This window comes from Nycticebus coucang, chromosome 10 (assembly GCF_027406575.1).
Source record: "Nycticebus coucang isolate mNycCou1 chromosome 10, mNycCou1.pri, whole genome shotgun sequence".
In the NCBI taxonomy this organism is placed as follows: Eukaryota; Metazoa; Chordata; class Mammalia; order Primates; family Lorisidae; genus Nycticebus; species Nycticebus coucang.
In genome coordinates this window covers 125,593,433-125,824,328 of record NC_069789.1, presented here as the reverse complement: position 1 = coordinate 125,824,328, position 230,896 = coordinate 125,593,433, and the positions used below count along the sequence as shown (strand labels likewise).

The window sequence follows — 230,896 nt, the reverse complement described above, 5'->3', positions numbered from 1 at the left end:
ACGCCCCACTACAGAAACCTGAGGTATCTAGAGAGAGGGTCCCGAGGGCGGTGGCAGAAAACCTTCACTCCTCTGCAGTGGACAGTCTCAAGCTGTCACCCTGGGTAGAGTGCCATGGTGTCACAGCAACCTCAAACTCTTGGACTTAAGCAATTCTCTTGGCTCAGCCTCCCAAATAGCTGGGACTACAGGTGCCTGCCACAACACCCCACCATTTTTTGGTTGTAGTTGTCATTGTTGTTTGGTGGCCTGGGCTGGATTTGAACCCGACGCTTACTGTGTATGTGGCTGGTACCCTAGCCACTTGAGCTACAGGCACCTAGCCAGGATTGCACAGAATTTTGGGTAAAATTGTTGCCATTATGATTGAGTACCTTTTAGAGACAGATGGAAACAAAGCTTCCTTTTAGAGCATTTCACATAGATATCTAGTTTCTTCTTAGGATATTAATTTTCTACATTCTGCTAAGATTCTTCTATTTTATTACAAAGTTCAAAATGGGGAGATAAAAGACTGAATGGTGAAGAAAAGTAGATTCCTGAAGTCACAGTCAAGGGTAGTTTAGTGATGACAGGATGAGCCACCTTCTTGGTCAGCTTTCTTAAAGGCATTTGAGCAGTAATTCTTCATAGATTCTCCCAGAAAGAAAAGTATCCTGGGTAGAGTGTCTGGCACCTTGGGATCAAGCAATCCTCTTGCCTCAGCCTCCCAAGTAGCTGAGACTATAGACCCCTGCCACAATGCCCAGCTAGTTTTTCTATCTTCAGTAGAGAAAGTGTCTTGCTCTTGCTCAGGCTGGTATCCAACTCCTGAGCTCAGGCAATCCACCTGCTTCCACCTCCCAGTTTCTTTCTCTTGCTGTGGCTGGTCTGAGGCAAACAGTAACACTAGGAAAACAGCCAGTGTATGAGCCCAGTTATAACGCAATGACCTGCTTCAATTAATGGGAATGGGAACTGCGGGAGCTCTGACTCTTTGGTTTGTTCATCCCTCTGGAGAGAGGTCACCAGAACGCTCCTCTTCTAGGGGCCTTCCACCTCTAGGCTACCTGACAATAGCACCTTCAAGCCTTCCTGGTGGCAACAGTCCTTAGAACACGCGCTTCTCCACCCAGCAAAACTTGTTCGTTTCTGCCTCTGACTTCGGTGCCCTCCACTCCTACCCTTACCCGGGCAGGAGCAGCGCTTGGGGCCACAGCCCAGTTGGATCAGCAGGACTGTGGGATTGGGCGGGTCCTTGGCTTACGTAAGTATCCGGACAAACCCAACACGTGGTTTACTTTACCTGGCGCAGAAGTCTCGCGCTCCCCACAATGAGCCCCAGAGTCCCTAGCTGGGAGCACTGCCGGTCTTTCCGTCCCCTCACAGCTAACTCCCAGAAGCCATTGCGGAGGTGGGCTTAGCTGAGGAGGCGGTGTCTCTGCTTCCGCTTTCTTCAGGGGAAGGCGGCAGCGCAAGGCGGTGCTACTTGCTCCGGGGGCTCAGGTAGGACGTCCGGATTCTCCATAGAGTACAGCCTGTGCGGATCAAGGAGCGGCTGTCATACGGTCTTCTGTCTGGGTTACATATGAATGATCTGGCACATACGAGCACCCGTCTGGTTTGGTGGGTCCACGAGCGCGGCTGTCGGTGAGAGCATGTGTGTGTGTGTCTTGTGTTGCTATGAGGTTCGCATGCGTGAGGCTGTAATAGTTTGTGGGGGGACTGCACGTGACCTACAGTGTGTGTGACTAAGGCCAGATTGTTGTGGACTGTGTGGTTGTTCTTGCTGTCACCGGGTTGGTGAGATGGTGTGACCATGTGCTGCTGAGTCAGTGTGAGTGTGTCACTGTGTCTGGTGACCTCTGTCCGGAGGGACCAACAAACCAAGAGTCAGAGCTCCCGTAGTGCACATTAATTGTAGCAGGTCACTGCTTTATAACCCGGCTCATACGCTGGAAGAGAAATTTTGGGAGGCTCGGTTTTCCTAGCGTGCTCCTGAGAGGCTTGCCGCTAAGGTAATCTTTAGTAACTCAGTGATTCCAGGGTGTTTGTGCATAAGAGCATTTTCTTCCTTTGCCTCAATTACTGGCTGACTTAGCCGAAGAAAGTTAGGAGTGTCTCCTCTGGAAGGAAGAAGGCCCGAGCCTTCATCTGTGTATTCCCCTCCCCTACAGTGCCTCTGCTTTAGGCGTCCATAAACAGGCTTAACATTACCTATTATATTTGTGGAGTTTGATGATGGCACTCCAGGCCATCATTTTCAAGGTCTCTGACGTCTACAGCTGTGAATCTCTGTTTCTTCCTCGCTTCCTCTGATTCTGTATCTGAAAAATAACTTCTAAGAAAGAAGACAGGAATTTGAGTCTCATTTTGAAGTTTCCAAGTGCAGAGACAGTCTCCTGAGTTATTGACCTGGTTTTGTAATGAAAATTCACAAATATAGGGCGGTGCCTGTGGCTCAACGGAGTAGGGCACCGGCCCCATATGCCGGATGTGGCAGGTTCAAAACCAGCCTGGTCAAAAACTGCAAAAAAAGAAAGCAAGAAAAATAAAAAAGAAAGAAAATTCACAAATATGACTCCATCTAACCTACAGAGAAGACAGGCAGAGTATATTCTTTAGCCTGCGTTTTCTTATGAAAAGAGGGCAGCTTTTAGAATTAGAGAAACCTGAATTATACTCTGGGCTCCTTCACCTACAAACCATGTGACTTGGGCTAAATTATCTTAACTTCTGTTTCTGTAAAAAGGGGGTAAATACTTAACATTACAAGGAATTGACAGGAGCAGGGTTCATTGCTGTTCCTGAAGGGTCTAGTTCAACACTGAAGTAATATGGGTAATAACCATGTCTGTGTAACTCTGGGTCAGCCTTACCAGCTCTCTTTTCATCAGAAGATTGATACTGTATACTGCCGGTGAGCTCCTTGACCTAAAGTATGGGGAATCACTTGTGATGTTTCCAGAGGTTCTTCAACTATCAGAAGTTGCATGTAGGGTCTCTATGCTGGGGCTTAGGTATATTTTAACAGAGATCCTTTAGATTAGGTGTATTTTAATAGAGATCCTTTAGATTCCCAAAGAGGGTATAACCCCAAAAGTCATAAGAACATTTGGACTAGAATACTAAGGCTGTCATGTCAGAAGTAGCAAGGGAGTTTGCCATAATGTTGCCCAAGCCAGGTGTGGTGGCTCATACCTGTAATCCTAGCACTTTAGAAGACTGAGGTGGGTGAATTGCTTGAGGTCAGGAGTTTGAGACCAGCCTGAGCAAGGGTGAGACCCTGTCTCTACTAAAAATAGAAAAACTACCTGGGCATTCTGGCAAGCACCTGTAGTATCCTGTCTCTACTAAACATAGAAAAACTACCTGGGCATTGTGGCAAGCACCTGTAGTCTCAGCTACTTGGGAGGCTGAGGCAAGAGGATCACTTGAGCCCAAGAGATTGAGGTTGCTATGAGCTATGACACCAGGGTACTCTACCCAGAGTGAAAGTGAGACTGTGTCTCAAAAACAAGAAAAATGTTGCCCAAATCAGTAGTGACTGCATAGCTAGGTAATTTATGGTTTGTGCATATCATAGAATTTTGTTCAGCTATGATTTATATGTAAGTGTTCAACAATTGGGTACAAGTGATTATAGACTGGATATTCGGTGATGGTAAGAACCTATTGTTAATTTTGTTAGATGTGGTGCCATATTGTTAGATGTCATTCTTTAGTGTTGTAACCTGAAATATTTAGAGCTGAAATTTTATGTCTGTAATTTAAAGTAATTCAGCAAAAAACACATCAATATGGTACTATGTGAATAATCACTAAACACAAATGATATGTTCTTGTTCATTTCTCTCCTTTTGTGTATATATATATATTTTTTTTTTTTTCTTTTTGAGACAGTCTCAAGCTGTTACCCTGGGTAGAGTGCCGTGATGTCACAGCTCACAGCAACCTCAAACTCTTGGGCTTAAGCCATTCTCTTGCCTCAGCCTCCCAAGTAGCTGGGACTACGGGCGCCCACCACAATGCTCGACTATTTTGTTGTTATTGTTGCACTTATCGTTGTTGTTTTAGCTGCCCTAGGCTGGGTTTGAACCCACCAGCCTTGGTGTATGTGGCCAGTGCCCTAGCCACTGAGCTACAGGTGCTGAACCTCTCCTTTTGTATATTTGAAAAATTTCACAGAAATGTTCAAAATATTTGTAGATATTTAAATTTCTCCCCTACTTCTTGAAATAAATCACAGAAAAAAATAAATAAAATGTGTCGCAAGAGAAAATGTTGCATGATAGTCACAGTGTTGAAGCAGAATACTCCAGAAGTTAGATTGTATTTAAATAGCACTTAGACGTGAATAGATTTTGTGGATATACATATGGGTACTTAAAGGGAAGAATCACATCTTGATGTGTTTGTATTGCTAGTAATAATGATTTCATAAGCCTAAAACCAATATTCAATTCTTAGTTGTAATTAAGTTAGGATTTAAATTAAGAAAATGATTGCAGATGATGGGAAAAAGGGAACAGAGACAGGAGAGAAGTAGATCAGAGAAACCCAAAGCCTAGTGCAAAACGCACTGCTGAAGGGCTAGGCCCTTTTTAAGAATGTAGAGGCTATCTTGCTGAAACTTCACTTCTTCCCCAGCACCACTCCACTGTCGAGGTCACTGAGCAAGCAAGGCTTGCCTGGGTAGGGCTGCCCTCTCAGAGAGAGTAAGTCCTTTTGGGAATGCAGAATGTTTAAACCTCATTAAAGAGAGCAAGAATTGCTCTGAAGTAGATAAGGAGAAAAATATTGCTTTTCTTCTGTCAACTTGGTATGGTCAGAAGCATCAGTCAGTCTGAGCACAAGGCTTCTTGAGTGTTAATTGCCACTCTGATGATTTGTGTGCGTGGCCTAATTGGGGTCTTCTTTGACATGCTGCTCCTGGACTGTGTTCCTTGTCCAATGTTCTGTTTGTGTTATGATCATAAATAATTTAGAGCAATAATAGTAAAAAGTAAATCAGTCTAATTAACACAGATAAAGAAATAGTTTAGTTAGAAAATGCAAGCACAGCAAGAACCATGACATAATTGTTAGCTTTCTTTCCTCAGATTGATGATTAAAACAATGGTGTATGATATAAAATGGAGCTAGCCTGGAGCAAGGGGCTGTCTGCTGGTCCTCATGGTGAAGGCAGACAGACTCCTAAACCAGCTTTAATAAACTTTCTCTTGTGTTTTGTCTTTTCATTTTTTCCTTATCCCCTCATCTCCACTAGCCACTTGGAGGGACTCATGGCATAGTTTTGGACTGTCCCCAACAGATTTTATATAGAGATAGAAGTATCTAACATCTCCAAAGAAAATTAAAAACATCTGTCGGAGCCCTTGGCAAAAAGAAGTTGGCTTTATTTATTTACAATTAAGTTGAGAACATAAGCTTGATAGAATCTGGAAATAAATGGTGAAATAGCTGTCTCTTTCTTATTCTTTCCTCCAACATCAGGGATACTTGAGAATGTGACCCTTAGTCGAATTCTTCTTGCAAAACTTATTAATGCATTTGATATTTTACTGTTTTATGTAAGATGTCATCACTAGGGACAACTAGGTGTAGGGTATAAAACTAAATAGTACTGTGTATTATTTCTTCCACTTCATATGAATCTATAATTATTTCTCATTAAAAACATGTTTTAAAGATCCAGTAGAAAAAAAACAAACTATAAAAATGTACTATTCACAGGAAAAAACTGATCACCTTGAATATTTTAAAGACGTTACTATAAAACATTTGTTGAACAGGAGGAAGTGAGCTTTTCACGTCCTCTGGGTCCTTACATGGCAAACATAAGATCATGAGTGTCTGCACCCCCATTTAAGGATCCAGAAATCAAAGAAAGCTTTGTTAGGATATACTGAAATTCCTCCTGCTCCGATGCTGGTAACTATCCTTGGCTTGACCTGATAGAATGTTAACCATATTTAACAGTATATCTGAAAAGTTCCATTCTCTCACTTGAAAACCAATCCAAGTTGGGAGTCAATTATCCCACAAATTAAATAATTATTTTTTCCCTAATGCTTTCAACTAGGGGAAAGACTTGTGCTTAAGATAAAAATTATTTAAAAATTAAAAATTGGCCTAAAACAAATGCTGCATACTGCTGATTTTCATTATCCCAATTAACATTATGAAGAGAGAGTAAAAAAATAATACCTATCAGGCTTGTTTTGTGCATGTTAAAGATAATTTATTCTATAAATGTTATTATCTGATCAAGAATAAGTACACATTTTTCAGTTGTTGCTATAGCATTAGGTTTCTCCCATCAACTTGACTCTCATTTTGGAGAAACAGGAAAGTAAAGGCAAGAAAGGATTTTGAAAAACCCATGTAATTTTAACAACCAGATTTATCACCATTGTCATATTTGCTTTCATTATTTCATTAAAGAAATATTACAGGTAAATATGACTCTCAGCAAAACTTTCCCACATCCCAAAAGGCAACCAGTGTCATATATGGATCTATGATCAATACACAGTACTGTTCTCACCATCTTATTAAATTACACAAATGTTACAGTTTCACTGTGCATTTTGGTTTTTATTTCAATAATATACTGTAATCCATGTAAATTTAGTGTCTTCCTTCTAAATACTATATTCTATCATAGAAAAAATTACATTATATTGATTTATCCCTCTGTTGTTGAAAATTTGTATCATATGCAATTTAGGGCAATATAAACTGTGATACAGTGAAAAGTGATATTATGTGGGTGCTATGAGGCCAAAACATCAAAATAGAGTTGACTACTCCATGATTAAGGAAATCTTGTTACTCTAAAGTAATATATTCTATTTTCATCATAGTGTTGGAATTTTGCTTTTAGTATTCTGGTTGTCAATCTATTGGATCTTATTTTTGTATATGGTGTAAAGTAGAAAGCTAATTTTTCTCATATAAACCTTCCCTTTCACTGAATATACCATTAACTCCATGATAATTTCAACAGTATTATCATACACAAAATTGTCATATCTTTTTGGATTTTTATATAATCCTCAATATTGTGTCTACTGATTTATTCCCTCAGTAATACACTATTTAATGACAACTTTAAATAACTATGTGATGATATCTAGTAGAGCCTGCCTTCCCTATTCTGCTTTTTCAAATTTTTTCAGCTATGTGTGACCTTTACTTTTCCATATAACATTTTTGGATCCATTTATAAAGTTCTTTAAAATATATAAATAACTGATGTCAACTCTAAGTGAAGTATATTAAACTTGCAGATTTAGAAGAGAACTTATATTTTTATAAAGTCAAGTTTTTTGGGATATAATGTTCTGTGTACTTTAAGATGTTTTATAACTATGTATATATGTCTCATAAATCATTATTGTGTTTATTCTTATATATTTTCTATAAATACATTTTTCTCATTAATTTTTTCTTGTATAAAAGATTAGTTTTAGAGTTCCTCTTTTTTCCCCCATCTTTATCTTGCTTAAGACAATGCCTGGGAGCTCAAGTGTTATGTTGGTATGCTGACAGCAGATACTTTGTTTAAGATTTTAATGAAAATACTTATTAAATATTATCAATATATAAAATGTCTGCTGGAAGTTCTAAGATAATCTGCTTTTACGTTATACAGTTTGTCAACTTGGTAAGAATTCTATTTCATAAGTTTGTGACTTCTTCCAAATGTTGTGAAGGTTTTCCAACATTCATAGTTTTCTGCTATGGAACCAAACATGTAATGTGCAATAAGGTGTTAATTTCTTCCAAAGACTTTCCCATATTCACAATATTTATAGAGTTTCTAATGAGTATGAATTCTCTGGTGTCTGACAAGGTGTGACTTTTGGCTGAAGGCCTTGCCACACTCATTACAGTGATAAGGCTTCTCACCTGTATGTTTTCTCATATGAAGAGTAAGAGATGAGATTTGAGAGAAGGCTTTTCCACACTTACTACAGTCAAAGGGTTTCTCACCTGTATGACCTCGTATATGTATAGTAAGAGATGAACTTTGCGAGAAGGCTTTTCCACATTTATTACATTCATAGGGTTTCTCACCTGTATGACCTCTCATGTGCACAATAAGGGAAGTTCTTTGAGAGAAGGCTTTTCCACATTCGTTACATATGTAAGGCTTCTCACCTGTATGACTTCTCATATGTAAATTAAGCAGTGAGCACTGAGAGAAGGCTTTTCCACATTTGTCACATTCATAAGGCTTTTCCCCTGTGTGGCTTCTCAAATGAAGAGTAAGGGATGCAATTTGAGAGAAGGCTTTGCCACATTCATTACAATCATAAGGTTTCTCTCCAGTATGAACTTTTTGATGTGTAATAAAGTTTTGCTTTTGGCTGAAGGCTTTACCACATTCATTGCATTCATAAGGTTTCTCTCCAGAATGAATTTTTTCATGAGCAATGAGATTTGACTTCTGGCTAAAGGCTTTCCCACATTCCTTACATATATAGGGCTTTTCCCCAGTATGAATTCTCTGGTGTCTAACAAGATTTGACATCTGAATGAAAGCTTTCCCACATTCATTACATTCATAAGGTTTCTCTCTAGTATGAATTTTCTGGTGTGTAATGAAGTTTTTCTTATGGCTGAAGGCTTTTCTACATTCGCTACATTCATATGGTTTCTCACCAGTGTGACTTCTCATATGTACTGTAAGGGCAGAGCTTTGAGAGAAGGCTTTTCCACACTCAGTACATTCATAGGGTTTCTCACCTGTATGAATTCTAACGTGTATAATAAGCATGGAAAACTGAGAGAAGGCTTTCCCACATTTATCACATTTATAAGGTTTTTCTCCTGTATGACTTCTCATATGAAGAGCAAGGGACGCAATTCGAGGGAAGGCCTTACCACATTCATTACATGCATAAGGTTTCTCCCCAGTATGAACTTTCTGATGTGCAATGAGGCTTTGTTTCTGGCTGAATGCTTTTCCACACTCATTACATTCATAAGGTTTCTCTCCAGTATGAATTTTTTCATGATCAATGAGATTCGATTTCTGGCTGAAAGATTTCCCACATTCTTTGCATGCATATGGTTTCTCTCCAGTATGAATTCTTTGATGTCTAATGAGATTTGACATTTTAATGAAAGCTTTCCCACATTCATTACATTCAAAAGACTGCTCCCTACTGTGAATTTTATAATGTTTAATGAGTTTTTCCTTGTAGCTGAAGGTTTTTCTACAGTTATTACATTCATAGGGCTTCTCGCCAGTATGAATTCTCAGGTGTCTGATGAGGTCCAATGTTTGATTGAAGCCTTTTTCACAGTGATTACACTTAAAGGGTGTTACTCCAAGATGTAAAGAGCAATTATCATATGATTTCATAGGTTCAATATATTCACAATCTTCCTTTCTTATAAGGCATTTTGCATTATCATGACAGTCAAAATTATGTTCTAAACATTTTCCAAACAAGTCATATTCAAAGAGATTATGTCCAGAAGGAACAAAATCTGAGTTCAGAGGAAACACATTTGCAAATTGCTTATGACATTTATTGTCTTTTTCTTTAGTCAGTATTTTCTTGAATTTACCTTCAACTGGTCTCAAAAGTCTATCTTGGTGTTTCTGATGTTCATCAATTCCCCATATTTCTCCTAAAATAGATTGCAAACAAATATCACTTGTGAATTTTTTCTAATAATGTAATATCAGGAAATTTTCAAAAAAATGTGCCATTATGAATGAGGTTGATTCTTTGTTTAAGGACTACTCTCCCATTATTATTATTTTATTTGTTTTGGAGACAGAGTCTCACTTTGTCATCCTTGGTGTAGTGCCACGGCATCATAGCTCACAGCAGACTCACAACCTCAACATCTTGGACTCAAGCAATTCTCTTGCCTCAGCCTCGCAAGTATCTGGGACTATAGGTGCCCACCACAAATGCCCGGCTATTTTTTAGAGATGAGGTCTTGCTCTGGCTCAGGCTGGTCTTAAACCTGTGAGCTCAGGCAATCCACCTACCTTGGCCTCCCAAGTGCTGGGAATACAGGCATACTTTGCCATTAATAAACAAATTTCAAGTGCATGTACCTCCTGTCTTTTAAGTTTTGAGAAGGAAATTCCAAGGAAGAAAGTATGAGTAGAGGCAGTTATTTATAAATATAAATAGCTTTGATTGCTTTTAAAAGGGATCTGAAAGAAAACAAATAACTATTAGGAAGACGATCAATGTACAAATAGAGTAAAAAGACATAATGTTAAAGAAAAAACAAAAGTGAGGTTATAGCATAAGATTACTTTGCAGTACTCTTATTGAAATATATTTTTATAAACTGTTTCACATGAAGACTTTTCTGAAAAATGCAAATTACTAAAACTTACTCTAGAAGATGGAGAAAACTTATCTAGACAAATTTCCATTAAAATGAACAGAAAAATATAAAAAGCAATTCCCTAAAACAAAACAAAAAAGCCCAAAGAAATTCACATGGGCATTCTAACAAGGATTTAAGAAATAACTGTTAACACTATACAAATTGTGTAGTGTAGAAAAAAGAGCAATTCCCAATACTTTTGTATGAAACAAACCATATATATTTTTTATTTTATTTTATTTTATTTTTTTGAGACAGAGCCTCAAGCTGTTGCCCTGGATAGAGTGCCATAGCATCACAGCTCACAGCAATCTCTAACTCCTGGGCTCAAGTGATTCTCCTGCCTCCGCCTCCCAAGTAGCCACTACAGGTGCCCACCACAGTGCCTGACTATTTTTTGGTTGCAGCCGTTATTGTTGTTTGGCGGGTCCGGGCTGGATTCAAACCCGCCAGCTCAGGTGTATATGGCTGGTGCCTTAGTCACTTGAGCCACAGGCGCCAAACCAACAAACCTAATATTAATACCAAAACATGACAAATATGACACACCAAAAAAAAGCAAACTATTCACCAATTTCATTTAACCAATGAAAAGAATCTATGTAAAACATCAAAATGACCTGGAAGAAAAACAGTGTCCCAGAAGCACAGCACATATACCTGAGTAGATTTTTTTTCCAAGAATATGTTTTGATATTAGAAAATATATTACAGGGCAGAGCCTGTGGCTCAGTGAGTAGGGCGCCGGCCCCATATGCCGAGGGTGGCAGGTTCAAACCCAGCCCCGGCCAAAACTGCAACAAAAAAATAGCCGGGCGTTGTGGCTGGCACCTGTAGTCCCAGCTGCTCGGGAGGCTGAGGCAGGAGAATTGAGTAAGCCCAAGAGCTGGAGGTTGCTGTGAGTCCTGTGACATCATGGCACTCTACCAAGGGCGGTAAAGTGAGACTCTGTCTCCACAAAAAAAAAAAAAAAAAAAAAAAAGAAAGAAAATATATTACAAAAGAAAATATAGGTAAAAAATTTTAAATCAAGTAATCATTTCCATAGACATTAAAAAGATAAGAAAACTCTATTTTCATTAAAAAATTCTTTATAAAATAGTGATAGACAGTATTTGAGAATAAAGTACAGTACAACCCAAACACTAGTACTATATTTAATGGGAAAATTCCAGAAGCATTTCTATTAAAGTCTATAAGGAAAGGTGAGCACTATCACCACTATTATTACAGTAGAGGGAAGTCAACTAAATGAAAGAAATAAAGGTATAAAAATTTGGAAAAGGTAAAATAAACATTTGTTATCAATAAAACTGTTTAAAAAAAATCAAGCCATTTGAAAAAGTATTATAAAAAGTAATAAATTCTGGCCAAGTGTGGTAGCTCATGTTTATAATGCTAGCACTCTGGGAGGCCAAGGCCAGTGGATTGTCTGACCTCACAGTTTCGTGAACCGCCTGAGCCAGAGCAAGACCTCGTCTCTTAAAAAAAAAAAACAATAGCCAGGCATTGTGGTGGGTGGCTATAAGTCCCAGCTACTCAAGAGGCTGAGGCAAGAGAATCACTTGAGTCCAAGAGTTTGAGGTTGCTGTGAGCTATGACTCCATGGCACTCTACTAAGGGCAAGACAAAGTGAGACCCTGTCTCAAAAAAAAAAAAAAAGGCAAGAAATTCAATAAATTCACTATATACAAATTAATGTTTGGTTTTATGTTAAGTTCATATACACAACTACAATTGTCCCATGGTATCTATCAGGTATTGTTTCCAGGACCTCCCACACATACCAGTATCTCTGGATGATTGAGTTCCTTACATAAAATTGTGTAGTATTTACATATAACCTGTATACATCCTCCCATATACCTTAAATCATCTCTAGAATATTATTTCTTTTCTTTTCTTTTTTTTTTTTTTTTTTTGTAGAGGCAGAGTCTCACTTTATTGCCCTCTGTAAGAGTGCCGTGGCATCACACAGCTCACAGCAACCTCCAACTCCTGGGCTTAGGCTATTCTCTTGCCTCAGCCTCCTGAGTAGCTGAGACTACAGGTGTCTGCCACAACACTCGGCTATTTTTTTGTTGCAGTTTGGCCTGGGCTGGGCTTGAACCCACCACCCTCGGTATATGGGGCCGGCACCTTACCCACTGAGCCACAGGCGCCGCCCTAGAATATTATTTCTAATATAACGTAAATGCTATGTAAATGGTTGTTATACTGTAATTTTTATTTGTTTTACTTTTTATTGTTGTATTATGTTTTATTGTTGGTTTTTCCCAAAAAAATATTTTCAATCAACAGGATGAAACCCAGGGATACGAAATGCTGACTGTATTTAGAAAATAGAAGAAAAAAACTACATTTACAATGGCAACAGAATATATAGAATATTTAGAAAACATCTAGAAACCATAAGAAAACTTTAAAATGAACATACAGACTTAAACAAGTGGAAAAGTGTTGTGAGTTGAATTGTGTGCCCCCCAAAAAGATTATGTTGAAGTTCTAACTGCCAGTAACTCAAAATGCATCCTTATATATAAACAGGGTCTTTGAAGAAATAATTAGTTAAGATGAGATCAAACTGGGTGGCGCCTGTGGCTCAAGGAGTAGGGCGCTGGCCCTATATGCCAGAGGTGGCAGGTTCAAACCTGGCCCCGGCCAAACCAAAAAGAAAAGATGAGATCAAACTGGGATAGAGTAAGCTTGTAATATTGTATAATTGGTATTCTTATAAAAAGAACGCTACATGAGGGCGGCGCCTGTGGCTCGGTGAGTGGGGTGCTGGCCCCATATGCCGAGGGTGGCAGGTTCAGGCCCAGCCCTGGCCAAACTGCAACAAAAAAAAGCCGGGCGTTGTGGCAGGTGCCTGTGGTCCCAGCTGCTCGGGAGGCTGAGGCAAGAGAATCGCGTATGCCCAAGAGTTGGAGGTTGCTGTGAGCTGTGTGACACCACGGCACTCTACCCGAGGGCAGTACAGTGAGACTCTGTCTCTACAAAAAAGAAAAAGAAAAAAAAAAGAATGCTACATGAAAGGACAGAGAGACAGAATGCCATGTAAAGATGGAGACACAGCTTAGAGTTATGCTGTCACAAATTAAGGAACATCTGGGACTACCAGAGGCTGAAAGAGGCAAGGAAGGATCCTTCTCATGTTCCAGAGGGAGCATGCCCCTGTTGACATCTTAATTTTGACCTTCTAGCCTCCAGAACTGTGCAAATAAATTTTTGTTATTCTAACTCACCCAGTTTGCAGTCCTTTGATTCAGCAGCCCTAGTAAACTAAGACAAAAACCAAAACACATTTTGGAAAAGAACATTCAAAAGCATACAAAAAACATGTACAAGTTAATCAATTTACAGTGGTTTCAAAAAAATGTTTGAAAATATAAGTAATAGCTCAAAGGAAAATAACACTAGGTTTGCCATCATAGAGGAGAAATGAGTAAGAGAAGAATTACTTTTCTTTTTTTTTTTTGTGGTTTTTGGCCGGGGCTGGGTTTGAACCCACCACCTCCGGCATATGGGACCGGCGCCCTACTCCTTGAGCCACAGGCGCCACCCTTTTTTTTTTTTTTTTTTCTTGAGACAAAGTCTCATTTCTTCCTCCTCACACCCACCAGTAGAGTGCCGTGGTGTCATAGCTTATAGCAACCTCAAATGCTTGGGCTCGAACAATCCTCTTGCCTAAGCCTCCCAAGTAGCTGAGACTATAGGTGCCTGCCACAACGCGTGGCTATTTTTTTTTGCAGTTTTTTATGGCCGTGGCTGGGTTTGAACCCGCCACCTCTGGCATATGGGTTGGCGTCCTACTCCTTTGAGCCATAGGTGCCGCCCGCCTGGCTATTTTTTAGAGAGAGGATCTTGCTCTTGGGCTGGTCTCTAACTCCTGAGCTTAGGCAATTCACCTGCCTCAGCCTCCCAGAGTGCTGGGATTACAGGCATGAGATGCAAAGCATGTGTTATATATTCAAAAGGGTAAACATAAAAGTTTTTCTGAACACTGTAGTAATCAATGATAATGAAAAAAACAATGGGAAGGTAAAAACTAAGTAAAGGGATTATTGGAACATAAAACTGGAGGTGACCACTTTGGTTGATTGAATAAGGAACAAATATAGTAGAGGGAGAAAAAAAAATTGAGGTCAGATATAGTACAATATACAAATTTATCACTGATTCCATCCAAAATCACACTATATGAGATAATTTGAAAGGTATAAACTAACAAAGACAAGAGATAACAGTGGACAACAGATGTAAACTTAATTTTGGCAGATGGAAGATTAAGGACTATTACCTGACAGATGAACTGAGAAAGCTGAAACCCAAGTGCCCGCAGAAGATGTAAAATAGCCAAACCTAATTCCAACTAAATAAAAACTCAGGAAGTACAGAAATCATGTACCATGAGTGGTGGGAATGACTGGAGGGGTTAAAAATAAGAAGTGACTGGAAGTCTAATGGCAAATAGATGCTTGTATTGTAAAATGAGGTGCCTATCACTCCTCTATTCTAAAGGAGATGGGAGACTACTCTCATTCTGGAGAAACAGAACCAGAGAGGCTCTATAGTCAGGGACACCAGGCAGAGGAATATAGTAAAAAGAAACTGGCTCAAATGTAGTGAGAATAAATGAAATTCTACATATGAGCCTCAGACTGAAGGTTGAGACATTCAGTCACCTATTGCTGCTTAGATTCAAGGGGAAAATGGGAGATTTTTCTCCCTTTCTATAAAACTGAGAATGAAGAAGGGAAAAATTCCCATTAACAGGTAAAGTCAGAGACCTGACTGCCTGTTGTAAATGTAGAAAAGAAGATAGAATGCTAAGCTCTTTGGTCACTTTAGTTAAAGTGAAAAAAAGAGCAACTAAGCAAAAGATGATGAGGGAGAAGGTAACATCAAGTCTTCATGGTATTATTCAAGCAGATGTGAAGGAGAATTCCAAAGACAAAACCAAAATATCAAATGTGACTGTGAAGACTTCATGTTTCATGATGGCAAATTTTAAGTCTATTGATATCCTTTCCTCCCTACAAACAAGGAGAGTGAACAGTCATTGATTCTTACATGATCTGAGGAGATAGCCATAAACCCAATTATAAGAAATGAGTTAGTGTTGGCAAATACAGTGAAGACTAAAACATGGGAAGAAGAATTCCAAGAGAAGACAATTGTTCATGCTGATTTGAATAGAGCAAGCAGTTGACGGTGTCAAAATAGATATCATACCCTGAAGGTCAGAATTAATTAATACTTACAATGTTGAAATTTAGGAGTGTAGACTGGTTACAGGACCTTGATAGCCTAAGATGTCCAAGAAGCCAGATCTGAATAAAGAAACACTACAACATACATTGTTTTAAGAAGAACTCTGTTGGGTAGGGCTTAAGAATGGTATTTAGAAATGACATATTAGGCATATAAAGAGATCATACCAATTGTCACTATAAAAGTCTGTAGACTTTAGGAAAATATCTTTCACAAACCCTTGAGAGGGATCAAATACTCATTGATTAAAGCATTAATAGGGTCCTGACCCCTCCTCACCCGTCAAGATCTCTCCCACTAACCTGGACAGTGTCTCCTTAATACTTCTTCCTCCAGCACCCATGGTTCTTCTTCTTGCTCCAACTTGAAAATCACATCAGGTTTGGTGAATGGACAGCCTATCAAAGGGAAAAGACAGAAATTTGAGCATATGTACTAGGAACAAAGAACCACCCAAAGAATTGAGGCTGCCCAAGGGAAATCGGGCTTTCTGAAGGACAAGCAAATGTGGCTTCTGAGGATGCTGTACACTGAAACATAACCAAGAATGACCCTTTGCTTAAAAGTTGCAGCATGGACATGAACAAAGGCATATCAAGGCTAAATTTACTCTAGCATTTAAAAGTTCCACATATTGCAGAAACATTGAGGAAAAAAGGTACTTTATCTCCAGAGTTTGAATTATATAATAAATTACTCTTACCAACTATGATTAAGTTGTTGTAATTTTCTAGCATTACATTCCGATACAGGTTCCTCTGAGCCAGATCCAGTTGATTCCATTCCTCCTGGGTGAAGTTGATAGCCACATCTTTGAATGTCACTGTTCCCTGTAACAATACACACCTATTTAATCTGAAGTCATCCATCTTAATTGATGTGGACAGAACATCTAGAACCTTGTTCAGATATTAGAGATTATCAAAAACTTTACCTGGTTTTATTATTTTCTAAAAAAAAGAAAATCCCATGACATTAGCAACATTCTGTCAGTTTATGTTCATTCACCAATTTAGCAAGCATATATGTTTAATAACGACCATGAGTTAAAGAGGGGATCTTGAGTACTAGTTTATACTGAGTGTAAAAGAAATAGAAAAATAAAATTTTACTCAAGTTAATTGGTTTGGGAACTCACAAGATAACAAAGGCAGAAAAAAATGAAAGCAGGATTTGGATAGAAGCAGAAACAGGGAGAGGATGACAGGCAAAATTTGAAATACAGTAGGTTATCCAACTAAAGATATCCATTGATTCACCAGGTAGACATATTGTCTATGAGATCATGAGAAATCTACACTGGAAATGAGATTTACTGGTTATTATAGTACGTGTTCTGCAGCCATGAAAATGGGCTTTGATTATTCAAAGAGCTTATATATATTGAAAAAAGAGGCTAAAGATAGAATTCTACAGATTAAAAACAAACAAAAGAGGCCCTGATAAAGATTTATTTTTTAATGGTCAAAATTATAGCAGAAATGGGGTGGCGCCTGTGGCTCAAAGGAATAGGTTGCTAACCCCATAAACTGGAGGTGGCAGGTTCAAACTCGGCCCTTGCCAAAAACTGCAAAAGATAAAAATAAAAATAACATTATAGCAGAAATATAACTGGAACTATACACGAAGAAAACTATAGGATGAGTTCCAGAAATGAAAAGCTTGTAAAAGATTTATTGAATGCAAAAAAAAATTTATTGAAAACAGTGTAATTTGAATATAGAAATCTAAGGCACCCTTCCTATTTCAACACTAAAATGCACAAAAGAATATGAACATTAAGGCTCCGCGTCCATAGCACAGTGGTTATGGCACCAGCTACATATACCAAGGCTGGCAGGTTCGAACCTGGCTCGGGCCAGCTAAGCAACAATGACAACCGCAACAAAAAATAGCTGGGTGTTGTGGCAGATGCCTGTAGTCCCAGCTACTTGGGAGGCTGAGGCAAGAGAATCGCTTAAGTCCAGGAGTTTGAGGTTGCTGTGAGCTGTGATGTCACAGCACTCTATCCAGGGTGACAGTGTGAGACTTTGTCTCAAAAAAAAAAGAATCCAAAGGCAAAGAGTCAGAAAAAAACACCCTTGAAATCTAGGAGATTTTAAAGTTTTCCCTTCCCTAGAAGAAGATTAAAGTAAGCATGGATACATATTTCCTGGGAAAGTAAGGCTAAGGAGAAAACTTGATGTGATAAGCTGATCCTGGTTTCACCAGTCACAGTGAAGGGCACTAGCACATAAGATGTATTTTTTACCCCTCTGGGTCTATCCTAGCCTTGGCCTGTGGTCTTTCCCATAAGATGCATTCTTGCTGGGACTACTGCAATCTCAGGTTTTTCCTACAGAAGCTGTATTTTCCTCAGGAAGTCAGATTAAACTAATAAATAAATTTTAGAAATCAACACCAAAGATTTTCCAAAAAATCCTAATTGTACATAGCTCAAGTAGAATCAAAAAGGAAATCATTAAAATAAATTTGAAAAAGATGCTTAGGAAAAATAATTTAGTAAATGCAAATGCAGAAATGATCTTTTTTTTTTTTTATCTCCCTCTGTAGAGTGTGATGGTGTCACACAGCTCACGGCAACAGGCAACCTCCAACTCCTGGGCTTAGGTGATTCTCTTGCCTCAGCCTCCGGAGTAGCTGGGACTACAGGCATCTGCCACAACGCCAGCTATTTTTTTGTTGTAATTTGGCGGGGGCTGGGTTTGAACCCACCACCCTTGGTATATGGGGCCGGTGCCCTACCCACTGAGCCACAGGCACCACCTTGCAGAAATAATCTTAAAGATAAGAAATCTAGAACTTATATACATAAATCTCCATTATTTGAAAGATATTTTTAATAATGAATTAGGCAAATGTTTAATAAATTTAATGAAAAATAAACAGTTAAAATTAGGAAAAACTAGTAAAACAAATTGACATTTAAAGTGGTATGTATAGGTAGTTGAAATTATAAAATTCACAAAAATGAATAATTTAAAAGGAAACCTAAAGCAAATAATGATTAAAAAAAAGGCAACCTAAAGCAAATAATGATTAAAAAAAAAAAAAAAAAGGCGGCGCCTGTGGCTCAAAGGAGTAGGACACTGGCCCCATATGCAGGAGGTGGCGGGTTCAAACCCACCCCGGCCAAAGACTGCAAAAAAAAAGAAAATCTCAAATAATTCAATAGTATCACACACAGTGTTACTCTTCTACTCCAGTATCTATTCTCCTTGTCTTGTCTTCCCAATGTTTGGCCAGGCATGTGGCTTGCTAAAATAGGTATTTTAATTTTATTTTATTGATAAATAATATTTGACATATTTATGGGGGTATTTGTGGTATTTTGATACATAAAATGTGTAATGATCAAGTCAGGACATTTAGTGTATTTGAAGTGTACATCACTTTGATTATATTCATTTCTGTGTGCTGAAAACACTTCAAGTCCTCTATTCTAGGCACTTTGAAATATACAGTATATTGTTGTTAATTATAGTCACTCTATTCTGCTGTTGAATGATAGAACTTACACCTTTTATCTGTTTGTTTATACCCTTAAACCTACCTCTCTTTATCCCCCCCAAGCCCATCTCCTCTGCCCAGGCTCTACTATCTTTCAACTCCCTCTCTACCTTTATGAGATCAATTATTTTCACTACCATATATAATTGAGTATATGTGATGTTAGTCTACCTGTGCCTGGCTTATTTCATTCAATATGATGACCTTCAGTTCCATCATGTGCTGCAAATGACATGATTCATTCTTTTTTACGCCCAAAGAGTATTCTGTTGTGCATATGCTTTATTTTGCTGTGAAGAATGCACACGTTTTTGCCCAAATTTTTGAGGGAAAACCAAGGATGCACATTATACAGGGGTAGCACTAATTCTGTATTTATATAGAAGTTTTAATGCTTTTGTTTATGCTCATGGATTAAAAGTGTAATAATATGCTAAAATTCTTTTTTTTTTTTGAGACAGAGCCTCAAGCTGTCACCCTGGGTAGAGTGCATGGCATCACAGCTCACAGCAACCTCCAACTAACTCCTGGGCTCAAGCGATTCTCTTGCCTCCGCCTCCCAAATAGCTGGGACTACAGGCGCCTGCCACAACGCCTGGATGTTTTTTGGTTGCAGCCGTCATTGTGGTTTGGCAGCCCGGGCTGGATTTGAACCTGCCAGCTCAGGTGTATGTGGCTGGCGCCTTAGCCGTTTGAGCCACAGGTGCAGAGCCTAAAATTCTTTTATAATATAAAAATCAAGTACAAATTTAAATATAAATTACAATTTGAATGAAAAGAGTAAAGTAAAATACTTTTTCCTGAAAGTATTTTCCTGGGCAAAAAACTTGGTACACATTATACCTGGCAAAATATGGTACATACCACATTTTATTTATCCATTTGTCCACAGATGTCCACGTAGGTTGATTCCCTACCTTTGCTATTGTGAATAGTGCTGCAATAAACATGTGCATATAGGTATCCCCCGTTGATATATAGTACTGATTTCAGAACTCCTTACATTCCAGGGCATTAGTGTAGAGTGGAACAGAGGCAGTAAGTTAAGGGGAAAGAAGAGTGTCATGGTCAAGTCAGGATAAGGACTTCTAAGAAGTCTCAGTTCCCATGGAATATAGACCCTTAAAAGGAAGATGTAGGGCCCTTTCGCAAGGCAAGATGATCCCATATACTGTATATGGAACCCAGCAACGTGGGTTCTGAGGACATGACAGAGACTCAGAGAGTTCTACAGATGTAGCAAGACCCAATGGAGGCTAGCCAATAGAGAGAGGCTCTTGGATCATTATTGAGAAATGTACCATAAGTTCAGCCACTGAATGCCCAGAAAAGAAGCCAGCTAAACCAGATTCAGTGGACATTTCAAAATTTCAATGTGGAAGAGTTTCTTTCTTTTTTTGTAGAGACGGAGTCTCACTTTATCGCCCTCAGTAGAGTGCAGTGGTGTCACACAGCTCACAGCAACCTCTTAACTCCTGGGCTTAGGCGATTCTCTTGCCTCCGCCTCCTGACCAGCTGGGACTATAGGAGCCCACCACAACGCCTGGCTATTTTTTTGTTGCAGTTTGGCAGGGGCTGGGTTTGAACCCACCACCCTCGATATATGGGGCTGGCGCCCTACCCACTGAGTCACAGGTGCCACCCCGTGGAAGAATTTGTTTAAAAAGATTTTTTTATTATGCCTGGGTGTGGTGGCTCACGCCTGTAATTCCAACACTCTGGGAGGCTGAGGTGGGTGGATTGCCTGAGCTCAGCAGTTTGAGACTGGCCTAAGCTAGAGCAAGACTCTGTTTCTAAGAATAGCCAGGGTTGTGGTGGGTGGTAGTCCCAGCTACTCAGGAGGCTGAAGCAAGAGGATCACTTGAGCCCAAGAGTTTGAGGTCGCTGTGAGCTATGATGTCACAGGGCTCTACTGAGGGCAACAAAATAAGACTATCTCCAAAAAAAAATCTTTATTATAACCATATTTAATTGTATTATAGAAAATCACATGTATAGTTATTAAGGCCTAAAATGTAGTTACTTTTTAAGTTTATTCCATTTCTAAATAAGGGGTATTAATTATTTCTAGGGTTCAGGTCATGTTAATCATTTAGCTGTATCAAATTATTATTGGTAATTACATTCACTTTTTCTTTATCTTTCTACTTTACTACTGGTTAAGGAAGACAAATGAAAGTCTCCTGTTAACGTTTCTTATTTTTCACAATGTTACAGTGAATATTGTTGCAAGTTATTTGGTACAGAAATAGTCCTATTTATCTTTATTATGTACTGTACCAATCAACATTTTAAAGAACTTGTTTTTTGTTTGTTTAAAGCCCACTATCTTGAATTCTGTCTTATCTGATATTAACACATAGACCCTTCTTTATTTTTATTTTTTTTTTTGTAGAGACAGAGTCTCACTTTATGGCCCTCGGTAGAGTGCCGTGGCCTCACACAGCTCACAGCGACCTCCAACTCCTGGGCTTAAGCGATTCTCTTGCCTCAGCCTCCCAAGTAGCTGGGACTTACAGGCGCCTGCCACAACACCTGGCTATCTTCTTTATTTTTTAATTGCCTGATATGGCTTTGCTTAGACAACAGCAATGAGATTAACTGAACAACTAGATGTGATCATTTAACATGGACAAATCTGACAAACATTAAATAAAAGAAACCAGACACAGAATATATAGGTGATACAAAGTTAAAAGATAGGCTAAAATAATCTATAATGGTAGAAGTTGAATAGTGGTTACCCTTGGGGTGAGGGTAATGACTAGAAAGCTACAAAAAGGGTCTTCTGGGGAGCTACAATATTGTATTCCTTGATCTAGTGCTTGTGCTGTGCAACAAAGTTGTACTTGCTTTGTAAATTAACTGAAAGTGCCAGAAGACGAAAGTATACAGAACCTGGTAGGTAGGGACACATTGTCAAAAAAAGGTGTATGTCAGTTTAGCAAATTTTGAGCTGAGGGTGAAAAGGGAGTAAAGTGAGATATGTTCAGTATCTGAGAATGCATAATAAATCTGAAAGAGAATGATCTCAAAGGAAGTGTGAAGGAAAAGGGTTAAGTTCTGAAGAAAATAATTATCCTTAAGAAGGAGACAGAACATCATTTGTTATAAGACTAAATAGGCTGGGTGCGGTTGCTCACGCCTGTAATCCTAGCACTCTGGAAGGCCAAGGCGAGTGAATTGCTTGAGCTCAGAAGTTCAAGACCAGCCTAAGCAAGAGTGACCTGGTCTCTACTAAAAATAGAAAACTTAGCCTAGTGTCATGGTGGGCACCTACATCCTCAGCTACTCGGGAGGCTAAAGGCAGGAGGATCACTTGAGCCCATGAGTTTGAGGTTGTTGTGAGCTTTGATGCCATAGCACTCTACCCCACGGTAACAAAGTGAGACTGTCTCAAAAAAAAAAAAAAAAAGAGAGACTAAATAGAGAAAATAAAGAACTGTGCATTCAATTCATTAAAACCACAAATATCCCCCCCCCCCCAAAATGTATACTGGGCATTGTTCTAAAAGCTGAAGATATAGCAGTAAACAAAGTAAAGCACACTCTCTGCTTATATTCCAGTGGACTGAAATTATAAGAAATTTCCAGAAATTATTACTTTGGATTATGGATTAATTAGCAGCAAATGACCCTGAAAAAGATAATTACATAGGGTCTTTTGAAAGACACACATCCCATCTCTTTCTTCAGATAGTCTTGTTTTCTATTTTTATTTTTTTATATTTTATTTTATTATTTATTTCAATTTTTTAGAGGCAGAGTCTCACTCTGTTGCCCTGGGTAGAGTGCCATGGTGTCATCAAAGCACACAGCAATCTCAAATTCTTGAGCTTAAGCGATCCTTCTGCCTCAGCCTCCCAAGTTAGCTGGGACCACAGACACCTGCCAAGACATCCCACTAGTTTTTCTATTTTTAGTAGAGAAAGTCTAGCTCTTGCTCAGGCTCCTCGTGAACTCCTGAGCTCAAGCAATCCACCTCTCTTGGCCTCCCAGAGTGCTAAGATTACAGGCGTGAGCTACCGTGTCTGACCTGTTTTCTCTTTTAAATTGATGTATGGTTTTAACCTAAATCATATGTACCCTCCAATTAACTCATAATAAAAATAATAAATAAATAGATGTATAACATGCATGGAGTAATGTGGTAAAATGGGCTAATCTTAAATACAACCTGATATATTTTTATACATTTATAGACATGTCTACCTACCAGTCATGTGAAAACATTTTCAGCACTCCAGATTTTCTCCTGCAATTTCCTAGTAAATACCTCTTTTTTTTTTTTTGCAGTTTTTGGCCGGGGCTGGGTTTGAACCCGCCACCTCCGGCACATGGGACCAGCGCCCTACTCCTTGAGCCACAGGCGCCGCCTGTAAATACCCTCTTAAGGGGTCTACTATTCTGACTTGTATCACAACATATAAGATTTTCCAGTTTTCAACTTCGTATCAATGGAGCCATGTGGTATATACTTTTTTGTTTCTGGCTTCTTTCACTCTGTGTTTGTGTGATCCATCCATGTTGTTCTGTGTCGCTGTCACATCTTCTTTTTCATTATTGTGTAGTATTCCACCACATGAAATACTATAATTTATTCCTTTTTCTGTTAATGATCATTTGCATTTTCCAATGCTGGGCTATTTTGATAGACAATCTTTGTTTTAGCCTTCATCAAAACATACCATTAAAAAAATCTAGGTCTATTAACTTAAAGAAGTCATACTATAATGCTTTCATTGACCTAGGTGCCAAAGAAAAGCTTATTTTTGTTAGGAAATTTTTGTTATCCTTATACAAAAATTATGTAACAAATTTCTGTAGAAACTTCCACTTTGGTTTGCTTTATCAATAAAAATTAATTTTTAAAAAATTTCAGATTAATATGAGGGTACAAATAATTAAGTTACATTGTTTGATTTTGTTAGGTAAAGTCCAAGTTGTAATAAAAATAAAATTTTAGGGCAGCGCCTGTGGCTCAGTGAGTGGGGCTACAGCCCCATGTATCGAGGGTGGCAGGTTTGAACCTGGCCCTGGCAAACTGCAACAAGGAAATGGCCAGGCGTTGTAGCGGGCGCCTATAGTCCCAGCTACTTGGGAGGCTGAGGCAAGATAATCGTCTAAGCCTAAGAGCTGGAGGTTGCTGTGAGCTGTGATGCCATGGCACTCTGCCAAGGGCGAAAAAGTGACACTCTGTCTCTACAAAAAAATAAAAATAAAAATAAAATAAAATAAAATAAAATAAATTTTAAAATTGAAGCCCAACTTGAGTCTCTCTGAACACATTTTATAATATAACCACATGTTTACTCTTCCCTTGTTTTAAGCTTTCAACTTCATTTCATCTGAAAATATGTTTTATGTATATAGACCTTTTTTGGTGGGAGACACGGACAGAGTCTCACTCTGTGCCCTGGATAGAGTGCCATGGTATCCCAGCTCACAGCAAACTCAAACTTTTGGGCTCAAGTGATCCCTGGTCTCAGATTCCCGAGTAGCTGGGACTATAGGCATGCACTACAATGCCTGGCTACTTTTTCTATTTTTAGTAGAGACAGGGTCTTGATTTTGCTCAGGCTGGTCTAGAACTCCTCAGCTCAGGCGATCTACCTGCCTCAGCCTCCCAAAGTGCTAGGATTACATGCATAAGCCACCACACCCAGCTGTATATAGGCCTTTCTAGTTTACTGTATGGATTACTAAAATACCCTTAAATTGTACTATAGAATAAAGTAGGAAGCAAATACACTATTTAATATTTACCTGGGACTGAGTCATTTCCTCTTTTCTCTAGGGAAGAATAAGGCCTGAGGAGACAGACCTGGTGAAGAGAACAAAAGTCATTAGAACAAGCTTATCTTGCAGTTTCAGAAAATTCTAACCACAAGGAAGATTAAGGGTCACTTGGTAGCAGAATGAATCCATCATACAGGCTAAGAATATTTATACCACAGAGGTGCTAATAGGCATAGGATGACCAGTATGATCATGTGGAGCCTCGGTGTAAGGTGGATAAGAACAGGAGTGCAAATGTGAGAGGAGCCCCCATGAATTTATCAATAGCTCTCCATCAGAGAATTCATATACCCATGACAACTGAGTGAAACTCTCAAAAAAAAAAATGGACTATTGGAACCTTATAGGAGAATATTTAGAAAGATTTGGGGAGCCTTTAACAACAGCATACATTGGGCAGCGTTTGTGGCTCAGTGAGTAGGGTGCTGGCCCCATATACCAAGGGTGGCAAGTTCGAACCTCATCCCAGCCAAATGGCAACAACAAAAAAAATAGCCAGTTGTTGTGGTGGGCACTTGTAGTCCCAGCTACTTGGGAGAATCGCCTGAGCCCAAGAGCTGGAGATTGCTGTGAGCTGTGATGCCACAGCACTCTACAGAGGGTGACAAAGTGAGATTCTGTCTCTAAAAAAAAAAAAAGAACAACATACATTTTGGGTGGGGCCCATAGCTCAGTGCATAGGTTGCCAGCCACATAGACCCAAGCTGACGGGTTTGAACCTGGCCTGGGCCAGCTAAATAGCAATCACAACTGCAACAACAACAAAAAATAGCCAGGTGTTGTGGTAGGCACCTGTACTCTCAGCTACTTGGAAGGCTGAGGCAAGAGAATTGCTTAAGCCCAAGAGTTTCAGGTTGCTGTGAGCTGTGATGTCACAGCACTCTATTGTGGGTAACATGGTGAGACTCTCTCTCTCAAAAAAAAAAAAAAAAAAGAACAGCATACATTTTGACCTATCATTTCTACTTCTAGGTTCCTACCCTCTCTTCCAAAAAATTTAGAAAAGTTCATTATAACGTGTCAAATAGTTGTTGATAAACACACTGTTTTACAATTACAAGAATCTGAAAGGAACCAAATTACCCATCAATAGGTGTAAATGTATATTATGAAAAACTTTAAAATGATGGCATAGATTTGTTCACTGTTTAAAGAGAAAGATAGTAATGGCGGCCGGTGGCTCACGCCTGTAATCCTACCATTTTGGGAGACTGAGCCAAGTGGATTGCTTGAGCTCAGGAGTTCAAGACCCAGCCAGAGCAAGAGCAGACAGTCTCTACTAGAAATAGAAAAACTAGGCTCCACGTCTATAGCTCAGCGGCTAGGGCGCCAGCCACATACACCGGAGCTGGCAGGTTCTTATCCAACCCGTGCCTGCCAAACAATAATGACAACTACAACCAAAAAAAAAAAAAAAAGAAAAGAAATAGTCGGGCATTGTGGCGAGCACCAGTAGTCCCAGCTATTTGGGAGGCTGGGGCAAGAGAATCGCTTAAGCCCAAGAGTTTGAGGTTGCTGTGAGCTACGATGCCATAGCACTCTACCCAGGGCAACAGAGCGAGACTCTGTCTCAAAGAAAGAAAAAAGAAAAATAGCAATTATGTATTGTTAAATGAGAAAGGTAGGTTACAGAACTGTATGTGTAGTGTGATTGCAATGTTAAAGGCATTTTGCACATAAGAACACATGTACGTATGTGTATGTATTCACAAGGAAGGGATGAAGAGACGGGAAAGTAAATTTTGACAGTGGTTCTCTAGATGATAGAATCATAAATGACTCTTGTTCTTTGAGCTTTTCTGTATTTTGCGATTGAAAGAGGGGGGTAAGGAGAATGAATTTAGTATGCATACAAAACAACATGGCTATTACACAAAAATAAGATTAAAAATAAATATTAAAGTGTTAGGGCTATCGATGTTTCATATAAAAACAAACCTCGGATTACCATTAACAAAGAAATGTAGCACTGTACAAACATCTCACTTATCTGCACCCACAGACATAACCTACCTTCTATTCTCTCACGATCCCCCAGTCACGCACGTTTGCACCCACGTTCATATTGAAAGATGGGAAGTGCCTCCACAAAATCCACTTACACACACCACTCCACGGTCACACTGAGCCAGGGAAATGCCCGGCAAATGACAGTCACGCCATGCCAGACTTTGGCAGTCGTTCACACGCCGCCCCCATGGCGTCAGGGAACCCAGGCACCGCTTTGCCTCGCGTCCTCTTCCAAAGAAACCGGCACCGGGTCCGCAGGCCCGACTCCCACCCCGCACAAAGAGTTCCGGGCTCAGAGCTCGCGGCTTCCCGAGGACTCACCCCTGAGCCCGCCGACACAGGCCCGGATTCCACACACCCTAAGGCCGCCCAGTGGCACTGCGGGCGCGGCTATGACAGGGGCGCGCTGGGGTCAGCGCTGGCCGCGGCTGAGGGCAACACGAGCCCGGGCTGTCAGATGCCGGGCATCGCTTCCCAGAGGGCCCCGCGGCTCACCCGGCGGGACCGACTTTCCTGCTCGCGGGAGCGGAGGACGCCGCGGACTGGCCGCGCGTGAGGTTGCACAGCTCTGCGCCAGGAGGCTCAGCCTGCGGATTTGCGAGCGCGGCCTCCCCAGCGCGCCGCGCTCAGAGGCTGGGCACTGAGAAGAACTCGAATAGTTCCGCTGGTTTCCTGCAACGGACTACATTTCCCAGAGGCCTCCGCGGCCTCAGACTACTTGTTTGTTTATTTGTTTGACCCCCTCCCTCTAGCCCTAAAGCACACTTTCTTCTTGCGATTGACAGGATCTTCAAGTTCTCGGGGTTAGGTTGTCTAGTTGGCGAGGGAAATCCCACTCAGTCTGTTTAGTTTCCTCTGGTTGGGTCTCTATCCCAGACTGGACTGCACCAGGGTGAAAGTGGTGATAGATCCAAGGGGCTGGCCGGGTCACCTTGAGGCTTAAGTTCCTGGCAGCAGTCATAAGAGGGGAGAGTGACACTATTTGTGTGTGAGAGACTTTGGAGGGGAAATTAGAGATTGGGAATCTTGAACCTCCCCCACCCCCCAGAGCAAAATAGAAATTAGAAGTTTAACTGAGCAATGAAACAGCAGCTTACCTTTAGTATTTTTTTTTTTTTTTAAGAGACAGAGTCTCACTTTGTCGCCCTCGGTAGAGTCCTGTGGCATCACAGCTCACAACCACCTCCAGCTCTTGGGCTTAGGCGATTTTCTTGCCTCAGTCTCCCGAGTAGCTGGGACTACAGGCGCCCGCCACAACGCCCGGCTATTTTTTGCTGCAGTTTGGCTGGGGTCGGGTTTGAACCCGCTACCCTCGGTATATGGGGCCGGCGCCCTACTCACTGACCTACAGGCACCGCCCCTCAATTTTTTTTTTTAAAGTAGTTTTGCTAACTAATAACAAGTCTGCAATAATTGCAGAAAACAGGGTTGAGGAAGCAAACAGTGAGCGCAACTTGCCTCCTTAAAGTTTAAATGATCCAGGCTCATTGGCATGCAAATGTCCGTGTGCAGTGCAGCAAGGCAAGGCCAGACAGGTAATCCATCTAACTTGGGGACCACAGCTCTCCCAAAGGATAAGGCTCCAGCCCTGAAGGGGGCTGGAACGCAGGTGGGAAAGAGGTAGGTATTGCAAAGTCACTGGGAACCGTCTGCACAACCAAAACCCATACGAGGAAGGACCTCTAGGGCAGAGAAGAGAGGAAGGACTTCTTTCTCTCCCAGGTTCCAGTGTGGGCATTGGAATCGGCCTGTTTGCCTCACAGGGGAACAAGGAGTCTACCAGCCCCTTTGGACCCCCGAAGAGTGAGGCCAACCAAGCAGATTTGGGCACATTCTGTTTGCCTTAGATTATGTTCCTTGTTTCTCAAGAATGTGCTGGGGCTAAATATAGTTAACTATCAATTAAGGAAGAGGAGAATTCATACAACTGTTTAAGGATTTTGTTTCTTAAGAAACCTTTACATTTTCCATGTGACAAAGATTTCCTGATTTACTTTTAAAATTTAGAGCTACAATCTATCTGGAATTAATTTGTAAGTGTAGTGTGAGGTAGGGGGTCAATAAGTAACTTTTTCACATGAATATCTAATTGGCTTTGTACCCTTTATTGAAAAGATTATTGATTTCTTTCTTTCTTTCTTTTTTTTTTTCTTTTTGTTGCCCTGGATAGAATCCCATGGCATTGTAGCTCACAGCAACCTCAAACTATTGGGCTCAAGCGATTCTCTTGCTTCAGCCTCCCTAGCTGGGACTACAGGCCCCTGCCACAACGTCTGGCTATTTTTAGGGACAGGGTTTCGCTCTTGCTGAGGCTCCTTTCCAACTTGTGAGCTCAAGGGATCCACCCACCTCGCCCTCCCAGAGTGCTAGGATTACAGGTGCAAGCCACCGAGCCTGGCCAGATTATTGATTCTTTACTGTACTACAAAGTTGTCTGTGTTATAAATTAGGTAACTGTATGTGATAGGTAGAATTCCAAGATAATTCCCATGATCTCTACTTCCTGGTTACGTTATGTTACATGCCAAAAGGGATTTTGCAGATGTAAATAATATTACAGAACCACTGAGTTGATCTTATGATGGAAAGATTAACAGGGTAAGCCTCACCTAATTACAGGAGACCTATAAAAACAAAAAAATTTTCTCTGGCTAGTGGCAAAAAGTCAGAGATTTTTAGCACAGGAGAATTTGACACAGTGTTGCTGGCTTGAAGATATAAGAGTTTCAGAGGTAAAGACCTGAGAGTGGCCTCTAGGAGCTGGAGCAGCCTCTCAGCTGATAGTCAGAAAGAAAACTACAAGAAAATGTATTCTGCCAATAATCTTAATAAGTTTGGAAGTAGAGTCCTCCACTTAGCCTTCAGGAAAAGGCCTCACCTGGCCAACATCTTGATTTTCAGCTTTATAACACTAGAAGCAGAGAACTCAGACACACTTTCCCAGACTTCTGACCAGCAGTTCTGTAACTCTAACAGCAACAGAAAACTAATATGCCATACAAATATTGTCTGCTTCTGAACTCAGATATTCTATTTCTTGAGCTAGTTAGTATACATTTGCACTAATACCACACATTTTTTTTTACCAGCAAAACGGTTTTATTATTGTCATTGACAAGAAGCATAATACTGCAACTGTATCATTATTTAATACCACACATTCTTAATTATTATAATTATAATTAGTCTTATTATCTGGGAAGTCCTCTCATCTTATCATTGGTTCTTTAATTACATTGACTCTTTCTGGTCTTATGCTTTTTTATATGAAGTTTATTAACAGAAGCCACTTTTAAGTTTCTTCACACATATACATATTTTTTAAACTACTAAAATTGGGGGAGAGCATGGGTTATACTCTTCCTTATGGAGACTTTGCTAAATTCACTGATTAACACTAACAGCTTGATTAATCATGAGAGTTTTATTTCTTCTTGGATAATCTTTAGGCTTTGTTTACCTTTGGCTTGCCTTTTTTTTGGCTTTTTGCTCTGGCTGTGATATCTAGTATACTGTTGTATGGAAACAATATTAGTATGTAGGTCACTACAAAAGTTTGTTTTTTTTTTTAAGAGACAGAATCTCACCTTATTGCCCTCAGTAGAGAGCTGTGCCGTCACAGCTCACAGCAACCTCCAACTCCTGCGCTTAGGCTATTCTCTTGCCTCAGCCTCCTGAGTAGCTGGGACTACAGGCGCCCACCACAATGCCCGGCTATTTTTTTGTTGAAGTTTGGCCAGTGCTGGGTTAGAACCCACCACCCTTGGTATATGGAGCCGACGCCCTACCCACTGAGCCATAGGCCTGCCCCCACTATGAAAGTTTTGAAACAGGTAGTGTTATGATCCATGATTTCATTTCCAAGAAACGTGGTCGACAGCACCTTTCACCTATGGAAATGTCAACTTGCTTGGCTTATCTGTGTTCCGGGGAGGGCTTCATTTGTTTCTGTCCCTGCAGATTTTACATTTCTTGATTTTTGTGTATCTTTAAAGATGTAACATTCATTTCTCAATCTAAATCTCTAAGAAAAATATTTCCCATATTTTACTGTTAAGTATAATTTCTGATATAAGTATATAAGTTTCTTTCAGCATTTTTTGTTAGGTTAAGTTTCCTTCTATTACTGGTTTTGCTAAAAATATTTATTTATTTATTTTTTTGCAGTTTTTGGCCGGGGCTGGGTTTGAACCTGCCATCTCCAGTATATGGGGCTGGTGCCCTACTCCTTTGAGGTACAGGTGCTGCCCAAGAATATTTATTTTAATGATGAAAAAGTGTTGATTTTTGTAAAAGGCTTTTTCTTCATCTATAAAAAATGAGTATTATTTTTCTTCATTTTCTGCTAATGAAACGTGCCAATTGATTTTCAACTGTTAAATCACCCTTTCAGACCTGGAATCAATCACACTGGTCATTATGTACTTTTTTTTAAAGGGGATAGCAAAAGTTCATTTTTTTTTTTTAGTCATTATATAGTATCCTTTTTACATATCATGGTTTCATACTGCTAATATTTTATTAAGGATTTTGGCATTGGGTGGCGCCTGTGGCTCAGTCGGTAAGGCGCCGGCCCCATATACCGAGGGTGGCGGGTTCAAACCCGGCCCCGGCCAAACTGCAACCAAAAAATAGCCGGGCATTGTGGCGGGCGCCTGTAGTCCCAGCTACTCAGGAGGCTGAGGCAAGAGAATCGCTTAAGCCCAGGAGTTGGAGGTTGCTGTGAGCTGTGTGACGCCACGGCACTCTACCCGAGGACCATAAAGTGAGACTCTGTCTCTACAAAAAAAAAAAAAAAAAAAGGATTTTGGCATTTATGTTCATGAGACAGATTGGTCCATGATTCATTTTTCCTGAATCATTCTTTCTAAGTTTTTTCTCCATTTTTATAATTTTTAACTTTCAAGAAAACCATCTTTTGAAGCTAGGATGGTGGCTCACTCCTGCAATCACTTTGGGAGGCGGAGGCAGATGGATCTCTCTCTCTCTTTTTTTTTTAATTTTTTTGCTTTCAATTTTAGCTTGCTTGTTCATTCTTCTTCATTTGAAGTTTTATTATTTTATTTTATTTCATTTCTTTGGCGATTCTCTTTCCCTTTGCCTCCCAAGTAGCTGGGATTACAGGTGCCTGCCACAACGCCCGGCTTTTCTTGGTGTTGGTAGAGACAGGGTTTCACTCTGGCTTACTCCTGCTCATGCGGGTCTCGAATCTCCGAGCTCAGGCAATCCACCCGCCTCGGCCTCCCACAACGCTTGGACTACAGGCGAGAGCCACCACGCCCGGCGGCAGATGGATCTCTTGAGCTCAGGAGTTCAAGACCAGCCTGAGTAAGAACTTCCGTCTCTACTAAAAATAGAATAAAGCAATAGTCCCAACTACTCAGGAGGCTAAGGCAAGAGGATCACTTGACCCCAAGAGTTTGAGGTTGCTGTGAGCATTGATGATGCCACAACACTCTACCTAGGAAAACAGAGTGAGACCCTGTCTCAGGAAAAAAAAAAAATCATCTTTTGGTTTCATGTGCAAGTTTTTTTTTTCTTTTTTTAGAGCCGGAGTCTCACTCCCTCCCCCATGGTAGAGTGCTGTAGCGTCACAGCTCACAGCAACCTCCAGCTCTTGGGCTCAGGCGATTCTCTTGCCTCAGCCTCCAGAGTAGCTGGGAAGAGTAGCTGGGACTACAGCGCCCACCACAACACCTGGCTGTTTTATTGTGTTGTTATTGGGCCAGGGCCGGCTTTGAACCTGCCACCCTCCGTATATGGGGCTGGCGCCCTACTCACTGAGCCACAGGAGCTGCCCTCATGTGCAAGTTTTATGTAAACATACATTTTCACTTCTTTGGGTAAACATCTGTAAGTTTTAGAAGGAATTTATCAATTTATACCCCCCAAAACCTAGCTGGGATTTCATCTGAGAGTGTGTTGAGTATGTAGGTCATTTTTATTAACCTCAAATACCAGCTTTTGGCTTCATTGATTCTTCATTTTTCCATTTCTATTTAATTGATCTGTGCTCTGATCTTTATTGTTTCCTTTATTTTTTGCTTACAATATATTTAATTTGCTCTTTTTCTTCTTAAAGTGAAAGATGAAGCCATTAATTGGAGACTATTCTTCTCTGCTAATATAGGTACATAATACTATAAATTTCTCCCTGAATACTACTTTAGAGGCAGTCCATAATTTTAACATGTTTTCACTAAAATATTTGAACTGAAATATGTTTCAATTCAAAATACTTTCTAATGCCTGTTCTGGTTTCTTCTTTAATCCATGTGCTGCTTTCTTTCTTTTTTATTAGAGAGTCTCACTATGTCACCCTTGTAGGGTGCCGAGGCATCCTAGCTCACAGCAACCTCAAACTCTTGGGCTCAAGCGATTCTCTTGCCTCAGCTTCCCAAGTAGCTGGAACTACAGGCACTCGCCACAGTGCCTGGCTATTTTTTGTTGCAGTTGGCATTGTTGGTTAGCTGGCCCGGGCTGGGTTCAAACCCGCGAACTTCAGTGTATGTGGCTGGCTGGTGCTATAACCACTGTGCAATGGGCGCCGAGCCCCATGTGCTGTTTTGAAATGTGTAAATGTTCCCAAATATTGGGAAATTTTCCAGATATTTTTCAGTTATCAATTTCTAATTTAATTCTGTTGCAGAAGGAGGCTTGTTTTCTGGTCTAGAATGTATTTGCAAATGTTCCATGTGTACTTTTAGAAATGAGTATCTTTTGTTCTGTCTTGTAGTGCTCTATAAATATCAATTAGGCCAGATGAGAGTGTTTTTCAAATCTATATTTTAACTGATTTCCTACCTACTTGCTGGGGCAATTCTGAAGAGAGTGGTATCAGAATCTCTGCTTTATAATTGTGGATTTATCTCTTTCTCCTTATAGTTTAGTCAGTTTTTGTTTCATGTATTTTATTAGGCACATAAACATTTAGGATTGTTTTTTCCTCTTGATGAACTCTTACCACTTGATTATCATGAAATTACTTTCTTTATCCCTATAATTTTTTTCCTCTGAAATTTACCTTGTAGATAGTAATATAGCCATTCCATCTTTCTTTCCTTAAAACAGCTTTATTGACATTTATTTCACATATCAGTCAATTCATCCATTTAATAAACTGTATTATTTTTGGCATGTTACATTATTACGTTTTCATATTATAATATATGCTTAATTTAAATTTTTCCATTTTAACAATTTTTTTTTTTTTTTGAGACAGAGCCTCAAACTGTCGCCCTCGGTAGAGTGCCGTGGCATCATAGCTCACAACAACCTCCAACTCCTGGGCTTAAGCGATTCTCTTGCCTCAGCCTCCCAAGTAGCTGGGATTAGAGGTGCCTGCCACAATGCCCGGCTATCACTTTCTTAATAATGTACTTTGATTCACAAAAGTTTTTAATTTTGATGAAGTCCAATTTATTTTTTCTTTGTTGCTCATGCTTTTGGTATTACATTCAAAAATCTATTGCCAAATCCAAAGTCATTACAGCTTTCTTTTGATCAGTATTAGCATGGTGTATCTTTTTCCATTCTTATCCTTGTAGCTTACTGGTATCATTATACTTAGTAGGCATCATATGGTTGAATCATGCTTTTATTACATCTGACACTCATTACTTTTAAATTGTTTTTTAGATCATTTATATTTAATTGGATTGTTGATAGAAACCTTTTATCTGTTTCCCAACTGTTATTGTTCCTCTCTCCTCTTTCTGAGGCAGCTCACAGCAACCTCAGACTCTTTACAACTCAAGCCATCCTCCTGCTTGAGCCTCTGGAGTAGATGGGACTACAGGCACCCACCACAGTACGCGGTTATTTTTACAGATGAGGTCTCTCTCTAGTTTAGTCTGATCTCCAACTCCTGACCTCAAGCCATCCACCCACCTCAGCCTCATAGGTGTGAGCCACGGTGCCTGGCCTAGAGTATAAGAACCTTAACAATAATTTCTCTTCTCCTAGACTTTGTGCTACTGTTGTCATACAATTTGCTTCTATTTATGTTACAAACTACACTTTTTAAACAGTAATTTGTCTTATGGTGAGATTTTTTTTTTCTCTTTTATGATAAATAAGAAAAAAGCCTTACATTGTTTACCCTGCAGTCACCATTTCTGATGTTCTTTATTTCTTTGGGTAGATCCAAATTTCCACATGTTATCCAATTACATACACATTAATCCTCTTCAAGTTGTCCCCCCCCCCCTTTTTTTGAGACAGAGTTTCAAGCTGTCACCATGGGTAGAGTGTGGTGGCGTTATAGCTCACAGCAACCTCCAACTCAGGCTCAAGGGAACCTCTGGCCTCAGTTTTTCTATTTTTAGTAGAGACAGGGGTCTCGCTTTTGCTCAGGCTGGTCTCCAACTCATGAGCTCAAGCAATCCACCCGCCTGGGCCTCCTAGAGTGCTAGGATTACAGGTATGAGCCACTGCGCTCAGCCTCAAGTTGCCTTTGAACTCCTGGGTTCATAGATTCTTTTGCCTGTCCTCCCAAAATATTGGAATTACAGGTGTGAGCCACTGTCCCAGCCCAGTAGGTGCTTTATAATTAGACACCGCAAGGCAGAATTCCACACACAAATCCACAAGCATCAGTCTAATTCTCACCATCTATTCCACATTCCTACTTCATTCTCCACAGATCAGTTCCTTTCTATCATAGCACATACCACAGTTAACATCACAAATGTCACATACACTGTAACAGAAATGTCGCATGCCTGCCCCAACACACAGTTGTACACTCAAAGAAACACAATGTCATATACCCACATGCAAAATCACAATCAGGTGACAGAAACTTGTTGAGGGTATACAGTAAAATATAACCTTAAAATATAACCGCTGTGTCCTATGGGGGTATAGAGCTATGCTAAGGAGCTATGGAGTGCCAGGAAAGAGATGTGATCAGGAAGGTCTTCTTTAGAGATGTGAATTTTTATCTGAATTTACGGGAATCTTCAAAATACCTGGAACAATACCCATTTTAGAAAGAGGAGATACAGGGGCGGCGCCTGTGGCTCAAGGAGTAGGGCGCCGGTCCCATATGCCGGAGGTGGCGGGTTCAAACCCAGCCCCGGCCAAAAAAAAAACCAACACACAAAAAAGAAAGAGGAGATACAATCACATCTACCATTACTAATTGAAAAACAGGAACCACAAGCAGAGGGCCACACTCAATCCACCCCTCCTCTCTATCCCCGGCAGTGATAACACCTTAGGGTGAGGGAGGTGGGGAGACTGGGCAGAAGCATAATGTGCCTGTGTGATAGAATCAAATGTACCTGCCCAAATAAACTTACCCCGCCCAGGCAGGGTCAGGTTTATGGCCCGTCCAGAAAGGGTCCGACTCATGTTCCTCCCAGGAAATAGGAATGCCACCAATCCTGGCTGCCCTAACCCTTTAAATCCCTGTTCGCCAATGGGTATTTTTCCAGGTGTGTTCAACGTGTGAATTTCTCCCCAGTCAGGAATCTGACCCCACCTGCACTCCAGGTGGAATAAAAGCCACTTTAATCGCATGAATTGGATCTCTTCCATTCGCCTGGTGTCTCAGAATGACTTTTTCCTTGGGTCCAGAACCTTTCATTTGGTGTTGAAACCCGGGATTGGGAAGAAGCCAATATGAGGGGGGCTGAAAATATACCCCACGGAACCTAATCAAACGGACCCTTATTCCCGCGAGACCAGCACTCTGACCTTGCCTAACATTCATCTACTTTGTACGGAGGTGAGCTCTTACTTAAAAACTTTCTGCACTTCTTTCCTCCCCCCACCTCTTTTCGCGCTCTTACGTATTTTTATATGATCTCTCAACTCCTTTTACCAGCACGCGGAGGCTGAATTTCCTTCTCCCCGTCTTACCCACTGGTCCCTACTGTGGGCCCAGGTCCCTTCCTCTGGTTGAGGTCAAGTACAGAGATACTGCCCTCTTTTGACAGAAGCCATAAGTGGAGAGTTCAGGTAATCTCCCACCGCCTGTCCCGCCAACCCTACTGTGGGTTTGGATTGTTTTCAGTAATTATGTCCAGTGAACCAAGTTCACTCATCTAGGCCAGGCGTCCTCAAACTTTTTAAACAGGGGGCCCATTCACTGTCCCTCAGACCTTTGGAGGGCCAGCCTATAGTTAAAAAAAACAAACAAACTATTAACAAATTCCTATGCACACTGCACATATCTTATTTTGAAGTAAAAAACAAAACAGGAACAAATACAATTCACACCGCCTCATGTGGCCCGCGGGCCGCAGTTTGAGGACCCCTGATAGGCTATTCCTGGAGGCCTAGATTCGGCTGGCAACCAAAGGCAGAGGGCGCCCTCTCCGGTTGCAGTCTTGGTCGTTTTATTGTAGTCCTGGTTGTGCAATTGGTCCTTAAATTCCCTTTATTTTCTGCGAACAGTCTTCTGGTGTTAACTTTAATCTCATTTGCTTTCTTTCTCCAATTTTTACTATGAGCACCACTCAGTCACGGATTCCCTCTTCTTCACCTCTAAGCTATCTTTTAACTAACCTCAAACCTCTACGTCTTTACCCTGACCTCAAACCTAAACGCTTCATTTATCTATGTAATACTGCTTGGCCTACTTACAAACTTGACAATGGTTCACACTGACCTAAACATGGCTCCTTAGATATCTCAATTCTCACTAATCTCAAAACTTACTGTCACAAATTAGCCAAATGATCGGAGATTCCTTACATCCATGCATTCCTCACACCCCGAAATATTCCTTCCCTGTGTTCATTCTGTGAACCCTCTCAAATTTTCCTTCCACGAATACCTCCACATTTTTCAAACTCCCTCTACCTGCCTGCCTCCGCCAACTTTTCTCGGCCGTCCAGCACAATTGTTGCAGCTCGACGTCCGCCCACGTTGTGTAGACGCGCGCGCACTGGCGCGCTGCACACAGAGTCCTCCACCCGCCCGCCGCTAACCCGCGCCTGCGAGCTGCGGGCGGTGGCTGCTGAGGGAGGTAGCGGGCCCAGCGCTTGTGCCTGCGCAATTCAATCCGAGACACTAGTGATGCCGGGCCCAGTCCCTGGGGCCGACCCAGGCTCAGAACTGAGTGGAATCGAGACTTTCCCGCTCCGCTTTGGAAGGCCTGGCAGAGGCTGGACGTGGACGGACTCGCAGCGGACTGGGAAGCACTAGGCACCCAGAGCGGGGCTGCACCGGGGCTGCACCGGAGCTGCGGGACCCTGTGGCGCTGCGGCCTTTTCTACGGACTACGTTTCCCAGTGGCCCCCGCGGGAACTGGCCCGGCGGCCCCTTTGTGTCCTCCGGCCGCCGAGGCAGCTGAGGCGCTTCTTCCCCGGCGCTGGGGCTGGGTTCCATCCAACGCTTAGGGTAGCGGGTGAGGCCCGAGAGCAAATTCCCCGGATCTTTTTGCGGTTCAGTTCTGCAGGTAAGTAGTGGGCTGAACAGTGGCCTAAGGGGTTCTCCAAGTCCAGTGCCACGGCCCTCTGTGTGACTATACGTGTGAGACATGGTTGGTACCTCCATGAGACTGTCACCCGATGTGCAGTCCATGTCGTATCTGTGTGACTGTGGGTGCAAGTGAGTCAGTGGTACCAAAGAGTGTGGGACTGAGTGAACGGGTATCCGCTGCCTCCGTTGTGCCAGGACCTACGGCCTCTTGGTGGCTGAGATGTGAGTGAGCTTGTCGGTTGTGGTACCCTAGTGTTTGAAGATTAAGAGTTTGGGAAAAAGTGTCCATACCTATGCCATCTAACCGTGGCGAATGTAAGACGGCTATTGGCAGTGGGTGTATGTGGGGACTGAGTGAGATTGTGTGCCAGTCAGTATCTCTTAAAGCTAGCCAAATGCTGTCATTGTGCCACCAAGTTTCAGAGTCTCTCTGATCTATTGAAGAGGAGACGGAGTGTGGAGGCAGGCAGACCTTTAGTTGATCTTGGTGCTCTTATTTATTACTTGTGTATCTTTAAGTTAATGCTTACGTTCCTCCGAGTCTTTGTGAGAGCTAGAAAATCTATTAAAAGTAATAAAGAATTGATTTAAACGTGAATTCAATTGTGTGCAAACATTCCTAGGTCTCCATTATCTTCTCTCTATCGGAGGGAAGATAGCAACATGGGGAAAAAGAAGCCTAAAAAGTTTAGACTGGTGACTCTGGATGCTGCAAGGAAAGCCTAGTTTCTCACGTTCTCTTCCCTGTCTCAGTCATCTGAGGACACTGCCATTTCCCAAGAGAAGAGCCAGGAGGAAGAAAGAATGGCTGTTGGACTTCTTAAGACCATGTACCAGGTATGTTGGTGTTCTCTCTCCTAAATACTTCCTACTTTTTCAAAATAAGCAAACATTAGCTTCCCTTCTGCTGAAATTTCTGGGTGATATATTATGTCACTTCTCAAAACTATCTAATAGGATTTCCAACTCATCCAAGATAAATGCATAAGTCTAGCAGGGTTCCACAAAATCTGGTCCTTATCTTTTTGACGCCGTCTGATTTTTCTCACCCTATCTGCAACTAACTCAGTTTCAGCCACATTAGTTTGCTTCAAATGAGTTGAATAGTATATATATATATATATGTATATATATATATATATGTACATATATATATATGTATGTATGTATGTATGTATGTATTTCTGAGACAGAGTTTCACTGTGTTGTCCCAGGCTGGAGTGCCTTGGTGTCACAGCTCACAACTTCAGACTCCTAGGCTAGAGTGATCCTCTTGTCTTGGCCTCCCCAGTAAATGGTAGTAGGAGAGCCTACCACAATACCCAGGTAGTTTTCAGAGCTATAACAAGAACTTTCTGGGGTCATTTTTAGTAGCCTTATAACTCCCTGAAAATTTTGTTTAATTAATTAATTTATATTTTTATTTAAGTTTCATTTGACGGTACAAAGAAATAGGTTACAATGTTTGCATTTGTTAGGTGGAGTCCCTCTTATTATTGTGTCCCACCCCCAAGAGGTATGCCATACACCCTAACATTGTGACTATTAAGTGGGAGTAAACCCATCTCCCTCTGTCTTCCCCTCTCCCTGCTCCTCATTACCCTTCCCCCACCTTGAATTGATTGAGTTTTTCTCTTATGTATTAGATCATCTACTGGTTTAATATTAGTATTGAATATTTTGGATACTTGCTTCTCCATTCTTATGATACTTTACTAAGAAGAATGTGTTTCAACTCCATTCAGGTTAATACAAAAGATGTAAAGTCTCCATTTTTTTTTTTTTTAATAGAGTCTCATTTTTGTCATCCTCAGTAGAGTGCAGTGGCGTCACAGCTCATAGCAACCTCCAACTCTTGGGCTTAGGCAATTCTCTTGCCTCAGCCTCCCGAGTAGCTGGGACTACAGGTGCCCGGCTCAACACCCAGCAATTTTTTGTTGTTGTTGCTGCAGTTTGGCTGGGGCCAGGTTCAAACCTGCCACCCTTGGTATATGAGGCCGGTGCCTTACTCACTGAGTCACAGGTGCCGCCCCATCTTTTTGATTTTATTTATTTATTTTTTTAAATAGAGTGTCATTTTGTCACCCTCTGTAGAGTGCTTAGTGTCATAGCTCACAGCAACGTCAAACTTCAAGCTCAAGTGATTCTCTTACCTCAGCTTCCCAAGTAACTGAGACTATAGGCACCTGCCACAACACCCAGCTATTTTTTTTAGAGATGGGGTCTTGCTCTAGCTCGGGCTGGTCTCAAACCTGTGAGCTCAGGCAATCCACCTGCCTCAACCTTCCAGAGTGCCAGGATTATAGGTGTGAGCCATCATGGCTGCAGTCTCCATCTTTTTTAATGGCTGAATAGTATTTCATGGTATACATACACCACAGCTTGTTAATCCATTTCTGGGTTGGTGGGCATTTAGGTTGTTTCCACATTTTAACAACTGTAAATTGAGCTGTGATAAACAATCTAGTGCAGATGTCCTTATGATAAAATGATTTTTTTTCTTCTGGGTAGATGCCTAGTAATGGGACTGCAGGATCAAACAGGAGGTCTAATTTGAGTTGTTTGAGGATTCTCCTACTTCTTTCCAAAGAAGTTGCATTCGTTTGCAGTCTCACCAACAGTGTAAAAGTGTTCCCTTCTGACTATATCCACACCACCTTCTACAGCTTTGAGACTTTGTGATGTGGGCTACTCTCACTGGCGTTAGGTGATATTTTAGGATAGTTTTTATTTGCATTTCTTTGATGATTAGGGATGATGAACATTTTTTCAAATGTTTGTTAGCCATTTGTCTGTCTTTCTCTGAGAAGGTTCTGTTCTTATCTCTTGCCCAGTGGTAGATGGAATTGTTTGTTTTTTTTTTTGCTGATTAATTTCAGTTCTGTGTACATTCTAGTTTTCAACTCTTTGTTAGATTCATCCCATGCAAATGTATTTTCCCATTCTGAAAGTTGTCTTTTTGCTTTAATTCTTGTGTTCTCACTTGTGCAGAAGCTTTTCAGCTTAATTAAGTCCCATTTGTTTATTTTTGATGTTGTGATTGCCACTAAGTCTTCCTCATAAAATCTTTCCCCAGTCCGACATCATCAAGAATTTTTCCCACACTTTCTTCTAAGATTTTTATCATTTAGTGTCTTAGATTTAAATCTTTTATCCATCTTGTAGTCAACTTTTGTAAGTAGTGAAAGGTGTGGGTCCAATTTCAGTCTTTTACGTGTGGTTATTCCATTCTCCCAGCACCATTTGTTGAATAGGGATTCTTTTCCCTACTGTATGCTTTTGTTTGGTTTATCAAAAATCAGATGGCAATAAGGACTGGTTTGATCTCTTGGTTTTCTATTCTGTTTCCATATGCCTATATCTCAATTTTTGTACCAATACCATACTGTTTTGATTACTGTGGACTTGTCATACAACTTGAAGTCTGGTAGAGTGATGCCTCCAACTTTGGTTTTATTACTAAGAAATGCCTTGGCTATATGGGGTTTTTTTGTTTCCATACAAAATGAAGTACTACAAATATTATTTTTTCCAGTTCTTCAAAGTATGATGTTGATTTATTTTATTAACTCATATCTGTATATATTAATACAGTCATTGGGTACAATGTGCTGGTTTTATATGAAATATTTTCATCGAACTGGTTAACATAGCCTTCACTGCATTTTCTCAGTTATTGTGTTAAGACATTTATATTCTACACTTAGTAAATTTCACATGTACCCTTGTAAGATGCACCGTAGGTGTGGTCCCACCAATTACCCTCCCTGCACCCATTGCCTCCTACCCATTCTTCCCCCTCCCCTCCCTCTCCCCTTTTTCCTTCTTCTTGGGCTATAATATGAAAGCAATAAATTGGTTTCTTAGTAGGGCTGAGCACGTTTGTTACTTTTCTTTCATTCTTGAGATACTTTGCTAAGAAGAATATGTTCCAGCTCCATCCATGTAAACATGAAAGAGGTAAAGTCTCCATCTTTCTTTAAGGCTGCATAATATTCCATGATGTACATATACCACAATTTATTAATCCATTTGTGGGTCGATGGGCACTTGGGCTTCTTCCATGACTTAGCAATTATGAATTGGGCTGCAATAAACATTCTGGTACAAATATCTTTGTTATGATGTGATTTTTTTGGTCTTCTGGATATATACCTAGTAGAGGAATTGTAGGATCGAATGGCAGGTCTATTTTTAGACCCCTGCGTGTTCTCCAAACATTTTTCCAAAAGGAACGTATTAGTTTGCATTCCCACCAGCAGTGTTAAAGTGTTCCCTTTTCTCCACATCCACCCCAACGTCTCTGGTTTTGAGATTTTGTGATGTGGGCTAATCTTACTGGAGTTAGATGATATCTCAAAGTAGTTTTGATTTGCATTTCTCTGATGATTACGGATGATGAGCATTTTTTCATGTCTGTAGGCCATGCACCTGTCTTCTTCAGAGAAGTTTCTCTTCAAGTCCCTTGCCTGATGTTGGTATTTTAATGGGAATTGCATCGAATCTGTAGATTGCTTTGGGTAGGATAGGTATTTATTTTTTATTTTTTATTTTTTTGTAGAGACAGAGTCTCACTTTATGGCCCTCGGTAGAGTGCCGTGGCGTCACACAGCTCACAGCAACCTCCAACTCCTGGGCTTAAGCGATTCTCTTGCCTCAGCCTCCCGAGTAGCTGGGACTACAGGAGCCCGCCACAACGCCCAGCTATTTTTTGGTTGCAGTTCAGCCAGGGTGGGGTTTGAACCCGCCACCCTCGGTATATGGGGCCGGCGCCTTACCGACTGAGCCACAGGCCCCGCCCGTAGGATAGGTATTTTAACAATGCTGATTCTTTACAGCCAAGAGCATGGTGTGTTCTTTCATTTGTTAATGGCTTCAGCTGTTTCTTTTCTTAGGGTTTCATAATTTTCTTTGTGGAGATCCCTCACCTCTTTTGTTAGGTATATTCTGAAGTATTTCATTTTCTTTGAAGCTACTGTGAAGGGAATTGTGTCCTTGATTTGCTTCTCAACTTGGCTGTTATTGGGATATACAAAGGCTACTGATTTGTGGACATTGATTTTATACCCTGAGATGTTACTGTATTTCTTGATTACTTCCAAGAGTTTTATGCCTGAGTCCCTGGAATTTTCTTTCTTTTTTTTTTAATTGTTTTTTGAGACAGAGTCTCCCTACATTGCTCTTGGTAGAATGCCATGGCATCACAGCTCACAACAACCTCAAACTCTTGGACTTAAGCGATTCTCTTGCCTCAGCCTCCCAAGTAGCTAGGACTACAGGCGCCCCCCCCCCATAACATCCAGCTAAGAGTTTCCTAAGTATAAGATCATATCATTAGTAAAGAGCAAGAATTTGACCTCTTCTGCCCCCGTTTGGATGCCCTTTATATCCTTCTTTTGCCTGATTGCTCTGGATAGAACTTCCAGTACTATGTTGAATAGTATTAGTGGTGTGGACATCCTTGTCTGATTCCAGTTCTAAGGGGAAAAGCTTTCAGTTTTACTCCATTCTGTATGATATTAGCTGTGGGTTTGTCATACATGGCTTCAATCAGCTTAAGAAATGTGCCACTTATGCCTATTTTCTTTTTTTTTTTTTTTGTAGAGACAGAGTCTCACCTTATCGCCCTCGGTAGAGTGTCGTGGCGTCACACAGCTCACAGCAACCTCCAAATCCTTGGGCTTAGGCGATTCTCTTGACTCAGCCTCCCAAGTAGCTGGGACTACAGGTGCCCTCCACAACGCCCGGCTATTTTTTTGTTGTTGTTGTTGCAGTTCGGCCGAGGCTGGGTTTGAACCCGCCACCCTCGGCATATGGGGCTGGCGCCCTACCCTCTGACCCACAGGCGCCGCCCCTATGCCTATTTCTTAATTGTTCTTTTTAGAAATGGATGCTGAATTTTGTGAAATGATTTTCATGCATCTATTGAGAGGATCAGTTGTCTTTGCTTCTATTGATATGGTGAATTACATTTATAGATTTGCATATGTTATACCACACGTGCATCCCTGGGATGACCTATAATTTTTTTGTTTTTTTTTTTGAGACAGAGTCTCCCTTTGTTACCCTTGGTAGAGTGCTGTAGTGTCACAGCTCACAGCAACCTCAAACTCTTGGGCTCAAGTGATTCTCCTGCCTCAGCCTCCTGAGTAGGTGGGACTATAGGCACCTACCACAATACCTGGCTATTTTTAGAGACGAGGTCTCACTCTGCCTCAGGCTGGTCTTGAACCTGTCTGTGAGCTCAGGGCAGTCAACACTTGCCTCAGCCTCCCAGAGTTCTGCGATTACAGGTGTGAGCCACCACTGCACCTAGCCTGACGTATAATTTTTATAATGTGTACCTGCAATTGATTAGTCAAGATTTTATTAAGTATTTTTGTGTAGATATTTGTTAGTGAAATTAGTCTGTAGTTCTCCTTTTTAATTGGGTGCTTTCCTGGTTATGGAATCAGGGTGAAGTTTGCTTCATAGAATGTGCTGGGGAAGGTTCCTTCCTTCTCAGTGTTTTAGAATAGGTTCTGCAGTATAGGTACAAGCTCATCTTTAAAGGTTTGATAGAATTCTAGTGTGAAGCTATCTGGTCCAGGGCTTTTTGTTGGAAGCTTTTTTATTGTTTTTCTTTTCTTTTCTTTTCTTTTTTTTTGTAGAGACAGAGTCTCACTGTACCGCCCTCGGGTAGAGTGCCATGAGGTTACACGGCTCACTGCAACCTCTAACTTCTTGGGCTTACGCGATTCTCTTGCCTCAGCCTCCCAAGCAGCTGGGACTACAGGCGCCTGCCACAACACCTGGCTATTTTTTTGTTGAGGTTTGGCTGGGGCTGGGTTTGAACCCGCCACCCTTGGCATATGGGGCCGGCGCCCTACTCACTGAGCCATTTCAATCTCAGGGCTTGATATCAGTCTATTCAAGAAATCTATTTCTTCCTGGTTAAGTTTAGGGCAGTGGTTCCCAACCTTCCTAATGCCACAGCCCTTTAATACAGTTCCTGTGGGTCACGACATTAGGAACTGTATTAAAGGGCTGTGGCATTAGGAAGGTTGAGAACCACTGGTCTAGGGAGATGGTGTGATTCCAGGTATTGGTCCATTTCTTCCACATTGTCAAATTTCTGGGCATAGAGTTTTTTGTAGTAGTCAGAATAATCTCTTGTATCTCTGTGGTATCAGTTGTTATCTCCCCCTTTTTGTTTCTGATTAAGGTTATTAAAGATTTTACTTTTCTGTTACTAGTTAATCTGGCCAGTGGTTTATTGATTTTTTAATTTTATTTATCCTTTTGAAGAACTAACTTTTTGTTTCATTAATTTTCTGAATGATTCTTTTGTTTTCAATTTCATTTATTTCTGATTATTTCTTTTCTGCTAGGTTTGGGATTGGATTGCTTTTTCTTTTCCATTTCTTTAAGATGATTTATTAGGTTGTTGATGTGCTCTCTGTTTTTTGGATCTAGTGTGATAAATTTCCCTCTTAGGACTGCTTTTTCAGTATCCCACAAGTTTTGGTGGCTTATGTCTTCATTGTTGTTGTGCTCAAGGAATGTTCATGATTTCCTCCTTTATGTCTTCCTTGACCCAACTATCATTCAGCATAAAGTTGTTTTGTTTCCATGCCTTTTTGGTCTGAAAATAAACAAGGTGTAATTTCAATTCTTTTGATTTTTTTTGTGTCCTAGGATGTGATCTATTTTGGAGAAAGTTCTGTAGGCTGAAAAGAAGACTATACATTCCTTAGCTTTGGGATGGTGTGTTCTGTATATTCTATTAAGCCCATTTCTTCTAGGACGTCTCATTTAAGTCCCTTGTATCTTTGTTTAGTTTCTGTTATAGGCTATGTCCACTCCTGTAAAAGGGGTGTTAAAGTCCTGAGCTAATTGCTCAGACTAATTAAGGTCTGTTTCATAAATCTGGGAACATTTATGTTGGGTGCATAAGTATTTAGAATTGAAATGCTCTCTTGATTGGTATGAAGTGACCTAACTATCTAAAATTTTTTCAAACCATTCATTCATTATTTCCATTTAATCAGTGGATATTTGAATGCCTCATGGTGCCAGATACTGTTCTGTAACTCTGGATATTGAAGTGGCTAAATCAAAAACATTCTGCCTTCATGGACCTTACATATTAGTTAAGGAGGGTGGGATGGGGAATAAAAACCAAAATAATTAAGTGCTGTGAAGAAAAATACTCATAAAGTAGGGTTAGGAGAATACAGAAAAGGGGTAAGAGCATTGGTATTTTATACAAAATGATTGAGAAGTACAAAGGCCCTGAGGGTAACATGGTGAGGTATTTGAGGATCTAATATCAGAGAGAGTCAAGTATCCTAAGACAGAATAAATGAGATGAGTATGGTAAGGGATGAGATTATTTCATTTCATTTATTTCATTTCAGGAGTTGGTGACCTTTAGAGATGTGGCTGTAGACTTCTCTCAAGAGGAATGGGATTGTCTGAATTCTTCTCAAAAGCATCTATATAGTAATGTGATGTTGGAGAACTATAGGATCTTGGTCTCACTGGGTAAGGATCTCTTACAAAAGTAAGCTTCTACTCATTAGGTGCTCTTTGCTACCACCATTGTGAAATTTTGGATAGCATCTGCAAACCATGACTGCTGCCTGTGCCAAACAAATGGTTTAATATTTATTGAGTTGACAGTAGACAATTCTATTATTGACATGTGTCTGAAGCTTCACCTTCCCTATCTTTCTAATATATGTACTTTACAAATTTTTCTTTGGCTTCCTGTAAGCTCCATCTTCCCTGATGATCTGAGGATTTATGTGAGTTCTGGGATGTCCACAACATGACCAAATTATACTTCTTTTTTATATGCAGGACTTTGCTTTTCTAAGCCAAGTGTGATATTATTGTTGGAACAAGGAAAAGAGCCCTGGATGATGAAGAGAGAGCTGACAAAAGGCTTGTACTCAGGTTAGTGAAGAGGAATAGGCAAGTAAAAACCATTTTAGGGTTACTGCTCATCCTGATTCAAAGGTATCACCTCTTCACTCTTCTCTGTGGGCACATTTTTGTCAAATGTTCTAGGTCTTAATAGAAACTTGAAGACTTTTAGAGTCTTGTAGATAGTTATTCTTAACTATCTCTCTTCTTACACTTTGCCCTTTCCTTTCTAATAATTCATTTATCTGTCTCTGAGTTCTATTCCCTCTGTTTCATAAACCTAATTTTTTAAAAATCCTTTCCTAGTCTTTTAAACTTTTGAGCTCTACAGACATCTGTAAATGAAGTAGCAGGTTGAAATTGTGATACTTATATGCAGAAAGATGTTAAAAAAGTTATTTATTTTTTTTGAGACAGAGTCTTACTCTGTCACACTAGCTCAGTGGTTCTCAACCTTCCTAATGCTGCAACCCTTTAATATAGTTCCTGTGGGTTGTGCCCACAGGTTGAGAACCACTGCCCTAGATAGAGTTCTGTGGCATCATAGCTCACAGCAACCTCAAATTCTTGGCCTTGAGCAATCCTCTTACCTCAGCCTACCCAGTAGCTGGGATTATAAGCATGTGCCACCACATCTGGCTAATATTTTTATTTTTAGTAGAGACAGGGTGTCACTCTCCGTCAGGCTTGTCTAGAACTCCTGAGCTCAAGCAATCTGCCTGCCTCATCTTCCCAGAATGCTAGTATTACAGGCATGAGCCACCACGCCCAGCTTTAGGAAAGTTACTTAATCTCTCTGTGCTTTTGTTTTGTCATCTGAAAAATAAGATAATAACTTTTCAAGTATTTGAAAAGTTCAAGTATTTGAAAGTTAAAGTATTTCAAGCAGTTCTATCTCATAATATGGACTCAATAGCTGATAGCTGCTATTAGTAGTAGTGGTAGACCTCTAAATACCTCATTTTTATTTTAGTGGTCAGTTCATGTATTCTTTCATTCCCTTAGTGAACATTTATTGAATCTGTAGTATAAATAGGGTACTTGAAATACCAGGGTCTTATACTTGTTTTTTCTTTTTTTTAGAGAAAAAGTCTCACTTTGTTGCTCTCGGTAGAGTGCTGTGGCGTCACGGCTCAGCAACCTCCAGGTCTTGGGCTTAGGCAATTCTCTTGCCTCAGCTTCCCAAGTAGCTGGGACTATAGGCACCTGCCACAACGCCCGGCTATTTTTTTCCTGTTGCAGTTTGGCCAGGGCTGGGTTCGAACCCGCCACCCTCAGTATATGGGGCCAGTGCCCTATTCACTTAGCCATAGGCATCACCTAGGATATTATACTTGTATACATATAATCAAACAATTGACAGGATAGCAGCAGAGGTACAACATAGCAATAAATGGCACATCTGATGAGAAAGCTGACATGAAGGAAGCTCAGAGGGTAACTGGGAAGATGCTGGTCTTTAACAAAAACAAAGATTAGCAGCTAGAGGGCATTTAAGGGAGACAGAGTAAGAGTTTTAGCATTGTGGTATGGGTAGATAGTAGGAACCATTAAGGTAAATTGGGCTAATGTTCTGTCATTGTACATATCTCTGTAAACACCGTTCCCCAGCTCACCCACTCCTTCCCATTGCCTCTTCCCAATCTATGTGTTTGTTCTAAGAAAAAATTTTGATGTAGAACTATAGTGGCAAAGAATTATTATTAAATTTTATTAATTTTTACTGTTAAATCATACACAGATACATAAACTTATGTGTAGTTTAAATAATAATAGAACAAAAACCCATTTACTTCTTGGCTTAAGAAGCAGGAAATGGTCAAAGTCTTAAGGGTCCCCGTACAATATGCAACACCTCCCTGTAGCCCACCCTCACCTCCTCACAGGGTAACCATTACCCTACAATGTTTATCATTCCCTACCTTTTGTTTATAGTTGTGAGATTATATGTGTGTGTGTGTATACACATATAAATAAAATGTTTACATATGCATGTTCTCAACTTTTTTATAGATGGAAAGATATTGTACATGTGAATTCTATGACTTTTCTTTTTAACTCAAAATTATGTTCCTGAGGTTTATCCATGTTTATTTTTGTAGCTATGGTTCATTGATTTTTCTTAACCAATAAAATGTCACATTTCATTCCATTGTATAAGCTACAGTTTATCCATTGCTGGTCACTTGAGTTGCACTAGTTTCATGCTGTTGTAAATGTTACTGCTATAAAATATTGACCTAAAGGAAGAAACTGAGGTGCAAAGTATAATTTTAAAGAGTTCACTTGAGCCGAGAACAGTGTCCTAAAGACGCAGACCCAAGGAACCTTCCATATAAGCTCTATTACAACCCCCAAGAGTGCTAATGATTTGACTGATGCTGATAGCCCCTAGGTAGTTGAGGAACAAGCTAGAAACACCAAGGTATGATCAGAAGGTTGGAACTTTCAGCCCTACCCACAACCTCTCGGGAGGAGAGAGGGCTTGAGGTTAAGTTGATCGCTAATGGCTGGGAGCGGTGGCTCACACCTGTAATCCTAGCACTCTGGGAAGCCAAGGTGGGTGGATTACCTGAGCTCAGGAGTTCGAGACCAGCCTGAGCCAGAGTGAGACTTTGTCTCTACTAAAAATAGAAAAACTAGCTGGGTATTGTGTCAGGGGCCTATAGTCCCAGCTACTTGGGAGGCTGAAGCACGAGAATGGCTTGAGCCTACGAGTTTGAGGTTGCTATGAGCTATGTTGCCAAAGAAGTCTACCCAGGATGACAAAATGAGACTGTCTCTAAAAAAAAAAAAAAAAAGAGTTTTGATTGTGGAAAGATTTGAATTTTAGCAAATGTTAAAGCACAATGATTAAATAGTTTTTGTTTTCCATCTGTTAATGTGGTGAATTACATATTACATTTTTTTTTAGAGACAGAGTCTCACTTTATCGCCCTCAATAGAACACTGTGGTGTCACAGTTCACAGCAACCTCCAACTCCTGGGCTTAGGTGATTCTCTTGCCTCAATCTCCCAAGTAGCTGGGACTCTCGCCAGAACGCCCGGCTATTTTTTTGTTGCTGCAATTTGGCCCGCATCCTCAGTATATGGGCCCGGTGCCCTACCCACTGAGCCACAGATGCCACCCCTACATATTACATTTTTAAATGTTGAACCAACACTGCATTCCTAAAATAAACCCATATTTATACCTTTTCCATTTATTGCTAATTGGTATTTGCCAGTATATTTTTGTGGAGGTGTTTTGTGTCTGCATTTATCAATCAGTTCGGCCTTCGATTTTCCCTTTATATACCCTCATCAGATTTTGGAAACAAGGTTATTATCCTTATAAATTTTCTTTTTCTTCTTTAGAAGAATTTGCATAAAATAAAAATTCTTTCTTTTTTTTGAGACAGAGTCTCACTATGTCACCCTCAGTAGAGTGCCATGGCATCACAGCTCACAGCAACCTCAAACTCTTGGGCTGAAGTGATTCTCTTGCCTCAGCCACCAAAGTAGCTAGAACATCAGGTGCCTGCAACAATACTTGGCTAGTTTTGTTGTTGTTGTTGTCATTGTTGTTTGGCAGTTCCTGGCTGGGTTCAAACCTACCAGCTTCAGTGTATGTGGCCGCAGCCCTAGCCACTGAGCTACAGGCACCGAGCCAGAATTTCCTCCCCTTTTAAGGCTGAATAATATTTTGCTGTGTGTTTTTCTGTATCTATATACCACATTTTGTTTATCCATTCATCCAACCATGGACACCTTTGTTGCTTCTGCCTTTTTTTGACTATTGTTAATAATGCAGCTATGAATGTAGATACATAAATATCTCTTTGAATTCCTCTTTTCAGTTCTCTTATATACCTAGAAATGGAATTCCTAAATCATATGGTAATTCTATTTTTAATTTTTTGAGAGTCCATCATACTGTTTTCCATTAGTGGCTACACCATTTTACATTCTCACCAACAACACTAAGTGTTCCACTTTTGTCCGCATCCTCAGCAACACTTATTGCTGTTTCTTTTTTAATTTTGTTTTATAGTAGCCATCCTAATGGGTATGAGGAGGTATCTTGTTGTGGTTTCCCTTCCCATTCAATGATCTTGGCACCCTTGCCCAAAATAATTTGCCTATATATTTTAGAGTTTATTTCTGGACTCTATTCCATTGGTCTGTATTTCTGTCTTTAGACTAGTACCCCATGTTTTGATTACTATTACTTTGTAGTAAATTTTGAAATCAGGAAATGTGAAACTTCTAAATTTCTTCTTTTTCAAGATTGATGTGGCTATTCAGGGTCCCTTGAAATCCTATATGAATTTCAGGATAGATTTTTCTATTTCTGGAAAAAAAAATTTGGGATTTTTGCATTGAATCTGTTGATCTTGACAACAGTATTGACATCTTAATTAAGTCTTTCCACCAATAAACATGGAATGTCTTTCCATTTATTGGTATTTAATCTCTTTTAGCAATATTTTGTAGTTTTCAATTTAATATACAAAATTTGCCTTCTTGGTTAAGTTTATTCATAAGCATTTTTGCTTTTTGATGCTATTGTAAGTAAAATTGTTTTCTTCATTTTCTTGTAGGGTTATTTATTACAGTGTATGAAATACAACTGTCTTTATGTGTCAACTTTGTTTCCTGCTGTTTTATTTATTTTATTCTTATATTAGTTCATTTTTTTGGTGGAATCGTTTTACATATAAAATCTTGGTTTCTTTTATTTTTTTTAGCAATTTGGATGTCTTATTTTTTTTTCTTGCTTCATTCCTCCAGAGCAATGAAATCCTCCTTCAGCTATGACTTCAGTATTTTGTTGAATAGAAGTGACAAAGTGGGCATCCTTGCCTTGTTCTTGATCACAAAGGAAAAAATTTTCATTTTTTTGCCATTGAATGTATCTTTGCTGTGAGTTTTCCATATATGTTTTATATCTTTTATTATGTTGAGGAAGTTTTCTTCTATTCTTAGTTTTTGAGTGTTTTTATCATGAAAGGTTGTTGAATTTTGTCAAATGCCTTTTCTGCTTAAATTGTTCCATTCTATTAATGTGGTGTGTGAAATTATCAGTTTTTGTCTGTTGAATCCATCCTTACATTCCAGGAATGAATCTTTCTTTGTCATTGTGTATAATCCTTTTAATATGCTGTTGAATTCTGTGTGCTGTTATTTTATTGAAGATTTTTGAATATTATCCCAATATTCATAAGGGATATTGGTAGTGTTCTTATTATAATACTTTGGGTTTGGTATCAGGTAATACTGGCCTTGTTAAATGTAATGTTGGCTCTACATTTTTCTTCTTTTTTAATGTTAGTATTTATAGTTATAAATTCACTGCATCAAAATGTTTTATATGTCATGCTTTTATTTTCATTTGTCTTAGTATATTTTGTAATTTCCATTGTGATTTCTTCTTTGAACTATTGGTTAAGAGTGTGTTGTTTAAAAAAAAAATGGTGTAGGCACATGCCTGTGATCCAAGCTCTCTGGGAGTTCAAGGCTGGTGGATTGCCTGAGCTCAGGAGTTGGAGACCAGCCTGAGCTAAAGCTAGACCCCATGTCTAAAAGTAGCTGGGTGTTGTGGCAGGCACCTATACTCCTAGCTACTTAGGAGGCTGAGGCAGGACGATCGCTTCAACCCATGAGCAATGATGCTGCATCACTCTACTGAGGGTGACAAAGTGACACTCTATCTCAAAAAATAAAAAATGTTTATTTTTCACATATTTCTAGTTTCTCTTCTGCCATTGACTTCTAGTTTCATTCCATTGTTATCATATAAGATATGCGGTATCATTTCTATCGTTTTAAATTTTTGAGATTTTTTTGGCTTAACATATGGTCTATAGTAGAGATATTTTTATTTTTTAATGAAGTTTAGGATTGTTTTTTAAAACACTTTTTTTGTTTTGTTTTGTTTTGAGACAGAATCTCACTATTGTTGCCCTTGGTAGAGTGCCGTGCCGTCACAGCTCACAGCAACCTCAAACTTGGGATCAAGCGATTCTCTTGTTTCAGCCTACCAAGTAGCTGGGACTACAGGTACCCGCCACAACGCCCAGCTATTTTTAGAGACAGGCTCTTGCTCTTGCTTAGGCTGGTCTCGAACCCATGAGCTCAGGCTAACCACCCACCTCGACCTCCCAGAGTGCTAGGATTAGAGGCATTAGCCACTGTGCCTGGCCGTTAAATATGTCTTTCTTTCTTTTTTTTTTGAGACAGAGTCTTAGTATGTCGCCCTCAGTAGAGTGTTCTGGCATCACAGCTCACAGCAACCACAGAATTGCTTAAACAGTTCTCTTGCCTCAGCCTCCCAAGTAGCTGAGATTACAGGTGCCCGATCTTTCTTATATTATTTATTTTCTTTATACTTTCTTCCATTGCTTTTTATAATTGATGCTAAAATTGGAAAATGCTACATTCTTTTTTTTTCAAGACAGAGTCTCAGAGTCCCCCTTAGTAGAGTGCCATGGCGTCACAGCCCACAGCAACCCGAACTCTTGGGCTTAAGGGATTCTCTTGCCTCAGCCTCTCAAGTAGCTGCGACGACAGGCACCTGCTACAATGCCTGGCTATTTTTTGGTTGTCGTTGTCGTTGTTTGGCAAGCCTGAGCCAGGCTGCAATCCACCAGGTCTGGTGTATGTGGCTGGTACCCTAGCCTCTGAGCTACAGGCACCGAGCCAGAAAATACTATGTTCTTACTAGATAACAATGTAGAAGTATAATTACTCTACTGCACTACTCTCCCCTATAATTCCTAATTCTGTTATGTGCCTTTAAAATTTATCTAATGATTCATTTGTAGTGTTTTGCCGGGCTACCACAAAGACATAATATTTTTCATGGTTAATGTTATTAGCTGTGTTATTATTATTTTGGTGGAATTTTTTACCTTTAATACCATGTGTGTTATTGTAATAGTATATTTTATTTTATTTTATTTATTTTTTTGAGACAGAGTCTCAAGCTATCCGCCCTAGGTAGAGTGTTGTGGTGTTATAGCTCACAACAACCTCCAACTCTTGGGCTCAAGTGATCCTATTGCCTCAGTTTTTCTATTTTTAATAGAGATGAGATCTCACTTTTTGCTCAGGCTGGTCTTGAACTCATGAACTCAAGCAGTCCACCTTCCTTAGCCTCTCAGAGTGCTAGGATTACAAGCGTAAGCCACCTCACCCAGCCGTGTATTTATTCTGTAAAATAACAATCATTAAACAGGTCATTTTCATTATAACGTTTAGTATCATATGCTATAAGAGTTATCAGCCTTGATTTTTTTTTTTTGTTTACATTTGTTCCTTCTTAATCTCTTTTGCTGATTTCTTCTCTCTTGCCAACTATCTTAATGTTGGAGTGCTCTAGTATTCATTTCTTGTTCTTCTTTTTTTTTAACCTTTGATTCATTCTCTTGGTAATATAGTCTCTTTAAATACTATCCATATGCTCACTGCCCCCAATTTAAAATTTCTAATTTAGACCTCTCTTAAGCTCCATCTGCCTACTCAGTTTCCTCATTTCAAAGTCTAAAGGATACTTTAAATTTAAACTCCTGATCTTTCATACCTTGTTGCCCAAACCTCCTCTACTATTGTTGATGGCTATTTTACTCTTCTACTGCTGAGACCATAAGCTTTAATGGTGTTCTTATTTCATCTCTATCACATTCCACATCCAGTCTTTCAGGATATTCTCCTATATCTACTTATAAAATACTCCTAGGATCAGACCACCTCACTGTGCCTCCACTGCTGTCTCTCTGGTCTGAATCACTGTCATCTCTCACCTAGATTACTGTAGCAATAAATCATATATAACAATTGCTTCTCCCCTTCTTTTCCACCTTCTAGTGTTTTCATAAAGCAGCGATTAGAAATCATTCCTCTACTCAAAGCACTTCAGAGGCTCTCCATCCCACTCAGTCAATGCCAGATTCATTAGAAGGCCTATGAACTTAATCTGATTACCCTTTCCCGCCTGACTTCATCTTCTGCTACTCACTCTTCTCTAACCACATTGGCCTTCTTACCATTCCCTGACACAGTAGATATGCTTTTACTTTGAGGTCTTTAAACTAGTTGTTTTTTTCTGCCAAGAATGCTTTTCTCTCCGAGATCTGAATGACTGATTTCTTCACTTCCTTCATATCTTTGCTTGAATGTTATGTTAGTAACTTATTAATGATCCCCAGCTTTCACTCTGCTAGCACTCCTCATATCCTCCCTTTCCCTGCTTTTCTTTTTTTGGAGTACTTAGTACCTTCTAACAATTATAAAATTTACTTCTTTAGCATTTATTTTCTGTATCTTCAAAGAAAATAATATCCATGAAGGTAAGGACCTATGTTTTATGATATTGAAAGCACCTAGAACAGTATCTGGCACAAGTTAAATATTTTTTCAATGAATGCTCTTGAATGAAGTGTCTATGAAAATGGAGACCATCTTAGTATGTGTATTATTCATACAGGCATAAATATAATTGAGTCCAGCCACATCCATATTTCCTTCTTGCCCTGATACTTACCTTACTGATTTTCTTATAATTTCTTCTCAAATTTCTGTATGACCTTTCAGTTTCAGTTTCTCTTCTTGCACACTTCAAAACTACAAAAGTGTTATTGTGGTTTGTATTTGCTATTGAGTTCACATATTTTACTTTACAAATGTACTTTCATAAATGTACTTTCTGATACTCAATAGAGGAGACATTTTTTTCTTATTACTACTTTTTAGGCTGGGAACCTATAAGTGAGAACGAAGAATTAGCCCCAAAGCAGGACCTTTTGGAAGAACAACAGTCCCAGAAAATAATAGAAAAACTTACAAGCTATAGCCTTGAATACTCCAGTTTGAGAGAAGATTGGAAATATGAGGGCCATTTTGAGAGGCAACCAGGGAATCAGAAGGCATATTTTAAGGAAGAGATAATCACTCATGAAGAAGCCATTATTAATGAAAGACAACAAGACTATAACAAATCCTGGGGAAGTTTTCATCAGAACATTCTGCTGCATACACAACAGATTATCCCCAAAGAGGAGAAAGTACATAAACATGACATACATAAGAAAAGCTTTAAAAAAAATTTAATGGCCATTAAGCCTAAGAGTGTCTGTGCAGAGAAGAAACTTTTAAAATGTAATGACTGTGAAAAGATCTTCAGCCAGAGTTCATCCCTTACTCTTCATCAAAGAATTCATACTGGAGAGAAACCCTATAAATGTGTGGAATGTGGGAAAGCTTTCAGCCAGAGATCAAATCTTGTTCAACATCAGAGGATTCATACCGGAGAGAAACCCTATGAATGTAAAGAATGTAGGAAAGCCTTTAGTCAGAATGCACATCTAGTTCAACATCTGAGAGTTCATACTGGAGAAAAACCTTATGAATGTAAGGTATGTAGGAAAGCATTTAGCCAGTTTGCCTACCTTGCTCAACATCAGAGAGTTCATACTGGAGAGAAACCCTATGAATGTATTGAATGTGGGAAAGCCTTTAGCAATAGATCATCCATTGCTCAACACCAGAGAGTTCATACTGGAGAAAAACCTTATGAATGTAATGTCTGTGGGAAAGCGTTTAGCCTTCGTGCATACCTTACTGTACATCAGAGAATACATACTGGGGAGAGACCCTATGAGTGTAAGGAATGTGGGAAGGCCTTCAGCCAGAATTCACATCTTGCTCAACATCAGAGAATTCATACTGGAGAAAAACCTTATAAATGTCAGGAATGTAGGAAAGCATTTAGCCAGATTGCTTATCTTGCTCAACATCAAAGAGTTCATACTGGAGAGAAACCCTATGAATGTGTTAAATGTGGAAAGGCTTTTAGCAATGACTCATCCCTTACTCAACATCAGAGAGTTCATACTGGAGAAAAACCTTACGAATGTAGTGTTTGTGGAAAGGCTTTTAGTTACTGTGGATCCCTTGCCCAGCATCAGCGGATTCATACTGGAGAGAGACCTTATGAATGTAAGGAATGCAAGAAAACCTTCAGGCAGCATGCACACCTTGCTCATCATCAGAGAATTCACATTGCGGAGTCACTGTCACTACCCAATCCACTCAATCACCAAGTCCTGTAGATCCTATCTTCTAAATATTTCTGGAATTTATGCTCTTCTCTATAGTTAATGTTTCTCCCTAGTCTATGATTCATCTCACTTAAATCAATGATACAGCTTTCTAACAGGTCTTCCTGTATCCATTTTTGCTGCCCTTAAATCCATTTCACACAATGCACTCCAACTGATCTTTATAAAGTATGAGAACATGTTATTATCTCCATTTAAACCTTTTTGGCTTGCTGCTGTTCAGACTAACATCCACAGCTTTTAGAATTGTCGATGAGGCTCTCCAAATGTGGTTCTTATATACCAGTCAGCCTTATTTTATTCCAGTTTCCTTCCCTGGGCACTAGATGCTTCCCAGCACTGAGAGCTAGACTCTGAAGATCAGAGATCTACCACTACTATGGCATTTTGTGACTTTGAGCAACTTACTTGACTTCTCTAAACCTCAGGGTTTTCTTTAATTCTTAAAATAGGGATAATAAAGGATACTGTGCTGTGGACATGTGATTATTAAATGAAAATAGTGTCTGCTGTAGATTGATGCATATTAAATGAGAAATTTGCATGTAAAGTACTTCACATAGTGTGTGAACTATAGCAGATATTCAGTAAATAATAATAGCTAACATGGATAGAGTGCTTGTTATCCACCAGGCCCCGTTCCACATAATCAACATGTATTGACTCATTTACTCCTCTCAGCTAAAACAAGATTTATTGGATAAGGGAAAGCATCCCTTATCAAAATTGGGAAAACCTAAACATTTTAGAACATAAATGGGAGCCTTTGCATTCTAGGTGAGTAATTGACGTAGATGTGGATAGTAGAACTGTAACACTTATTACCAGCATTAGGAAGTTTCTGAAGAGAATGTGAATTTGATAAACCAGTCAAAATAAGGAATGCATAATTCCCTGGGAAGAATGTAGAACTTATATTTAGATCAAGGGAAGATTAGACCATAATTAAATTAAAAAAACCCAATTAACATAGAAATACATAAGGTTCCATAAAAAGGCATCAGACCCACGTAATCATTAGTGAATTCAGATAATTTTGAAAGTATGTCAATTGTTCCATACTACAGAAAAGAATGTAGTTTCTAAGTTTTTTATCCAGTGTTTGTGTAACTGAAATCAAAAGGGATTTGAGGTAGGAAAGCTACAGGTATAGGCTTTCATTCATTCATTCAGTGAATATTGCCAGAGGCCACCAGACACTCAGTGGGTCAATATTCACTGAATGAATGAAAGCCTATATCTAGTATGAGGCAGCAAAACAAGCAATAAAAAACTGCATTCTCATGGAGTTAAAGTCCAGAGGCTGAGAAAGTTAAATTAATAAAATATAAAACAATAGGTTTTCTAAACCCCTAAAACTGAAGCACAACAAAATAAACATAGGAGCATTATACAGCCTTGTCTGAAGAGACTGAAGACAGTAAGTTGGCAATTCTTCCTAATTCACAAATTCACTGCAGTTCCAGCCAGAATTATTCAAGGGACCTTTTTGACCTTGAATTTCACAAGTCTGTTTTGAAATTCATTTATAAATTATAGATTCTTAAAAGCAGCAAAAAAATTAGTGAAATCTAATGTATTTGTAGAAAGTTTGCGTATAACGATGGTTCGCACCAGTAGAGAAAGGTTGGATTTGGGGGTATTAGAATAATTGTATGCATCACTAATAGGAAGAGAAGTATAATATAAAAACGATAAACTATTTTTAAAATTGTGACACTGGCAAAAGCATCATAGTACCAATTACTGAAAAGAAGTGGAACAGTAGAAACATTCATATTATGCTACGGGAAGTAGTTATATTCACCATACTTTGGCAATATCTATTGAAATTGAAGGTGCGAATACTCTTATTTTTATTTTCATTATTTATTTATTTATTTTAGAGACAGGGTCTCATTATCTTGCCCAGACTGCCATGCAGTAGCATGATCATAGCTCACTGTAGCCTCAAACTTCTGGGCTTCAAGCAGTCCTCCTGCCTCAGCCTCCCAACTAGCTTGTGCTACAGGCATACAGCACCATTCCCAGCAATTTTTTTTTAATTTTCTGTCTCAAATATTGCCCAGGCTGATCTTGAACTCCTGGTTTCAAGCAATCCTTTAGCCTCAGCCTTCCAAAGTGCTGGGATTACAGACTTGAGCCACCGTACCCAACCCTGTATTCATTCTTTGACCCAGCAATTCTACATTTAAAACTCTACACAGTAGTCTCTTCTCATATTTCAGAGAGATGCACATAATGGTCCACTGCAGCATTGTTAGTGAGAATGAAAATTTGAAAACTTTCTGAACTATTAGGCTGAATATAAGCTAGAATGCAAACTAAAATGAATAACTAGAAATACTTCTACCAACATAGGTAAGTCTCAAAAATAGTATTAATGAAATTGAGCTAAAGAGTATTTTGTATGATATAGTACCACTTATTTATATAAAGTTTTATAAAGTTTGAAAACAGGCCAATCAATGTTATGTGTATTTTCCATTGCTAGATACTTTGTAGAAGGAAAAGCATTCCTGAAAAGAATCAAGTTTAAAACAGTGGTGACTGTTTTAAAGGAAGAAAAATGAGATTAGGGAAAGGAAACAAAGGAAAATACCTTTAATTATTTATTTGTCTTAAAATAAGCCAATATTATTTAGCCAGTTCTTATGATTTGATAAAAGCTGGTTGTATGTATATGGGTCAGTTCTTATTCTCTGTATCTTTCTGTATATTTATTTTATAATTAAAAACATGTCAATGATGTTTGCTTTGCCAGTTATTTCTTTACCATGCCTAGGGTTATCATTGATGTTCCCTCATTCATTGTTTTCTTCAGAAAGAAGCTCATAAGATCTATTTCCAGAGGCAAAACTGTTAACAATTTTAAAACTATCTTTCCATGTTTGAGTCTTTTCAAAATGACTGTTCATGGTAAGAGTTTTATAACTCTTATAACCCCATAATCATTGCCAGCCCCCTTCCATATGTACCATGATTTATTAATTAATATTCTATTACTTCCAAACTAAGAGTCTAGATTGTGGGCCAATTACTGTCTTTTCTGAATTCATTTTTCCCAGATGTTGAAGATGATTATACATTCCTCTTATTACATGAATTTGTTATAATGTTAAATTCATAGTATTTAATATTAGCTATTATTTCATAAAATGAACTGGGGGTATAAAAGGGAACTGGAGAAGGGAAATGCTATGAGGCCATTATAATAGAAACAGGGTAGATAGAAATTTACTTCAAGTAGGTCACATACAAGAAAAAAGATACACAATAATACTAGACTAAAAGATGTATGCCTAAATTAACTTAGTCACTGGTTATAATCAAAATCTAACAGAATTTTTGATAGTTTAAAATGTATTATGTTTTTCTGATTTACAAGTCAAATGGAAAATTAGCAATTAGGAATATCAAATTGTCTACCCCTGCCTGAACTTTAGGGACGCCTCAGACCTACATACTTGAATGATTGAAAATATCATCAGGAAACAGGATGGCAGAATAAAGGAAAGTGCTTGTCTACCACACACCAACAGAGTGAAACACCCTCACATAACTCAGTAAATTCCATTTGGTTATGGTGTATAATCTTTTTAACATGCCTCTCGGTTCAATTTGCTAGCATTTTGTTGAGGATCTATCGGGGTCCTCAAATTATGGCCCGCAGGCCACATGAGGCGGTGTGATTGTATTTGTTCCCGTTTTGTTTTTTTACTTCAAAATAAGACATGTACAGTGTGCATAGGAATTTGTTCATAGTTTTTTTTTTTTTTTAAACTATAGTCCGGCCTTCCAACGGTCTGAGGGACAGTGAACTTGCCCCCTGTTTAAAAAGTTTGAGGACCCCTGGATTGATCTACAGTCATAGGAATTTTGGCCTGTAGTTTTTGTTTCTTGTAGTGTCTTTGTCTGGCTTGATATCTTGAAAGTGTTGTTTTCTCTTAAATTTTTTGAAGAATTGGAGAGTATTTGTATTAATTCTTCTTTAAATGGATGGTAGAATTTAATAGTGAAGTGATTTGATCCTGTTTTTCTTTTCTTGAGAGGTTTTTTCTTTCTTTCTTTTTTTTTTTGGTTTGTTTGTTTGAGACGAAGTCTCTGTCGCCCTGGTAAAGTGCAGTGGTGTCACAGTTCACAGCTACCTCAAATTCTTAGGCTTAATCAATTCTCTTGCGTCAGCCTCCCAAGTAGCTGGGACTACAGGCGCCCGCCTGGCTATTTGTTATTGTTGTTGTTGTTATTGTCATTGTTGTTTTTAGGAGGCCCGGGCTGGGTTTGAACCCGCCAGCCCCAGTGTATGTGGCTGGTGCCCTAACCACTGAGCTATGGGCACTGAGCCAATTTTCCATTTCTTCTTGAGTTAGTTTTTGTAGTTTGTTTCTAGGAGTTTTCCCATTTTATTAATATTATCAAATTCATTGGCTTTCATTTGTTCATAGTATTCTCTTAAAATCCTTTCTATTTCTGCAAAATTAGTAGTAATGCCTCCACTTTCATTCTGAATTTAGTAACTTGAGTCTTCACTTTTTTTTCTATAGGCAATGTAGTGCAAAGAATGTAGATTTTGTTGATATTTTTAAAGAACTACTGGATTGATGAGTTTATTTGCTTTATTCTCTGTTTTGCTTATCTCTGCTTTAATCTTTGTTATTCTTTTCCTTCTGACAACTTCGAGTTGAGTTTTTCTTTTTCTAGTTCCATGTAGTATAAAGTTAGGTTATTGATTTGAGATCTTTTTCCTTTTTTAACACAGGCATCTGTAGGTATAAATCTTCCTCCTCACACTACTTTTACTGCATCTATAAATTTTGGTATGTTTTAATATTTTTTCATTTATCTTAATATATTTGTGAATCTGTGTTTAATCCATTGGTTAAGGTTATGTTGTTTAATTTCTGCGTATTTTCCCTTTTTTTTTTTTTTTTTTTTTGAGACAGATTCTCACTCTGTCATCCTGGGTAGAATACTGGGGTGTCATAGCATAACTCACAGCAACCTCCAACTCTTGGGTTCATGCCATCCTCTTGCCTCAGCCTCCCTAGCAGCTGGGACTACAGGTGCCCACCACAAGCCAGGCTAGTTTTTCTGTTTTTAGTAGAGACCATCTACCTCTTGTTCAGGCTGGTCTGGAACTCCTGAACTCAAGCAATTCACCTGCCTCAGCCTCCCAGAGTGCTAAGATTATAGGTGTGAGCCACTGCGACGGGCCCAATTTTCCTTTTGATGGTTTCTAGTTTCATTCTACTCTGCTCATTGCATCACATTTTGCTTTATGTTCTCATTTTTATTTATCTCCAGGTGTTTTCTGTTGTTGGTTTTTTTTTTTTTTTGAGACAGAGTCTTACTACATCACCCTCAGTAGAGTATTGTAGCATCACAGCTCACAGCAACCTCAAACTCGGGCTTAAGTGATTCTCTTGCCTTAGCCTCTCATGTAGCTGGGACTATAGGTGCTTGCCACAATACCTGGCTAGTGTTTTGGTTGTAGTTGTCGTTGTTTAGCAGGTCTGGGCTGGGCTCAAACCTGCCAGCCTCAGTGCATGTGCCAGTGCCCTACTCACTGAGCTACAGGTGCTGAGCCGGTATTTTCTGTTTTAATTCTGATTTCTTTAACCCATTGGTTAAGTGTGTATTTAATTTCCATATATTTTGAATTTTCCAGTTTTTCTGTTATTTCTAATTTCATTCTATTGTGATCGGTAAAGATACTTGGTATGTTTTTAAGTCTTTTAAATGTTATTAAGAATTTTTTTGGGGCGGCTCCTGTGGCTCAGTTGGTAGGGCGCTGGCCCCATATACCGACGGTGACGGGTTCAAGCCCGGCCCCGGCCAAACTGCAACCAAAAAATAGCCGGGCGTTGTGGCGGGCGCCTGTAGTCCCAGTTACTTGGGAGGCTGAGGCAAGAGAATCTCTTAAGCCCAGGAGATGGAGGTTGCTGTGAGCTGTGTGAGGCCACGGCACTCTACTGAGGGCCATAAAGTGAGACTCTGTCTCTAAAAAAAAAGAATTTTTTTGTATTTTATGGCCTAACATATAATCCATCCTGGAGAACGTTGCATGTGAACGGAGAAAAAATGAGTACTTTGATGTGATAGCCTCCCTCAGTTCTGCATCTCTCCTGGTGATCCTGTCCTTGTTGTTTGGTATGGGATAGAAATGGGGTGATAGTTGGCAGAAAGGAGAGGAAGCCAATCTGGGTACCAAAGAGTTTAAGTAAAGAACTGAAGTGAGGTGTAAACTAGAGTCAGCCTGCTCCCTACTGGTTTAATCTTGACAAAGAGAGGGGCGACCCTGAAAGAGGAAGCTTGAACGTAGCTAACCCCAGACCACTTGCCATTGCGGGTTATGAAATTATCGAGATGTCAGAGAATGTTTAAATTGAAAGCACCATTTTCAGGCCATGGAATGAGACATCCCAGTGGCATGTCTCAAGCGGGAATGGAATGGCAATTTCCCATGGTGTGTAGGATGAGAGAGAATGAATGGGATAGAAGCTCACCAGGGGGAAGGCAGATATCCTGTGGGGTCTACCACTGGAAAGAGACCTGATCAGTCCCTTCTGAAGGATGGTGTGTGTGGGGGGTGGCATGGGGTACGGAGGGGAAATATGGACCAGTGTCCCAGATCTCAGTGGGAGCCTCGACTTAGCACTTGGGCTTGCAGCATGGAAGACAGACAAGCGGACAAACCAAATGAGACTTCCTGAAAAAGCCCTTTTCTCCAACTTACCAAGTCCTAGTGAATTTGTGTGGTGTTGGTCATTCAAAAGAACATGACAAGGGTCAGAGTGGTCTCAGGACTGGTTTCGCTGCCTCCTTTTTGAGTTTTCTGCACCATGAAAGGTGGAAAGGTGCCACAAAGAAAAGACTGAGTAGAGTTAACAGCAGAGATTTATTAAGAGCATCTGCAAATGGGTGGGCTGCCACCAGAAATGAAAAATGGTGACAGCCTGAGTTAGGGTAAGAGACCTTTTTTATATGGGATTGAGTCCTGTTCGATGAACATTCTAGAGCCATTCAGGAGGTGATGTATGTGTAGTTCAGGAGGTGGTGGGCATGCCAGCCATAACTCAGCAACTCCAAGTGTGCTATAAAAGACCAAAGATTCATCCACTGGAGGCCTTGTAGGAGGTTGGAGGGTTGTCTGCTGTAAATCTTCTATAACTTGGAAGGAATGTTTCACAGAAACGAAAGAAATATTGTGAGTCCTATCTTTTTTTTTTTTTTTTGAGACAGAGTCTCAAGCTGTCCGCCCTGAATAGAGTGCTGTGGTGTCACAGCTCATAGCAAACTCCAACTCTCGGGCTTAAGCAATTCTCTTGCCTCAGCCTCCCACGTAGCTGGGACTACAGGCGCCAGCCAAAACACCTGGCTTTTTTTTTTTTTTGGTTGTAGTTGTCATTGTTGTTTGGCAGGCTAGGGCTGGATTCAAACCCACCAGCTCTGGTGTATGTGGCTGGTGCCCTATCCACTTGAGCTACAGGCACCGAGCCTGTGAGTCCTATCTTATTCTTTACTTAGTGTTTAAACTCCAATGGAGGTAGAGACTTAATGAGTATTCATTCCCTGAGATAGAGAAAGACTACCACTTGTCCTGCTTGTTTTCTGTTCTGGCTGTGTGGCTGGATGTGCTTTTTCACAGTGGTGGTTTCTGTTTGGGCTTTTTTAGGCCTGGATAAATGGCTGGCTGCCTCTAAATGGCAAGAATAGGAAGCTCCTCTACATCCTGAGGGTAGGGGGGACCATTCCCCAACAACAAAATCCTCTTGAAGAATCACTTTAGACTTACAGGAGAGGTGCAAATAGGAGTCAAAGAGTTGCTCATGGCCCTGCCTTGTGGCTCATGCCTGTAATTCTACCACTCCAGAAGCCAAGGTAGGTGGATTGCTTGAGCTTAGGCGTTCCAGACCAGCCTGAGCAAGAGCAATACCTGTCTCTACTAAAAATAGAAAAATAAGCCCAGCATTGTGGCAGGTTCCTGTATTCCCAACTTCTCAGGAGGCAGTGGCTGGAAGGCTTGAGCCCAAGAATTTGAGGTTGTTATGAGCTACAAAGATGCCATGGCATTCTTCCCAGGGCAACCGAGTGAGACTGTCTCCAAGAAAAAAAAAAAAAAGCTATTTTCATAGGACAAGGCAACCATTTCTAGAGATGTTCCAGTGCCTGGGATGTGCACAAGTGGATCACCTCAAGTGGTATTCAAGGAAGGACTGTGGAGAATGCTATAGGTACACCACTACTTCCTTTGGGCATTCCATGCAGACCTCTGGCTTCTTACTGCATGCACCTTCAGATCGAACTTAAGACCTGCTCGTGGGGCAAGCTGGCAGTGCTTTAAGGCCCCTTGAGTAGACCTTGAACAATGCAAGGGAGATGGTGCATAAATATCTCAGTCTCATGGGCTGGCCAGTTGTGACAACTTGGAGGTGGTTTCTACACAATCTCCCAGGGTTCCCCATAAGACGGAGACCCCAGAGCTCACAGGGGTAACTGCTCATTGAGTCTGTATTGGTTTACATCCCTTCTCTGTCTCACTTCTCCATCCCCTATTTAACAGATAAACTGCTTGCACTCATTCTCTTGCCACAGGTCGGCTTCTAGAGCAATCTACCTTAGTTAAATATCCTGTCTTCGATATTTTCTTTGAAGTACAGCTAAGAACATAAAGGTACTCCACAGGCCTTCCCTTTGCAGCGGCTCCGCTCTCTACGGGAAGCCCCACCCCTTCCCCAGGCCGCCTCAGTTTCCCCAAGAGAAGAGCGAGTTTAGTTGGCGCTCTGTAACTCCTACAGCTGACTGGGAAAAAGTTTTACTTAGTCGTCAGGAGCGCCTCCTAGGAGAGGACCACCCACTGCACTCAAGAAGAGTTAAAAAGGTACACGGCCATCTTACTGGACAGCTGGAGACAAAGAAAGCGGCTTCGAGCTTCGGGCGCCGCCATATTGGTCTCGGGAGGTTTGGGCGTCTGAGACTGCCTAGCTAAGAGCAGCGGCGGCAGCAATGTTTAGGGACCCAGGTACACTTGCTTCTCTCTGCCCTAAGATAGTCACATCTTCTGGTCTAGCAAAGGGCTCGGTCATTCTTTGTACGGCACAGCTTTAGACATGGCCGCTCCCACCAAGTGGTTGCTGGGGGCGGCCATCATACTTCCATTAAAGCGCTTAAACAAACAAACAAACAAACCCAGAATCCTGTTCTGTGGAAGGTCGCCGGGTGGCGGCAGACAGCCTTAAAGTCACGACTGAGTCTGCGCACCGTCTCTCGGAAGGAGAAGAGCTTACACCGCGGCGAAGCGGTGTGGTCGGGCGATCAATTTCGGGTTAAGGGCGCGGAGACAGGAGAAATATGAAAGGTTGATTTGAGAAATGGTCCAAACCCTGAGCCAGGTGGAGGATGGTGACCTGGCGACTACGGTGGCTCTACTGGGTCAGTTAAGGATGCTCGTAAGGGTCAATAACGAGGGGACTGACAGATTAGTGATTGGGCGTCTGAACCTTGCAGGGGCTCCGTGGTGGCGGGGTCTTTCTGAAGACCGTGGACTGAGAGTATGTGAGATTCAATAAATTAAGAGTTCTGTGAAGTGTCTTGATTGGCAGGGTGCTGAGTCTGGAGCCAAGTGAGGTTCTTCAAAGACGCTGATTTGGAGAGTATTAGGGCTCAGTGGTTGGAGGTTCTAAATTATGCAGGCAGTAATAGTTTGGGTACTGGAATTGGTGATTGTGGAAACTTTGGGGTTCAGTGACAGGTTAATTCAGTGGTGAGGGAGTCAGTGGGGATCAATGTTTGCAAAATACTTTGGACCATCAGTTATTGAGACTTCCCTTGAGATAATCAATGAAGAATCTGAGAATAGTAATGATTGGTCTTTTGGAGATAAGGGCACGAGGAATAGAGGGATCAATGAGGATCAGTGATTGGGACCGTCAGTTATGTATCCATAATTGGGTACTGTGGGGTCAACATTTGATGCCCAGCCGTTGAGATCTCACTGGAGATCAGTGTGGGTTTGTGATTGTGATCTGTGTAATTCACTGTTTCTCAATCACATTGGATTCAGTGACCTTTGTAATTACTGACCAGTAGTCTCTCGTAGTCTGATTGGACATTTGGATATATCAGTAACTATGAGAATTTCGGGGGGCTGGAAAATGGGGGTTGTGATTGGGGACACTATCTGTGGCTGTGATTAGGAGGCTTTTTTTTTAGAGACAGCGTCTCGGTAGAGTGCTGGGGCGTCACAGCTCACAGCAACCTCCAGCTCTTGGGCTTAGGCGATTCTCTTGCCTCAGCCTCCCAACTGGAGGGACTACAGGCGCCCGCCACAACGCCTCGCTATTTTTTTGTTGCAGTTTGGCGGGGCCGGGTTAGAACCCACCACCCTCAGTATATGGGGCCGGCACCCTCCCCACTGAGCCACAGGCGCAGCTCTATTAGGAGGCTATTAGAGGGGCGGCGCCTGTGGCTCAGTCGGTAAGGCTCCGGCCCCATATACCGAGGGTGGCGGGTTCAAACCCAGCCCCGGCCAAACTGCAAAATAGCCGGGCGTTGTGGCGGGCGCCTGTAGTCCCAGCTACTCGGGAGGCTGAGGCAAGAGAATGGCTTAAGCCCAGGAGTTGGAGGTTGCTGTGAGCTGTGTGAGGCCACGACACTCTACCGAGGGCCATAAAGTGAGACTCTGTCTCTACAAAAAAAAAAAAAAAAAGAGGCTATTAGAGGCCTTGATGTTGAGGAGGCTCATGAAATTCAGAGGAAATTAGGGCTTTGAGGCTGCAATCTGACATGATAGGAACACATTCCACTCACATGATGTTCTCTATCTGACAAGTAGCCAGTTCCTCTTGGCCAAGGTTTACCTTCAAACTCTTTTTTGAAGCTCTCCTTCTTTTTAACTTTTCACACAATAAATTAGAAAATGACTTGAAAACATGGAATACTTGCCTAAAATAACAGGTTATTAAACACGTGGCTTCCATTGTTCTTATCAAGGATCTAATGCATATTTCTTCTAATGTTTCCTTTAAGGTTCTTTCTAGTAAAGGTAATGACATGCTGCCCATCTTTGACAGCATCCTAAGAGTGAGGCTGATTTCTGGAAATCTGTTCTGACTCCATGCCAGCTAAGATGGACGTGACCTTGCCTGTGGTTGGAAAAAAAAAAGAGTTTACTGAGTAAGTATCTCAAGTGATAATGTAAAATATTTAGCTGACAGAGCAAACTGAGAGTTTTGGGAAAATAGTTTTATGTAGGTTTAACTTAAAAATAAATTATTGAAGGACGAGAAACAATTTGGAATTTACTGTGTTCTAAGAGCTTTTTGCCTTGGCCTGTGTTTTTCAGGCCCACATGTTTGACCTCCACTAATCAGTTCCTTATAAAGTCCTAGTAGAAAAATTCAGTAAAGCCTGAGGGAGAGTGAGACCCTGTCTCTACTAAAAATAGAAAAGTTAGCCAGGCATGGTGGTGCGCTTGTAGTTCCAGTTACTCTGGAGACTGGGGATTGCTTGAGCCCAGGAGTTTGAGGTTGCTGTGAATTATGATGCCAGGGCACTCTACCCAAGGCAGCAGAATGAGAATCTATGTCAAAAAAAAAAAAAAAAAAAAAACTAATCCAAAGCCTATAGTCAGGTGTCAATTAGTAATGTCATTTTATAGCAACTTTTCTTTTTCCATTCCAGGATCCAATCCAGGATCATATGCTGACTTTAGATGACACATCTGTTAGTCTCCTTTAATCAGGAGCAGTTCCTCAGTCTTTGTCTTTCATAAAGTCGACATTTTTGAAGAGCGTAGGTCAGTTATTTTTATAGTGTCATACAATATGGTTTTATCTGATATTTCCTCATGATTAAGTTCAGGTATGCATTTGGGGGTCATGAGAACCACAGAAAGGATATTGTGTCCTTCATACTACGTCTTATCAGGAGGCACATAGTGTCATGTATCTTATTACTTGTATCAGTTATTCAAGTGATATTAACTGATCACTTGTTTAAGGTGAGCACCAAGTTTCTTTAGGGCAAAAGTGCTAGGTTTCCTTTTATAATTATTAAATATCTGAGGAGGGGCTATGTGCTGTGTAACTATTTCTCATACGTCTTTTACCAATGGTTTTAGCATCTGTTGATGCTGCTGTCTCATTTAAAGTTGAAGGAAATGATTTACTCATCCACAGACCTAGATGGTCACAGAATAGGGCCAGAGCACAGGCCTTTGTTCTTGCAGGCCAGAACATTTGTCACACCCCCATTGACTTGAACCTTGCCAGAAGATGAATAAATAAGCCCAGGAAAGTGAGGAAGGTAGCATATTCTCTTAGGCAAAAGAGTGAGATTAACTGCCCCAGCATACTGGGTGCCAGGCTTCTTGCCAGTTCAGGACAATGAATATGTAAATAATGAAGAGTGTGTGTGTGTGTGTGTGTGTGTGTGTTAATCACAGAGTAGAGTAAGAAACATTCTGCCTCCCAAATTGAGCCACTGTTAACATTTTCTTGTAATTCAAACAAAAAATTTTTCTATACATTTATAAAATCATGTGATTATAACTTTTTAAAGTTTTTTAAGAAATTGAGATATAATTTGTATAGAGAACAGCATTATGCTTAATAAATTTTTTCATATATGTACCCACTACCCAGATAATTACTTTTTTGACTTACTGGTGTAACTTGACTAATATTTTATTTAATTAAGCAAGGAAACATTTTTATTTTATTTGACATTTAGGAAGATCACTTTTTATTTCTCCTGCAGAAGTGACAGGAATCTCAAATAGTTAATCTTAACACCATTGAGACAGATTTGTTATTATTTCTTGTGAACAAATATACTTTAACAAAAGACTCATGGAGAAAGGTTATAAAGGAGCTTTCCATGGTGATGGAAATGTTTCATACCCTGATTCTGTGGTGGTTACATGGATGAATATATATATCAAAAGAGACTCTTCTTTTTTTTTTTTTTTTTTGAGACAGTCTTACTTTGTTACCCTCGTTAGAGTGCTTTGGTGTCATAGCTCACAGCAACCTCAAACTCTTGGGCTCAAGCAATTCTCTTGCCTCAGCCTCCCAAGTAGCTGAGGCTATCGGCGCCTGCCACAATGCCCTGCTATGTTTTGGGGGTTTTTTTAGAGATGAGGTCTTGCTCTGGCTCAGGCTGGTCTCAACCTGTGCGCTCAGGCAATCCACCCGCCTCTGCCTCCCAGAGCACTAGGATTACAGGCATGAGCTACTGCACTGGTCAAGACTAATTTTTTGTATGTAAATTATACCTCAGTTAATAATTTTTTTTTAATTTTTAAATTTTTATTTTTTGAAACAGATTCTTACTTCGTCATCCTTGGTAGAGTGCCATTGCGTCATAGCTCACAGCACCTCAAACTCATGGACTCAAGTGATCCTCTTGCCTTAGCCTCTCGAGTAGCTGGGATTATAGGTGCCCATTATAACACCTGGTTAATTTTTCTACTATTATTAGAGACAAGGTCTTGCTGTTGCTCAGGCTGGTCTCAAACTCCTGAGTTCAAGCAATCCACCTAACTTGGCCTCCCAGAGTAGTAGTAGGATTACAAGCATGAGCCGCTGCGCCCAGCCTAAGAAAAAAAAATTTTAAAGGCACAGTAAACTCACTGCTTCGTTTCTTCCATTACTGATGTGATAATTAAATGCCACCTTCACACTAATCATGCTTTCTTAAGCTTTATGAACTATATAGTGTTTTAAAGCATTTGAAAAAAGGGCGGCGCCTGTGGCTCAGTTGGTAGGGCGCCGGCCCCATATACTGAGGGTGGCAGGTTCAAACCCTGGCTGAACTGCAACCAAAGCATTTGAAAAAAATGAGAGATAAGGGATATGTATTGCTTACTAAGAGAAAAGTAAAACAGTAAATCATTTTGCACTCTAGTATTATGAATTTTTTGATAATTATACCCACTTCTGAGATCCTGGTAGAGAATATTTCCAGCACTCTAGAATTTTTCCTCTCTATTTTTTTGTTTACCAGGTCAGGGTCAGGTTTGAACCCACCACCCATGATGCATGGGGTGGCACTCTAACCACTGAGCATGGGTACCCAGCCTATTCCCTTCTTTAAATAATGACTTATTAGTACATTAATGAGAAAGGACTTCTATAAAACAAAGCTAGGTAATGATTTATTTTGAAATTTTATTTTGAATTTTTTCTATAATATAAAGACACCATTAAAACTAGTGCCTTCTGGTAATTATTATATTAATTGGAAGCTATTCATTTTCCTTAAGAAACTTATAATTTTAGTCATATTCTTTTTTGCAAGTTCAGGTGGGCTCTTTGTATAATTTCTTCTTTTCAGAGAATCTATTTCCTCTTACCAATATAACCAAACTTCATCAGCTATTGCAATATACAAGTAAAGCAAACAGCAAGTTTTACCAATATTATTAAGCAATATAATTCTTTCTAGTTTTAAGTAATTTATTTTGTCAGGACCTTGGCCATCAACTGTCACATTGAGGTAGTTTGGTCTAGTGAATCGGCTGTGTTATTAACCTTGGCTATGTCTAACCTGTTGTACAAAGAAAGCTTACCTCTATCTGTCCAGTTATGATGAGTGTTCTTTCAGGTAGAAGATAATATTTCAGAGATTTCTCTTTTTCAGAGCTGAGCATGCTGTGAGAAAAGTTTAATTATTTAGGGATATTGATTACTGAGATCTTTGACACGCATTACAATCAGAATGTTCTTTTTTTTTGTTTTGTTTTTTTTTTGTGTTTTTTGCTGCAGATGTAAATTCAGCTGTTTTGCAAGGAGCTCCAATTTTTTTAATTGAAAATTAGTGGTAGAGATAATAGTCTGAGTGCTAGCAGGAAACATTAGGCTTTTCCAGTTGGGTTGACATCAGCCCAGGTCACTTAAGTGAGAGCAGACACAAAAGACCTACTTTTTATTTATTTATTTATTTATTTTAGAGACAGTCTTACTTTGTTGCCCTCGGTAGAGTGCTGTGACATCACAGTTCACAGCAGCCTCCAGCTCTTGGGCTTAGGTGATTCTCTTTCCTCAGCCTCCCAAGTAGCTGGGACTACAAGCGCCCACTACAATGCCCAGCTATTATTTTTTGTTTTTGCAGTTTGGCTGGGGCTGGGTTTGAACCTACCACCCTTGGTATATGGGGCTGGCACCCTACTCACTGAGCCATAGGCGCTACGCAAAAGACCTAATTTTTAAAGTCATGTGTTATCCTATTGATAATTTTTGTTGTTGTTGTTGAGACAGAGCCTCAAGCTGTTGCCCTGGGTAGAGTGCTGTAGCATCACAGCTCACAGCAACCTCCAACTCCTGGGCTCAAGCTAGTCTCCTGCCTCCGCCTCCCAAGTAGCTGGGACTATAGGCGCCTGCCACAACGCCTGGCTATTTTTTGGTTGCAGCCGTCATTGTTGTTTGGCGGGCCTCGGGCCGGATTTGAACCCACCAGCTCAAGTGTATGTGGCTGGTGCCTTAGCTTCTTGAGCCACAGGCGCCTAGCCCCTATTGATAATTTGAATACAGGTCTAACATTAAACATTCAAATACGTTGCACACTATTTATTTATAGTCTTATATTAGGATTTGCTTTTTCTTTTATAACTCGTTGAGCCATACAGTTATTTTATTTATTTATTTATTTTGAGACAGAGTCTCACTCTGTCTACGTCAGTAGAGTGCTGTGGCGTCACAGCTCACTGCAACCTCCAACTCTTGGGCTTAAGTGATTCTCTTGCCTCAGCCTCCCTAGTAGCTGGGACTACAGGCGCACACCACGACGCTACTGCCATTTTAGCTGGCCGGGGCCAGGTTCAAACCTGCTTGCTACTCTCAGTGTATGGGGCTGGCACCCTACCTATTGAGCCACAGGCGCTGCCCTATACAGTTATTTTTTAAACATCTTGGTTAAAAGTAACATAGTTGTTTTCATCTGCTGAAAATCATTTTTTGATGACACTATTTAGTAACCTGTTAGATCGATAACAAAGTTTAGCCTTTTAGTAATTATTTGTAATCATAATTTGAAGGTATCTTGCTAATGTTACACCATTATTTGACTTTGCTTTAGGTTCTTTGTAATATTTTCCTAAAAGTTTATACAAGCCCTTGTCCAGTATATACTCGGGCCCAATCATTTGAGTTTTAAGGATATTTGTTTTTTAAAACTTGCAGTTATTTCCTAGCAACTTTTACTTCCTGAATGGTCTGTGTTCATGTTTAAGTTGTACAGTACCTTTATTTCTTATACCACAGTGATTTAGAGAATAGATATACAAGATTTACATAGGGAATTTGCAAGTTCCAAGACAGCCCTAATCTCTCACAGCTCTGTTTTCTGTTTTCTCTTTCTCCATTCTACCCTCCCAGTCTCTGTCTTCACAGGTCCAAGAAGAGCAGAAGATGATTGAGTCCCAGGTGAGGACGTCATTAAGTAGCTCAGTTTCCTTTCTTGGGGAAACTGTCCTAGAAAAAGTTATGTATTGTGGCTTAGCACCTGTAACTCAAGCTGCTAAGGTGCCAGCCACATACACCAGAGCTGGTGGGTTCGAATCCAGCCCGGGCCTGCCAAAACAACAATGACAACTACAACCAAAAAATAGCTGGGCGTTGTGGCAGGCACCTGTGGTCCCAGCTCCTTGGGAGGCTGAGGCAAGAGAATCGCTTAAGCCCAGGAATTGGAGGTCGTTGTGAGCTGTGATGCCACAGCACTCTACCCAGGGCGACAGCTTGAGGCTCTGTCTCAAAAAAAAAAAAAAAAAAAAGTATGTATTGTAAGGATATACACTTTGTCATAGGCTGAGTTCTCAGGAAAACAGACTTGGAGAAGGAGATTTTCACACAGGAACTTTTTGGGTAAGCTCTTGGAACACCTGTAAAGCAGTGAAGGAAGCAGGATTGGGCAAAGGGATTTTTGAACAGTGGCCTCAGCTGATCTTATAAAATACTCTAGAGGTGGGGTGGCCTTCAGCGTTATTGGGAATGGAGACAACTAATTTCTGATCATATACTGACCCAAGGAGGGGGCATAACCCTGGGTAGGGCAGCTCCCTGTGGCCTGGGACAATTCCCAAAAAAGTTTATAAAGCTGCACCAACCATTCTATCAGGGAGATTTGGGTGGAACACCATGGTCTCCTTTCTACACATGACACATACACACACTGCTCTACTCAACATATTAGTCCTGAGAGCCACACCACCTTTTTAAACCAGGTACATAATGCTACATCACATGCATGAAATATGACAGATTAAACTAGTTCCCCATTTTATGGACATTCTTATAGTTTTCAAACTTGGTATTACAAGCAGTGGAGTGAGGAACATTCTTTGTCAGAATATAGATGTACAAAGTAGAGAGTCCAACTGAAGTCAGTAACTGTAATCTTCCTGGTAGCTCAAGAGAAAGGCAAATACGGTTAGCCCCTGATTTGCATTGGGAGTAGGAAGAAGCATATTGTTATCTGTAGGGGAAAACGAACTTCTCAAGGCACTTCTTTCTGAAGGTGTTTCCCTGAGAGGCCTTCTCATGGCTAAGGCAGAGCAGTGCTGCTTCTCATAGTGTGATCCCAGGACATGGGCTTCTCCAGGGAACCTGTTAGAGATACAGAATGGCAGGGCTCACGCTGCTGGCTGGGATAATCTGTGCGTGGTTAGTAGTAGGCTGGGTGTGCTGGCTCACCCCTATGATCCTCCTTTGGGAGGCCAAAGTGTGGGGATCACCTGACCTGAGGAGTCAGAGACCTGCCTTAGCAAGAGTGAGAGTCCATCTCTACTAAAAATAGAAAAACCAGCCAGGCATTGGGGTGGGCGCTTGTAGTTCCAGCTACTTAGGAGGCTGAGATAGGAGGATCGCTTGAGCTCAGGAGTTTGAGGTTGCTATAAGCTATGACAACACGGCACTCAACCCAGGCTGCTAGTATGAGACCCTGTTTGAAAAAAAATTAAAGGCTTTAGGTGATCTTTCTATACAGGAATGTATGAAAAGCACTGATAGTGATCGTGGACAAAATACTTAACAATAACTAAAAAATGCAGAAGCGGGTTGGGTTGTTTTTTAACATTTCCCTGGGAAGCAGCATGCTAGCCCCAAGGCAAAACTCCCATTGCTTCAGGTGACCCAAACCATCAGGTCCTAGCTCCCCAATCATATGATAGTGTTTTCTGCATCAGAGTCATAGGAGGTTCTAATTCCTCTGTGATTTGTGATCTGTATGTGTAAGAGAAATGCTAAATTCCAGTAAGAAGAAAGTGAAGATACAAACCGTTTCTTTTGGGGGATTCAGAAGGGTTCCTCCACCTTTACTCAAGTCCTAAATTTGATCGGTATCTGTATTTGATTTGTATCTGTAGCTTGATCTACACTGAGGAACAGATGTGCTCCCCAGCATTTAAATTACTGTTATCACCCTTATATGTCTGTGCTGGTTTGGCAAGAAACAATTAAGCATCTTATTCCCTAGCAAGTCTCTATCTCAGAAGTTCCCAGCTCCTAGATGCCCCGTGTCCTGACAAAACTCTCTCTTCCCCCTTGGCCCTGAGTTTCTGCATTCCTACCTCCTTGAAGGTCTTCCTCAAGCAGGACACCTCTTTCTTGAGACCTGTCCTCTCAGTCTTTCCTAGGTCTTTTGCCCCCTCCCTGCAGCCTTTGTCAGTGCCTCCAACTCTAGAAATCATTACCACTTCCAAACCACAAATCCTTTCCTTTCTCCCCTAGCCACCTTCATCTCCCGAAGCAATTTCTCTGCTCTTGATGTGTGCACATCCTATTTCTTTTCTTTTCTTTCTTTTTTTTTTTTTTTTTGAGACAGTTTCAAGCTGTTGACCTGAGTAGAGTGCTGTAGCGTCTTAGCTCACAGCAACCTCAAATTCTTGGGCTCAAGTGATCCTCTTGCCTCAGTTTTTTTATTTTTAGTAGAGATGGGGTCTTGCTTTTGCTCTGGTCTCTTGAGCTCTGGTCTCGAACCCATGAGCTCAAGCAGTTCACCTACCTCGGCCTCCCAGAGTGCTAGGATTACAGGCATGAGCCAGCTCTCCTGGCCTGCACATCCTGTTTCTTATTCTTTCTCAAGTCCAGCAGTGTCTCTTCACACTTACCAGATGACCTGGCTGAGGCTGAAATCAGAGGAAGTGTTTTGATTGTTCTGCTGACTTAGACTATCATTCACCCCCTTCTTTAGTATAAAAGGCAGGACAGGGTAGTAGTTAAGAGCACAGACCCTGGAACTGGACTGCTGGGCTTGAATCCCAGTCCTAAAAAGCTGTGTGATCTTGGGCGATTCATTAAACCTCTCTGTGCTCCAGTTCCTTTTTTGTAATATGGGAATAATGGCAGTACTTACCTGTCTGTAGTGTCTGTTACAGTCACTGAAGTCCTCACTCCTTCATGCCTGGGATAGTGCTCCCCCACTTTGTTTCTCATGACAACTACTCAAAAACACTGGGCCAGACACACAGAGGTTCTTTGATGTTTATTGACTCCAAGTATGAATGACAACAGTAGGTGACTTCAAGATGATTTTCATTTTTCCCACCATATGTAACATGAAGCCAAGAATGGGAGAGGCATCCTAGATAGATAAATGATCATGGTAAGGCCTGCCTTATGACTGTTGTAAAAATCAGTACCAATCCCCCTTGAACATTTTTCCCATGTGACCCATTGTCTTTTCAATTTAAACAGACACCTGTGTCATTCAAAGATGTGGTTGTGGGCTTCACCCAAGAGGAGTGGCATGGGCTGAATCCTGCTCAGAGGACCCTGTACCGGGATGTGATGCTGGAGACCTACAGCAATCTTGTCTCAGTGGGTAAGAAAAGCTTTGCCATCCAATTCAGATTAGGCTTGAATGACTACCTTTCCTTTTTTAGTTGCAAGAAGCAACTGAAGTAGTTAGAGCCTCTAAAATACCTAATATAGTTTATAATTATGTAGTACTATATATGTGCCAGAAACTGTTCTAGCCACCTTTAAAATATTTGCTCATGCCTGGGTGCCGTGGCTCATGCCTGTAATCCTAGCAGTCTGGGAGGCCGAGATACGTGGATTGCTTGAGCTCAGGAGTTCAAGACCAGCCTGAGCAAGAGTGAGATCTAGTCTCTACTAAAAATAGGGGAAAAAACCCCAAAATATAGTGGGGTGTGGTGGCGGGTCCCTATATCCCAGCTACTTGGGAGACTGAGACATGAGGATCTCTTGAGCCTAAGAGTTTGAGGTTGCTGTAAGCTATGGTGCCACAGCACTCTATCCAGGGTAACAGAGTGAGACTTTGTCTCAAAAAAATGACAAATAAGTAAATACGATCAAATAAATGAAATAAAATATTCACTCACTTGTACCAGCATTTTATATATTTGGAGATTGAGGCACAGTGAGAAGTTGCTTGCCCAGAGTCATTCATCTACTATGTAGCACAGCCAGGATTTGAACCCCAGCCATCTGGCTGCACAGAATGCATTCCTGACCCTGACACTGTGTTGTCCTGGTGGGTTTGGATTAAGTTTCAAGGTCCTGGTTTACTAATTCTGTTTGGTTCTGGACAAGGTGTGTATATAGTCCCCTCCCGAGTATAATGTCTATTGTACAGCCTCTGAAGCTGCCTGAGAGGCCCTGAAGCCTGAGGAGCTCAGCTCAAGGCCTGGATCATTTCCCTGGAACAGGTTATGATGGCACCAAACCAGATGTGATCCTCAGGCTGGAGCAGGAAGAAGCACCATGGGTTTGTGAGGTGGTATGCCCAGGCTGCCACTGTTGGGGTAAGTGTGACAAATCTAGCAAAAAGGGTACTGTGGAGACTGGCACCTTTGAAATTTTATTCAGGATCTTTCTCTTGAAAGCTTTGATGTTTTTCTGAGAGTGCCAGCCTTCTTAATGATACTTCATTCTGCATGCCTGCCATCCCCCGTGTCTGGGTATTCCTCCTGCCTCTCCTTTAAATCTCACCTCTGCCCTTACATGCTTGGTCCATTTCCCCAGAATTGTTCACATTTGTGTATTTTTGCAAATAAGCATCTATTCTCCTGTTTCAGCTGGTCCTTTCCTATTGTCTGTTCTAACACTTTCCAGGCGAAATGCTCCAGTACTACCTGCCATGTACAGTCTCACTCACTACCATTATTTCCTCAATCTCTCTGCTCAAATTTAAACCATCCCCGTAGACAGGTGACTATGAGATCACAGAGGAGGAAGCCGAGACCTCACCATCAGGTGGGGAGGTGACCAGGAGGGCTGGGTGATGAAGGAGATGGCTGAACTGGGCCCTTCTTAACCGCTTTAATTAACACTCAGAGTAACCGCCCTGCTTACATAGCTCAGTAATAAGATATCCTGGTGGCGGCGCCTGTGGCTCAAAGGAGTAGGGCGCCAGCCCCATATGCCAGAGGTGGCGGGTCAAACCCAGCCCCGGCCAAAAACTGTAAAAAAAAAAAAAAGATATCATGTTAATACCCATGGTACCTGAGGCTTGGTGGCCCAGTGTCAGGATTACCTCTGAACTTCTGCTTCTCAGAGTCATGAGCTTAACAAGAGTCACTGCTGTCTTCTCCTAGAGCTCTTTGTGCCATTTATGTTTTGGTATTATAAACACACAATTGAATTTAATATTATATAAACCAAAAACCATTCATATCATTTGCATGCTTTCTGTCAAAATGATGTCTTTGAAATTACCACCATCCAGCTTTCAGTAGCTGTAGCATCAGCAGCATTAGAATTATTGGTTAACATCAGTGTGTGCCTTGGTCTGTTCTGAACCACTTTCCATACATGGACCAATGTAACCCTTACAATGCTGTGAAGTAGCCAGCCTTTATTACCATATTTGCAAATGACAGAACAATCTGAATGGTAAGAAACTTGTTTTGGAACACACAGTAAGTGAGAGATGAGCAGAATTTGAAGGCGGTCATCAGGCTCCAAAACCAGTGCTTTTACCAGCTCCTTTCTGCTGCCCACCAGCATGTTTCATTACAATGTGTTCATCAGCCTTCCTGAAACCATGGTAGTTTGGCTATCAGTTGCTGTTCTCTTTTGAAAATGGTATAATGCAGATTTCACAAAAATGTATCTAGTCAGTCCTGCTTTCTTTTTTATTTGAGACATAGTCTCACTCTGTGCCCTGAGAACAGTGCCATGGCATCATACCTCACAGCAACCTCAAATTCTTGGGCTCAGCCTCCCTAGTAGCTGGGACTACAGGCATCCACCACAACACCAGGCTGTGTTTAGAGATGAGGGCTCACTCTTGCTCAGGCTGGTCTCCAACTCCTGAGCTCAAGCAATCCACTTGCCTTGGCCTCCCAGAGTACTGGGATTACGGTGTGAGACCCTGCATCCAGCCCAGTTTTCTTTTCTAAGTGCTCTGTCTTCCTATTTCCCTGGTTCAAACCTTACCTTTTCTTTCCAAGAGGCTGCTGCATTTTCCATTTCCCGTAACTCAGTTCTCTTCCCAGTGGTGAAACTCCCTAAGGAGCTCATTAATTCTGAGAGCACGTGATAATCACGACTGGCCCCTTTGTCCAGTTGGGCACTTTGTCCCTGTTGCACCACCACTTCCCTATTTTACTGGGCTGTAGATCATCTCAGCAGTGTAGATCATCTCCACTTGCCTTGTTCTTTGTACAGGCAGTTCCCAAGTTACAATCATTGGATTTACGTACAAGTCACACTTACAAACAGGGGCTATTAAGTAAGTCCCTGAGTTGCAAATATCTGACTGACGTATGACTAATATTTGTGAATGGAGGATATTACAGATAATAGGTAAATGTACCTGTGCCATCTTATATACAAATTCAACTTAAGAACAAACCTATAGGCTCAGCGCCTGTGGCTCAAGCGGCTAAGACGCCAGCCACATACACCTGAGTGTATCCAGCCTAGGACCGAATCCAGCCTGGGCCCGCCAAACAACAAGGACGGCTGCAACCAAAATAGCTGGGCATTGTGGGGGCGCCTGTAGTCCCAGCTACTTGGAAGGTGGAGGCAGGAGAATCTCTTGAGCCCAGGAGTTGGAGGTTGCTGTGAGCTGTGATGCCACGGCACTCTACCCAGGGTGACAGCTTGAGGCTCTGTCTCAAAACAAACCTACATACTATCTCATTTTTAACCCAAAGATTGCCTGTATGTCAAAAACTAACATCATCCTTATCAGTCCTTATTGTCCCTATGAGAGACACACACACACACACACACACACACACAGACACATACACACCACTCACTTTGCTTTTTATTCCAGTGCTTTGCCACCGTGTAGTCACTTTGAATCTTTGGCCTCTGCCACTCTCCCTAATTTTCTTTCTTTCTTTCTTTTATTTATTTATTTTTTTTGAAACAAGAGTCTCACTCTTGTTGCCCTTGGTAGAGTGATGTGGCGTCACAACTCACAGCAACCTCCAACTCTTGGGCTTAACCAATTCTCTTGCCTCAGCCTCCTGAGAAGCGGCGACTACAGGGGTCCGCCACAATGCCCGGCTATTTTTTTTGTTGTAGTTTGGCCCAGGCTGGGTTTGAACCCCCCACCCTTGGTATATGGGGCTGGCACCCTACCGACTGAGCCGCAGCCACCACCCTATAAATTTTATATATTAAAATATGAATTATATGTTTATATATGTATATTTTAATAAATATATAATATATAAATATATAATAAATATATATTTATTATTTATATTATATATTATTTATATATTTATATATATAAATTTTATTTTAGATAAAATTTAAATTTTGGCTTGGTGCCTGTGGCTGAAGCAGCTAAGGCACCAGCCACAGTGGAGGCAGGAGAATCGCTTGAGCCAGGACTTAGAGGTTGCTGTGAGCTGTGATGCCACAGCATTCTACCCAGGGTGACAGCTTGAGGCTCTGTCTCAAAAAAAAAATTTTTTTTAATTTTATTTAAATATAAAATAAAATTAGTAAGATTATGAGAGAAACGAATTACTAAAATATGTACCATAATTATCAAAACAAAAGATAGAAAATAGTTGTCAAAATACTTTCAAAATGTCTGACTTATTAATAAATGTACTTCTTTATTTCTATATTCAATAATGAGATCTAGCGTCAGGTCTAATAACTATTGTGACCTCAAAGAAGAGATAATCGTAAACATAGTTTGAGAAATTGTCAACAACTGCAATGTGACATGACAATACCAATATTTGTAAACTAGTGCGAGTCACAAAAACTGCTGAATTAGTTTTTCTGTTTATATTCATAATCAAAGGAAATGTGCAGTTGCAGTTAGAGCTTAGTGAAAAAAAAAATGTAATTACTTTCCTATCCAAGTTCACAGCCCAGAACTGCTTTAAGTCCCAGTTAGATTCATCTAGTTCCACTTCAAGCTCTTTGCCATTGATATTGAAAGTAAGAAGCCCAACATGATAAACTCTCTGATAACTGTTTTATCAGTGCTTGTCAAACTCCAGTGTGTTAAGAATCACCTGGTTACCTTGTTAAAATGATTCAGTCGGTCTGAGGTGAGACCTGAGATTCTGCAAGATAGAACCAAAGATGCCGTTTAAAGACCCACATGTTACGTAGCAAGGTGCTATATAACACTTAGACGTCTTTCCTCCATAAAAGGGATCAGTAAACTGTGGCCTACAGATCAGCCATGTGCTTTTGTGAATAAAGTTTTTTTTAGAACATAGCCATACCCTTATGTTTATACATTGCCCATGTTTTCATGGTATAGTTAGTAGGAGTGTTGTGTAATTATGACAAAGACCATATGGCTAAAAAGCCTCAAATATTCATTCTCTGGCCCTTTAAGAACAAGTATGCCAACCCCTGCTTGCTCTGTGATATAATCCTATTGTCTTTGAAATTCTTTCTTTCTATACTCTATAATACATTGCATTTCAGTGTGGCAGTGTTCTGAATATTCTCTACTCACAGAATACTCTTCCCTGCATTTTGCTTATGGTTCATGGCCTCTATTCATGTACTGTGCACCCTTTAAATTTTGAGGGCATTTCTCTTACTATAAAGTTACATAAAGAATGATTCTCTATACTTTCTCCAGAAGACGTCTGGCAAATTAGAGTCCAGAGGAAAAGAAGGCAAGACATGTTTTTGAGGCAAGGTGCAGTCATCAGCAAGAAAACATTACCCAAGGAGAAAAGCCATGAATGTAGTAAGTTTGGGAAAATATCACTTCTGAACACTGATCTTTTTTCTTCAATTCAAAACAACAATAACTGGGACCCTTGTGGAATGAGTTTAAACCATAATTTAGACTTGATTGGTTTTAAGAGAAACTATGCAAAAAAACCAGATGAATGTAATGCGTATGGGAAATTGTTACAGCATATAAACCATGATAGAAGACCTAATGGAGAAAAATCGTGGGGATGCAGTCACTGTAAGAAAGCTTTCAGCCATAACTCAGCACTTATGTATAAACCAGCAGTAACCAATTCTCTTGTATATAAACGGAAGAGGGTTCCACCTACAGAAAAACCCCATGTCTGTAGTGAGTGTGGGAAAGGCTTCTGCTACAAGTCTGAATTCATTAGGCATCAGAGAAGTCACACTGGGGAGAAACCTTATGGATGCACTGACTGTGGGAAAGCCTTTTCTCATAAGTCAACCCTCATTAAACACCAGAGGATTCACACTGGGGTAAGACCATTTGAATGTTTTTTTTGTGGAAAAGCCTTCACCCAGAAGTCACACCGCACAGAACATCAGAGAACACATACGGGAGAGAGACCCTTTGTGTGCAGTGAATGTGGGAAGTCATTTGGTGAGAAGTCATACCTCAATGTACATAGAAAAATGCACACAGGAGAAAGACCCTATCATTGCAGAGAATGTGGAAAGTCCTTCAGCCAGAAGTCATGCCTCAATAAACACTGGAGAACTCATACAGGAGAAAAACCTTATGGATGCAATGAATGTGGCAAAGCTTTTTACCAGAAGCCAAATCTTAGTAGACATCAGAAAATTCATGCTAGGAAAATGTCTATAGCAATAAAAACCTAATAATTGTGGGAAAGCCTTGAGCAAGATGTTCTGTTTCATTGTACCATGGAGAATGCATACTTAGGAAAAATCTTATTGATTGAATGAAATTTGGACAAATTGTTTTGTCTTAACAGAAGTCATGTTCCAATTGTTATAGAAACTTTTATAGAAAAAATTATAGAAAATACTTTATAAAACATAAACATGATATCTCTGGCACATAAAAGTTTGAAGATACAGAATACAAAATATATATGAAGAGACTTAAAGGTATACTATAATACATTCCACGCTGAGCCATAAAATCAGTACTATTGTACTTTGGACTGGTAAATGTGAATTTAACATAAATTGTGAGTATCAAATACATATATCACATAGGATATAGAATGCCATTCACCATACTTTTGCACTCTAAATATCACCACTGTGTTTTGATGTCTTAACAATACAAAAGATAACAAGTCCACTTTTTAAAAAAGAACTTTATTACACCAACTACATTTTCTCCACCTTTTTGTAATAAATGTTAATGGCTATAGCAGGTATTATTTAGTCCTCTTTGGAATAAGAAAGCAATGTTTTTATATGTCTCTTGATAATTCAGCCAAAAACCTTACTAAAAACGTAGTTAGTTATGTCGAAAATGCAAAGCTAATGAATTGTTTAATAACCTGATACTGGGTAAACCAAACACTGTATTTGTGATTACCTGGCACACTCAATATTTGACAAAAAAGTAGTGTTGTTTCCTGGCATATTGTTCACTATTCATTTTCTTAGTCTTGCTGCAAAGTAGTAGCAGACATACAGTACTCTTTCTACAGATATATATGTGTGTGTGTGTGTATATATATATAATTTTATTTTTGAGATAAAGTCTCTCTCTGTCTCCCAGGCTAGAGTGCCATGAAGTCATCATAGCTGACAGCAACCTCAAACTCTTGGGCTCAGCCTCCCAAGTAGCTTGCACTAGAGGCACCTGCCATAATGCCTGGCTAGTTTTTCTATTTTTAGTAAAAATGAGGTCTTGCTGTTGCTCAGACTGGTCTTGAGGGAGCTCAAGCAATGCTCCTAACTCAGCCTCCCAGAGTGCTAGGATTACAGGCTTGAGCCCAGCCTTCTATACGTCTTTTAATTCAGAAGTGTTTCATGCAGAGACCAATCAAGGAGAATTCTTTTTCTTTTTTGCAAATTATTTAAGGAATATCCAGTTTCATCTTCTATAAATTTACGTGGCACTTCTTCCAGACACTAAATCCCAGGGTTTTCCTTATTCCAATGTTTGGGGAAAAAATAACTGCTTCCTTAAGCTAGCATGTCATCCATATCAGAAAGGAAATGAGGCCAGGCACGCTGTGGCTCCTACCACTATGGGAGGCTGAGGCCGGCGGATTGCTTGATCGCAGGAGTTTGAGAACAGCCTGAGCAAGATCAAGACCCTGTTTCCACTAAAAATAGAAAAATTAGCCAGGCATTGTGGTAGGTAAATATAATCCCAGGTACTCAGGGAGCTGGGGCAGGAGGATCACTTGCACCCTGAAGTTTGAGATTGCTGTCAGCTAGGCTGATGCCAGGGCACTCAACCCAGGGCTACTTTATCTTAAAAACAAACAAACAAAAAAAAGGATGGTCCCTGTGGCTCAAAGGAGTAGGGCACCGGCCCCATATGCCGGAGGTGGCAGGTTCAAACCCAGACCCGGCCAAAAACTGCAAAAAAAAAAAGCTACTTGGGGCAGCACCTGTGCCTCAAAGGAGTAGGGTGCTGGCCCCATATGCCGGAGGTGGTGGGTTCAAACCCAGCCACGGCCAAAAAAAACTGCAAAAAAAAAAAAAAAGCTACTTGGAATCCACATTGTTTAAGATTTGCCTCCATGTAAGACTGTCCAATCCAGAATGAGAAAGGAGATATAATCATAGAGACATGATTTTAAAAATGATAAAGATACCTTATACAACTCTATTATCAACATTTTTTAAGCAGAGGAAATGGATGCTTTTCTAGCAAACTATAAGTTATGAAAATTGCATTAAGAAGTAGAAAACTTGTTAGAACAGTTACCACTGAAGAATTTGGAAAAGTGACTGAAGATCTATAATGGAAAAATGCTGCAGGCCCAGATGATTTCATGATTAGTTTTATCTACCTACTGTTTTTTTTTTAACGGACAGACTTTCACTCCATTGTCCTCCATAGAGTGATGTGGCATCACAGCTCACAGCAACTTCCAGCTCTCTTGGGCTTAGGCAATTCTCTTGCCTCAGCCTCCCAGTAGCTGGGACTACAGGAGCCTGCCACAGCGCCCGGCTACTTTTTGTTGCAGTTTGGCCGGGGCCGGGTTTGAACCCACCACCTTCAGTATATGGGGCTGGTGCCCTACTCACTGAGCCACAGGTGCCACCCTATCTACCTACTCTTTTTAAAGAACAAGTAATACCAATGTTATTTATTATACATGGATTGTAATACAGTCCATACACTGTACTTCCTATTTATTTTATGAAGTCAGAATAAGTTTAACACCAGAACCAAATAAAGATAGTTGGGGGAAAAAACTCTAGATGAGTCTTATTCATGAGTATAGGAAGAAAAATTATGATTAAGACAATAGCAAATAGGATTCAACAATATACCTAAAGATTGACATACTATTATGACTAAGAGTTATTGCAAGAATGCAAAGCCAGTTAAGGAATAGGAAATATACCAATAAAATCAATAGCTTAAGAATCATATGAATTATGAATAGATGCTGAAAACTATTTAATAGAATTTATAAACATTTCTAATCTAATAAAATATAAATTAAACTGTATGACAGAGTTTTGTATTTTACCAAAACCACATGGTATTTATTAAGTCAAAGCCATTTTTTTTTTTTTAGACAAAGTCTCACTATGTCACCTCAGGAGAGTGCTCTGGCATCACAGCTCACAGCAACCTCAAACTCTTGGGCTTAAGCGATTCTCTTGCCTCGGCCTCCCAAGTAGCTGGGACTACAGGCGCCCGCCACAAGGCCCAGCTACTTTTTTGTTGCAGTTGTTTAGCTGGCCCGGGCTGGGTTCCAACCCACCACCCTTGGTGTATTTGGCTGGCGCCATAACCACTGTGCTACGTGCACCGAGCCCAAAGCCATTTTTTTTATAAATCAGGAATTTAACATTGTCTTGGAGATTTCAGTGAAGTCAGTAAAAAGAAAGTAATTGGTATTAACAATGGAAGAGAAAAGGTAAAATGACTCCTTTTTGCTGACATTATGGTTGCATACTAATAAATGATGAGACTTTAATAACTTTGAGTTTAGATACATTTTCTAAAAAGGCAGAGTACTAAGATCAAGAACTGTTCTCAGAACTGACAATAAACACCTAGTAATTTATATGATTTTTTAAAAATACCCTGGGATCTTGATATTTTCCTACTTATATGAAACAATCTAAAATTTTATATGAAAAAATAAATGCCTGAGAATCTAGACAAGGAAAGTATGAAAAGGAAAATACCATACTAGGTATCAAAAGATAACATGAAGCTATTCTGATGAAATTACTATAGTATTGGCAAACAACAGATAACTATATCAGTGGAAAAGAAAAGAACACTGAGAAATAGATATTGGTATGAGTTTTTTCATGTATGGAAAAGAATCTCCAACTATAGGCAAAAAGAGTAGTTTACTCAAAAATGAATTCTGGTACAGTTGACTTTTAGTCTTGAAGACAGTAACAACACAAATCATATCTAAAAACAAATTCCAGGAGAGTATGAAAGTTAAAATTTTAAAATATTGTAACAAAATTCTTTCAAAACACAAAGGAAACTACATGTATGATCTAAGAGTTAGGAGAGATTAACTTTACCATCCTCCCACCTCAGCCTCTCAGAGTGCTAGGATTACAGGATGAGCCACCACGCCTGGGTAACATGGACATTTATTATAAAATTGTTACTAATGGGCTTGGTGCCTGTAGCACAGTGGTTACGGCACCAGCCACATACACAGAGGCTGGCAGGTTTGAACCCAGCCCGGGGCCAACTAAGCAACAATGGTAACTGCAACAAAAAATAGCCAGGCATTGTGGCAGGCGCCTGTGGTCCCAGCTCCTTGGGAGGCTGAGGCAAGAGAATCACTTAAGCCCAAGAGTTTGAGGTTGCTATGAGCTGTGATGCCACAGCACTATACTGAGGGTGACATAGTGAGAATCTGTCTCTCTCTCACACACACACACCCCACAAATTGTTCCTAATGACAAAACAAACAAACAAAAAAACCAACTAGAATCAAAGTAAATACCATGCCCATCAGTAGGGAAATTAGGAGAAGGAAAAAACTACAGTATATCAATTCCATAGAACTTGTATATAGCCATTAAAATGGACAAATTAAAACTATGCTAGTGGGCTTGAAGGGAATTCCACAATATTTTCTGGAGTTAAAAAAGCAAGATAAATATTAAGTGTATAAGATAGGAACCATTTTTGTAAATCATTAGCAAAATATGTAATTGAGTGATAAACATGTATCCATGTATGTTCATGTGTAATTGTATATGCATGGAGAAAAATATAGATGAATATGCACCAGGTTTGGGGGAGGTGGGTGATGCAGGTAGGTTATGGGAGAGTTAAGGAAAAGGAAAGCCAAAAAGAAAAATACATAAATGATGGAATTTGGGCAGGGAGAGGGTAGCTAGAATCCTACTACTATATGGGGATGTTCATGGTATATATTAAGTGAAAAGGGGACATTGCATAATAGTATATATGATTCTATTTTTTAAAGAATTAAAAGCCAGTATGTGCACATATGCATGTGTACAGTTATATGAACAAAAAGTGTGGAAGGATATAGACCAACGTGTTAATTAACATGGTTACCTTGGTAGAGAAGGGTAATAAGTTTCTAATTTATATATCTTTGTATTGTTTTTAATTTGTTAACCACATATATTTCTTTTGTAATTTGAAGAACATAAAATAAAGAGGGAAAACATGTTAAAATACATTAAGCCTTTAATATGTTTCTATTTTCTGACAAGATGGTATCTGGCCTGGTCTATTACCTTTCCCCCAGCTCAGTCCTTGAGATGTCAACCAGAGTAAAAGGAAAAGTATATGGATCTAAAGAACAAAAAGAAAGACTTTCAGAAACTCCCAAGTAGAGAAAAGTCTTTTTTTTTTTTTAATTTTGAAATAATTTTAGACTTAAAGAAATGTTACAATAGAGAGTTCTCATATAGCCTTTACCCAGCTTCCCTTAATGTTGACATTATATAACCACAGTACAATTATCAAAACAGGAATTAACGTTGATATAATACTCATAATTAAACTGTGTACTCCTTATTTGAATTTCACCATTTTCCCTAAATGTTCTTTGTCTAGTGCAAGACCTAGTCTTGCAGGACCTCACATTACATTTGCCTTTTTTTTTTTTTTTAAGAGACAGAGTCTCACTCTGTTGCCCTGGGTAGAGTGCTGTAGCATCAGAGCTCACAGCAACCTCAAACTCTTGGGTTCAAGCCATGCTCTTGCCTCAGCCTCCTGAGTAACTGGGAATACAGGCACCCTGACAACGCCAGGCTAGGTTTTCTAATTTTAGTAGAGACAGGGTCTTGCTTTTTTGCTCAGGCTGTTCTCAAACTCGAGTTCAGACAATCCACCTGCCTCAGCCTTCCAAAGTGCTGGGATTATAGGTGTGAGGCACTGCACCCAGCTATTGCATTTACTTGTTATTTCTCTTTTGTCTCCCCCAATCTGTAGCAGTTCCTTAGTTTTTCTTGCTTTTCACAAATTAGAGATATTTTTAAAGAATATTGGCCAGTTATTTTGTGGAATATCCCTCAATTTGTGTTTGATTCCAACATCTTCTCTAATTATATTGGAAGTTATGCATTAATTCAGAAATACCACAGAGGTGATTGTTTTTTCAGTGTCTCGTATCAGAGGGTACATGATGTTTACATCACTCGTCTCTACTTTTTGATTGACAATTAAAAATCATATATATTGGGCAGCGCCTGTGGCTCAGTGGGTAGGGCGCCAGCCCCATATACTGAGGGTGGCGTTCAAACCCAGCCCCAGCCAAACTGCAACAAAAAAATAGCCAGGCGATGTGGTGGGCACCTGTACTCCCAGCTACTTGGCAGGCTAAGGCAAGAGAATCACTTAAGCCCAGGAGTTGGAGGTTGTTGTAAGCTGTGACGCCACAGCACTCTACCGAGGGCAATAAAGTGAAACTCCGTCTCAAAAAAAAAATAAAAATAAAAAAATAAATAAAACATATATATTTATGGAGTACAGTGGGATGTTTTGATATATGTATACATTGTGACATGATTAAGTCAAACTAATATACCCATAACCTCCCTTATTCTTTAATGGTGAGAACACTCAAGACCTAATCTTTTAGAAAATTTCAAGTATCTAGTGCATTATTATTAACTGTAGTCATCATGCCATGATATTACAAAATATTTTACAAAATACTCTCTACATGTTGGCCACCTCTTTGTAAAATTTTGTAATGAACATTTTGTAAATAAAGGTACATTGTAGATCTCCAGAACTAATTCATCCTGTATAACTGAAACTTTGTTCCCTTTAGCCAACATTTATTCCCCCTCTTCCTAGCCCTTGACAATTACTATTTTACTCTCTACTTCATTGAGTTCGACTTTTTAGATTTCCCATGTCAGTAAGATCATGTAGTATGTCTTTCTGTGCCTGTCTTATTTCAGTTTGCGTAACGTCCTTCAGGTTCATCTATGTTATCACAAATGACAGGATTTCCTTCTTTTTAAAAACTGCATAGTGTTTTATTGTATATATACATCACATTTTCTTTACCCATTCATCTGTCCAGTGGACACTTAGTTTGTGCTCAGCTGGGAGCAAATTTTCTGGACAACAGAAACAGATGGAAAACCTGTACAATCTCATGCTCTCTTCACTTTAGATGGGGCAGTTGCCCTTCGTCTTCTCATCTCTTTCCTCTCCCAACTTAGCAAGCAGAGATGCCTCTGGTTGCTTCACTTGTTCTCTGGCTGCATTTCGGGCCACCTGCACCAGGTTCTCAGGTTGAGGATGGGGGAGGTTTCTCCCCGTTCCTTATGATGGCCTTCAAGTCAGCAAAGGGCAAGAGACTGATCAAGGATATGGTGGATGCACATCCCAGCCAGTTGAGTCCTAGATGTGATTAGTTGTAACCTCCAGAGAAGGAAAGTTATATCTGGGGAGACATAGCTCACACACACTGCTGTAAAGGATGTACAGCAACTCTATTCTATTATACCCTTTTAATAATGGGGAATCCAAGGCCCAGAGAGGTTAATGAATTTGTCCAAGATCACAGTCAGTAAAAGGAACTCAAGATTTGAACACAGAAAGTCTCTGTGTGTGTGTATATATATATATATATATATATATATTTTTTTTTTGTGAGACAAAAAGTCTCACTCTGTCACCCTGGGTAGAGTGTCATGGCATTACAGTTCACAGCAACCTTGAACTCTTGGGGTCAAGTGATCCTCTTGCCCCAGCCTCCCAAGTAGCTGGGACTATAGGCATGTGCCACAATGCCTGTCTAGTTTTTCTATTTTTAGTAGAGATGGGGTCTCACTTTTGCTCAGGCTGGTCTCCCAACTCCTGGGCTCAAGCAATCCACCTGCCTTGGCCTCCCAGAGAGCTAGGATTACAGGCATGAGCCACTGTGGCCATAGTAAATAGGTTTTTCAATGGGTATGAAATTATGCGTGAAAGATGAGGTATGAATTTAGCCTTACACTCCCATTCTTTTTCTTTATTTCCATTTTAAACTCAAAGCTGAATAAAGAATAAGTGTCAGTGAGGAGCTTTCCTACAAACATTAACTAGTCTTTCTCATTATGAATTTTCTGATGTCAACTAAGGTAAATAATATGGTTAAAGTCCTTTCCACAAATAAGAACAATGGCTCCCTTTCCTGTATGGGTCCTTCAGTCCACAGTCCTTTCTTTACACCCATGGCACAGAATCAGCACAGACATGGAACAGCCCACACCTTGTCCACACCTCTCAAGAAAATGCCCAAGAATCTGGACTTCATGGAGGACAGGCTTCCAGACCTCAGGGATTAGAAAACGTTAGTGAACGTGAATTTTCAGAAGATAAGATATGAAAATGAGATGGCTCCCTTGAGCCTTGAATCAGCCCAGGAAACTGGGATGAAATTGACCAAGAGAACACAGGAGAGTGTTCTCAAACATCTGGCTTGTGCAGAGCAGTTGGTGGTAGAGCTCAAAGACATCATCAGGCTGAAGGATGTTCAGCTACAGCAGAAAGATCAAGCCTACCAGAATGACAAAATAGTTTCTAATAAAAAAATAAAAAACCAAAGACTGTATGTGAAGGCTGAAGTCACTCTGTTAAACAAACAGAAGAACTGAAGGCACAATGTCAGCCAGGGGAGCCACTCTCCCAGAATTCTACAGAGGAAGACATGAAAATAAAAATTAAGCTCCAGGAGAAGGAGGAATTAAGTACATATTTGGAAGCCCAGCTTACGCAGGCACAGGCAGAGCAAGCTGCCCAGGAATCAACCCAGGAAACTTGGATGAACTTTACCAGAACATAGAAGAGTGTTCTGAAACACCTGGCTTGTGCAGAGCAGTTGGTGGTAGAGTTCAAAGACTTACATCAGACTGAAGGATATTCAGCTACAGCAAAGAGATCAAGCCTACCAGAATGAAAAAAAGCTTGCGATAAAGAAATAAAAAACCAAAGACTGCACGCGAAGGCGGAAGTCACTTTGTTGAACAAACAGATAGAAGAACTGAAAGCACAACGTCAGTCGAGGGAGTCACTCCCAGTTCATTGAGACTTCTACAGAAGTGGTAGAATTTATAATGCTAAAGCAGCTGCTCCACTAGGAGGGACACATTAAGGCTTTGCAAGCCCAGCTCAGCCAGACACAGGCAGAACAAGCTGCACAGTATAAGGAGACATCCGCAATCATGGAACAATCTGTATTGCTAAAGTGACTGCTCCAGGAGAAAGAGGAACTTATTAAGGCTTTGCAAGTCCAGGTCAGCCAGACACAGGCAGAACAAGCCACAAAGTATAAGGAGACATCCACAATCATGGAAGAACCTGTATTGCTAACGTGACTGCTCAAAGAGAGGAAGGAACTTAAGGCTTTGCAAGCCCAGCTCCGCCAGACACAGGCAGAACAAGCCACACAATTCTCTAAGCTACTCGAAGAGAAAAATTCTCTTGACCTTCAACTCCATGGCACTACACAACACCTGTGTGAAAGCCAGGAGTGTTACAAGGACCTCTTCAACCACTGCACAGTGTTGGAGAAGCAGGTGGAAGATCTGCAGGCAGCAATTAGGAAGGGGCCACTAAACATTGATGCTGCTTGGGTAACTTACCAGGAAAACAATGGAGTTCCCTCTGAGAGTCAACTTAAAGAACTCCAGTAGCTACAGCAAAGCTTTTCAGAATCCCAGCAGCAGCTGTGCAACACCAAACAAGAAGTAAACGAATTAAGGAAGCTGCTGGAAGCAGCACAACATCAGAGAGTGGCTACTGAGAGCCAGAGAGATGCTGCTGAGAGCCAGAGAGTGGCTGCTGAGAATCAGAGGGTGGCTGCTGAGAATGCCCTCTCCATGGCCGAGGAACAGATCAGGCAGCTGGAACACAGCAAACTGGACTCTGACCAGACTCTTCCACATGGTTCCTGCAGCACTAGGAGCAGTTGGTGACAATAAATATTTCAACTTGCAGTTGTGAAAAGATGCTGAGTGGTGCTGGATGGAAGCGAACCCTTGTGTTCCCTTTGTCGTTTCCGGACCCGAGGGCCACTGCTGGTAGCCACCTGAGTTCTTGTGGTCCACATCCTACTCTTCCTGAATTTCACTGGATATTTATAGTTTTAGTTGTTGCTGTTAGACATTCCCCTCAGAACCTGGAATTCTCTTCCCTGTAACCTCAAAACTGTCCATTCCCACTTATCCTTCCCCTAAAAATACTGAACAATGAAAAGAAAAAGAACAATGGTGAAGATATTAATGTTAATACTAGATAATATCCACTAGATATTTATGTTAGGAACAGTCCCAGTTATTTTACATTTCATAACTCATTTAATCCTCACAGTACCTGACACAGACATTATTATTATATAGATGTTTACACATAAAAATTGCAAAGCAGGCTTGGCGCCCGTACCACAGTGGTTACGGCACCAGCCACATACACCTAAAGTGGCAGGTTCAAACCTGGCCTGGGCCAGCTAAACAACTGCAACAAAAAAATAGCCAGGCATTGTGGCGTGCGCCTGTAGTCCCAGCTACTTGGGAGGCTGAGGCAAGAGAACTGCTTAAGCCCAAGAGCTGGACGTTGCTGTGAACTATGACGCCTTAGCACTCTACCAAGGGCAACATAGTGAAACTCTGTCTCAAAAAAAAAAAAAAATTGTAAAGCAGCACTAATTTTACGTTTACGTATATACTTGTGTATACACATGTATGTAAGTAAAAATGGTACAAAAAACTAAGGGTAAATGAAAATCGTTAACATTTATTATAATGAAGAGATTGGAGCTGTTTAATATTTTATATGGAGAAAATGCTCAATCATCACTTTATTATTGAAGTTAATGTTTTGAAAGAAAAGCAAGCAAAAAAGCATTAAAATTTCATTTAGAGGGCAATTTTTACAGTTGCAAAGCTTCCAAAGTAACCATGTTTGTTAGTAGTTATTTCGTAAAATGATAGCTGACTACAGAAAACGATACTATGACACCATTAAAAATAAAGATCTAGGGTGGCAGCTGTGGCTCAGTGAGTAGGGCGCCAGCTCCATATACTGAGGGTGGTGGGTTCAAACCCAGCCCCGGCCAAACTGCAACAAAGAATAGCCAGGCATTGTGGCGGGTGCCCAGCTACTTGGGAGGCTGAGGTAGGAGAATTGCTTAAACCCAAAAGCTGGAGGTTGCTGTGAGCTGTGTGACACCACGGCACTCTACCGTGGGCAATAGAGTGACACTCTAAAAAAAAAAAAAACAATTAAAAAAAAATAAAGATCTATACATACTAAGTACTAATCATAGTGCATTTTGGCATGATGAAAGCATGTTATAATACAGCATGCAAATTATGATTACACTTTTTTTTTGTTTGTTTGTTTGAGACAGAGCCTCAAGCTCTGGTTGCAGCCATCATTGTTGTTTAGCAGGCCCAGGCTGGATTCGAACCCGCCACCTCAGGTGTATGTGGCTGGTGCCTTAGCCACTTGAGCCACAGGCACCAAGCCTACGATTACACTTTTAACATAAAGTTGGGAAACATTTGTTAAAACAATTTCTAAGTACCACCTTTAGATGGTAGGATAATATGTAATCTTTTTGATTTTTATGCTCTTCTGTTTTTTCTCTTTCTCTCTTTTTGCAATAAGAAAATATTAATTATACAAAAGGAAAAATACAGAGCTTTCTTTAAAAACATAGTTACAATTCTGCCAGGAACTAACAGTCTATGTAACACAATCAATAGTGTAGTATTAGTAGAAGCATAGATCTATAGCTCACAGCAATAGAACAGATGGTTCTAAAACATAACCTAATATAAATACAAATATATTAAAAGAAGAGACAATGATTAAGGAAGGAAGTATAGAATAAGTAGTTCTGAGACAGAATCTTTCTTTTGTGGGGAAAAGTTTAATTCAGACCCTAACTCCATATTTTAAAATGTATCTGATTAACAAATTATGCATAAAAGATATAAGTATATTAGATGAAATGGCATTAACAGGGTGTTATGTGTTGAAGTGTTCCCCCTAAAAAGATGCACTCTAACCCTGGTACCAGTGAATGTGATCTTACTTAGAAACAGGGTCTTTGCAGATGTAATTAAGATGAGGTCATTAGACGACCCTAATCCAATGACTGGTGTCCACGTGAGAGGAGAAGAGACAGACAGAGATACATAAGAGAATGCAATGTAAAGATGGAGGCAGAAATTGGAAAGAGAAAGAAAAAAACAGAAGATGGAGGCAGAGATTGGAACGATGCATCTAAAAGCCAAGGAATACCAAGGACTGCTGGCTGTCATCAGAAGTCAGGAGAAATGCATGAAACATATTCTCCCTTGCAGTCCTCAGATGAAACCAATCCCATCAACAAACTTGATTTTGGATTTACAGGCTTCAAAACTGTGAGAATAAATTTCTTTTGCTTTAAGCCACCAAGTTATTGGGGTTTGGAAGTTTGTTACAGTAGCCCTAAAATACCAGTATACAGGAGAACTTTGATCATGCATATCTTAATTTAATTACCTATTTTTTTTTTTTGTAGAGACAGAGTCTCACTGTACCGCCCTCGGTAGAGTGCTGTGGCATCACACAGCTCACAGCAACCTCTAACTCTTGGGCTTACACGATTCTCTTGCCTCAGCCTCCCGAGTAATTAAGGTGCCGCCCCTTAATTACCTATTTTAAAAATGTTATAGGGGGCGCCTGTGGCTCAGTGGGTAGGGCACTGGCCCCGTATACCGAGGGTGGTGGATTCAAATCTGGACCCGCTAAAACAGCAGTGACAACTGCAACAATAGCCAGGCCTTGTGGTGGGGCCTGTAGTCCCAGCTACTGGGGAGGCTGAGGCAAGAGAATCACTTAAGCCCAAGAATTGGAGGTTGCTGTGAGTTGTGATGCCACAGCACTCTACAGAGGACAACAAAGTGAGACTATGTCTCAAAAAAAAAAATGTTATAAAGGACCTTTCTTTTCATTCAAACAGTGTGAATTCCCTCATGGCGAATAAGGTCTGAGCGACTACCAAATGCCTTCCCACATTCTTTACACTCAAAGGGTTTCTCACCAGTGTGAATTCTCTGGTGCCTAGTAAGGTTTGAGCCTTTATTAAAGGCCTTCCCACATTCATTACATTCATATGGTTTTTCATCTGTGTGGATTCTCTGATGTTGAATAAGTTCTGAGCTCTGAATGAAGGCCTTTCCACATTCTTTACACTCATAGCGTTTCTCACCAGCATGAATTCTGTGATGGTTAGTAAGGGTTGAGGCACTACTAAAGGCCTTCCCACATTCCTTACATTCATAAGGTTTCTCACCAGTATGCATTCTCTGATGTTGAATAAGCCTTGAGTGTTGAGTAAAGGCTTTTCCACATTCCTTACATTCATAAGGTTTCTCACCGGTATGAATTCTCAGATGTGGAAACAGCTGTGAACTTTTAGTAAAGGACTTTCCACATACTTTACATTCATAGGGTTTTTCACCGGTGTGAATTCTCTGATGATCATTAAGGTTTGAGCAATAATTAAAGGCTTTTCCACATTCTTTACATTCATAGGGTTTCTCACCAGTATGAATCCTCTGGTGCTGAGAAAAATACGAACTACAACTAAAAGCCTTGCCGCATTCCTTACATTCATAGGGTTTTTCACCAGTGTGAATCCTCTGATGCCGAGTAACAAGTGAGCCACGACTGAAGGACTTCCCACACTCCTTACATTCATAAGGTTTCTCACCAGAATGAATTCTTTGATGTTGAATAAATTGTGAGTTTTGATTAAAGGTCTTTCCACATATCTTACACTCACAGGGTTTCTCTTCATTAATAGTTTTTTGATGTGGAGTGAGAAAGGTGGGCTGAATAAAAGTGGGCATGTCTTCATGGCTAAGTATTACTTGACTGAAATGTCTCTTCTTTAGGGATAATATCTTGGTCTCACACATTGATTCCAGATCTGAAAGAAAATAAAAAGGCCAATATTCATTTTTCCTCTTCTAGGGAAGTTAACTTAAAAGATATGGAAGCATTAAATTGAAAATAACATAGAAAATAAAATGCTTGGACAATTCTTAAATATGGCTAAACAATTTGTAAAACTGAAAAGAGCAGACATTAGAGAGGTAATAGAAGAAGCTGAGGATGGTGGGTGATTATAAAAGCACATACAGTGAGTATAAGATGGCCATCTAGGATGGGGCTGAGACAGCACTACTGGTCTGGTCAGTTTAGGTCCTTCATGACCTTCACCTCATGTGTCCCATTCTTGCAGTTTTATAAATTCAGCTTTAACCTAAAACTATGCATCTTGAGTAGTTTAGGGCAATTGATTTAGGAGATTAACTTTTGAATTGGAATGTTATTTTGGGTCTGGAGTACCCATTCTGGGTTATGCTGATTATTGTTTAAGATAAAGATTAACATGGTTTTTACTTTGAACATTCGTGTATAAAACTGTAATTTTGTAAATGAAAGAACAGAACAGTTTTGGAGAGGTTACTCTCACTGTTCTCCAAAATTGCTGGCCTTCTGACAAATTTTGGTGGACCTATTCCCATCTCTGTATAGTGGCTGACACTGACACTGGACCCTCTTGGTCTGGTAACAATTATGGAAGTAGATGACTTCTATCATTCTCAAATTCTGTTATAAATTTGAAATACTTTAAACTTTGGTGAATACAGAGTGCTCAGGGTCATCCTTGGTATTATACAGTGATCCTAGTCATATACACATGCATATAAACATAAACTCACATAGATAGAGCATCACACCATATGTTTTGCAATTTGTGGATAACTGTTAGATCTATATCAAAGGACTAATGTTGAAAATAAATGGGAAGAAGAGGGGGATTTCAGCACCTCTATACAAGGTGTATTGTTGGCAAATCTGTATGGAAAACAGCCAGCAACAAGTCTAAGATGCTGAATAAAAGCGGAGGAAATGGTACATAGGTAAATCTCTTCTGTGCAAACAGCATGAAATGGGTTGGGGATTCACTGAAAATAGTTTGCTTAGAATACTGTGATGCTGACCTTGGTAGAAAGAGAAACAAATCCTTCAAGTTATGACAGGAATAAAAAGGGAAGCACTCAAGTTTGAGACAAGAGAGTAAGACAGGATGGAATACAGTGTGTGAGAAGAGAGGTACTCCATGTCCTCTCATGTAAGAGGTAAGCCTGGGTTTCTGTTTTAAGGCAATTACTTAACCTCTGAGCCTTCTTCCTTGTGTGCTAAAATGGGGATGATATTTATGATTGCTAGAAAGATAAGGAGTAATACGTAAATCTGGTATAAATAAATAAGCATTCAATATTAATAGCTATTATTCTGGAAGCATGTCATATCAAAAATAAACAGACTAGGCAAATAAAATGACTTAGAGAAATGAAAATAAAGCCAGAAAGACCATGATCTTTTTTGTTCTAACTCCGTATGATCACTTGCCAACTTATTCTAGGTGAGCTCCTAAACATCTCTGGAAACTGTCCTTATTTAATCATTGCCCTGTAGACTAGAATCATCTCTTTCTTAAATAACTACAGGAAGCTCCGAATGCAGCGGTTCTCAACCTGTGGGTCACGACCCCTTTGTAACAATGAAAATATATCCTGCATATCAGATATTTACATGATGGTTCATAACAGTAGCAAAATTACAGTTATGAAGTAGCAATGAAAATAATTTTATGGTTGGGGGCCACCAAAACATGAGGAACTGTATTAAAGGGTTGCGACATTTGGAAGGTTGAGAACCATTGTCCTAATGCTATCTCTCCATTATACTCCAGCACCTTCTAATACATTCAGCACATGGAATGCTATTTGGTCTAGCTTGCTCTACTGAAATTTTCCTTTTTCTTTTTTTTTTTTTTTTTTTTTGAGACAAGAGTTTCACTTTGTCACCCTCAGTAGAGTGCCGTGGCATCACAGCTTACAACAACCCCCAAATCTTGGGCTTAACCGATTCTCTTGCCTCAGCCTCCCAAGTAGCTGGGACTATAGGCACCCACCACAATGCCGGGCTATTTTTTGGTTGTAGTTGTCATTGTTGTTTGGCAGGCCTGGGCTGGATTTGAACCCGCCAGCTCCAGTGTATGTGGTTGGCACCTGAGCCTCTACTGAAATTTTAAAACTTCTTGGTAATTACCAACAAAATTCCAATAATGTGGCTCCTGCCTACCTCTCCAACCTTATCCCATACTCCACTTGTACTTCCTCAGGAAGTCCTCATCTTTCAAGCACATGAAGATCTTCTTGCCTCTCAGGGCCTACCCACATGGGTTTTCCCTTTCCCTGGCATACCTCACCCCCCATCACCATCACCAGCATTGGTCATGCTAATTTGCTGCTTAGAATAGTACTTTGCTCATATAGGAATATCTCTAGGGAGGTCATACCTAACTTTCAGTCTAAATTATTATCTTCCTGTTATTAGGTGGACTAGGCGCTGGCATTGGTGCATAGCTTCCCAAGGGGAGTACTTCAAAAGTGACCACAGTGATATTTAGCTTTGAGGTTATGTATACTCATTTTCTAGGATGAGTTTGCAAATTTAATTGTCTGACTGTATACATATAACCTATTATCGGTAATTCCACTCCTAGCTCAAAAGAAATGCATACATATGTTCACCAAAAGGCATATGCAAGTATGTTCACAGCAGCATTATGTGTAATAGCTAAAAACTATAAACAAACTCACTGCCAGTAGTAGAAAGGATCTTAATTTATAATAGTACATGTAATTGAAATATATTCATAGAATGAAATACAGCACAGCCAATCAGAATGAACTAACGTTGGATATATGCAACACCTATGAATGTATCACATAAAGATGGCCAGTAAAGAAATCCAAAAGCAAAGCTTGGCTCCCATAGCTTAGCGGCTAGGACGCTGGCCACATACACCCAGGCTGGTGGGTTCGAACCTGGCCTGGGCCTGCTAAACAACAATGACAACTGAAACAAACAAAAAAAATAGCTGGGCATTGTGGCAGGTGCCTGTAGTTCCAGCTACTTGGGAGGCTGAGGCAAAAGAATAGCTTAAGCACAAGAGTCTGAGGTGGCTGTGAGCTGTGATGCCATGGCACTCTACTGAGGGCAACATAGTGAGACTCTTCTCTCAAAAAAAAAAAAAAGAAAGAAAGAAAAGAAATCCAAAAGCAAAAGACTAAATACTGTATGATTCTATTTATGTAAAGTTCAAAAACAGACAAAAATAATTCATAGTGCTAGAAGTCAGGATGGTGTTGCTTTGGGAAGGAAAGAGAGCCTAGTGATTGGGAAGGGGCAAATAAAGAGTTCAGAGTCAATAGTTATGTTCTATTTCTTTCCCTTAGTGGTGGTTAAATGGATGCATTCATTTCACACAATTAATATGCTGTAAAATCATAATCATGTAGTTTTCTGAATCTATGGTATATTTGAATTTTTCAAAGAGTAAGAAATAATCAAATGTGTGACAAATGAAAGAATGAACTGCTAAATCTAAGACAAACTGGTCAAAGAGGTTAAATAATTGGAAAGTAAATGAATACCAGTATAGGGAAACAAAAAGAATACACACACATATTTACACACACCCTTTTTTTTTTTTTTTTTTTTTTGAGAAAGGGTCTCACTCTGTTGCCCTGGGTTGAGTTCTGTGGCGTCATAGTTCACAGCAACCTCAAACTCTTGGATTCAAGTGATCTTCCTGTCTCAGCCTCCCAAGTAGCTGGGACTATAGGTACCCATCACAACACTCAGCTAATTTTTCTATTGTTAGTAGAGACAGGGGTCTCACTCTTGCTCAGGCTGGTCTCAAACTCCTGACTTTAAGCAATCCACCTGCTTTGACCTCCCAGAATGCTAGGATTACGGGTGTGAACCACTGCACCCAGCTATATGTACTTTTTTTAGAGTGGAAATGCTGCATATCCTAAGAAGAATGAAATAGAAACTGTAGGTAGAATAACTGCTTTGGAAATGAAGAAGGTATACTGGACTGTCAAAGTATAAGAGCATGATAGCTCACGTGGAAGAAGTCTTAGGCCTTGAGGGCAGTTTCCTGATAGTATCTCAGAGATAATGGGCCCTATCTTCTATCATCGTTACTTACCTGAACACAGGCTTCTGGTTAGCTCTCTTTCAACCATCCATGGCTCTTTTTCTTGTTCCAATAAAGAGATCACAGCTGGCTTAGAATTGGAAAGTCCTGCTCACAAGAAAAGATATGGGACATGGTTATGCTGTGGGTATCCCAGAAATCAGATCAGTCCCTTGGTAATCATGGAAGAGATGACACTATAGCAAGGCCCAGAGAAAGATGAATAAGATGAAGCTGCAGCTGCAGCCCACTGGAGCTGCCCATTTCTAATTTTTTCATTCCATTCCAGCTCAAACCATTCCTTGGGGAACAGGGAGCAGAAATTCAGCTGGTTACTTGAAGTGAATGAATATTCATAACGGAGAAGGAAGACATTCTCAAGGGAAGATTCTGAATTTTGCAGGATAGTTATCCTTACCCACTGAAACCAGGTTGCTGAAATTCTCCAGCATCACTTCTTTGTATAAACTCATCTGACCAGAGTCCAGACATTCCCATTCCTCCTGCGAGAAGTCTATAGACACATCCTTGAACATCATTGATCCCTGAAACAACAAACATGCTTTCACAATGAATGAGTGAAGGAAACGATGGTAGTAGAGGAGATGACAGAAGGCCCTGCAGCAAAGACAAAGTAAACAAATTGAAGGGGCTGGAACTCTTATATCAGTAAAAGATGTATTTCCTTTGTACAGAAGGATATGTTTAGGAAAGTGCAAGTAGACTGAACTTTTCCACTGACATGAAATAGCAAGCATTCAGCTCAATCAGTAAACTCCTTTGGTATCCTTTTTTCCCTTTAAGTCCCAAGAGAGGGAAAAATCTCATGGACTTTCAAAAATAACTTACAAGAGGCTTGGTGCTCGTAGCACAGTGGTTATGGTGCCAGCCACATACACAGAGGGGGGGGGGTTTGAACATGGCTCAGGTCAGCTAAACAACAACAACTGCAACAAAAAATAGCGGGGTGTTGTGGCAGGCACCTGTAGTCCCAGCTACTTGGGAAGATGAGGCAAAAGAATCACTTAAGCCCAAGAGTTTGAGGTTGCTGTGATCTGTGACGCCACAGCACTCTACTAGAAAAAAAAAAAAAAAGATATTTTGGAGTAAAATTTCAGAAAGTCAGGTAAAAACAGAACTTTCTAAAAGCTTTCAGGAAGGCAACACAAATCACATAAAGTTTGGGAATCAGAATGGAGATGGAATTTTCAACAACACCATTAAAAATAAGAAAACCAACAAATATATGGAATGGTGTTTGATCTCATTATTAACCATGTAAATCAAATTTAAACCTGTGTGTGTGGGGTTAATATGTATAAATATATATCTAAAAAAGGATTTTAAAGTCTGACACATATGATATGAAGGAAAGTATAAACCATAGCTCTTTTATAAAAAGAAATATGTATGTTTGAAAAATAGTATTTACTGGCTCAGCGCCTGCAGGTCAGTGGCTAGGGTGAGCTAGCGGGTTTGAATCCAGCCTGGGCCTGCCCAACAATAAGGACAGCAACAAAAAAATAGCTGGGTATTGTGGTAGGTGCCTATAGTCCCAGCTACCTGGGAGGCTGAGGCAAGAGAATCTCTTAAGCCCAAGAGTTTGAGGTTGCTGAGAGCTGTGACACCATGGCACTCTATCCTTGGTGACAGCTTGAGACTCTGTTTCAGAAAGAAAATAAAAGAAAAATAGTATTTACCAAGACCATTTGTTGACGCAGGAGAACATTTATGATACTGTTTAGTGAAAATGTAGGATATAAAATGGTAAATGAGGTAAAATTTGATTTTGGAAAAGTGAAAATACATAAATACTAGTTATTTGAGCGGCCAATTTATTTTTTCTTGGTAATTCCATGTGCTTCAAATTTCTAACATAATTATGCTTTTATTTTAAAATCATAATCGAGTTAAAAGAAGAAAATTTAGTAAGCAAAAGTGGAATCATTTTCAAATAATTGAACATTAGGTATGTGAAAGGTATTGAGCTTTAATACCAAGCTTAATGATTCTTTTCTGCAATGGGAAAATTACAGGGACCTATAATCAAATGATATATCTTTATTAAGCAAAAATTTCCAGATTAAAAAAAAGTTGGTAGGAAACTCCAACACACCTTCGATAATGCTTGTAGAAGTTCATCAGGCATTCTTTTCTCCTCTTCTGAGTGACTTACCTGGAGAACCACGGAAGTGGAAGAGGAAAAAGTAATCGTGACAGAGCAGGTTTTTCTTAGCACCCAAATTGTTCAGGTCAGAAGTCATCCCCAGTTCAGTCCTCATTACCACCACACACAACGAACGGAGATCAGACGAAGATGGGGCATCCTGTCCGATTCACGTTTCAGGGAAAGACTGAGTTCACTCACTGCTGTCCAGCGCTAGAATCTGACCAGACCTCAGAGAGGTTTCCTGGGGACAGAGTTCTGGAGTCACACCTGACACAGCTGACAGGAACCCCATTCCCCTATGCACAGTGCTACATACATTTAGGCACAGTCATACTTAAACCAAGGGAACAGAGTCAACCCTGCATAAACGGAGCCATATATGATAATACACTGACAATCACACAGTTGCACGGGACACACAATTTCAGTCGCTGGCACCCTACAGTGTCGCACACAGTCATAAGACGAACACACGCAGTCACAACCCCTTAATGACAGGCATCCTTTACTAGAGCCTAAAACCGCGGTGTCACAATCTATCTCGCAGACAATTCCACAACCTCCCCTCTTCAGGCCCTACTGGCCTCCGCTATTTTCACCTAAAGCCTTTCCGGTCCTTCCAGATCGGAACCTGCAAACTGAACCGGTTCGCCAGAGAACCAACATTTCTCACCTCACTGCTCTAACAATCCCGCCAGGCGTGACGAAAACCTTCAAGTTCCTGCGAAAAAAGCGACAGGCCATAAGGCCCTCTGGGAAATGTGGTCCAGAGAAGATCGCAAGCCGATTTTTGTCAGCGCATCACTTTGCACAAGCGAAACGGCTCTCCAGCAATTCCCAACGTCCAGCTGAGGCTCGTAGACGCGCGTCTGCGCGGAGCTTCTTCCCGGCTCCCGCCTCCTCCCTCACACCGGAAGCGCACGTTCGGCTCTGGCCGGAAGTGGAGTTGGACCGCGGGGCCTGCTGGGAGGTGTGCTCTAGAACGTCTTGGGTGCTGAGGGATGGTTTGGTGTTACCGGAGTCTGTCTGGGGCTTGTCTGCGGGTCACCTTCACCCAGTCTCTCAGGAATTGCGCGCTAGAGACATATTCTGGCGTTGCCGGCAGGTGACGCTGCCGAATCCCCGCAGCAGGGAGGAGGGGCGGATAAGAAACAGGGACTCCAAGTTCAGACTGCGGGCTATACCGGCCGCAGGCGGCTGACGAAACAGAGCCGCTTAGGCCCAGAGTGTCCAGAGTAGCGGCAGTGGGGAGGGCTCGGGGTGCGAGTACGCTACTGGTGAGTTGATGGAACAACTTAGTGTAGGTGCGTGATTCTCACGGGGCATGTGATTGTAAGTGAATGCCATGCCGTGAGTAATTGTGATGGGGTGATTTTTAAATGTTTTTTTGCATTACGGTGATGTTTTTGGTTGTGTGTGATTACGGTGAATGTGTGATATGTATGTGATTGTGATTAAAGGTGTTGTGTAGTGAGTGTGAGCGTGGCGAAGTGTGCGTGATTGTGATAAGTGTAGTGGTACTCGTCTTACCAGAGTTGACTTGTCTGTAGCTTTTGGTAGAGTTGGTAGCCGCTTGGGGAAAAAACAGTTCTGTATTTGTTTTCTAATGATCCTTCTTCTCTTTTAACCACCCCTCTTTAGTCTCCTTTGCTGCTGTCCCCATCCCCCTCATGGTGTTGAGCCCTGTTCTGTAGCTTTGCGGTTTTCCTTGGTGATCTTCTTCAGGTCCATTATTATTTTATGGCTTGCTGCTTTTATTATTTGTATTAGCTAGTTATTGCCACGATAATAAGGATTAACAAACCACCCCTAAACTCAGTGGCATACAACTAGTGCTTACTATGTTCTCATGTTTGCACTGTGTTCAGCCAATCTAGGCAGGGGTTGGCTGAGTAGTTGGGCTGCAGGATGAGTTCTGATCTGCTTGGCAAGTGTTTTTTCTGGGGCTTAGGCCAAAAGGACAGTAATTACCATGGTTCTATCCATTGTTCTTTTAATGGATCAACAGAGCTCAGGACAGATCGTGCTTCTACTTCCAAATGTACTAATATTACATTAACCAAAACAAATCACATGTGACTGGAATTCCACAGATGCTCAAGCCCCTTATGTAAAATGGTTTAGTAGTTGTTGGATATAACCTACATATATCCTCCCATTCAACGGTATCCAGCTTCTTGGCTTCTCTGGGCCATTTGGAAGAAGAGTTGTCTTGGGCCACACATTAAATAAATACACGAACACTAATGGAAGCTGATAGAGTAAAACAAGGAGGTGTGTGCATAGTTTTCAAGATATCCACCACCACAGATAAGCAAAAAAGGCCTTATCATAATCTGCCTGTGGCCCACAGGCCAGGGTTGGACACCCCTACATCATCTCTAGATTACTTACAATAACTCAATACAATGTGAATACTACATAAGTAGTTGTTACACTGTATTGTTTAGGGAATACTAACTAGGAAAAAAGTCTACATGTTCAGTATGGAAACAACTATATAGGCCTAATTACATTTTCTTTTTCTTTTTTTTTTTTCTAGAGAGGGGAGAAATTAGGCTGGTAAGGCACATGCTTTCCAGGTCTTATCTCTTTATTTATTATTTTTATAGATTTATGGGGTACATGTACCCCATAGATTTGTTACATACATATATTGCATCTTACTTCATTTTTGATCCAAGGTTGGTATCCAAGAATGTGGAACTTGTCAATATGGAGGACCAACTGTGTGTGTGTTCTGGTAAAATACGCAGCATATTTAACATTTATCACTTTAACCATATTTGTGTGTGGTTCAGTGGCATTAAGTACATTCACATTGTTATGCTACCATACCTACCATCCATCCACAGAACATAACACTTTTCATCTTGCAAAACAGAAACTCAGTGCCCATTAGACAATAACTCTGTCTCCCTCCCTGCCTTCCTCTGGCAACCTCTGTTCTACTTTCTATCTCTATGAATTTGACCCTTTTAGGAACCTGATATAAGCAGAATCATGCAGTAATTGACCTTTTGTGACTGCTTTTATTTAGCATAATGTCCTTTTGGTTCATTGTATTAGAATTTCCTTTTTAAGTTTGATAATTTATACGTTATAAAGGGGAAAACATTTTGTTTATTAATTTATTCATCAATGGACGCTTGGGCTGCTTCTACCTTTTGGCTATTACAAATGACATTTCTATAACATGAGCAAACAAGTATCTGAGTCCCTGTTTTTATTTGGGGGGGGTTAGAAGTAGAATTGCTGGATCATGTAGTAATTCTGTTTTTAACTTTTTTGACTGCCATGCTATTTTCTAAAGTGGCTGCACTACAGAAATATTTTCTATTTCATCAGTATATATTTTTGAGTAGCTACTGTCAGTATCAAAATAGAGCAAATAAATTCCTGTTTTTATGGAGTTCAGTTGAGGTGGTAGATAACAGTGTATGTAATAACCAAGTTACAATCTTGTGCTGCATAATGACATTTTGGTCAATGATACATAGTATATGACCATGGTCCCATAAGATTATAATGGAGCTAAAAACTTCCTGTCAGCTACTGACTTCCTAGATGTTGTAACATCTCTTAGTGTAGTACATTACTCACATGTTTATAGTGATGCTGGTGTAAACAAATATACTTTGTATAAAAGTGTGGCTTGTTGGGGGCAGCGCCTGTGGCTCAAAGGAGTAGGGTGCTGGCCCCATATTCTGGAGGTGGCGGGTTCAAACCCAGCCCCCGCCAAAAACTGCAAAAAAAAGAAAAAAATGTGTAGCATGTAAAGTTACATACAGTACAGAATAATAATAAGGCCAGGATTGGTGGCCCACACCTGTAATCCTAGCACTTTGGGAGGCTGAGGCAGGTGGATTGCTTGAGCTTAGGGGTTCAAGATTAGCCCAAACAAGAGCAGGAGCAAGACTCCTTATCTACTAAAAATAGGAAAACCAGCTTGATCAAATCCCAGTTATTTTGCAATTGCGGGGGTGGGGTGGGGAGTGTTCCTCATAAAGTATTTTCCCAGGCCAAAATCTTTAAGCATTTCCTCCACACTCTCTTCTAGAATTTTTGTTGTTTCATGTCTTAAATTTAAATCTTTTATCTAGCAAGAATAGATTTTTGTCAATGGTGAGAGGTGTGAGTCCAGTTTCAGAATTCTGCATGTGACTAACCAGTTCTCCCAGCACCATTTGTTAAATAAGGATTCTTTTCCCCAGTGCATACTTTTGTTAGGTTTATCTAACATCAAACGACAATGTGTTATCTATTTTGTTCCATGGTTCTACATCTCTATTTTTGTGCCAGTACCATGCTGTTTTGATCATTATAGACTTGTAGCATAACTTGAAATCTGGCAACGTGACGCCTCCAGATTTGTTTTTATTTCTAAGAATTGTATTTGTTATTCAGGCTTTCTTCTGTTTCCATATGAATTGAAGCACTATTTTTTCAAGATCTTTAAGGTATAACATTGGTGCTTTGATGAGGATTGCATTAAGTCTATAGATTGCTTTGGGTAGTATGGACATTTTATCAATGTTGATTCTTCCCAGCCTTGAGCATGGTATATTCTTGCATTTGTTAACATCTTCTGCTATTTTCTTTCTCAGGGTTTCATAGTTCTCTTTATAGAGATCTTTCACATTCTTTGTTATGTTATATATGTTACCAGGTACTTCATCTTCCTTCTTTGGCACTACTGTAAAAGGAATAGAGTCTTTGATTTTATTCTTGGCTTAACTGTTGTTCGCATATACGAAGGCTACTGTTTGAGGTTATTGATTTTGAATCTTGAGACGCTGCTGTATTCCTTTATCATTTCTAAGAGCTTTGTAGTTGAGTCCCTGGGGTTTTCCAGGTATAAGATCATGTCAGCTGCAAAGAGTGAGTGTTTGACCATCTCTGTTCCCATTTGAATATCTTTGGTCTCCTTCTCTTGCCTGATTGCAATGACTAGGACTTCCAGCACCATGTTGAATAGCAGTGGAGACAGTGGGCATCCTTACCTAGTTCCAGATCTGAGTGGACATGCTTTCAGTTTTACTCCATTCAATATGATATTGGCTGTGGGTTTGCTGTAGATGGCCTCTATCAGTTTAAGAAATGTCCCATCTAAGCCTGATTTCTGGAGTGTTTTTATCATGAAAGGATGCTGGATAATATTTCTGATCAATTGAGAGAATCATATGGTCTTTGTTTTTGATTCTGTTTATGTAGTGAATTATTTATGGATTTATATATGTTGAACCAACCCTTTGTCTCTGGGATGAAACCCACTTCATCATGGTGTATAACTTTTTAAATATTTTGTTGTATTCTTTTTTTTTTTTTTTTTCCAGTTTTTGGCTGAGGCTGGGTTGGAACCCACCACCTCCAGCATATGGTGCTGGCGCCCTACTCCTTGAGCCACAGGCACCACCCTATTTTGTTGTATTCTGCTTGCTAATAACTTATTGAATATTTTTGCATTGATACTCATTAATGGTATTGAGCTATAGTTTTCTTTTTTCATTGGGTCCTTTCCTGGTTTGGGGATCAGAGTGATATTTGCTTCATGGAGTATGTGGGGAGGATTCCTTCCATTATAAATAGATTACACAATATAGGAACTAGTTCCTATTTGAAGTTTTTTGTTTTGTTTTGAGACAGAGTCTCACTATGTTGCCCTCTGTAGAGGCTGTGGCATCACAGCTCACAGCAACCTCAAGCTCTTGGGCTTAAGTGATTCTCTTGCTTCAGCCTCCCAAGTAGCTGGGACTATAGGTATCTGCCACACACCCAGCTATTTTTTGGTTGCATTTGTCATTGTGGTTTAGCAGGCCTGGGCCGGGCTCAAACCTGCCAGCCTCGGTGTATGTGGCTGGCACCCTACTCACTGAGCTATGGGTGCCAGGCCCTTATTTGAAGTTTGAGTAAAATTCTGGTGTGAAATCATCTGGTCCAGGACTTTTCTTTTGGGAGAAATTTTGTATGATTGATCCTATTTCAGTGCTTGATACTGGTCTATTCAAAATTTCTAATTCTTTCTGGTTGAGTTTTGGAAGGTAGCATGCTTCCAGGTATTGGTACATTTCCTCTACATTTTCATATTTCTGGGAATAGAGTTTTTTGTAGTAATCATTGAGAATCTTTTGTATTTCTGTGGAATTTGTTGATATTTTCCCATTATCATTTCTGATTGAAGTTATTAGAGATCTTATTTTTCTGTTTCTGGTTAGTCTTGCCAAGGGTTTATTAATTTTATTAATCTTTTCAAAGAGTCAACTTTTTGTTTTGCTGATCTTCCAAATATTTTGTTTTTAATTTCATTTTGTTCTAATTTTGATTATTTCTTTTCTTCTGCTGGGTTTGGGATTGGATTGTGCTTCCTTTTCCAGTTGCTTGAGGTGGCCCATTATGTTGCTGACTTGCTGTCTTTTTGTTTTCTTTCTTTTTTTTTTTTTGTTTTTGGAGACAGAGTCTCACCCTGGGGTTGAGTGCCATGGTGTCATAGCTCACAGCAACCTCAAACTCTTAGGCTAGAGTGATTCTCTTGCCTCAGTTTCCTGAGTAGCTGGAACTACAGGCACCTGGCTATTTGTTTTTTGTTTTTTGTTTTTTTTTTTAGAGACGGGGTCTCATCTTGCTCAGGCTGCTCTTCAAATCCTGAGCTCAAGCAGTCCACCCACCTGGGCCTCCCAGAGTGCTGGGATTACAGGCCTTTCTGTTTTCTTGATGAAGGCATATAGTACTATAAATTTCCCTGTAAGGACTGCTTTTGCAGGATCCCACAGATTTTGATAATTTGTGGCTTCAAGGGTACCACAAACAAAATCAACTGCCTTCAGAATGGGAAATTTTTGCATGCTATGAATTTGATGGCTTGATAACTAGAATCTCTGGAGAATTAAATTTAAACAATAAGAAAAGAACAAACTACTTCCTCTATAAATGGGCAAGAGACTTGAACAGAAACTTCTCCAAAGATGACAAATGGCCAAGAAACACATGAAAAAATGCCCATCATCTTTAATCATCAGAGAAATGCAAGTCAAAACCACTCTGAGATATCACTAAGTCTAGTAAGATTAGCCCACATCACAAAGTCCCCAAACTGCAGATGCTGGCATGGATGTGGAGAGAAAGGAATACTTCTATACTGCTGGTGGGATTGCAAACTAATACAATGTTTATGGAAAGAAGTAGGGAGAATCCTCAAAAAACTGAAAGTTGACCTTCCATTTGATCCCACAATTCCATTCCTAGGTATATACCCAGAAGAACAAAAGTCATTTTACCACAAAGACATCTGCACCAGAATATTTATTGCAGCTCAATTCATAATTGCCAAGTGTGGAAGCAACCCAAATGCTCATCAACCCATGAATAGATCAACGAATTGTGGTATTTGTATACCATGGAATCCTATTCAGCCATAAAAGATAGAGACTTTACATCTTTTATGTTTACCTGGATGGAGCTAAAATACATAGAAGAATACTAAGAAGAATACTAATACATAGAATACTAAGAAGATCTTACTAAAATATTGCAAGAATGGAAAAATAAATATCCACTATACTCAATACTAATATGAAATCAATATATAAGCAATTACATGCTCGTATGAACAATAAAACACAAATATAGTCTAGTATGGGAGTAGGGGGAAGAGGACAATTGACAGAAAGAGGAAGGGCACTTGGTGGGATCTTACCTAATGGGCACAATGTGTGGGTGTATACACGCCCCTTGGGTGAGGGGTTCTCTTACAACCGGAACTTGACCGTGGAGGTGAGAACAATGTAATCTAAAATAAATAAATCCCTTAGTATGAAAAATAAGTAAATTTGGGAGTACGAAAAATAAATATAAAAACTAGCTGAGCGTTGTGGCAGGTACCTGTATTCCCAGCTACTTGTACAACAATGAAATAGTCTACTGACATGTTTCTCAGAATGTGTTCCCATCCTTAAGTGATACATTACTGTACAATGTAGGTGATAATCCTCATGAAAAAAAGTGGTAACCATGTGAGGGACATTAAGAGTATATCCTAAGCATAGTACTTCTTAAAATTTTTTATAATTTGATGTTTTAATTTTTTTATTTCTGTCCTAGCATGTGGTACCAAGATTAGTCTACTTATTTATGAATCTTCCTTTACCCTTAGTTTAGTAAAGGCTCATAGCAGATGGTAAATTAATATATCTTACCTTAATATCTATTTCTTTTACTTGTCCAGTATCATTAGGACATGGTATAATTCTCATTTCAAATGAAAGGTCTTGGAATTCTAAATTGTGACTGTTTCTATTCAATTACCAAGGTAACACAGATAGGAACCTAGAGTAGTTGAACTTTTAATGATGTTCTTTTTTGCTACATATCTGAAGTTGCTGCAAAGTCTGTTTTTTGACTCAACTTTATATCTTTCACTGCATTAATCCTACACCTTTATACTCATGGAGGATATTTGAAGAGCAGATGCATGAATATCATTTGTTTTCAGACTCTTGGTGTCTCTGTTGAGTACCTAGTTTAGCCTGGATTGCTGAGTCTTAGAGTTTCCCATGAGAATCCTGCTAGTCTCAGCAAGCAGGGTTCTCTGGTCAGTGACTCCAGTTAGTATGAATTACAAGCAAGGGCTTGTTTGGGGGCTTTTGCTGTTATCTCTTACTGTGTAACAAATTATCTAAAATCTTAGTGGCTTAAACAACAGTATATACCATCATCTCACAGTTTCTATGGGGGGAGTGTTTAGATGGGTATTTTGGCTTGAGCATCTTATGAAGGTACAGTCAGGATGTTGTGAGGGCTCTAGTCATCAGATGGCTGGCCTTTGGCTGGAAGATTGTTTCCAGGATGGCTGGCAAAGTTAGTGTTACCTGGTCATAGGAAGCCCCTCCCTAGCACTGATTGAATAAATTCATGGTGTGGCAGCTGACTTCTCTCAAGGTACATGATCCAAAGGCTGAGGCAAGAGGATTGCTTGAACCCAGGAGTTTGAAGTTGCTGTGAACTATGTCTCCATGATGCTGTAGCCTGGGGCAACAGAGTAAGACTGTCTCAAAAAAAAAAAAAAAACATGATCAGAAATGTTAAAGACAGAAGCCACAATGTCTTTTATGACCTAACCTTGGAGGTCACACACCATCATTTCTGCAGTGTCCTATTGGCTATGTAGGTCAAACCTATTGAGTGTGGGGTCTACAAAAGTCATGAATACCAGAAAACAGTGATCACTGCCAGGGATGGGGATTAATCATAGGATAGCCTGAATACAGCATTGCTAAACTGGATTTGTGTCCTAACCTGTAGGTCCTGGCTCCACAAGGATAAAACATCTGTGGTGTGAGTAGAAAGAAGCCTGAAGTATCTATCATATAAAGAGACTTCTGACCTGAGACCTGCCTCAGAGGCTGGAGAGCCCTGGGAAAGGGTAGATTCTGAAGTTGCTGGAACTGCAGTTTATCTTGACCCTTCTGCCCAGAACAGGAAAGGTGTGAATGACTTGACTTCTCAGCCTTCAGAGATCAGCAAATAGCTGTGTGACAATGGAGCGTTTGATCCACATGATGGAAAGGAGAGGTAGGTGAGGTGGCTCAGAGGTGAGCAGAGCTTAGGAGAAAAGGCTGTTATGTTCAGGTACAATGTGAAAGACTTAGGAAATTCAATACTCTGACCAAAAAAATTCAAATGGGTGTTATTGACTGAGCAGGGTAGATATTTGTTTTTTATTTTATTGACTTAACTATTAGATTTTTTTTAATTTAAATGTAATTTATATTTTTTTAAAAGGGCACACTTAAATATATTTTTAAATGCTATTATATTTTATACAAACAAAATTTCTTATCCCATCCCTTCTCATCTTCTATTTTCATTCCCCAGAGGCAACTACTTTAAACATTTTTATCTGGATAGTCTGATACTCAACCTTGCTTTTCTGAACGACATCTTATACTGCTAATGCTTGATTTCTCAGTTTTAGATATTTTCTATTGATTTTTAACAATGAAGCTAAAGATTTAGCATTCTTTTACTACCTAACTCCTTCCTCGTCACCTGTGCCCCAACACACTGTCCCCCTTGTCCTTTTTTCTAATATAGTGTTTTATTCGAGGTTGGAGGTTGAACAAATGTCAAGATCTATAGGTATTTTCTTTTAGGTTAGTCAGATTCCCCAGCAAGAAATCCGGGATTTTGCTTGAGAAGTATAGGCCAGAATTCCTAATTTGGAGGCAAACAAAGAAAGCAGATTAGGGGACGACTTATCTTGTGATATGAGGACTTTTTTACTTAATTATTTTTTTCTCTACATTGCTTTGACCCCACCTTTATCTGGATCTGGTATGCTTGAAATCCAGAGCCTGTCTCAATCAGTGTATCTAGAGAAAAAAATCTCTAAATCTTCTGTTTCCATTGTTAGGTGAAAAAAGGCATCAGGTGGTCGTAACGGCTTCTTATAACATCTTACATTCAGTTCTGTGTTTGAACACTAATCCTAAACTCCTGTCTGCAGACATATGTAGTTCCATTCCTGAGCTTTTCTAGGGTCCTGCCATGGCTTCCCTGCCCTCCCCCTACTCGCACTTAAGCTACAGCTTTTTCTGGTTAAGTTAGATACAATTCACCCATCTCTTCTCTAGCTTCCAAAACTTTTTTGTCCTTATTTATATGCTGAAGTTTTCTATATTTGTTGTCCTTATTAGTTTTAACTTCTTTTGTTCTTTTACTAACTTGTGGTTGGGTTTGGGAGAGAGCAGAAATAAGATTGCAAGTTTTCAATCTTCCATATTTAACCAGAAGTCCCTAAATTTTGGGGGGTAAAACATAAATCAGGTAAAAATTTTTAAAAATCAATAAAAATTTTCATTAAAGTTATGACTATATTTCATTCTATCATATGAATTTATGAATGTTTTCATTGCCTATAAGCAGTCTCTGATCAAGATATTTTTCTAAATTGTTTACTTATTTATTTTACCTAAATTCTTTATGATAAAAAAATTTTTTTCTTTTTTTTCTTTTGAGATGGGATCTTGGTATCTTGCCCAGGCTGGCCTTGAACTTTTGGACTCAAGCAATCTTCCTGCCTCCTAAGTAGCTGAGACTAGAAATATGCCCCACATTCCCCAGTTTAAAAATATCATTTTAAAGGCTATCCTGGCTCGGCACCAGTAGCACAGTGGTTATGGTGCCAGCCACATACACTGAGGCTGGCAGGTTCGAACCCGGCCAGGGCCAGCTAAACAATGATGACAATTGCAACAAAAAGGAATAGCTGGGTGTTGTGGCAGGCGCCTGTAGTCCCAGTTAACTTGGGAGGCTGAGGCAAGAGAATCACTTAAACCCAAGATTTTGAGGTTGCTGTGAGTTGTCATGCCTCGACACTCTACCGAGGGTGACATAATAAGACTCTTGTCTCAAAAAAAAGGGAAATAAAAAGACTCGGTGCCTTTTGCACAGTGGTTACAGCACCATCCACATACACCGAGGCTGGTGGGTTAGAACCTGGCCCAGGCCAGCTGAACAGCAATGAAAACTGCAACAAAAATAGCTGGGTATTGTGGCATGCACCTGAAGTCCCAGCTACTTGGGAGGCTGAAGCAAGAGAATCACTTTAAGCCCAAGAGTTTGAGATTACTGTGAGCTGTGATGCCACAGCATTCTACTGAGGGCAACATAGTGAGACTCTTTGTCTTAAAAAAAAAAAAAAAAAAAAAGCTATCCTAATCTTTAAGTCTTTCTGGTATTTATTATTATATATGTAAGATAAATTTCTTATTGGGAATAAAACAGCAATGTCCTAGTGAAATACTATATTGCCAGTAGATTCATTGAGTATCCTCAACTTAGCCCTTTAGAAATCTCTTTCAGACCCTGCATAGTAAAATTAGTCATCTGTGTATGTTTCAGTGTCTCTGTAACAAGATGGTTGTTAACATTTCTTATGGCTTCAAGGATTATGGTTGTTAAAATTTCTTATGGCTCCAAGGATTATTCATCTGTAGGGGGTCTTACAGCCACCTAGTACTAAAGATTTCTGTATTCCTTTTTCTGGAATCCTGAAGCAAATCTGTTTTATTTGTTCTCCCTCAGCTTGGTGTTCTCAAGACTATTCCCTTTCCAAGGAAGAAGAGGATACAACCAGATCTCTTGTACGTTTTTAAGCATTTATTTGTTTCCTGCATCATTTTTAAATGCAGTTACAGTGAGTTGCTGTAACTTACCAGTAAGCTGGAAAAACTCAATCCATGTCAATCAAAGTGAAGAAAAGTACAGATAGAAAATCAGAACCAGGGGGAAATTTGGGATATGGCTATACAAAAGAAGGTACATAAGGAATTACTAAAATTGAATCCAAATTTGAGTGTGATCTGAAGAGTCAAAGCAAACTTGGGCACAAAAATTTATTTCATAATTTACACTATGAGGGAAAAATGTAAAACTGTTTAAGGAAAGAAAAACCTTTCATTGGCACCTAGGTCAAAAAGAAATTCTGAAATACAGTCACCCCTCCATATTTATGAGTTCGGTATCCATATATTCAACCAACTGGGGAACAAAAATATTTTTTAAAAACAGATGGTGCATTTATACTGAAAATTACAGACCATTTTTTCTTGTCATTTTCCCATAAACAATATAGTATAACAACTATTTACATAGCTTTTACATTGTATTAGGTATTATAAGTAATCTAGAAATGACTTAAAATATATGGTAGGATATGCCTTGGTTATATGCAAATACTACATCATTTTATACAAGGGACCTGAGTGTCTATGGATTTTGGTATCTATATAGGGTCCTGGAACCAATTCCCCATGGGGACTAAAGGACAACTATAATTCTGTAATTCTTATAATTTTAAGCATAGTCGGTTAATAAATGAACTCATGTCTTTCAAATTATCCTGTATACTGATGGTGCCAAAAAAAGTATACACATTTTTAGAAAGAAAAAACTGTATTAAAATTGACTCAAACAATGACTCAAACATGAACACGACTGTCATGTTTGACTTCTGCAATTATAAGAAATACAGGATCTTATGTGCAAGATCTGTATATTTTATCTTGTATTTCTTATAATTGCAAGTCAAATGGCTTATCCAGTTAGTTCTGCAATTGGTCCTATGGTTCTCTAGACCTGGACAGACTTGGGTTCAGATCTTGGCTCAGTGATTTGTAAAAGTGCATGACTACAGGCAAGTTCCTTAATCTCTTTATGTTTGGTATATCATCTGCAAATGGGGATAATGTACTTATCCCTTAGAAATGTTGGGAGGGTTAAATGTGTATAGGAAGTGCTCCTTAAATGGTAGTTACTGTTAATCATATTAGCTATATAATCTTTCCTACCTGAGACAGTTTTGGGATGTGTTCACTGTATTCGTTGGCCTCCTTTTTAGTTTAACAGGTAGCCCATAAGATGAAAGAAAAGGTTTCCTGATTTGGGTTTATAAAATCGATTGTTTCCTTTAATAAACAACCACAAACACTGTAAAATGACAAAGCTGAAATACAGCAAAAATAATGTGAACAATCCTTAAAAACCAATAATTAAGAAAATAGAAAATCGAGTGAAGAACATTAACAAGCAATTGGAAGAAATGTAGGTGGACAAAAACGATTTTAAAATAATATCCCAAGGCCAGGTGCAGTGTGGTTCATGCTTGTAATCCTAATGCTCTGGGAGCCCAAGGCAGGTGGATTGCTTGAGCTCAGGAGTTGAAGAGGAGCCTGAGCAAGAGTGAGACCCGATCTCTACTAAAAAATAGAAAAAATTAGCCAGATGTTGTGGTATGCAAGTGTAGTCCTATCCACTCAGGAGGCTGAAAGAAGAGGATCTCTTAAGCCCAGGAGTGTGAGGTTGTTGTGAGCTATGATGTCACAGTACTCTACCCAGGGCAACTGAGTAAGACTCAGTCACAAGAAAATGAATAAATAATAAAAATAATATACCAAAGAAACTGACAATTCAGATTTGTAGATATTTTTGCAGAATTTGGGGGTAATGGCCATTCTTTATGAGAAAATTCCAAATTATTAGTTTACACATGCATTTTCTTTCTTTCTTTTTTTTTTTTTTTGAGATAGAGTCTCACTGTGTCACCCTGGATAGAGTGCTGTGATGTCACAGCTCACAGCAACCTCAAACTCTTGGGCTTAAGCAAGTCTCTTGCCTCAGCCTCCCAAGTAGCTGGGACTAAAGGTGCCTGCAACAATGCCTAGCTATTTTTTGTTGCAGTTGTCATTGTTGTTTAGCTGGCCTGGGCCGGGCTCGAACCTGCCAGCCTTGGTATATATGGCTGGTGCTGTAACCACTGTGTTACGGGTGCCAAGCCACATTTTACAGTATTTTAATCACTGTAACTATAATAACCCTGTTTGCTTGGGTAAGGATTTCTCCACTTCCCTCCACACATTTGTTGTTAGTTTTTCAAAAATTTCTCAGCTACTTTGGGCCCTGTGTGCTTCCATTTCTATTTCAGAATCAGTTTATCTAGTTCTAAGAAGTCTTGTTGAAGATTTTAATTGGAATGGCAAAGAATTTATAGACTAGGGTGGCACCTGTGGTTCAAAGGAGTAGCGCGCTAGCTCCATATACCAGTATACCAGAGGTGGCAGGTTCAAACCCGGTCCCGGCCAAAAACGGCAAAAAAAAAAAGGAATTTATAGACTACTTGGAGAAGAATTGAGTGAATTTTCTTTCCGGCAAAAAAAAAAAAAAGGAATTTATAGACTACTTGGAGAAGAATTGAGTGAATTTTTTTTCTATCTTTCATAATCAGAGATGTTTCAATTTAGGTGAACTATTAATATAATTCACTGTTTTCAAGAGGAAAACATAAGAGGGTCTTGAGTTGGGGTGAAGAATCCAGATAGAGTCCCTTACCTCTTATTTGGTCTAAGCTGTGAACAACATATTAGGATTTCCTCTCCCAGTGGGTTTCATCTAAAAGGTGCAATCACTATTTTATCTTCTCCTCTAATTATGTCTGGGCTTTTTTCGGTTTGAGGTGAGGAAGTAGGAGGAAGAGAAGAAAAATGAGGTTGTCTAAACAAGTTCAGGTTTCAGAGGAGCACAAGAAGAGACAGTTTCTGGTGCCTTCCAGATTTCAGCAGTAGTTTGTTTTTTTTTTTTTTTTTTTTTTTTTCAGTTTTTGGCCAGGGCTGGGCTTGAACCCACCACCTTTGGCATATGGGGCCGGTGCCCTACTCCTTTGAGCCACAGGCGCCGCCGGGGTAGTTTTTGCTTGTTTCTTTTCCAAGACAGTCTCAGATTTTTTTTTTTAATTAACTTCCTGGATGGAGGCAAGTTTATCATTGTCTTTTGGATGATTCCTGGTGCCCGCTCTAGGATCATCCCCATTCGTGTGTGTGTGTGTGTGTATGTATGTATATATGTATATATATATTTTGTTTGTTTGTTTTGTTTTTGTTTTTGTTTTTTTGAGACAGTCTCAGTTTGTTGTCCCTGGTAGAGTGCTATGTCGTCATAGCTTACAGCAACCTCAGACTCCTGGGCTCAAGCAATTCTCTTGCCTCAGCCTCCTGAGTAGCTGGGACTACAGGCGCCTATCACAATGCCAGGCTATTTTTTTAGGGGCCTATTTTCGCTCTTGCTCAAGCTGGTCTCCAACTCGTGAGCTCAGGCGATTTGCCCACCTTGGCCTCCCATAGTGCTAGGATTATAGGCGTGAGCCACTGCGCCCTGCCCACTATTCATATTTTTGATTTGGAGCCTTCTCTAATTAAGTATGCAAGAAAACCAATTTGGGAATTTTGGAAGTCCCCCATTTTGGAAACCTTAGACCTTGGTCATCCTTAGTAAGATCTTTCCATTTACACAAATGCTTGCAAGTAGAGGTGCAGTAATTATCAAACACAATCAGCCTGAAGGGGATGTTCCCTTGCCTTTCTCCCCCCCACCCCGCGGCAATCTGCCTAGAGTGCTGTGGCATTATAGCTTACCGCAACTTCAAGTTCTTGGGCTCAAACAATCTTCTTGCCTCAGTTTTTCTATTTTCGGTAGAGACAGGGTCTCATTATTTACCAAGCTGGTCTCAAACTCCTTTGCTCAAGTGATCCATCACCCAATCAACATCTAAAAATAAACCGAGACCGTCAACCAAGAATGGGAGGTTCAGGGCTCAGGAAGACTTAATCAGGTTCTACTCAAGGAGAAACTTGAATTAGGGCAGGTTTGGGTGGGAATCAATGGGCCTGTCCTGGTACCTTTGCTCCAGGTCAGGTGCCTCCTTCAGGGGGTCCACATTGGGCACAAGGTATTATTGACCAAGAAACCCAAACTGTGAGAGGTTTGTTTATTCTGAGCTGAATATGTATGACTGCAGCCCAGGGGACATGGTCTCAGGGGTATTGAGAAAATATGCCTGGGGCAGTAGGGATACGGTTTGGTTTTATATATTCGTGGAGGTAAGAATTACGGTTAAAACCATAAATCAATAACATGAAATGTATCCATAGGTTTAGCCTGAAAAGGCGGGATATCTTGTAAGTGGGGGCTTACAAGTCATAGGTGGGTTATGGGGATTCTTTAATTGGCAATTGGTTATAAGAATTAAGCTTTGTCTAAAGACCTGGAGTCAGTAGGAAGGGATAATTGAGTTAAGGTAAGGGGTCTGCTAGAATGCTTGAATTAAGATAAGGGAGTCTTCTGTCACGTGATACCATACATGAATGAGGTTGGAAAGTAAGCCACATTATCCTGGATTAATAAAAGCACACTTAAAGAGATTTTATTGTTTGTAGGCATGACTCACCAGGCCCCTTAGGAAGGAATTGGGGCCACAGGAACAAAAAGATCAGAGTTAAGGAAGGGAATGTAAATGTAAGGTATTCCATGTACCTGATCCCCAATAAAATAAGCATAACTTGCACAAGATATTTAAAACTTAATTAGTCTACTAATGCCTGTAATCCTAGCACTCTGGGAGGCTGAGGTGGGTGGATAGCTTGAATTCACGAGGTGGAGACTAGCCTGAGCAAAAGCCAGACCCCATCTCTACTAAAATAGAAAAACTGAGGCAAGAGGATTGCTTGAGCCCAAGAGTTGGAAGTTGGTATGAGCTATGACACCACAGCACTCTACCCAGGGCAACAGCTTGAGACTCTGTCTCAAAAACAAAAACAAAAACTTAATAAGTCTAATAAATTAGACAAACACTGGTGAAAAACATTTTTAGAAAATTAAAGTTTATGGAAATTGTCCTAAGGGCATAAAGCAAATAGAGAACCATTTTCTGTAATCAGGAAATCTAAAACTTGTTAAAAACTATGATAGTCTGTGGCATCTGAGCCACAATTTGATAGATATGAATACCTAATAAACAGGATATTGGATATTGAATAAACAGTTTTTAATGAATTCTCACTGCTGGATACTAAGTAAACAAGTTCTTATATGTTTTGATCACAATGCCTGATTTTGATGACTTCAAAGTAATCAGGAATTCCTATGTTTTTACAGGTGACAGTGACATTTAAAGATGTGGCTGTGGACCTTACCAAGGAGGAGTGGCAGCAAATGAAACCTGCTGAGAGGATCTTGTACCGGGATGTGATGTTGGAGAACTATAGCAACCTAGTCACAGTGGGTAAGAGTAGCTTTGCAATTTAATAGAGAATTCTTTTCCATTTCTGATAAGTGTGAAGATTTTAATTTGTCAGATGAGTCTGGCCTTTACTTTCTTCTCAAGATTTTATGTACACCAGTCTTCAGGGTAAAGGCTAATTATCCTGTGTTGTGGAAGTTCATTCATCTTCCTCTTTCATAAGCCCTCAAGGGTGGACTCAGTTCAAGATCTGGATGGTTGTCTCCAGCATTAACATCCATGATGTCCTTTGCTATTCCATAGGCTGTCAAGTCACCAAACCAGCTGTGATATTTAAGTTGGAGCAAGAAGAAGAGCCATGGGTGATGGAGGAAGGAATGTTTGGAAGGCACTGTCCAGGTAAAAGTGAAAAGCAGCTCTGAATGAGAAAATCACATGACAATTGTTCAGTGAAGGGTTAATACCATTTCATATTTTCCAAGATTTTCTTTAAGGCCCTAGTCTTCTAGAGTGATAAATGGGATGGAATGCCTTGGATTATTGTGACATTTCTAGATACTCTTCTTTTTATACGTATCATGTATCTCAGATATTTTCCTATTTTGGAGGCCCAGTGGTTGTTTTCGATTTCAGGATGCAACCTTCACTAATCCATTTGCAGCTTTCCATTCAGGATTTATTGTCCCTCTCAGTGATTCTTAGGCTCTACTTTAAAGAGCCCTTTTTTAAATAATCATGGTTTTATTTCCTTATGCATTCAGGATTTAATGATGGTGTAATATTTAAAAACATGTTTGTTTCATACTTAGTTCCTTTTCATTCCTTTCCTTCTTTCCATTTTGAAAAACATCGAATTGTGTTTGTTTCCAATTGTATTTCACAACTATCACAATCCCTTGACTTAGAAATTTAAAAGTTTCTGGCTTAGAAATCCTGTGAGTTCTTCTTCTTGCTTATTCCTACCTTCTGTTCCTTTAATTATTTGAAAATAGAGTATTTGCATGGTTGGTTAAAAAATATAAATACTCCAAAAGATACACTGAAAAGTAAGTCTCCCTCTTATCCTTGATTCTCAGCACCTTCCTTTCTTTCCTTAGTTACATACCCTTCCATTTCAGAGTTATCCCAGCTATTCTTAATTGATCATTTTACAATATGAATTTTAGACTTAACTATCAATTTCCAGACAAAATCTGTTATAATTTTTATTGGGATTGTGTTAGATATGTACTTTAACTCTCAGAGATCTGACATCCTTATGTTGCCAGAGTTTTCTATCCAAGAATGTACTCTGTCTTTGTTCAGACCTCCATAGTCTACTTTGGTCTCCTTCGTTTTTATATATTTCTTGTTTCTAATACTTAGGTATAAGAGAACAAAAATCAATACTTTAAGAATTGGGAAGAAAGCTATAAAACTATCTTTATTTACTGATTATAAGATTGTATCTCTGGAAAACACAAGGGGGTCACCTGAAAAGGTACAAGAAGTAGAAGGAGAGTTCAGTGAAGTGATAGGATATCAAATTAACAAATAAAGATCAATAGGTCTCATATAGACTTCAACAACTAAATAGAAGATATTAAAGAAAGGAAACTACATTTGTAGTAGTAATGGTAAAGACAAAATATTCTTCTGGGATAAAATAAAATCCCATCCTTGTTAGCTTATAATTTAGTGGAAACTAGAATCCCTAAGGTTTTTCATATAAGAAAATATCTTTTTTAATACATTTGGTTGATAGTTGGCTATATATAAAATTCTCAAGCCATACTTGCTTTCCCAAATGTTTTGGTGGGCAGTTCCTTGAAATCTTTTAGACAATTCTCTGTTGCTTCCTAAGTTTGAATGTCGCTTATAGAAGACTGAAACCTGATTATTTCCCTTCATAATGATTTATTTATCTGGATGCCTGAATGCCTTTATTCTGTAAAGCTTTACAGCTTTATTAGGCCATGTCTTGGTATTGATCAGTTTTTCCTTTTAACTTGTGGATTCATGTTTTTAGTTTCATGTAGCATTGTTTGGATTTGATGCTGGTTTCTTTTTACAAGTTACCATTGTCGATTTCTGAATGAATGTATTTCCTGCTAGACCCACTATTTACAGAAAGATTGTGTTGAAAATTGTTGAGAAAAATGCTCTAAGCTAGGAGGAGGTCTTTGTACTTCACACTGGCCTCCTTTCTCATACATGTACAAGGTTTTGTGGTGAGAGTTGGTTTCTCCTTTTCTTCTCCCAAGTCAGAGAAGAGATTATCATTTGCGTACTTCCTATAGAACCCAGTGTCTCTTCCACCTTCCTAAACCAAGAGACAGTTTATGCAAGTACACTGGCTATTCGTGTACTTGCTTGTTCAGCCTTGCCTTTTCTATCATTTATCAGGGCTGGATGAAGTCCATTATGTTCCTACCACCAGTCTCAACATATCTGGATCCCACTGTTAAAAGTGATTTGTTTATTCTGCCCACAAGGTTGTGTGCCTTTGTTTTAGAGAACTCTATTTCTTGTGCTTTTTGAGCTAATAACACTGTCTCTGGATTTCTTCCCTAGCCTGATTCAATCTGTTTTATGTCCCTTCCTCATATTTTGGAGTTGGAGTTTAGCTGCATTTTACAGTCATTGAAGATATATTTTCTTCAGAAAGTTTTTCGTCTTTATTTTTGCAAAGTGACAGAGAGAAAGAGGTGTTTAATTTTATCATATTAAAACAGAAAGGACTGTAGGCAATTCTATATTTGGTCCTATGAATTACTCTTCTTGGAAGTATCCTTCTTTGCTCTTCTCTAAAGGATTCTGATTTCTCCTTGAATTCTATTTATTGTTTATATCTTCTTCCTTTATAAAATACCTTTCACATGATTCCTTTTTCAGCTGTAATCTCTAGAGATTCTAACTTACATACAGACTCCCTTTTCCTCCAAGTACATTTATGATATATCTGTTGTGTTCATGCCATTAAATGGGTATTTAACTCCAAAAATGATAGTATTAGAGTAAGTATCTTTAATGCCTTCAGGAACTGTGCAATTCTTTAGATCTCTGCCTTTGATATGAATGCTCTTACCTGTCTAAGTTCTAGCAGTTATTTAACTTTGAGCTATATTTCCTATAAATGGACTTCAAAATTTATTTTGAGCCTATATTGATCTTTTTTTTTTTTTTTTGGAGAGATAGAGTCTCACTTTATCGCCCTCGGTAGAGGGCCATGGCATCACACAGCTCACTGGGCTTAGGTGATTCAACTTCCAACTCCTGGGCTTAGGTGATTCTCTTGCCTCAGCCTCCTGAGTAGCTGGGACCACAGGCACCTGCCACAACGCCCGGCAATTTTTTGGTTGCAGTTCAGCCGGGGCTGGGTTTGAACCCGCCACTCTTGGTATATGGGGCTGGTGCTCTACTCACTGAGCCACAGGCACCACCTGAGCTTATATTGATCTTAACCATCTCTCAACTGACAGTTCTATTTCTTGTCTGTCAGAAAGATTGGAATCTGGAAACATATACTGTCTTATATACTTTTTCACATCTTGATGTTTGAGACTTACATTATTAAGAGAAAGTGTGGTGCCCTTGCCTAAGCTGTCAGACACCAGATACCAAAGTCGATCCCTACATTGATTGCTACCCTTTCCGTTTGTCAGCTTGTAGAACAGATAGAAATCTATTGCATTGATAGTAAATCCCTCTATGACATCTACTTCAGAACCCTCAAGTTGACCACACCCACCTACAGTGGCATGTACCACCTGGTGTCTGCCACCATGAGTGGAGTCACCACCTGCCTGGGCGTTCCTGGCTAGCTCTGTCTGACCTACAGAAACTGGCTGTTAATATGGTCTCTGTCCCCTGCCCCTACTTCTTCATACATAGCTTTGCCCCGCTAATCAACCTGGGCAGCCAGTAGTACTGGGCCCTGGCAGAGTCTGAGCTTACGCAGCAGATTTTTTTTTTTCATTGTTAAATCATAGCTGTGTACATTAATGCAATCAAGGGGTACAGTGTGCTGGTTTCATATACAATCTGAAATATTCTCATCAAACTGTTCAATGTAGCCTTCATGGCATTTTCTCAGTTATTGTATGTAGACATTTGTATTCTATGCAGCAGATGTTTAATGCCAAGACACAGGGCTACCTGTAGCCCCCTCTGTGGCTGCTACCTAGTGGTGGCCACTGTAGTCAGGAGCCACATGTCCACGAGGGAGGTGGACAAGCAAATGTTTAATGTCCAAAGCAAGAATATTACTTATTTTAGTGAGCTTTCTATGACATCTTTTCTTCCTATAAATGATTTATGAATTGATTAATGTAGAGCTATATTTAGAAAGTTTTCTTGTTTTTGGTTGTTTTAAAACATTTACCTGAAGACCTTCTAAGTAATCAGATTAGAGTTAGAAAGACAGGAAGGAGATAGTCACATAAAATAGTGTTGAAATGAGAAACAGGATTGAGAATGCTTTTTTTTTTTAATTTTTTTTTTAGAGAGCCTGCTTGGTATTGAAGCTGCTTTCCTATAAGATCTTTAGAGTCTTAAGACTTATAAAATAGGAGAAAATATAACAAAATGTTTGGAGGGTAAAATTAGAAGCATGGCCTACTTGGAGAAGGGGGGATTATAAGGGATTGGTGAAATTGGGGATTAGTTACCCAGTATAAGGTCAAAAAGTTCTGAATTTAATAGTGCTTATGTCCTCTTCTACCTTCTTTAATATTTTTACACTTTGTTTTTAATTTAGTTTAAATTTTTCCCCCTTTTTAAACACTGAAGCTATAGTTTTGCCCTCTGCATAATGTCAGCAAGATTACTGTGATCAGTTACAAGGAGGGGTTTATAAGATAAACTAAATATGAAAGTTCAAAAAATCTAGTTATCTGAATTTTAAGTTACCCACAGTTGGCAGAACTCCAAACATATGGAAAATCAGTGTAGAGCTAATGAGGTAGTAAAGAATATTATCATTTTGAGTGACACAATATAAAAGAAAAAAGGTAAAACAACAGAATATGATAAGAGTTTCATTGTCTAGAATTGAACATAGGAAAAACTAAACTATTAGAACACTGCTATGAATCGAAGATGGCATGTCTCTTTATCTGTTTTATACTTCTCATTGGATAAACTTAATTTCCATATTTCTAATATGCCTTGTTCTTTATGCACATACAAAAATGATTAGCGATTAGGTAGAACGTTGGAGCATTCTCTTCTTTATTGCCAGTTTGGGATTGGATTTAGTTTGGATAGCCTAACCTTCAGTGTGTTTATATAAAAATAAATTAGAACTTTGTGAAAATTTACTGGCAATATAAAGAATGGACAAAAGATATGCTTGTCAGAATCATATGACAATCTAAGCAAGAGTAATGAGAATTTGGTCTATAATTTGTTTTTCTTAACCTAATCCAGCTGTTGTTATTTTCCTTTTATATTATTTCTTTTTAAGTATGCATTTAAATTTTTTTTCAAAGTCACTGTATACAGTACTTGTTTTAGAAAGCCAGTGGAAATACAGGTTTATAGGCAGTGCCCTCTGACCTCACATTTTTCATCTTTTGTTTGTTACTGATCTCCATATTGCTAAATAAATACATTTATACTGTTCTTTAAATATTTTCATAGTCATTTTTAAAATTACACAAAGTAGAGAGAATATGATAAGTAATCCTGATATTCATCACTCAGCTTCAATAGTTATCAGCGTTTTGTCAGATTTCTTATATCTTTTTTTTTTTTGAGACAGAGTCTCCCTATGATGCCCTTGGACAGTGAGTGGTGTCACAGCTCACAGCAACCTCAAATTCTTGGGCTTAAGTGACTCTCTTGTGTCAGCCTCCCAAGTAGCTGGGACTACAGGTACCAGCCACAATGCCTGCCTATTTTTTGGTTGCAGTGTCATTGTTGTTTAGCAGGCCTGGGCTGGGTTCGAACCTGCCAGCCTGGGTGTATGTGGTTGGCACCCTAACCACTGAGTGACAGGCGCCAAGCCTAGATTTCTTTTATCTTCCCCAGTTTTATTGTTTTGGTTTTTTGCTGACCTATTTTACATTTTACCTTTAAAGATTACCTGTATGTATCACCAACACATTCAAAAGAACCATATAATATTATTGTCATGCCTAACAACATTAGCTATCATCTGATACTTAGTATTTCCTTGGTTGTCTCAAAAATTTCTCTTTATTGTTAGTTTATTTGAATTTGGACCCACATATTGCTTTTGGTTGATAGATCTCTTAGGTTGTTTTTTTTGGGGGGGTGGAGTTGAGAGGGACAGACTTTCACTGTCATCCTGGGTAGAGTGCTGTGGCATCTCAGCTCACAGCAACCTCAGACTCTTGGCCTCCACAGTAGCTGGGACTATAAGAATTCCTAGGTTATTTTTAATGCACAGGAGTTCCTTCTTCCCTTCCCCTCATTTCTTCCCATCCTTTTCTTTGTGCAGAAAGCAGGTTGTTTGTCCTATAGCACAAGTGTCAGCATGCTGTTTTTCTCTTTAAAGGGCCATTTAATACATAGGCTTTATTGACCATGTAAGACCTCTGTTGCTTATCTTTTCTCTCTCCTCCCCTTCCAGTTTCTCTTCCTTTTAACTACACTTTAAAAATGTACAAGCAATAAAAACACACACACACACACACACAAGGAGGTTATGGGTATAGTTTTCCAACTCCTGCTCTAGAATGTCCCTTACTGCGGGTTTTGCACTTTCCCTCCTCCATCAAAGGAATATATGATGTATTCCTTTATGCTCTTTTTTGTGTAATCTTGCTTTACTAAATTCAGGTTCAATTTTTTGGCAAAAATAGTTGATAGGTGGTGCTGTTTATGTACATAAACATAGTTTATGTACTAGCATTTTATGTCATTTTGTCCCACTTTTAGACATATTCAAATTGATCAGTAGATCGTGTGTTGTCAGTCAGAATCTATTTTAATGATCCTTATCAACCTTTCATTTACAGGTTTTAGTAGTGTTGATTGATCATGATTGCCTAGATTCATTCTGCTTTTAATTAGTTGAAAATCTCCCATAAGGAAAAATTATCTTACTATTTGATTACTTTCTGTTTGTTTGTTTTTATTTTTTTTTTATTTCAGAGACAAATTGTTTATTTATTTATTTATTTATTTTTGCAGTTTTTAGCCGGGGCTGGGTTTGAACCTGCCACCTCCGATATGTGGGGCCAGCGCCCTACTCCTTTAAGCCACAGGTGCCACCCAGTATTTGATAACTTTGAGGTACAGTTCTTCAGACCAGGAAAAAGAAATGTTTTCCTTTTAAAAACTTTTAGAATATTGATTGGTGCCCTAGAAATCTCCCACTTTTGTCACAGTAAATCATTATAAATTTATATTTATGTAATTTATCAGAATATTTGTGTGCATATAAATAACATTTAAATATATATTACTTTAATGTTCAAATTGTCTCATTATTACCCAGAGGAATTTTTGTCTGATCTTATAAATTACCTGCTCTAGACAAGAAAATAGCCATTTCTCTAAACACCTTTGCTTCTTTTTTTTTTTTTGTAGAGACAGAGTCTCAGTTTATGGCCCTCAGTAGAGTGCCGTGGCCTCACACAGCTCATAGCAACCTCCAACTCCTGGGCTTAAGCGATTCTCTTGCCTCAGCCTCCCGAGTAGCTGGGACTGCAGGCACCCGCCACAACGCCCGGCTAAACCTTTGCTTCTTTTAATGGGAAATCATATTTGGAGACAACAATCTGGGTATTATGGTTCTTCACTAATACTGAGTTATCGTTGCTTCTAGAGCCTTTAAATGGGCAGAGCTAGGAAAAATTCATTTTTTAGAAAGAAAAAAAGTGTGGGTTTTTACTGATATATCCAATTAAAATTAGAGTACAAGGTTATTTTAACTTGCATCTTTTATACTGAAAATCTTGATTCCTTCTTACGTTAATTATTTATTTGCTTGATCCATATTTATATTTCTCAACTTTGGCACTATTGATTGTATTTTCTGTCTCCCTGGGTAGAGTGCTGTGGTGTCATACCTTATAGCAACCTTAAACTCTTAGGTTTGAGCAATCTTCTTGCCTCAGCCTCCTGTAGCTAAAACTACAGCCACATGCCACTATGCTTGGCTAGTTTCTCTATTTTTTAGTGGAGATGGGTCTAGCTCTTGCTCAGGCTGGTCTCAAAAGCCTGAGCTCAAGTAATCCATCCACCTCAGCCTCCCAGAGTGCTAAGATTATAGGTATGAGCCACTGTGCCTGGCCTACTATTGATATCTTGGGCCAGATAATTCTTTGCCCTGGAGGATAGTCTTGTACATTGTAGGGTGTTAAGCAGCATCCTTGCCACTACTTTCTAGATGCCAGTAGTACCATCTTTCTTTCCCCCCCTTTTTTTCCCATTTATGGAAACTAAAAATGTCTGCAGATTTCTAGACATTGCCAGATGTCCCTTAGGAAGCAAAACTGATCAGTGTGTCAGTTATTATCAGTTTCTTTCTATATATCTTAGTTTCAAATTAACAGTAATACCAATACTACCCAGAAAAAATAACAACTAAATATTATTTAAGATTTCTTTCTTTTTTCCCCATTAGGATACATTCTACTAGGGACATACAAATTACTACGTTTAAAGTCACTTGAAGTAATTCTTCTCTGTGTGATTATGGCCCTAATTTGATAAGCATATTTATTTGTTTCCATTTATTTTTGATTTTTAGGGGTTTCTTTGGCTTTTCCTTTTTCCTTTTTGACTTAATTTTAATTTTTTTATGTAAAACATGTACATAATTCTGATGTCAAAATATAAACATAATTGCACTCTGTCCACTCGAGATATGTAAGTGAAAAAAATCAATGCACAGAGCAGTATTCAGAATATGCTACCTTTTATATTAAAAAGGGTGGGACGGCGCCTGTGGCTCAAAGGGGTAGGGCGCCAGCCCCATATGCTGGAAGTGGTGGGTTCAAACCCAGCCCCGGCCAAAAACTGCAAAAAAAAAAAAAAAAAAAGGTGGATGGCTGGGCGCAGTGGCTCACACCTATAATCCTAGCACTCTGGAAGAAGACCTAGGTGGGTATATTGCCCTGAGCTCATGGGTTCAAGACCAGCCTGAGCAACAGCAAGACCCTCTCTCTAAAAATAGCTGGACACTGTGGCAGGCATTTGTAGTCCCAGCTACTTGGGAGGCTCAGGCAAGAGAATTGCTTGAGCCCAAGAGTTTGAGGTTGCTGTGAGCTATGACACCGCAGTACTCTATGGAGGGTGACAAAGTGAGACTCTGTTTCAGAAAAAAAAAAAAAGGCTGGGAAATTGCATGTGTGTGTTTGTGGAGGTATATATAATATATGAATATGATAAAGTTGGCCCTTGAACAACATGGATTTAAGCTGCATGCATCTACTTAACTTGCTGATTTTCTTCTGTCTCTACCACCCCCAAGACAATGAGACAAACCCTCTCCTCTTCCTTTGCCTACTCAATGTGAAGATGCTGAGGATGAAGATCTTTATGATGATCCACTTCCACTTATGAATAGTAAATATATTTTCTCTTCCTTATCATTTTCTTTCTCTCCTTTTTTTCTTGAGACAGTGTTTTGTTCTGTTGCCTGGGCTAGAGGGTAGTGGTATCATCATAGCTTACTGTAGCTTCAAACTCCTGGGCTCAAATGATCGTCTTACCTTGGCCTCCCAAGTGTCTGGGACTGCAGGTGCACATCATCATGCTTGGCTAATTTTTCTTTTTCTTATTTATTTATGTATTTATTTTGGTAGAGAGAGGTCTCACTGTGTTACACAGGCTGGTCTTGAAATGCTGGCCCAAAGTGATCCTCCTACCTTAGCATCCCAAAATGTGAAATGCTGGGATTATAGGTGTGAGCCACTACACCTGGCTCATTTTATTTATTTATTTATTTTGTTTGTTTTTTGTGACAGAGTCTCACTTTGTCACCCTTGGTAGAGTCCTGTGGTGTCACAGCTCACAGCAACCTCCAACTCTTAGGCCCAAATGATCCTTTTGCCTCAGCCTCCCAAGTAGCAGGGACTATAGATACCTGGCACAATGTCCAGCTGCTTTTAGAGATGGGGTCTCACTCTTGCTCAGGCTGGGCATTTTGTGAGGCTTTAGCAGTAGGCTATTAGTAGGATATCCTAATATATGGATTTTCAACCCTGTGGAGGTTTTGCACTCTAATTCCCCATGTTCAAGGGCCAAATGTATGTCACATATAAGTATACGTATATCTGTATGTGTGTGTATACGTATTTTGTTTTAAATAGTGGAAGAATAACTTAAGAGCTAATAAAAATGGTTAATTGTAGGGCAAAGGAGGAATCACTGTAGAAAGTAGAGAAGTTAGACTTCCCTGAATATATGAATATTCCCTGAATATTGATAATTTTCCAATTTTTATCAATTTGATATAAATGGAAAGTAAGGTTTAGGACTCTTTATTACACCACCACCACTTCTCCTTTCCTTTTTTCCTGAATACAGATACATCACAATTTTTGGCTAATTCAATACTTCCTTTGTTATAATTGTTGACATACTGTCTACTACCGACCCAGGAAATAACTATCCATGTATAACTTCTTGTCATTCTTAGAGTTATACTTTCCTTACTTTTCTGTTTTCTTGGTTTTTAAATCTAAATATAACTCTCAAAATCTTTTTTCTTTTTTTTTAAGAGCTAATTCCACCTTGCTGTTATTTTTATTTATTTTTATTTTTTCAGTTTCTGGCCGGGGCTGGGTTTGAACCTACCACCTCCAGCATATGGGGCCAGTGCCCTACTCCTTTGAGCCACAGGCGCCACTCTCAAAATCTTTATGTAAGGAATCCATCAGTGCCATTGGTTTACCTCATTGATGCATGAAAAGGATAAAAGGGAAATTCTAAAGATCTTGTATTTAACAAAGAATTTTGTTATGCTTTTTGACTAGTGAATTGTATTGTAGAAATGTTGAATTGGAACACAGAAGTTTTGTGTATAGTTTTAACTGCCAGTAACTATAGTTCTTTTATTTTTTGATCTTTTCATCTCCTTCCTGTCTGGAAGTGAATGTCAGCATTCATGAGGCTAAGCAACAGAAAAGGCTTGGAAGTCTTTTGCTGTTTAATATATGAACAATCACATAATTTTTACCTTTTTAGTTAGTATGAGACCTTTTCTTTGCATCTGCTTTACTTTTCCTAAGTTTAGAGCTTCTGTTGTTCATTTTCTCTAGAAAGCAAGCCTTGCATTGTGGAGACATGGCCAGTTCCTTTGTGAATCAGGGCATCATGGTATATTGGTCAAGGTTAAGTTACAGAGAAAAGAATATCCTAGCTGCTAGTTTAAGAAGGAAGGGATATACATGATGATATTAAATGGCTTATAGAATCTTTGGGAGCACTGAGGAGACAAGCTCTAAGGGTCTAGGAATGAGTCTCAATACTCTACACAAAAGTAAGCTTGAAGGTAGTTCATTCTCCCAAAATGATCAAGAAGTTACTTTGGGTTGAGCCAGAAAAATGCTTCTGCAGCTGTGGCTTCAGAACCTTGCCACTACGGTTGTAATCTCATAAGCAAAGTGTTCACTCTCTTCTTCCAATTTAGTTCTGAATTAAAATGCGTGAATGAGTGCATGGCAAATCTAAATCATGTGAGAACCTTCATGCATTTAATGTCTAGAAAATGTAGTTTTAACTGCCTTAGCCTTTGCAGGATGGAAAAATAGTGAACGTTTGGAATAGATATTACTTAATCAGATCCGTAACATTTTCCTTGGGGTCTAACTGCTCCTTATTCAGACTTTAAATTAATATACTTCTTTGTAGTCCTATTCTTACCCTACTGTTTCTGTTTGTTTTGTTTTTGAGACAGGGTGTCACTGTTTTGCCCTGACTGGTCTCAAACTCCTGCATTCAAGCAAGCCACCCCAGCAGCTGGGACTTAAGGCAAGGGCCACTGCGCGCAGATTTTTTAATCAATAAACTTTATTTTTTTAGATCAGTTTTAGGTTTACAGCTTAATAAAAAAAGGACAGAGCCCCCTTATACTTCTGCTGCATCACATGCACAGCCTGCCCTATTGTCAACATCTTGCACCACAAAAGTATATTTGTTACAATCTATGAACCTACATTAACACATTGTTATCGCCCAAAGTCTATAGTATACATTAGACTTCATTCTTGGTGTTGAACATTCTATGGGTTATGAAATAGATCCACTATAGTATCATACAGAATAGTTTCATTGCCCTAAATCTCTATGTTCTTCCTGTATATTCCTCCCTCTCCTGTAATCTCTGGCAACGGTTGATATTTTACCCTCTCATGGTTTTTCCTTTTCCAGTATGTTAGGATCACATAGTGGGTAGCCTTTACTGATTGGCTTCTTTCACTTAGCACTGTGCCCTTAAGGTTCCTCTGTGTCTTTCCATGACTTGATAGCTAATCTGTTTTTAGCATTGATTAGTCTACTGGATGTACCACAGTTTTATCTATGTATCTACTGAAGCACATGCTTTGGCAGTTATAAATAAAGGTTCTGTAATTTCCACATGGCAGTTTTTATATCAACGTAAGTTTTGAACTCAATTGAGTTCATACCAATTGAGTTCATACCAAGGAGTACAATTACTGAATGATATAGTATGAGTATGTTTATTATTTTGTAATAAACTGCCAAATTGTTTTCTAAAGTGGCTGTAACATTTTGTATTTCCACCAACAATGAGTTAGAGTTCCTATTATTCCACATCCTCTTCAGCCTTTATTAGTTCACTTTTTTTATTGATTCCTTCCGATTTTCTACATAGAGATCATATCACCAGTGAACAAAGCAGTGATGAGAGGAAATATCCTTGCCTTGTGCCTGTTTAGTTCTGTTTTTAAGTACTTGAAAGCTCTAATTCTTGAGCTTTTCAAGTGATTTTTTGCCAGATCACTTTCATCACTTATTGGCATTTACATCTTTTTGATACTTTTGCTTTAACTTTTTAGTGCTACTGTGTTAATAGGGAACTGTGTGCCTTTCATGTTGGAGTATTTTCTTGAAATCTCTCAGTCACCTTATTTACTTTTCTATATCCTCTTTCTTATGGGTTTGATCCTTTATCCTTTATTCTTTACTATTATTTTAAGAAAATTTTAGAAAGAAGCAAATATATGCATTCAGTCCAATGTGTTTAATTTTATTCTGTAGTCATTTAACTCCATGTCCATTTTTATGTTCACCCTTCATTTTAATTACTCATTTTTTGGCACTTCACAAGAACATTTTTAAAATCAGTCAAGTGTACTTGGGCCTATAATGTTTTCTATAGGAGTTAACTTCTCAAACCACAGAGCCATTTGCATTTATATTTATTTCATATTAGTTGACTAACGCCAACATAAAAGAGTAAACCCTACACTAGCAAATTTCTGTAATGTCATTAATAGTATAGTGGTAGAAAAATTTACAAGTAATAATTTTTGGTCCTCCATTTTAGAAGTTTGGGAAGTTGATGAAAAGATCAAGAAGCAACAGGAAACACTTGTGAGGAAAATCACACTCATCTCCAAGAAAACTCTGATTAAGGAAAAAGTCATTGAATGTAAAAAAGTTGCAAAAATATTTCCTCTGAGCTCAGACGTTACTTCAAGACAGAGTTTCTTTGAATCTGACTCACTTGATAAGGGTTTGCAACATAATTTAGACTTAAATAGTTATGAGAAAGGCTGTATAAGAGAGAAAAATTATAAATGTAATGAGTACGAGAAACCATTTTACCATTGCTCGTCCTACGTTGTATCCCCATTTAAGTGTAATCAGTGTGGACAAGACTTCAGTCATCAATTTGACTTCATGAGACATGAGAGAATTCATGCTGGAGAGAAGCCCTATGAATGTAAGGAATGTGGAAAAGCCTTCAGCAGGAAGGAAAATCTTATTACACATCAGAAAATTCATACAGGGGAAAAGCCGTATAAGTGTAATGAATGTGGAAAAGCTTTCATTCAGATGTCAAACCTTATTAGACACCAGAGAATTCATACTGGCGAGAAACCTTATGCATGTAAGGATTGTTGGAAAGCCTTCAGTCAGAAATCCAATCTCATTGAACATGAGAGAATTCACACTGGAGAAAAACCCTATGAATGCAAGGAATGTGGGAAATCCTTCAGCCAGAAGCAAAATCTTATTGAACATGAGAAAATTCATACTGGGGAGAAACCTTATGTATGTAATGAGTGTGGTAGAGCTTTTTCTCGAATGTCATCTGTTACTCTGCATATGAGAAGTCACACAGGGGAGAAACCATACAAATGTAATAAATGTGGAAAAGCTTTCTCTCAATGCTCAGTATTTATTATACATATGAGAAGTCACACTGGTGAGAAACCCTATGTATGTAGTGAATGTGGAAAAGCCTTCTCTCAAAGTTCATCCCTTACTGTACATATGAGAAATCATACAGCTGAGAAGCCCTATGAATGTAATGAATGTGGGAAAGCCTTCAGCCGGAAAGAAAATCTTATTACACATCAGAAAATTCATACTGGAGAGAAACCTTATGAATGCAATGAGTGTGGGAAAGCCTTTATACAGATGTCAAACCTCATTCGACACCAGAGAATTCATACTGGTGAGAAACCCTATGTATGCATGGTATGTGGGAAAGCCTTTAGTCAGAAATCAAATCTCACTGAACATGAAAAAATTCATACTGGAGAGAAACCCTATCATTGTAATCAATGTGGGAAATCTTTTAGTCAGAGACAAAATCTTCTTGAGCATGAAAAAATTCACACTGGAGAGAAACCATTTAAATGTAATGAATGTGGTAAAGCCTTCTCTCGAATCTCATCCCTTACTCTTCATGTGAGAAGTCATACAGGGGAGAAACCTTATGAATGTAATAAATGTGGAAAAGCCTTTTCTCAATGCTCTTTACTTATTATACATATGAGAAGTCATACTGGTGAGAAACCCTTTGAATGTAATGAATGTGGGAAAGCATTCTCTCAAAGAGCATCCCTTTCTATACATAAGAGAGGTCATACAGGTGAGAAACGCCAAGTGTACTAAATGAAGGAAGACTGTCTCTTAAATTCAACATATGTTTTACTTAAAATATATTGGTGTAAGCTCAAGAAAATGAACGAGAACTTTATGGAAAAATTCTAATGCTTCATTGAAGGTTTTAAGACTTGAATAAATGAAGAAAAATACCATATACATAGTTATATAAGTTCAGTATCATAAAAGTCTAAATTCTAAAAATCTATAGACTGGAGTTTAAAACAAAATCTAACAAAAATTTTCTAGGATTTTTACAAAATGCCTCTAAAATTTAGGTTAAGTTCTATGGATTGCTGAGACAATTTTGAAAAAGAGCAGAGGAGATACCTTCACCATACACTACACATCTGTAGTTACAGTTTTTTAAAAAGTGTGTGGTATAAGTGCATCAGGAGCTCCATAGCAGATTTTAAAACGCAGATTTCCTAGAAATAGACCTATGAATATGTGAACTTGATTTGATGTATATTAGACCTGACATCACCTGACATTAATATGGAAATGACAGCCTAGTCAATAAAAACTGTTGGAGTATTTGATTCTCCATATTAAGCAAAATAACATAAAATTACATACAACCTTACAGTATTCTAATGGATTTGAATACTGTGATGTGAAATTCAGAAACCATTGAGAAAAAATTGAGGATGTTGTCTGTGGAGGCTAGGAACCATTTTATCTAAAAGACAAAAAGACCTTACAAGTCCACTTCTGTATATACATCCTATATAAACTCAGAAATATTGCAGAATAAATACATATATTTAGCCAGATGCAGTGGTATGTGTCTATAGCTATTGTCCCAGCTACCTGGGAGACTGAGGCAGGAATCTCACTTGAGCCTGGGATTCTGAGACCAGGATGGACAACATAGTGAGATCCTGTCTCAAGAAAAAGAAAAAAAAGAGGAAAAGAAAAAAATATATATCTAAATTGAAAAGACCTATTCATCAATATGGTAATCAATAAAATGTAATATATTCAAATAGTAGAATAGTATACATCACTTAAAAGCAATGAACTAGATCCATATTATGTAATATGTCATTACATAATAGTCATTGAAGACATGTTGAATGCAAAACATCAAGACACAAATGAAATATATGATATTTTATAATTTGGAATGACATCATCTATGAAGAACTTTTTTTTATAACGTGTAAAACTATTTAAATGGACTAAAGGATACATACCAAATTATTGACAGTCTTGTTTCTGGCAGAAGGTTGAGTTTGGGGGTGTTGATTGAAGGGGACTTTCAGCTTTACTTGTAATTTTTATGCCTTAAAAAAGACTGGTAGTGATATAGTGTATAAAATAAATTGTAAAAGGTAGTGATACATAATGATAATATGAATGTGTTGTTATTATACTGTTTTTCTAGCTATTTCTTAGAATTAGGAGCCTGGGGAAGCTTGTCCCCAAAGAAAAAAAATGTTATAATGGATTCCTATCAGGGAGACTTCCAACTTGGGTCTTCCCCTTTGCCAGAAGCTCTGGTGCTTTTTTGCTCCTTCTGTATTCTTTTCTGTCTAATAAAATCTTATCTTACCACTTAAAAAAAATAGTGGATTCATATCTCCTATCAGATGCTCAAATATTACATAAAAAATTTTCCAGAAAATTAATTCTGTTCGCTGTTTAACTTGAAATGCCATGTTTTATCAATTCTGTGGTGCATTTTTTTTTTTTACATTTTAACATTTCTAAAATTGGATTCATCTTTTCACTAATATAAATTCAAGTAAATATTTAATTGTTAAACATTTGAACATCAGATGCCAGTGTAATAAATGAAATGTATTTTGATTTACTAGTTTAGGGCATAATGGTCTAATTATGGTCCCTGTTCACATAGTGTTTCCAGCATTATTTGGCAACAAATTTGTTAGGTTCATAGCTAACTGATTAGCAGTCTATTTAGAGTCTTTAGGGAAAGAATAAGATTTACTTGTGAAATTGACTTTGATATATTAGTTTTGTTGCTTTGTGATTTTTCCATACAACCAGCATAGGCATTAATATTATTGTTAATTATATATTAAATAAGTAAATATATATATATATATTATTTCAGACAAAGTTTTACTCTGTCACCCCCAGTAGAGTGCTGTGACATCACAGCTCACAGCAACCTTGAACTCTTGGGCTCAAGCAGTCTTCTTGCTTCAGTTTTTCATTTTTAGAGACAGGGTCTTGCTCTTGCTCGAGGTGGTCTTGAACTCATGAGCTTAAGCAGTCCATGTGCCTCGGCCTCCCAGAGTGCTAGAATTATAGGCGTGAACCAACATGCCCAGTCTAATTTTTTACAGTATTTTGAAATCAAAACTTTTTATTTTCTGATATCACCACAAGCAATTGTATAAAATTGTCTCAGTTTTAACTTACAGACCATTTTATTTTTTTCACAGTCTTTAACTTACACATCATATCTAGATTTGATTGGAAGTCATGGTGGTGTTATACCCTGAGCAGCAATAATAGAGTTCCTCTAAAAGAGTCTCATTCTCTGTAACAAACATGAATCAGCCCTCACTTTGGCAATTTTTTTATTATGCCATCTCTACAGTATTGTTTCATATATAGACAACTGTTAATGATGATGAGAATTGAGAGTGTTGGTTAAAAGGGATCCTTAACTTTTATACTTGAACAGTAATTCCACTTTTTAAAAGTAGATTTCATGAAAGTAATTTTTTTAAAACTAAAGTTGTGAAATACAACCATGACTATATCAATTTTGAATGTCATTAGGTATTTTTGAAGATTGACAGTGATTTGTCTAAATAGCAGGAATAGATTTTAATGAAAAGAAACATTACAATTACCCAAACTTAAATATCTAAATTAATATTGTCATTTCATAGTCTCTTCCTTTTTTTTTCTTTGAGACAGTCTCACTATGTCACCATCAGTAGAGTGCTGAGGTGTCACAGCTCACAGTCCCACCTCAAACTCTTGGGCTTAAGCAATTCTTTTGCCTCAGCTTCCCAAGTAGTTGGGACTATAGGTGCCCACCACAATGCCAGGCTATTTTTCTTTTCTTTCCTTTCTTTCTTTTTTTTTTTGAGACAGAGTCTCATTATGTCACCCTCAGTAGGGTGCTGTGATATCACGGCTTACAGCAACCTCAAACTCTGTGGCTTAAACATTTCTCTTGCCTCAGCTTCCCAAGTAGCTGGGACTACAGGTTTCTGCCACTACGCCCGGCTATTTTTTGTTGCAGTTGTCATTGTTGTTTAGGTGGCTCTGGCCGGATTTGAACTTGCCAGCCTCGGTGTATGTGGTTGGCCCCATAACCACTGTGCTATGGGCGCCCAGCCAACACCCAGCTATTTTTAGAGATGGGGTGTAGCTCTTGCTCAGGTGAGTCTCAAACCAGTGAGCTTAGGCAATCCATCTGCCACAGCCTCCCAGAGTGCTAGGATTATAGGCATGAGCTACCTTGCCCAGCCCCATAGTCTCTTCTTAAATAGGTTTTGTGCTAAGTCCAGTTTTGCCAACATACCTAATATTTTGTTGACTTTTTTTTAAAAATATTTTTTTCAAATTTCATATATTACCTACATAAGAAATCCCATGTAAGTGTTCATAAAACATTATTTTTTGTCTAAGCTATTGTTTTTCTTTGTGATTTCTTTGTCTTTATTTATTTGGCCCATAGTTCATTCCTTAAATTATCTGCTGTTTTCTGTATGTAGCTTTGGAGTCAACAGAGAATTTGAAAATTTTGCCTCCACATTAGGTTTTTCTTTGGACCTCTCTCTCACCTAAGACTGGCTGAGCTTTTCAAGTAAGATAAAGTGCCTGAGAGTGAACCTGAATCTGAAATCTTAAAAGGATGTTTTTACTAATTGTATGTCAGCAAGCAGATATAATTTGTTCTCTGTAAATTCATTTTTCCCTCTGTCCTGGGGGGTAGAAATAATAAGATAGGTATGAGTGACTGAGTTAACATCTGACAAAATCATTAATCAAATCAAAGTAAGTCCCTCTTTCCTTTCTGATTTGAATTGTCTTTTTTTCCTTAGTCTAGCTAAGGTTTTTCAATTTCATTTACCTTTTCAAAAACCAACTCTCAGATTTGTTGATCTTTTGAATTTTTCTAATCTTTTATTTTATTTTTTCTGCTCTGACCTTTCTTATTTCCTTCCTTCTAACTTGGAGCTTAGTTTATTCTTCTACTAATTATTGAGGCATAATATTAAGTTGTTTGTTTCAGATCTTTTTTGATTTAGGTATTTAGTGCTGTGAACTGCCCCTTTTGAAATGTTTTTGCTGCATCCCATAGGTTTTGGTGTGTTGTATTTCTATTTTCATTTGTTTCCAGTGCTTTGATATTGGACACATACATGTTTATAATTTTTATCTCCTCTTGATAAATTAACTCTTATAATGACTATCTTTTCACAATTTTTATCCTAAATTCTATTTTGTCTAAAGTAAGTATAGGCCAGGCGTGAGCTAGGTCAGGTGTGGTACTCACACCTGTAATCCCAGCATTCCTGGAGGCTGAGGCAGGTGGATAACCTGAGCTCAGGAGTTCGAAACCAGCCCGAGCAAGAGCAAGAGCAAGACCCCATCTCTACTAAAAATAGAAAAACCAGCTGTACATTGTGGTGGGTACCTGTAGTCCCAGCTAGTTGGGAGGCTGGAGCAAGAGGATCACTCAAACCTAGGAGTTTGAGATTGCTGTGAGCTATGATGCCATGGCACTCTACTCAGGATGACAGAGTGAGACTCTCAATAAATAAATAAAAGTAATTATACCTACCCCTGCTTGCATGGAATATTTTTTTCAGTCTATGTGTGTCCTTTAAGGTGAATCTCTTATAGGCAGCATAAAATTGTGTCTTGTTTTTTATCAATTGAGCCTTTTGATTAGAAAATTTAATCCATAGCTCCTGGCCACATACACCCATAGCTCCCGGCCACATACACCCAGGCTGGCAGGTTCGAATCCGGCCCAGGCTAGCTAAACAATAATGACAACTGCAACAATAACTACAAAAAATAGCTGGACATTGTGGCTATAGTCTCAGCTACTTGGGAGGCTGAGGCAAGAGAATTGCTTAAGCCGAAGAGTTGGAGGTTGCTGTGAGCTGTGAAACGACAGCACTCTACTGGGGGCGGCATAGTGAGACTGTCTCCAAAAAAAAAAGGAAAAGAAAATTTAATCCATTTACATTAAAAGTAATTATTGAAGAGGACTTATTTATTTATTTTATTTTATTTTATTTTTTGAGACAGAGCTGCAAGCTGTCCCCCTGGGTAGAGTGCTGTGGCATCACAGCTCACAGCAACCTCCAACTCCTGGGCTCAAGCAATTCTCCTGCCTCTGCCTCCCAAGTAGCTGTGACTGCAGGTCCCCACCACAATACCCAGCTATTTTTTGGTTGCAGCCATTGTTGTTTGGTGGGCCGGGCTGGATTCCAACCTGCCAGCTCAGGTGTATGTGGCTGGCGCCTTAGCTGCTTGAGCCACAGGCACCAAGCCTACGGAGGACTTACTAAGGCTGTTTTGTTCATTGTTTTCTGGTTATTTGTAGATCCTTTGTTCTTTTGTTCCTTTCTTTCTTACTTTCTTCCTTTGTGACTTAATGGCTTTCTGTGATAATACCGTTTGGATCTTTTTAATTTTTTTTTTTAATCTTTTGTTACCTCTATTGTAGGCTTTTGCTTTTGGGTTACCCTGCAGGTTACATAACACATCTTGTACTTACAATGGGCCGTTTTAATATGATAATGACATCATTGTAATCACTTATACAAATTATACATTTTCCCCCATTTTATATATTTTTGATGTCACACTTCACATCTTTTTGTAATTTGTATTCTTTAATAAATTATTGTACCTTTAGATAGTTTTGTGTAGTTAGGGCTTTCAACTTTTAGCTACATTCATAATTGATTTACCCAAGGCTATTACTGTATTCGAGAGTTTTGGATTCTATAATGTATAGTTATCCCCTCATTATCTGTGGGGGATTAGCTCCAAGATTCCCCAAGGATCTCAAAATCTACAAATTTAAGTCCCTTGTGTAAAATGAGGCGGCATTTGTATATGCCCTATCCACATCCTCCTGTATACTTGAAATCATCCCCTTCCCCATTTTGGGGAACCAGACATTTAAGGAAACCTTTGTAAGCTTACTTGTTGACCACAGGGACAGTAGAACAAAAACTGTAGAAACCACACACAACAAGGACAATAATGAATTTACACTTTTCAGAAATAGTATGGCAAAATCATAGATGGATTGTTCCAGCCCTCAACAAGTAATATCCAAAATTCCTGGGGAGTGGAAGAATTAGATTTCAAATGTAGCACAGGTCATACTCAAAATACCTAGTTCTCAGCAAAAAAAATTACAAAACGTAACAAAGAAACACCAGCCTTCTCAAATACTACCAAAATTTTGAAGAGGAAGAAACACTTCTTAACTCATTCTAGCAGGCCAGAATTACCCTGATGGCAAAGCCAAATAAAGGCATTACAAGAAAAGAAAACTATAGGTTAATGCCTCCTATGAATATTGATATAAAATCCTCAACAAAACAAACGAACAAATAAAAAAAACAGATTCAGTAACCTGAAAAATAATAATATAACATGACCAAGCAGAACTTGTTCCTGGAATGCAGTGGTGTTTTCTGGCCTGTTGAATAACTGCATTCAAATTTATCTTGTTTTCACTTTCATTTTACTTGCCTTTGGTCATCCAGTCACTACATGTTATTCAATGGTCAAGTGAAAGTTCTCCCTGATAACACCAAAAGCAAATATTATATGTAATATTGTCACAAGTATAAGCAAATTGATTTGTGGAATGCAAAGGAACCCAGAAACTGCCTCTCACTTATGGAATTTTGGTATGTGATCATATATTATTTTCTTAGAGGCTGCTATTAACTAATGACCATAAAACAACAGAAGTTTATTCTCTCACAGTTCTAGAGGCCAGACATCTGAAATCAAGATGTTAACAAGTTTTATGGTCACTCCAGAGGTTATAAGGAAGATTCTTTGTCTCTTTCATCTTTGAGTGGCTCCAGGTATTCCTTCACTTGTGACCAAATCATTCCAATCTCTTCCCCAGTGTTACATTTCCTCTTCCTCCCCTCTCTTTTTTTTTTTTTTGGCTGGGGCTGGGTTTGAACCCACCACCTCCGGCATATGGGACCGGCGCCCTACTCCTTGAGCCTCAGGCACCGCCTCCCCCCCCCCCCCCCGTGTGTCTCTTTTAAGGACACTTGCCATTGAATTCATGAGCCACCCATATAATCCAGGATGATCTCATCTTGAGATTTTTAATTTCATCTGCAAAGCCACATTTTCCAAATAAGGTCACATTTGTAAGTTTCAGAGATTAGGATATGGGTATATCTTTTGGGTAACCACCATTTAACTCATTATGGAGGCAGTGAGCAGGGAAAGGAAAGACAGTTGAATCAGTGGAATAAGAAGAAGTTGTTTATTTGGCAAAAGATGAAATTAAATTCTTCCTACAATACACAAAAATCAACTGCATGTGAATGAATTTTTTTTTTTTAGAGACAGAGTCTCACTTTGTCGCTTTCAGTAGAGGGCTCTGGCATCACAGTTCACAGCAACTTCCAGCTCTTGGGCTTAGGAGATTCTCTTGCCTCACCCTCCTGAGTAGCTGGGACTACAGGTGCCTGCCACAATGCCTGGCTATTTTGAAATTTTTTTGTGTGTGTGACAGATTCTCATTATGTTGCCCTCAGTAGATTGCTGTGGTGTCACAGCTCACAGCAATCTCAAACTCTTGGGCTTAAGCTATTCTCTTGTCTCAGCCTCCCAAGTAGCTGGGACTACAGGCACCCACCACAACCCCCAGTAGTGAATAAAATATTTTAATGCTAAAAATAAAACTTTAAAACTCTTATTAAATACAGTTGGATATCTTTTAGACATTGATGTAGGGAAATATCTCAAAACATACAAAGTTGATTTAAAAAGAAAGAATTGATGTATTTGGTTATTTAAAATGGTTCTTTGTTAAATAAAACCTTTGGAAGAGAAAAAAAGATGACTTACTAAATTAGGGAAAGACGTTTGCTATACATATCTTTAGTCTAAGACCTAGCTTGAAGGATCAACACTTAATAGTCTTGCAGTAGATGGAAAAGAGAAATTGCAAAATCATGTAACACTTACAGGTTATGCTCTGAACTGGCACATACCACTTTAACATTTCATTGCCCACAGCAGTCAGATTACGAAACCTGATACCAGTGGGCAGGAAGTTTAATCGTCCCCTAGGGAGGGGCCTAGAAAGTAATTTAAAAAAAAAAGTGTTATAATATCACAACCTACCACAACAACCAACTAAATAACTCAATATGGGCCCAGCATGGACCAGTGGTGAGCATGTGTATAACCTAGGGGTTGTGATTAATATAATTATATGCACCTTAGTTAAAATATCAACCAAAACCAAAAACACACTTTGTAGAAATGGATCTGGTGTCTGCATTTCTTTTCATAAGAATTGCAGTCCTTATAATTCTCAAGTCCAGACGATGTCCTAATATTTGACTGAATGTCTTCAAAAAGAAATAGCTCTGAAAAATAAGAAAAAAATCCACTTAATGACGATTAAGATATAATGTCTGTGAAGTAAACATCAAAGTTTTCTGATATTTTATGGAATTGTGCAGTCGTACTATGATTTTCAAAAGATGAGTTGGGAGTCTCCATTCCTATATGGACTCTGCCATAAAGAATTAGTAGGAAAGGGGTATAGGACTTTCTAGTGTCAGGAGGATAGGTTCATGATTTATTTAATTATGTTGGAATGGCCCTTCTCTTAGGATTTAGTATAATTGGCTTCACAGTTTACCAAAGGCAACCTGAGTTTTGGTTAATTTTGTTTGTGGGGAAATATGATTATTACAAGACCTATAGACCAAAGAATCAGGGAAAGTGGTTCAAGAAGTAAGAGAATCCAAAGTCCTATTGATTCCCTACTGGGCCTGGTGAAAAGCCCTTTAACCAGACGTTGAATGGCAATAGTATGTGCTGAAGCAAACTGATGTGTGGAAGGGAGGGGCCAAGATCCTAGAATGGAAGATTATTTCCCACTCAGAAATGTGGGAAGGGGGAGATAAAGCAGGGAGAAGAAAGAAGAAATGAGGGAAGGGTCAGAGCTACTTTAAGATTTCTATAAACTTTAGAGACTGATGGCCTCAACAGTGAAATTTGCCTCATCAATTGCCTTTTCATTCCATAAAAGATTTTTCTGTAGCGTAAGGTGCTATTTGGTAGCATTTTATGCATAGTACAACTCTTAAAATTGAAATCAATCCTCTCAAACCCTATAGCTTTATCAATGAAGTTTATGTAATATTCTATTTAATAAATCCTTTGTTGTCATTTCATCTGTGTCCACACATTTCACCAAGTGTAGATTCCATGCAAGAAATCACTTTCTTTGCTCATCCATAAGAAGCAGCTTCTTATCCATTCAAGTTTTGTTTTTTTTTGTTTTTTTTTTTTGAGACAGAGTCTCACTATGTCACCCTTGGTAGAGTGCTGTGGCATCACAGCTCACAACTACCTCAAACTCTTGGGCTTACACGATTCTCTTGCCTCAGCCTCCCAAGTAGCTGGGTCTACAGGTGCCCACAACAATGCCTGGCTATTTTTTTTTTTGCTGTTGTTGTTGCAGTTGTCATTGTTGTTTAGCAGGCCCGTGCTGGGCTCAAACCTGGCAGCGTTGGTATATGTGGCCGGCACCCTCCAATCAAGTTTTATCATGAGAATGCAGTAATTCAGTCACATCTTCAGGCTCTACTTCTAATTCCACAGGGTGTCCCAAAGGTTACCCATAAAGTTGCCATTACATAGGGAAAATGGCAAATCACAGCTAAATTACCAATGTACAAAGAGTTGTCTTATGCTACCTTTTGCCTTTTGTGGTTTTTTTCTTAATAAAAAAATTGTATTTGCTTAGAAGCATTCAGACTGTCAACAGAACAGCTGCAACTTATTTTTTTGCAATCACAAAGTGGTATTCAGTTAACAGAACAATTATTTTGTATAAGTTGCATCAGAGACAACTGAAGATAAAGAAACTACCACTAACTTGTGCTGTGCACCAACAAGAACCTGCTTTAAATTTCCATGCCAATTTATAACCCCCATACTGTACCACGCAAAGTTAGTGGCTGTTGAAAATACCACCAGGACAGGGCTATCTAAAGACACATTTCGTTGTGTGTTAACTATGCAAAGAAAGACACTGTACAGTTTAAAAACAAATCTTACACAGCCTTACATTTCAATTTTTTTCTTTAAAAGGAATGGAGTTGTGTACAAGGAGGTTAAATGCTTTATAGACAAGGAAAAAAACTGCCCTAGAACCAACTTATTCATCATCTTCATCATCATCTTCTTCCTCCTCTTCATCTTCTTCATCTTCCTCCTCTTCCTTCTTTTTCTTGCTTTTTTCAGCCTTGATGACTCCCTTTTTCACTGCATCAGGCTTTCCTTAGCTCAGTGTGCAGCAATATCCTTTTTGTATTTTTCCTTCAGCTTTGCAGCCTTCTTTTCATCAGGGTATTTGTCATCCGCAGCAGTGTTACTCCACATCTCCCCCATACCTCTCTTTGCAAAAGCACCAATGGATAGGCCAGGTTGTTCTCCTTTGATTTTGGGGCGATACTCAGAACAGAACAAGAAAAAGGCCCAAGGAGGCCTCTTAGGTGCATCAGGATCCTTGAACTTCTTTTTTGTTTCCCCCTTAGGAGGGATGTAGGTTTTCATTTCTCTCTCATAATGGGCCTTGTCCGCCTTTGCCATATCTTCAAATTTTCCTTTCTCTTTAGCAGACATGGTCTTCCCCCTCTCTGAGCACTTCTTAGAAAACTCTGAGAAGTTGACTGAAGCATGTGGGCGCTTCTTTTTGTGCTCCTCCTGACAAGTTTGCACAAAGAATGCATATGATGACATTTTTGCCTCTCGGCTTCTTAGGGTCTCCTTTGCCCATGTTTTCTTATTTTTCCTCAGTGAGGCACAGAGTGCCCGTCCAGGTCTCACTTGCCCGGTGCTGTCTGTATCGCCTTTTGTGGTTTTAATTAAGCATTTTATATTTGTATGTGATTCCATTTCCTCTTCTTTCTTAGTATAATATACTTCTTCCTTAGTATAAACATTATATTTAATTTTTTAAATGATTGCCTTGGAATTTGCAATAAATAGTAGAACCTCTGTAAGTTGACCATCCAAGAAACGGTAACAAACTGGTCAATGTACAAAGGTGGTCAAAATCAGGAACTAGGCCTCTTGTACTGATACAGACATATGATGCATGTCTGTCTATGAAAATTAGGTCAACTTCAGGAGGTGGTCAATGTAGTCCATTTTCAAATAACTTTATAACACTTTACAGGTAGTGCGAATACCTTGTAATAACAAAATATTCCTAATCTTTCCCTTTCATTCCTTATATCATTGTTACCACTCATATCTCTGTTCTATAACTTTATATAAATGGAATCATACAATGTCTTTAGTGTCTGGCCTCATTTGCTCAGATATTATGAGAACCATCCATATGGTTACATGTCTTGGCAGATTTTTGTGGGTTTTTGTTTTTGTGTTTTTTTAGAGACAGGGTCTTGCTTTGTTGCCCAGGCTAGTCCACACCCAGCTCTGTTTATTTCTGTGGCTGAATAATGATACCAAAATTTGTTTATCCAATTACCCATTGATGATAGTTGGGTTGTTTCCAATTTAGGCGTTATTACAAATAAAGCTACCATGAACATTTGTGCATAAGTTTTTGTATAAATATATTTTCATTTCTCTTGGATAAATACCTAGGATTGGATTGGCTGGGCAGCGTAGGAGGAATATATTTATGAAAATTCTTAATTTTTAGTGTTGTCAGTAACCTCAGTCGTTTCTTTTTGCTTAGCTTGATAAGCCATATAAATATTAACCACCATAGCATGCCCTTTTGACTGATAACTTTTTTATTTTATATTATTATTATTATCATTATTTTGAGACAGAGCCTCAAGCTGTTACCCTGGGTAGGGTGCCGTGGCATCACAGCTCATAGCAACCTCCAACTCCTGACTTAAGCAATTCTCTTGCCTCAGCCTCCCAAGTAGCTGGGACTACAGGCGCCCACCAAAAAACGCCCGGCTATTTTTTGGTTGTAGTTGTCACTGTTTGGCAGACCTGGGGTAGATTCAAACCTGCCAGCTCTGGTGTATACGGCTGGCACCTTAGCTGCTTGAGCTTTAGGCACCAAGCCATTTTATTTTATTTTTGAGACAGAATTTCACTTTGTTGCCCTGGGTAGAGTACCATAAAACCTCAAAGTCCTTGGTTCAAGCAATTCACTTGCCTCAGCCTCCCAAGTAGCTGAGACTACACGCTCCTGCCGCAACTCTCAGCTAGAGATGGGGTCTTGTTTTTGCTCAAGCTGGTCTTAAACTCATGAGCTCAAGCAATCCACCCACTTCAGCCTCCCAGAGTGTTAGGATTATAGGCATGAGCCACCATGCCCGGCCATTGATAACTTTATATACAAACAAATACAGATGAATATCAGCTGCTTTAGGCTTTGGGCACAGTGCCAGTGCAAGTGCCAATGCAAAGCCTCAGCAGCTGCTTCTGGAGCATAATTAATGACTGTGTTCCAAAGACATTTTAGTGTTACCATATAACCATCTGCTGTTTCTCCTCTAACTATATTTAACAGAACTAGGGAATTTGTTTCTGTGAAAGATAAAGTTCAGGAGAAGGAATGCAAGAGTTTCTATATCCTAACAGGAGGATGAAAGAAAACCATCTCAAGTAAGGAGGAAGGACCATCTTATCAAGGGTATGGCTTTAATGACAGGTCATCCCTACCCCTTCCTTCTCAGGGGAGAGTTCCTCATCCAGAGACTGGGGTCAGACTCCAGAATGGGTTGGTTCTATGGGCTCAAATCCGGGTGTCAGTAGAACTGTGTTCCTTCTGTAGGCTCGAGGGAAGAATCTATTTCCTTGCCTTTTCTAACTTCTAGAAGCTGCCTGCATTCCTTTTTTCATGTTCTCTCCTCCATCTTCAGAGCACATAATGCTACCCTCAGCTTCTGTTGTCAGATTGCTTCTCTGACCTTCCTGCTTTCCTCTAATGAGGACCCTTATTGGGCCTACTCAGATAATCCAGGCTAATCTTTCCATCTCAAAAGATGCTTAATTGAAGCATACCTGCAAAGACTCTTTTGCCATGTAAGGTATGTGTATTCACAGGTTCTGGGGATTAGGATTTGGATAATTTAGGGGGCAGGGGCATCATTTCATATATAAATTTGTTTTTCTCCTTTAATTTGTTCATACAATGCATTTTATCATTAGAGTTCTTAATGTTCTTCCAATATTAGGAAATCTTTCAACATAATTCTTTCCATAAATTTTACACATTATTGAAATCAGCCTTTTATTTGGAATTTTTTCATCTATAACCACAAGTGAAACTGATTAATACTCATCTTGTCACCTGTCTTTATTAGGTTTTATTCTAGTTAGATAAAGTTCATTATAGAGCATAAATCTCGATATAAATGAATTGAACAATCATTAGTAGTCCAAAAATTAGCTAAAACTCAGCTATAACATCTGGTATATGGTACCTTTTTAATTCCACACATTTTTAAATATCTGTAAATTTTATTGTGGTTATTATTATGTTCAGGTTTTCTACTTGTTAGTAGAAATTAGTAATTTAAGTTTTAGTAAAAATCTACAATTTCCTCTTCTGCGATTATAGAGTTGTATATAATAGCCTCAAAATTCTTTTACACTGGCTCAGCGCCTGTAGCTTAGTGGTTAGGGTGCTGGCCACATATACCAGGGCTGGCGGTTCGAATCTGCAGGGCCTGCTAAACAATAATGACAATTGTAACAAAAAATAGCCGGGCATTGTGGCTCGCCTGTAGTCCCAGCTACTTGGGAGGCTGAAGCAAGAGAATCGCTAAAGCCTAAGGGTTTGACATTGCTGTGAGCTGTGATTCCATGCCACTCTACTGAGGGCGACATAAAAAAAAATAAAAATTCTGTCTCAAAAAAAAAAAAAATTTACGCTCCGTGATTTAGCTTTTCTCATTTTTAATGTTTCTGTTTTATTGATCCGTTTTGTGTTTCATTTATCTTTTGGAACTAAGTTGTAGATTTGTGAATTCTCATACTATTTTGTTTTCTAGTTTGTTAACTAGAAACACTCATTTTATATTTAACAAAATTTAATATGTTTCACAAGAAGGAAATGATAATGGTCAAAATATGAAGAAATATAATGCCCTCAAACTGAATAGAAAATGTTAAGCTTTACAGATATTGTTACCCAAGTGCCTATCTTTCCTTGTTTGTTTAAAAAATTCTGAACAGTATTACATAGCATATAGAATTTAGTAATAATTTTTCCACCTAAACTACATCTCGAACATATTTCTCCCATTCTTTATCTTTCTGAAATTAATCTTAATGACATAGCATCCCACTACATTCCTATTCCATTACTTACATCCCACACCCACTGGTTGTCTCTCTTGAACCTCCTCTAGTCCCCACTCTGAGTCCAAGACTGTCCCCCCTTCAGCCGCTTCTCTGTCACATCCCCGATCCGCTAGGCCGGGACACGTCCCAGTCGCCTCCATGGGTGGGCTCAGCCTCCACCAGGCCAGGTCTGGCGGGACTTGTGGCGAGAAGCCAGGAGACCTGGCTGTGGCGTCACCGAATTCCCACCTGCAGGCTGCACTTCCCAGCAGCCCCCTGGAGTAGAAAATGAATTCAAGCCCAGACATGGCCCCCCGCTCTACTGGGATTCTGGCGCTCAGGCTGAACTGCCGGGTGGGGGAAGACTCCTAATCCGGGGTCACCCTCTCCCGGTCCTGCGCTCAGTGCGCGGCTCCTGGCGGAGGGAACGCTGGACCGTGTGCTCCCTGGTCTTGGGCAGCGTCCGGTCTGGGACCGCAGCAGCGGTTAACTACGCGCGCTCAGGCTTGGGCAGTCTGGGCGGCTTCCCCTGCTCCCCAGGTTTGGGCTGCGTCTCAGAAGCCTCCACAGCCCGCCCTCTTTTGCTATCCCCAGCGGCTACCTACTGATGTCTCAGCCTGTCAGTTCGCCCAGGTCCTGGGGGTAGGTTCAGTCGGGGCTGGGAATTCATTTTCAGTGAAGTCTTAGAACGGGATACAAGTCTGAGCAGAAAAGACTGTTGTGCTGGCCACAGGTCCTGGGCGGCTCGTCCCCTCCTCTGGACTACGTTTCCCAGAGGGCTTATCCGGCTGGCCGGCCAAGGGTAGCTGGCGGGAGTTAGAATGCAATCTGGACTTTGGGGACCGTCTAGCTCACTAGTTTGGGGTAAACTTGGTCAGAGCGGAGTGCAAGGACCCTGAAGAAGTAGAAGGTGAGGCGGCCGGGCGCCGAGCTGGGATTTATCTGCAGTTTTAAATACCTGCGGCTCTCGGGCTTGTCCACTGTGCGCTTTGGGGCTTCAGGCGTCAGAGCCGCGGGGTCTGGAACGCTGGGTATGTCTGGGCCATGCGCTCGGGATGGGAGGGAGAGTGTGTCCCCGTTTGGTGGCGGGCTGTACCAGGGCTTTGCGCCCGCCTGGCGTGGGTGTGGTTTGACACTGGTGCAGGGACTGCCTGGCCAAGTTTGCAGGTCTAGGGTATTGCAGCTGTGCGTCTTGTTACGTGCAACGCTGCCTGGACGCGGATCGGCGACCAGTGCCTGCCGGGCTGTGGTAGGTGCCCTAGAGTTGAGCGGGACTCAGTGTGGTCGTTGCGGGGGTGATGGAGAATTAGGGGGAGAGGAGAAAAAGAAAAAAGGGACCCCCATGCGGCAGAGAGAGAGAGAGGGAAGAGTGTGGCCGCGTTGTCGAGTATGCCTTTAGGAGAGCTGGGAGAGGATGAGACACCTCGTACCTTTTTCTGGAATGCTGAGTGGGGTCTGCCAGTGGATGGATCCTAATCATTTAGCTAAAACCCGAGCTGCAGGCCCGGCGAAGTTGCTCAACGCCTGTAATCCTAGCACTCTGGGAGGCCGCTGCGGGTGGATTGCTTGACTTAGGGAGTTTGAGGCCAACTTGAGCAAGAGTGAGACCCACGTCACTACTAAGAATAGAAAAACCAGCTGGGCATTGTCACGGGCGCCTGTAGTCCAGCTGCTGGGGAGGCTGAGGCAAAAGGATCACTTAAACCCAGGAGTTTAAGATTGCTGTGAGCTGTGATGCCACCGCATTCTACCCAGGGTGAGACTCAATCTCAAAAAATAAATACATAAAAAAAAAAATAAAACCCCAAATGTGTTGTGAACCTTTTTATCTCAAATCGCACATTTGAGCCCATCTGGAATGGACTCAGCAGCCACTAGTTAGTCCCCAGGGCTGTGAATGATGTCCTCCTGTGGGCTACCTGTGGTGTGTGTTGTGGGGTGGGAGTGGTTCCAGAGTTTGAGCCAGAGAGCCCCTACTAATTCCACTTCTCTGTTTTTCCACCCTAGAGATGTCCCCAGCCTAAAGGATAGGAATGTGGGAGCTTGACAAGTGGGTCCACTTAGGCCGTGTCTTGGAGCCACAGTCTTGGGCTCAGTGTAAGATGCTGGGCCTGAAAGTTCCCCGAAGTCAGGCTTTTATGAAGGAAGAAGGCTGCAATCTGGGAGTCTCTCACAGGGCTCCTGTCTGGGTCCATAAGGTCATCTGCTTTTCTCTGAGGATGGGAGAGGGTGGTGGGGTTGCAGTCTTCTTTGGCCTCTCAGTGCCTGGGATGGGGCATGGGTTTGTTCTTACTTGGTCTTCTCTGGGATTTACCAAGGAACTGTAACCCTTCTCTACCTTTTTCTTTCTCCAAGAACCCAGAAGAGGAGGAGAGAATTGCTGTGGATCTAAAGTCATGGCGGTAAGTTGCATTTGCCACTTTCTTCTTAGAAAGAACAACTTGGTTTTCAGGACACTATCTTATTTCAGGAATTTATCCAAAAGGTTTACAATTAGTGATGGAGGAAGGAGCAGGGGAGGAAACTGCATTTATGGAGCAGTTGTCTTAAACTGCTAGCCCCACAGCTGTCTATTTTGCACACATTGTCTCATCTGATCTAGAGTTTCTACTTCTCTGGATGTTGTTCCTTCTCAGAACATTCTTGACAATGAACATGCCTCAGTGATTTGGCCAGGAAGTTAAAGAACAGAATAAGGTTCTTCAGGCTCACTAATTTCTTTGTTGTTTCCCCCAAGGTAACATGCAGCAGAATTTTTCCTTACAAATTTCTGTCTTTTTACAACTGCTTTTATTAAATACTGAATAGTAGAAAATATATGCAATGTAAAGAGTGACTGAACGGGCTGGGCATAGTGGCTCACGCCTGTAATCTTAGCACTCTGGGAGGCCTAGGCGGGTGGATTGTCTGAGCTCACGAATTTGAGACCAGCCTGAGCCAGAGCAAGACCTCGTCTCTTAAAAAAAAAAAAAAAAATCCGGGCATTGTGACAGGCTCCTGTAGTCCCAGCTACTCGGGCAGCTGAGGCAAGAGAATCGCTTGAGCTCAAGAGTTTGAGGTTGCTGTGAGCTATGACACCATGGCACTCTACTGGGGAAGATAAAGTAAAAATAAAAAAAATAAAAAAAATGAAAATGACTGAACACCATATTTGAGAAGTAGAATGTTAGTTATTAAAAACCCCATGTGTGAAAAAAAAACATAAATAGATAAAAAGAAACCCTGCATGTGCATCCCAGTTCAGTCCCCTTCTTTAGTCTTCAGAGGTGACTACTATTTTGAACTTTGTGTTTGGCATTCCCTTGCTTTTCTTTACAGTTTTAAGCATATTCATTTATTTTCTTTTTTAGATTTGACATAAGGAAATCATATTAGGATTCTCCTCATTACAGCTCAGTGGTTAGGGCGCTGGCTATGTGGGCCACCCTGGGGCTGGCAGGTTCGAACCTGGCTCGGGCCTGCTAAACAATGAGACAACAACAACAACAAAAATAGCCAGGCATTGTGGTGGGCACCTGTAGTCCCAGCTACTTGGGAGGCTGAGGCAAAAGAATTGCTTAAGCCCAAGAGTTTGAGGTTGCTATGGGGTGTGTCACCCATAGGTGACATAGTAAGACTCTGTCACAAAAAAAAAAAAAATTCATTCACATTGTGAACTTTTGCAACTGTATACCCTATTCAGTGTATGAAAATATATTTTTCATTTACATTGCATATATTGCTCCTATGAACATTCTCAAATTCATCTTTTGTTGCCAAGTGCAAGAATTTCTATAGCAGTGGTTCTGGTTCTCAACCTCCCTAATGCCGCTACTCTATACAGTTCCTCATGTTGTGGTGACCCTCAACCATAAAATTATTTTCATTGCTACTTCATAACTGTAATTTTGCTACTATTATGAATCATAATGTAAATATCTGATATGCAGGATGTATTTAGGTGACCCCTGTGAAAGAGTCGTTTGACCCTCAAAGAGGTTGTGACCCACAGATTGAGAACCGCTATTCTGTAGGTATGTAACTAGAAATAGAACTGCTGGAATATGGGGTATCCCTACTAGATAGGCACTGCCTTGTTGTTTTCTGAAGTGTTTCTACCCATCTACAATTCCTATTCATATCCCCACCACACTTGGTGTTGTTAAACTTTTAAATTTTAACCCACTTAGTAGGTATAAAATGATACATCATGTTGATTTTAAATTTGTGCATTTGGGTACTAAATGAGGTTGCACCCCCTTTTCATACTTATTGGCATGCATGCTTTCTCATCTCTGAAGTACTGTTTTATGTTATTTTCTACATTTTCTGTTGATTTTTATATTTCTAGGTTTTTTTTTTTAATACTTTGTAGGCATTTCTTAAATATTGTGGATTTTCCCTCTTTGTCAATTATAGGTGCTGTATATGCTTTCTTAGTTTATGGCTTGACTTGTAACCTTTAAATGATGGTAGAAACTCTGAATTTTAATGCTACCAAATTTAATGTTATTTTCCTTTACTAAGTTATTTTCATCCTGTAAAGGTAAAGATACTGTCCTCTGGGCTGGGCATGATAGCTCACACCTATAATCTTAGCACTCTGGGAAGCCGAGGTGGGTGGATTGCTTGAGCTAACAAGTTAGAGACCAGCCTGAGCAAGAGCAAGACCCTGTCTCTACTAAAAATAGAAAAACTGAGGCAAGAGGATGGCTTGAGCCCAAGAGTTGGAGGTTGCTGTGAGCTCTGATGATGCCATGGCACTCTACCTAGGGGGATAGTTTGAGACTCTGTCTCACCAAAAAAAAAAAATATATATATATATATATATATATATATATTCTTCTCTGTTGTTTTCTTATAAATGATATCTTTTTGCCCCTTATGTTTAACTCTCTCTTCGGTTAATTAATTAATTCTAGGGTATGGTGTATGGTAGCGGTTCACTTTTAATTTTTTCATATGGAGAACTAATATCCTGGGTCATTTATTGAAAAGGCCATTGCAAAGGATTAGGCAGACTACACAGTCTGAGGGAATGGTCCCCACAAAACTGCCATCACTTCAGACACCAGCTGTAAAGTAAGGGGTTCCCATAACTAATCTCAGTTCAGATCAGCTACCTACAAATTTAGGGGTTTCCACAAACTACCCTCAAGTGAAAGACTTAAAGCTATTAAATTCAAAGTCACATTTGTAACAGGGAAATAATACATTTAAATCAGCAAAGAAAAGAGATGTACAAGGTGGGATCTGGGAGGGTTCCAGACATGAAGCTTCTATTGTCCCCAGGGATATATTATTTTCCCATTATTAATGTGTAGCAAGATACACAGAGTGTTGTCAATCAGGGAAGTGCACCCATGTGCCAATGTCCAGTTTTTATTGAGGCTTCATTACATAGGAATGATTAATTGAATCATTTTCTGTTGATTTTTATGAATCATTTTCTACGTGCTTGAACTCTGTTTCCAACATCTTCCCGCCCTCCTTACCTGAAAGCCTAAAGCCCCAAGACGATTACATGGTTGGTCTTTTTGGTATTGCCAGCCCATACCATGAGTCATTGCATTAGGATAAATTAACAGATGTAGTTTTAGGGGTCCACCATAAATAGCAAAGACACTCCTATCACTTAGGAAATCCAGATGCTTAGAGGTTCCTTCCCAGGAGCCAGGACCTCCCTTTGGAGGCCACATTCTGTACTACACAGTCATCATCCCCTTGTCATAAATTAAGTTTCCCTATCTCTACATTGGTCTGTTCTGGCTCTCATTTTTTAATCTGTTTGTCTGTCTATTCGTATCCTAACCACACATTATCTTGTATAAAGACAGCTTTGTAGTAATGTTTGATATTTGGCAAGTCATGTCCCTCTTACCAGAGAGTCTTGTTTGGTAGGAATGTCTTAATTGTTCTTGGCCTTTGACTTCCCCATATAAATTTTAGAATTGGCTGATCAAGTTCCTTAGAAATCCAGTTGGGATATTGACTGGTGCTGCATTAAATCTTTGATCAGTTTGGGGAAGGCTGACATTTTTATAGTATTGAGTCTTCCTCTCCCTCTCAGTGGTGTAACTCTTTTTATATAGGTCTTGTGTAATGTTTTTAAATAATTTTATGGTCTTATGCATCCTTTGTTCATTTTATTCCTAGATATTTTGTGTTTCTGTTAGAATAGCATTAATCTTTGAATAAAATTTTTTCTTTGTTTCTGGTATACAGACATGCAGTTGGGTTGTGAGGTACTGATTTTTTTTTTTTTTTGTAGAGACAGAGTCTCACTGTACCGCCCTCGGGTAGAGTGCCGTGGCATCACACAACTCACAGCAACCTCTAACTCCTGGGCTTAAGCGATTCTCTTGCCTCAGCCACCCGAGCAACTGGGACTACAGGTGCCCGCCACAATGCCCGGCTATTTTTTGGTTGCAGTTTGGCCAGGGCTGGGTTTGAACCCGCCACCCTCGGCATATGGGGCTGGCGCCCCACTCACTGAGCCACAGGCGCCGCCAGAGGTACTGATTTTTATATCCATCCAGCATGCTGAACTTTCATGTATTCTAACATCTTATAGATTATTTTGGATTTAGGGTCGTCTAACTAAATGATCATATCATTGATGAATAAGGATGCCTTTTGTCTGTAAATAATTATATTTATTAATAATGATTTTGTTTTCTTTCTTTTTTCAACCTTTATTTAGTTCTAATTCTTATCTTACTGCATTGGTTCCACCTTCCAGAATAGTATTATGTGGTAAAAATGGGCACCCTTGTCTTATTCCTAGTTTTAGAGGAGATAGTTTTGATATTTCTCTTCTACTTACAATGCTTGCTCTTGTTTTTTTGTAGCTGTCCATTATCAGGTTAGGGCCATTGCTTTTTATTCCTAATTTGCTCTTGAGTTGTTATCATAAATTAATACTGCATTTTTTGAAATACCTTTTCTACATTTCTCAAGATGATTGTAGCATCATTAAGGTCTTGAAATGATCTTTGTTAATGTGCCTAATAACTTTAAGACAGATACTTTTCCTCCTGAAGGATGCCTCCATTTTTTTTTTGTCACAACCTGTACTACTAACTGAAGTGACTGGGCCTGAGTGTGCACATCCAAGGCACGTGGAACCACAGGTCAGAGAAGGCACAGACACCAAGGAGCAGCTCTAATTACAAACACTAGCTCTCAGGAACTCTGTGTCTATTCAGAACTAAACCTATCACTGCCTAACTCTTGTAAGAAGGCCCTGGAAATGGAAGAGTTCTTCCAATGTGTCAGGAAAGGCTTTATTAGCATTTAAAAGGCAAACAGAAGACTTCTCCTTCTTTTGGCAATTTGGTGCAAGATAAAGCGATTTCAAACTTGTCTTCAAATAAAAAATGAAACAAAGGCCAACTGTGATAGGTGAGCAAAATAGATCAAAACTTAAATACCAGCAACTCCCACTCTTCCAACTTAGCAAAGCCCCCAACTCGTGCACTGTGGTGAGGCCTACGGTGCTTGATTTGGCTTCTTTCGTGCCAGCAAACAGTACTATTTCTTCATCACATGGAGAAGCAAATGATTCCCTTTATTGCAAACAGAGGGGGTCACAGTATCACAGCAACATTTGTGATCCTTCAGAATTAACACACCTTGGTAGTCAAAATAAAATTGATGTCTCCCTGCTTCTTGCTCAAGACATACAAGATCTGAGCAGCAACAAGGACCCCCTCACCTGCAAACAAAGGGGATAAAGGTTTGCTATCAATTCACTTGCAGGTAGAAAAACACTTTCCTCCAAAGAAACTATTTATTTAGAATAAAGCAAAGGCAGCTCAAATATGCAACTTTGTCTTTTAACGGGAGCATTTAGTCTACTTACAGTGGTTGTAATTATTGACAATTAAAAGTATCATTCTTTTGTTTTTTATTGTATTGTATTATCTTACTTCATTTTCTTCTCTATGACTTTGAAAGTTGTAAACTATTTGTGTTTATTTGGTGATGACCTTATTAAGTTTTTTTTAAATTTTTTTTTTATTAAATCATAGCTGTGTCCATTAATGCAATCATGGGTACTGTGTGCTGGTTTCATATACAATTTGAAATATTTTCATCAAACTGGTTAACATAGTCTTCATGGCATTTTCTTAGTTATTGTGTTAAGACATTTAGCGCCTGTGGCTCAGTCGGTAAGGCGCCAGCCCCATATACTGAGGGTGACGGGTTCAAACCCAGCCCCAGCCAAACTGAAACCAAAATATAGCTGGGTGTTGTGGCGGGCGCCTGTAGTCCCAGCTACTCGGGAGGCTGAGGCAAGAGAATCGCTTAAGTCCAGGAGTTGTAGGTTGCTGTGAGCTGTGTGAGGCTGCGGCACTCTACCGAGGGCCATAAAGTGAAACTCTGTCTCTACAAAAAAAAAAAAAAAATATATATATATATATATATATTCTACACTTAGTAAATTTCACATGTACCCTTGTAAGATGCACTGTAGGTGTGGTCCCACCAATTATCCTTCCTCCACCCATCCTCCCTCCTCCCTTCCCCTTCCTCTCCACTTTTCCCTGCTTCTTGGGTTACAATTGGGTTATAGCTTTCATATGAAAGCTATAAATTGGTTTCATAGTAGGACTGAGTACATCGGATCCTTTTTCTTCCATTCTTGAGATACTTTGCTAAGAAGAATATGTTTCAGCTCCATCCATGTAAACATGAAAGAGGTAAAGTCTCTATCTTTCTTTAAGGCTGCCTAATATTCCATGGTGTACATATACCACAATTTATTAATCCATTCGTGGGTCGATGGGCACTTGGGCTCCTTCCATGACTTAGCAATTATGAATTGGGCTGCATAAACATTCTGGTACAAATATCTTTGTTATAATGTGATTTTTGGTCTTCTGGATATATACCTAGTAGAGGAATTGTAGGATCAAATGGCAGGTCTATTTTTAGATCTCTAAATGTTCTCCAAACATCTTTCCAAAGGAATGTATTAGTTTGCATTCTCACCAGCAGTGTAGAAGTGTTCCTTTTTCTCCACATTCACGCCAACATCTCTGGTTTTGGGATTTTGTGATGTGGGCTAATCTTACTGGAGTTAGATGATATCTCAAAGTAGTTTTGATTTGCATTTTCTGATGATTAAGGATGATGAGCATTTTTTCATATGTCTGTAGGCCATGCACCTGTCTTCTACAGAGAAGTTTCTCTTCAAGTCCCTTGCCCACCCTGAGATGGGAGCACTTGTTCTTTTCTTGCTAATATGTTTGAGTTCTCTGCGGATTCTGGTTATTAAATCTTTGTTAGAGACATAACCTGCAAGTACCTTCTCCCATTTTGAGGGCTGTCTGCTTGCTTTACTTACTGTGTTCTTGGCTGTGCAGAAGCTTTTTAGTTTGATCAGGTCCCAGTAGTGTATTTTTGATGCTGCTTCAATTGCCCAGGGTGTCCTCCTCATAAAATATTCACCCAGGCCGATTTCTTCAAGAGTTTTCCCTGCACTTCCTTCTAGTATTTTTATACTTTCATGTCTTAAGTTTAAATCTTTAATTCAGTGAGAGTCTATCTTAGTTAATGGTGAAAGGTGTAGGTCCAGTTTCAGTCTTTTACAGGTCGCCAGCCAGCTCACCCAGCACCATTTGTTAAATAGGGAATCTTTTCCCCACTGAATATTTTTAATTGGCTTGTCAAAGATCAAATAACGGTAAGTAGTGAGGTTCATCTCTTGGTTCTCTATTTTGTTCCATACATCTACCTTTCTGTTTTTGTGCCAGTACCATGTTGTTTTGATCACTATCGATTTATAGTATAGTCTGAGGTCATCATCTGCGAAGAGTGAAAGTTTGATCTCTTTTGACCCTATATGGATACCCTTGATCGCCTTTTCTTCCCTAATTGCAATGGCTAAGACTTCCATTACAATGTGAAAAAGCAGTGGAGACGGGAGGTGCCTGTGGCTCAGTGAGTAGGGCGACGGCCCCATATACCAATGGTGGCAGATTTGAACCCAGCTCTGGTCAAACTGCAACAAAAAAAATAGCTGGGCATTGTGGTGGGTGCCTGTAGTCCCAGCTACTTGGGAGGCTGAGGCAAGAAAATTGCCTAAGCCCGGAAGTTGGAGGTTGCTGTGAGCTGTGATGCCATGGTATGCTACCAAGGGTGATAAAGTGACACTCTGTCTCTAAAAAAAAAAAGCAGTGGAGACAATAGGCAACCTTGCCTGGCTCCTGATCTGAGTGGAAATGATTTCCATTTAACTCCATTCAATATGATATTGGCGTGGGTTTGCTGTAGATGGCCTCTATCAGTTTAAGAAATGTCCCTTCTATACCAATTTTCTTAAGTGTTTTGATCATGAAAGGATGCTGGATATTATTGTAAGCTTTTTCTGCATCAATTGAGAGAATCATATGGTCTTTGTTTTTTAATTTATGTGATGAATTATATTTATAGATTAACGTATATTGAACCAGCCTTGAGACTCTGGGATAAAACCCACTTAGTCATGGTGTATAATTTGTTTGATGTGTTGCTGGATTCTGTTTGTTAGGATTTTGTTGAATATTTTTGCATCAATATCCATTAGTGATATTGGTCTATAATTTTCTTTTCTTGTTGGGTCTTTTCCTGGTTTGATGTTTGCTTTATAGAATGTGTTGGGTAGCTCCTGGTTCTGTGGGCTCCATCAGTCTTTATGCCTCCAGTGGATGAGGGGCTCCATGTTTTCCAGGCTGTAGAAAAAGAATCTGCTGAGGATAAGTCAGAGTGAGCCCTTCAGGGCTCAGATCAGTGCCTGACATTGGAGAAGTTGCTTCTTCTGAATCTGTTATGCTATAGTTGGATTCCCTGGGACTCAAAGAAGATAAAGTTTTGTTCATGCTTTATCAGATTTCTCAGAGAGAGAGAGAGAAAAGTAGACTTGGGGTGGGGGTGGGATAAGGGAGGGCAGGGCAGGTACATTGCCAAATGCAGGCACAGGATGGAAGTCGGGGATTCATTTCAATCCTTTGGAGACTCAGGTCAGTCTTGGAATTCAAGACTGCTTTTTTTTTCTCTTTGCTTTCTCTAGAAAAATCCAATAGGACACCAGAATTTATTCCTCCTATCTAATCGTAACTTTGTACCTATTGGCCAACCCCTTCCCATCCTTTCCATCTCTGGTGGCCACTGTTCTGCTCTCTGCTTCTGAATGCATTCTTTTTGTTTGGAAAACTTGAAAAGATTCCTTTTCCTGAAACTTCCTGCCTCTCTTAGGAACTTGCTCCTCAGTCCTTCCCATTCCAGTCAATTTTGCCACCAAAGGCTGCTGTCCCTAAAGTATCCCTCTAATAAGTGTTTAGGTATTCAGTAGCAAACCACTTAGCATTTCTTAAGGGCATATCCTTCTACCAAGAATAAACATTTCTTAAGGGTATATCCTTCTACCAAGAATAAGAGTACTGATGGAGCAGGAAAACTGACCCTTGCTGTAAATTTTATATTTACATTCTTAGAGCTAGAACTTGATGAAGTATGAGTGGTTAAGTGGAATCATGTTGCACACTTGGGTTTCCCAATTAGACAAGAAGGGAATTAATGTTGATTTGTTTTAGTCTTAGCATCTGCCAGTATCTCTAGCATTCTGAGGGTTTTAGGACTAGAAATACAGAGATATGCTAGATTGAGTGTATGGAGTTATAGGATATTCCCAAGGAGTCTTTGCCAGATGGGTCCATTTTGAAAGTGTGATGTGTTTGCTTACTTTGAGTCACATCATTGTGATTTTGGATCTTTTTCCATCAGATCTAGTAGCTTGGGAACAAGGAGAGTATTGTAGTTAGGGACAATCTCTGGTAACAGGAACAACTTAGCAAGAAATTATTGAGAAATAGTGACCGTAATAACTGCAAAAGAATCTTAGAGAATGTCTCCAAACAAGTGCTCCAAAATAAGAACACTGAATACATACGATGAGGTGTCATTAAGCCAGTAAAATAATGTTTAAGAATTTATGATGACATAGAAAAGTGGTTATGATTTTATTTCTTGAATGGAAGAATGGGGAGTAAGCAACGAGAAGCACTGTGTGCTGAACATAGGATGTGCTGTGCACTGTGCGCATGCATGAACAATTTCATTTAACTGGGAGCATCACTTATCTGGCCAGACCTGGGAGAATGATGGAAGTGCCTAGAGTTACGTCTTCAGGAGTAAGTATGCTCAAGAACCATGTGGGTACCTGACTGGAATCACCCTTGTTTCCATATTGACCCATCCATGTTGAAGGGTCCAGCGCAGCCTGTTTTCCCAGTGGAGCTCCCCTAATGAATTGCTTTCTCCATTTCCTTTTATACTGTCTTAAAGATTTTATCCATTAATTTCACAAATATATTTACTTGTGATTTCAGGGCTTGAAGTTCAAAGATGTTGTCATTTACTTCTCTCAAAAGGAGTGGGGATGCTTGCACACTACTCAGAAGGATTTGTACCGAGATGTAATGTTGGAAAATTATAATAATCTGATCGCACTGGGTAAGTTTGTGTTCTCCCACAAAATTCAGAATTCCCCTTCTGGAATTCTTATAGTTTTTTATTGTGAGTTTTTCCGTAAGTGCTTTTTAAATACCTGGCTGAATTAATGATTCTTGCTCAGCAGAATGGTTTTTCTCTTGTGAAGTTGGAGATGGGTTTTGTTAAGAACTCTTCCTCATTTGTGTCTTAATCTACTTGCTCCTTTTTCTTAATAATCACGGACAAGGCTTTAATTGTGATACCTACTCCATAACCTTCTTCCCTTTAATTCTTGAGCAGGACTTTCTTACACTAAGCCAAGTGTGATCTCCTTATTGGAACAAGGAAAAGAACCCTGGATGATTAAAAGGAAGGAAATGAAAGAATGGTGTCCAGGTAAGCAATAAGGAGTCACACTGGGGAGGCTATAATTTGTATTAAGTCACCTAAATGCCCTGTGAGAAGGCAACACTTCTGAGATGTCAATAGTAAAGTTCCCTAAAGAGGACTAACATCTGGGGAAGACAGTCAAGGGTGTTTCAGCTCAAGGCCCTAAAATTTTAGTCCATTTACTGTACTCTTTCACTACCCTTCTATCATATTTCCCTCTCATTTCATATAGGAGGTAACCTCCTCCCTCCCTGCATTTTACTTGCACTTGGATCCACTTTTATCCTAACTTTAAAAAATAACTTTATTAATAAGTAATTCACATATTATAAAATTCATCCATTTAAAGTACATAGTTCAGTGGTTTTTAGTACATTCTTAGTGTTGTGCAACCATCACAACGTTCTAATTTTAGAACATTTCCATCAGCTTAGAATGAAATGCTGTACCCACTAGCAGTTACTCCTGCACATGGTCCTAGGCAGTCACTAGTCTACTTTCTGTCTGTATAGATGTGCCTATTTTGTACATTTTATATTAAGGATAGCACACACGATGTGTAATTTATGATTGCCTTCTTTCACTTAGCAGAATGTTTTCAAGTTTCATTTATTATGGTACGGATGTATATCAGTACCTCATTCTTTTACATTGACAAAATAGTATTTCATGGTATAAATATGGGTCTGACAATTAAATTTGCGAACTTATCCTAGAAAAAGTGATAACGTAACTCATGGCTGAATATCACTACAGTCACCTTCAAATTACTTCCCTTGGGAAGCTATGTACCAATGCCAGAGCCTAGTCCACCCTTCAGAGCAATTTTTTTTGGCAGTCTCATCATGTCACCTTCAGTACAGTGATATGGCATCACAGCTCACAGCAACCTCAAACTCTTGGGCTTAAGCAATTCTCTTGACCTCAGCCTCCCAAGTAGGTGGGACTACACGCGCCTGCCATAACGCCTGGCTATTTTTTTTTTTGTTGTAGTTATTGTTGTTTAGTGGGCTAGGTTTGAACCCGCCAGCCCTGGTGTATGTGGCCAGTGCTCTAGCCACTGAGCTACAGGTGCTGAGCCCCTTTAGAGCAATTTTGGAACTTTTTCTGGAATGGCCATCAGAGCTGTTATCTCATGGCACAGAAAAATATGCAATAATAGGCCAGGCGAGGTAGCTCATGCCTGTAATTCCAGCACTCTGGGAGGCCGAGGTGGGTGGATTGTCTGAGCTCACAGGTTTGAGACCAGCCTCAGCCAGAGCAAGACTCTGTCTCTAAAAAACAGCCAGGCGTTGTGGCAGGCACCTGTAGTCCCAGCTACTTGGGAGGCTGAGGCAAGAGAATTGATTAAGCATAAGAGTTTGAGGTTGCTGTGAGCCATGACGCTATGGTACTCTCCTGAGGGCAACATAGTGAGACTCTGTGTCAAAAAAAAAAAGCAACAATAATAAATGCTATTCAGCAAGACATTGCTACACATCAACAAGAACACAGAAGAGAGACACTGGTATACCTCCCCAAAACCCTACATTGGTGATGAGGGAATGGAAATACTCAGATCTTCTCACTTACTATCCTCAGCTTCCATTAGAATTTTCTCAGAATTGCATAAGATTTTTGCATAGAAGAATTGCATAAGTTATGTAAAGCTGTTAGTGCTCTAGAGGACAGGTGTAGAGACATGTACAGATACACTCTAATGAAGGTGGCTGGCCTGTGCTTTGCTGCTGTGTGCATGGGAAATAATGTAGGAAAGCATGCAGTGTCCTATATTGAAGCTGGAAGGGATTAGGGGCAGGATGACATGCCTATCACCTATTACATAATTAAAAGCATGCAGTGATCAGTAGCTGGGTGTTGTGGTGGGCGCCTGTAGTCCCCACTACTCGGGAGGCTGAGGCAAGAGAATTGCTTGAGCCCAAGAATTTAAGGTTGCTGTGAGCTGTGAAGCCATGGCACTGTACCAAGGGTGACGGAGTGAGACTCTATCTCAAAAAAAAAAAAAAGCATGCAGTGATCACTGTGAATCTCAAAGATTTCTCCTTATTTTATTGTTAGTATTATTTCTCCTAATTTTATTATTGTTATTATGTTGTTTATTTCCACCTGATTGCCCTTAATCTAGTGATTATTTTATTTGACATGAATTGAACTATGTGCTGGGGACTGGTGAGTGAAAGAAGTATTACACTAGTACTGCGCCACTTTGTGGGAAATCATAGCACCAGATAAAGTGATGACAAATAAGTATGTCATTCCACTCTTAAGGAAAAAAGATTATAAGGGCAAAGAACAGTGTACTTGACAGAACATTGAAATATTTAGAATGAGAGAAACTGGCTGTGCAGAGATCCTAGAACAGAACATTCATTGGAGTAAAACACTGTTTCAAAAGATCTAAGATGAGAAAGCAATTGACATGATATAGGATTGGATGGAAGCCAACTTAGTGAACACATGGTGAGTGAAGGTGAGACTGCCTCAAAATGAAGGTGATAGAAATGCAGGTTTCAGATAATGCAGAGTTTTGCAGGTCTGGTAGGAAAGTTTAGATTTTATCTAAGTATAGGGCAAGGGCACAGTAGTTGGACAGCGTTCTCACACTTCAGTTGCCCCAGAATCATTGAGGGAGATCATATAAAAATACCAGTGGCTGTTCATTCAGGCAATAAATAGTTATCAAGTATTTACTTTAAATAGGCACAATGAAGGCTCGGTGCCTATAGCTCAAGCAGCTAAAGCTCCAGCCACATACACCAGAGCTGGAGAGTTTGTATCCAGCCCATGCCTACCAAACAACAATGACAACTCCAACCAAAAAAATGGCCAGACATTGTGGTGGGTACCTGTAGCCCCAGTTACTTGGGAGGCTGAGTTAAGAGAAGCAATTAAGCTCAGGAGTTGGAGGTTACTGTGAGCTGTGATGCCACAGCACTCTACCCAAGGTGACAGCTTGAGGCTCTGTCTCAAAAAAAAAAAAAAAAGAAAAGAAAAACAAAAACAAAAACAAGGCACAATGAGGGGCAGGCAGACAATACAAAATTTAGCCCAGCATTGTGGTGGGCACCTGTAGTTCTACCGACTACTCAGAAGACTAATGTAAGAGGATTGCTTGAACCCAGGAATTTGAGGTTGCTGTGAACTATGATGCCATGGCACTCTACCCAGAGCAACTAGAGTCTCAAAAAATATATATATTAAACAAGTTAAAGTATACTGTAATCTCCTGTTGAGTTTAGAAGTGAACTATACCAGTGTCTACAATATGGCTTAATGGATGGATAGATATATAACAGAGCCAGATGGGAATGTGAAGGTTCACTGTCTAATTCATTCTTCTGCATGTTTGAAGTATTTCATAATATTAGAAAAGTAGATAAGATGATGTGATGATGAATGTGTGCTGAGAAAAAATAGGGTAAGTAGGGTGGCACCTATAGCTCAAAGGAGTAGGGTGCTAGCCTCATATGCCAGAGGTGGTGGGTTCAAACCCAGCCCTGGCCAAATAGAAAAAAAAGAAAAAGAAAAAATAGGGTAAGTAAATTGATAGGGGTCCTGTTCTGTAAAGGGTGGTTTCATAAGTTGGCATTTTAATAGAGGTCAGAATGAAGTAATTGAATGAGCCATATTGGTATCTAAGGAAGATATTTGTAGGGAGAGATTATGAAAGAGGGGTGTATTTGGCAAGTATGAAGAACACGTCAGCCAATGGGAGAAGATAGGAAACAAGGTCAGAGAGAGGTAGTGTGTGACAAGCTTTTGGAAGGCCTTGTACACCACTTAAAAAGACTTTTGACTATTGGGCGGCACCTGTGGCTCAAAGGAATAGGGCGCCAGCCCCATATAACAGAGGTGGCGGGTTCAAACCCAGCCCTGGCCAAGAACTGCAAAAAAAAAGAACTTTTGACTTTTACTCTTTATGAGAGGGGGATCCATTGGAGGATTTTGAGCAGAGAAATGACATGCTCTGACCTATTTTAACAAAATGCTCTGGTTACTGTGTTGGGTATGGAATATTAAGAGTGCAGCAGTAAAAAATGAGGGACCAGTTAAGTTAGTATTGTGTTACTCTTGGTGAGAGATGGCTTTAGACAAGATGGTAGAAATATAGGCAGAGAAGAAAAGTCAAAATTTAGGTATATTTTGAGAATAGAGATGAGAGAATTTTCTGTCTTAGTCATTTAAATTTTTATTTAGTCGTGGGTGGTTCGTGGATGTTGTAGTTTAAATAAGTTTCACATCTTGTACATATTCTCAACAGAGGTGAAGAATGACTGCCTTTTTCTTTATAAGCTGTCTCCATTTTCTCTGTTCTCATTCTCCCTGCCTTTTTTCTCCAAATTGCAGTGTAGCATTAGAGTTATTTAAATTATTCACTATTTTTAATTTGCCATTTGTGCTGCTTTAGAACATGTCTCTTGCAATGGTGAAAATATCTCCTGTTTTCTTTCTTGTTATCTTACAGACCAGGAGTCTGGAGGAGAAACCAACAATTTATCTCCAAAAGAGGACAGTTTTGAAATTAAGTCCTTGCAGCGGGATATAGTCAGAGATAAAAGAGAAATCAAATGTCAGGTGGAGAGACGGCAGGGGTATCTGGAGGGACTTTTTACCCAAAATGTAATAACCTCTGAAGAAAGATCCACATCCCTTCAGTGCACAGCCCACAGAGAGCATCAGAGAGTTCATACTGGAAAGGAATCCAGGTGCCAGTCACATCCTATTCATCCTGAAAGAATTCATAATAAGGAAAAGGAATCTGAATGTGGGAAAATCTTTAAGAGTAGATCGGACTTGATTAAGCATGGGAAACTTCATGAAAGCAAAAACAATAAGAAATGTGCCTTTATTCACGAATCTGGAATTACTCAACCTCAGAGCATTAATACTGTTGAGAAACCTCATAAGTGTAAGGAATGTGGGAAAGCCTTTCATTCTAGTTCACAACTTAGTCATCATCAAAGGATACATATAGGTGAGAAACCCTATAAATGTAAGGAATGTGGGAAGGCTTTTCCATCTACCACACAACTTAATCTGCATCAGAGAATTCATAGTGATGAGAAGTACTATGAATGTAAGGAATGTGGGAAAGCCTTTACCCGACCCTCACACCTTTTCCGACATCAGAGAATCCATACTGGTGAGAAACCCCATAAATGTAAGGAATGTGGGAAAGCTTTTCGTTATGACACACAACTTAGTCTTCATCAGATAATTCATACTGGTGAAAAACACTATGAATGTAAGGAGTGTGGAAAAGTATATAGTTGTGCCTCACAGCTGAGTCTACATCGAAGAATTCATACTGGTGAGAAACCCTATAAATGTAAGGAATGCGGGAAAGCTTTTATCTCTGATTCACATCTTATTCGACATCAGAGTGTCCATACTGGTGAAAAACCCTATAAGTGTAAGGAATGTGGGAAGTCCTTTTGTCGTGGCTCAGAACTTACTCGACATCAGAGAGCTCATGCTGGTGAGAAACCCTATGAATGTAAGGAATGTGGAAAAACCTTTACTTGTAGCACAGAACTTGTTCGACATCAAAAAGTTCACACTGGTGAGAGACCCCATAAGTGTAAGGAATGTGGAAAGGCTTTTATCCGCAGGTCAGAACTTATTCATCATGCAAGAAGTCACAGTGGTGAAAAACCCTATGAGTGTAAGGAATGTGGGAAGGCTTTTAGTCGTGGCTCAGAACTTAGTCGACACCAGAAAATTCATACTGGTGAGAAACCCTATAAATGTAAGCAATGTGGGAAGGCCTTTATTCGTGGCTCACACCTTAGTCAACATGAAAGAATTCATACAGGACAGAGGAATGAATGAAGAAATGTGAGAAGGCTCAGAATTTTGACATTAGAAAATTCATACTGTTTTGAAATGTAATAAACCTATAATTGTAAGGAAGATGGGAGGCATTTGAGTCTAATACTAAATATCAGAACTCATAAGTATATATAAGGCCTGAAAGACACCTTTGTTTAGGGCCAGAATTGATTTGTTACTGATGAGAAACCTTATAAATGTTAGGAATTGGGAGGAGTTTATGTTTCTGAATTATTATATCTCAAAGTTCTGTTGATGAAAAATTGAAAACCTCATGAGTGTAAGAAAAATGAGAAGGCCTTGTCAGTGGCCAAGTCATTCTCAGGGAGTTCATAAAGGAGAGAAGCTTAGGAGGGCAGTAAATGTGTTAGAAAAATTAACCATTCAGAGTTATTACCCTCAGCAAACCAGAGGATTCTTAATATTAATGCTATTTGTGTGCGACACCAATTTTCTTTAACAAATCCTTCATCTGACAATTAATACTTGAAGAATTTTATATTAATGTTAAAAATGCAGCACATTCTTTTTTTTTTTTTTTTTTTTTTTTTTTGACACAGAGTCTCACTTTGTCTCCTTCAGTGGAGTGCCTTGGCATCATATCTTATGGTAACCTCAAACTCTTGGGCTCAAGTGTTATCTTGCCTCAGCCTCTGGAGTAGCTGGGACTAAAGGCATCTGCCGCAATGCCTGGTTTTGTTTTGTTTTTTTCTTTTTTTTAGAGATGGAGTGTCATTCTGGCTCAGGCTGGTCCCAAACTTCTGAGCTCAAGCGATCCACCCACACATTCTTCATCCCATTCAAATCTTATTAAATATTTGGAAGCCAATTCTCTAAAATTAACCTGAACTGAATCAATATAGGAAAAGTTTGCTGGGCGCAGTAGCACATGCCTGTAGTCCCAGCTACTCGGGAGGCTGAAATAGAAGGATTGCTTGAGTCCAGGAGTTCTGGGCTGTAGTGTGCTGTGCCAATTGGGTATCTGCACTAAGTTTGGCATTAATATGGTGACCTCCCGGGAGGGGGGGGATCACCAGGTTGCCTAAGGAGGGGTGAACTGGCCCAGGTTGGAAATGGATCAGGTCAAAGGTCCCATGCTGATCAGTAGTGGGATCATGCCCATGAATAGTCACTGCACTCCAGCCTGGGCAACATAGCGAGACCTGGTCTCTAAAAAAAAAAAAAAATATATATATATATATATATATATATATCTTACAGGCCAAATTAACTGTGTCTATTAAATACTATATTTTGCCATGTATAATGTGCTACTATGTATAATACGGCACCCACCTTTTGTACCAAACTTTCAGGAAAACACCTCTTGAGAAAGAAGCCAGCTTTTGACTAGGAGAAACACATCTGGGGAGGGCTAATGCTTCCCTGGTAGACATGCAGATTGCACCCCCTTTCCACAGCCACCTGCTCTATGAAGGCTGCTCATTCTCTCCTAGGAGCCCTTCCCTCCCGGCTACATTGGGGTCATTGGTGAGATGGCCACACATGTGGCACGAGAGGAGGGAGCTTCTGAGTCTGCTCTGACAGCCGGGCAGGTCCCTGGAGCCTCTGCAGGGCTCTTGGTTCCCTCCACCCATCCCAGCCTTGGGCCTTAGCCCCCACCAACTGCACTGCCTCACCAGCCTTATCACCGCCCCCTCCCCTGATTGCAGTGCTCAGCAGAGGCTACTTTAGCCCACTCCCATGGATCTTGGCAGACGCGGGCAGGAAGGTGTGGTGGCCCCTGAAGGCCCCTGCTGAGCTCTCCTGTGCCTTAACTGTACTCCCCATGTGTAATGTACATCCTTATTTTTCCCTCAAAAATTTGGGCAAAAAAGGAGTGCATCATACATGGCAAAATAGTGTAAACTTTCTCATTTACAAATTAGTAATACTGGCATGGTATTTCTTAGTTACACTGTGAGGGTTAAATACATTTATGACCTTTAGAACAGTAGCTAGTATTGGAAGTGTTCGAAGTGAGAGCTGCTTTTATTATTTATTTATTTATTTTTTTTTTTTTGAGACAGAGTCTATATCACCCTCCTTAGGTGTCATAGCATCACAGCTCACAGCAACATCAAATTCTTGGGCTTAAGCGATTCTCTTGCCTCAACCTCCCAAGTAGCTGGGACTACAGGTGCCCACCACAATGCCCAGCTGTGTTTTTGTTGTTATTGTTTGGCAGGCCCAGGCTGGGTTCGAACCCACCAGCCCCAGTGCATGTGGCTGGCACATTAACCACTGAGCTACGGGCTCTGAGCCTTTACTATTTTCATAATTGTGCATTATGACAGGGCATGTGAAAGGAAGGCCTTATACGTGCAGTGGCTATAGGAACATCTTACATCATCTTTAATTTTTTTTGATGTTAATTCCTTTTGGAGAAAAAAATTTTTATTCATAGCTCATCCTTTTGTCTTCCAGGGGATTCATAATATAAAGAAACCCAGTAGACTAAAAGTTGTTTGAAGTGAGGTCAAGAGGAAGATTTAGATGATTTATTAAAATTTTAACAAACAAGACATGCCAAGCTCTCTGATCTCTATAGAGAGTTAGAAAGTAATACAGTGTTAGCCAAAATCCTTTTCTCCGCTAGGAAATTTAAAAGCTACCAGTATAAATAAATTTCATATTAAAAAGGAAGGCAAATTGCCATTAGAAATGAATGATAAAGACAACACTACATGTTGAAATTTGTAGGATGTCAACAAAGCTATGCTCGGGGAAAAAATTAACTTTTAATATGTGTAGAAAACAGGGATGATTAAGGGCCAGGATTCACTCTTGACTTTGGTGTATTACTTATTCCTAGTAGAGTCCCAGTAAACTTTTGATCAAAGGAATGATGCTTTGCATCTGATCATAGGTATGACAGTCCTGGGCCCAGACCTGAGCATATCATATCAGTAAATGGGCTTCAGTTAAATTTTCTTTCTTAACAAAATAGGAGGAAATGTTTTTCTTAGATACAACATGTATATCTGTGTGATACCTGGAGCTGTGACCATTTTACAACCAAAGGGTCAGGAAGCTGAGATGGACACTGGGGATAGGTTGGAATTACCTGTATCCTTGACATTCTTAATCTGATGAAACAATTTGGAACTGCCCTTTCCCTGGACTTGTATGAAATAAGAAACTCCATGCATTTTTTGTAAGTTTATATTCAACTTTTATAATATATTTGGGTAATGGAAAATTATCACTTGAGAAAATATTTTCACATATATACACATTCAACTTTTAATTTAGCAAAATGATAAAATGCTCGTATTTATATTCACCTTTTTGTGGTATATCTGATATTGTAGAAAAGAATTATTTTCTTAAATATTAAATGTATAATTGAAATTATACATTTAATGTGTGAAACACAAATGTGTGAAATTATTATTTACACATACTCAACTTTGATATGATAAGATGTAGGAACTATTTGTTTACATTTAGCATTATCTTATACCATATATTTATATTCAGCTTTTTTTTTTTTTCTTTTGAGACAGAGTCTCACTATGTTGCCTTCGGTAGAGGGCTGTGGCATCACTGCTCACAGCAACCTCAAACTCTTGGGCTCAAGCGATTCTTTTCCCTCAGCCTCCCAGTAACTGGGACTATAGGCGCCCACCACACGCCCAGCTTTTGTTGTTATTGTTGTCATTGAGCAGGACCTGGTTGGGTTCAAACCCACCAGCCCCGGTGCATGTGCCCAGCAGCCTAACCACTAAGCTACAGGGACCGAGCCATATATTTAGCTTTTTATAGTATGTCCGAAATTCTGAAAAAGTATTATTTTTCTGACTAAAGTAAGAACTAAGAAGTAACTGATTAAACAGCTACACCATATAATCCATCTAGTACCAAATTATCTTGGTGATTAAGTCTTCTACGTCTTTTAGATACAAAGAAATCTGGCTATGAGGCTTTTTACCCTTTTACCAAAGTTGAAAAAGTATAGCATACAAAATCAGGTGTCAAAAATAATCCATTGTACTTATGGTTAGTATCCCAATTAAAACAGCAAATCAAATCCAGCAGCCTGTTATAAGAATATAAGAAGTTATTTATCCAAAATGTTTACCACTTGGCCTGTCAGTTAATATATGAATATGGTGTTTAGACATTGGAGACTAGATGCTAAAATATCTATTCCCTACTGAAAGTAATAACTGAGAACTGGTACAACATATCCTAGTCCGCTGCTGTGAGGTCACTGTACTTGTACTTGTATACTTGATCATATCTCCTGGTCTATAGACATTCACAAAATTTGGAATAATCACCATCTAGTAGGTTCTGCTTCTACCCAAAAGTATAATAATAAATATATATATATATATATATATATATTTTTTTTTTTTGTAGAGACAGAGTTTCACTTTATTGCCCTCGGTAGAGTGCCATGGCATCACACAGCTCACAGCAACCTCCAACTCCTGGGCTTAGGCGATTCTCCTGCCTCAGCCTCCCGAGTAGCTGGGACTACAGGCGCCCACCACAATGCCCGGCTATTTTTTTGTTGCAGTTTGGCCAGGGCTGGGTTTGAACCCACCACCCTCAGCATATGGGGCCGGTGCCCTGCTCACTGAGCCACAGGCTCCACCCAATAATAAATATTTTAATTAAGTGAAATGTAAACAATATACTATGTGGTAAACAAAATCAATTTTATGTAAATATCAGTTAACTCATTGGAGGATAATTTATAACAAAAAAATTTAAGCATCAAATTCTTTAAATGGGGAAATGAATACTAAGTTTTTTTCTGTATTGTTATATTTACTTTATTCTGTTCTTGAAAATTGTAAGTTTTCCAAGAGGAGAATTTGTACCTTTAGAAGAATTGGATTAATAAAACCAGGCAACGGTATGGGAAAATATTTTACAAAGACAATCCCTTGGCAATTGCAGTAACACCAAAAATAAATGAATGGGACATGACCAAGCTAAAAAGCTACTGTACAGCTAAAGGCATAAAAACTAAAGCAAACAGACAACCTGCAGAAAGGAAGAATTTGCATGCTACAAATCTAACAATGAGGGGATAACTAAAATCTACTGAGAACTCAAACTAATCAAAAGAGCAAACCCATTTATAGGTGGACAAGAGACATGACCAGAACCTTCACTGAAGAAGACAGATGAATGGTGGAAAGAAAAGAAAAAATGCATATTGTCCCTAATCATCAGAGAAATGCAAATCAAAACCACCTTGAGATACTACCTAACCCCAGTGAGAAAAGTGCACATCACAAAGACTCAAAGCTGCAGATACTGGTGTGGATGTGGAGAGAAGGGAATATACAGATCAGCAGTGTCTTGAGGAGGGTCATTAAAGTATCTCCTGCTGCTTTAGAATGTATATTCTTTCACTGTTCTTGAAAGTGGATATTCTTAGGCTGGCCATTTTCTGAAACTTACGTTAAAGTGGACTGCAGTTGCCTGGCAGTGCAGAGCTGGGGCCTTATTTCCTTCAGTAGGTACTGGCTCAAAAAGCCTTTGATCGATAAACATACCTAGCTGTTTCTGTAAGAACTAAAAACTTCATTCAGAACTCCCAAGGGCTCTTGGAAAGGTCAGTGACCTCAGAGTTCAACTTAAGCACAGAGCTAGAGGTTTTTTTGTTTTCTCTACTTCAGAAGAAAGGCTAAGACTGAATGGTGAGAACATCACCAGAAGACCCTCCAGCCTGAGTGTGTGTGCTCTCACCCTCTGCACACAGAGTGGGGAAGGCCATGTGCTGGCAGTAGCCTGAGGAACCATCAGAAGACAGTGCCACTGTGGAAGGCTGCCCTTCCGCTGGGCAATGTCCAGGGCCCTCTCAGCTCTCCAGGGCTTCACTTTTGTGGCCCTGCCCTCTGCATCCTCAAGACTGTACCTCCACGGGACATCCCCTTGAAGAACCATACCCTTTCACCCAGGTGCCACTCTCACCTGGGTCCCATTTTATTAGCAAACTCTGGACAGCTTCTTGATATTATATCTCCTCCTGCACAGCTCAGTTCTCTGCTTTCCTTTGTGGTAGAGCAAACATCCTAAAAGGCTATGTGCCCTTCTTGTAGGCCCTTCCTACTACAACCCTTACCCCTGATGACCCAGCCTCTCTGCTTCCTGAGCAGCGGTGAGTATGGTCCACAACTGCCTGCAAGAATGTCCCCCTGACCCTGCCCTCTCCTGCTTGTCCTCACTCTGGTTCCCCTATATCCCATCTCCGTTACCTTTGACCATGGCTCTCAATATAAGAGAGAACACACTTGTGGGTGGTGCCTGTGGCTCAGTGGGTAGGGCACCAGCCCATATACCCAGGGTGGCGGGTTTGAACCCAGCCCCAGCTAAACTGCAACAAAAAATAGCCAGGCATTGTGGCGGGTGCCTGTAGTCCCAGCTACTTGGGAGGCTGAGGCAGGAGAATCACCTAAGCCCAGGAGTCAGAGGTTGCTGTGAGCTGTGACGTCACAGCACTCTACCAAGAGCGATAAAGTGAGACTCTTAAAAAAAAAAAAAGTACACACTTGTGTACTTTCCAAAGCACACTTTGGTTTGTCTTCTGCCCACTTCAGTTGCCAAGTTGTCATCTTTCAACTCCAGACCCCCTTTCTGTGCTGTTTACAGTGCTGGAATCTGCAGTCTTCACTGCTCTGCCAGCTGGAGCCTCTGGTAGCCCTTCTGTAGGGGCACTGGGGAAAGACTCAGGGTGAGGAGTCAAAGGGCTCTGCTCTTTCCTTTCCTGTGGGAGACACTTCAGAGACACTGCCTTGCTCCCCAGTCTCTGTAGAACCCTGTTTCCAGGTTCTGCAGCTCCAGCAAGCTGTGCTCTCTCAGAGATCCTGGGCCAGGTCCTCTAGGACCCCTCCAGTTCAGATGCCAACAGAGCTTCGCCTCAAAGGTCAGAATTCTGGTTTGCTGGGATCTTCCTCTAAGCTTTCGAATTTTTTTTTTTTTTAAGACAGTCTCATTTTGTCACCCTCAGTAGAGTGCTATAGCGTCACAGCTCACAGCAACTTCAAACTCTTGGGTTTAAGAGATGCTCTTGCCTCAGCCTCCCAAGTAGCTGGGACTACAGGCAACCTCCACAATGCCCAGCTATTTTTTTAGAGATGAGGTCTTGCTCTGGCTCTGGCTCTGGCTCTGGCTCTGGATACAGCTGGTCTCCAACTCATGAGCTCAGACAATCCACCTACCTCGGCATCCCAGAGTAAGCTTCTGAATTTGATTTGTTTCACCCTCTTCCTTTTGTTTCCACAGCCCAACTAATGGCAGCTGAAGTTGCTGCTCCTTAGGGTTCTTTTCAGTTATACCTGGTCACCCAAGCTTCACGTGTGCACATGCTTGCTTTGTCTGAACTCTGCCCCCAGTGGGAAGAGGGACCCAGGTGTTCACATTGCTGTTTCTCCAGTACCTAGAAAAGTTTGCAGCTGGACTCGATGCCTGTTCTATCCCAGAATGGATCAGGTGGATGAGCTCACCAGTCATTCTGGGTCACTAATGCTCCTGAGCAAGTCCTGCTGTCTTCATTCTCTGTTATACACTGAACTTGGGTTTTTAAGTCTAGTTCTGTCCTTTAGAAAAATTGGGTACCAGTTACACATCAGCCCATGGGACATGGCCCCAAAATACATGGGGCTTGAGGAAGGCACTGGGAGTGGGACAGTCTCCTGGCCAGCATAGAGATGTTTTGCTGCCTGTACTCAAGCCCCCAAGCAACTGCATGCCTTAATGAGACAAGATCAGTGGCTAGTTAGCAAGCAGGTGTTATACTTTGGATATCTGTGGTGCAACAGGGTGGGAGTCGAGCCTGTGGGGAAAGAGCACGGAGTCCTAGGACATGGCCCCCCACCACACCTGTTGAATATTCCTTCAATAAAAGGCCACAACAGAGGTTACTCAGGTCTCTCCTTGCACCTATGGGAAGCCCATCTCTTGCAGGCTTGTACCTTGCATCCGTGTCCTGGCTCTTTTTATCTGCGCGGTGATGGGGTGCCACAGCGGGCTCTGACTGGTATTTCCAGCCCAGCTCCCTTAGAGGACCACCTTCTCTCTGCAGGTGCTGCCGAACAACCGCGAACTATCTGGTAGGCTCAGGTTCCACAAGAGGCGGGACACACACATTAGTGAATTATTTTATTAGCTGACCCCTGCCCTGGGGTCTCTGAGGACCTCAGGTGCCTCAACGGCCACACGACCTCTTGCTGCATTTCATCCTTACTAGCCTTGAGGAGAGTACATGTGACCATGAGGGGATGAAAGGGAGGATGGAGGGAGCGTCGTCTTCTTTTACCTCTGCCAGATCCGTAGAGAACATTATCCCCACAACTGCCATGAAGCTGGGCGATCACGCAGAAGCGATCCAGAACTCTACTGCAAAAGGTCCCGAGAACTGAACGGTTGAGTTCTGGCCCTCGGTCCCGCCGCAGCCTCTTTCACGCTCCCAGACACCCCGCTGGTATCTGGGTCTCCATCCACTTGGCACCTCTCTCCTTGACGCTCAAAAGGCTCTTTGGCCGCCAACCCTGACTTCCGCAGCCCGGCTGCCCTCGCCACTGCGCACGTGCCTGTGACGCGTCTGGGCACCTGCCTGCGGTCACAGTGACACCAGCGTGGTTGCCTAGGGACCGCGTCACGGGGAAGCGGGAGCCTTTTATGGCGGAGTATGGGTGTTGGGCTGCTGCCTGCACTTGAATCCCTTAGAGAAGGGCCGACCAGGATGGAGAAACGTCATGGAGGCTGCTGGGACCCACTGTGGGATCCATCGCTGCCTCCCGCCTGCCTGGTGGGGGTGGATATGATTCTGCCTGAACGCTGTGGGGATCTGGAGGGCCGGACTGACCATGTGACCGTGGGCTGCTCTGTTCCAAAGGGGGGGGCCCCGCAGCGGCCAGACGACCGCAGCCTCAGGAGGCGCCAGTATGAAACTGTTTTCCTCTGTGCGCGTGTGAGTGTGTATCTCTCTTGGACACGCACAGAGGACAATGCGTGTCCTCTGACAGAAGGGGAGTCCAGTGGGAGGTCTCTGCCTGGGGCACCCTAGCGGAGCCTCTTGGGAGTCACCTTTCCTCTCCTGAGCCCCTACTGTGTCTGAGCGCCAGCTGTGTACAGTCCGAGTGAAATATGCTTTCCCTGAGGCTCCTGTTTGGGTTTGTGACGGCCTGGTGACCTGGGGCGCTGACTTGGAAGCACAGGGGTAGAAAGAACCCCACCCGCCTGCAGTGGGAGGGATTGCTTTCCCCAGTGTTGGAGTACCAGGTCACAGTTCATGACAGAAACATCGGGAGGAACTTCTGCGGGCGTGCAGAAGTGGATGAGACAGAGGTCAAGGAAGAGGAGGCTCTCTGAGTTCCCCCTTTCCTCTGATGCTGGGCTTTGCCCTCCCTGTGGCCCAGTGATTGGGCAGCAGAGCTTACGGCCGGGCCCTTGTGCTTCCATCCAACGGCGGTCTTTCTGGCTGGTCCCCCACTTTGCTCTCCTTGACTCACCCACATCCACGTGGCAGAGGGGAGTGATTTCTCCAACCTGGGATCCAGCCTGTGCAGGTCCTCCATCTTTTGTCTGGAATCTCCTTCGTGGATCTAGAGTCACAGGCGTCCTCGAACTATGGCCCGCGGGCCACATGAGGTGGTGTGATTGTATTTATTCCCGGTTTGTTTTTTTTTACTTCTAAATAAGATATGTGCAGTATGCACAGAAATTTGTTCATAGTTTTTTGTTTTTAAACTATAGTCCGGGCGTCCAAAGGTCTGAGGGACAGTGAACTGGCCCCCTGTTTAAAAAGTTTGAGGACCCCTAGGTCACTTTTCTCTTTCTGGTTCAATGTAACCTGCAGACTTCGTCCATGGCATTCCTGGGGATCCTTCATGAAGTTTGCTTCTGTCCACTTTCTGCCTAGTGCTGGCGCACGTGTGATTAGCACATGGATCTTGCTTTGCCGGCGTGGGGCCTACAGGGGGAGCCTGGGTGTCAATGCCCAATCAGAGCGCTGCATGATTCCCATTGGAGGAGACTGAGTCCTGGGTGGCTGGCCTTTGCCTTCTAAGCAATGTGCTGCTGTGCTTTCTATCCTGTATGCTTTCCTTTTCGTTGATGGTGGTAGGCACTTAGTCCTTGTGTTGCTGGGGGCAGGGCTATGGCGCCTGGGTGCTACGGCAAAATTCTTTGGTGGCCAGTTTTCACTGTGTGGAAGAAGGGACTCGGGATTGGGTGGGTGCAGTTGGGGGAGGGGGTGTTGGAGTGTTCTGAGTTGTGGCAGGTGTGGCTGCTGCTTGCACTTGTCAGAGAACTTTTTAGCCTCTGGCAAAATTCCTTGAACTTGTCTAGGACCCTAGCCCAGAGTTTCTGTGGTGCCAGGAATGCTGGGCTTTTCCTTCTCTTTCCTGGGGCCTTCAGTGCCCCTGGGAAACCCACGAGTTTCCACTGTTGGTCTGGAAATAGCCTAGATCTGCTTCTGGAATATCTGACTCTCTCCCACTGACCTCCAGGGACGCTATTTCCTGGCATCACCTTTGCACACTCTTGCCCTGGGCTTTCATTGATTCCTCCTAAGCTGAGCAGCGGTGGGGCCAAGCTAGAGCTCTGGGGCTTTCAGAACAGGGCCAGGTTGCGTAGGACCAGGTCCCCAAGAGGTAGTAGACACATGCATGGGTCATTGGATTTTCTGATGACCATCTGATCTTGGCCTGCCTTGGGCACTCTGGGGACCTCAGGTACCTGATCGGCCACATACCTCCTTGCCACATTTCATCCTCCCCAGCCTGTGAGCACATTCATGTCTACATTCTCCACGCCGAAATGGGATCCCAAAAGGACTCCGACTGTTCAGCCACTGCGGTGAGGCCAGGCCTCCACTCGGAAGCCACCCGGAGCTCTACTGCAAAAGATGCTGAGAACAGGATCGTTGAAGTGGGGCCCTTGGTCCACCACAGCCTCCTTCACGCTCCAGACACCCCACCAGTATCTGAGTCTCCATCCCTTGGCATTTCCCTCCTGGACCCGCAAAAGACTCTATGGTCACCAAACCTTACTTGGGCAAGTCCCAGCCGCCATGACTGCTCATGTGCTTGTCATGCGTCTGGCACCTGCCTGCTGTCACAGTGACACCAGCACAGTTGCCTAGGGACCGCATCCCTGAGTCTTGGGGAGCAGGAACCTTCTGTGACCAAGCGTGGGTGTCGCACATTGAATTCCTTGGAGGCCCGGGATCCCAGGAGGGGCGGAGCACTGACCGGGATGGAGAAACACTGTGGATGCCTCTGGGATCCACCACAGAAGTGGAATCTATAATCCATCTCTGCCTCCCGCCCGGGGAGTGGGGGTGGCTGTGACTCACTCTGGACGTTGTGGGGACCTGTGTGGTCGTGGGCTGCTCTGCTCCTGAGTGGGCATCACCGCAGGGGGTGGAACACCATAGCTTCCCATGTGACCGTGTCTCCTGGTCATTGTTCTGTGTGTGTGTTTATGAGAGAGACAGAGAGAAGGGAGTCTGGTGGGAGGAATGATTTGGAGGCACTGCAGGGGGACCACTTGGGAGTCAGCTGTCCCCCTCCTGAGCCCATGTGTGTCTGAGCTCTGGCTGTGCACAGTCCGAGTGAAATGTGCTTTCCCTGCGGCTCTTGTTGGAGTTTGTGAAGGCCTGGCTGAGCTGTTGGGCTTTAGATGGACTTGAAGGGATAGGAAGAACCGCCCCAGAGGGAGAAACGGTTTTCCCTAATATTGAAGGAGCAGGTCTCACAATTTGTGACAGAAACATCAGGAGGAACTCCTGCGGTGTGCAGGAATGGAAGAGAAGTCAAGAAGAGGAGGCTCTCTGAGTTCCCCCTTACCTCCGGTGCTGGGCTTTGCTCTCCCGTGGCCCAGTGATTGGGCAGCAGAGCTTATGGTGGGGCCCTTGTGCAGTCTTTCTGGCTGGTCCCCCACTTTGCTCTTCTTGACTCACCACATGGCAGTGAGGAGTGATTTCTCCAACCTGCGTTCCTCCCTGTGGCAGATCCTCCATCTTTTGTTGTCTAGAATCTCCTTCATGGGTCTAGACTTTCTCCTTCTGGTTCAGTCTTATCGGAGTTTGTCCATAGCATTCCTGGAGATCCCTTTCATGAAGGTTTCCTTGTCTACACTTCCTTCTTACCAATAGGGCACAGGTGATTATCATGCAGACTTGGCTTTCCACGCCTTGCTTCAGCAAGGAAAGGCCTCAGTCTCAATGCCTCATGTAGAAAACTGTGTGATCCATATCGCATGAGGTGGAGCCCAGAGTGGCTGGCTTTGATTCAAACACGTGATGTTTTCTTTCATCTATACTTTTTCTGTTTTGCTGAGGCAGTGGTAAGGAGCCTGGGTAGGAGCACAGTCTTTTGACTGCTTGTTTTTACTCTGAAGAGAGCAGAGTTTAGGTGGGTGCAGCTGCTGTGGAATATTATGTTCCCTGTTGTTGAAGGGGGGATGTTGGTGCTTCTCAGTACTATTGCCTTTGGGCAAGATTTCCCAACTTGCCTAGGATCCCAGCAGAGGGCATGTGTGGTACCCCAAGTATGGTTTGCTTTTCTTTGGCTGTCCTGGGACCTTCGGTACCCCTTGGAAGCAGACCTGTGGTTCTTGAGTCTTGGAATAGCCCAGTCCCGCTTCTGAAACATGTGCTTCTCACCATCTGTCCTTCTGGGATGCAATTTCCCCGTGTGCCCCATCTCTGGTCACCTTGGGCCTCACTCAGACTTGCCTGTCTCTGTGATTACTTCTCCTGTGGATTTGTTTCCCTGAATGTTGCATATCCCAAAACCTGGAGGGCTGGACTACCTGTGTTGTGGTCTGCTCTTTTGACATTTCCAAACCCAGATCTGGTGTGTAGTGTTGCTCTCTACACAGACATTGAGCATTTTCAAGAGGGAAAGTTCTTATTGGAGCTCTAGACATGTGCTGGGAGAGTGAGGTGAGGACTGTGTGGTACCCTCCTTTATGAACAATAGGGTCTGTGGGGTTTCTGGAAGTGAAAATAACTAATGGGTGAGTGAAGTGAACATAATTTTGCATTTGAGTTGTATTGCAGGGAGAAATCATCTAGCATATTCTTGGTGTGAACAAAAATGCAGGTAAGTTCCTCCTAATGTGACGACTTTAATATTACGGCGAGCTAGGAAACATTTTTTGTTCTTTTAGCCTTGTGCATGGGCTCTCTGAGTGGTTGGGCACAATATATGGTAGATTATTGTTTGTCTTTTGATGATAGACAGTTCCTGGAAGGCTGTGTAGTTATCTTGTCAGTGCAAGGAGGTTCTGCCGTTTCTGGGATGGAAATTCAAAAGGCAATAAATGGTTACAAATTTCTGGTCAGCAAATTTTACTGGCCTAGGAACTTGAAACGTAGGGAAGCATATGAAAGCTGTAGATGTTTTCTTTCTCATGGAGCCGGTTGCACCAATGGGGCTTTCTCCCAGGTGTCAGAAGCCACCTGTCAAGGTGTTTGTGTCTTTCTGTAGCATTGTTTGGTGTGTGTGTGTGGTGTGTCCTAGGAGAAATGTGTTATGCATCCCCGGTGGGCTTATTTCAAGTTGTCTTTCCCTCTGGTGTGCCCCTGCCTGTTTTGGCTTGACCTGTGTGGCCAATTATGTTTTCCTTGTGGTTACTGTTGGAGTTTGTGTTGTAAAGGTCTTTGTGAGCTGGAGGGGGAGGGCTGATTTGGACTGGCAGGGGTAAGAATAACTTCCTCGGTGGAAGGGACTGGTTTTCCTAACATAAGAGGACTATGTCACAGTTGATGACAAAAACCTGAGGAAGAACTCATGCTTTGCATACAGATTTGTAGACTGATGTCGAGGAAGGCAAGGCTCTTTCCATTCCCCCCTTTTAATGATGTTTATATGTACCTTCCCTATAGTCCAATGATAGAGAGCGTATCATAGGGATAGTGTCTTTCAAACCCTTCACTCACATCCATGTGCAGTGGGTAGTGGTTTCCCCTGCATGGGCTACAACCTATATTAGGATCTCCATCTTTTATTGTCTAGAACCTTCTTCATGGGCTTAGACTTTTCTTTTTCTGTGTCTGTTATCAGTATAATACATTTCTCAGCTCATTCGGGACAGCATTCTTGAGGATCCTTTTCATGAATGAATTTTCCTTTTCTTTCTTCAGCTAGGGCAAGGTTGATGATCACAGAGATTGGGCTTTTCATGCCGTGTGCCAACAGGGGTACCCTTGGTCTCAGTGGCCAATCTGAGCACTACTTAAGTTAAATAGTAGGAGCTGTAGTTCACTTTGGCCTTTCTCATCTACTAGACAATGTGTCACATTTTTTTCTATTTTTATTCAATCTCAAACTTTTATCTCTGATTTTATGAGGTCCTATTTCCTATTGTTTTTGTCTGGTGAACCTGTCCTTGTGGGTGGTTTCAATGTTGACCTTTTGTGATTTTTCTTCATTGTAATTTATTTTGTTTGCTAGGGCCTATGTGATTTTGATCCTTGTCTTGGATTTAAGAGCAGTCTAGAGGCCTACCTTTAGCCCTGAAATCTACCATTACTTACCTGTCTAATGTGGCTGAGGTCTGGTTAATGTGAGTGCAGAACAGCTAGTGGTCAACCCCACTCTTTTCTTTTTCGAGACAGAGCCTCAAGCTGTTGCCCTGGGTAGAGTGTCCACAGCTCACAGCACCCTCCAACTCCTAGGCTTAAATGATTTTCTTGCCTCAGCTTCCCAAGTAGCTGGGACTACAGGTACCCACCACAACACCTGGCTATTTTTTTGGTTGTAATTGTCATTGTTCTTTGGCAGGCCTGGGCTGGATACAAACCCTCCATCTCTGGTGTATGTGGCTGGAGTCTTAGCTGCTTGAGCTACAGGCACCGAGCCAACCCCACCCTTTTCTGTTGTCCTGAGTAACCTCACTTCCTGGTGTTTAACTTGACTCAACTGGTCATAGTGATGGCATTAGCAGTGACCTTTTTTCTTACTTACCTCAGTAGTTACCCTTGACATGTTTCATCCATGAACCCTCTGTGGTTACACATTTTTCTGGGCTTTGGTCTGCTTCATCCAGGAAGTTGAGCAGAAATCTGGGAGTTTTAGGAGTTGAGAAGGGCTGAGTAGGCTCAATTGTGCATGTGACTCTCTCTGTACGTTTTCCTCTCTGTTGTCCACAGGCTAGGATAATCTGTGTCCACATGTGGCATCTCTACTCATCTCCAACTTCTAATTTTTTTCAATCTTTATCTTCTATCACTCCAAAATCAACTCACCAGAAAGAAACCTTTGCTATTCTCAAAGACACCAATATTATCAATATTGTTCAATAACTAATTCTCAAGCTTCATATTATGTAATCTGCCAAAGCTGATACCATTGAACCTCTTGTAATTCACTTACATTTGGCTTGTTAGATTCCAAACTTTGTTCATTTTCCTTCCATTGGTTCTCCATAGCTCCTTTTTTGTTCTGTTCAATTACCTTTGAACTTGTAAATGTTGAAGTGTTCTAAGAGTCAGTTCTTGATTATAAAAGACACAAAAACCCTCTCACTAAAATTGGAGGGTTTTCCATGTCTTTTGATGAAAAGACACTTAGCATTCCTGCTATACTTTATACTCTCTCTCTCTCTCTCTGCTCCAATAATCTAATCGTGCCTTACTTTTAACACGTATAGGCTCAGCTTAGCGTCCATAGCACAGTGGTTACGGCACTAGCCACATACACGGAGAGTGGAGGCTTCAATCCCACAGCCCAGCTAAACAATGACAACTGCAACAAAAATAGCCATGCATTGTGGCAAGCACCTGTAGTACCAGCTACTTGGGAGGCTGAGGCAAGAGAATCGCTTAAGCCCAAGAGTTTGAGGTTGCTATGAGCTGTGATGCCACAGCACTTTACTGAGGGTGACAAAGTGAGACTCTGTCTCAAAAAGAAAAAGAACAAAGAAGTAGAGGCACTGTCTACCAAATACAGTATTGAGGTTACATGCTAGAACATCAAAGGACTACTCAATTGTGGCTTAAAAGACACCTCAAGTTCAACATGTTCACAGTTGAACTCCCAGTCTTCCCCAAATGTGCTACAATAGAAGTTCACCCCCTTCTTGATGAAAATACTTTATTTCCAGATATTCAAGAAAAAAAACTTTGAGTCAGTCACCCTGACGTGTCTTTTACACCTGACACCTAAAAGCCAACAAATCTTCTAGTTTCATTGTATTTACCATACAATAAGTATGAAGTCTTTTTCCATCTAGTGGCAGCCATCAGGTGAGCATACAAGTACATCTAGGAGCTGTGGAGGAAAAAGCAGTCTGACAAGATATGCTTTCTTCTGAGGGTACGCTACTGGCAATACTGCCAGATCTCTTCACTCCACAAGGCTTCCCACACCACCTGGTCAGATAACAGACTGGAATACAAGGCTAAGCAAGGTTGTGTTATATACGGGATTTGTGTGTGGCCATGGTGGCCATAAACGCCCAGTTTCTAAGGGTGCAACCTATGGCAAGCCTGTGCAGCATGGTGTTAACCAGCTAAAGTTTGCTCAAAGCCTTCAGTCTGTTGTTAAGGAGCGAGCTGGACACCACTGTGAGGATCTAAGAGTCCTGAATTCTTACTGGGATGGTAAAGATTTGACATACAATTTTTTTGAGGTTATCCTCATTGATCCATTCCATAAAGCTATCAGAAGAAATCCTGACCCCTAGTGGATCACCAAACCCGTCCACAAAAACAGGGAGATTTGTGGGCTGACATCTGCAGGCTGGACCAGCCCTGGCCTGGCAAAGGGCCATAACTTCCACAACACTGTTGGTGGTTCCTGCTGAGCAGCTTGGAGAAGGCATAATACTCTCCAGCTCCACCATTACTGCTAATATAAGTAATGTCTATAAAATTCGTAACCTAATAATTTAGGACAGTAAAAAAAAAAACTAAAAATGAAACCAATGCTCATTATATCCATTGTTAACACCTGTTTCTAAGCCACATTAAGGAAAGTTTTAAAAAGGTACAATTTTATTATTATTTTTTTAGAGACAGAGTCTTACTTTGTTGCCCTCGGTAGAGTGCCGTGTCATCACATAGCTCACAGCAACCTCCCAACTCCTGGGCTTAGGCAATTCTCTTGCCTCAGCCTCCCAAGTAGCTAGGACTACAGGCGCCTGCCACAGCGCCCGGCTATTTTTTGTTGCAGCTGTTATTGCTGTTTAGCTGGCCAGGGCCAGGTTCAACTCACCAGCCTCAGTGTATGTGGCTGGCACAGAGCCTCTTATCCATTTTTTTTACAACAGCTACAATGTCAGAATGTGTCCTCTGCCTTTGTATGTATGGGCAATAGTCTCATTTCTTGTTCAGGTTGTTATTTTAAATTACATAAATGGCTTCATTTAAGGGGAAAGGGCTGGGTGCCAACCATCAGAGATGGCATCTCTTACAAACCAACATCTTCAGTTGTCGGTGAGTGGATGGCCTAACTCAACTCAGAATTTCTCTCTTTTAAAGAACATTACTGAAAGCAGCAAGAAACACATAAAACACACATTCTGAATTACTCCTGTCATTTCCTTTAGCATTACAGTCTCAACTGGCATAAAGCCTGCCTTGTAATACTGAGAAACAATGACCAAATGTCCTGCCTATAAAAATAAGAATCTTCTTGTTTCTAGTCTGATCTGAATATATCCTTATTCTCAATGGCATATTTGAGATTTCTATTACCCATAACACCCCAATGCTAGGTACAAAATTATATATGCTTAACAGAACTTTAAAGGCATCAATGTTTCATTTCATTTGAAGAAATACAAGAGGCAAGCATACCAGAGCTAGTATGGCTATTCAACAATCTCTTAACACTCAGATACCACCCTCAAAATCTCTATGAGAGTATCATAGCTACAGCTGATACATCCACACTGTAGATATGGAAAAAAGGCCAGGTAGGAAAAATGGAATTTTTTAATGTCCTACTTAATAGATAGCACTTCTATCTTGTTAACCTACCAGGAAGGCTGAGGTAATTTCTCAGCTGAGAATTCAGTCACTAAGGAAATATAGACACTGCTTAGGAAAAAAAGTTTCTGACACAATCTCTCATCATTTTTCATTTAAAAACTCTAATTTCAGGTTTCATTTAGTTTATTTATAAAGCAGTAAAATTCAAGCTTTAAAATTTTTCCTAGATTTGTTAGATTTTTATCTTAGACTTCGTGACAAATCACATCACACTTCTCCCAACTTCTCTAATGGCTGTAATTCAATAATCAAATCGACTCAACACCTGTAGCTCAGATGGTAGGGTGGCAGCCACATACACAAGGGCTGGCAGGTTGAGAACCCAGCTCAGGGCCTGGCAAACAACAATAACAAAAATAGCCGGGCATTGAGGCTGGTGCCTATAGTCCCAGCTATTCAGGATGCTGAGGCAAGAGAATTGCTTAAGCCCAAGAATTGGAAGTTGCTGTGAGCTGTTATGTCACGATACTCTACTGAGGGCAACATAGTGAGACTGTCTCAAAAAATAAAAAAAATTAAATCTAGGTTACTTTACAGTGTGAATGGATGTTTCAGTTCTTGTGGACCCCAACCTTGGATGGGAGATGGCGCTAAGAAAGAAAAGACCCTCACACACAGACTTAATGCATAAAAGCCTGAGAGCTCAGAGTGGCATACGCAACCTCTGCTGCCTGAGGGCAAGTCAAGATTATGCAGCCCCTGCTCAGTCCACTGGCTCCTTTTATTGTGCTCCAAACAAGTACACATGGGCAAAAATGCAAGCAGAGTGGTTAAGATAAAAGATGCTCATCCCCAAGAACAGAGAGCAAATGGTAAACAGTTGACTAAGCAAAAAATATAAGCTATGGAAAGTTTTGAAACAGCCATATAATGTATGGGAGGCAGGTATGGAGGAGAATAAGCTCTCTCTTGTTCTAACTTCCTTAATCTAAAACTGTCGATCTGGAGTCCAAAGGTCTCTGCCTGCCCTGAATCTTATTGGTGCAAGCTGTTTTTCCTGCTTGGTGCTTTCCTGTTTTCCCTTAGGCGCCCCATGCATGCTTTGCCCTGTAGTGAGAGGGCTTTCAGGGAAGACAGCCTGTTAGTGCTGTGCCTTCACAAATTTGCATAACAGCTATGTCACATTCATTATAGCATACTGCGAGCCCTACCCAAATGATCTGGGTTAGTGTTAATGATTTCTCAGTGTTCTTTACAAACACAGTCCTCTCCTCTCATGCAAATTCTCTAAACACTAATGAAAATGATAGCCAATATTTCTGATATGTCAAGGCACTGTTTGTTCTAAAAGATTTTACATGTAATAACTCACATAATACTTCCAAGAATCTAATATGTAGTATTAAAGGTATTAAGTCTATCTTACAAATGATTAAGCCAAAGTGAATTATCATGACATATATAACAGAAAATCAAATGGTAGGAAAAAGAGAATGTTGAAAAAGAACTGCTGTGGTTAACAGCCTTCCAGCATTTATTATATATATTTTTTTCTTTCTTTCTTTTTTTTTTCTTTGAGACAGAGCCTCAAGCTGTTGCCCAGGGTAGAGTGCCATGGCATCACAGCTCACAGCAACCTCCAACTCCTGGGCTCAAGCAATTCTTCTGCCTCTGCCACTCAAGTTGCTGGGACTACAGGCACCTGCCACAATGCCTGGCTACTTTTGTTTGTTGCAGCCGTCATTGTTGTTTGGCAGGCTCAGGCTGGATTCGAACCCACCAGCTCAGGTGTATGTGGCTGGCACCCTAGCCACTTGAGCCACAGGTGCCAAGCCTGCATTTACTATATTAACAGAATTATTCTCATTTGGTAATTTAATAGGTTTCTAATAATGATAGGCTTCTCTACATGGATTACCTGAACATTTTCTTTCCCCTATATAAATTCTCTGATGACTTATTTGGAGCAAATCTTCTCCCATATTCACATTCGTGAGAATTCTTTGCTGATAATGAACCAGAGAAAGCTCTATACAATGATTCTATAAAATCAGATAATTCACATATAAACTTGCGAGCCATTACTAATGTCAATCCTACATTCCTTATATTCAAAAGATTTCTGATTGATATGAATTCTCTGATGTTGAGTTAGTTGTGAACCACAAGTAAAGGCCTTCCCACATTCCTTGCATGAATATGGTTTAATACCAGTATGAATTCTCAGATGTCGAGAAAGATGTGAGCTCTGGGTAAAGGCCTTTCTACAGTATTTGCATTCATAGGGCTTCTCACCAGTATGGATTCTCTGGTGTAGAGTAAGTTGTGAACCACGACTAAAGGCCTTTCCACATTCTTTACATTCATAAGGTTTTTCTCCAGTGTGAATTTGCTGATGTTGAGTCAGTTGTGAACCACGAATAAAAGCCTTCCCACATTCTCTACACTGAAATGGTTTTTCACCAGTATGAATTCTCTGATGTTGTATAAGTAGTAAACCACGAGCAAAGCCCTTCCCACATTCATTACACACATAAGGTTTCTCACCAGTATGAAGTCTCTGATGTTGAGAAAGATGTGAACTCTGAGCAAAGGTCATTCTACATTCATTACATTCATAAGGCTTCTCACCAGTATGAATTCTTTGATGTTGAGTAAGCTGTGACCCACGAATAAAAGATTTACCACATTCCTTACATTCAAAGGGTTTCTCCCCAGTGTGAATTCTCTCATGTTGAGTAAGTTCTGAGCCACGACTGAAGGTTTTTCCACATTCTTTACATTCATATGGTTTCTCACCCGTGTGAATCCTTTGATGCCGAGTAAGGAGTGAGCCACGATTAAAGGCCTTTCCACATTCCTTACATCGATAAGGCTTCTCACCAGTATGTATTCGCTGATGTTGGGTAAGTAGAGAGCCATGACTAAAGCTCTTTCCACATTCCTTACATTCATAGGGCTTTTCATTGGTATGAATTCTCTGGTGTTGAGTTAGTTGTGAACCACGGATAAAGGCCTTCCCACATTCTTCACATTTGTAGGGTTTTTCACCAGTATGGATCCTCTGATGTTGCACAAGCAGTGAGCCTCGAAAAAAAGCTTTTCCACATTCTTTACATTCAAATGGTTTTTCCCCATTATGAATTTTCTGATGTTGAGAAAGATGTGAGCTACAAATAAAAGCTTTCCCACACTGCTTACATTCATAGGGTTTCTCACCAGTATGAGTTCTCTCATGGAGGACAAGTTTTGAATTCTGTGTAAAGACCTTTCTACATTCTTTACATTCATAGAGCTTCTCTCCTGTATGAAGTCTCTGGTGCAGGGTAAGCTGTGCTTTCTGAGTAAAGGCCTTCTCACATTCTTTGCATTCGTAAGGTTTCTCACCTGTATGGGATTTTTGATGTCGGGTGAGTTGTGAGCTACGAATAAAGGCTTTCCCACATTCTTTGCATTTATATGGTTTTTCACCAGTATGAATTCTATGATGTAAAATAAGTTGTGAGCTTTGAGTAAAGGCCCTCCCACATTCCGTGCACACATAGGGTTTCTCTCCAGTATGAAGTCTCTGATGAAGACTGAGTTGTGAATCACGACTAAAGGCCTTCCCACATTGCTTACATTCATAGGGTTTTTCACCAGTATGAATACTCTGATGTTGAGTTAGGTGTGATGCTTGTCTGAAGGCTTTCCCACATTCCTCACATTTATAGTGTTTCTCTGCAGAATGATATCTTCGGTTTTGAGATAAATAAGTATGCTGGTTGAAAGTGGATATTTTGTTACACGTGATCATCCCTTGCATTAAATATTCTTTCTGAAAATCTTGTTGCTTCTCTACCTTGCCTTTGATTTCCAAATAATCTGTGAAGTTGGGCTCATCAATATTACTGTTTTCAAGTCTATTGGACATTTCCCATTGGGATAATTCTATTTCATAAATGTCCTTTTTTGGAGATAAGTCCTTATTTGCATACCTTAAAGGCAAGTCTGAAAAATAAGAGAATATATTTTAAAAAGGGAAATAGAACATCCATATCAGAGACAAAAAAAAATAGGGAAATATTACTCATAATAACAGGCATACATAAGTGTTTAAAATATAGTTTAATATGAACCTTTCACATCATAACTTACTGATATCTACCTTTCACATCACAACTTACTATACATACAGTTTTATAAAGTAATACCTTGTATTCTATTTTATATTATTCTATTCCTTTCTACATTTCATTTCTCACACCCACACACCCAGTCAAAAACCACTATAGGGATTGCATGGTGCAGTGATGTTTCAACCTAGAGTTAAAAAAAATATATTTGTTTAGAACAATCTGATACTGCCATGTAAAAAAAGCACTTTAGAGTTCAGAGAATAATGAAAATTCACCTGATAAGACAATGGAAGACATTAAGAAAAATTTTAAGTCAGTGTTTCTTAATCTTTCGTGGGGATCAAAACCACCTAGGAGGCTTTTTAAAATTATAGATGTCAAGATACTGCACTAGAAGCAGAAAAAGTGAACCAGAAGAAAACCATGAGCATCTCTACTTTCAATACTTTTGACCAATCAATTCAGATTTCTGTTCAGATCATGATTTACTGTACCTGATTATAACTTTTTAATACCTTCCAACTGAAACAATAAAATCCACATTCTTCCATGCTTATGACCCCCTGCAATAGTCTGTTTCCTGCTTATGTATCTGATTTCCCTCTTGTATTTTCTTAGTTTTGCTCATGATTTATTAAATGAGCTTCTTTTCAATGCTGAAAAAGTTACAAGGCTTTATCCAACTTATGTTTAGGGCATAGTCTATCTCTTTGGAAAGCTCCATATAAGACTAGCTTTGTATAAATGTGTATAAGGAAAAAGCTTGCTTTTTCTCATTCTTCATGTCTCAATTTAATCCTCTGTTCCTAAATCATGAACATGCATTTCTGGTAATTTAAACCAACATATACAAATTGGGCAAATTATACAAGATACCTGACTGAAGACATGGGAAAGTTAACATAGAAATGAAGTTGACAGGTTCAAACTTAAAAATCACTCAAAGTGAAAGGGATGAGTATAAGATGAATCTACTTTTCCACTCATGGAAGACTTAACAATTCTAGGAAAGGCGCCGGAAAGGCTATGTTAACCACTGTGATAAAAATGTGTCAAATGGTCTATGAAGCGAGTGTATGATGCCCCATGATCATATCAATGTATACAGTTATGATTTAATAAAAAAAAAAAAACAATTCTAGGAAAGGCAATTAAAAGGAGAAGAAACTGGGGCAGCACCTGTGGCTCAAAGGGGTAGGGTGCCGGCCCCATATGCCGGAGTTGGCGGGTTCAAACCCAGCCCTGGCCAAAAACTGCAAAAAAAAAAAAAAAGAGAAGAAACTAAGCAGTGTTTTGGACTATTTTATAGGTTTGGCAATGGTAATGGAGAACCATGAACTCTCCATACTTTGGGTACAATGAGGAATAAAGGAGAAAGGAGAGATAAGCATGGAGAGAGACTGAAGCCACAATCATCTGAAATACAAAAATTTGAATTAAGGTAACTTAAGACTGCTTCTCATCCTTATTTGAGATTTATTATGTCATCCAAGGCCTCAGATTACTTTGTAATTTTTCTTTGCATGTCTACAACTCAGTAAAAACCTAGTGAATGAGGCAGAAGGCAACCTAACTGAAAAACAGAACATATAAAAGAAACAGACTGATAAGGACTCAAGTCACTTATCCAATGGTAAGCAACATCACTATGATTCTATCATTCTTAAACATCTGTGCTGTTCTTTTGTAATTAAATCATCTTCCCACCAGGGTAGATGCCTCAAAACCATTAATCTGTGGCTTCCTCATCACTTCCTTAAGAATGGAAACAAGGGCAGCACCTGTGGCTCAAAGGAGTAGGGCACCCACCCCATATGCTGGAGTTGGCAGGTTTAAACCCAGCCCCGGCCAAAAACTGAAAAAAAAAAAGGAAACAAAAGAACATTCATACTAATTCTGTGATCATACATACCTCTCCACATGCCTCCCCTCTAGCGTACTGCTTCCCAGGTAAATGGCTCTCTGTAGCTGTCTTTAATAAGGCTAACTCTATGTATTTACCCTGTAGGACTATATCATTTTCTAGGCATTAATAAGGATCTAAAACATAATGAAAGGTTTCTATAATCTTAAAGAATGTTGGAGAAGAAAAAAGCAATTATTTAATATAAGGATAGGGGTTAGCAGTAGTAAAGTTCTAGGAATTCTATAAAAAATATTTTAGTTGGAAAGACAGATGAAGAAACAGAACACAAAGAAATCTTATACACTGCTGTTGGGAATGCAAAACAGTACTACCACACACACACTAAAAAACTTGGTAACTTCTTATAAAGTTAAACATTCATTTATCATTTGATCCAGTAGTCATATTAGTAGGTATTTACACTCATGTTGACACAAATGTGTGCACACCAAAAATCATACCAGCTTCATCCATAATTGTCCCAAATGGGAAGAACAAGTCTCTCAAAAAATAAATGAGTCAACAACCTTTGGTACTTCCAGATACCACAACACTACTCATCAATAATACAAAGTATTGATTTGTGCAACAATATGGATAAATTTAAATATATTTTCTAAGTAAAAAAAGCAATGCAAAACTACAAGGATGAAAAATGGTAGTTTTCATAGGTTGGGGAAGGTGGGAAGGGGTTGACAAAAAAAAAAGAACGAGATTTCGGGGAGTAAACTTTTTTTTTTGGAGGCAGAGTCTCATTCTGTCACTCTGGGTAGAGTGCCAGGGCATCAAAGTTCACAACAACCTCAAACTCTTTGGCCCAAGCAATCCTCTTGCCCCATCCTCCCAAGTAGTGGGGACTATAGGTACTCACCACAATGCCCAGCTAGTCTTTCTATTTTTAGTAGAGATGAGTTCTGGCTATTGCTCTGCCTAGTCCTGAACTTCTGAGCTCAAGCAATCCACCTGCTTTGGCCTCCCACAGTGCTAGAATTACAGATTTGAGCCATCATGGTGACAGTGGGTGATACATGAATGATGAAAGAGATTTCTGGAAGAACACCAATAAATGTTGGGTTAAATATGACAATCTTCCTTTGAAAAATATAGACAAGCTTAATTAAGAAAAAGACCAGAGGGGCCACAATGAAATATAGAAACTAAAATGGTGAACATACTCTGCAATTGAGCTATCCCTAGGACATCTGCTGGCTTCAAGTTACCTAAGCTGGAATCTTTTTTAAACAGCTTTATTTAGGTTTATTGACATACAATAAACTGCACATATTTAAGTAAACAATTTGAAAAGCTTTGATGGGTCTGTACCCATGAAACTGTCATCACATGGAGACAGTGAATTTATCCACTACCTTCAAAATAGACCCACTTTAACTTTTTTTTTTTTTTTTTTGCAGTTTTTGGCTGGGGCCGGGTTTGAACCCACCACCTCTGGTATATGGGGCCACCTCCCTACTCCTTTGAGCCACAGGCACCACCCAGACCCACTTTAACTTAACTAAGATATTCCATATGGTTTTTTTAAGAAGGCATGTAAAGATATCACGAAATCAACTAAGCTTGTATCTTAATTGTTTAAAGAATCTAAGAGACAAGGCCTTGTACTCACAAAAGAGCATAGTTTACAAATAAATCCCTTAACAAAAAATGGAACTATTCAAAACTTAAAGTTCAGGGGAAAGGAAAAATAAATAAAATCCACCTAACCTCAAAGGAAAATCAAAGAACATTTAGCCACAGGCAACATCATACATAATAGGAACCTCTGAAATCTGAAAGACAGGATGCCCACTTTCATCACTTCTGTTCAATACTATACTGGAAGTCTTAGTCACAGCAATTCAGCCAGAGATAGAAATAAAGGGCATTCAAACTGGAAAGGAAGAAGTCAAACTGTCTGTTTGCATGATTTATATATAGAAAATCTTATGGTCTGCCAAAACCATATAGAATAAATAAATTCAGTCAAGTAGCAAGACATAAAATCAACATACAAAAATCAGTAGTGTTTCTATATGCCACAAACTATCTGAAAATGAAAATAGCAATGGCTATCAATTGCTATCAAAATACCAATGATATTTTCCATAGAAATACAAAAAAAATTCTAAAATCTGTCCCCAATACTACTCAAAGCAGTATTCAGCAAAAGAACAATGCTACAGACATATTACCTGACTTTAAAATAGACTCTAAAGCAATAATAACCAAAACAGGACGGTACTAGCATAAAGCCAAGCACATTGACTAACCCATGTAACAGAATAGAGAATCTAGAAATGAATCCACATGTTTTCAACAAAGCCAACTGATTTTCAACAGGGAGGCCAAGAACACACCCTGGGGGAAAGGATACCCTCTTCAGTAAATGGTGCTAGGAAAAATAAACGTCCATCTGCAGATGAATAAAACTAGATCCCTCTCTCTCCACCTAACAAGTCAATTCAGAATGGATTAAACACATAAATGTAAAACCTTAAAGTATAAACTATAAGAAGAAATATAGGGGAAACCTTCCATGGCATTAGTCTAGGCAAGAGTTTTTTGAATAGGTCCTTAAAGTACAACAGTACAACAAATTCAAAAATAGACGAATGAGATTAAATCAAGCTAAAAACTTGCACAGCAAAGGAAAGCAGAGTGTCCGCAAAAGAAGAAAAAACAGAAAAGGAGAAAATATTCATAAACTATGCATCTGAGAAGGGGTTCATATCCAGCATATATAAGAAACTCAACTGAATAGCAAAAAATAAAAATATTAAAATTAAAAATCAGTTAAAATATCTGAAAAGATATTTCTTAAGACACACAAAGGGCCAACAGGTGAATGAAAAAATGGTCAACGACACCAGTTATCAAGAACATGCCAATCATAACTGCCATGTGATATTACCTTACCACTGCTAGAATGGCTATTAAAAAAAGAAAAAAATAGGCTCAGCACCTGTAGCATAGTGGTTATGGCACCAGCTACATATACCAAAGCTGACAGGTTTGAACCCAGCCCGGGCCTTCTAAACAATGACAATTGCAACAAAAAATAGCTGGGTGTTGTGGCAAGCAACTATAGTCCCAGCTACTTGGGAGGCTGAGGCAAAAGAATGGCTTAAGCCCAAGAGTTTGAGGTTGCTGTGAGCTGTGACACAATACCACTCTACTGAGGGTGACATAATGAAACTCTGTCTCAAAAAAAAAAAGAAATAAGACAAATAAATGCTGGCAAGGATATGGAGAAAGGGGAACTCACACTCTGTTGATGGGAATGTAAATTTGTAAAGTCATTATAGAAAACAGTATGGAGGTTCCTCAAAAAGTTAAAAATAGGACTGTGACATGATCAAACAATTTCACTACTGGGCACATATCCAAAGGAAATGAAATCAGTGTGTCAAAAATATATTTGCACTTTCAAGTTTATTGCATCACTATTCACAATAAGCCACAATATGGAATCTAAGTGTCCATCACCAGATAAAGGGATTTTTAAAACATGGTATATATGCACAATGGAATATTTAGCCATAAAAATGAACAGAATTTTGTCATTCTGACAACCTGGATGAATGCAGAGGAATATTACGTTAAGTGAAGTAAGTCAAGAACAAGATAAATACCTATGTCAAACCTAAAAAAACTGATCTCATAGAAGTAGAGAGTAGAATAGTGGTTACCAAAGGTGGAGGGCATGAGGAGAGATAGGTCAATGGGTACGAAGTTACAATTAGGAGGAATAAATTCTGGTGTTCTACTACATAACAGGATGCCTCTAGTCAACCAAAATGTAATGCACACTTTAAAATAGCAAAGAGAAGATTCTGAATGTTCTAACCACAAAAAAATGACAAGTGTTTGAGGTGATGGATGTGCTGATGACCCTGATTTGATCATTACACAATGTATATACGTACTGAAGCATCACTAAATACAATCACTGTGTCAATTAAAAACAAAACTTAAAAGTGCTTATAAGAAAAAACTACATATAACTCAATAGTAAAGTAGAACAGATGAAAAAAATTAAAAACCACTCATGATTTTATCTGAGTATACACCAGTAATTACATACAAATTTTACATCTGAGTTAAATGTTTAACTGACGGTCATTTCTATCTGTTGGGTCATTGTATCTATTGAATCTAACGGTCAAGGCAATGGAGACCAACTACTGACAGTATTACCGGCAAGATAATCCAAACCACTAAAAAATATATCATTTCAACCATATGTAAGTATTGTTGAACATAAAAAAAGATGAAAACATACTCAAGTCATTTTGCAAAGTTAAATTAACCCATATAACAAAACTAGACAAAGAGACCTCAGGAAAACTAAGCCAATCTCATCAACAAACATAGGTAAAATATTAGGAATACAGAAAATACTACCTGTGTATTTAAGGAGTCATGATTACATTTTGCTTTATGCCACAAATGCAACAATAGTTCAACATCACAACACCTATTTTTCCACATAAAGAATTTAAGCAGTAAGAGAGAATTACTTCAAGAAATGCAAAGAAAACAAATTTTAATATACTTTAAGACCCTTAATTGAAAAGAGCCAGAATGGCTCTTCCTTAAGCTAATTAAGGTATTTACCAGATGCCTACGAATATGTTTAATAAACATTAGAAGCACTGACAGTAAAATTTCAAAAATGATAAGGCTTATGTTCAAATTGTGCTAAAAGTCCTACTGAATAAGGGTTTTTTCCAAAAGGTCCAAATAGAAAAGTGATAACACATTGTACGTAGACAGCAAAATTGTCTACTTAGAAATACAATATTATGCACTGAAAAAATATTAGTTGTATAATTAGTTGTAGGTTATTATCAATTTACAGAAATCAATACTTGTTCATATAAACTTATATCAGTATTAAGTATAAAGAAAATGTTACACAATATTCCTATCCATAATGTAAACAAAATTTATGAAGTACTGAGGAAATTGCTTAAGAAATGTGTAAGACTCCCTAAGAAAAAACAATGAAAACTATAGAAAAACGGATTTAGAATGTTCAAAAATAGGAGGATACAATATTGTTAATATGTAAATGGTGCATCAGATACTGTGAAAATCACCAGGATTGCTGGATAAAATATGACAATGTCTTTTTAAAAGTATATCAAGTTTAAGGGCCAGGTGTGGTGGCTCACGCCTGTAATCTCAGAACTTGGAAGGCCGAGGTGGGTGGATTGACTGAGCTCACAGATTGGAGATCAGCCTGAGCCAGAGCGAAATCCCGTATCTAAAAATAGCCGGGCATTGTGGCAGGCACCTGTAGTCCCACCTACTCAGGAGGCTGAGGCAAGAGAATTGCTTAAGCCTAAAAGTTAGAGGTTGCTGTGAGCTATAACACCACGACACATCTCTAAAAATAGCCAGGCGTTGTGGTGGGCACCTGTACTCCCAGCTACTCAGGAGGCTAAGGCAAGAGAATTGTTTGAGCCCAAGAGTTTGAGGTTGCGGTGAGCTATAACACCATGGCACTCTACTGAGGGTAACAAAGTAAGGATCTGTCTCGGAAAAAAAAAAAAAAAAAAAGACCAACAGGGAAAGGAAGAAGCAAGGCTTCAGTGGAATTCCTTAGGGAGACCATCTTGAAAAGCCCTTGCTTTCCTTCTCAAGTGATAGCCTTTTTACACATACAACTTAGGTCCTGTTGGGGGAGCATACCAATCAATGACTTCCTACAGCTTTCAGAAAAAACAGAGTCTAGAGATAGAAAGACAATTATTTTCCAGTGATGTGAGGCACACAGGGAATAAAGTGATCATTGAAATGGGATGATCACTCATTAAAGTTTTAACTTATATAGATTCCATCCCTTATTAAAATACTATAAGAAAAAACTATAGCTCAGTGGGTAGGGTGCTGGCCACATACACCAAGCCTGGCGGGTTCAAACGAGGCCCGGGCCAGCTAAAACAACAATAACAACTGCAACAACAATAAAAAATAGCCAGGCATTGTGGCAGGTACCAGTAGTCCCAGCTACTTGAGAGGCTGAGGTAAGAGAATCGCTTAAGCCAGTGGTTCTCAATCTTCCTAATGCCATGGGCCTTTAATACAGTTCCTGTGGGTCGTGACCCACAGGTTGAGAACCACTGGCTTAAGCCCAAGAGTTTAAGGTTGTTGTGAGCTGTGACACCATAGCATTCTACCCAGGGTGACAGCTTGAGACTTTGTCTCAAAAAAGAAAGAAAGAAAAGAAGAAAAACCCAATAATTTCTTAGACAGTCACAGATTCACCTGCAGCTATTTTCAAATAAAAGACGATTCTAGCATATTCATTCAATGTATAAATCTCAATATATAATATTAACTACCAAGTATATATATACAGGGTGGCCATTAAGTTCATGTGCAATTTAAATAGTAACACATGAACTCTATGGCATCCCTATGTAAGAGAACATGTTTGCTGTAAGTAAAGGATTGTGAAATGTACTGATCCACTGTATTGACTATACAAATGACAAAATCTCTTCTACTCAGAAAAAAACCTACATTTCTGCACCTATTTTTAAAATTTGTAACTATGAATTATTTAGTGGGGGGGGGTCTAAGTTATTTAGGTCTCCTTTAGCAGATCTAAACTGTAACATTAGATACCTTCTCTTTTCTGACAATATTAGGGTCTATGAATTCTTTAGTGCTCCTTTAGCAGATCTAAACTATAACATTAGATGCCCTCTCTTTTCTGACAATATTCTGAGTGTCCCAGAATTCAAACCTCATCCCTTGATCATTAAGAAAGATAGCAGGAAGACAGGTATTCTAAGGCAGAGTTAAGTCTTTTGGAAGGATAGAGAATTATGATAAAGGTATCCTATGAAACTATCATCTACTTCTAGTAATTTCAAACCATTCCTTTGAGAAGAAGAAATTCATTTAATTACTTGTAAAGCAACCTTGAAATAACAGCAGAGATAGCAGCCATGCCAAAGGTAGATCCTAGAATATGAAGAGCAGATAACTTTACCTAGGGACACGAAGTTATTATAGTTCTCCAACATGACATCTCTATATAAATCCCTTTGAGCTGAATCCAGGTATTCCCACTCTTCCTGAGAGAAGTCAATGGCAACATCCTTGAACATCACTGATCTCTGAAACAACAAACACAATATCAGTTGTGGAAATAAAAACAATATTATTTCAATGGAGGGGGAGAGGATGGGGAGCAACATATATCAAACAGTTTGAGGCTTGGCGCCCGTAGCTCAGTGGCGCCTGAAGCCATATGCACAGGGGCTGGTGAGTTCAAACCTGGCCTGGGCCTGCTGAACAACAATGACAACAATAACAAAAAAACAGTTGGGTGTTGTGGTGGGCATCTGTAGTCCCAGCTATTGGGAGACTGAGGCAAGAGAATCACTAAGCCAGTGGTTCTCAACCTTCCTAATGCCGCAATGTATTTTCATTGTTACAAAGAGGTTGCAACCCACAGGTTGAGAACCGCTGAGTAAGCCCAAGAGTTTGAGGTTGCTATGAGCTGTGACACCACCGCACTCTACCAAGGGCAACATAGTGAGACTCTGTCTCAAAAACAACAACAACAAAAAAAAAAAACAGTCTTGGAATTACCAACATGTTCCTGATTATTCCATTTGCCGCCCCAGTTAAAAGAAATAGCATATCCAAGCATCCTGTACAGTACAGTATATATGTTGTCTACAATACTCTTTCAATAAATGTTTCTCTTCTCTATTTAAGGAATAAGAAAGGCTCGGCGCTGGTAGCTCAGTGGCTAGGGTGCCAGTCACATACATTGGAGTTGGCAGGTTCAAATCCAGTCTGGGCCAGCCAAACAATGACAACTACAACCAAAAAAAATAGCCAGTTGGGTGTTGTGGTGGGTGCCTGTAGTCCCAGCTACAGGGAGGCTGAGGCAAGAGAATCGCTTAAGCCCAAGAGTTTGAGGTTCCTGTAAACTGTGACGCCACAGTATTCTACCTAGGGTGACATAGTGAGACTCTGTCTCAAATATATATATATATATAAAATAAAGGAATAAGAAAAATAATTGGGGAACATTTTCTGTACAATCTTATAAAATATTTGTATAAACTTAAAAAATTTATTGAACCCTAGATTCCTCATATCAGAGTATCATATTACATCATAAGCATTTTCCTTGTCACCAATAATTTAGTGAATATTTTTCTAGGCTACAGAATAGCTCCATATAATGAACACATATTTGACTTAATGCTCATATTCAGCCACTTTAAGTTATATAAAAACGTCATAGATATTTCTTAGATCTCAGAGTTGTGATTCTCAACAACTCATGAAAGTGAATGATGATTTTTCTTGTTGCTAGTCATCACTTGTAAATGTAACTTCCTCATTCTAAGCAGTAGAAAGGTGGAAAAGATAATCCAAATTCACACATTCAAGATGAGCACATAATGCTGAATCTCAAATGGTCCATATCTTGGTATTTTATCAATCATGCATTGCAGGGAAAGATCCCTGATCTTTCTCTGTTCAGTCTCTAACCATGCTCCTAATCTTCAAAGCTCATACAGAACATACTGAGAATAAACCCAGTCAAGACCACCTCCTATCTTGTCAAAGGGGAAACTTATATCTAAACATTTTTGATGTGTGGTGCCATTTACCATCCTTCCCTATCTTAAAACATCAGGGAATAGCCGGGCGTTGTGGTGGGCGCCTGTAGTCCCATCTACCTGGGAGGCTGAGGCAAGAGAATCACTTAAGCCCAAGGGTTTGAGGTTGCTGTGAGCTGTGATGGCACAGCACTCTACCAAAGGTGACATAGTGAGACTCTGTCTCAAAAAAAAAAAAAAAAGCAATTAGGGGAATCTGCTTTTATTACATCAGTGTCCATAGTGAAAGATGCTAAACAAATTGTTAAGTGAGCATATGAATGCAGGTTAGATTAGAAAGACACTTTTAAGGAAGACATTGGGATAAAATGGGCAGTACATTTCTGAGTGGAGTCAGTTAGGAAGGAAGATTAAGGAAGAACACACACACACACAAACACACAGCCTATAAAAAAGGTCACACAGAAATAGCAATTCACCTGAGCCATGATTTTTAGAACTGCAAGAAATAATTCAGTCCTCTTCTGGGTTCCTATCTAGAGAGATGCAGAATCTGGAGAAGGTGGACATGGGGAGAAAACAGAAGCATGAGATCAGGGATTTTTGCACAATCACAAATAATTAAGGTAAAATTATCGTTAATTACTTTCTTTCTTCTTTCTCTTCTCCCAACCCAAAACACACACTAAGGGGAATAGATATAGGTGGTGGTTCTTTTTTTAAATTTCAGGTTAATGTGAGGGTACAAACAACTAGGTTATAATATTTGCACATTACATAGGATTCCTGTTGTAGTTATGTCCCTCACCCAAAAGGTGTGCCAATACCCTTACATTCTGTCCACTGAGTGGGAGCACACGAATCCCCTCCCCCCAACATCAATTGAATTGAGTTTTCCCCCTATGTGGACAAGTATTAGATTGTCTACTGGCTTCATATTAATCCACTGACAACACTTGATATTTGCTTTTCCATTTTTGTGATACTTTACTAAGAAGAATGTGTTTTAACTCTATCCAGGTTAATACAAAAGATGTAAAGTCACCATCTTATTATGACTGAATAGTATTCCATGTTATACACATACCACAGTTTGTTAATCCATTACTGGACTGGTGGGCATTTAGGTTACTTCCACATCTTGGAAATTATAAACTGAACTGCAATAAAAAATCTAGTGCAAATGTTCTTATGATAAAATGATTTTTTTTTCTTTTGGATAGATGCCTAGTAATGGGATTGCAGGATCAAATCAGGTGGTGTTTCTTATCCTAGTCAAACTCAATACTTTCTATATACAAAAAGAAATTAAACTCATAGGTAATATGATACATCTATATATAGTATATAAAAAAATGGAGATAATGAACAACTTAATATATATTAATGATCATAGACAATTACATTAGAAGGCACAAATAATGAAATGCTTATGCTTACAACCATTTATAAAACAACCATATTTAACTAAATGTTGACACCTTTTATTTACATTTCACATTTTGAAATAAAGGCTACATATATTTGTGTGTTTGTGCTCATGTAAATGTTAGAATAAACAGAAATTCATTATCTATGAATATAAGTATTTACTATTGGCAAGTCAAATATTGCAATCAGCACTGCCATCAGTACCATGACTTTCTGAAATGGTTAAAAATACATTTGTAGGCTAGGCGTGGTGGCTGACACCTGTAATTCTAGCACTCTGGGAGTCCAAGTCAGGAGTTCAGGAGTTTATAACCAGTATGAGCAAGAGTAAAACTCCATCTCTACTAAAAATAGAAAAACTAGCCAGGCATTGTGGCAGGTACCTGTAGTCCCAGCTACTTCAGATGCTGAGGCAAGATCATCACTTGAGCCCAGGAGTTTGAGGTTGCTGTGAGCTAAGATGATGCCACAATACTTTACCTAAGGTGATGGAGTAAGACTTTTTTCATAAATAAAAATGAAAACATAAAAAATAAAAAATATATACATCAGTAGATTTCTTAAAGTAGAATTCTTTACTCAATGTAGCCATAGTTGAATTCCTGGAATGTATGTATTAATAAAACCATCCAATAATAGGAAAATAGATGTATTCAGCAATTTGAAATTATCATGCAAAAAAATGCTTCATGTGAGAGGTTGTAGACCCAGACAATTATAAACACAGTTTTTTACAGGTATGGTCATTATTTTGCAAGGTACAGATATTTCTTTGTTATGCACTGATGGGCAACTAGATCAGAAACTGGCAAACTATTGTCCACCAATTATTCTGGAAAATGAAGTTTCATTGGAACACATCTATACTCATCTATACTGTCTCTTGCTACTTTCACACTATAGTAGCAGAGATGAATAGCTGGAACAGAGACCATATGGCCTATCAAGCCCAAAATATTTACTGTCTAGCCCTTTATAAAAAAAAAAAATTGGGGTAACCTCTAATCTAGATCCATGGCTTCAGTTCTTCGAAAGCCAGAAGCCTTTAGCTTTAACCCAGTCACTTTCACATTCAAAAGTATCCAGATGTGTTTCCACAATATACTCTAGCCTATATATCAATGTTCCCAACCATGGCAGGGCTTGAATTAAATTATATTAATAATAGTCTAACCATTCCAATAGAAAGGCAGCATTAAGACATTATAAAAAAGTAAGTTCCAACTATATGCTCTCTATAAGAAACACACTTTAAATACAAAGACATGTATTGGTTAAAAGTAAATTGGTAATGGGACGGCAACTATGGCTCAAAGGAGTAGGGTGTTGGCCCCATATGCCGGAGAGGGCGGGTTCAAACCCAGCCCCAGCCAAAAACTGCAAAAAAAAAAAAAGTAAAATGGTAAGCAAAATATACCATAAAAATACTAACCGTAAGAAAGCTTGTGCACCTATATTTATATGAGACAAAACAGACTTCAAACTACAGAAAAATTAATATGACAAATAGAGGATCAAGTCATCAAGAAGACAGCAATCCAAAATATGAACAGATTTAAGCTTCAAAATATACGAAGCAAAAACTAATAGAACTAAAAAAAATAAGAGAGAGAAAGCAAAGAGTCTGAAATTTTAACAATCTTGTGCTCATTTATTTATTTATTTATTTATTTATTTTGAGAAAAGGTCTCATTATGTTGCCCTTGGTAGAGTGCTATGGAGTCACAGCTCACAGCAACTTGGGTTTAAGTGATTCTCTTGCTTCAGTCTCCCAAGTAGCTGGGATTACAGGCACCTGCCACAACACCTGGCTACTTTTTTGTTGCAGTTGTCATTGTAGTTTAGCAGGTCCAGGCTGGGCTCGAACCCTCCAGCTCTGGTGTATGTGGCTGGCGCCATAACCACTGTGCACCAGGTGCCAAGCCTGCTCAGCAATTTTTTTTTTCAATTTTGTTTTTTGTTTCTTTGAGACACAGTCTCATTCTGTCACCCTGGTTTGAGTACCATGGCATCATAGCTCACAGCAAGTTCAAACTCTTCTGCTCATGTGATCCTCTTGCCTCAGCGTCCCAAGTAGCTGGGATTACAAGCACTCGCCACAATGCCCAGCTAGTTATTAAATTGTTTTAGTAGAGACAGGCTCTCGCTCTTGCTCCAACAGTTCTCAAACTCCTGAACTCAGGCGATCCAACCCCCTCGGGCCTCCCACGTGCTAGGATTATAGGTATGAGCTACTGTGCCTGGCATTTTTACAGATATACATCAAAATATTTATTAATGAAATTATAGGGGGCTGGGAAGATGGCTGACTGGTAGCAACCCTCGGCAGAGGCTCCTGAGCAGAGGAAGAAAAACTGGATGGAATCGGACTCTATAAGGCCAAAGGTGGGGAGCTGAGCTAAGAAAGAAGTTCAGCAAGCTGTAACTCCAAGGAAGAGCATTCAAGAAACCAAATTTCAGGTATAAAGCCTATCGACTAGAGGACAGGAGACCCCTCCTCCAAGCAGGAGGCTGCCACAGGCTATCTGTGAACAAGCAGGGAACAAAAGACCTGTCATTTTACCTCGCTGGAGAGAACCATTAAACTCCAGGTCTCTTTCTCTAGGAAGGTCCCACTTATGCACCTAGACACCACCCTGCCAGGCATAAAATTGAACAGATATGGGTGGCGCCTGTGGCTCAAGGAGTAGGGAGCTGGTCCCATATGCCGTAGGTGGCGGGTTCAAACCCAGGCCAAAAACCACCAAAAAAAAAAAAAAATTGAACAGATATTTTCCCCCAAAAGTCCAGACTCCCACTCCACCCTTCCCCCATCACATGGTGGTCTGAAGTTCTGCCCCCTGCAGAGTACAGAATGCTTGGTCTTGTCCTGAGAGAACTGGGCACAGTATGGACTACCAACAATCAGGACGGAATCTGTGACTAATGGGGAAAAAAGAGGGTGTAGGAAGAAAGGGACACTCGGCGGGAGGAGGAGCAGTCCCCTGATTATGACTATGCCCGGCCAGTGTTAGTGTTGACCCTTGGTTTGGGCTGTGTCTAGTGGGATGGGGTGCAGAACCCCCGGCTATGATGGCACCCACAGTGGGAGAGTGGTTGCCCCATGTGGACTGAGTTCAGCAAGCAGGGCTGGTCCCCAGCCCCTGCTGGGCTTGCAAGCAGAGGCTTGCTAGGCATGGACTGAGACCTGAGAGCAAGGGCGTAGTCCCCTGATTCCAACAGAACCCTCGAGCAGTGGTTTCCTGGGTGTGAACCAAGCCTAAGGGCTAGGGCATGGTCCCCTGTCTCCAGTGGGGCTGGTGAGCAGAGGCTTACCAGGTGAGGACTGAGACCTGCGGGCAGGGTGTGGGACCCTGACTCCAACAGAACCTGTGAACAGCGGCTTGCCAGGCAGTGGACTGAGACTGGCAGGCAGGGGAGTGGTCCCCTAACTCCTACTGGTGGCAAGCATAGGCTAGCTGGATGTGGACTGAGACCAGTGGGCAGGAGTGTGGATCCCTGGCTCCAATTGAACCCCTCTCTGCTGAGCAGGTTTTGCACTGCCTGAGACAATTTAATTGGAATCTGTGTCTGGGGCTGTCCACTTAGGGACATTCAGAGTTTGACCTTAGAAGTTGTGTAGGAGAAAGAAACTGAAGGGTGGAGGCTGGGCACCACAGCTGTTTGTATCTCTTCACAGTTGAGATTTAAACCTAATACTGTGGCTTCTTAGGATAGGGTAGAGGTTGGCTAATATCAAAACAGAGATAGCTTGCGCTATCTCACCAAGTAGGTCCTCAAAGTCTCCAGCCAAAACTCTGAAAGGGGCCTTTGTAAGGCTGTAGGAGATAACCCACAATTACAAAGCCTAGTGCTTTGGTAAGGGGCTATTTCTACTACCAGGGAACCCCAATTCAATGTCACCCTACCAATTCTTATAACTAAACAGTGGAAAATAAACATGGTACAGACCCAACAGAAGAACTCTGGCAACATGAATAACCAGAGACTAGATCAATAGATCTCCCCCAGGAAATGACAAAGGAGCTACAACTGAAGATGCCAGGCATAGACAAATGGCAGCAATGTCAGAAATCGAATTCAGAATATGGATTACAAATAAGATAAATAGAATGGAAGAAAAGATAGAAATAGAAATCCAAAGTGTAGTTCTAAAGTTGTCTCAAGAAATTAATGAATTCAAAGCCCAAGTCACCAAAGATATGGACACAATTAGAAAAGAGATAGCAGAACTCAAGGAAATGAAAAAGTTAGTTGAGGAACTCCAAAATACAGTAGAATCCCTCAGTGATAGAGTTGATCTCTGAAACTGAAGACAAAGCTTTTAAACATTCCCAAACACTCAAAGAGGCAGACAAATGGAGAGCAAAAACTGATCATTCCCCGAGAGAGTTGTGGGATCACTCCAAAAGATCAAATATTCGTCATGTAGGAATTCCTGAAGGAGAGGAGGATGGTCCTAAAGGTACAGATGCTCTACACCAAGAGATTTTGGAGAATTTCCCAAGCATTGAAAGAGATACAGAACTTCAGATAGTAGATTCAGAACCCCAACAAGACTCAATCCAAATAAAGCATCTCCTAGACACATTGTGATTAACTTTTCCAAGGTTAAGACAAAGGAGAAAATTCTGCAAGCAGCCAGACATAAGAAAAACATCACCTACAAAGGGAGAAATATCAGAATGACTGCAGATCTCTCAGCCGAAATGTTTCAAGCCTGAAGAAGATGGTCATCTACCTTCAGTCTCCTAAAACAAAACAACTTCCAGCCCAGGATCCTGTATCCAGCTAAACTGAGTTTCATTTGTGATGGAGAAATCAAATACTTTAATGACATAGACATGTTGAAGAAATTAGCCATAACTAAACCAGCTTTCCAGGATATTCTCAGACCCATCCCCTACAACAATCAGCACAATGCTCTACCTCCAAAGTAAACTCATCCAGAAAATTTTGAACAAAACCCAACTTCCACAGTGGTAAAAGGATTAAAAACGTCCACTGGACATCTGAAAATCATGACACCCAAAACACAACCAGGCTTATCAATTCTCTCAATGTGAATGGTTTAAATTCTCCTCTAAAGAGGCAGAGGCTGGCTGACTGGATACATAAACTCAGACTGGATATCTGCTGTATACAAGAATCTTACTATACCTTAAGGGATAAAAATATACTTAGGGTAAAAGGATAGAGTTGTTTAATACAGGCAAATGGAAACCAAAAAAAAGCAGGGATTGCAATTTTAGTAGCAGATACAATTGGTTTTAAACCAACAAAGATAAAGAAAGATAAGGAAGGTCACCACATATTTGTCAAGGGAAATACCCAACAAGAAGAGACTTCAATAATTAACATTTATGCACCCTACCAGAATGCTCCTCAATTCATAAAGTAGACCCTAATGGATATGAACAACTTGATATCTTCCTGCACTATAATAGTTGGAGATTTTAACACCCCTTTGACAGTTATGGATAGATTCTCCAAGAAGAAACTAAACAACAACAACAAAAAAATTAGACTTAAACCTGACCCTAGAACAAATGGACTTCACAGACCTTTACAGGACATTTCACCCTAATAAAATTGAATATACATTGTTCTCATCAGCCCATGGATCATCCTCCAAAATAGATCATATCCTAGGACACAAGTCTATTCTCAGCAAAATTTAAAGTATAGAAATTATTCTTTGTATCTTCTCACACCACCATGGAATAAAAGTTGAACTCAATAGCAACAGGAGTCCTCGTACTCAAACAAAGTCATAGAACTAAATAATCTTAGGCTGAATGATAGCTGGGTGAAAGACGAGATTAAGAAGGAAATCACCAAATTTTTGGAGCAAAATGATAATGAAGACGAAAATTATCAAAACCTGTGGGATACTGCAAAGGGAGTGCTAAGAGGGAAGTTTATAGCTTTGGTAGCCTTCATCAAGAAAACAGAAAGAGAGGAAGCCAACAACTTAATGGATCATCTCAAGCAACTGGAAAAGGGAGAACAATCCAACCCCAAACACAGCAGAAGAAAAGAAATAACCAATATTAGGGCAGAATTAAATGAAACTGAGAACAAAAGAATCACTCAGAAGATCAACGAAACAAAAGGTTGGTTTTTTGAAAAGATTAACAAAATGGATAAACCTTTGGCCAACCTAACCAGAAATAGTAAACTAAAATCTCTAATATCATTTATTAGAAACAATAAAGGAGAAATAACAGACACTTCAGAAATTCAAAAAATCCTCAATGATTACTACAAAAATCTCTATTCCCAGAAAAATGAAAATCTGAAGGAAATGGACCAATATCTGGAAGCATACCACCTTCCTAGACTCAACCAGAAAGAATTACAAATCTTGAATAGACCTGTATCAATCACTGAAACAGAATCAACAATACGAAATCTCCCAAAAAAGAATAATCTGGGACCAGATGGCTTGACATTCGAATTCTATCAAACCTTTCAAGAGGAACTAGTACCTATATTATACAACCTTTTCCAAAGCACAGAAAAAGAAGGAATACTTCCCAACACATTCTATGAAGCAAATATCACCCTGATACCCAAATCAGGAAAGGATCCAACAAAGAAAGAAAATTATAGACCAATATCATTAATGAGTATTGATGCAAAAATATTCAGTAAGATTTTAGCAAACAGAATTCAACAACACATCAAAAAAATTATACACCATGATCAAGTTGGTTTTATACCAGCATTACAGGGTTGGTTCAACATATGCAAACCTATAAATAGAATACATCATATCAATAAAATAAAAAACAAAGACCATATGATTCTCTCAATTGACGCAGAAAAAGCCTTTGATAACATCCAGTATCCTTTCATGATCAGAACACTTAAGAAAATAAGCATAGAAGGGACATTTCTTAAACTAATAGAGGCCATCTACAGCAAACCCACAGCCAATATCATATTAAATGGTGTAAAATTGAAAACATTTGCTCTCTCTCTCCTCTTCTCTCTTTCTCTATTTCTCTCAGTCTCTCCTCTCTCCCCCTCTCCTGCTCTCCCTTTCCTCTCTCTCTCCTTCTTGGTGCTGCTCTGCAGCATCCCTCCCTTGCCAATAAAAACCTTTCATACAAAAAAAAAAAATTGAAAACATTTCCACTCAAATCAGTAACGAGGCAAGGATGCCCACTGTCTCCTCTGCTATTCAACATAGTAATGGAAGTCTCAGTTATCACAATCAGGCAAGAGAAGGTGATGAAGGGTATCCAAATAGGGTCAGAGGAGATCAAACCTCACTCTTCGCTGATGGTATGATCTTATATCTAGAAAATCTCAGGAACTTAAATTCAAAACTCTTAGAAGTGATCAAGGAATACAGCAGCATCTCTGGATACAAAATCAATACTTCCAAGTCAATAGCTTTTTTATATGCAAATAATAGTCAAGCTGAAAAAACAATCAAGGACTCTATTCTTTTTACAATAGTGCAAAAGAAGATGAAATATGTGGGAATTTACCTAACAAAGGATGTGAAAGATCTCTATAAAGAGAACTATGAAACTCTGAGAAAAGAAATAGCTGAAGATGTTAACAAATGGAAAAATATACCATGCTCATGGCTGGGAAGAATCAACATTGTTAAAATGTCCATACTACCCAAGGCAATCTACAGATTTAATGCAATCCCTATTAAAGCACCGTTGTCATACTTTAAAGAACTTGAAAAAAATAGTACTTCATTTTATATGGAATCAGAAAAAAACCTCGAATAGCAAATACATTACTCAAAAATAAGAACAAATCAGGAGATCTCACATTACCAGACTTCAGGCTATACTATAAATCTATAGTGAACAAAAAAGCATGGTACTGGCACAAAAACAGAGCAGTAGATTTATGGAACAGAATACAGAACCAAGAGATGAACCCAGGTACTTATCATCATTTGATCTTTGACAAGCCTATCAAAAATATTCAGTGGGGGAAAGACTCCCTATTTAACAAATGGTGCTGGGTGAACTGGATGGTGAACTGGATGGCAACTTGTGGAAGACTGAAACTGGACCCCCACCTTTCACCATTAACAAAAATTGATTCTCACTGGATAAAAGATGACACTTAAGACATAAAACTATAAAAATACTAGCAGAGAGTGCGGGGAAAACATTTGAAGAAATTGGCCTGGGAGAATATTTTATGAGGAGGACACCTTGGCAATGGAAGCAACACAAAAAATACATTACTGGGATCTGACCAAACTAAAAAGCTGTCGCACAGCCAAGAGCACAGTAAGTAAAGCAAACAGATAACCTTCAGAATGGGAGAAGATTTTTGCAGGTTATGCTTCCAACAAAGGTCTGATAACTAGAGTCTACAGAGAACTCACTAATCAATAAGAAAAGAACAAATAACCCCATTTCTATGTGGGCAAGAGACTTGAACAGAAACTTCTCTGATGAAGACAGACGCATGGCCTAAAAACACATAAAAAAATGCTCATCATCCTCAATCAGAGAAATGCAAATCAAAATCACTTTGAGATATCATCTAACTCCAGTAAGATTACCTATATTACAAAATACCAAAACTACAGATGTTGGCATGGATGCAGAGAGAAGGGAATGTTTCTACACTGCTGGTGGGAATGCACTCTAATACAACCTTTTTGGAAAGAAGTTTGGAAAACACTCAAGGAACTAAAAGTAGACCTACCATTCGATCCTGCAATTCCTCTACTAGGTATATACCAGAAGCTCAAAAATTATTTTACAACAAAGACATTTACACCAGAATGTTTACTGCAGCCCAAATCATAATAGCCAAGACATGGAAACAGCCCAAGTACCCATCGACCCATGAACAGATTAACAAATTGTGGTATATGTACAACATGGAATACTATGCAGCCATAAAAAGATGAAGACTTCACATCTTTTATGGTTACCTGGATAGAGCTGGAACATATTCTTCTTAGTAAAGTATCTCAAGATTGGAAGAAAAAGTATTCAATGTACTCAATACTACTATGAAATCAATATATAATCATATGAGACCATATGACCTACACACTCATATGAATGACAAAACATAACTATAGTCCAGAAAGTAGAAGGGAAGAGGAGAAAGAGAGGAGAGGAAGGGGCTATGGGAGGAGGGAGGGTATTCGGGGGGACTTCACCTAATGTGCATGATGCAATGGTACATTTCAAAACTATTAAGAAATGAGTATAATTGTGATGGATGTGTTACTTAGTTCAATGTAAGCGTTTCACATTGTATATCATAGTAGCACCCTGAGCCCCATAAATGCATCAATGTACAAAGTTATGATTTAATAAAAAATAATAATAATAAAAAGAAATTATATACTTGGAAACTTATTTCAGGATGATATATTTGTTTTCTACGAGTGGAGGGATGGGAGGTGCAGGAAGCAATGGAGCTCTAGATGGAATATGTTTAGATATAAATTGATATGTGTTGAAGTTGAGCAATCAGTAGGGCATATGAGGATATGTCATCTATACACTCTACTTTTGTGTATGTTTTAAAATTTTCCATAATAATAAGTTTAGAAACAATGTTTTGAAGGGTCAATTCCACATATGAACAGTGATTCATTCCAAAGAATGGTTTTCCTGTAATTGTTATTTTCTCCAGTGTGTCTTTTTCCCCCACATTTTTCAAATTGTGCCAACAAACATGTACTATTTGGTATCAGAAAACAAAGAGAGAACAAATTCCTGAAATTCTAAACAGGAACATGTAATAATTAAAAAAAGGATTCTCACTATATTTGGAGGAAAAACAAATATTAAATAGTAAAATCTCTTGGCTCAGCATGTGTAGCTCAATGGTGAGGGCACCGACCACATACACCAGGCATCCTCAAACTTTTTAAACAGGGGGCCAGTTCACTGTCCCTCAGACCGTTGGAAGTCTGAACTATAGTTAAAGCCAGGCGCTGTGGCAGGTGCCTGTAGTCCTAGCTACTTGGGAGGCTGAGGCAAGAGAACTGCTTAAGCCAAAGAGTTTAAGGTTGCTGGGAGCAGGGATGCCATGGCACTCTACCGAGGGAAATGCAGTGATACTCTGTCTCAAATAAATAAACAGTATAATCTCTGGAGAAAAATGAGGAGGTATGCAATTTTACTATTGCTCAAGGGGTTTTAATTCATGTAGAATTTATGGAAAATGAATTAAAATAAAATAAAAGTAAGCCATTTCTACAAATTTGCCCCAAAGATAAACTTTCACAAATAGAGACCACATACAGTAATTTATTGCTGCACTATGTAATAGCAAAATATTGGGAAAAAACAAATACCCACCTATTGGAGACTTGTTAAACAGACTACCCTGTTTCCCTGAAAATAAGACATCCTCCGACAATAAGACCTACTTACAGGAAAGATAAGACGTCCCCTGAAAATAAGACCTAGTGCATCTTTGGGAGCACACCTTAAAATAAGACACTGTCTTATTTTCGGGGAAACAGGGTATTACACTCACACAGTAGAATGTACAGCTACAAAAAATGAATGAGGATCTCTGTAGATTCCTACAGAGTGATCTCCAGGATATATGAGATGTGTGAAATCAAAAAAAGAAGGCACAGAACAATTTACATAGAATGCTTCCTTCTAACTAAGAATGGAGAGAATATGCCAGGTGTGGTCCCACACATCTGTAGTTCCAACTACTCAGAGGCTAAGGCAAGAGGATCGCTTGAGTCCAGGAGTTTGCCTGGCACTCTACCCTGGGAAAAAGAGTGCGGACCTCATTGTAAAAAACAAAAAAAAAAATGGAGAGAATAAAAGTAGCATACATATGCATACACATATGCATACACAAATCCTTACATAAACATATAAGTATAGTACTTCAAAGAAAAAATTGAAGGAAAAGCAAAGAGAAGTACAGATACTTATCTACAGAGGGAAGAAGGGAGCAGGGTGGAGGGGACGGGAATGGACACTTTTCCAAATTCATTCTGTTCTACAGCTTTGATTTTGGACATAATCATTTGGTAAATGTGTTACATAATTTTAAAAACATTAAATCAAAATGAAAGGTAAAGCATAATTAAATGTGGAAAGCAAGACGAAAACAAATGATCCTAGCTGTGTCTTGCTTAACACATCTGAAGAGTGTTGTTTTACTGTATTGAAAACCCAGTCATGTGATCATAGATTAAATATTACTGGGCTATTGCCTATTAAACTCCAATAGTTTTGATAGTTTTTGATAGTTTTTTTGTACTCAGATGACTGATATTGTAATTTTCAAACTCCTTTGTCAATTTCTAAAAGAATGAAAGAAAAAATGGAACAGATGGGACATATTTAAAACAAATGGCAAATGGCATTTGAACCAAACCATATCAATAATCCCACTACATCATGGATTCTCAATCTGTGGGTTGCGACTGCTTTGGGGTCAAATGACCCTTTCACAGGGGTTGCCTAAATACATCCTGCATATCAGATATTACATTTCAATTCATAACAGTAGCAAAATTACAGTTATGAAGTAGCAATGAAAATAATTTTATGGTTGGGGGTAACCACAACATATGGAACTGTATTAAAGGGTGGTGGCATTAGGAAGGATGAGAACCACTGCATTACATGTAAATGGTATAAATAGTCCAAGAAAAAGTGGAAACTACCAAGTGGGATAAAAACATAAACCTTAATTATATGCTACCTACAAGAAATGCACTTGAAATGCCAAAAGACAATAGGTTAAAAGTAGAAGGATTTTTAAAAGATGCACACTAATCAAAAGAAAGCTGGAGTAGCTACATGAAATATCAGCAAAACACATGTTGAGAGCATTGACTACTACCAAAGATAAGACTATTTCCTAATAGTAAAAGGGGGTCAATTCACCCATAGGACATAAAATCCAAAACACAGCTTCAAAATACACCAAGAAGAAAGTGATGAAAACTACAAGGAGAAAGAGAGAAATCCAGCAAACATAAAACCAGTACAGGCATAGAAGATTTAAACAACACTATCAACCTACCTAATCTAGTTGACATTTACAGAACATTCCACTCAACCACAGCAAAATACACTCTTTAAAGTGCACACGGAAAATTTACTAAGATGCATCCAGAAAATAAATTTTAATTAATTTAAAAGGATTCCAGTCATACAAACTGTATTCTAGAAACACAATGGAATGAAATTAGAATCAGTGAAAAGGGGCCGGGTGTGGCTGCTCACACCTGTAATCCCAGCACTCTGGGAGGCCAAAGTGGGTGGATTATCTGAGCTCACAGGTTCGAGACCAGCCTGAGCCAGAGTGAAACCTCATTTCTAAAAATAACCAGGCGTTGTGGCTGGGTGCCTGTAGTCCCAGCTACTCCAGAGGCTGAGACAACACAATTACTTGAGCCCAAGAGTTTGAGGTTCCTGTGAGCTATGACACCAACGCACTCTACCAGGGGAAACAAAGCAAGACTGTCTCAAAAAAAAAGAAAGAAAGAAAGAAAAAGAAAACAAAAGAAAAAGAAATCAAGGAAAACAGATCATTGGAAGATCACCAAAATATCCAGTAAGTCAAAGAAGAAAACAAAAGGCAAATTAGAAAGAATCTTGAACTGAAGGCAGAGTAAATTTGGAACAAGATTGGAAAGTAACAATTTTTGAGATGGGCATGTGATAGTTCATTACGTTTTTGTGTACATTTGAAAATTGTAATACACAGCTAAAAAAAAATTAAACAAACCAGAATGCTGTTGTCATAAATAACACAATAGAATTCTCTTTTTAAAATCCATGACTCTTAAACCTATCCTTCCTATTGGGATCATCCATCACAGGTAACTGCACATTTTCCTTTCTCCCAATCCGCAAAATATTGCCTTGCCCCTCCATCAATTGAGAAGATCAGGTGGGAAATTTCAAAAAGAAAACAAAAATTCCTACATCCTGAAAAGGCAAAGGCATTTCAGGAAACACACACCTCAAACTTTGCTACTGAGCGTGTAATAACAGCCTTTCTTTTCTCCTCTAGGAGCTACTCTCAGAAAAAGAAAATGAAATAAGATACTAGGCCTTTCCTGAGGAACAGTCTTAAGTTAGAACATATATCCTTTTCTGTACTCTTTTTTTTTTTGAGACAGAGTCTCACTATGGTGTCCTCAGTAAAGGGCTGTGGCATCACAGCTAATGGCAACCTCAAACTCTTGGGCTTAAGCGATTCTCTTGCCTCAGCCTCCAGAGTAGCTGGGACTACAGGAGCCTGCCACAATGTCCCGCTATTTTTTGGTTGTAGTTGTCATTGCTGTTTGGCAGGCCCAGGCTGGAGTCGAACCTGACAGCCCTGGTGAATGTGGCTGGAGCCCAGCTGCTGAGCTACAGGCACTTAGCCCTTTGCTGTACTCCTATAACCTACTCCTTACTTAATATAAAAATTCAGAAGGAAACTATAACAGTCCTGCACCTCTGTATCAGAAAGAAGGGCCAAGATCACAGCTATTTGAGGCTAGAATTTATTTCTTGATTCAAAGCTGTCCACTGGAGACACAACCATGCATTCCAGTGCTACAGGTTCTGAACTGTGTGGCTGGCTCCTGAAGCACCCACTTTGGAATTACTTCCACTCCTGGAATCCCACCCCATTTCCAGTGTCTTGTCTGGAATGTACCATCAGCCCTAGAATTCTCATCTCAAGACCAGGTCTGTGGCTTGGATATAACTACTATTCTTCACTCAGGGGCTCCAATTTCTGACTTCCGGCCTGCCTGTCACTTCCCTGGACCCAATCCCCTTAAGAATACCAGAGGCAGGTGAGAGGACATCAGGAGGCAGCAGTGAACTTACAACTACAATTCCCAAAGAAGACGGATGCAGAAATGAAGCAACACAGGTCTGTATCAATGGGTAACTACTGTGGTCAAAACAGAAGTCAAGTCCTTAAATCGTCCAAGAAGCCCAAAGCCACATGGGACTCATGATCCACTGGCAGACTCAGCCCCAGAATGAACCCCGGAAATATCAAAATGAAATTTTACTTCTGTGCCCCAATAACTCCCATCAGGTCACAGTGTATAAAACGTACAAACGAGCACACAACGTCACACACAATCACATCTCCACAGTCACACAGCCGGAGTCACAATCTGTAAGTTATGGTACATTGTTAGTCTTAAACAAAATCCAACCACAAGGCATAGTATCATATCAAAAAACTCCCTTCCACAGCAGCACTTCTATCCTCTTTACAGTCATGAAAACGGTGCACACAACCCTACAGTCACACACGTGGCATACACCAGGATAGTCACTCAACCAAGTACCAGGTCAGGGAAACACGAGGTCACAAACATTGTGTCACGACAGTATCCTGGATCTCAAATTCACAGGCAAACACCAGTCACATTTTACAAGGAAATATGCAACCTCAAAGTGACACAAACACATCCAAACACCCCGTCACAACAAACACTTCACAGTCACAAGCGGTACATACACAATCACACAGTCATAAAGTATATGTCTAATCAGGTAAGCACACAGTTACAAATAACTCGCTCACCACAGTTGCCAATACCAAGACGGCTGCACCACGCGCGCAAAGCGGAAGATACAGCCGCACACAGAATTCCAGAGACGCTTCGTCCGTACATTTCCGCCCTGGCACTCCCGACACTCACCTCAACAGAGGTGTAGATCAGGGTCCAAGACCTGGAGCCCGATTTCCAAGGCCAGTTCCAAGGTCCACAGCCCAGTAGAGGTAGAGCCAAGATCCTCTACCGAAGATGCCTCTTCCGACTCCCCAAATGGCGTAAAGAAACGGAAATTGAGCCGTGTTCCGTTAGCGGTGCTTCTGGGAAATGTAGTCCACTCCCGGAAGTCCGTGGCGGTGCGGTCGGACGCCGGGCTACTTCTCCTCTCATCCTCCTCCGGGTTCGTGGCTTGACGTCTGGGACCCGCTAGTTCCCACCGCGGCGCCCCGGAGATTTCTGGGCGCGAGCCGCGGCGCTCCGTGCGCAGGCGTCGGGCGCTTAGTTGGGGAGGTTGGGGTCTGAGACAGCGAGAGCGGAGCGCGCCCAGTGTCTCCCCAGGAACGCGGGGATAGGACCCGCGGGCCGGGCAGGTGCAGAGGAGGAGCCGGAGCTGGTGCGGGAATCAGCTGAAACCTGGGATTTGCTTGGGGCCCTCTGCGTGTGTTGCAGGGGGAGGGGAGAGGAGCTGTGGATGTCCGGCGGACTGCGAGTCTTTCAGTTGCTGGGTGTATGGATGTATTTCCGCCTGTGTGTGAGTGTTCGTGCTGTTAGGTGTGAGGTGATTTGTACCTGAAGCTGAGTGGATATGGGATTTCTTAAGTGTGTGGGATTGTCTGACTAAGAGCTCTTTGCTGTTGTGTTTTCTTTGGGAAAGGTATTTGTATGTGTATCTTGTTTTTGTGTCCCTGGCTGAGTAACTGGTGATGATTTGTTATAAATGTGCTTTTCTTCTGCTTGTATTTCAGAGTGTTTATAGGGTTCGTTGAGCAAAGCAGCGTGTGTGATCGGGTGTGACAGTGAAAATATGAGGGTCAAGTTATTTCTCCCCTCAATATTAACTTAATAATCTTGCAAAGGTAATGGATTTATCTGAGAAGTATTTTAGACCTGATTTTTCTATTGTATCAAATGTATGTGCTGAGAAGAATGCAAAATCAACTGAACTTTTAAAATTTTTCTAGAAAGCAGCCCTAGGTATCTGCTTTTTCCTCTGTCACTGTATCCCCAAAGTAGACATCCATTATTTTCTTTTATACAGGTACATTACTGAGTAAGTAGAGAGGCTGTCAATAGAATAAAGTATCACACATAAAAAGAGTGAATTTTAGGAGAGTAGATCTTTGGTCACATTTCCTGAATTCCAGATAAAACACTTGTTTGCATTTTCTGATGAGAATACCTTGGGTGACAGAGAGAAAGGAACTGAAGGCTGTCAAGTTTATTGGCAAGCCTGAACTTGTCTTTATCTACTTCAACATGTTTTGGCCTTCTTTTTGTTTTGGAATAAATTTGAGAACTTCCAGTGGAGATAGTGATTTTACCACTCTTTCAGAGGAAAAAAATTAATAAAACTTTGCTTTTGCTTTTAGGATCATATACAAAATACTGTGAATGTAAGAGCTAGTTTGGTGACCAGGATCGTTGAGTGCATGATCAGGAACAGCTATGTGAAGTAAAGAGAGTCAAATTGCCCTGACTTAGAGTGGGCCAAGGTAGAGCAAGAATTGTGTCAAAGTATAAAAGGAGATGTGAATTAGAGGTTTGTTTTTTTTTTCTTTTAGAAGTGATATACATTTTGTTTTCTACTTGAATGGCTTGCATTGATCTCAAGCCACGACTGGGTGATACTGGCTTATCTGTTTTGGCTTTTGAGTAATTGTGATGAAGCCTTGCAAAAAGAAGGAAACTGTTGTTTAAAAGTGAAAAACAGGAATTGTTAACCTGAGAAGAATAGATTCCATGTGGATGGACCTCTTGTTGTATATTAAACTTCTGACAGTTCATATTTGTTGATATGATTTTTTTTTTAAAGAAAGGCTAGGCAGTTTATCAAATTCACGAAGAGGTTCTTTAACCCCCTTGCGTTAAGACCATTAGAACTGTATATACTGCAGGAGCTGAAAAGATTTTGTGAGACTATCTTGTGACGTAATTAGTATAAATTAGTATGTATTTTATAGGGGGCTGCACAACAAACTCCTGTCAACGATAACCTCTGGGGTGAGAAGAAAGGAGTTAGAATGAGGGAGAAGTGTCAAAGGGAACTTAACCATTATGGATCTCTCTCTGTCAACAAGGAAACATTATAGCCATAAATTATTTTCTTTTTTTGAGACAGACTCTCACTTTGTCGTTCTTGGTAGAGTGCTGTGGTTTCACAGCTCACGGCAACCTCAAACACTTGGGCTTAAGCGATTCTCTTGCCTCAGCCTCCCAAGTAGCTGGGAGTACAGGTGCCTGCCACAACTCCTGGATATTTTTGGCTGTAGTTGTCATTGTTGTTTGGCAGGCTGGATTTGAACCTTCCAGCTCCAGTGTATGTGGCTGGTGCCCTAACTGCTGAGCTACAGGTGCCAAGCCTATACTCATAAATTTTAATTTTAGTTTTAAATTATAGAAGACAATGGAGACATTGATTTTGGAGCAAGGAAGTAAGCCAAAGAATCTAAACTGTGGAAGCAAACTCCAGAAAAACTTAGTCATTAGGAAAACTGCCAAGAGAAAAGAATACTGGGACATCCGTATTTCACAGACTTTAGGTACCTCCTTTGTTTATGAAGAATCTGTTTCAGACTTACATTCTTCTGATTCATTTTGACTTTGCTGAACTTTAAGGGCTAGTTATCTCTTTAGCCCAGCAACAAGATTCAGTGGCTGCCCCTACATAGCATTGGTAAGTGCATTCTCTTTCCTGACACTGGATCATTTTCTTTGACTCTTTATCAATGTTGGCAAATAGATGGGTTTATGCAAGTACATTTGAGTCATTTAATCAGTGATCTGGGGAAAATACTTAAGGCACTCTGATACAATTATTTTTCCCTAAGTATTTATTTAGAAAAATGGTAGAAGTACAGGAAAATCAAAACTATGATCATTGCCAGGTGTGGTGGTTCACACCTTAATCCCAGCACTCTGGAAGGCTGAGGAGAGAGAATTGCTTGAGCTCAGAAGTTCCAGACTTGCCTAAGTGAGCATGAGACCTCGACTCCTAAAAAAATGGAAAAACCCAGCCGGGCACCTCGGCAAGTGCCTGTAATCCCACCAGCTTCCAGAGGCAGAGGCAGTGGGATGCCCTCAGCTGAGTCTGAGGCAGTGAGCTATGACGCCACTGCACTTTGCTCAGGGGCGTAGGGTGGTACTATGTCTCAACAAAAAAGAAAAAAAAGTATGATAATTTACACTGTATATCCTTCACCCAGATTCCTGTGGGTTTGGGGGATTTGTTTTGTTTTGAGACAGAGTCTCACTCTGTCACCCTAAGTAGAGTGCTATGCCGTTACAGCTCACAACAATCTCAAACTCTTGGGCTCAAATGATCCTCTTGTCTCAGCCTCCCAGGTAGCTGAGACTACAGTTGTCTGACACAGCAACTGGCTATTTTTTTTTTTCTTTTAGAGATGGGGTCTTCCTCTTGCTCAGGCTATTCTCGAACTCCTGAGGTCAACCAACCAACCTGCCTGGGCCTCCCATAGTGCTAGGATTACTAGCATGAGACACCACACCCGGCCTTAGATTCATCAGTTTTTAATGTTTTGCATCATTTGCTTAATCACTGTCTACATATGTGTTATATTTACATATTTTGTTTATCTTTTGTTCAACATTTATAGGTAGGCTGCAGACATTATATGCTTAACCAGTAAATATTTCAAAATGCATCTCTTAGAACCAGGTTGTTTTCCTGGATAACCTCAAGAACGTGAATACACAGAAAAATTTTAAGAATGATCTAAAATATTATTTACTATATAGTCCCATGTATATTATCTATATACAGCCCCAGGTGGCTAGTTTTTGCCTTGTGTTTTTTGTTCTTGTTTTTTGTTTTTGAGACAGTCTCACTTTGTCACCCTTGGTACAGTGCCATGGCGTCATATCTCACAGCAACCTCAAACTCTTTTTTTTTTTTTTTTTGTAGAGACAGAGTTTCACTTTATTGCCCCGGTAAAGTGTCATGGCATCACACAGCTCACAGCAACCTCCAACTCCTGGGCTTAGGCGATTCTCCTGCCTCAGCCTCCCGAGTAGCTGGGACTACAGGCGCCCGCCACAACACCCGGCTATTTTTTTGTTGCAGTTTGGCCGGGGCTGGGTTTGAACCCGCCACCCTCGGTATATGGGGCCGGCGCCCTGCTCACTGACCCACAGGCGCCGCCCAGCAACCTCAAACTCTTGTGCTAAAGTGATCCTCTTGACTATCTGCCCAAGTAGCTGGGACTATAGGTGCACATCACAACGCCTATTTTTAGAGTCTGGGTCTTGCTCTGGCTCAGGCTGCTCTCCAACTCCTGAGCATAAGCAATTCACTCTCCCAGAGTACTAGGATTACAGGCATGAGCCGCCATGCCTGGCCAGGTCTTTGCCTTCTAAGAGATGTGATGCTGTGCTGTTTTCTGTCATCAGTACTTGTTAGTGGTAGGCATTTAGTCCCTGTGTTGTTTGGAGCAAGGCTGTGGGGACAGAATTCTTTGGCTGCTTTTTTTTCACTGAGAAGAAGGGACTGGCGATTGGGTGGGTGCAGTTGGGGGAGGGGATGTGGAGTGTTCAGAGTTGTGGCAGGTGGGGCTGCTGCTTATACTTGTCAGAGAGCTCTTTCGCTTCTGGCAAGATTCCCTGAACTTGCCTAGGATCCCAGCCCAGGGCATCTGTGGTGCCAGGAATGCTTGGCTTTTCCTTCGCTTTCCTGAGGCCTTCAAGTAACCCCTTGGAAGCCCACCTGTGTGGAAATGGCTCAGACCTGTTTCTGGAACACCTGACTCTCTCCCACTGACCTCCAAGTACACTATTTCCCAGTGTAGCCCACCTGGCATCACCTTTGCAGATTCTTGCCCTGGGCCAGGTTACTGATTATCCTAAGCTGAGCAGCAGTGGGGCCAACCTACAGTCCCTGGGCACAGGGCCAGCTTGGGTAGGGCCCAGTCCCCAAGAGGTAGTAGACACATGCATGGGTCCGTGGATTTTCAGCTGACCTTGCCCTGCCTTGGGCACTCTGGGGACCTCAGGTACCTGAACGGCCACATGTCCCCTTGCATTTCATCCTTCCCAGCCTGTGAGTACATTCATGTCCACATTCTCCATGCCGAAATGGGATCCCAAAAGGATCCTGACTGTTCAGCCACTGCAGTGTGGTCGGGCCTCCACTCGGAAGCCACCCAGAGCTCTACTGCAAGAGATGCTGAGAACCGGACGGTTGAGGTCGGGCCCTCGGTCTGCTGCAGCCTCCTTCACTCTCCAGACACCCCGCCCGTATCCCTTGGCATTTCCCTCCTGGACCTGCAAAAGACTCTATAGCCACCAATCCTTACTTCATCAAGACCCAGCCGCCCTCCCCACTGCTGATGAGCTTGTAACAAGTCTGGCACCTGCCTGCAGTCACAGTGACACAAGCATGGTTACCTAGGGACCTCGTTCCTGAGGCGTTGGGGAGCAGGAGCCCTCTGTGACCGAGTGTGGGTGCCGGGCTGCCGCTCGCCCTTTCAATCTGTTGGAGAAGATGCACCCAGGATCCCAGGATGGGCGGAGCACTGACTGGGTGGAGGTTGCAGAATCTGTAATCCATTGTTTGCCTCCCGCCTTTGTGGTAGGTGTTGCATGACCAGAGACACTAATGAAAAGCAGCTTTGCCGTGGGTGTAAACTTGCTCCTGTAATTAATTAAGTCAAGAAACAGACTATACAGGATGGGATGGTGTGTAGCAAAATTCTTTATTCAGGGTTTTGATTTTATACCTTTCTAGTCACATACACACTTAATCTATTATCTGTTAGTTTCACCATTACCTCATTTTACCTATCTGAAATTAACTTGAAAGGAAATATCCTGTTACCATATCAACACAATCACTTTTGCAGTAAAATCTTCTTCTAGACACTTGACTAATCTCTGGGCAGGTATTTAAATAAAGATCACAAAGAAGAAAGTAGCCACAGGGGAACAGAGTTAATGGAAGAGTATCTCCAAGCATTCACTCAGTTTACTCAGTATGAAATAATGACTGTGTCCTTTCCTCAGGGCAGAGCACCTATAGACCTCTGACAATATGTTGTTAACATACGTCAACCCTCTGGCCTGTATCTCTGAGGAAGGGCAGCATGCCCTTTGAGCTCAGGCTTCATGGGGCGCACAGCTTCAGAAAATGGGCTTGTGGAATTTTTAACTCCAGGCAAGTCAACTCTGCGTGTGTCCCGGGGGGGCCCAGGTCCCTTAAGCCTCTGGAAAAAAAGCAAGCCATTTTAAACTCACACTGAGTTCACTTTGTGTGCTTGATGTAGGATATGTTTATTTCTAAATATTATCCTACAGTAGGGATGGACGTTACTCTCTCCAGACGTTGTGGGGACCTGGATGGCCAGTCTGCCCATGTGGCTGTGGGCTGCTCTGCACCGCAGCCTCAGAGGCCACCTGTGTGACTGTCGGTGATTGTACGGGGCTGTGTGTCTCCTTGGCATTATTCTGGGTGTTGTGTGGAGTGTGTGTGTATGAGAGAGAGAGAGAGAGAAGGGGAGTCTGGTGGGAGGAATGTGTCTGGGGATCCTGGGTGGGAGTTGCTCGTGGGAGTCAGCTTTCCTTCTGCTGAGCCCTGCCCGAGTCGGGGTGTGGACTGTCCAAGTGAAATGTGCTTTCCTTGGGGCTCCTGCTGGGGTTTGTGAAGGCATGGAGCGCTGCCAGCAGGGGTGGGAAGAACCTCGCCAGTGCGAGGGACTGCTTTCCCCAGGGTCAGAAAAGCCAAAGCCCATCATAACTGATGACAGAAAACTCATGAGGTCATTGTCAAGTAGTGGCATCTCTCAGGGGAGAGGGTGCTGTCCGTCCTTCCGCCAACGTGGCTGTTTTTGCCTCCTCCTCCATTCTGGCCTCAGACATGGAATTCCGTGAGAACCTGGATATTTCAGTGGACAGTGTCAGTAGGAGTGGTAGCAGGGAACAGGAGAGAAAGCTCTTGAGTGCCGCTTCCCACAAATCTAATGCTAGTTATATTTAGGCAAAACTTTGTAGTCTTTCTCTTTTGTGACAGATTTGGTAAAAGTACAAAACAGGGTTTAATTTCCTTTACTATCAACTTTGAATTTGGAAAATGTAAGCACTTAGGGTATGTTGTACCTGTTTAAGTTACAGGAAAAGAAGTCCACTGAGGAGATTGGACCTCTTAGAACTTGAGAAAGTTCCTCCAGTCACTTTGGGGATTTGCTCCAGTGACTGATGGAGCAAAAGTTTACCATCCATTCTCCTACAGGCATAGATTTAGCACTTACATTAAAATCTCATGATTCCATCCACCACCCTCCTTCCCTGCCTCTTATCCTAGATCCAGTCTGCTCGTGGTAACAGTGAGATTCCTAGGATCCCACTTCAGTGACTCCTGAATTGTTTGTAAAACTGTCTCTAAGGAGGAAGAGGGTTAAGCATTAAAAGGTGAACTTGTAATAAATTGGAATTTCAAATAAATATTATGTATTGTTTTAACAAGGAAAAAGAAAAACCTCAGGAGGAACTCATGCTGGTGTGCAGGAGTGGATCACAGAGAGGTCGAGGAAGAGGAGGCTCTTTGTGTTCCCCCTTCTGATGCTGGCATTTGCCCTACCCATGGCCCAGTGATTGGGACGCAGAGCTCATAGCAGGGCCAGAGTCCTTCCATCCAATAGCAGCCTTTCTGGCTTGTCACCCATTTTGCTGTCTTTTCCTCATCCACATCCATGTAGCAGTAGGGAGTGGTTTCTACTGTGTGGGCTCCAACCTCTAGTAGGTCCTTTATCTTTTGTTGTCTGGAATCTATACCATGAATCTAGCCCTTTCTCCTTCTGGTTCAATCTTACCAACAGAATTTATCCAGGACAACATTTTTGGAGACCCTTTCATTAGGGTTTCCTTCTCTACACTTCTTTCTTGGTGATGGGGTACTGTGCTTGTCACATAGATCTTCCTGTATATGCCTGTGCCAACAGGGGAAGCCTGGGGGTCAAGCCCTAATCAGAGGGCTGCATGATTCCCATTGGAGGAGACAGAACCCCAGGTGGTTGGCCCTTGTCTCCTAAGTGATGTGCTGCTGTGCTTTCTGTAATGTATGCTTTCATTTTCTTGATGGCGGTAGGTGCTTAATCCTTGTGTTGCTGGGGATGGGGCTGTGGGGCTTTGGTGCTGAGGCTGCATTGTTTGGCTACCTGTTTTCACTGTGTGGAAGAAGGGACTGAGGATTGGGTGGGTGCAGATGGGAAAGGGGGTGTTGGAGTGTTCCAATTGTGGCAGGTGGGGCTGCTTGCTTGTACTTGTCAGAGAGCCCTTTTGCCTCTGGCAAGATTCTATGAACTTGCTTGGAACCCCAGCCCAGGGCGTCTGTGATGCCAGGCATGCTTGGCTTTTCCTTCACTTTCCTGGGGCCTTCAGTTGGGGCCATCTTGAGGGCCTGAATAGAATAAAAAGGAAGATGAAGGGCTAATTTACTCTTTCTCTCAGGCCTTTGGATTGTGACTAAATTTTACCAGCAACTTTCTTGGTTCTTCAGCTTGCAGGCAGCATATCATGAGACTTCTTGGCCTCCATAATCATGTGCTAATTCCTATAATAAATCTCCCTTCCTCTTCACTCTCCTCTCTTGCTCTTTCTTCTGTTGGTTCTGTTTCTATGGAGAACCCTAACTAGTATACTAAGTGACCACTGAAGTGTTCCTAGATGTGAAAATTGGGGTATTAATTCTCATCCCCTCCAGGTGGTTTGCGTACATACGTAGTAGGTGTGGAGAACAGATATCTTCTTCTTGCAGTTATGTGAGTCAGTAGTGGGATGGAAAACTTAAAAAGGGCATAGTTATCTCTTAGCCATTTTATCGTACTGAATTTCTTTTCATGTATAGGATTTCAAGCAGAAGTTGCACCCCGTCCATCAGTTGCTCAAACCAGCACCAAAGAGTAAACGAACCAGAGTGGGAATGGTGGGGAACTGAGAAAATAAGTCACACAAGAAACAATAGATTACATGAAAGACAAAGAAATAGGATCGGGTGGTCTGACACAGCTGCTGACAGCAGCCTGCACTGAATGGTGTGAACAGCTTTATTTATATAGTACCTAAACAAGGCTGCTTATATTAACCATGTTGCAAATCAGTAAGGAAAACTAGTGGGAATATTTTCCTCTTACAAAGCTGAGGGGAAGTAACTGAGTAAGTAAAAGGAGTTTTATAATAAACAATATTCTTAATAACATGAATCTTAGTACATGGGGTAGAGATTAACTATAAGAAAGAAGGCTATTAATTGTGATGGATGTGTTACTTAGTTCAATATAAACATTTCACATTGTATATTGAAGCAGTAGACTGAACCCCATAAACGCATCAATGTACTGAAAGAACCAGACCAGAGCCATCTTAAGAGTTAAGTTTCGCTTTCCCTGCCATTTCACTCAGTAAGTTTTACTTTTCCAGACAAGCCCAGGTAACTCCCTGAAATCACAAGACAAATGCCCACCAATCAGGGACCCCCACCTAACCAATCCAGAAGTGCCCCCTTTGTTTCAAGCAATCACGCCCACCCACTGCGCGGGACCATAAGAACCCCTGCTCCAGAGCTCGGTGCTCCTGGCTTGGATCCATTGCAGCGGGGTCCCTGGGAGCCCAAGTTCGAGCTTGCAATAAAAGGCCCTTTTGCTTTTGCATCGGACTCGGCTCCCTGGTGGTCTTTGTGGGGGATTTCGAGATTTGGGCAAAACATTTGGTGTGTTGGCCGGGAAATCCCCCAAGACTCCTTGAGGACCCCAAACTGAAGGGCCGCTACGTAGTCTGTCTTGTCTGCTGTGGTTGTTTTTGGAAATTTGGAATCTGTAAAGGTGGTCGGCAAAGTCAAAGTGGATGTGCTGGAGGCTGCCGGCCAGGGGTGCCGAGGAGATGTCCCAGCTCCTTCTGGGAGGGACTTTGCCCCCCCCCACCCCAACTGAGAAGTGGAACCCTCAGGGCGTGGTGTGGATGCAGTCCCTCTTGTAGTTTTTCTGGGTGGACGAAGTGGGTCGCTCCCGCAGCACGGTCAGAGACCGTTGTCCTATTCTTTCTGTGGACCATCGATTTTGTATGTCTTCAGTGTGTTGTGTTCTTGTGTTATGTTGGTATCTTAGTGTGGCTGAACTCAGAGCTCAAAATTTGGGACTTGTGGTGAAAAAAAAAAAAAAGAGCTCAACTGATTACTTTTTGCAGGACCGAGTGGCCAACCTTCCACATTGGCTGGCCTCCAGAGGGAAATTTTCATCTCCCCCTCCCTGGCTGAAAGCACTTCCCAAGCAGTTTGGTTCTCCTAGTGAGCTAGAATCTCCTAACTCCCCTAACAAGAAACCCCACAAACCTTCTGCACCGCTTTACCCTGTTTTGCAGGATAGTGCAGACCAAGATCTACTTTGCCCTCCTCCATATCACCCCTCACTGAACCCCCCACAGGGCAAATACCCACCTCCCAGTGAAGTGGCGGAGGGAAAGCCTGTCACGGTAAGCCTGCCATGGGTGACCAGGCAGCGAGCTCATTGAAAGGAGGCAGCCGATTTGACTGTTGTTCTACCCTTGTGGGCCATGGACCCCCAGGCCGAGGAAGTGAGACCTGTCGCTGCCCTCTCCCCCCTTGGGGGGTTGCCTCGGTGCTCTCCCAGGGGGCCAGGCTGCCCCTCCTACAACACAACTGCTCCCCCACCCCCTCCACAAAAGTCCTCCATCCCAGTGATGGGTGGGGATGCAGTGAGGATGGGGGCAGGGTGGACTGTCCCCAGTGTACCCCAGGTGGGTCACACCTTCAGCCTGGGTGACTATTTTTTTTTTTTTCTCCAGGGGCCCAGCTAGAAAAAAAAAACCAAGGAGCACATGGGGTCGGTGGCGACATTGGCTACCCACCCCGACCTGTCTTGAAACACGATCAAGGAGTCTAACACGTGCGCTAGTTAGGGACTCGCATGAAAGCTGTGGCGGGGGACCGCCCCCAGGCCAGCGACCAGCCGCCTCCGGGTGCATTTCCACCGTGGTGGTGCGCGGTGACCTGCTCCAGGATGGCTGAGAAGGCCCAGCGGGGAAAATGGCTCCGGGCCCCTGCCCTTTGCGGGGTGGGCCTGCCTCCCGAGTGTTACAGACCCCCGGCAGCAGCGCTCGCCTAATCCTGGGGCCTGGGTAAGGCTCAGAACCTTTATTATTGGCCCTTTGCTACTACTGATTTATATAAATAAAAAATATTTTTACAAACTGAATATTGTAGCACATGAATGAAGGCAGCCCTGCACCTTAGACAAAGTTAAGTCTTAGCAGTTTTTATCTGGGAGAAAATTAGGGTGTGTGCTCCCTACTCAAGGTGGAGTAATCCAAAAAAAAAAAAAATTTAGAACTGTGGGCGGTGCCTGTGGCTCAGTGAGTAGGGCGCTGGCCCTATATACTGAGGGTGGTGGGTTCAAACCCAGCCCCAGCCAAATTACAACAACAACAACAACAACAACAAAAAATTTAGAACTGCTTTATTCCTCGGAAAGTGTGGCTTGCAATGTGTTTTTCCTGGAGATGGGAGTCTGATGTCTAAGCTCACCTGAGCCTGAAAAATGGGGGTTCCCTGTCCAGCCCTGAGTGGGAAAATCCTGTATCAATGTTACATCTCATAAATGTCTCTCATTTCTAAAATGTAATAATTTGGTTGTTTAAATTGTTGGGGAAACTGAATCTTTGTCAAAGGATAAGATTCTTGCCTTTTAAACCTTCTAATTATCAGTTTGGCTGAGTGAATGGGTGACTTCATGGTAAACTGGGGTCCTGTTTTGTGGAAAGTGAGTTTTTGAGAGTAAGAGAAATTAGACAGAAAGGAGAATGGCGTTGTGTAAAGAAAGATTCTTGTGTGATAAATTTTGTCCTGAAACAGAATGGTTGTGTAAGAAAGTGAAAGGCAGGGCAAAAGTTAAAGAAAGTTTAGAATGTTTGTAGATGGTCTGTGCAGGTTAAATGAAGCTCATAAAAGAGAATTTGTGAAAGAATTTACATGTGATCCAGTTGACTATGTATTTCCTTTAAAATCTTTTGGCTTGTAATTTTCTTTTTTTTTTTTTTTTGTAGAGACAGAGTCTCACTTTATCACCTTCGGTAGAGTGCCATGGCATCACACAGCTCACAGCAACCTCCAACTCCTGGGCTTAAGTGATTCTCCTGCCTCAGCCTCCCGAGTAGCTGGGACTACAGGCGCCCGCCACAACGCCCAGCTATTTTTTGGTTTGCAGTTCAGCCGGGGCCGGGTTTGAACCCGCCACCCTCGGTATATAGGGCCGGCACCCTACCAACTGAGCCACAGGCGCCGCCTGGCTTGTAATTTTCTTTAAACAAATGTTTTAGGCCTTTGATATTTGAAAAACCTTCCCAAATAAAAACTCTAAATCTGGGGCTTGGCACCCGTAGGGCAGTGGTTGCAACCCTGGCCATATGCACTGAGACTGGCTGGTTCAAACTTGGCCCAGGCCAACAACAAAAAACACAACTTTATTTTGGTCTTCTTAAAATATTAAGACCACTGAAAGTCATGGGAAAACAAATTAAACTTATTTAATTTATTAAAAATATATAGGAAACATTGTCAAATATGAAATGGTGATTAATTTTATGTGGGTTATAGTTATATATATGTTCCAATATTATAAATCATTGGTCCTAACGTATAAGACATTAGTCTGTCCTAACATATATTGTCGGTAATAATTTTAATTCATCAAAAAAAAGTATTTTTTATGTAACTGGCTGAGTCCAAATTTATCCTAAAAAGAAAAAGAAAAAGAAATATTAAGAGAAGCTGACGAATTCTCTCGAATTCAAATTACTGATGTCTTTGGAAATTAAATACCTTTGGACTAAAAGCAGATTTTTAGAACTTTCATTGGAAAGATAACATATCTATGAGTATTGCTAACTTAACTTCAAAAAGAACAGAAATCAGTTACGTGGAACTGGGCTAGTTTATAATGGC

The 230,896-nt window shown here is 40.3% G+C and overlaps 6 protein-coding genes, 1 long non-coding RNA gene and 1 pseudogene across 30 annotated transcripts; 4 read left to right on the top strand and 4 right to left on the bottom strand.

Moving 5' to 3' along the window:
* Positions 1-4,649: 4,649 nt before the first annotated feature.
* ZNF569 (zinc finger protein 569) lies at positions 4,650-27,569 on the bottom strand. Of its 13 annotated transcripts, none has more exons than XM_053605044.1 (6): positions 27,442-27,569; positions 24,904-24,961; positions 22,418-22,528; positions 16,331-16,457; positions 15,930-16,025; positions 4,654-9,630 (listed from the first exon to the last, which is right to left on the bottom strand). In XM_053605044.1, the coding sequence occupies exons 3-6, from the start codon at positions 22,496-22,498 to the stop codon at positions 7,808-7,810; spliced, it is 2,127 nt and encodes a 708-aa protein (XP_053461019.1). In that variant the 5' UTR covers positions 22,499-22,528; positions 24,904-24,961; positions 27,442-27,569; the 3' UTR covers positions 4,654-7,807. The 13 variants fall into 13 exon arrangements, with proteins under 13 accessions (XP_053461027.1, XP_053461025.1, XP_053461029.1 ...); XM_053605043.1 differs by having other exon boundaries at positions 27,268-27,549; XM_053605045.1 differs by lacking the exon at positions 27,442-27,569 and adding an exon at positions 26,950-27,252.
* A 10,561-nt stretch (positions 27,570-38,130) lies between these two features.
* Positions 38,131-57,488, top strand: LOC128595910 (zinc finger protein 570). Of its 2 annotated transcripts, none has more exons than XM_053605088.1 (5): positions 38,131-38,356; positions 39,133-39,216; positions 46,779-46,905; positions 47,224-47,319; positions 56,023-57,488. In XM_053605088.1, exons 2-5 carry the CDS (start codon positions 39,184-39,186, stop codon positions 57,378-57,380), a joined length of 1,614 nt encoding a protein of 537 aa, XP_053461063.1. In that variant the 5' UTR covers positions 38,131-38,356; positions 39,133-39,183; the 3' UTR covers positions 57,381-57,488. The 2 variants fall into 2 exon arrangements, with proteins under 2 accessions (XP_053461063.1, XP_053461062.1); XM_053605087.1 differs by having other exon boundaries at positions 39,003-39,216.
* A 6,780-nt stretch (positions 57,489-64,268) lies between these two features.
* Positions 64,269-66,419, bottom strand: LOC128595916 (uncharacterized). Its single transcript, XR_008383011.1, has 2 exons — positions 66,288-66,419; positions 64,269-64,483 (listed from the first exon to the last, which is right to left on the bottom strand). It is a non-coding gene; the product is annotated as an uncharacterized LOC128595916 (long non-coding RNA).
* Positions 66,420-66,698: 279 nt separating this feature from the next.
* On the top strand, positions 66,699-86,190 carry ZNF793 (zinc finger protein 793). 3 transcript variants are annotated; one of them, XM_053605107.1, is made up of 6 exons: positions 66,699-66,821; positions 68,418-68,564; positions 73,766-73,813; positions 77,081-77,207; positions 78,058-78,153; positions 82,431-86,190. In XM_053605107.1, exons 3-6 carry the CDS (start codon positions 73,799-73,801, stop codon positions 83,390-83,392), a joined length of 1,200 nt encoding a protein of 399 aa, XP_053461082.1. In that variant the 5' UTR covers positions 66,699-66,821; positions 68,418-68,564; positions 73,766-73,798; the 3' UTR covers positions 83,393-86,190. The 3 variants fall into 3 exon arrangements, with proteins under 3 accessions (XP_053461082.1, XP_053461080.1, XP_053461081.1); XM_053605105.1 differs by having other exon boundaries at positions 77,072-77,207; XM_053605106.1 differs by lacking the exon at positions 66,699-66,821 and adding an exon at positions 66,879-66,940 and having other exon boundaries at positions 77,072-77,207.
* Positions 86,191-95,769: 9,579 nt separating this feature from the next.
* On the bottom strand, positions 95,770-104,301 carry ZNF829 (zinc finger protein 829). Of its 3 annotated transcripts, XM_053605104.1 has the most exons (6): positions 104,109-104,301; positions 103,634-103,676; positions 103,382-103,441; positions 101,684-101,810; positions 101,278-101,373; positions 95,770-97,128 (listed from the first exon to the last, which is right to left on the bottom strand). In XM_053605104.1, exons 3-6 carry the CDS (start codon positions 103,412-103,414, stop codon positions 96,149-96,151), a joined length of 1,236 nt encoding a protein of 411 aa, XP_053461079.1. In that variant the 5' UTR covers positions 103,415-103,441; positions 103,634-103,676; positions 104,109-104,301; the 3' UTR covers positions 95,770-96,148. The 3 variants fall into 3 exon arrangements, with proteins under 3 accessions (XP_053461079.1, XP_053461078.1, XP_053461077.1); XM_053605103.1 differs by lacking the exons at positions 103,634-103,676; positions 104,109-104,301 and having other exon boundaries at positions 103,382-103,509; XM_053605102.1 differs by lacking the exons at positions 103,382-103,441; positions 103,634-103,676; positions 104,109-104,301 and having other exon boundaries at positions 101,684-102,023.
* A 75-nt stretch (positions 104,302-104,376) lies between these two features.
* On the top strand, positions 104,377-169,299 carry ZNF568 (zinc finger protein 568). 6 transcript variants are annotated; one of them, XM_053605069.1, is made up of 9 exons: positions 104,377-104,405; positions 112,733-113,002; positions 115,517-115,575; positions 120,917-121,043; positions 121,305-121,400; positions 152,925-152,971; positions 162,923-163,046; positions 163,326-163,421; positions 167,881-169,299. In XM_053605069.1, exons 2-9 carry the CDS (start codon positions 112,969-112,971, stop codon positions 169,245-169,247), a joined length of 1,950 nt encoding a protein of 649 aa, XP_053461044.1. In that variant the 5' UTR covers positions 104,377-104,405; positions 112,733-112,968; the 3' UTR covers positions 169,248-169,299. The 6 variants fall into 6 exon arrangements, with proteins under 6 accessions (XP_053461044.1, XP_053461043.1, XP_053461042.1 ...); XM_053605068.1 differs by having other exon boundaries at positions 104,405-104,540; XM_053605067.1 differs by lacking the exon at positions 104,377-104,405 and adding an exon at positions 104,591-104,712.
* Positions 169,300-180,032: 10,733 nt separating this feature from the next.
* On the top strand, positions 180,033-186,415 carry LOC128596606 (60S ribosomal protein L15-like; annotated as a pseudogene).
* A 1,191-nt stretch (positions 186,416-187,606) lies between these two features.
* On the bottom strand, positions 187,607-217,982 carry LOC128595905 (zinc finger protein 420-like). Of its 2 annotated transcripts, none has more exons than XM_053605064.1 (4): positions 217,867-217,982; positions 202,259-202,332; positions 200,186-200,312; positions 187,607-191,148 (listed from the first exon to the last, which is right to left on the bottom strand). In XM_053605064.1, the coding sequence occupies exons 2-4, from the start codon at positions 202,265-202,267 to the stop codon at positions 189,218-189,220; spliced, it is 2,067 nt and encodes a 688-aa protein (XP_053461039.1). In that variant the 5' UTR covers positions 202,268-202,332; positions 217,867-217,982; the 3' UTR covers positions 187,607-189,217. The 2 variants fall into 2 exon arrangements, with proteins under 2 accessions (XP_053461039.1, XP_053461040.1); XM_053605065.1 differs by lacking the exon at positions 217,867-217,982 and adding an exon at positions 217,749-217,838.
* Between the last annotated feature and the right edge of the window lie 12,914 nt (positions 217,983-230,896).

Excerpts from the sequence above, each read along its gene's own strand:
- ZNF829 (XM_053605102.1), bottom strand. The coding sequence starts at position 102,023 with ATGCTTGCTATTTCATGTCAGTGGAAAAGTTCAGTCTACTTGCACTTT. Across the intron at positions 101,374-101,683 it reads CAGCAACCTGGTTTCAGTGG|GACTTTCCAATTCTAAGCCA; the intron begins GTAAGGATAACT and ends TCTTGTGAGCAG. Across the intron at positions 97,129-101,277 it reads AACCAGAAGCCTGTGTTCAG|ATCTGGAATCAATGTGTGAG; the intron begins GTAAGTAACGAT and ends ATTTTCTTTCAG.
- ZNF793 (XM_053605105.1), top strand. Across the intron at positions 77,208-78,057 it reads CAGCAATCTTGTCTCAGTGG|GTTATGATGGCACCAAACCA; the intron begins GTAAGAAAAGCT and ends TCCCTGGAACAG. Across the intron at positions 78,154-82,430 it reads CCCAGGCTGCCACTGTTGGG|AAGACGTCTGGCAAATTAGA; the intron begins GTAAGTGTGACA and ends TACTTTCTCCAG.
- ZNF569 (XM_053605044.1), bottom strand. The coding sequence starts at position 22,498 with ATGGCATCAAAGCTCACAACAACCTCAAACTCATGGGCTCAAGTGATC. Across the intron at positions 16,026-16,330 it reads CAACAACTTAATCATAGTTG|GCTGTCCATTCACCAAACCT; the intron begins GTAAGAGTAATT and ends TCCCTTTGATAG. Across the intron at positions 9,631-15,929 it reads ATTAAGGAGACACTGTCCAG|GAGAAATATGGGGAATTGAT; the intron begins GTTAGTGGGAGA and ends AATCTATTTTAG.
- LOC128595910 (XM_053605088.1), top strand. The coding sequence starts at position 39,184 with ATGGCTGTTGGACTTCTTAAGACCATGTACCAG. Across the intron at positions 39,217-46,778 it reads TTCTTAAGACCATGTACCAG|GAGTTGGTGACCTTTAGAGA; the intron begins GTATGTTGGTGT and ends ATTTCATTTCAG. Across the intron at positions 46,906-47,223 it reads TAGGATCTTGGTCTCACTGG|GACTTTGCTTTTCTAAGCCA; the intron begins GTAAGGATCTCT and ends TTTTATATGCAG.
- LOC128595905 (XM_053605064.1), bottom strand. Across the intron at positions 191,149-200,185 it reads TAATAACTTCGTGTCCCTAG|ACTTGCCTTTAAGGTATGCA; the intron begins GTAAAGTTATCT and ends CTTATTTTTCAG.
- ZNF568 (XM_053605069.1), top strand. The coding sequence starts at position 112,969 with ATGGAGCGTTTGATCCACATGATGGAAAGGAGAG. Across the intron at positions 113,003-115,516 it reads CCACATGATGGAAAGGAGAG|CTTGGTGTTCTCAAGACTAT; the intron begins GTAGGTGAGGTG and ends GTTCTCCCTCAG. Across the intron at positions 163,422-167,880 it reads AATGAAAGAATGGTGTCCAG|ACCAGGAGTCTGGAGGAGAA; the intron begins GTAAGCAATAAG and ends GTTATCTTACAG.